Source organism: Pinus tabuliformis, chromosome J (assembly GCF_031772625.1).
Source record: "Pinus tabuliformis cultivar Carrire ecotype Pingquan chromosome J, CPIR1, whole genome shotgun sequence".
Classification (NCBI taxonomy): Eukaryota; Viridiplantae; Streptophyta; class Pinopsida; order Pinales; family Pinaceae; genus Pinus; species Pinus tabuliformis.
Genome location: NC_142295.1, coordinates 187,494,901 through 187,783,258, shown reverse-complemented (window position 1 = coordinate 187,783,258; position 288,358 = coordinate 187,494,901). Strand labels below are relative to the sequence as shown.

Here is a 288,358-nt window from a genome sequence, read left to right as displayed (position 1 = left end):
TTTCATCTGCCTTGAGTTTATGAGAGTATAATTATTTTTGTGTTTGTGAGCTCTTACAGTATATTCTATTACATCTTTAACAAGTTGATACTTATTTTTAGCTCTATAGAAGATGGCTTTTCTATCATACAAGTAAGTTCTTCCTAAAACAATTCCACATATATCCAAGGGAATTACATCTAACTCAACCTCATCTACAAATGCTGAACCAATGGCAAACCTAAGTTTACATTGTCTAGTCACTTGTAGCTTTGCTTTATCACATAACCAACCCAATGGATATGGCTTCTTGTGAGGTGTGGTTAGTAATCCCAGCTTCTTTACAATTGCTTCAGAAATTAAGTTTACTTGTGAGCCACTATCAAACAAAGTATCAATCTTTTGATGCTTGGAAATAACTCTAATATGAAAAAGCTCATGTCTTCTTCTCTCATTTTCTTCACTATCAATAGTTTGGGCAGAATTACTAGTAGATGCTTTAGAATTTTTACCTTGTATACTTGTGGCTGTGATGGTTGTTTCATCACCTGAGTCTGACCCCAAATCTTTCTGAACAACAGCAGCAACCTTCTTCTTCTTGCCATCGAAATTCTTGGGTTTCAGCTCTGGATGTAAAGACCAGCAATGTTCATCATCATGTCCATCCTTCTTGCAGTGAGTACATGAAGGTTTGGCCTTTTGTACAACTTTTGCCTTCCTCTCTTTCCATTTCTGCTTCCTCTTTTCCTTATTCTTGCTTGCAGTGGGTTTTGATGATCCCCTAATCTCTGGGTTCACATTCTTGCCTCTAGCCTCTAGATGGGTAGCCTGAATAGATAACTCATCTATGCTAGTAGGGTTAAACATGAGAATGGTGTGCCTCAAATAACTATGTAGACCACCTATATACTTAAGCAAAGTTTCAGGTGAGTCTAAAAAAATGCCTAGAATCAAAGCTCTTTTTCTAAATTCTTGGGTGTAGCTTTGTACACTTTTCCCTTTTAAATGACGAAGAGTTTGCCAACTCATCATAGCTTGCTGAATATAAGCTAGTGGATAGACTTGTTTTTTAATTGCAGAAACAAATTCACTCCAGACAGAAAGAGTTTTACCATTCTTCTTCAAGTCAGCTTGTGTCCTGCCTTCCACCCATACCAAGGCATTTCCTCCAAGGCGTAGGTTAGCCAGCTGAATTTTACTCATGTCTGAATCAATTCTCTGCACCTTGTAATACACATCGATCTCTCTAATCCAGTTATCTAACTTCTTTGCATTTAACTCTCCATCATATATTGGCAAATCAAATTTAACATCTAATTTAATCAAAGATGTTTTCTTCTTTGTATTTTCGGGGTTATCAGGAGGTGTGGATAGAGGAGCCTCTTTTCCTTTCCCTTTGCCTTCAAAATGGCCATTTATAAGATATTCTTATGTTCCTTTGTCTTGTTTGGAAGTTGAAGAATCTTCACTTCAACCTTTCTTAAATTCTCTATACATTTCTTCTACCATGGCTCTCATGGTCATGAAACTGTCCATGAACTTAGAGTCTGATTCCAAGGGATTTTCTTCTGCCATTTTCCTCCTAGGATAGACTCTACCAATTTCTGGGTTAGCTTCAACTAGTTCTCCTTCTCCTAATTTAAGCTTTGACCTAGTTATCTTTCATTAACAGTCCAACACAAGCTTGTCTAACCTTAGCAACCTAATGCTCTGATACCACTTGATCTGATAATGAGATCTAAGACAACAATAAGGTATTACTGACTTATGTGCATGGATTTGTCTATTTCATTTTAAGCAATGGATCGATAAGATTGCGAAATGCACAGACAATGAAGCAGTAAACAAAACATACTAGACAACACATGACACAACAAATTTAATGAGGAGTTCACCCAATACTCCTAGGCTACATCTCCTGGTCCAGCCTTTAGTGGTGGCCTCTCTATTATGTCTTCAAGTAGAGTTCTTTTTACAACAGTGAGCTCAATCTGAGCCTCACACACAACAGAATACAATAACAAGAGCTTTACTTGAACCTCTCAAGTTTTCTCTGAGTACACAAACTCCCTCAATGCTCTCTGTCTCTGTCCTAACTCTGTCTCAGCATTTTCCTGCAATACTGCCTCCCCTCTGTTTTCTCTCTGTCTATGGCTTTAAAGCCAATTATGCCTGTTCGTTTCAGGTTCTTGTCTCTTGGTCTCCCCGGCCTCTGTCCGCTTCGAATCCCTATTTCAACGTGATGCAATCATTGCTTAATGCATAGAGAGGAGGTGGCCACCCATTCTGAAACGTAAGAGTGGCGTGGCCCTTTGCAACTCCTAAAATGGCCGCGCTCTATTTTCATAGTGAACAATGTATTTTCACAGAGAAACTCCACCAAAACTCAATGTATCGGACTTCAAAAGTCCTTAAATCCTCCCTATTCTTGCATTGGGTCTGCCTATTGTCGCTATCGCAATGGATCTGTCCCTTTGTGTCTCATAAATATTTAAAAACTGCAAAAATGCATTATAAATGACTTTCCTCTGGACTTGAAACTATATCCAATAGCCTTAAGGTACCCTTTCGGGTCCAGCATATCACATCAGTGCTTTCCCCTTCCCATTTCGTTTAACAAAGGAAACTGCAAAATACATTAAAACACACTGAAAAATCCCACACATCGGACTTCAAAATATATATGCTATCACTTATTTTTCCATCGGGTCCGACTATCGTGAGTTATGTTGGTATCGGCCCCGCTCTGTTAGGCTGTTCCGATTGCGATATCGCAATCGCTCATCGCAATAAACCCTGGGTCGTTGTAAGCGCTCCTACAACCTCCGATAGCGATCCTACGATGTAATATGGGCCATCGATCTACACGCTTGATCCACGGTCCAATCATATTTGGACCTTTGATTGGCCAGATTTGACAGCTACTGTGAATCCATTGTGCCACACCTCCATACTCAGTCTTTTTCACGGTTTTCACGGGTTTTTGCCTCTCGATAGTGTTTTGAAAGGCTTCCTTATGCGATTTTTTTTGGTCTTGGCATGATTTTCTTTAAGTTTTGAAGATAGAGAGTGTTTCTTGGATCCATTTGGATCACGCATTCCCACTGAAAAGGCTTTTGGACCACCAAAAGTTGGTTTTCAAGCATTGTTTAAGTGAGGATACAACTGTCTCACTTGCCCAATCTCTATCCATTTTTCACTGCTGGGTTTTGAACCTTTGAGTACAATTCTAAGGTACTCTACATCCCCTCTGCGTGTTGTCCTCACCTTCCTGTCTAGAACTGTATCTTCCTACAGCTCATTGAGGTATTCAGGTAACAGATCATCAATGGAATGCAATTGACTTTTCTCTTCAGGATCTTCAATTAAAGAAGGTTCATACAGTCTTAAATTTTATGCATTTACTACTGAATAGATGTGCATGTATGTTGGTAGACCAAGGTGGAAAGCGTTCTCACCAATTTTCTCAAGTACCTTAAAAGGCCCATATCTTATTGGCTTCAACTTCTTTCCTTCACCTTGCATTCTATCCATGCTGATATACAGCGAGACTTGATCGCCAACTTGGAAGTTGTGCTCCACCCGGTGTTTATCATGCCTTGCCTTGTATTTGGCTTGGCTCTTTTCTAGTTGTTCCTGCATTTCCTGGTGAATTTCTTGGATCTTTTGAATGAATCTGGTTGCTTTGTCCACATCACCGTGTCCAGCAACTACTATGTATTTTTCAAAGACAAAATCCAAGGGAGACCTTGGTATGAAAATAAAACAGGTCTTAAAAGGAGATGTCTGTGTAGAAGAATGTTTAGCACGGTTGTAAGCATGTTGCACATAACATAAGTGTTCATCCCAAAGCTTGGGATGCTTGCTGCAATAACCCCTGAGCAACTGGATCACTGTCATCTTGACTACCTCTGTTTGGCCATCTGTCTGTGGATGAAAGGCTGTGCTTTTCTTCAGTCTAGTGTCCATTAATTCCCACAGACTTGATAAAAAACTTCCCAACAAATTGGGAGTCTTGATCAGATACTATGGAAGTGGGTAACCCAAAATGCACCCAATGTAGAAATTTTGAATAATATGACACTTATTCACAAAGATTATCCCGACACTATTGCGGAATGCATGCATAATACATAACCTCCTCTACATTGATCATAAATTTTGCGGAATTAAAAACAATGAAACATCAATCGCATGCGCACATTAACACAATATTAATCCGGGGAAAGAATACAGCTGAAAACCCCACACTATCTGTATATTATAATGATTGAGAACATGTAATAATACACAGTACAATACTCCTCACAAGTACTCAGTACTATCTCCACCTGTTACACACAAACTAGCTCAGATCTGAATCAATCACAGGTTCAAATCTCCTCCGCTGCTTGCCTGCCTCCACTTCACAATCCTGCATGAGAATAGATGAGTATGGCTGACCCAAACTCATATTTCCTTGGCTGAACCACGCAATCCTCATTGGTAATACTCAATCCATTGATTGTGCAAATCTCATGCACAACTATAGTCACAACTGACAGCTGTCTTGCCCTTTCACTCACCTCTAACACTTGTCTCCACTGAACTATCCATGCACTGAGTTAACTGATGTATTCTTTAGTTGCTTTATGAGTTAATAATTAGTGAATTAATTAACAATTAATTCACATCACTCATCACTAGTGTATTCTGCAGTTAGACTAAGTACAACTAGTTCAACTAAGTCAAACTGAACACAACTCCATCAACTCCTCAATCAACTCCACCAAACTCAATCACTTGAGTTCTAACTGAAGTCCATCATGCAATAGCTCAACTGACCCATAAGAAAAGCGTATTTCCTTCTGGCAACTGCATGTGCCACATCTGTAGCTCAAACTAAAGTGCTCCAAGAGGATAAGATAATGTTTATAGTCCAAATATTATTAAGAGCTAATAATCTTCAACTGTTCTATTTTTAGCCTGGCAGTCTAAAAATAGACTCCGCCCATATGTCTAAAAATAGATGTCCATCTATTTTTACCAACATGACCAATCATCCACAAATAGCATCCTGCAACTCATAGACCATGATCCATATGTCTAAAAATAGACATAGTCTAAAAATAGACTTTGTGCCAAAAATAGCCTGCGGGCCCACTTAGTGAAGGCGACTCCTTTTCACTAAGCTCCATCATCTTGTTGCATTTTCAACACCCAAACATGCTGAAAGAACAATTTCGTTGTTTGTTCAGTTGTAGTCTACTTATTACAAGGTATTAAAATACACATTTTGTTGAACCTGTTCACAATAACATATAAATAGTCATGTCCCTTTCTAGATTTTGGCAATCCCCCAACAAATTCCATGGAAACACTTTCGCAAGGATGGGAAGGAACTGGCATTGGAGTGTACAAGCCTAGTTTTCTATTGCTGGGCTTGCTTTTAGCACACATGGTACACCCTCTTACATATCTAGAAACTGTTTCATGCATTTTTGGCTAATAGCAGTATCTTTGGAGCTGCGAAACTATTTTACTTACACCAAAATGACCTGATATCAGGGAAGTATGTGCCTCCCTAATTATGTTAATTCTCTCTGTTTGTGGAATGCATAGCTTTCCCAAATGATACAAGAGTCGGTCCTTAACATAGTAATCCAATTCTTCTACCTTTTTTCCATTACTTAATGCTCCATGTACATCTTTAAAGTCTATATCTCGAGCATATTGTTCAATGTAGCTTTCATGCATTACTGAGTTATGCTTAAGTATAGTAGATGCATTTATGATTGGTCTGGATAACATATCTGCTTCTTTATTATGTATGCCCTTTTTATATCTGATGACTACATTAAACTACTGTAGGAAATCCATCCACCAATAGTGTCTTGATTGCTGCAATTTAGTTTGTGAGTGCAAGTACTGAAGTGGCTGATGATTAGTATGTATTACTGTTTCTTTGCCCATTAAGTAATGTTTCCACTTATTCACACTCTAAACTAATGCATACAATTCTTTATCATATGTAGGATAATTAACTGCTGCAGAATTAAAAGTCTCAGAATGGTAGCATGTGGGTTTACCATGTTGCATCAACACTGCTCCCATGGAATAATCACTGGCATCTGTTTCGATCTCAAATGGTTGTTGAAGATTTGGCAATGCTAGTACTGGTGTTGTACTAATTTTTTCTTTCAAGGTGTCAAAGACTTTCTGATGTTTTCCTCCACACTGAAACACCTTGTTAAATCCTGTCAAAGCATGTAAGGGAGTTGCAATTAAGGAAAAGTTAGCAATAAACTTTCTCCAATATTGTGCTGCCCCTAGGAAGCTTCTAACTTCTGTAGCAGACTTGGGTTTAGGCCAGTTTACAATGACTGCAACCTTAGAGGGATCTATCTTCATTTCACGACCCCCTACAATATGACCCAAATAATTCAAAGATGTTTTACCAAATTCACATTTTGATAATTTAACATAAAGATTTTCTTTTTTCAAAACATCTAGAGTCTGCTTTACATGCTTCAAATGTTCTTCCCATGTTTTACTGAATACAAGAATGTCATCTAGATATACAATTACAAAATCATCAATAAAAGGCCTGAGTACATCATTCATAACCCTCATGAAAGTGGCAGGAGCATTAGTTAAGCCAAAAGGCATAACTAGCCATTCATACAACCCTTGCTTTGTTTTGAAAGCAGTCTTCCATGCATCTTGCTCTGCTACTCTGACCTGATGGTAACCACTACGTAGGTCCAACTTGGAAAAGTAAACAACCTCTTTCAGCTGATCCAATAGATCATCAATGCGAGGAAGGGGATAACGATTCTTGATCGTTATTTTATTCAGTGCTCGATAATCAATGCACATCCTCCACGAACCATCCTTCTTTCTCACCAACACTATTGGAGATCCGCATGGTGATGTGCTTGGTCTTATGAACCCTTTCTTGAGCAGCTCCTGTACCTGCTTCTTGATTTCTGCATTCTCTAAAGCAAATAACCTGTACATTCTGATGTTAGGCAATGGAGCATCTTGGTGCAAATTAATATCATGTACAATTTCCCGTTTTGGTCGTAGACCTTTAGGTTCTTGAAATAAGATATCATATTCTGAAACAACTCTTTCTAAATCAACTTTTTTTTTAGCATCACAACCCTCAAATACATTGGTTTTTTCAGGTTTCTTTTCCTTTACAACCATAAGTAAAAATTGTTTGCATGAATTTACAATCCTTTTCATCTGCCTCAAGTTTATGAGAGTATAATTATTTTTGAGTTTGTGAGCTATTAAAGTATATTCTATTCCATCTTTAAGAAGTTGATACTTATTTTCAGCTCTGTAGAGGACGGCTTTTCTATCATACAAGTAAGGACTTCCTAAAACAATTCCACATATATCCAAGGGAATTACATCTAACTCAACCTCATCTAAAAATGTTGAACCAATGGCAAACCTAAGTTTACATTGTCTAGTCACTTGTAGCTTTGCTTTATCACATAAACAACCCAATGGATATGGCTTCTTGTGAGGTGTGGTTAGTAATCCCAGCTTCTTTACAATTGCTTCAGAAATTAAGTTTACTTGTGAGCCACTATCAAACAAAGTATCAACCTTTTGAAGTTTGGAAATAACTCTAATATGAAAAAGCTCATGTCTTCTTCTCTCATTTTCTTCACTATCAATAGTTTGGGCAGAATTACTAGTAGATGCTTCCGAATTTTTACCTTGTATACCTGTGGCTGTGATGGTTGTTTCATCACCTGAGTCTAATCCCAAATCTTTCTGAACAGCAGTAGCAACCTTCTTCTTCTTGCCATCAAACTTCTTGGGTTTCAACTCTGGATGCAAAGACCAGCAATGTTCATCATCATGTCCATCCTTCTTGCAGTGAGTGCATGAAGGTTTGGCCTTTTGTACAACATTTGTCTTCCTCTCTTTCCATTTCTACTTCCTCTTTTCCTTGTTCTTGCTTGCAGTGGGTTTTGATGATCCCCCAATCTCTGGGTTCACATTCTTGCCTCTAGCCTCTAGATGGGTAGCCTGAACAGATACCTCATCTATGCTAGTAGGGTTAAACATGAGAATGGTGTGCCTCAAATAACTATGTAGACCACCTATATACTTCAGCAAAGTTTCGAGTGAGTCTAAAGAAATGCCTAGAATCAAATCTCTTTTTCTAAATTTTTGGGTGTAGCTTTGTATACTTTGCCCTTTTAATTGGCGAAGAGTTTGCCAACTCATCATAGCTTGCTGCATATAAGCTAGTGGATAGAATTGTTTTTTAATTGCAGAAACAAATTCACTCCAGACAGAAAGAGTTTTACCATGCTTCTTCAAGTCAGCTTGTGTCCTGCCTTCCCACCATACCAAGGCAGTTCCTCCAAGGTGTAGGCTGGCCAGCTGAATTTTTCTCCTATCTGAATCAATGCTTTATACCCTGCAATACACATTAATCTATCTAATCCAGTTATCTAGCTTCTCTGCATTTAACTCTCCATCATATATTGGCAAATCAAATTTAACATCTAATTTAATCAAAGATGTTTTCTTCTTTGTATTTTCGAGGCTATTAGGAGGTGTGGATAGAGGAGCCTCTTTTCCTTTCCCTTTGCCTTCACAATGGCCATCTATAAGAGATTCTTCTCTTCCTTTGTCTTGTTTGGAAGTTGAAGAATCTTCACTTCGACCTTTCTTAAATTCTCTATACATTTCTTCAACCATGGCTCTCATGATCATGAAATTGTCCATGAACTAAGAGTCTGATTCCGAGGGATTTTCTTCTGCCATTTTCCTCCTAGGATAGACTCTACCAATTTCTGGGTTAGTTTCAACCAGTTCTCCTTCTCCTAATTTAAGCTTTGACCTAGTTATCATTCACTAACAGTCCAGCACAAGCTTGTCTAACCTTAGCAACCTAAAGCTCTGATACCACTTGATCTGATAATGAGATCTAAGACAACAATAAGGTATTACAGACTTATGTGCATGGATTTGTCTATGTCATTTTAAGCAATGGATCGATAAGATTGCGAAATGCACAGACAATGAAGTAGTAAACAAAACATAATAGACAACACATGACACAACAAATTTAATGAGGAGTTCACCCAATACTCCTAGGCTACATCTCCTGGTCCAGCCTTCAGTGGTGGCCTCTCTATTTTGTCTTCATGTAGAGTTATTTTTAGAACAGTGAGCTCAATCTGAGGCTCACACACAACAGAATACAATAACAAGAGCTTTACTTGAACCTCTCAAGTTTTCTCTGAGTACACAGACTCCCTTAATGCTCTCTGTCTCTGTCCTAACTCTGTCTCGGCATTTGCCTGGAATACTGCCTCTCCTCTGTTTGCTCTCTATTTGTGGCTTTAAAGCCAACACTGCCTGTTCGTTTCAGGTTCTTGTCTCTCGGTCTCCCTGGCCTTTGTCCGCTTCAAATCCCTCTTTCAGCATGATGCAATCATTGCTTAATGCATAGAGAGGAGGTGGCCATTTTGAAAAGTAAGAGTGTCGCGGGCCTCTACAACTCCTGAAACGGCTGCGCTCTATTTTCACATAGAAAGTCCACCAAAACTCAATGTATCGGACTTCAAAAGTGCTTAAATCCTCCCTATTCTCCCATCGGGTCCGCCTGTTGTCGCTGTCACAAACCGCAATGGCTCTGTCCCTTTGTGTTTCATAAATATTTAAAAACTGTGAAAATGCATTATAAACGACTTTCCTCCTGACTTGAAACTATATCTAATAGCCTTAAGGTGCCCTTTCGGGTCCAGCATATCGCATCGGCACTTTCCCCTTCGCATTTCATTTAACAAACGAAACTATGAAATACATTAAAACACACTAAAAAATCCCGCATACCAGACTTCAAAAAATATACGCTATCACCTATTTTTCCATCGGGTCCAGCTATCACGAGTTATGCTGGTATCGGCCCCGCTCCGTTAGGCTGCTCCGATTGCGATATCACAATTGCCCATTGCAATAACCCTTGGGCCATTGTAAGCGCTCCTGCAACCTTTGATAGTGATCCTGCGATGTGATATGGACTGTCGATCTGCGCGCTTGATCAACGATCCATATTAACCCCGCCAATCACCGTCGCCATATATATGTGTTAAGTGCCGATATCCCTGTTCTGCGAGTGCCAATTACGATTGCCGATCAGATTTGGACCATTGATCGGCCAGATCTGATGGCTACTGTGCATCCATTATGCCACTCCTCCATACTCTATCTTTTTCATGATTTTCACGAGTTTTTGCCTCCCAATAGTGTTTAGAAAGGCTTCCTTATGCGATTTTCTTTGGTCTTGGCATGATTTTCTTTAAGTTTTGAAGACAGAGAGTGTTTCTTAGATCCATTTGGATCAATGCACTGATGCGAGCAACTGGCGGTGAAAATGTGGTACGCAAAGCATGTGCAACAACCCGACCTGATCAACACCTTTGACCCATTTAATGGGTTCCAGCCGCGTAACCCCAATCTCTTCGTAATATTTGTGAGTATCCAAATGAGGGAATATATCGTGGTCTATGAGGCCCCAATCCTCCATCTTTAGCACTGAAATGAGTGCTAAGACTGCGCCTTCAAATTCGACCTGTTTTGGTAACAGGGGTATCGAGACTAAATTTTTCGTAATCGGGGTCTTAGGTTACTTATGTCTGCCCTTTCCATGGAGGGATATACTCTGGGAGCCACGTGATAGGCTCGCCCTCCTCGACATCCAATTCCTCCGCTCCATGGAACTCTTCTTCCTCCAGGGCCATGATTTTCTCTGGCTGCTTATCCTTCTTCTCCTTTTGCCGAACCTCCGGGTTCTTCCTTGGTGAATGTCTCACGGGCACAGGTTTCTTCTACTTCTCTTTTGCAACCGATTGCTTCGGCTTAGGCGACCTCAGCGTCGTAGGCACAGTGGGCACAAATTACATAGATATAACTTCAGGGCCTTTTGCTTGAGAAAGAAAGGCTTCAGAACTGATTGGAGCAGACATTCGTTCAAAGAAAAGTTCACGGGTTTCTGCGGATAGGTTTGCGAGCGACAGTCGTGACAAGAGTTATTCCCAGTCTTCACACTTCATAAACTTAAAACAACAAGGCTCACAGAAAATTCTCAAAATGCAAAGCGTTCTTCAGCGAACCAACATGCCCAATTTATAGGAAGTTTTGAATTCAAATCCGACCATTCCCTCTAATTTCGGATCATGAATGCGTCTTTGGTGGCATATTTCCAAAGATTTTCACTATAAATGGCACCTACCCGCTCCTCTTAATAGATTTTTTGCCATCAAATCATGAATAGTGACTCTAACGGCTACTTTTGGACCCATTTGCGTGGTACCATCCTCCATGGCGCAACTCCTCCAGCGCAGCTTCACCTGTCACACTCCTGTCCTCCCTCGCGCAGGCTCCCGACTATGTTTTTCTCCTCTTTGGGCAGCTTAGTTTATAGTCCCATAATCCCTTGCAGTTGTCTGGATTACTAAGACTGTCTTGCTGCCATGTAGTCATTGCGCAAGGGTAGGATCCCCTTTTTACAACTTCAACCTACTTCCATTCACTTTTCCAGGGAATGGTTCCCCATTCAACTTCATGATATGAACTGCGCCACCATACGTGATCTCCTTAACAACATATGGACGCAACCAGTGCATTTGAAATTTTCTTGGAAATTTTGTGAACTTTTTGTCATATAGTAGCACTAAATCATCCACCTTGAAAGTGCACAGCTTGATATGCCTATCATGCCATGCTTTTTCACGTTCCTTTTGCACCTGCTGGCGGAAGCTTGCAAGGAAGCAATCCTCTTCTAACTCCATTAGCTGCGCGAGACGTTCCTCTAAGTTTTTGCGATCCACCATCTCTGTCAAAGCTGCAATACGTAAACTTGGCACAATATACTCCATAGGCATCACTGCTTCAGTCCCATAGACCAACCTAAACAAAGTTTGGCTTGTCAACTTCTTGCAGGTCGTCCTATATTCCCATAGCACTACTGGTACGCGTAGATCCCGGTCATTCCTTTGTGCGTTGCAGACCTTCGTCAACACATACTCCAAGATTTTGTTAAATGCTTCCACCATTCCATTCGCATGTGGGTGATAGGGTGTTCTCTTTTGATGATACACCTGGAATTCCTCAAGCATCACATTGATCATTTCATTCAAGAAATGTGTACCCCTATCACTCATCAACACCTTAGGGCATCCAAACCGTGTTAAAACATATTCAAACAAAAACTTCGCAACGGTGGTAGTTGTACAATCCTTCATTGGTTGTGCTTCCACCCATCTGGTTAAATATTCTGTTGCAGTAATGATATACCGCATGCCCATCTTCTTACCTGGTGGTTGTATTGGACCTATGAAATCAATGGCCCACTTATCAAATACCTGCAATGAGACCTGAGGATTTAAAGGCAATTCATCTCTTCGTGAAGGCTTCCCCATCCTTTGGCAAGCATCGCACGCTTTGCAGTATGCCTTAGAATCCTTATGTAATGTCGGCCACCATAACCCAGCGCACAAAATTTTCTGTGTGATCACTTTTCCTGCGTAGTATCCTCCCACTGCTCTGCCATGTGCTTCGGTGAGGATACTAGCTCATTCAAATTTTGGAACATACCTTTGTTGTATTTCATCTATTCCCATCTTATACAAGTGACTTACAATCACTGAAAAATATGCGGAGTCGACTACTAATTCCTTCTTCTGCTGAGTGGAATATCCTTCCATAGTTGTACCCATAGTTAAAAACTGAATGATATTAGAAAAATGGTCATCCGTGACGCGCACCGCAAATAGCTACGCATCCAGCAGTCCTTCCTCCAAACTATTTGGTTCTTCACCCATTTCAATCCATGACAGATGGTTTGGTCCTGCATTCATTCTTCTTGTTAGCTCTACTATTCAATTCATCATTTGGAGGACCAAATACCGGCCTGATCGGGGTGTTTATGCAAAAAGGGAGCTCACAATAGTCTATTTCATCCCCCCCCTTCATTTGCCTTGCACTCTTATAAATCCCGCTACGTCCGTTTTCCTCCAAATTTCTCTATAAACCTATATTCCCCCAAACCCCCAGGTGCGAAGTTTAAACCCATACAACCATATTCACGTGTCGCGCGCCTTTATCAACTTTTCCCTATCACATCAGTCATAAACATGTGCACTCAACCCCCGCCATTCGATCATCTACCGCGCAATCCGACGACATTTTCTCCTCCTGCCATTGCAAACTAACCGAGTGATAACGCGCGGGGAAAGCGGTTTCCCTCCCGTCGCGTCCGCCACGCATAGGTTTGTGAGCGACGGTCGTGACAAGAGTTATTCCCAGTCTTCACGCTTCATAAACTTAAAACAACAAGGCTCACAGACAATTCTCAAAATGCAAAGTGTTCTTCAGCGAACCAACATGCCCAATTTATAGGAAGTTTTGAATTCAAATCCGACCATTCCCTCTAATTTCGGATCATGAATGCGTCTTTGGTGGCATATTTCCAAAGATTTTCACTATAAATGGCACCTACCCGCTCCTCTTAATAGATTTTTTGCCATCAAATCATGAATAGTGACTCTAACGGCTACTTTTGGACCCATTTGCGTGGTACCATCCTCCATGGCGCAACTCCTCCAGCGCAGCTTCACCTGTCACACTCCTGTCCTCCCTCGCGCAGGCTCCCGACTATGTTTTTCTCCTCTTTGGGCAGCTTAGTTTATAGTCCCATAATCCCTTGCAGTTGCCTGGATTACTAAGACTGTCTTGCTGCCATGTAGTCATTGCGCAAGGGTAGGATCCCCTTTTTACAACTTCAACCTACTTCCATTCACTTTTCCAGGGAATGGTTCCCCATTCAACTTCATGATATGAACTGCGCCACCATACGTGATCTCCTTAACAACATATGGACGCAACCAGTGCATTTGAAATTTTCCTAGAAATTTTGTGAACTTTTTGTCATATAGTAGCACTAAATCATCCACCTTGAAAGTGCACAGCTTGATATGCCTATCATGCCATGCTTTTTCACGTTCCTTTTGCACCTACTGGCGGAAGCTTGCAAGGAAGCGATCCTCTTCTAACTCCATTAGCTGTGCGAGACGTTCCTCTAAGTTTTTGCGATCCACCATCTCTGTCAAAGCTGCAATACGTAAACTTGGCATAATATACTCCATAGGCATCACTGCTTCAGTCCCATAGACCAACCTAAACAAAGTTTGGCTTGTCAACTTCTTGCAGGTCGTCCTATATTCCCATAGCACTATTGGTACGCGTAGATCCGGTCATTCCTTTGTGCGTTGCAGACCTTCGTCAACACATACTCCAAGATTTTGTTAAATGCTTCCACCATTCCATTCGCATGTGGGTGATAGGGTGTTCTCTTTTGATGATACACCTGGAATTCCTCAAGCATCACATTGATCATTTCATTCAAGAAATGTGTACCCCTATCACTCATCAACACCTTAGGGCATCCAAACCGCATTAAAACATATTTAAACAAAAACTTCGCAACGGTGTTAGTTGTACAATCCTTCATTCGCTGTGCTTCCACCCATCTGGTTAAATATTCTGTTGCAGTAATGATATACCGCGTGCCCGTCTTCTTACCTGGTGGTTGTATTGGACCTATGAAATCAATGGACCTCTTATCAAATACCTGCAATGAGACCTGAGGATTTAAAGGCAATTCATCTCTTCGTGAAGGCTTCCCCATCCTTTGGCAAGTATCGCACGCCTTGCAGTATGCCTTAGAATCCTTATGTAATGTCGGCCACCATAACCCAGCGCACAAAATTTTCTGTGCGATCACTTTTCCTGCGTAGTATCCTCCCACTGCTCTGCCATGTGCTTCGGTGAGGATACTAGCTCATTCAAATTTTGGAACATACCTTTGTTGTATTTCATCTATTCCCATCTTATACAAGTGACTTACAATCACTGAAAAATATGCGGAGTGGACTACCAATTCCTTCTTCTGCTGAGTGGAATATCCTTCCATAGTTGTACCCATAGTTAAAAACTGAATGATATTAGAAAAATGGTCATCCGTGACGCGCACCGCAAATAGCTACGCATCCAGCAGTCCTTCCTCCAAACTATTTGGTTCTTCACCCATTTCAATCCATGACAGATGGTTTGGTCCTGCATTCATTCTTCTTGTTAGCTCTACTATTCAATTCATCATTTGGAGGACCAAATACCGGCCTGATCGGGGTGTTTATGCAAAAAGGGAGCTCACAACAGTCTATTTCATTCCCCCCCTTCATTTGCCTTGCACTCTTATAAATCCCGCTACCTCCGTTTTCCTCCAAATTTCTCTATAAACCTATATTCCCCCAAGCCCCCAGGCGCGAAGTTTAAACCCATACGACCATATTCACGTGTCGCGCGCCTTTATCAACTTTTCCATATCACATCAGTCATAAACATGTGCACTCAACCCCCGCCATTCGATCATCTACCGCGCAATCCGACGGCATTTGCTCCTCCTGCCATTGCAAACTAACCGAGTGATAACGCGCGGGGAAAGCGGTTTCCCTCCCGTCACGTTCGCCACGCATTGCCCGCTGACTCGCATCACTTCCTCACGTACGAATATCGCCGCAGGCTCTAAAGCGGTGCAATCAATACCACCCGCCGATCAAAACCATTCTCCCGGCTGTTAAGTCCCCGCGCAGCTTCCGCCCCCGATCACCGTTGGATCTTCCCGTGTTTAATCCAACGGCCCTCGTCCATCCCGATCTCATGTCTCCCGATAGCGCCTGCAAATCGATCTCCACCGTCCATCTGTTCCATCCAACGGCCAGTATTGCCCTCCTGACCAGATCATCCGTCCGCCGTGCAGTCTTCCCGTCCTCGACCTGTACCATGCTCCCGAAGGACAGAAGCGGCCATCTATCAGTGTTTGGCACATTTACTCCTCAACAACCGATTTCAATAGACAGAATGGCAGAGGAAGGAAAAGATCAGCCTCGAGCAGGTAAACACAATCAACAGTTATGGAATGTTATCCCATATGACACTTCGATTACCTGAGAGGACTGCAGAATACCAGAGAATGTCAAATTCATTCATTGAAGCAACAGATTATAGTAGATAGTTAATGTGGTTGGTGGTCCATTATGACCCCTCCACGCATAAAATAGCAGAGAATTTTTGTAATCAACCTCTATATATCCAGAAAACAGAGGTAGTGAAGGTTGATGGTTGTTGTTTTGATGTAAGGTTCAACTTCTGGAGACTGTAACTACTGTGATACTTGCAACATCTGGTCTTCATTTTCAGCTAATACAAGATTCTTTTGCTGTTAATTGCTCACTTTCCATTTCTGCTCTGTTCTGGGCTATTCCTGTTATGCATTTGTTCATGTGCTCTTGATTTTTAGCATTAGAGGGGCTGTCATCCCACCTCTGTGTTGAAGTCTAGTATGTATCATTGAATGTGTTATGCAGGTTTCTGTTTACTTAGTACCAGAGAGCTGTCATCCTGTCTGTGCATTAGGAAATAGATTTGCATACCTCTTTATTGATTGCAGCCGGCCTTCACATTGTCTTGTGCATCTGCTGGTGTGGTCAGTATTTTCCATGTTCACCTAATCCTCAAATTGTGATTAATTGGTGGTCTAAGGCCTTGTAGTTTGGGGGTGTTCACCCATGTCTGGAGTTAAGCATAGTAGAAGTGGTTATCTGGCTTGAATATGCATCATTCCTTCCATTCATCCATTTCCAACATTTTGTTGAGTTTGTAATGTTCCCGAGCATCTCTGAGATACAACCTATGAGAGTTTCTTGGGGTGATAACATTAATTGGTACCGTTGCCGGGGAGAGGAGATTGAAGCTCAGCTTCCCTGGGAGACGACACAGTTCCAGATTTTGATGATAGACAAAGTCTGGGCACATTTCTGGTTGTAATCATCTATCTGGCGACTCCACTGGAGGAAGACCAACCTTTGGCGACTCCACATCACAGTCCTGGCTCAGTTTGTGAGGCATACCCAAAGAAATCCTCAGAAATCACCAGCTGACCCAGTGCCTGACCCTAAGAAGATTGTCAAGTTGAAGAAAACATCACAGAAAGGAGCATCAGGATCAGGTAAGCCTAAGAAAACTTATGCATCTCTGAAAGATAAGGTTATAGCTGAGGATATACAGTTCAAAGATTTAGAGCCCAACACTGTTAGTAAAGAAATTCTTTCAGAGATTAATAGAGCTCCTTATCCATTTAGTTCCCCTTTGAATCTCAGTCCAAAGAAAGCTTCCCATACAGTCCAGAACATCCCGTTGTCTCTGTCATCCATTACATTGCTTCAAACTACTCAATCTACCAGTGTCCTTCCACATATCCCAGTCATGGCAGGCCAGCAAGCTCCCACGAAGATGGAAAGAATTATTGCTACTAGGTATGGACCACTGGTCTTGCCTGCTCCTTTGAATGTTATGCCTACAGGAGAACATCAAAAATATATGCCTAAATTCACTGGTACAGAGGGGGTAATTGCAGAAGAACACCTTGAGGCTTTCTATAGTTATGCTGATAACCTAGATATTAGTGAAGATGATGTATGGATGAGAGTTTTTGTCCAGAGCCTTGATGGTGAGGCTAGGAAGTGGTTCAGAGAATTGCCCCATAGATCCATAACAGATATTGAAGCATTAGATGATGCATTTTTGAAGCAATGGGGAGATAGAAAAGATCTGCTCTATTACCATACTGAGTTTGGAAACCTAAAGAGGGAAAATGGGGAATCATTGCCTGATTTTAATAAAAGATTCAACCGTATGTATGGTAAGATACCAGCTGAGGTAAAGCCTACCCCCACCTCTGCCAAACTCACTTATGCCAACGCTTTTGACTCTGATTTCTGCCTGCTTTTGAGAGAAAGAAGATGTGCCACTCTAGCTGACATGTAGGATGCAACCCTAGAAGTAGAATCTAATATTATGGCTGCAAATAAGCTTAAAACACATGCTGATAGAAGGAGGCAGAGAGGTGAGGCTTCTTCTTCCTCTACCTCATCTTCAGAGCCTAAATTAGATAAAATGACTAGAATGATAGAGTCATTGGCTGCAGAGATATCTAAGCTAAAGGTTGAGCAGAACTCAGGAAAAGCAAGAACTCAAGGCACATTTGCTCCAAGAAACCCAAATCCATTCAGAAGAGCAAATGAACAGTTACAAATAATTCAAAGGGGAAAAGAACCAAATGAAGAACAGAAGGTTAAAGCTCCTTTCCAGAATGTAGTCATGTAGGAGGAACAGTTTGAAGATGAGGATGAAATTCACTACATGGAAGATAAAGGCGGTGCTACCTTTTTGACATTGGCTGCATATGAAGAATCACTGCTACAGGACCAAACAAGTTAAGAATGGGACAAAGAGGCTGTTTTGTAGACTGGTTAATAGCAAAGATACAATCTGAGGTCAAATGCAAGAAATGTCAAGGAGAATCCTGCCCAGGGAGCTGCTGTCCAAACAGAGTCACAGAATATCAGACAGAGAAGACCAGCAGCTGATCCAGTCATCCTCAAAGCTCCAGTTCAAGGGGTAAGAGGTTCTGGCAAGTTGCCTTCCTATTTCAGCTTTGAATTAGAAGTCCAGAAGTTAAAAATATCTGTGCCTCTGGTAGAGTTGGTAAAGAGTGAAGTGTTTAGAAAGCCTATCCTTGAAGCTCTTGAGCTGGAAACCACACAAACCTCCACTGACTCTATCAATTTGCAAGATGATAAGCCTATTGTTGTGCTTAGCCCCATGATTGAACTTGCTGATAATAATTCTCCATCATTTTATGTCTCCTTGACCATTCATGACAAAATCCTCCACAATTGCCTACTAGACACAGGGGCCAGCCACAATTTGATGCCTAAAGCTGTCATGGAAGAGTTAGGCCTAGACATCACCAGACCATACCATGATTTATTCCCTTTTGATTCAAGGAAAGTGAAATGCCTAGGATTAATCAAAGACCTGCCCATTACCTTAACTCAGTTGCCCATGAAGAGTATGATGATGGATACTGTGGTAGTAGATGTCCCTCCTAAGTTTGGCATGCTACTGTCCAGAGGATGGATTAAGAGACTAGGTGGGACATTACAGAATGATCTATCTTATGCCACTGTCCCAGTTTTTGGAGGAGAAAGCAGGAGATTGTACAGAGAAGCACAGTTGGCATACATCATCAGTGATGAGAAGAATCCTTTTAATCATCCCATTTATGCTGTGGACACTGAATTTGGAGCATGTATCCTCCAAATAGAAGAATCTCAGAAGGCCCTAATGTAGATCAAGAAACCAACAAATCAGGCCAGGGAAGAGCAAGGAAGTCAGGTTTGGGAGATGTTCTTTGATGGAGCATGTTCTAGGGAGACTGCAGGAGCAGGGGTGGTGTTGGTATCTCTAGAACAAAAAAGCACACATCTGTCTTTTAAGTTGGCTTTTCAAGTCACCAACAATATAGTAGAGTATGAGGCTCTGATATTGAGCCTTAATGCAGCAAAAGACAGAGGAATCAAGAATATAAAGGTGTTTGGAGATGCTGATCTGATCATTCAGTGAGTAAATAGAACATTTCAAGCAAAGCACCCAAGGCTGAAAGCATACAGAGATGAGGTATGGAGACTCAGAGATTCTTTTGATAATTTTTGTATTTCATATATCCCTAGAGCCAAAAACCAGCTTGCTGATTCCCTTGTTGTTTCTGCTAGCATGTTTATCCCTCCCATGCCTCCCAGACTAGTGTATGAAGTCCAAATGAAATATAGACCATCCTTGCCTGATAATGTCTAGCATCGGAAAGTTTTTGAAGATGATGATGAAATAAATAGGTTCTTGCAAGTCATTGATGTATTTTCTGAAATGCAAATTGACCAAGAAAATGAAGCCTTGGAAGAAAGCCCCCAATCCCAGCTTAGAAAGACTGTTTGACCAGAATGATGTGCCTTATAAGGCTGCCCAAAAAGAAGATCAATCTGCAGTCTGTAAGCATGATATAGGGAGTCCAGGTCAGCCTAGATACATAAATCTTTCTTCTCATCTGTCTGCTGATCAATGTTCTGAATACTGCAATCTAATGAAGCAATTTGCTGATGTGTTTGCCTGGGAATATAGTGACCTGAAAACCTATGATAAAAAGATTATTCAGCATAAAATCCCTCTGGAGAAAGATACCATTCCTTTCAAGCAGAAGTTGAGACCAATAAATCCTTTGCTCCTTCCTTTGATTGAAAAAGAAATTAAAAAGTTGTTGGCTGCCAAAATCATAGTCCCTCTCAGATATTCAAAATGGGTAGCCAACTTGGTGGTAGTGAGGAAGAAAAGTGGAGAAATCAGACTGTGTGTTGATTTCAGAAACTTAAACAAATGCTCTAAGAAAGACAACTATCCTCTACCCAAGATGGAGCATTTGCTGCAAAAAGTCTCAGGAGCCAAAGTAATGTCTTTCTTGGATGGATTTTCAGGGTTTAATCAGATTGTTGTACATCCAGATGACCAAGAAAAGACTGCATTCACCACTCCTTGGGGCACTTTTATGTATGCGAAGATGCCTTTTGGGTTGATGAATGTTGGAGCTACCTTTCAAAGAGCTATGGATATAGCATTTGTGGGAGTGAAGGATAAATTTGTCCTTATCTACCTTGATGACATAATAGTATACTCCAACAGCCATCAAAACCATTTGCAACATTTGAAAAAGGTGTTCCTGAAGTGCAGGAGGTTTGAGATTTCAGTCAATCCTAAAAAGTCACAGTTTGCTTTAGAAGAAGGCACGTTGTTAGGACATGTTGTTTTTGCTGCAGGTGTCCGAATTGACCCAGAAAAAGTAAAAGCAATACAGACCCTCTCTGTCCCGAGATCAAAGAAGGACATCCAGTCCTTTCTGGGCAAGATAGATTTTGTGAGGAGGTTTATACCAAATTTTGCAGAATTGGTGAAGCATATTACGTCCATGTTGAAGAAGAGGTCAGAAATCAAATGGACTGATTCAGCAAGAAAATCTTTCGAGTCCATCAAGAAAGCCATTATGGAAGCTCCCACTCTAAGCAGTCCAGATTACAGCAAGGAGTTCCATATATTTTCATTTGCCTCTGAAGACACCCTTGCAATAGTTTTATTGCAAGTAGATGAAGAAGGCTCAGAGCATCCGGTGGCATTTTTCAGCAAAAACTTGAGGGATGCTGAGCTGAGGTATGATATTATTGAGAAACAAGCATATGCTCTTGTCAAATCTATGAAAGCTTTTAGAGTCTACATTCTGCATTCCAAGATAATTGCATATGTACCCTCTTCTTCAATAAAAGACGTCCTAACACAGCCTGATGTTGATGCAAGAAGGGCTAGATGGATTGCAAAGTTGATTGAATTTAATATAGAGCTAAAGCCCACCGAACTTGTCAGAGGTCAAGGTCTTGCCAGATTGTTAGCTGAAGAAAATTGCAGAACATTGGACATAAACCTCATGGGCTCAATTTCAAAAAACAGTCAAACAAAAGAAAAGGAAGTAGCTGAACTAGAGAGAAAGCAGCCAGTGGCAGAAAATCTAGCCTCTTATGATTGGTATTCGGCAATAGTTAAATTCTTGCTAAAGCTAGAAATCCCTCCCAGCTTTACTCAAATTCAAGCCAGAACTATTAAGCTTAGAGCAGCTAAATATTGCATTAACAGAAATCTGCTCTATTGGAGGGATCCATATGGATTTCTTTTGAGGTGTCTAGACAAAGAATAGTCAATGGAAGTTATGCAGCAGTTTCAATCCAGCATGTGTGGAGGAAATCACTATTGGACAACCACTACCCATAAGATTCTCAGAGCTGGGTACTATTGGCCCACTTTATTTTCTGATGTATTTTCATTTGTTAAATCTTGTGACAGGTGCCAAAGATTTGAAGGGAAGCAGAAGTTGAAGTCCCTGCCCTTAAAACCAATACATGCAACAAGACCTTTTTAGTAGTGGGGCTTAGATTTCATTAGAGAGATTAATCCACATTCCAGTGGCCAGAACAGATGGATATTAGTAGCCACTGATTACTTTACTAAGTGGATTGAAGCAATCCCTACCATAAAGGCTGATCATAATGTGGTCATGAAGTTTTTAATTGAAAATATCTTTACCAGATTTGGTTGTCCACATAAATTAGTCACATACAATGTAGCAACTTTCAGGGCAAAAGAGTTGGTGGATATGCGTGATTCAATGGGCATTAAGCTGGTTCATTCCACCTCATATTATCCTCAAGGAAATGGTCTAGCAGAATCCTCTAACAAAATCCTGACAAGGATAATTAAAAAGCTATTGGAAGACAATAAAAAGAATTGGGATTATGAGCTCAAGTATGCACTGTGGGCTGACAGAGTGACCATTAAGAAATCCACAGGGAATTCTCCATTCAAGCTGGTGTATGGCACTGAGGCTGTATTCCCAATTCAGTTAACTCTCCCTGTGGTGAAGTTCCTGCAACCAGAACAGAATGAGGAAGAAGACATGGCACGAAGGATCACTGATTTGGTAGAGGTACATCAAATCCGAGAACAACTGGTTGAAAAGGCTGCAGCACATCAGAAAAAGATCAAGGAAGCTTTTGACAAAGGGACAAAAACAAATAATTTTCAGGTTGGAGACTTGGTTCTGAAGTGGGATGCACTGAAAGAAAAGAAAGGCAACCATGGGAAGTTTGATGCTTTCTGGACAGGCCCTTTTATTATTTCACAGATCCAAGGGAACAATACCTTCATGCTGAAAAGTATGGGAGGAGAGGCAGTTTTTGATGGCCCAGTTAATGGGCGTTTTCTGAAAATTTATGTGATTTAAGGTCTTTTGGCCTTAAAATTGTAAATATTTGATTTTATCAGTCTTAGTGTAGGTTCAGTCAGACTCCATGCCCAATGGAACACTAGGAATTTTGCTAATTTGTTTTTCACAGGAAAGGCATTGATCTACAAGTTCTTGAGACCTCACAGGGAGGATCTCATTCCCAGAAGGAGCCAGTGTTAGCTCTGCTATTCAATTCATCATTTGGAGGACTAAATATCGGCCTGATCGGGGTGTTTACACAAAAAGGGAGATCGCAGCAGTCTATTTCATTCCCCCCCTTCATTTTCCTTGCACTCTTATAACTCCCGCTACCTCCGTTTTCCTCCAAATTTCTCTATAAACCTATATTCCCCTGGGTCCCCAAGCGTGAAGTTTAAACCCATATGACCATATTCACGTGACCACACACCTTTATCAACTTTTCCCTGTCACATCAGTCATAAACATGTGCATTCAACCCCTGTCGTCTGATCATCTACCACGCGATCCGACGGCATTCGCTCCTCCCGCCATCGCAAACTAACCAAGCAATAATGCGCAGGGAAAGCGATTTCCCTCCCGTCACGTCCGCCATGTGTCGCCCGCTGACTCGCATCGCTTCCCCGCATACAAATACCACTGCAGGCTCCAAAGCGGTGCGATCAATACCGCCCACCGATCAAAACCATTTTCCTGGTCGTTAAGTCCCCGCGCAGCTTCCGCCCTCGATCACCGTTGGATCTTCTTGTGTTTAATCCAACGACCCTCGTCCATCCCAATCTCATGTCTCCTGATAGCGCCTGCAAATCGATCTCCGCCATTTGTTTGTTCCATCCAATGGCCAGTATTTCCCTCCTAACCAGATCATCCGTCCGCCGTGCAGTCTTCCCGTCCTCGACCTGTACCATGCTCCCGAAGGACAGAAGCGGCCATCTATCAGTGTTTGGCGCATTTACTCCTCAACAACCGCTTTCAAGAGACAGAATGGCAGAGAAAGGAAAAGATCAGCCTCGAGCAGGTAAACACAATCAACAGTTATGGAATGTTATCCCATACGACACTCCAGTTACCTGAGAGGACTGCAGAATACCAGAGAATGTCAAATTCATTCATTGAAGCAGTAGATTGTAGCATATAGTTAATGTGGTTGGTGGTCCATTATGACCCCTCCATGCATAGAATAGCAGAGTATTTTTGTAATCAACCTCTATATATATCCAGAAAATAGAGGTAGTGAAGGTTGATGGTTGTTGTTTTGATGTAAGGTTCAACTTCTGGAGACCATAACTACTGTGATACTTTTAGCGTCTGGTCTTCATTTTCAGCTAATACAAGATTCTTTTGATGTTAATTGCTCACTTTCCATTTCTTCTCTGTTCTAGGCTATGCCTGTTATGCATTTGTTCATGTGCTCTTTATTTTTAGCATTAGAGGGGTTGTAATCCCACCTCTGTGTCGAAGTCTAGTATGTATCATTGAATGTGTTATGTCGGTTTCTGTTTACTTAGTGCCAGAGAGCTGTCATCCTGTCTATGCATTAGGAAATAGATTTGCAGACCTCTTTATTGGTTGCAGCCGACCATCACATGGTCTTGTGCATCTGCTGGTGTGGTCAGTATTTTCCATGTTCACCTAATCCTTAAACTATGAGTAATTGGTGGTCTAAAGCCTTGTAGTCTTGGGGTGTTCACCCATGTCTGGAGTTAAGCATAGTAGAAGTGGTTATCTGGCTTGAATATGCATCATTCCTTCCATTCATCCATTTCCAACATTTTGTTGAGTTTGTAATGTTCCCTAGCATCTCTGAGATACAACCTAGGAGAGTTTCTTGGGGTGATAACACTTCCTGGCTTCACAATCACTTCAAATTCATATTCCTGAAATAACAATAACCATCGACAGATCTTCCCCCCCAACACAAGCTTATTGACCAAGTACTTCAGTGCGGAGTGATATATATACATTTTAAAGTGTCCACCCAACAAATAATGCTGAAACTTTTGCAACGCATAGACCATCACCAACCCTTCACGCTCTGTAGTGGAATAATTCTTCTCAACCTTGGATAAATTTTTGCTTGTGAAGGCTATCGGATGATCAATTTCTCCTTCTCCTACCTATGTTAATACCACTCCTAGCACAATGCAAGAGGCATCTACATGTACATGGAACTCTTTCTTCCAGTCTGGAAACACCAAAATAGGCGCAGTTACCATCTTTTCCTTCAAGACATCTAGACTACGCTGACAGTCTTCATCCCAGCAAAACATCGCATCTTTCTTCAATAATTTTTCCATCGGCGCGGTTATCTGAGCATATGCCTTGATAAACTTTCTATAATATCCAGCGTGCCCTAATTTCACGCACAACTGTTTTACATTCCTAGCAGCTGTGTACTCCAATTCGGCTGAGCCCATTCTACCGGTTCCTTAGGTGTTCTGAATATAGCTTGTTTTATCTCTTGGAGCACTTCATCAGTGCACTCAAACCCATCCTCAAAGCTGAAAGTTAATAAGAAACGCTCCCTTAAGATGTCTCATTCATTTGTTCCACGACGAAGCTCCATCTCTAAATACCAATTCATCGGAATTGTATCTAAGGTATGACAAAAAATGTGCACCCATTCTAGTTGTGGTTCCATTCCCCAGGCCTTAGTCCATCGTGCCAAATGATTGCGTGGATCATCCTTCCCACTGTATTTTTTTGTCATCCAGGTATTAGCATATCCAAACCTTAATTTCATCATCCTTCTATATTCCTTCCATCCAACGAAGCTCTCCTTGTGTGTACCCCACCAACAGGCAGGCGTAGTGCGCAACGTTAACTCCAGAGCCTGGAAGCGATGTTCTTTGGTACTTCCCTTTCAAATTCATCTAAAAACAAATCCACATCAGTCAAACCATCATAATGCGGAAGCTTCCTTACCTCAGTCGAGACACATCGCAGTGATTTGGTCATCATATTGCAACATACCATAGATACTCCATTGAACTGATTATGCCAGTGTTCAAGCTCTTCATCTGAATCTAAGGTGCAGGATCTATCCCTATCCCATGCAATTCATCCATTGGTCGTAGGATTTATCCAATCTTCATTTCGCGTTATAATCTTATATACCTGATCCAGATCATCATCACTTTCCACAAAGTCATAAACATGTTCAGTATAGCGTGCTCCTTCAGTAGGGTCTAGTGGTACTACAACCCTGAGCGACTTCCTTTCAAACATCATCTTCCGCTTCTTCAAGTTGATTACTGCATCCATATCAAAATCCCAGTCAATTCCTAGTAACATAGGGTATGGGTTACTATCATCCACTATTTCAATGACCTCAAAGTCAGCCAGCGCGCTTGCGCCCTCAATGTCCATCGTTACACCATATAAGTGCCCCATCGGAATAATCTTCTGTTGATTTTCCATGCGCAGTTGAATAGGAGACCACTGCAGTGCAGGTCTCCCCATCCTTTCCCATGTCTACTTAGGTAGGTTTGCATCAGATCCTAGATCCAAGATTACCTGGTCCATTTCATATTCGCCTATTTGCACAGTCAACCTCATCTCACGCCCTGTGCGCTTCTTATGCTTACCAATTTTCCTCACAGTGCGTTTTTCAGCAAGAGTCTTTTCTTTATTTGTGCACTTGTCGATTAACTCTTACAACCCTTCTATTTCTTTCTTATCGTGCATTAACTTCATACAGGTCTTTAGAAAAGTAGCTAGTACCGAAGGATCTACCTCTTGTCTCGTACTAGTTTCAGACATTTTCTCCTAGCTTCTTGAGGTGGAGGCCTCAACGAAGTTCTTCTTTGCTTCCATGAAGGTCTCTTTAGCACGATTAAGATCAAAGTCTATTTCCTTCTTAGCAGCCTTGCGCACCCACCCGTCATCCTCAGGCTACTTGCCTTTATCTGCACCAGTCGCCATACCACTTCTTGTCACTATATTTATGCTATGATCTTCTTCGCAGGGCTCTTCCCTCATCATTTGAATGTTCTACGTAGGCTGTTGGGACTGTGCCTTATTTTCGTGCATCTTCACCATAAGGATCGGAAATTCTTCTATCACATGGTCAAGTTGTCGACAATACTGACATGATGGATGCGTGGGGTTTGTGCAATTTTGTGCGAAGTGCCCTTCTTCGCCACACTTATAGCAAATTACCTGCCCTCATCCTCGACTAATTCAGCCCCTCCTTCCTCATCCTCGGCCTTGGAATCCTCCACATGCTAATTCTACGCCGTGATCCTGAGCCCGGTTCTCTGCCTGCAGTTGGTAGGTAGGGATTTTATCCATCATCAGCTCATAACTCCTACAATGGTGCTCATCATGTCCCACAGATTTACAAAAAATTCAAAACAACAACTGATGGATATGTACAGACTTTTGTAGTAAATGGCAGTTATAAGTTGCACGCTATTCTGTAACCTGACAGATAGTGCACCACAACACATCTCTCGCGCTCGACCCAACATTATTCTCTGGTTTCAGGGGAACAGGCCCTCCCCCATAATATAGTTCTTATAAACTGGGCAATGGTCCTTATCGTGTCCATGGCTCTTGCACTTCAAACACAAAACCTCAGTGCGCACCTTTGGCTGGGCTTCCTTTCCTTTCTTCAAGATCTGCAACTCCAAGTGCAGGCTTTCCAGCTGTGATTGAATCTGTTGCACTCCAAGGTTTGTATTCGGTATGGGCAAAGCATCCAATCTCATCGCAATTTCTAAAGCTTCCTCTTGCATTGTTATCTTTTGTTGTGAAAAAGGCACTCTTAAGTGTGGTAACAACGATGCTATATACCAATCACGATGATGGGCATCTATAATCACCGTGTTGGCTTGCATGATCAAGAATTTCAATCTTTGATTGAAATCCCAAGGTGTCTCATTTACCTTCTGTCGAATTTCTTTAAACTCAGTCACTGATTGCGCTTTTGACTTAGGCTTTCTAAACTCCTTGTTCAGAGCTTGTTGGGTCTCTTCCAGCATTGTGGTGGGGTTATCAGTGCAATACTTGATGCCCCATGTTAATGCTCGATCCTGTAAGGTTGTGAGCAGTTGCGCTTTCTTGATGCTATCATATGTAATCTGCTGTGTCGTCCATACAACTCCTGCGACAAACTGAAATTGTTCGGGATCTTCGCTCCCTACTCCTTTAAAAATCGACATCTTCATCGCGTTCACCATGTTGAATGGTGGTTTCAAAGGGCGTGAAGGTGTAGGTGTATGAGGTGGAGGTGGAATGGCTGGATGAGGTATCCTCGGGATACCCTGCGTAATTAACTGAATTCCACTTAGCGGCATAGTTAGAACTGTCCCTTCGTGGTCACTTGAAGGGGGTTCAATAAGTGAACCATATTCTAAGCTTTATCCTTCGTTTCTTCTAAATAATCTCCCACTTCGCATAGCCCCAAACATCAAGGTAACTGCATAACCCTCTTTTGACATAACAACATTTTAATCCAAGTCTTTAATGACTTCAAATACTTACCTCACGGTCCCTTAAAGAGCCTTCGTTCCGCTTCACTATAGCTAATATTTATATCAATTGTGAAAGAATTCACAAAACTTCCTAGTGTGCAATCAATCCAATGATCCACAACCCGCGTGATATTACTTCTTGATGCCTCCAGATGTCGCACCAGTTCAGGAGTCCACACTATAGGGTCATCAAGCCTCCACGTCCCTTGGCTATAGGCCAATTTAGATAACCACTCATGTAGTTCGTCAGGGAAGAAATAGAAGAATGTGTTGGTTTCATCTCTGTACAAAAATCTCTGCAACCACTACTCTTTGGATAATTTAGGGCTCATGTTCTCTTGAGCCGCGAACACGTGCACGTTTCAATCAATCCACTTTTCAATCTCTTTCTTCGTAGGAAACTATTTATCACACATCTCTTAGATAGATCCCGGTCCCGACAACATAACCATTTGTTGGCTTAAGGGGGCCTAACCCAGGTTCAGAGTTGTTCGCGCCAACCAACAAAACCCTAACTGCTGGCCCTTTCGGCAACAACCTGCATAACGCAGGTTGTAGTCTCACCCAAAGTAGTATTGGGGGATGCTAGAACCAGGTTTCTGCATCTAGAGACCGTGTGATAAGTAATATGAAGCCCTTGTAGCTCAGATCTGTATCTTTCTATGATCCGCTACTGCAACTCTAAGAAAATGACTCTTAGACCTTCGTGAAGGTCTGCAATCAAACTTTATAAACATAAAAGAAGCAGATTGACAACTTTCATGCTGTAAATATTAACCCTAGATCTACCTTCGCGCAAATATACTCAATTCAACAGAAGTTATAATAGATTCAACCATTACCTTCGCAAAAATAGATTATCATTTAGTTCATGCATAGTTATTTAAGATTCAATAGATTAGTGTAACAATCACTTTATTTCACAAAAAACAGATCATGAAGCCATAATGCATAACTTGAGCATAAATAATAGTAAGACATAGAGGCAAGATATTCATTCCAAAATCAGTCTTTATTAGATTCAGCATTCAAATTACAAACTCTTCCACCCTGCGCACCTAGCTGCAGGGGCCTGCGCACTTAGCTTTGGACTTGCCAAGGTCTCTGCACACTCAGCTGCAGGAGCCTTCCCCTTTTGCCTAAGTACAGGAAACAGATCTTTCCTACCTTAGCACTTGCCCAAAACAATAATCTTCTATATCACTTATCCCCTCTAGACTCGCTATGACTCAAATATATATAACAAATTTTCTTACAATACCATGGGTTGCGGCCTATGGGTGAGTCTCAAAACCGACCTATCAATTACCCAAACAAGGGGCTAAATCTCTTTTGACTCCTACTTAGTGCACGCTCTGCTTCCATATTTCGAGGAGACTTTACATTCTTTACAAAATTCTTCTCAAAAATTGGTTAAACTAGCCCAAAATTGACCCCGAGGATCCTATCCCAACCCTTCAAGCAGCCTCATACTCGCTCTAATGCTAGAGCAGTGGAAAAATTCCGTACCTTTGAATTTGAAATCACTCATCTAGGAAGGTTTTCAAAATGGCCATTCCTGCATTCCTGGCCAACAAATTTGCCCCGCTGGATTTTTCTTCTATTGCTAGTTATCCCAATCAAGTCCCTTCGTTTCATGAATGGTATACCTATTTTCCTAGACTCAGTGGAAGCACAAATAGAAGGCCTAACTAGCATCTCAAAGAATTTCATGAATGCATGGAACAAGAGGGTATTTTCCTTGAACATGTAAAAATGAAATTGCTCATGTATTCTTTAGATGAGGGTGCTAAAGTTTGGTACAAAACAATACCTCGTGGTAGCATATCTTCCTTAAAAAAATTTCATATAGCATTCAATCACTATTGCAAAAGATCATATCCATCGAATGCTCTGTTTGAAGACTGTTGCACACATTTTAATGTTGAAAATCCTCTCAAGGTTGATAACCCTGCTGAAGATGTTTGTGGAGATCTGCTCCAAGAAAACATCTACTCGCATCAAGAAGCATCACCCAATGAGCAAGAAAGAGATAAAGGAAACATCATCGTGCTAAAAATAAACCCTGAAAGGTATGATTCGGCTAAATTTGATGTTTCTCCTTCTTATGATGTATAGGACTCTGATGGAGAGCCAAGTGATGCAAAGCCACAACACTCCCAGTTATGGGAAGCTGCACAAGAAGAAGAGGCCCACCACGAGGTCAACAAAGAAGCTCCAGTCCACGATGCACATCCTTCACCTAAAGAACAAGATCAGGAACCTCCTCTGATTTACGATTCATATTATTCCGAGGAGAATGAGATGGCCACGGAGGTTTAGAAGGAGTTGTTTACCAGCAAGTGGGGAGAAAGATCTCAACAACAAGTTTTCCAAGAAGAACCCAAAGTTGAAGGACCACATAGAGTCTATTACTGCCTGTTGCAGAAGGATTCTTGCCAGGAATTCTCAGTATTCTTCGATCTACAACTCTTACAGTGTAGACAATGAATAATCTATTATAGATTTCCAAGAGGGCTGACCCTTTGAAAAATGGGTATTAAAACATAAACCGTGAGTTTTTCTTGAAAAATATAAAGTTGAGGAGTTGAACAACATTTGTGGCTACCCTGACCCAGAAGACATTAGTCAACAAACTATTTATGAAAATAAGGCAACTGCAAATTTTTCTTGTCAATTCCATGACCCTGTAGCTGAGTACATGAGCATATTCTTTGGCCAACATCAGAGGTTGTTTCTGGAGTATGCATCAAAGCTTCTCATTTGTAGATTTTTCATGGTGCATGCTTGTTTTGTTTTTAAATTTCAGTAGCATGGGGCCATTAGGTCCAGCACCCAAATGTTGGCCTGGCTCCATTAGAGGGTTGAACTCACTTAGGTGAATTGAGACCTGTATATAAGTAGGAGTGTATATAAATAAGCTCACTAGCTAAGCATTTACTTTACAGTTGTTAGAATTTTTATTTCTGCATTTTGGTTTGACGAGGAAAGTACCCCCCAACAAATAAAGTCCCATGGAGATTTTCTGGTTGTATTGATTATTTATATTTCAAACTCCATGCCCAATGGTGAAGGAAACTAGTTTGCAGGTTCTCAACACCTTTCCAGCAAGGCACTGTCCCCAATTGGAGCCAATGTTGTCACTCATTGCATTATGAGTTATCAATTGCTTAGAGTGCAAAAGGGCAGTTAAGTTTGAAGCCATTTCCCATGCCAAATAACCTCTCAGTTCTTAATCAGACCCTCTCCATTGCATAGTGCTCGGAACGACCTTTCCAACGGTATATGGAAGTCTAAAAATGGACTCCTAGATCATAAGTTAGAGCATATTAAAGATGCCCTTTCAAATCCAGAAAACAAAGAGGGAAAGACGAAAGGTAAAGGCTCATCGCAATGGGTGTTTTTCTAAAGTAGCAATACAGGAGGTAAGAACAAATGTGTGATCGGAAATCACCGATATCGGCGATCGCAAAAGTCAAAAGTCTATGGCACGGTATATCGACGATCGACAAGGTTTCAAAGCGTAGTGCAAAGGGTCAGTGAAATTAGCGATCAGTGATCACCAATATCACAAATCGCAATCGGTGACCAGAGGCACAAGTAGAGTACATCGACGACCAGAGGTCCATGGCACATGGCATTTTGGAGGTCCCAGCAGTCAAGAGATATTGACGATCGCAAGTCGGAAGTCTCGCAATACCATAGGTCATGGAATATCGATGATTGGTGCTTCTGGACATGGCCGAGTTTTAGAAGTTGCGAGATGGGGAACTTTTGATATAGTGGTAAAGCGCTTGGAAGGCTGAAAAAAGATTTACAAAGGAAATCAACGTGAAACCAAGGGCAAGCAGGCTCTTTCTCTCTCCTCCAATAGGGCCATGTGGCAGCACAGCATTGGTCCCAATAAAGACACATGGCAGCTGACGTCAGCATGAAGTGGCGGTACAGAGGACATGTGGCATGCAGATTCAAAGTTTTAATGGGTCTAAAGGGGCCAAAGCAGGGTGACACATGTCGCCACTCACAAGGTGCCACGTGGTACTAATGACGTCATCAATCCCACAAGTCGACGATCGGAGGTATCAGCGCATTGGGCATCATAAGGAATTTGCTGATTGGAAACCTCCAATAAACGGGCTCCGATAGGGGAGCTAGTCGATGGTCACGAGAAGAGCAAAGAACCAAGAGCTGAGCAAGGCAAGTGAAATCGCATATCGGTGACCGCAAAGGGCTAAAGCGAGCAAACAAAGGCAGCGTCATGAAATCGCCATATGCCGATAACATTAAAAACTGTCGATAAGGGAGTTGGCCCGCCGTCACCTAAGGTGTTGAAGATCCAAGGGCTTAACGAAAAGGTGATCGAAGATCGCAAGTTTCAGGGGGATGCACCAAAGGCATGGATCAGAAAAGCCCCAACTCCCGATCTCCGATATAGAGGCTGAGTCCGAGGTCATAGCCCACGGTTTTGTGATGAAGAAATTACAGAAAGGGGTAAATCATAAGGGGCCAAAGGTGATCGGAACTCGCCTGTTTTGTAATGTTTTAGTAATAAGGGCCAGCACTGGAAAGTCCTCCATATTACACCATAGGCGCATCACCAGGCATATTGGGGCACCGATAGTGTTTTGCATAATTTTAAAGGCGGATGGTTCGACAACTAAGGTATTGAATGAAGGCATGGGATAGCAGCACATCAATAGGGGCTAATCCTATAGAAGCCCCTGTAACAAGAAACCAAGGACTACATAGGCCACAAAAATGGATTCGATGGCTTCACCACATCACTGCTGTGAGTAAATGACAGTATGGGAGGCTCAGGAAGACTTAGTGCCTCAACATGGTGCTCCACTCTATCACACAACAAAGGACCACCACCACATGCTCCATTTCCACTCTGCAATAGGCATTCACAGTTGACCCACTCTGGACCCCGGAGAACGAGCTACTCAAGTAGTTAAGGCGAAGGCAACAAAAACCAGCCAAGTAGCTAGAAGGACACAACAACACGGAGATGTGGCCTGATCAGAGTCCTTCACAGGAACAACAAAGGGACACTTTCTCCCATCATCCTTCAGTTTTCTCTATTTTCAGATTATTTTGTAATTTTCGTCTATTTTCAAGAAAGGGATCAAATCCCAATTGTAATCATTTTGGGTTGCATAGCCTTGCACGTCGAGATAACTAGTCTAACAGACATCTAGATACTCTGGCGAAGATATTTTTGTAATTGCAATTCTAGCTCCCCCTTTTCTTATAAATAGGAGGAAGAAACTCTTAGTAAAGGTTCTAGAATTTCTCACCCGCAGGGTCTGAATTCTGAGATTCCATGTTTGGTTCTATTTGCCTGTTCATGAGGGATCAAAGTGACACATGTTGAATGTAATGGACTGGTTATTTGGACCCTTCAAGTATTAATGAAATTCCTTGGTGATTCCAAGCAGATCAATGCGTAGTATGTTTTCCCCTCTGTAATCTCATTCCATATATGTTTTTTTTGTTTCTAAAATAGTGTGATGAAGCTTTCAAGTTTCTCCCTTGTTCATGATTGTTTATTTCTTACCAAGTAGAAACAGTACCTGTGTTAGCTACATATTTAATTAAGTACATGTAATGTGCACATATTTTCTTGAGATTTTGGATACAAATTTGCCCATGAGTATATGGCCTGAAACCCTGAGTAACACTCCACTCTTCCATATTTCTAGCGGAAAATCGTTGCTTAGGATTCCGTGTTGTTTACAGCCTTATGCATCGAATTCCACCCTTTTGCTAGAACATTGCTGCTTAGGATTCTTTCTTGTTAACAACCCTATGCATCGAATTCCCTCCTTCCTTTCCTCCTCTTCACTTTACTACAACTTCAATATAAAGCTGCATGTTGTTGTGTGTCGGCCACCAGAACCAGACATTTCTCTTTGAGGTTAGCCCGATTTACCCCCTAAGAATTCAGATCCTTGTATCGGCTTGAGTTTACCTGGATGACAAGCTATTGAACCAATATGCCCATTATTCTCTTTTAATTATGTGACAATTGGAGTGCTCCAAAAAACCCTCTCAGATAATCTTCCATGCAACTCCTCTCTTTAAGATGTCCTAGGCCCTGGTCTACAATCAACCCAGAGGCTATCTCTAGGAAGATTTCTATATCTCTTGAGGCACTTGTGCTCCAGGTGCTAGAAAAAGCCACAATAGGCTTTATCCCACTTCATTACTAGGTCACCCACATCAAATATCTTTGCCCTTGCAGATTTCTTATCAAACCAACGTTTAACATGATTTTGGTGGACGACGAATCTCTCTTTAGCTTTGATCCTTTCTTCCTCGAACTTGAGTACAGTATATATCATGCTTTGAACCAGAAGGCAAGGTATACCTTGGGACTCTTGGGAGACTTGCAAGGCTAAGGGATATAGGTTCAGGAACAAGATAACTTCTTTACCATAAACCAAAAAATACGTTAAGGTCTTAAGGGAAGGCTTATGGGTTACACGGTCAACCCATAATGCATTGGTCAAAGCGTTGTTCCATTTCCTTTTCTTAGAGAAGATGGTTTTCTTGATGATGCATATAAGATTTGTATTTTTCAATTCAACCAAACCATTTCTCTGCGGGTAATACTTAGATGCATGCAATACAATCCCTTTTCCTAATGTGAATTCATAAAGTTTCAATGACAAAAAATAAGTTGCATTATCAAATATAAGTGATTTTGGAACACCAAACCTTGAAATAATATTTTTATGCATGAAGTAGATGACTTCTTGGTCATTTACTTGTCTTAAGGGAACGACTTCTGACCACTGAGTAAAATAATCTATTGTTGTCAAAATTTATCGGTGTTGCATTGACAAGTATGGGAAGATTTATTCGATAACATCTAGGCTCTACTGTTGGAAAGGTTCATTAATTGCTACTAGTACCAGTGGGGTGGCTGACCTTTGATCTCGATTGGCGCATCTCCGACAAGCTGGCCACTTGTGTATATAAGCATGAGAATTTTTTAATAAAGTGGGCCAATAGTAACCAACCCTCATGAGTTTATGTGCAGTGGTGTCGCCTGCATAGTGACCACCTGTCGATCCATTGTGCAAATATCTGAGTACCTTCTATGTGTCTTGTGGCTCAAGGAATCTTAATAAGACACCATTATGGTTCTTTCTAAAAAGCACTCCATCAATAAGTTGGTAAGGTAGAGCTTTTAAGCAAATTTCCATCTTTCATTTATTCGATAAATGCATGGGCAACTTGCCATGCTCTAGAAATTGCGTATATTGAAATACCATGGCGTCATAAACATGGACTGAGGAACATGTTTGACAATGCACATATCTATATCTTTCTCCCAACATGAAAGATCATGCTTGGGAGCATCTCTTGTGTAACCACCCTCCTCCCACACTTACCCAAGCATACTGGTCCACTGGGGTAAATATGTTGCAAAGAGTTACTATGATATGAATAAACTCTGCAAGTACAGCTAAGGAAGTGGAATCAATGAACCAAAACTAAACAAACCTTCCTCAAGAGCTACAAGACCCCTAGAGGCTAACCAACCACTCCAAGTGCCCAACCCCTAAGTTAACTTATTTTTTAAATTAGCTAGACCCCCAATCGCTCCCATGACAAGCCCTCCATGCGGATGAAACCCTCCAGTCACTCCCACAACAAGGCCTCCATGCAACTGCAGACTTTTTCAATTAGTTCTATGCCAAAGATTGCAGGATTTAAGCCACTTTTTTAAGGCTAAGAACCAGGCCTCTGCTAATAACTTGATGAAACACTGAGAAGTGATAATTAACAAGAATACAAGGCCTCTAATGCAAAACTTGAGCAAGGACTTGACTTAACTCATCCTAACCATGACATGCATTTTGTCAAACACATCATGAAAATGTAATGTACAAGTTATAACAACACATATGAACATAGGGAGCTCATACTTATTTGAGAATCATCAATGAGGTCATTCATTCATTGACATTTCATCTACTAACCAAAACATGATGAGAGCCATAACTCAAATCTATCATTAACCATGCTTGTAAGCAGCATCTAACCAGATAAACAACAAGAATATAACAACCATCATAGCCACATAATAACAAGTGCATTTACACATAGAAAACAAGAAAAAAGAGCTCTTATTAGCATATGAAAAATCCAACCAAGTCAAGGACTTCCACGTACCACCAGACCATAGATTGGGCTAAATCAAATATTTCTTTCATTCAATCACCACCGTGCCATATTCCAAGCATGAATGTGGGATCTCATGGAATAACTAATCAAAACCAAACCAGGGCTCTCAGAGGCCAAACCACCTCAACCCTCAACCGGACATCACTAACCATCACCATATTGATCTTTATCCAAGTTGTCTAGGGCTTCAGAAAGTTTGTTCCAACCCAACTTCCTGTACTAATAACTCAACCCACAGCTTTCGCTGGGATCCAAAGCATTTGTCCAACCAAGGCTCCAGGACTAGTAACCCAACCCACCAAGGGCTTCAAAGAATTTATCCAACCAAGGCTTCTAGGACCAGTAACCCAACCCACCACGAGCTCCAGAGCGTTTATCCAACCAAGGCTTCCAGGATTAGTAACTCAACCAAGTTGTTACAGGACTTCCAAAGCATTTGTCCAACCAAGGCTCCAAGAACTAATAACTCAACCCACATACATAAGGAACATGAGAATCAACCTGAAACAAAAGATAAAACCCATATGACCATGGTTATCCATGAAATGGAAAGGCTAGGCAAAACCAATGTCAATTTAGGCAATCCTCCATGCCAATGATAGATCATAACCAAATAACCACATGCATATGACATGCATGTCAAAAGTAGAAATAGTACATGTAACTTGATACCTGCAAAGAAAACCCGTCGTAGCTACTAATTCCACTGTCCTCTTGCACTTTCCTGCTTTTCCTTTACCTTCTTTATCCAAAACCAAGTGAATTCTAGAGTGCTCCAAGAATACTCTAAGTGTGCAAGAGTATGTGAGAGAGAGAGAGAGAGAGAGTAGAAAGAGAGAGCTCCACCATAGAAATGACAAAAATATAACACTGACCAAAAGCCATGAATTGATCCTTAGAAGCATTTTTATCATTGAGGCCTTTATTTTCTTCATTTTCCTTCATTTTTCCTTCAATTTTCTTCTCATGCAAACTTGTGACCTTTCACCTTCCTTTTCTCCTATTTTCCATTATTTCACAAATAAAATGTCAATTAATGCCTCTTTTCCCTTTCAAATCCTTTGCCAATGCCTTTGTCAATTTCCATAGCCTTTAATAAATCGAAGTGAACACCCAATAGTATGTTTTTTCCCAACATTCGTCTTGGAATACGTGTCCCATGACCTTGGTCTTATTTTTTCCTTTATTAACTTCATTACATGGATTTTAACCCAGGGCTGTTACAGACCCCTCCCCCTTAGGGGAACACCATCCTCGGTGTTCAATGACACCTATAAACCAGCAAGCTGCTGAAAACAAAGCATACTGCCCATGGAGCTTTATAACCCAGCTCATTGAAATATTTACAATGACATCCTGTTGAAAACATGACAACCATACCATTTACTGGAGCTTTACAACATCTCTCATTACAATAACAACCACATATACTCATGCGCATTTGCTTCAACCAACAAATAATCATATTGTTTATGGAGCTTTATAAACACAACTCGATACAATATTTACAATAATATACACATATGCACATTTGCTCAACTAGCAAGTAAAGGATATGATGCCTGCATCTGCAACAAGGGAATCCAAAGGCTCACACCTCCACCCTCAAAAGTAGTACTAGGATTCACCTCCTTCCCAGGAAGTCCAGAATCCACTATCAAAACCAAAGTCTGCATCCATTGTCTAATGCTACAATCCTACACCACTTTTCCTCTCAGTGAACAGTTACTGGCTCATTGTTCTAGGGCACACTCCTAATGCGCTTATGATTCCATCTAGCAATGCTAATGACCAAAACAAATCCATCCTCAACCTTCCCTTCTCTACTACATAGTGCGAAAGCATCTTTTTCCCACTTGTCCCATTTATAAGTTGCATCTTTCTTAATCATCTCCTGTAGAGGTTTAGCTATCTGAGCATAGTTGGAGATGAATTTTCACAGGAAATTAATCTTTCCTAAGAAATACTACATAGCCTTCTTATTCACTGGGTACAAGAATTGTATAATTGCTTTGACCCTCTCAGGATCAACTTTAATTCCACTCTTTCCAATGATGTGCCTTAATAGAGTCCCTTCTGACACACCAAAGATGATTTTCTTTGTTTAAGATTATGTACATGATCTGATCTTCTCTTTGAAAACGCAATAACATCATCCAAATAAACTACACTTTGACTAATAAGGCCACAAAAAGCTATGTCCATCACTCTTTTAAATGTAGCACCAACATTGATAAGCTCGAATGGTATTCTTTTAAAAGTGAATGTTCCCCATTTGGTCCTAAAGGTGGTTTTCAAATGATATGGTTGTAGAAATTCCTTGTAGATTCAAACTATTAATTGTAATTTACTAAAACAATAGAATTGAATCTACTCTACTCATCAATGGAAACAATTAAACGATCGCGAAATCACAAAGCATACAAGATAAATAATTCAATCAACACATTACACAATGATTTACTAGGGAAAGCCACAGCTAAAAATCCCTGCTATCTATATATTGCATTAGTCAGAAAATATGAGAAGATTACAATGCTTTTCTCAAGCTCGAGCAACCTCTGCACTATCTCTATATGTCTCACAACTTCCTAGACAATCCCAAGCCAATACTTAACCAATTTTCTACTTGCCCAAGTCCTTATTTCCTTGCATTGTTTCCTTGGGAATTAGCCCCCTATTAATTAGGGAAATTCCTCAATATGAATTGTGCAATCCTCATAGGCCTTCCTTTGATTGCATGCACCACCTATACAATTCAGATGATTATACAATTGATAATACATTGTCCCTGAACTCAAATCTCAACTAGGTAGCTCTTAGATCTGACATGCATGAGTTATTTATGAGTGAATCATTAGTTAACTGGTTGACCACATGAATCAACACCCCACTGTCTGACCTTCTAGTAGTTCCTCCATCAGTTGGAACTAGTTTAATTGACTTTAACTCAGTTAAACCAAATTAATTAATTACAACTCAAAATAAACTCAACCAGGGCTCCTATAATGTAGGAGGCGCTCTACATGACTCAAGTTAGGCCCTCAACTCAATTTAACTGTGCCAACTAAGTCAATTTAACTTAGTTAACTCGTACAAGTTGTCTTGTGATGTGGAATTACAATTTTATTCCTAATTTAATTTAAGGACAAAATTAAATTAGGATTTTCTTGTTGTATTTTCAACACTCCCTCTCAACAAGAAATGGATTATCAGATACCCCAATCCTGTCTCTATGGAACTCAATTTTGCCTATTGACATTTCCTTAGTCAATATGTCTGCATCATGTTCCTTTGTAGGAATGTACTCCAGCAACATGATTCTCCTCTGCACACAATCTCGTAGATGGTGATACTGGATGTCGATATGCTTGGATTGATCGTGAAAAAATGGATTCTCAAAGAGTTTGATACAACTTTGATTGTCATAGTAAATCCATGTAGGATCCATTCGTTAACCAAAAAACCCAACAAGGATCTTTCTCATCCAAATAGCCTCACAAGCTGCTTGACTAGCAGCCATGTACTTTGTTTATGCCGAACTGAGTGCAACTGATCTCTGTTTCCTGTTATACCAAGAAACTGTTGGTAACCCAATATTTAAGATTCCCCCTGATGTTTTGTTCATGTCGAATGGACTCCCTACCCAATCTGCATCTGTGAATCCTTGCAGCTTGACTCCCTATGTTTGTATGTACCAAAGACCAAATTGAGTGGTGCCTATGAGGTATCTCTACACATGTTTAGCTTCCATGCAATAGAGTTTGGTTGGCTTAGCCATTTCTTGACTAATCTAGTTAACTGTAAAACATATGTTTGGTCGTGTGTTCACCAAATACATAAGTGAATCCACAAGTTTCCAATAAATAGTAGCATCCACTACTTCACCTGAAGTAGCATCTTCCTTCCTCCAATTCTCTACTAGAGGAGTCTCCATGGGTTGCTTCTCTCCATGTGGAACTTCTTCAGTATCTCATTGGCATACTTGCCCCAAGAGACAAATTGTTCCTCATCTCTTTGCCATACTTCCATATCAAGGAAATAATGCATGAGCCCCAGGTCCTTCATCTCGAATTTTCTTGCAAGATCCTCTTTGCAAGATTTTACCAGCTTCTCATCACCTGTTAGAATTAAATCATTGACATATAATACTATAATCAACAATTTACCTTCAACCAAAATATGGTAAAGGTTTGCATCTGCTTCACTTTTGGTGAAGCCCAACCTGGTGAAATAATTGTCAATCCTGGTGTACCAAGCACAGGGTTCTTATTTCAATCCATACAACTCTCACTTGAGTCTACACACATGCGACTCTCTGTTGAAGGTCTCAAATCCTTTTGGTTTCTCAATGTACACCTCTTCCTCAATCACTCCATTGAGGAATCTTGTCTTCACATCCATGTGATGTATCTTCTATCCCATCTGCGCTGGAAGTGCTAAAATAGATCTAATCGAAGAGTACCTTACCACAGGATCAAAGGCCTCGTCGTAATCAATTCCCTCCACCTGAGAGAACCCTTTGGTCGCAAATATGGCCTTGTGTTTCTCCACACTCCCGTCTACTGCTTGCTTTACCTTGTAAAGCCATCTAAAACTCACCACTGACTTGTCTGCTGGTCATGGGACCACTTCCAAAACATTGTTTCTAACAATGGAGTCATACTCCTCTACCATGAAATCAACCCATATTGGTTTTTGCACTGCTTCCTCGAATGAGGATGGCTCAATCTCTACACTCTTGCTCATCATAGCCATGTAGCCCGTGTATCGACCTTGTGACCTCCTTTTCATGCGTTGTGATGTGGGTGCTCCAAAATTCTCTCTAAAATCATGCATCAATCTATCAACTTCTCTGGTGCGCTTCCTTCCATCTCTAGAAGTCTCTGCATGAGTGGGTGCTTCCACTCTATGCTCCTCTACATGTGGTTGCTCCACATAATCTTGAGGTTCTTCTTTTGGAGCTAAAAGCTCATCATTTGCATGTAACTAAAGCTCGCTCTCAAGGGAACATCTCATGGCCTTCTCTTCATCGAACTTCACAGTTCTACGAACCATTGTCATCCTGTGAGATAACATCTACACCCGATAATTGTGAGGTGTATTAGTGCACCCCACAAATATGCCCAACTCAGTTGCGGCTCTAGCTTTTTCCTTGCATCCTTGGTAACATGATAGTAAACTAATGAACCAAGGATCTTGAAATGTGCCACATCTGGTTTCTTACCTAAAAAAGTTTCTTCTAGTGTACTCATCCCGAGAATCCGATGAGGACTTCTGTTATGCACATATACAACTGTGTTGCATGCTTAAGCCCACAAGTGCATCGGTAGGCCCTGATAATGTAACATTGCCCGTGTAGCTCCCACAATACTTATGTTCTTCAAATTAACGGAAATTTGAGTCTAAAAGTGCCCATGAAATTTTCACACAATTTCCTTGTCATAACATGTAAACCAGTCAAAATTCTTTAAATTTAAAAAGAGGTACATGTCCTAAATAATTTTAAATTATTTTATTTGGGTTTCCATGAAATATTTTGTTATTAATTTGGGTTTCGGTGAAATATTTTTTATTAATGTGGGTATTTGTGAAATATTTTATTAATGTTATTTACATACCTTACCCATATGAATTAGAATATCGAAAAATTTGTTAATGTAATGCAAATATTGATATCAGTGGAAAAATATAAATTAAAAATGTGGACCCATTTGATATTAATAACCACGCCCCAAAGAAACACCAAAAGATATACTCAAATATAAAATATATATAGAGAGTTAAATATAAAATACTTAAATAATTAAAAAATAGTTAAATGTAAAATAGTTAAAAAAAAAGTATTTGAGAAAGGAAAAATTACCAAATTCCAGCGAAAAATGTAGAATATACAGTAAAATATAAAATATAAATATAGACAGTTAAATATAAATATAAAATATATATAGACAATGATTTTAATAAAAGTGCCATATATTGAGGGATTTTGATAAAAGTAAAAGATTAGAAATAATACATTAATTTTTTTTTTATTAAATCTCATGCTAATAAATATCGTGGAACATAGATAAAAGCAAAGTAATATTTAAAATTTGTCTATATGGCATTTTTTTATTAATTTATTGATTTTTTCTTAGGAGGCCACTTTTAGGCTGAAATTTCCTCTAATGCCTTTCAGCCACCCCATTTTGTTGTGGGTTATGGTGTGTTATTAACTCTCTTCAAATGCCTTCTAGTGCACAAAAGTTCTTGAATTCATTCGACACGTATTCTCCACTGTTATCGCTCCTGAGAACCTTCACTCTCTTGCCATTGTCTTTCTCAGTAAGTGCTTTAAATTCACAAAATTTTGAGAACGTCTAATCTTTCTACTACATGAACAAAATCCAACACTTGCATGAGAAATAATATACAAATATTACATAATACTTGTGCTTGGTCGTGGAGGTTGTCGAGAACAGTCCACACACATCTGAGTGAACTCTTTCAAGGATCACTTGCGCTCGACTATCCTTATCATGAAAGGTGGCTTTGGTGTACTTCTCCAATGCACACACTTTGCATTTATCTCTTGCTCTAGTGCACCCTTGGGAAGTCCTGTAGAAATATGTTGTGTGATCTTCAAAGCTCCATTGTGAAGATGGCCCAATCTTCTATGCCATAATTCACTAATGTCTCGACTCTACACCTTCTCTGCTTTTGTGCTCAAAGAAACACAGTATTCTGCATCCAATTTGTAGATGTTCTTCACCCGAACCTCGATCCGATTCACTTTCCTGAGGCTATGTGACGAAGGAAAGTATTTCCTTTGCCAAATATCACATCATAGCCACAGTCCTCCAAAATAGCAACTGAAACCAAATTCTTCTTCAGACCCAGAACATACATGACATCTTTTAATGTGAGAGGAGAACCAGACTCCCTATAAGTAACAATACCGATGTCGATTGTGTTATACCTTCCATCATCTCCCATTTTGATGTGCATTTTGAGATCCTTCTCCCCCAAGTCACTGAAGAATTCTTTGTTTCCCATTGTCTTCCATCATTTCCTCCATCATGTACTTCCAAACAATATAGTTCGAACTACCCTCGAGGGCGTATTCAAGTCTCAATTCGTAGAATGACATCCTACTCTCTTTGAAGAATGATATTGCAAATTCTTTTTCACTTGCAAAAGACAAACTTGTATTCTCCTCTTCGAAAGTAATTTATGCTCTGATACCATGTAAAAATTCCTTGTAGATTCAAACTGTTAATTATAATCTACTAAAACAGTAGACTGGACTCTACTCTACTCATCAACGGAAACAATTAAATGATTGTGAAATCACGAAGCATACAAGAGAAAGAATTTAATCAACACATTACAAATGATTTCTTGGGGAGAGCCACATCTAAAAACCCCTACTATTTGTATATTGCATTAGTCAGAAAATATGAGAAGATTACAATGCTTTTCTCAAGCCCGAGCAACCTTTTCATTATCTCTATCTGCTACACAGCTTCCAAGACAAGCCCAAGCCAATACTTAACCAATTTTTTGCTTGCCCAAGTACCTATTTCCTTGTGTTGTTTCCTTGGGAATTAGCCCCCTATTAACTAGGGAAATTCCTAAATATGAATTGAGCAATCCTCATAGGCCTTCCTGTGACTGCATGCACCACCTGTACAATTCAGATGATTATACAACTGATAGTACATTATCCCTGAATTCTAATCTCAACTAGGTAAATCTCGTATTTGACATGCATGAGTTATTCATGAATGAATCATCAGTTAACTGGTTGAACACATGAAGCAACACTCCTACTAGTTCCTCCATCAGTTGGAACTAGTTTAATCGACTTTAACTCAGTTAAACTTAATTAATTAATTACAACTCAAAATAAACTCAACCAAGGCTCCTATAATGTAGGAGACTCTCTTCATGACTTAAGTTAGACCCTCAACTTGAATTAATTCAGCCAACTAAGTTAATTTAACTTAGTTAACTCATACAAGTTGTATTGTGATGTGGAATTACAATTTTTATTCCTAATTTAATTGAAGGACAAAATTAAATTAGGATTTTCTTGTTGTCTTTTCAACATCGGTTGCACCACTAGCACTTGATTGTAACCAGTGAAACCATCAAGCAAAGAGGACATTTCAGACCCAGACCTAGATATTGTTTGGAGGATCTGTTCCATAGAGGAGACTGGGTAATTATCTTTATCAGATGCCCGGTTAAGATTGTGGAAGTCTACACATAACCTTATCTCACTAGACTTCTTTCTAATTGGGACCAAATTTGAAACCCAAGTGGAATGTCTAACTTTGAAAATGATTTGGGCATCCAACAAATTTCTCAATTCCTTTTGGATGAGGGGCACCAACGTGTAGAATTTTTCTACAAATCAGCTAGCTCTGATGCCATGTAGAAATTCCCACTGTAGATCAACAAATTATGCAATATACTAAAACACAATACAAGATCTACTTCTACAACACTTTGCGGAAGCTTAATCGAATTGAGCAAGATCAAGAGAACACATATAACTGAGAATGAGAAATCAATCACACATAACACAGAAGAAATAACCAGGGGAAAGCCTTAGACTAAAACCCCAATCTCTGTATTATCATACAAGTGGAAATCTTGTTCAAGTTACAAAAAGAATCAGCTCTCAAACTATCCTGCTCTCTTTGCAATCAAAACTGCTACTCATAAACAATGAAAGGCTTCTCCAAACTTTCTCCTCTGCCCTCCAAGCCTCCTATTTCCTTGCGCAGTTTTTCCTGGGGTCCAGTGCTTCCACTTGTGTGAATTCCCACCTCACACAACTCACTTGGCTCAGAAATCACTGCACAAACCTGAAGGAGATAAATCCTTCTGCATGGATGAGTTTCCTTTATAGGAAAAATTCATCCAATTGATAGTACATTGTCCCTTCTTTGATCTCAACTCGGTCTCTGACTGAACTGACATGCATGAGTTATTTATGAGAGAATATTCATTTATCTGAAGTGCAGCAATTACATGCATGCGAGCATTAACTAACTGAACTCACAACTAATTCAAGAAACTATTTGAATTAATCTAACTGGACTTGACTCAATTAACTGGGCCAACTAATTACAACTCATCCTTATCTCTTTAATTGATGGATAAATTCCTCAATTAATGGAGAAATTGTTGCATGTCCCCACATAGACTTCATGTTTATTTTTCCTTAACTAATTAACTCAAGATGAATTAATTAATTAATTTACAAACAACTGCTAAGATCAAATTCAAATTTTACTTCACTATTTTAGTTCAGGGACTAACTAAAATAGGAATCTCTCCCAACTGCTATTTTTAGCAATGTTATTTATAGCACTTCCATTTTTCATTCCTTGCTGCTATGTCCAACACTAGTACCCAACTGCTATTTATAGCAGTGCTATTTTTAGCATTTCTTGTTGTCATTTTCAACACTCCCTCTTAACAAGAAAGGCATTCAACTCAAACCCGATCCCGAGCCTTTGGAATGTTCTGCGTGCAACACTTCTCCCAAGTGTGGTTGCTCCAACAACTCTAGAAACAAACAAAAAAAACTCCCAACTGACCTCTCTGTTGGGCTAGAAACATACTCTGATGTTGAAGCTCCCTCTGCCGCTGACAAGTACTCCCTCTTTGACCTCCAAGCTGCTACAACACTCCATGCATCTTGCGCCATTGCACACCTCTTTGTGCCATCCTACACTGGTGCAACACTCTTGTGCCTCTCGCATTGTTGTAGCCTGCTAGCTCTACATTGTCTTGGGATTCCTGCACTGTAGCTCTCTCTGTCGTTCCATCTGCATCTCTCTCTACCCACTCAGCTAGTCCTGCTACTCCTCGTCGAGGCTCCTGTAGCAAGGTCTAATCAAAGAGGTTGGGTACCTTAAGGATCCTACCCCTATTTCAACCTTCTTGAGACTGTCACTTCACATCGCCCCACCTCACACCTGGAGGTATGGCTGCATGCGATCCCTCTGCCCACTTGGCTCGAAATTTCCCCCTAATAGAGGTCTCTGCATGAGTAGATGTCTCTACTCGATCTCCTCTCAGATTTTCTAGTTATGGCTGCTCCACAACCTCCTGAAGTTGCTTCACCCATTGTGGCTCCTCCACAATTGTTTGAGACATCTTCTAGTGCTGCATGTTGAGAGGTAATGTACTCTCCCTCTCAACCACCAAGTCTCCATCAGTTGCCTTGCTCCTCAAGGCTTTGCATGCATCTTGAACATCAAGAGCATACAGGTTCTTGACTCGTGAACTAATCTGCTTCACCTATCTCATGGTGACGTGTCTAAGGAAAACCTTTCCCTTACTAAAGACTACATCATAGCCTTTGTCTTCTAGCATTGCGATCGACACCAAATTTTTCCTCAGTCCTGGTACATACTTGACATTGGTCAAGGTAATGCGAGCTCCATGCTCCCTCTGAAAAACAACTGTGCCTACACCTGAGACACTATACTTTTCATCATTACCCATCGCTATGAGTATCTGGAGATCTTTCTCCTCCAAGGTACTGAACAAACTCTTGTCACCGGTCATGTGGAAAGAAGCTCCACTGTCAAGAAACCAACCACATCCCACCATGGATGAAACCATGCATGCGAAGAGGGTGAAATCCAACTCGAACTGTGAGGCCAATGCCTCACCTTCTGATCCTTCCACGGATCCCTTCTTGGATTTCTTCAGTGGACAATTTGTAGCAAAATGGCCCACCTCATGACAATGAAAGCATCGCACTTTCGATTTGTCAAACTTCTTCCCACCATGGGAAGAACTCAATTTGGGATGAGAAACCTTCTCCTTCCCTTTCTTTGCCTTACTCGCTAAGGCACAATTTTCTTCATCCTCCTTGGATGAAGAACCATCTCTGGTGCTTCTTCTTATCTCCTCCTGCATCAGATCTGACCAAAGTCGTTCCCAATCTGGCAGTTTCTCTCTTCCATTTACAGAGTCTTTGTAGCTATGTTAGCTCTTAGGAAGATCGAGAAGAGCAAGACTCACCATGTCATCATCGGTTGTCATGATCCCTACACTTCCAAGCTCATCCCTGCAGGTGGTGAGCTTGTTCAGATATGTAGAGATCGTGTCGCCCTTTTCACACTTGATTTTCCGAAGCTTGTCTTTCAGCACCAGCTTCCTCTGATCACTGTTGTTCTGATATAGATCTTTCAATTTTTTCCACATCGAAAATGGTGTCTCCTTCCCATGGAGGCTCGAGACAATGTGGTCTCGAACTCCCTCCAGGAGGATTCTCCTTGCTCTAGCCACACATTTCTTCCATTCCACCAATTCTGTAGCATTAGCTGCTGCCGGCTTGGGGACTTCTTGATCAATGAAGTCCTTTAGACCTTTTTCCTTTAATACTGCTTCCATGTGATATCCTTCCAGACTATATAATTCGAGTTGCCATCAAGAGCATACTCGAGTCTTAAATCGTTGAACGCCATTGGCGAAATTTGAGATGTGATAAGAATTCGAATTCTATAATCAGGAACCTCAAACTTCGAACTTCCTCCTTCTTGTATACTATTCTTTGCTTTGATCACCTTTGCTCCGATACCATGTAGAATTTTTCTACAAATCAGATAGCTCCGATACCATGTAGAAATTCCCAATGTAGATCAACGGATTATGCAATATACTAAAACAAAATACAAGATCTACTTCTACAACACTTTGTGGAAGCTTAATCAAACCGAGCAAGATCAAGAGAACACATATAACTGAGAATGAGAAATCAATCACATATAACACAGAAGAAATAACACGGGGAAAGCCTCAGCCTAAAACCCCAATCTCTGTATTATTATACAAGTGGAATCTTGTTCAAGTTACAAAAAGAATCAGCTCTCAAGTTATCCTGCTTTCTCTTCAATCAAAACTGCTGCTCATAGATAGTCAAAGGCTTCTCCAAACCTTCTCCTTTGCCCTCCAAGCCTCCTATTTCCATGCGCAGTTTTTCCTGGGATCCAGTGCTTCCACTTGTGTGAATTCCCACCTCACATAGCTCATTGGGCTCAGAAATAACTACACAAACCTAAAGGAGATAAATCCTTCTGCATGGATGAGTTTCCTTTATAGGAAAAATTCATCTAACTGATGGTACATTGTCCCTCCTCTGATCTCAACTGGGTCTCTGGCTAAACTGACATGCATGAGTTATTTATGAGAGAATATTCAGTTATCTGAAGTGCAGCAGTTACATGCATGCAAGCATTAACTAACTGAACTCACAATTAATTCAACAAACTGTTTGAATTAATCTAACTAGACTTGACTCAGTTAACTGAGCCAACTAATTACAACTCAATATTACAACTCATCCTTATCTCTTTAACTCATGGATAAATTCCTCAATTAATGAAGAAACTATTGCATGTCCCCACATAGACTTCATGTTTATTTTTCCTTAACTAATTAACTCAAGATGAATTAATTAATTAATTTACAAACAGCTGCTAAGATCAAATTCGAATTTTACTTCACTATTTTAGTTCAGGGACTAACTAAAATAGGAATCTATCTCGAACTGCTATTTTTACCAATGTTATTTATAACACTTCCATTTTTCATTCATTGCTGCTATGTCCAACATTGGTACCCGAACTGCCATTTATAGCAGTGCTATTTTTAGCATTTCTTGTTGCCATTTTCAACACAATGTTGGATGAACTTTCTTTAGTATATGCTGAAAAGGTTTTATCCCTTCTTTGATGGGAATGACGTGCTTGATAATACGAGTGTCATGTGTCTTTGAGTTGTCATATTTCCATGCAAACACATCATGATATTGTTTGGATAAGCGGATAAATGCTTGTCGTTCTTCTGGAGAACAACATGTACTGAGGTTACCATACTTCAGATCTTCTTGGGTTCCTAGATTGACTTGTTCAGGTGATAACTTCAAACTCTGAGTCTTGGTATTGACTGGTCCTCTGAACCAGTTTTGTAGGTCATATAACTTTTCCAAGGGCACCACACCTTTAACATAGTGTTTCCCTTCATTGCATTTTATGCCTCCTACAAAGCCTTATTGTTCTCATCCTCTTCTATGGAAACATCCTTGAATATGTCCAAATTAGCCATAAAATGCAGTATCTGTTGGTTGTCATTGAAAACACGAAAATTAGTGACATTATCAGGAACAAATGGTTTATATATAATCTCAATAGAAAAACCATTTCTCAATGACGACATCCTCACAGATGAATTTTCTAATGCATCTATTGCAAAATTTCTAACCCTTGTAACATAAATAATATTAAAAGCTTTAAAATAATTAATTAAATGCCATACCTCCTACTGGTAATTTTTAAGATTTGGTGAAACACAGTGGATAGTGTCTCGTACCTGATGAGTGACCACCTCTAAGTCATCGATTACCTCAAGAAACTTTACCTTCATATTTTTGGTTTTCTTTAGTCCAAATACGGATGCTTCATATTCGATAGTATTATTTGTAAGCTCAAACTTGAAATGACATGAAAGGATATGCTTCTTATTACATGGGTCTATAAGTACGCAACCAACTCCAGAGCCATCCTATGTCTTTGAACCATCAAAGTATAAAGTCAAAATATTGTTAGATACTAGACCGCTTCCTATACTATTAGTATTATTACTATGTACATATATATTATAGGATTCATTCACACCAGCTGGAGAACAAGGAAGGAGCTCCAACTGTGTATCTGGTGGGATGGGTGATGGTTGTGCTTGATAAAACCCGTGATCAGTTTCTAAGAAACAATTTCCAAATATTAAATCAGCAAAGGCAACAGGGTCATTGTGGCCCTCAAGTAGTGTCACATTGTATTTCGTGTATGACTCGCTTTCCACTTGAATTTGATTATTCTTACCCTTGTATGGAAGCCATAAATGTTACCAATTTGTAGCAAAATACCCTTGTAATTTACTAGACCAGTCTCTACTCAGGAGTACGCCGCATGCTTCAGGGATGTCCAAAATTACAATATTTGTACATTGATGAACTCATTGATCAGATGCTAATTAGATGAGAACATTCTTGACCTCACCAATACCTTGGACAAGAAATCTATCCAACAGAATGATTTGTGCATAGATTTTATCCCATTTAGCGTTTATTTTCTTAGCAACAGATAATGACATTACATTCATAGATGCACTGGAATCGACTAATGCATTATGTACATTGTAATTAAAATTTTCAAAATTTAACAAAAATGGAGGGCAGAAATTATTAGCATCTAATGTTACAACATTAACCAAAGATTTAAGAGAACTAGAAGACTTACCAGACAACTTTTGAGAGGTATAAGCTTTGTCATGTGGCGAAGTTTGTGAAAAGGCTTGGACAAGTAGTTCATGTTGGCCTACTATCTTCGCAAGCTCATAGATTGAAATATTGGCTTGAGCTCTCTTCAAATCTTCAGCTATGTTGTAATTAATTGTTTCACCTTTAACAGGCAATGTTGAAGTGTTTAGAGGAGTGACTTGGTTTGACACTTCTAGAGTGATGGACTTACTTTTATTGTTGGAGGAAATATTCTTAGAAGCAGTTGCACTTCTAGACTTACTTTGTACATTCTGAGCAGGATTAACTAATGGTGAGATTCTTCTTAACAATTTGTTCTTTCAATTTTTTCCTCATCACCTCTTATTCATAAATAGGCCCTTAACTCCTCAAGTTATATCGACCATTTTTCTTCTGAGGAGGGGCTTCACTTTGTGGTGGTGCTTCAACATTCTCCTTGTCAACATTGAGAATGCAAGCAAAAGCATTCACTGCATGTCCAATATACGTACTTTCTTCAGCGGCTGCAGGTTCTTTTATTTCTTTTGTTTGTTCTGACTACTCATCTACTAGTAAGGAATCCACAATGTGTGCCGCAAGAGCATTCATGTTGTGGTTCTAATGTGGACATGTCTTATCTAAATGATATTACTAGTGGAAAGAGCAATAGTTATCCATGCCCATGCTTTCAATATTCAATACAACATTCGAACTCTGGGTAGATTTGGCAGGATGATTGTAGTTGTTGTTATTCCTTCAGAATGGGAAAGACTTGGGAGGCTTTCCACTGGTAGAAGTATCGGTTGGCCTTCTCTTTAATTCTAAAATATCATTGGTAAGTGTTTTTACTGTCCTGGTCAAGATTTTAATATTAGACGAATATACATCCTTAGCCTTACTTGAAGAAGGTTGAGACTTCCTTCCAGTCTCCTTGGATTCTTTTGATTCATCATCATCAGTAATAACCCTAATAGCACACAAGTCTTTCTCCACGATGATTACTTTTGCAAAGTTTAGGGCCAATGTTTCTTTTCCAGCTCTTTTAACGAACGAGAAAATTTTGGTGGGAAAGGCAGCTATATAATAATCAATAGTAATTGAATCATGAGGTTGCATGCCCAGAGGAAACTTGTTCAGTATGCAATTGAACTTTTGATTGAAGTCTTTTACTTTCTTATTTTCCCCCATCTTACTATTTCCAAGCTCTTTCAATAACATGGCGGGAGTCTTGTCATCAACAAATTTCTCCAAAAATAACTTCTTAAACTCCCTCCAACCGTGGACTGAATTGACAGGCAAACTATGGTACCATGTTGCTGCTCTACCTTCTAGTGTAAAAGGAAAAATCCTACAAGCAACATCATTGTACCATACCTCTAACATCCGTAGATGCATGTAAAAATCATCAATGTGATCTTCTTCCTTCATCTTCTTATCTAGATCAAACTTTGATAACAACTTTTCTAGATGTATGGGCATTTTATGAAGGTTACTTGGAAGATTAAGAGGCCCTTGGGCCATCCAATCCAGGTCCTGGATGACTATGTCTTCTTCTCTAGGTTCCAACAACCTTTTGGAATTTGACGAGCCTTCTCCTTCACCATATAAACCATAAAAAATATCGTGAGAAAAAACAATGTCTTCCCCGTACCCTTCATTAATGGTTGGAAGTGGATCTTGCTAAAATATGTCTTCTAAGGACTTTGCTAACTCTTAAAGAGTGGCAAAAACCAATTCTTCTACTATTGCAACGAATACATTGATACAAGTTATTTATTTCTTCTTAGGGTGATACGGGAGATTATGTGCAACAGGAAGTAAACTGATAACTTTTGCAAACTGACGGGTTATAGGTCAAAGTGTCTGGAGTTGTTTGTAGGTAACCTCGTATGCCAACTTCGGACCAAGCTGAGAAGACCCTCCTACTTCGGGAATATGAGTTGGAATGGTGCTTAAAATATTTCTACCTTATCTAGAAGATGAATGGTTAGGGTGTGTAGAGTGATCATCCATAAAAAATTGGTTTCCCTCCATATAATGCCAGAATGTTGATGGTGTTAGATACCACCAACAAATAGGGGATCTCCCCGATATGAGGTCCCAATTATACCTCACACCATTTAGTGTACCAGTCTCATCCGGAATATGACCTAACTACCATTTACTTAAATATATGCCTTGGATTTATATGTTACCATGAGAGAGAAGCATGCATCTTCTTTTGAATGAGCAAGAGAGTGTACCTTGTGAATGTTCAATTGTAGATGTCTCAAGGTTCTTTCACTTCAAAGGGCAAAGAAAGTGAGCCTCTAAGAGAGAAGTAATCGTACTACACTAATGGAGACACACAAACATGAAAAAGGCTCATCTAACATCAAGTGAAATAGTTCACATAGATGTGACAATCATTACAAACATTACAATACATATCCAATAATTTAAGCACCAAAGTCAACAAAATAGTTCAATTACTTCAGTACATGTGGAAGGAAACATGAATCATAAAAATTCAAAGAATAGTCTTAAAAAAATCCACAATCCATGTGTGAAAATGTGTTGGCCGAAAGGCTTCAAGTATTAAGAAAAAGCTCCAAGATACACAGCTACAATGAACATCACTACCTCCAATAGTGGAGCATTAGAGCCACTACTTGATCCCCAAAAGTACTAACTCTATCTCTCTAATGCCTTATGGGAGAAGCCGAGGTTAAAAGTCCTTTTCACGAGTAATGAGGATCCCTTTATAACTTGAGGCATGAAATTTCACATCCCCATGACTCTTGACTTTCCAACTCCTAATGATCTTTGGACTTATACAACCTTTGGACTCCCAAATGACTTTGGGAACTACATATGAATCTTAGTATTACGTGTCTTTTGGACTTCCATGACTCGTTTGTCCATACACGACTCTTGGACTTCCACTTATTTGTCTTTACAATGATTACATCATTACATCACAACTTCCACATCATCATATGATGAAGACGTGACATGTCACTATCCTTGATGACTAGGATTAATAGTGGTTGGTGACATGAACTTTCTTCAATGGTGACATGACTTCCATTTGTGTCTTTGTTCTTCATGCATCTTCCAATCATTGATGTCTTCACCCTCCAAAGGGTCTACGATCTAATCGAGTCTTCAAGATTTCAAGGTGTTCTTTATTCTTTGATGCTTCCTTTGTTTTCCTTCTTTGTTTGATCTTCTTCACCCGTGCTTGCCATGTTGTTCCTGGAATACCTGTATTTGCAATCACTCATGAAAAGAAACCATAATTTATCTTGAAAATCTCCTATTCTAACATGTTTCACGCAAATTTTCTATTCATTCCTTAACTGTGTGCATGAAAGGAACAATGAGAGCTTCCAGGCACAAAGGCACACTTTGAAAGGTTGAAGGACTGAAGGGAAGAGGCTTCAAGGCTATAAGATGTGCTCATTCAAGGGAAGGTGCAGGGCGCATGTCTGAAGGATGAAGGAGGAGGCTTTGGGATTCCCAAGTGCGTCATCCACTCAAGGGAGAAAAGGTAGGCTCGGGGCTCACCCTTGAAGGCTGAAGGATGGAGCTCCATGCCTTGGGGGTGCGCTCATGCGCTCAAGAAACCAAGGAGGGTGCATGACACAAGTCCAAAGTCTGAAGCATGAAGCTTCATGCCTTTGAAGTGCACTCATGTGAGGAAAGGGTCAAGAGGGTGAATGGTGCATTGTGGAAGGCTTGAGGATGGGGCTTAAGGCCTTAAGGTTGCGCTCATGCGCTCAAGGAGGGTGCACTTTTTTTTATTCAAAGGAGTGTGCACAAAGGAAGACTTGGTTTCACAAGGGCACAATTCAGAACAAGGAAGGGGAAAGGGCTTAAGGAGTGTGCTATGTTCTCTTGGAGGGCGAAGGGTGCACTTCCAAACAATGAAGGGTTCCCGATCAAGGCTTACGAGTGCGCTCATGCACTTCTTTTGTTAATGGTTTAATATTGCAACCGATATTTTTCTAAGTATGAAGGATCAAACCAGGGGTGAACATAATGAGTTTAGACATAAAATCACGTGCGACACTTACCAACTCATCGGGACAACTTATACAAGTTTGAACAGTGAGAAATAGATATCAAAATGCCACTTTACAAACATTTCCCAAGTACAATGGATGAAGTGTGAGTGACTGTGACCAAAAAGTTTTGTTTTACAACAATAATGGTGTTATGGCCATGAAATGCACTAGATATCTTCTAATGAATGCGCTAACACCTAGGGATGGTCAAGAACACTTGAAACACATAGATTAACTTGAAACGAAACTTGACAACTATTGGGCGATTTAATTGTATGCTAAATCCCTATCATTTAATTTGTCAACTCGTGGGTTTTGTAAACTTAGAAGCAAACCAAAATATATGGACCTCAAATGAAACTGGTGTAGGAAGTTTGTTTAGAATGGAAATGCATATTACAAATCTAAACTATTTTGAAAAGAAAAGATTCAAATCTATTTTATGAAAGCATAAAAATGTTTGATCGATGGAATTAGTTTACTTTAGAAGATAGAGAACAATGTCTCGTTCAAGAGTCCTGATTGTCCTTCTACAATCTTTCTATAATAACATTGCCAAACATCTAAGAAAGCAAGAAAGAAAACATATAAATGAAAGCAAGTAAATATTGTTTCCAGTTCAGCTCTTAGCTCATAAAGAAGAGTCTCCTAACTTAGGAGGACCTGGTTTTCCTTCTCACATAAAAAATAGCTACTCAAAGGAAATCAATCCTCACATAATTGTAATCTAGAAAAGCACATAAGAAAGTAAATCTTGTTTCAGTTTAGTCTAGCTCATGGAGAAGAGGCTCCTAACTTAGGAGTTCCTGGTTGTCCTTCTCACATAAAAACTAGCTACTGAAAGGAGATCAATATTCACACAACAAAACATGGCCATAACATGACTTCATACTAAAATTATCTACAAGTAGTTACAGCAAAGAAATAATATGAACATCAAAATTAAAACTAGTATATTCACAACTATGAACAAACTAGTATATTCACAACTATGTACATTACTCAACAACAAAGTGTACTTATCTTGGTATGATGATCCTTCCATCCCTCAATGAGCACACATGAACAACTATCACACCTTAAGAATCAAACAACACTCATAACTCATGATTTGGAGAAAATGATATTATTCATGCTGAATGAACAATCATAAATTTGATGCTAATGGATAACTGACAACTATTGACCTTCCTTTGAAGGATGCTCCTCTTATTTATACATGAATTAGGGATATCTACTCAATAAATGTAGATCCCTTAAATATCTACTATATCCATACTTGTCTCAACTTATCCCTAAATACTAGATACAAATCCCATGACACATCAAGATCTCCATGATCTTTCTCCTTGGAATATGGTCCACCTCTTGAGTTGAAATTCGAATTTGATCTTGGGAGGCCACATAAGGGTGCCTTGGAAGCTTCCAAATGATCTACACATGTCATCAAACTCAAGCCACTTTTAGGTATAAGCAAATACATGTTATTTCTCTAACTTTTAATCATAAATTCACTCTAAATACATGAAATTAATAACTTTGGAAAATGTAAATGTGAACTCATGTAGTAATGATAATGTAGGTTTATGTAATGATAATGTAATGGAATGAGGTGAAAAAATGAGGATAAAGGTGAAAAATAGAGTGAAAGTGAATGTTAATTTGGCGGCCCAACAACAACCAAGGTGACACTAGATACGGCGATGAAGTAGGCTCCAAAATTTGAATGTAGCGGAATTTTGGAGGGTGTTGTAGAAATGACAACACACCTATAGGTCATGAATGCATATATATTCATTGTTTACTTAATTTCATCAAATAATAATCAAGGAATCTTACTGCCCTCTCAAGCCAACTGCAACAAACACTTATTATCTTATGCATTCATATACCCATTCAATAATTTATCAAACCATGAACAAGATCCATAACAAGAGCACATCATATAATAAGAATGTACCATGCCTATAACCAACATTTAACCAAAATGAATCCATGACAAACCAGTCATAAAATCAACACAATAACCAATACTTGTGCTCATTGATCTCAATAAGAAATAACACATACTAACATATGCATAAAACCAACCAAGTCAGGGACTTCCATGTACCACCCGACCATAGATTGGGTTGAACCAAATATTTCTTTCAACCAATCACCCTCGTGACATATTCTAAGCATGAATGTGGGATCACATGGGATAAACGAAAATAAAACCAATCAAGTAATCCAGAGGTTAAACCACCTCCACCCTCAAGCCACAATGATTTCACCTAAACCGGTCCAAAAACCTCCAAAACCAAAACAAGCTCGGATGCCTCAGGATTTATTCACCATACCTAGAGGATTTTTCCTGCCTCCACCCAACTGTCAAGATCTTCCCATAGAAAACATCTCCACCCTTAACCCTTGCGATTTTCTTGAGGCCACCTAAATTGTATTTGAATCCAACAACAATCCAAAGCTCAACCAAAATGAAAACCTTCTATACCATGTCGAGTCCTGGTAGCACAACCGGTTGAGAAAGGGTTTCATTAGTAAGGCAACTTGAGTTAAAACGTCATCGCTATCATGACTATCCAAGAAATGTCAAAGGAAAGGATTTACATCACTATCAATCCAAGAAAAATCCCATGCTAATGAAAGCAAACATGACCAATAAACCATGCATTCACATCCCAGCAAAATAACCAAACTTGCAACCTGTTACATGCAAAATCCTCTTGTTGATTACTCTTTCTCTACTAGATTTATGCCCTTGCTTATTGTTTTCCAATCTTCCTCTTGTACTCCCTTCCTTGCGTTCTCCTTCTGTCCTCATGCTTGTTCTCTATGTTGCTCTTTTCTTCTCTAAGTGAATGCTAGAATGTCTTACTGTGTGCGAATGTACTCTCTCCTTTTTCTTTTTATTTTTCCTTTACTTTTTCTTCATTTTCCCTTTTAGGCATATTCATGTCTCTTCATATTGCTTTTCTCTTATTTTCCTTTATTTATTGTATTAATTTCCATTTATTGCCCTTTGCCTTTTCTAATGCCAGCACCAATTTCCATAGCCAATAATAAACAACAATTGGATCCCAATATAATGTTTCCCCCCTCCATTCAACTTGGAATACGTGTCCTATGATCTTGGTTTTATTTTATTTTTCTATAATGCCCATTTATTACATGGAACTTTAACGGGGTGTTGTTTCAAACCCCTCCCTCTTGGGAAACACTGTCCTCAGTGTTCTATGACACTTATGACCAACCAAAATTGTTGAACCTAATAACCATGCTGATTATGGAGCTTTATAACCCAACTAGATGCAATATTTACAATGAAAAACTACTGAAAACATGACTAACATACTGCTTACTGGAGCTTTATAAACACAACTCGAGACAGTATCTACAATCACACACACAGACACGTACCAAAACTCACTTGCTTCAACCAACAAATAAATAAGGATATAATGCCCACATCTGATCAACCATCTCCCATGTAGCTTCATCGGGGCCAAAGTGCTTCCATTTCACTTTAACTTGCTCTATTGCTCAGTTTTGGAGCATGAGCTTCTTTCATTATATGATGCATTGAGGCTCTGCCTGGAACTCTCCTTCTGGTTCCACCTGTAATCCAGACCAATCAATCATGTGATCAACATCCCGTATATATCTTTTAAGTAATGAAACATGGAAAACATCATGTACTTTCATTGATGGTAGCAAAGCAAGCATGTAGGCCACTAGTCCAATCCTCTCAAGGATCTCAAAAGGCTTGCAATACCGAGGTGCCAACTTGGAACATGATCCAATCTTTAAGGAGCTCTTTTTGGGCTTGATACATAAGTACACATGCTCCCCAACTTGAAACTCCTTAAATACCTTATGTTTATTCGCATAACTCTTCAACCTATCCTGTGTTGCCTTCAAATTCTTTTTGATAATTTGCATCTCCTGCTCCATCTCTCTCAACATATCCACTCTAATCAATACCCTACTCACTGGATCATTACAACTAATAGGAGTAATACAACTCCTCCCTTAAAGAGCCTTAAATGGACTCATCTTCAAGGATTCTTGATACCCATTATCATAAGAAAACTCCACTAGTGGAAGATACTCCTCCCACTTCCTTTGTTGATGCATGACATACATCCTCAACATATTCTCAACAATGTTTTTAACCCTCTCTTTCTGTGGATGATAAGTTGTAGTGAAGGCTAACTCTATCCCCGAGCCTGCAAACAACTCCTTCCAAAACCTAGAAGTGAACTTGGCATCTTTGTCTGATATAATCCTTTTGGTAACTCCATGCAACCTCATTATGTCCTTAATGAATACTTGAGCCACTTCACTAGCTGAATTAGTAGACTTCACTGTAATGAAGTGAGGTACCTTTCTCAACTCATTAACTACGACCATGATGGAGTCATGTTGCCTTTACATCCTTGGCAATCCCACAATGAAATCCTTGGAAATGACCTCCCATTTCCATTCCGGAACCGGAATAGGCTATAACAAACCAACTGGGTGCTTGCATTCAACTTTCACCTGCTGACAGTCCAAGCACTTAGCAATAAACTCAGCCACCTCTTTCTTCAAATTAGGCCAATAGTATAACTTCTTGATAGTTGTAAAAATATTTTGGTATCTTGGGTGGCCTGAAATACGGCTAGACATGAAACTCCCTTAAGATAAACTTCTTCAATTCACCATTGTCAAGCACATAGGTCTCGCTCCTGAATCTAACCAAGCCATCTATTGTAAGATGATACTCCTCATCCTCGTCACCTTGTTGCTGCAATCTTTGCTTCAGTTTATAGTACTTCTCATCATGTTGCCCTGCATGTAAGATCTTCTCCTACAAATTTCTCCCATAAGAGATCACAACTATAGTATGATTAGACCACACTCTCCTACTAAGAGCATCTGCAACCTGATTCTCTTTTCCTTTGATGTACCTGATCTCAAAATCAAACTCATTGAGAGTATCCAACCATATAGGTTGCCTTGCATTCAAGTTGGGTTGGTCAACAAGTACCTCATTCCATTATGATCACTCATCAAAACGAACCTCATGCCAAGAAGGAAATGTCTCCACATCTTCAATGCATGAATGATAGCTTCCAACTCAAGATCATGAGTCACATAATTATGCTCATTCTAATTCAACTTCCATGATTCACAGCAAACCACCTTCCCTTCCTACATCAGCACTCCACCAAGTCTTTCCTTACATGCATTTGTACAGACCACAAAGTCTTTATTAGGATCTGCAATCCTCAAAATTAGAGCATTGGTAAGCAACTTCTTCAATTGATCAAAACTAGTTACACACTCAGCAGTCCATTCAAACTTCTTTACTTTCCTCTGCAGAGATGTGATAGGATAACGAATCTTGGAGAAGTTCCTAATGAAACTCCTATAGTAACCTGCTAGTCCCATGAATGATCTGACCTCATCCACATTCTTTGGAGTTGGCCACTCCATGATAGCCTTAATATTTTCTAGATCCACTGTTATCCCCTCCTTGGAAATAACATGTCCCAAGTAATGAATCTAAGTCTAAAAGAAACTACACTTGTTGAGCTTGGCATACAACTTATGCTTTCTCAACAATCTCAATACCGCTTCTAGGTGCTCTACATGCTCCTCCTCATTCTTTGAATATACCAATATAACATCAATAAAGACTATCACTAACTTATCCAGGTAAGGGCGCAACACACTGTTCATTAAACACATGAAGGTGGTTGGAGCATTGCTAAGACTAAAAGGAACCACCACAAATTCATAGTGCCCATACCTTATATGAAATGCAATCTTGTAAATGTCTTATTCTTTGATGTGCACCTGATGATATCTTGATCTCATATCAATCTTGGAGAATATTACAACTCCCTTCAACATATCAAACAAATCATCAATTTGAGGCAATGGATACCTATTCTTAATAGTCACCTTGTTCATCTGCCTACAATCAATGCATAATATGAGAATATTGTCCTTAGTTCTTACAAACAACACTAGTGCACCCCAAGGAGATACACATGGCCTTATGTATCCCTTATCAACCATCTCTTTAAGCTGCAACTTCAATTCCACCAACTCGGGCGTGCTCATCTTGTATGGTGCCTTAGATGTTGGTGTTGCTCCCATCATCAAATCAATAGAGAAATCCACCTCTCCATGAGGAGGAAACTCTGGAATATCTATAGGAAACACATCCTAAAACTACTGCAAGACAAGATACCTCCTCAGGACTTCATCATCCTCATCTTCCTTCCCTTTGTCACTGGAAACATGTACTACAAATAATAAACTTCCTTTCTTGTTTTTGCGCTTAGGTTGCATGGTTGTAACCATCCTCATTGATGTAGGTTTATTCTTTCCCTAGAAGATTCTCTTTTCTCCACCCTCATCCAAGCACTCAATGACCTTGTCGTAGCAATCTACCTTGGTCCTGTGAATAAACAACCAATTCGCGCCCAAAAGCATGCTATATGAACCTAAAGGAAGCAATTCAAATTTTCTGTTGTAGGCATGCAATTAAGCTAAAATGCACAAGACTTCACCCAATGATGAACTTTTCTATTGGTCCCTATAGCCAATTGCACCAACCAAGATTTTGCATGCACTTCCTTATTCAACCAACACTAATCCACCAGGTCAAGACTAATATAGCTATAATTCGATCTAGGATCAATCAAAATAGAAACAACTTGATCACAAAGCTTACCTTCCATCTCGATAATGGATGCCTCGTGGTCTTCCTTCATGATATCAATTGTTGCATAGATCCAGGGAATGCTCTGACCTACATCCCCAACTATTTATGCTTCCTAAACACTGTAGATCTGAGGCCTGCCACCCTGATACAAAGGACAATCCTTCTTGCGATGATCTCTACCACAAATCCAACACTTCAATGGTTCTATGTTGTTTCCTTTATTTTGTTGCTCCACATGATTCAGGTGGATATTGGTGGACACCCGCCTAGTCCACCCAGACCACCATTCAGTGTCATCAGTTTCCTTAATTATAGCAACATTTACTATTTTTAGCATTTTTTTAGGCCTTGAACTTCCGAAGTTGTTTTGAACCCCTAGATGATGTTTTTTTAGGTCCGCCACAGGCTCATTGACGTAGGCAAGGGATTACAGTAAATCCTATAGTACTCAGAGAGATCTTTCTAATGAGGTATTGTGCGTGCCAAATAGAGATCATATGGCCAATTTGCGACCTCGGGAAGTTGGCTGCCCAACTAACCCCAACGAGCCCCAAAAACTCTTGGTGTTCCATCTCCTAAGGTTAGGTTTTTGGTTGTTTAGGGTTTCCCTTTATTGTTCAATAATAAAAAGTCCCTTGAGCTTCATTATAACACAGTTCAGAGGAATGTAGTCACTTCATCTCTTCTCAGAGATAAGCTACCATCACCTGAGCTAGTTTATTTCCATTCTATATGTGAGCATATTTAGTTCTCTAATGTTAATGAAATGAAGTACTATTTATGTTGCATCTCTGTGTTTATGTTTATATCTGTGTTCTGTTGCATTCTTGCATAAGTTCAAATCACCACAGGTTGAGACCCATGTCCTTTATCTACTGCATTGAACTTCTTATGTGGGGCCACATTTTCCTTGTCATCTGCATCCTGAGATCTTCCTCACTTCTTAGGCCATTTTCCTTTAGTCTTCTCGTTACCCTTCTAGTCACGCTTGAACTCAGGCTTGTGCTTTGACTGCTCATAACAATTCTTCAACTTCTTGATAAATTCTTCCAATGACTAAGGCTCATCAAGCTCAAACTGGTCTTTGAATGCTAATGGAAATCCACTGATGAACCTTTGGATCTTTGCTTTCTCATCCTTGAGATAGGGAACACACATCAAAAATTCTAGAAATATGGTTATATATTCTTCATCTATCATGGAACCCATCCTGAGCTCATGCAATTCCTTGGCTTTTCCATCATAATACCTCTCAGACATGTACTTCTTCCTGAAGAGTCTTTCAAATTCTTCCCAAATCATCTCCTCTCCCGTGATGCCTCTGGCATGCTTGACATATTCCCACCAGATATCTACTTTTCCTTTGAGACTAAAGGTAGCTATCTTGGCTTTCATATTTTCAGAGTAATCATGAGGTTTGAATAATTTCCTCATTCCAAGTAGCCATGCTTATGCATCTTTTAATTTGGTCATCTTACCATCAAAAGTAGGAGGATTAACTTTCTTGAATTCCTCTGGCAAGTACCCCTTCTCACTCCTCCTATAATGATGCTAGCAACGATGATGATAATGTCTCCCAAAAGTAGAGCTAGAATAAAATCCATTAGTACTAACACTCCTCTCTGGTGTGTCTAAGAGTCTGCCACTATTCATTGTATCATCCATATCCATCCTATGCCTTTTATGAGACCTACTTCCATCTGCACCGTTAATCCTTTCTTCTTATCTGTCTCCATGAATGACCCCTAGTTGTCCCTACTTTTGCAAATATGAAAGGCTCTGAAGAATAACTGCATTAACCTCAACTTGATTTTCTTAAGCTTTCGCAAGCCTTTCTTGTGCTTCAATCAACCTCTCATTATCTACCTCGCAACTTACGATCTCTGCATTCAAACTTCTCAATGCATTTTCTAGATCAAGAGAATTAGAGAAATTTTGAGGTCTAAAATGGGCCTCCTAAGGAATATTATAAAATAATGGTGGAAATAATAAAATAATATTAGATTACCTCATTAATTTTTGGAGGGAAAAATGAAAAAACTACTTTTTCAACTTATCTACCTATGATTTTACTCAAATTTCAAGCGGGAGCACTCAAATTTTCAAGCGAGGACATTTTTGCAACCATACATTCGATTTCACCCTTTTGGGCATAGGGATGTCTGTAAGGCCTGATGTTTCGAGGAACACTTCCTGGAATCAAATGAATAGCATGATCATGATCACGAATATGTGGGAGGTCGTTGAGAGTCTCAAATACCTTGGAATGATTGTCTAAGACTTTTTGGATATCTGGAGAAATAGATGATTTCAATGTTTGAATCTCTAGTGAGCATAATTGTGCAATTACACCCCATTATTCTTTCTTTAGAAGCTTGTTCATGCCATTAGAGTTGATTATCTTTCCTAGTTTCCCTGCGATAACCCTTAATTCAACTTCCTTTCCTTCCCAAAAAAAATTCAATAAAAGTTCTTAAAAATTAAAATCTATTGTACCCAAAGACTGCAACCATTGGATTCCTAATACAAAATCAACACCAACCATTGGAATGGAAAGCATTGGACTATTCAATACATATTTGTGCATGGTTGGCTTGATATTATGGCACTTTCCAGAGAAATTTATAGTTCTTCCATTTGCAACCATCACTTGAAACTCTGGTGCTCGATATAGGAAGCAATTCAATTCCCATCTTACAATGAATAAAATTATGGCTACTACCCGAATCAATCAACACTATTACCTTTTTCTTCTTGATATGTCCTTCTATCTTGAGAGATTGAGGAGTGGTAATTCCTGCCAATGCATTACAAGATATGGTTGGATTCATTTCCTCTTTCTCTAGGGTTGGTTCCTGGTGTATATCCTCTTCTTTTGATGTTTCTTGTTCCTTGTCTTCCTTGTCTTCAAAATCTATGTAAAAAAATTTATTATCGACACACTTATGACCTTTAGTGTATTTTCTAAAACAACTGTAACATAGCCTTTTTGCTCTTTTTTCTGCCAATTGTTGTGGTGTCACCTTGTAGGTTGTGGAAGCCTAGGAGTAGGAACACTTCCATATTTATAGTTGTTAGTGGTAGACTTCCTTGTTGCCATAATTTTAATTTCAACTTTTCTTCCCACTTTGAATGCCTTCTTCAATGAGTTAGGTTCCCAAAGGTGAACCTCATGTTCGATGTTATCCTTTAAAGTCCCTATGAAGATATCAATCCTATGTTACTCTGGAATATCATTTACGCTTATATTCAATTTTCGGAAGTCCTCAATGTGCTCCACCATTGAACCCTTTTGTCTGAGATTTATCAATTGGCTAAAGAAGGTGTTGCTCTTTGTATCCTCGTAATGTGCTATCATTTCCTTTGTAAAAATTGACCAAGCGACAAGTGGTTTACGGGAACAAAGTCATCGATACCATACAAATTGATTGGGTTCTAAATATAAAGTTGCAATGCGTACATTTTGTGTGTATTCTGGAGATCAAAATATTGTTCCATCTGTGGTATCCATGTTACCGGATCCTTGCAATAAAACTTCCTCATATCAATATTTGGAATGTGGCGGGTCTTCAATCCAACGTTAGAGTCTACAAAATCATGATTAACATTTATTTTGTTCTCATAATGAGTTTCATCTAATATCTTTTTGCCATTAGGAAGCATTTCTTGTAGCAACTTTGTCAAACCTTCCTTCAAACCTTCCATGTATTCTTTTAAACCATCATTCAAACCTTCCATGTCTGCTTTTAATCCATCCTTCAAGCCTTCCATGTTTGATTTTAAACCACTCCTCAAACCATCCATCTTAGCTTCAATTTCATTTTTTGTTACTCTTTGCGAAAGATAAATTTGTTGAACTTGGTCTCGTAATTTTGATATATCATGTTGCATTTCTTCCTCTTCTTCATGGGTCATAGTAGAGCTTTTTGGTTGCTTACTAAGTGTTCCCATTTTCTTGCTTTGAGTCATTTTGGAATCAAACAATGATATTTATGTTCACTATTCCCTTTGAATCACTTCAAACTATTTTTTCAAACAAAAGTTTTGCAAAATTTAAAAAATACACACCTTTTTCCTTGCTTTCTAGGAGCTCAATATTGCAGTTGTTGTATCACTGTAATTGTGAATCTCCATGATCTGAAATTTCATCTTGTAGTATCCCTCTGAGTCTTCTTTCGAACCCAACAAGTCAGACCAATATTGGATTCTTCAAGAAAGAGCTACGCCCAATCTCCCACGACAACTTGATTATAGATTGGTTCAATAGAGCGAACTTGTACAGAATGCCACATGTCATTGTTTTTACCTTCCTCCCTGAAAATGATACCCAAAAAACTAAATTTTTTCCTCTTTCTGTCATTTTTTACAAAATTCAAATTTGATGCTCAAAGAGAAAGTTATGATGATTTTCCTAAGGTCACATGTTTGAGATGGAATTTTGGAGCCTGCAAAAACCCTAAATTCCTCTGATCATATCTCCGAAAATATAGTGAGACAAGATCTAAAATTCACACACAAGGTTCACCAATATTTCGGCTCCACATGGTTTCAATTTCAACGTCTGAATCTTTGTATAAGAAAAGCTATAGCGAAAATTCCACGATGGCTTCTTTGAAGCGACGAAACCCTAGAATCCAAAGATCTTATACCAAATGTTATGCAACCAGCTCACAAATGGATAGATCAACGACTTAAAAATTATCCTCTTCGAGGGGAAAATCTCCTTTACATTACATAAATGAACGATTTTTGGATGATACAAATGGCGAGACCTCCTTTCTATATATAGGAGTCTTAGGGGTCACAATATAATCAGAGCCTACATAATAATAATAATGTAAGGGCACAACAATAACAATAGTGGGCTTCCATGGGGTACAATAATAACCATATGGGGAATACATGGGCACAACAATAACAATAATGGGGTTACACTAACAATAACAATAAGGGGCTACACTAATAGTATAGGGACCTAACATCATGCATGGTAAACATATAAACAACTGTCATGCAAGCATAAAAAATTGCATTTACCCCGAGGTCCAGTTTTGTAAACCTCACTCTGTAACACCCCACCCCACATTTACCCACTTTTACAAGTTCACTAGGATAAACATGAGCTGCAAGTTACTATGCATGACACGAACTCCAAGGTTCCATTATGGAAATTGGGCCTAAATTACCAACCTATACCAAACTTACTACAACATCGAGAGACACCAAATCACCCAGAAGTCATACACTTTCTATTGGTGACCTTTCCTTTGAGTTGGAACCATTTTTTACCTGACTTTACAACCCATCTGCACACGTGCATCCTTGTCACAATCTCCAACACCAGTTCAACCTCGAGTTACAGTTGAGACTCCAGAGATCATGTCTCATGAAGGAGAACCTACAAACATGACAAGAGATGAGAAGACCTACAGAAAGGCTTTATTTGATATAACAGAGATGGTAAAGGTCCTCTATGAAGAGAGGAATACTAGGTTGCAAGGGGAAAGTTCCAAACCTCCTAAAGGAGAAGGATCTTTAGGAAGAGGTAATGGAAATGGAGACAAACCTCCACCCTCTCCACCATCTTCTTCATCTTCTTCTTCACAAGCATCTTCACCCTCTTCCACTAACACAACCCTTACTCATACTCATCATCATACTTCAAAAGGAACTAGTAAATCACCTTTTTTAAAACTTGATGTTAAATTTGAGCTGCCCATGTATAATGGTGAAGTGAATGTAGAGAAGCTTGGTAATTGGATTTTCCAGTTAGAGGTCTATTGCAGGATTCAAAATCTTCAAGAGGATGACATAAAGATTCAGTTAGCTTCCTTGATAATGGAGGGTGCAACACTGGTATGGTGGGAATCAAAGACCCAATAAGAGATTAAAAAACACGGTAAGATCTCAATTTATAGGAATGATTTCATTGCTGCAACCAAAAGACAATTCTACCCTCTAGCTTACATGCAAAAAGCCATCATGAATTGGCAGAACTTTAGACAACTTAAAGGTCAAAATGTGCAAGATTACACCCAAGAATTCAGAAGAAAAAAAAAGTCTTTGATGTTAGGTGTAGATTTGCAGTCACAGGACACATTGCTGAAGTACATAGGGGGTTTACACAGTTACCTTAGGCATACTATCTTAATGTTTAATCCCAATAATCTAGATGATGTGTGTGTACAAGCCACCCATCTTGAGGTAAGAGGGAAAAACACCCTAGAAGAAGGTAGTAAAAATCCATTTAAGAGTAAAGGAAAGGAAAAGGCTTTCAAAGGGAAGGCAAAGAAAAATGTGTCTATCAAAAAAGAAGGAGAGAAAGTTACATGCAAACATTGTTCCAGAGAGGGTCACGATGAAGCTCATTGTTGGAAGCTTCATCCCGAAATGAGACCAAAGAGAAACAACAACAAGGGAAAACAAAAGACAACTGCAACCACTCAATAGGATTTGGGATCTGATTCGGGTGATGAAACTAAAATCACAGCCATGGGGTTAAAAGGAAAAGAATCCATTGCTAGCACTAGTTATTCAAACTCACAAAATGAAACTCCAAATGAAAAGAGGAGAATAGAACTTTTTCACATAAGGGTGATCTCAAAACATAACAAGATTGATACGCTTTTCGATAGTGGCTCTCAAGCCAATCTTATCTCTTAAAACATTCTCAAAAGTTTAAACTTGGAAACCGTTCCACATCATATATCATATCCACTTGGATGGGTGTGTAACAATGCGCAATTCCAGGTTACTAGAAAGTGTAAACTGTAATTCACCATTACTGCAAATTTCATAGATGAAGTGGAGCTCGATGTTGTGCCGTTAGATATCCGTGGCATAGTTTTGGGTAGCTTGTACCTTTATGACATAAAAACTATCTTCCATAGACATGAAAACAAATATCATTTATTCAAATATGGAGTAGAATATATTGTGAGAGCTCATAGCAAGAAAATAAATCTTTCACTTGTTAATGCAAGGCAGATGAAAAGACTAGTGAATTCGAGTAATAATTTTGTGCTTCTATTGATTAAACCCAAGAATGATGTTGATAATGAAGATTTTAAAGGTTGTGATTCAAATTTGAAATCTGAATTGGTTGACGTAGTTAACCAATATGATGAGATGTTTCAGGAACCAAAGGGATTACCTCCCAAGAGAGGAATCCAACATGAGATACAATTGCAACAAGATTGTCCTCTTCCTAACATTGGCATGTACAAGATGTCAATGATGGAAAGCGCAGAAATTAAGAAGCAAATTCAAGAGTTGTTGAATAAAGGGATCATCAGACCATCTTCCTCGCCATGTGGTTCACCTATTGTCTTGGTGCCAAAGAAGGATGGAACATGGCGCATGTGTGTGGACTTTCGTGCATTGAACAAAATTACGGTAAAGAACCGTTACCCACTGCCTAGAATAGATGATTTACTTGATCAATTGAAAGATGCAAAGTATTTTACTAAGTTGGACTTAAGAAGTGGCTACCATCAAATTAGAATAGCTGAAGGAGACATTTGGAAGACAACATTCAAAACAAAACAAGGTTTGTTTGAATGGCTAGTTATGTCGTTTGGTTTATGTAATGCTCCCGCTACATTCATGCGTGTGATGAATGATGTGTTGAGGCCATTTCTTGATGAATTTTTCATAGTCTACTTAGATGACATCTTAATTTTCAGTAAATCTCGTGATGAACATGTCATGCATGTAAGAAAAGTACTTGATGTCTTGAAAAAAGAATAGTTGTATCTTAAGATGTCAAAGTGTGAGTTTGGAAAAACTTCTTTAGTTTACTTGGGTCATATTGTTGGAGGAGGTGAGTTGAAAATAGATCCCTCCAAGGTTGATGTCATTGTGAATTGGCCAAGGCCCAAGACAGTTACTGAGGTAAGAATTTTTTTGGGAGCAACCCAATATTGGAGGAAATTCATTGCTATTTTTTCTCTTATAGTCGCTCCTTTGCATGCGTTGACAAGTGTGAAAAAGGTTTTTTAGTGGGGAGGCAAACAACAAAAGGCCTTTGATGCATTGAAGGAAAATATTAGTACAACTCCAATACTTGCACTTCTAGACTTGAGACAGTCATTTGAGATTCAGATTGATGCTAGTGACTATGTTATGGGTGCAGTCCTACAACATGGTAAGCCTATCTGTTTTCATTCAGAAACTTTTAATGGTGCAGTGATTAACTATCCTACATATGACAAGGAATTGTATGCATTGGTGCAAAGTGTGAAAAAATGGAAACACTACTTGATGGGTAAGGAAACTGTCATTCACACTGATCATCAACCATTGCAATACTTGCAATCTCAATCAAAGTTGTAGCAATCAAGGCACTTCCGATGGATGAGTTTTCTTCAACAATTCCACTTAGTAATCAGGTATAAGAAATGTATCTATAATAAAGTTGTCAATATGCTTTCTAGGCCTATTGTTAATGCAACTACTTTACTCAAGCATAATTATGTTTTACATGAAAGTTATATTGAGCAATATGCATTAGATAATGACTTTCAAAATGTTTATGCAAGCTTGAGTCAAGGTAACCAAGTAGAGGAATTGGATTATCATTTGCATGATAACTTGTTGTACCATCTCGACAAGCTTTGTATTCCGTAGGGAGAAAGAGTTAACATCATAAGAGAGGCAAATACTTCTCTTATTGTTGGTCATTTCGGTGTAAGTAAGACGGTGGCACATCTACAAAGGTATTGTTATTGGCCTTGTATGCTTAAAAGTGTGTCTCATTTTATTAAAGGATGTTAATTATGCGCAATCAGTAAGCCTAGTAATATGAATTTAGGATTGTACACACCACTTCTGGTTCCTTCACGACCGTGGGAGAGCGTTTCAATGGATTTTGTAGCAGGTATTCCATTATCAAAAAGGGGTCATGATTATTTGTATGTAGTTGTGGATAGGTTCAGCAAAATGTGTATCTTGATGCCATGTAAAAAGCAAGTTACAGCTGAACAAACTGCTTAGTTATTCTTTCAGAATGTTTGGGTGCATTTTGGATTGGCCACATCATTGTTAGTGATCGATATTCTCGTTTTGTTGGGAATTTTTTGTAAAGCTTGTGGGAATTCAAGGACACCAAATTGAAATAGAGTACAAATTTTCATCCACAAACAGATGGTCAAATAGAAGTGGTGAACAGAACCGTGATACATCTTCTTCATGGATATTGCAGCAAGCATCCTAAGTTTTGGGATGAACATTTCCACTATATTCAACATGCTTACAATCGAGCCAAGCACTCTTCAACTCAAACTTCGTCTTTTGAGGCATGCTTGGGATATTTGCCTAAATCTCCTTAGGATTTTATTTTTGGCCAAGATGTTGCTATTGAAGGTCATGGTGACATAGACAAAGCAAGAAAGTTCATTGAACAAATCCAATTAGTACACCAAAAGGTTCAAGAACAGCTTGAGAAAAGCCAAGGCAAGTACAAAGCAAGGCACGACAAGCATCGTCAAGATCATAAGTTCCAAGTTGGTGATGAAGTTTGGCTTGAAATTAACAAAGGGAGGCTCCAAGGAGAAGGTAAAAAACTAAAACCAATTAGATATGGTCCATTCAAAATTTCAGAAAAGATTGGTAACAATGCCATCAGGTTGGATTTGCCTTCATATATGCAAATTTATGCTATTGTTAATGTTGAGAATTTAAGGTTGTATGAGCCTCCTTTGATTGAAGATCAAGGAGAGAATATTCAAATTCCATATATTGAAGACTTTTCTCTAGAATTCCTTGATGAGCTTCAACAAGACACTATACTTGACAGAAGAACAAGGATATAAAAAAGGGGAAGTGTCAATTATCTTCGAGTGGGGCTCAAGGGTACAAATCCTTTAAAAGCCAAATGGATAGAGGTTGGAAAGGTGAGGGAACTGTACCCTCACCTGTTGGACAATTGAAAGTGATCTTTTGGGGTCCAAAAGGCTTCCAGTGGGGAGGAGTGATCAAGTGCTCAAAATTAGGCTCAAAACTCAAAGTGGCATAATCTCGATAAACTTAGCTTCAGATCGAAGTGCTCGTCATCCTGATTCCAATAGTGCGAACAACACTCGAATCTGAGCTCATATGAAGAAGTTAGAGCAAATCAAAGTTCAGGTTTGACTTGGACAAATGGCAGGAGAAGATGATGTGGCAGGAGTCTTCAGCGAATGGGGAAGTGCCAAGTGGCAGGCTGCCCTTGGCCCCGCATTTCGCAGAAGGAAAAGGTCTCCAACACTACCAGGTTGCGATTTACGATATCGCAATCGCAGATCGAGGGCGGGTCAGTGGTAAAGAATCAGCCCCAGAGCAAAGTCAGAGTGCAACGTGACAAATCGCAATCGCACATCGCATGGATCAAGTGCATTTACAGAATCGGCCCTGACAGAGTTAGGTTGCGATTGCGATATCGCAATCGCATATCGCACAACACAACGACCTGTTATGGAGAATCACCCCTGCTCCGACCGATTGTGATTTGTGATAGTTTATGGTTGCCATGTGTCCTCCTAATGGTCAGCTAAAATATTGGTTGGTAAGACAGGTCGAAGGCCGGGCTCGATCCCGTGACCTCCCATTTCATAGTGCCAAGGCCTACCGTTGCACCCGCATGATGGTTCTTAATTATCAATGCAAGTGGGTTTATATTATTATGAATTGACCGCTAGGTTGGGGGGAAGACCGCCAGCGTAACCGCCGATGACCCTCCCATGTGATCACCTCGTCCGCAACCCGCAACAGTTATGTTGCTGCAACAGTAACCGCACCACCAACCACCAGTCCTGACAGCCAGCCTCCTTAACCATGGCATGTGAACGCCACCTTATCGCCACAAGCCGGAATCGTCGCCTTAATCACCGAACCTAACCACCTTGCATGTGACCACTCGGCCTTAACCGCGAGATATACGGGTTCGTTGGCGGGACCACCAATTTCGGCGGAATTGCCATAATTAATTCCAAATAATGAATTTAACTCGCAGTTAGTGAGATTTGGAGGAGGAAATTGTGGAAAGACTGGAATAAGTCATAACTAAGGTAGTTTTCGACCAAAGGAGGAGAAAAAAGAGGTTAGGGTATCATTTTTTAGTATTCTGGACTCATTGGAGCAGGTTTTAGAAGCATTGGAGCATTGTAAACACATATTTTTACACTTTTGAGCATAATAGAGAGGCCCAAGCCATGGGAAGCTGGACCAAGGAGACGTAGCCCAGGAGGGGTGAATTCCTTTATCATGTTCCTGTTGTAATGTGTTTTTGATGATGTTCTGTACATGTTTATGCTATTGCTCAGTCTCTTATTTATGTTTAATTGCTCATAAAATTAACATAAGAACTCTTTTTTCACTTGCAAAAATTCATGAATCCTTAAGCACAATGAAATCATTTTGTTTCTAATCTGAGGAGGATCTTAGCACATCAATCTAATATTCTAAATCAGATCACCTAATGTGCCACCAAGGGGGTGTGTTCCATGTAGCAGGTTGTTGAGGCTTAGACTCGGGCCCAAGCTTGGGAATTGCATATTAGGGCACAAACGTTGCTGCCCCTTCTCGAGTGCGCCCCCTCTTTGGGCATTGCCGACGATTGGTGGGATAAATAGATGAATCTAGACAAACGGCTAGGTGGAATTTCATAGGTAAGAGATGTGAGGGATTGAGAGTGAGGGAGGGCAAGCTACTAGGAGAGTCATGGGTAGGAGGGAAGCGAAGAGAGAGAGAGCCAATTAAACAAGAGAGGATAGTAGACCAACCAATAGAAGATCGCAAGTGTGAAAAGTTAGAACAAAATCAAAAGGCGGGATTAAAAAAACTAACAAAAGCAGTGAGCCTGAGTGAACTCAAGTGGGCAGAGCAAGGAGTGCTTGCGTCCCAAAAAGCATACCCTACTAAGATGTCAGCTATAATAAGGAAAGAGGACAAACAAAAATTGGCTTACATAACCTTAAAAATAAAAGGGACCAGACAAGGAGGTCTTGAACCTTTTGATTGTTTAGAAACAAAAGCGCACCTGACAAGGCTTTTTCCTTCTAACACCTTGAAAACAAGAGACTGAAAAATATCTTTATTGCCTACAAGAGGCAAAATTCCTAAATAAGTTTTGAACATTCTGTATGACAAGTTGGAAACTTCACCAAATTGAGTGGCAACCTTCATTCTTGTTTTCACAAAGTGAGTGCTTTAGATTGATAAATATGTGTTGGGAGATTGAATGCAACATCAATACGTGAGCCAAGCACATCGATATACCTCTCACAAAACACTGCTTAATCGAATGTTGCTACCAACTGGCCCTCGATCTACCCCTCGGCAAATGGGCTTTCCTTAATTGCTTCATGATCACTTTAGAGACTGACATCAATACTTTGCATGACAATGTGGGTCACCTTATCAAAGTTATTCATAAACGATGTTATTAAACATAAATCAAAAGCATTAAATTAATTATATATTAATAATCAAATGCATTAATTTAATTAGATGTAAAATAAAAAACAAAATTTCCAAAAAAAATAAGTATTGAATTTTAATTTTACTATTATATAATAAACCAAAAAAAATATAATTATTAATTTCCTTACATTATAATATTTTAGAATTATTATATTATATATAGTTTTTAAAAATATAATTGGAATTTTAATACATAAAAATTATAACTTAGTCCCGTAAACATTAAAATATTATTTCTATCCAATTCAATATATTAAAAATATTAAAATATTAAATAATTTTTATAATTATTAAAAAAAACAACTAAATCATAACAATAAAAAGACTACATTCTTCATCCAAACAATATAAGGGTATAATTACGGTTTAAGCGATGTCATCACCATTCTGCAGTAAAACAACTCAAAAAACTCAATATAATAAATCTCATTGGCTAAATACACATTATAATAACATAAATTCAATACAATAAAAACTCATTAGATAACATACCCAATGACGGTTAATGATATTAAAAGGTCACTGCAGTAAATGGCTAAGTGGCGGTAAACATTATTGAAGGAACAACACAATATATTTCATTAGTGGGTGCTTTACCAGTTACACATTTTAATAAATAACAATAAGGTCACTATAATAAATTCCATGAATAACGTGTCGTGTGACTCTTTCATGATATTAAAAATGTTAATATAATATATATATTTTTAAAAGTCAATACAATAAATTAACGTCACTATTTTTTTTAAAGTCAATATGATAAATTTCATCAGATAAGAGGCCATGTGAGAGTCAATATTTTAAAGCGAGAGCCATGTGGTTTTTCTCAAACGATGAAAACTATTTATTAAAAGTGTGAGCGGAAAGTGATAGATAATTATTTTAGATTTATTTTAACTTTGGATTTATTAAAGGTTGAAAAGATCAATTTTTTTTATATTTTTATGTAAAAAAGATTTGATCTTTTTTGTTATTTAGTAGATCTAAAGTTAAGATGGATCTACACTAGTTTAATTATTAATTTTATATTTATATTTATTATTTTATTTTGTTTGAGTCAAAAAGTTAAAGAAGAGATTACAACATCTCACCATACTGGGTTCGAGAGTGCTTCTTGGTGCAAAAATTGTTAGGTATAGAATGAAGTTTTGCTTATTAATTGTGGGATACATGGTATTCGGTTTTATAATATTTAAAGGAATTGTAAGGAAATAATTTTTTTATTTCAAAAAGGTAAAAATGTTTTTTTGGAGGTGAGGAACTTTAATCAATAACCAAGTTGAAGCCTATGCTTTATTTTATGACTAACTACTTGCAATTAATTTTAACCCACATTCACACTGTGAAATCCTACACTCACATATTCAAGCCTATCAAGTTAGGTTGAACGATGGATGTCTCGCATCAAAAAATATTCGCTGACCAATGTTGAGACCCCATCCACGTTCAAAACTTGGTTAACTTGCCTAACATGGCTCGTGACCAATTGCGTTAGGGCTAGGAGTATAAGGGCAATCCATTTGACTCAACCTCATACTTCCTTGATGACAAGTGGCATGTCTAACGATTTTCCTAATACCAAAAAAAGCAACAACAATAATCTAATATACATTCAAGGTTCATAATTTGAGAATCTAGCGTTATTGTCAAATCAGTGGATAGGGAAACAACTTTGAAAGATAGTAAGCTACCCTCAATTATCTCAAGAATCAATCAGACGACTTAATACATGAACAAACTCTCGTTCTATCATATGCTTGGAGATCTCGACAATTAGGTTGACCAACTAGCGAATGAAGCAACCTTGCTAATCCTAAGAGTCATGACTCAAAATGCAGGGGGGGGTGCGGGGAATCCTTATCATATCCCATAATGTTTTTAACTCACTTGGATTTCAAGCCATGTTGCCACTCATTTCATAAACATATGTCGCAACATTCCTCTTTCTTAGTTTAAAGTGTAGGAAATGACTTATAGGGACATAATCCTAGAGTTATTATATGTGTGAATTAGGCATTGCATTGGTATTTGTTTCCTTCATAATGGGATATCACTAGGAAGGTGGATAATGAAATGAACAAAATTTCAAACTTGAGACAACCTTGATATTTTTAATTTGCTTTGGCTTAATTTGAGTCTATGTTGTAGTTATTTCTAGTTGGCTACTTGGGTGTTAGGCTCAATGTTATGTTTTATATGGTATAACCTTCTTTGTCGATTGGGTTCTTTCTTCTTGGCATTGTCAATTGAATTTCAAGGTTTGCGATATCCCACTATAGGCTTCAAATTTTTTTAGAAGGACAGAGAATTAACAAACCTCGTAAGAACTTCTCTTGCTTTGGATGTCATTTCAAAATTTAACTTATGGATTGTAGCCCTTTGGCTCCATTGAGACATCTCTAGTTATATTGGGTTGTGGATCTCTTCTTCTATGTGGTTTGTTTGCTTCTAGTTTCACATGTTTGGAGTTTGGCAGTGTTCTCCTTGCACACGGGTTCTTTTTTTTGGTCTCAACCATTGGGTCCTTTGAGTTTAGGCACTAGGAATCTTAGGGAGTGTAATGGAGATAAGTGGAATTTAGGATTCATTGAGAGTGTAGGTGTTAATCCTTATTAGCTCGATCACCACTTGACTATGCTACCTACAAGCGATCAAATGGACTTCACATATTTATAGGAGGTACAAAGGGTTCTATATCGACATAAAACTTTTCAGGGTAATCAAATAACTCTCTGCTTGATATCCATTAAAATTCATGACAATGAATAACATTGCATTTATTAGAATGCATATGCTATAAGCCTCCTTGTTTAGCAAAAACACAAATTAGAAATTCTTGAAGCATAATGTAACACACTTCAAAATCTGTGTATAAATTTGTGTAAGTACTCTCTTCCCATTCCTTCTAATTGCTTTTAATCACTATCTAACGATCAACTCAACTCAAGAATATTTCAAACTCATAGGAGATTGTTCACTAGTTAAAAGAGGTCAAAGATGTTAACAAATAGACTACCATACACTCCAATGTTGGTCAAGAGTGTTGATATTTCAAGTGCAATAGATACAAGCACAATATTTCTAAAAACTTTTACTTTTAATGATGTTGATCGTATTTTAATTTTTCCAATATATCATTAAGCAATTATACTGCAAAAATTCAACCATATAAAAGCAGTAGAACAGTAGACATCACAATGCACAAAGAGAGCATGAGATTTACCCTAGGAAAACCCACTAAGGGGAAAAACCCAACAACCTTTTCAATAGATAAATTATTCTGTCCAACAAGAGACACACCTTGATCTCTAGTCAACAACTAGGTCAAATTGACATTCAATAATTCTATGGTAAAACCTAGTCAAACCCTTCAAGTCAAACCTTCTAAACTGGTCTAGCAACCCGACCCTCAAGCTTTTCCCTAGGCCAAATTTCGGCCTCCCAGAAACTGCTAGAATCTTAGAACTTTGGTCCCTTGCAATTGCCCATAAATTTTTGCCCCCTGCAACTGCAACTGCCTAGAAAACATGTTAATTGTGTGAAAGAGAGTCCTTCTGCAAGTGTGATATTGATAGAAAGATAGAGATAGAGAGAGAAATAGATGTATTTCGTCCTTCTTTTCATCCTCCTTGTCCTTCACTTCAATGGCCAGAAGATACTTACTTGAGAGAGTGCGAATTTATGCCTCGAGGAGGAGATCGAGCTGCCTTATATAGAGATTTGCTTGGGTCAAATGGGTATGACTCTACCTTGGCTGACTTGACTTTGAGGGAGGTCGACTTAACAATCTTTGGAGCCAAAATTTCAAATTCAAAAATTCAAATTTTCTTCTTTTAAAAGTCCGAAAGGACATGACTCAAAAATATAATTCTCTTTTGACTCTATCAATAAGAACATGCCTTACAATAATCAATATAAATACATAAAGGGCCAAAATATACATTATGAAGACCGACCATAATTATAAAATTCAACACTCCCTCTTAACTAGGGAGGTATTCATAATGTTTTACACAGGTGTTCTCAAGTTGACAATTTTCTCTATGAAAAGGTTATAACAAAATCGTCATCTTGTCAGTGTCTCGTACATCTTTGACATCATCAACATCTTTTCAGCATCTCGGACATCATCAACATCATCATCAATATCAACATCAACTAGTTGGAATCTCTGACATTGTCAACATCTACTAGTAGCCACAATTAGTCGATACCACTTACCCATATTGGTTGGTACTCCTAACATGTGGCACAACATTTAGCATCAACTAGTCATCATAACTATGGTCGGTACCATTAATCCAACTAGTCAGTACTCTTGACCTAGACTAGTCTTGGTTCACCATCTTGGTCAATCTCTCTGACTCGTGGTGAAACTCCAAAGGCCACACTATATCTGAGCAATTGGGCCCAATGTTAAATGAGATCCTCACCCAATCTAGAGAGAGCGAGCTTGATGTTGAAAGACATGCACTCAACTGAGTGAACCTGGGCTTCTAGGACTAGTACCCCCAACTAGTCAACATCTTTGACATAAGGAGAATAATTATCCATGATGTTATCATATCAACACTCCCTCTCAATTAGAGGGGAAATCTCCACAAGTCCTAGCTTTTCCATGGAGTATATGAAATTCTCTTTGGACAAAGGCTTTGTCAAATATCAGTTGTCTACTCATCAATGGAGATGTTCTCTAGCCTTACTTCTCTTCTCTCAACCATGTCTCGGATTTCGTGGTACTTGATTTCGATGTGCTTCAACCTTTCCTGGAACACTAGATTCTCTGAAAGCTTCACACAACTTTTATTGTCACAAAATATCACGGTCGATTCCAACTCCTAGTTGAACAATCCTATAAACTACTTCTGAAGCCATATTGCTTTAGTACAAGTTTCATTGGCTTCAATGTACTTTGTTCTGCAATGTTGAGTGCGATGGATCTCTACATCCTGCTCATCTAAGATATCACAATGAAGCCTAAACTGAAGCATACTCCTAAAGTACTCTTCTTGTCATCTGCACTCCCTGCCTAGTTAGAATTGTATATCCCTGCAGTTGTACGTGAATGTTTGCGACATATCTCAAACCATAATTCATTACCACACAAATATCTCAATATTTGCTTTGCTATAATCCAATGCTCATAACAACTTTCCACCTGGAACTAGCTCAACGTGTTCACTACAAAGCAAATGTCGAGTCTAGTATTAACCAAATACATCAATGTGCCAATCAACTGTCGGTACATGGATGTATCTACCAAGTTGGGATCATATCCTTTCAACTTCTACAAATTAATCACCATGGGAGTTGTCATGGACTTACAATCTATCATGCCAAACTTCTGAAGGATCTCAATAACATATTATCCTTTACCAAGGAAGATTTCACTAGGCTTTTCCCACACTTTCAGTCCTAAATAATAATGCATCATACCAAGGTCCTTCATGTCAAACTCAGAGGCCAAATGCCTCTTACATTGAATGATGAGAGGCTCAACACCTGTCAGAAACAAATCATCAACATATAGCAATAAAATCATAGGTGCATTCTTCACAACCTTAAAATAGAGGTTTCGATCAACATCACTCTTGGTAAATCCAAGTCTCATTAGGTAGCTATCAAGTCATGCATACAAAGCTCTTAGAGCTTGCTTGAGTCCATACAAGGCCTTCTTCAACTTGCAAACATGAGAGTCCTTCTAATGCGCCTCAAAACCTTGAGGTTACTCTATGTCCACCTCTTCCTCAACTACACCATTAAGGAAAGCAATATTTACATCCATCTAATGTAAACTCCAACCCAACAAAGCAACAAGAGAGATAATAGATCTAATGGAGGTGTACCTAGAAACTCAAGCAAAGGTCTCATCATAGTCTTCTCCCACTTTATGGGAGAACCCTCTAGCCACAAATCGTGCCTTGTATTTGTCTATTCTTCCACATGCAACATGCTTGATCTTTTATATCCACTTGGAATTCACCATTGACTTCCCTTTAGGTATCAACACAATCTCCCATACATCATACTTCATGATGGATTGATATTCTTCCATCATACCATCCTTCCATACTTCTTGGCTAGCCGCTTCTTCATAAGTGGAAGGTTTTGCATCAATAAGGTTAGTCAAAAGAGTTGCATACCTATAAAACGTTTGGGTATCTTACTTTCTCTAGGTGTTCCATGTGGATTTGCATGTCATTCTATTTCTTCAATTGCAAATCTAAGCCATGTTGATTTTTTTTTCTTCTCCTGATCTCAGGAACAATAATTGGTTCTACAAGTTCACAAGGCCCTTATGGCTCTTTAAGATGTTTTGAAGAACTTTAACTTTATTTCTTTATATCTCTTGATATGAGCCTTGATTCTTCTTGAACACAAGAGGTCCATATTTCTTCAAAAGAGGGAACATAATTCCTGCTACTTATACTAGTTACAAATGCATCCCATGATCTAGGTAGTCCATTAAGTGTTGTAGTCACAAGTTCCTTCTCAGAGATGACTTCATCAATTACTTGAAGTTGGTATCTCAATTGAGAGATTCTCATGAAGTATGAATCCACAGTGTCATCATTTGTCACTCTCACATCACGAAGCTCATTCTTCAAACTCGTGACTTGACCAATGTTGTTGATTGTAAATAGATTAGTTAGGGCATCATACATTAATTTTGAAGGTTCAAGCTTTGCAATATAGGGGATTAGATGGAATCCACAATAAGACTTATGGCAATGATGTCATCTTCCTTGAACTTATCTTTTCCTGCATTATTTGCTGGTTCAACAACTTTACCCTTCATGATATCCAAGACTTTGTTCTTTGGAATAATAAGATTAATTATAACCTTCCAAACTCTAAAATTTGAGGCCCCTTTCTAACTTGTTCTTTGATTTCATAAAAGAAACCATGGATGCAAATAAACAAGAAGAACTTCAACAATAGTGATCTTAATGTAGGGTTTCTTTAAGAGTGATCTTAGTGTTCTTTCCTTCACCAAAGCTCTGATACCATGTTGATATTTCAAGTGCAATAAATACAATCACAGTATTTCTGAAAACTAATAATTACTTCTAATGATGTTGATCTTCTTTTAATTTTTCCAGTATATCATTAAGCATTTATACTTCATAAATTCAACCATATAAAATTAGTATAATAGTAGAGATCACAATGCACAAAGAGAGAACAAGATTTACCCTGGGAAAACCCACTAAGGGGAAAAATCGAACAACCTTTTCAATAGATAAATTATTTTGTTCAACAAGAGACACACTTAGACCTCTAGTCAACAACTAGGTCAAACTGATATTCAAAAATTCTATGGTTAAACCCTCCAAGTCAAGCCTTCCAAATTGATCCAGCAAATCGGTCCTCTAGCTCTGCCCTAGGCTGAATTTTAGCCTCCCATAATCTCATAATTTCGTCCCCCCTGCACTGCAATTCCCTAGAAAATATGTGAATTGTCATAGAGAGAGAGAGAGAGAGATTTCGTCTCTCTTTTTGTCCTCCTTGTCCTTCTTGTCCTTCGCTTGAATGCCCAGAAGATACTTGTTTGACAGAGTGTGAATTTGTGCCTTGAGGAGGAGGTCGAGCTGCCTTTATATAGATATTTGCTTGGGTCAAATGGGTGTGACTCTGCTTGGGCTGACTTGACCTGGAGGGAGGCCAACTTGACAATCTTTGGAGCCAAAATTTCAAATTTTCTTCTTTTAAAAGTTTGAAAGGACATGACTAAAAAATATAATTTTCTTTTGACTCTAGCAATAAGAACATCCTTTACAATAATCAATATAAGTACATTAAGGGCCAAAATATACATTATGAAAACCAACCATAGTTACAAAATTAAACAAAGAGGAAGCCATCAATGAACATGTGTTCAATTATTTTATATATGTTGTTTGAAATTGTTAAAATTTTAGAAACTTTTATTGATCAATATGCCAATAGTTGGGATGTGTTGATCATAAACATTAATAAACTCTCTTATGTAACATGCGAGAGTTGTATGGGCCTTGTTTAAAATTCGATAACAAATTTTTAAATATGTTTTATTGCCTAACTGTAATTTTTTAATATTATATCTCCCACTCCTGATTTTAAAAAAACACTACTATAATATTTTAATTCATTAATACTTATACACATTAATATGAAGATAATACTTAAAAAAAGACTTGTCTTTAAGTGCGATTTTTTGGAGTTTTTGGTGGATTCCTTGTTGGAATCCAATGCAAAAATTTGTATTTGAATCTTGATTTATGTTGTTTAAAATGGTTTTTTGACTACATATATGGATTCAACACCTTGAAAAACCCTCAGGACAATTCGTTAGATTTCACCCATCAAACTTGTGATTTCAATAAATCCCTACCAGATTATAGACAAATTAGAATGGAAAATCTACCATTTTTTTTTTCAAAAAGTCGCACTTAAAGACAACTCGATTAAAAAAATAATCATATTTATTTCATTTGATTGAAAATACTATAAGTATAATACAAAATTCATATATATATATATATATATATATATATATATATATAATTCACGCCCAAAAATCAATATGCCACTTAGAAGATAAGACTTTAACTATTACACCTTTTTAAAATCAAGGTCTAAAATGAATCTCCTTTATAACAGACTATGAGCTCTTCATTATTTATTTATTTAAATAATATAGAGATCACAATTTTATCAATAATATTCACAAACGTTTATAATGAAAACCTCCAATCAAATCAAATCAGAAATCACACAAATAATACTATATGGCTAACCACCAGTTCCATATAGAATCAATAACCCACATGCTTTTGTTTTGAGGAGCCACAACGCTCTTCCATTGCAAAATTTACACTTAGCAACATAACATGACCCTCACAACAACCTACCAATTGACACGAGTCTTGGTTACAGGCTCCTTTGTGCAATGTTTCTACACATCACATATCATACTGGTCTTCGTATCTGCCTATTATTAGTGTGTTTATTGCAACATCAACTCCAGTAACACAACACTTTGTTCTTCTGAGGATTTACTCTCTGATAAGCCGCCGATTTTAGCTCATTTGTGGAAGCGTTTAGATGTGAAGAGCAACAAAATATGGGCTTTGCTACGGTGGGCGACATAGTCTGTATAGGCTCTGATACTTGGAATCAGAAGAGCAAATCATAGTTCATAGAGAAAATAACACAAAACTTAGAAAAAATTAGAGACAAATCTTAGAAACAAGAATACATTAACAATGGAGCACATAAATCACACTTCACATTACATGGCAGACCTTGCTTTGCTTGCATGCTCAGACTGAGGCAAATTACAAATTTATAGAAAAGAGGGACAAAGTTCTAGAATTCTCTGCATTGTGTTTTTCATGATTGCATAGAGAAATTACAACTCAATGGACAATAGATTGTCAACAACAATTGACATAGGTGGTGATTATCAAAAAGTCGATATAAGCGATAACAACGTCTTCATAACTTCACATCTAACAATTTTTTAATAAAAATGTGATCACTGATAATTTTCTTTAACAAATTTAAATCTTTAATATAATAATTCATAATTTCTTTTGTAAATTTATTATGATATTCATCCGTTCCACCGTTGATGACCATCTGATCTGGTCCCTTCCTTTCTCTGCACAACATGCAATAGTGAAGGACATATACTCTGATCTCATTTCTGCAAACGCACCAGCAAACAGGCGCTTTCCAGTCTTCTGGTGGAAGATTCGATGCCCCCTTAAGATTATCTTGTTCTCCTGGTTGGTGCTTTTCAACAAGAACTTAACCTGGGACTCCTTGAGGCGGCGGTCATGGCACGGCCCCAGCAGATGTGCTCTCTGCAAGATGGATGAGGAAACAAACTTCCATCTCTTCTTCAAATGCTCTGTCGCCCAACAAATCTGGTATGACCTTGCACAATTTTTCTCTTTTCAACATCTAAGTTTCATCTCTGTGGATGCAGCTTTTGCCTGGTGGGGGCGCCAAAAATCTCTCCGGCCCATTCTGCCCATCACCATCTGGTCACTTTGGAGATGGCGGAATCTGAAAATTTTTGAAGACTCTTCACTTCCTGCTAAATTTGTCCTATCATCTGTGTCTGCTCTTTACCTCCCGATCAGCTGAATGTTTCCTATGGTTTTTGGTTTTCTCCTCAAAATACTGTAAATCAGGTTCATGTTTTTCATAAAGGTTACCTGCTACATGGTTTTTTCACCTGAAACTATGAGGTGGTTTTGGTTTTTTTACTCAAAATACTGTTAACAGGTACATGTTTATATGATGGTTATCTGCCACATGGTTTTTCAGATGCTTCAGGACCATCTGAACTTTTTGGATGTATATCTCCTCAATATAATATAAAGATTTTCTTTCTAGAAAAAAACAATATGATAATAAAATTCAAACTTTAATCAACTTGTTATTATTAAAGTTCTCCAAATTCATCGCATATTATATATTTGTTATAAATCAATGTTTCTAAGTAAACCAATGTTATCTACCAAGACTTACAAAGCATATAATAACACTTCATCAACAAACATCCCATCGACCATATAAACATATTCAAGATGGCGCCACAAAGTTTTGACTTGCAGCTCAATTAGAAAACCACCACTTAACAACCGAGATCATACAACTTCACTCCGAGGAGGCACAAGTGTATATGTGGGCCTGCAATATTCACCATCCTCATATGCCTTTGTTATGCATATTTAACATTTAGCCAATTTCTAAAGTTATAATGTCCAGAGTCATCCTCGTTGGCGTTCGTGGACGATGAAGAAAATTATAACAACTCTCCTAATTTAGACGGCGATTACTTACTTTTAGAGCAAACAAGGCACGGGTTCATATGACATCAGCAGTGCTCTGCAAAGTTCGTAATCCGACCTGCATCGATGGAGGTAAAATTAATTAATTGCTGCATCCATGAAGTAGACAGTAATTTAAAGGAGTGCAAAAGCTACGGAAACAGGTAAAACTTTGTCATTAGCTGCGCTGTTTTTCTCCGGTCTTCAAGCATTTTCTTATTTTTGTAAATTCTGTAAATGTTTCGTAGATCATTGTTTATTTCCAGAGGTTCTGAGCTGCGGACTCTTTAGGTTTTCGTTCGTTCTCCATTAAGAGATATAGAGGTCGAGACGGCTTTCAAAGGCTGCAATTTCAACCTCGCGATTTGTTCCTTTGAGCCTTTTTTTCACAGTTACGGGCTCTGTAACAGAGGAATTTCGTTCTTTATAGTGAAACTAGCAGTTCTTTGAGGTATTTGTTCTCTTACCATTGAAAATACTTGTTTACACTGGTAAATAGAAGTATTATTGCCGATTGTGTAAATTGAGGTGAAAATGAGACACTCATTGCACTGCTTTGCCATTTTAATGTGTTCCTTAAACGGCACGTCTTGCCATTCTTTCCAGTTTTTACTTGTGAAATGGAAGTAGATTTAAATCATTTTTCTAATAGTTGAAGTGAATGCGAACCCTTTGAATCTTTTGCGAGCCTTGTGACATTCTGTTCGCATCGCATTATAATCTGTAAATCGAAAAAAAAAATTAAATACTTTTTTTTTGATTTTGCCTCAGATCGCATTCTATTAAGAATTTTCTGTTCAGCAGAAGCGGAAACAAGTCTACCTAAGTTCCAGTAGGCATTCTTCAGGTACTTTAGGAGTCTCATCACAGCGCGTGTCAATTCGTCTTGACAGAGATTATTTAGGTTTTGTACTACTGCTAGAGCAAATTATTTCAAGTCAGGTAACTTCTGGGAGATATAATACGGAGTACTTTTATAATTTTCTCCAATTGCTTAGCTTTATCCTGTGTACTGAGAAGATTCAATGAATTATTTAACTGTTTAGTTTCAGGGATGCAACACTTTGTCAGATTTTTTTCTCCAATTTCTTAGCTTTTATGTGATGCAGTGTATAGTGGCCTTTACAAGTCAGGTTGACTTGTTCAGAGGCAAAATTACTTTGCTTTTTGAGGGAATTGATTCAGGAATTTCATCACAGCACGTCTCAATTCGATGTGAGAGAGATTATTTAGGTTTTGTACTGCTGCTAGAGCAAATTATTTGAAGTAATCTAACTTCTGTGAGATGTAATATGGAATACTCTTCTTATGGAGCATCCATAATTTTCTCCATTTGATTCAGGTGTCTCATCTTAGCACGTCTCAATTTGATTTGACAGAGATTATTTAGGTTTTTTACTGCTGCTAGAGCAAATTCGCCAAAGCAACGTAACTTCCGCACGATATATAGAAGGATAGTCTTCCTAAACAACATGCGTAATTTTATCTAATTGCCTAGCTTTATTTTGTACAGTGAGAAGTCCGCGGATTAATTTAACTTATTTAGAGTCAGGGATGCAACAGTGCCACATTTATTTTATTATAGCATGTTATTCAGCATGTACTCTTACTATTCAGGTTGAGTTGTTCAGGGGGTGAAAGTAACAAAGTCTTTTGTGGGATTGATTCAGGAGTCTCATCACAGCGTGTCTCAATGCGTTTTGAGAAGTTATTTAGGTTTTGTACTGCCACGAACGAAAATGATTTGAAGTAATGTAACTTCTGCGAGATATAATATAAAATACTTTTCTTTATGAGCATGCATAAATTTCTCCAATTGATTCAGGGGTCTCATCACACCAAGTCTCGATTTATTTTGACAAATACTATCTAGGTTTTATACAGTTGCTAGAACAAATTATTGGAAGTAATGTAACTTCTGTGAGATATAACATAGATATCATTTCTCAAAGAAACTCTAATTTTCTCCAATTGTGTAGCTTTGGTAAAGCAACGCTTTGTCAGATTTATGTTATCAGGGCATGCAATCACTGTATAGTCGCCCTTATGATTCAGGTTGAGTTGTTCAGGAGCTAAATAAGTATTGCCTTTTGCAGGAATTGAATTCTCAAGCATTACAAGGGAGGGAGATGAACACACATAGAGATGATGAAGGCAAAGCTTCCAAGGGTATGTATGCTGTAGAACTCAGAATTCAATGTTTGTTGCAGGGGCAAAGCATAATTAGTATAACTGTTTTCAGAGTGTAATTAGCATAACTGTTTCTGGATGCTTTTGTGAGCTGACCGTTTCTGTTTCTGTTTTTATGTGGTTACGTCAACTTCCACATGCAAAAAATTTAGTTGCTTCAAGGTTTCATGACTGAACAAGTTTAACTTGCTGTGCTTCCCTTTTGGTATTATGGTCGGATTGTAGATTTGCAATCAGGAAAACTGTAATTTACGAGAATGCCTGATAGATGATAAAGGAAATTTGAATTATAGAAATAGCCACTGTCAAGTTCAATTCTATCTGCAAGAGCTTGCTGGCTCAATTGCCTTTGGTGAATCTTCATGTGAAATTGGGATCCCAGTCAAGTATATTCCTCTTCGTATAAAGCCCATAGGTTATGTCTTATTTCAGATTTTATGTGATCGCAGCATACGTCATGGAAAAAACATATATGATGGAAGCAGGGATTTTACCGGAGAGAACAACTGTTTCCATTGGCTTTTCTTATGTAATCAGAATTTCCTTATCATCAAATACACAAAAACTGCGCTTTCATCAAATTAAAAAATTTCTAAATTCCCGTACCACAAAAATGGTGCCCGGTCCATTAAAAACCAAGAAGACAATAAATTGGACCTGTCTGTTAGAGGAATACAACCTGCCTTATGAAGTCTTTCCCCATTGTGCATTGTTTATTAAGAACAGACTTAAGTCCTTGTATGGTTTGCATCACCTTTGCATTGAGCTCTTCCAATTTTGCAAGTCATCCTTGTCTATGGCCCGAGGTTGCAGCAGCTCCCGGACTTCGACCTACAGATCTGGTGTTACCTGCTGATTCCTAATAGAATCCTGGAGGGAACAGTGTTCTTTACTAGATCGGCATAATACATTCTGTGAGGATGCAGCTTCACTCCACCTGGCCAATCTCTCCTTCCACTGTTGCATTTCTCTTTCCTGAACTTCTACCTTCATCAGTATTCCGTCATTTCTCAACCACTTCCTCAGCTGATATGGTTGTCCACAAGTGCTCCGTTGTGCAACTTTTAATCTCCATAAACTGACTAGTCACCTTCCGAAATCTTATGGAAAAGTCTGTTAAGGTTGTTGTGGTGTACCGTACCCCCTCCGTTGCCATCACTATCACAAACACCTATGAATTGAAGAGTTGAGCTTGGACATGTCACCTGCCTGTGTTAATTTGGTAGCTCGGTGACAAATTCCAACCATGGGACTAGATTCCTCTTTTCGAGAGGACCAAAAATCTGGTGTCTTTTGTTGATGTGTTAATTATCTCATTTGTCATTGCATTTACTGTTCTATCTTCAATTACTGTTGATGATTGGAAATATTAATTATTGTTGAAAGATTACTAATTGAAGAATTGAATTGGGCTAAAGTAATTGAATCAGCATAGAGTAGTGTGAAATTTAACATGGTATCAGAGCTAAGGTGAAGGATAAGCCCAAAAGGAGACAAGAATTGAAACAATCATCTTTGGAAAGTTGAAGGAGCCTATCTAATCAAGTCAAGATGTCTTCTTCTTTCTTCAAGGAAAATGAGAAGTTGGGTGATTCATCTAACTTTGCCACTTGGAAAATCGGGTTGGAGATCATAGCTGATAACAATGATGTTTTGGAATACATTTAGGAAAGGTACCCAAGCCTTTGGAGAATGCTTCCGTTGCTACCAAAAACAAGTACAAGACAGGTGAGTTAAAAGCAAAGCAAATTATAGTTTATGGTTTACAAGATAATTTACTTGCTTATATTGGGAATTTGAAGAAGTCTAAGGACATGTATGATAAGTTAGCTAGCATGTATGAAGTGAACAATTTGAATGAAATCCTCTCTTTGAAAGATCAACTCAAAGATATGAAGATGAATAAAGGAGAATCTGTGCGATGTTGGAAATACTGAGAGGGGGGTGAATCAATATTTCTTTTCAATTGTTATTTTTACCAGTTAGATCACTTATATTTAGAACACAAAATGAACAATAGAAATAAAATGCTTTTATTAATATAATCTTTATAATGAATCAAGTATAATATGGGTAGGGCTCCAACCCTTGATGAAGACACCTAGGCTCCAACCTGGGATGTGCCAAGCACCTACTTGGACTTTAGTGAGGCTCCGACCTCTAGGGCTTTGACCCTATCTTATCCAAGGCACCAACCTTGAGTTTAGGAGCACCAACTCCAAGGACACCAATCCTATAGCTTTGCTTTGTCAAGATATGTTTGATTGTACTTCACGGCTCCCAAAGTCTTCTTCACCGAGCCCTGTCAATCTTCAGCTTCACTGTAATCTCCACGCTACATCATCAATGACAACCTTGTCAATTAGAAGGTGTCACCACTGTTCTTCATCATACCCAAACAAATTCTTCAAGGTCACCTCATGATGGCTTCAATAAGCTTTTCCAAGAGTGACTTCAATAGGCTTCTTCAAGAGTGTCTTTAATGGGCTTCTTTAAGAGAGTCTTCAATGGGCTTCTCCAAGAGTGTTCTTCAAGATCTAATGCTTCTCTTGTGCAAATCCCCAAATGTTCTTCAAGGTTTTCAAGTTCTTCAACTTGCACAAGCCTCCAAGGTTCACAACTATAGGCCTCCAAAAGATGCAAAGAGTGTTCACAAGGGAGCAGCTCCAAAACTGAGATCAAGTCTATGAAGGTTGCCTTTCAATTTTGCTTCAACAAATCTGCTCTAAAGGTCAGATCCAAAACTGCCTCAAACACTGCTTTCAAAGTGCTGACCAAGACTGAACAAGATATCCTATAGAAGGCTGATCCAAAAATGTTGATCCAACTTGCTTCAAGATTGCTCCAAGAATTTTCAACAATGGTTCAATGATGCTCCATGGATGTTTTTAAGTCTGCTCATGAAAGGCTGCTCTAGGAGTCCTCAACTCAGCTCCTCAAACTACTGTCCAACCACCTTGACTGTCCACAGGTTTGGTTCCTTCTTCAAGCTGTCACAGGGTCGAGAGAAGTGTCACTACAGCACTGTCCACATCTTGATGACTGTCCTTCAAGGATAGTAAACCACTGAGCCTAAAAGTTGTGTCTCCAAGGAGACTAGTCGCATGTCTGAAGGTGTAGTCCTTCCACAAGACTGCATTTAGAAAAGAGGTTCTGCAATCCTGTTACCACAGGTCGGAGTCAAAATCCACCACTGTTATGTCTAAACACGCAGCTACAGGTGACTGTAACTATCACAGGTTGTTGTCCGCAACTACAGTGACACAGGTCCGAATTTGCAAGCCTCCACAGGTGTGTTATCTCTGCCACTGTTTGCTGTCTGAGCTTACAATAATTGTGAGCTTAAAAATGCCCAAACAGTGCTCTAAAAACAATCCTCCTCAGCCTCTTTGCTGTTCTGTCCTCTTCTGCCTTTTATCTCTGAAATTTTCACCGAAATTGCTTGGTCAAATGAGTAGTCCGTACCTCCTTTTTATATGAGATTGACGTTAAGATGAATGGACATGTCTTATGGAGGGAGGCCAACATGACAGACTGAGTGTAGGTCGGCTAGCTTTAAAAAATAGGATATATTAACTTAAAAAATTAATTTCTCTTAGACTACTAGGAGTTAGGAGGCAAGTGAGGGTTCATTAGAAATAGGAAAGAGTCCTCTACAAGATAGTCAAGGAGTCATAATGAAATGATGTCTTCAAGATGTCAAAAATTAATTTTCTTTATGACTGTTTGGAATTTTTAGTGCAGAAAAATGATTAGGACAGCAATAGGTTATTAGGGCTTGATGATTAGGACAAGAAGAGGTTATTAGTGTGTCCCCAAGTGCTTTGTCATCATGTATGTCATCCATGTCACCATGATAGTGTATCTAGCATCATGATAGTGAATTTAGCATTCATGTCATCATGATAGTGTAGCATCATGTATCCAATAATAGTGCAGTGATATGTCACCAAACATAGTGCAGCTTTTATTAATTTGCCATTAGGAGATTTCCAAGTCCTTCATGTCATGTCTTGCCATTAAGTGATTTCCCAGTCCTTCATGTCATGTTTCCAATCATTGTCCATGTCATCAAGACCTTCATCAAGTGCCATCACGTATGACATCATCAAGTGTGGTCATTGATGTATAGTCCTTCAATATCAAGGGTAAGGACATCATCATAATATGCATCACAAGAATATTTGCCATCCCAAGAATGCCATATTGACATCAATGACAACCTAGATTGACAATTCCCCCCTTTGTCATTGATGGCAATATTCTTGCCCTTTCAAATATTCTCTCCCCCTTTGACTTCAATGGCAAACGGGGTGTCCAAGAACTCCCCCTATCAAGCTGCTTCTCTTCTTCATGAATAGTAGATCTTCATGGGTATGTTACTCCCCCTGTCATGGTGCTCTTCTTTCTGGTAATGTGGTCCATGATAGATGTGCTTACATTCATTCATGTGATGAACCAACTCCCCCTGTCTACACGACCTTCTTTAGCTCATGAAAGATTAGTGATCAAGTGGACGAGATCTTTAATAATAGTTCATGGATGAATAAGGGATCATGTTCTTCAATGGAATTACTTTCGAGAGACGATCTATCAAAGGATGATTGTCCATGTTGCTCATCAAGGATTTCATAGGGCCCATTCACGGATAGCTTCTGCAAGAATGCCTAATCATCATAAGCTCCCCCTAACTGTATGCATGATCTTCCTTTTGGCAGAGTCTCCCCATCAAATGCTTAGATTGTTGAAGATCAGGTCAACAACATGTGTTGTTGGTTGGAGAGTTTAGGAGATTTTCGGATTGTATTTGCTTCCTTCTCCATACTTGTGTAACTTTCTTCTCTTGCATGGTTCTAGCTTATGTAGGAGTCCAAGTCAAGTTATAATCACATGCCATATGTCCAATGTTATGACACTTGAAGCACTCTATGTTGTTCATGAATAAGAATTCATGACTTCTTGCAGAATTGCTTCTTGGAGATTGATGGGGACCATTATATTTATCTTTGTGATATGCCCTACAATCTTTTGCCATGTGCCCAAAGTTTGTACAAGAATAGCAATAACCAAGAAATATACTTTGGTACCTGGGAGAAGAAGGTTTCCTTGATGTACTTTTGAAGTCCTTTTGCCTTGGGATCCTTTGATGATAACCATTTCTTCTTGCATCCTTGACACCATCTGCATTTCTTCTTGGAGGAAGGTTTCTTCCATAGTTGTCTTGACTCTTCTCCTTGCCTTTGCTGGAACTGGGAGCATCAACATTTCTTCCAAGCTTCCTCACATCCTTGTTGTTTGAAGCATTAGGGTTTGCATCATTCTTGCTTGAGGATTCACCTGCATAGCCAAGACCTGATTTATCAAGGGGAGACCTTTGATGACTTAGGATGTCATCTAGGGTTTGAGAACTTTTCAAGTTCTTATTCAGCAAGTCAACTTCCTTTTTAAGAAAGACAATTTCTTCCTTCATTTTCTTGCATTCTTCATCCTTCTTTGATAGAATGATCTCCATTTCTTCCTTCATCTTGGTTGCTTCACACGATTGGGCCTTAAGAGAAGTGATTTTTGATTTTAACTTGGTGATGTCATCATCCTTTTCTTCTAGTTGGCATATCATGGTGTTTCTCTCCTTTTTTGCTTCATCAACTTGTCTGTTATGAATGTCAAATCTTCCATCACCTTCTCAGCTCCTTGTGCTTGTTTCCTTGCTTCTTCTAGTTGAGATCTAAGGGAGGAGACCTCTTCCTTGTATTGACCAATCTCTGCTTCAAGTTTGTTCAAGCTCTTGTGCCTTTGTTCAAGGTGGCTTGACAAGGTATCTTCCCGTTTCTTTGCCTTATCCAATTGATTTGTCATAGATATGACTTCTTCATGATGCTTTCTCTTGTTTTGATGAAATTCTTCCTTAATCTTGGCGAGCTCCTCATCTCTTTCTTGTACTTGAAGCTTGACAAGGTCAACTTCCTTCCTTGTCTTGTCTTGGTCACCAACTTGCGCTTTCTTCTTAAGTTCCTCATTTTCGTTTTTCAAATTGTTAATCTCTTCTATGGCAGCCATAAGTTTAGTGAGGAGATTTTCTTCAAAATCTTCTTCATTTTCTTCATCTTCTAGATCTTCTTTAGCCTTGACGTTATCACTCTTATCTTTAGCTTCCTTGATGGGCTCTGGATTTCCTTCTTGTTTTCCATCATTTTCTTGACTAGAGATCATTGTCAATGCTCCTTTTGAGTGAAGATCATGAAGTTTATCCCATATGCCTTTTGCTGATGAACATTTTTCAAAATTAGCCTTCATAGAATCAGGTAGCCCATTCAAGATTGCTTTCATTGCTCTTGTATTATGTTCCTTGGATTCTCCATCCATCATGCTATCAGCAATCACTGATTTCCAGACTTCAATGCCTTGAGTCTTTAAGAAATTCCTCATTCTTGCCTCCCATATATCAAAGTTTCCATTGAACAATGGAGCCTTCACAAATTGATTGACTTCAATTTTGGTGGTTGAGGGAGACACATCTTTAGGAGGATTGGAGACTTTCTTCCTTGGCTTCGCCATTTGTGTTCTAATGATCAACCTTCAAGCTGTTAGGCTTTGAGTGAAGGTACTGGCTCTGATACCAATTGTTGGAAATACTGAGAGGGGGGTGAATCAGTATTTCTTTTCAATTGTTACTTTTACTAGTTAGATCACTTATATTTAGAACACAAAATGAACAATAGAAATAAAATGCTTTTATTAATATAATCTTTATAATGAATCAAGTATAATATGGGTAGGGCTCCAACCCTTGATGAAGACACCCAGGCTCCAACCTGGGATGTGTCAAGCACCTACTTGGACTTTAGTGAGGCTCCGACCTCTAGGGCTTTGACCCTATCTTATCCAAGGCACCAACCTTGAGTTTAGGAGCACCAACTCCAAAGACACCAATCCTATAGCTTTGCTTTGTCAAGATATGTTTGATTGTACTTCACTGTTCCCAAAGTTTTCTTCACCGAGCCTTGTCAATCTTCAGCTTCACTGTAATCTCCACGCTACATCATCAATGACAACCTTGTCAATTAGAAGGTGTCACCGCTGTTCTTCATCATTACCCAAACAAAATCTTCAAGGTCACCTCATGATGGCTTCAATAAGCTTTTCCAAGAGTGACTTCAATAGGCTTCTTCAAGAGTGTCTTTAATGGGCTTCTTCAAGAGAGTCTTCAATGGGCTTTTCCAAGAGTGTTCTTCAAGATCTAATACTTCTCTTGTGCAAATCCCCAAATGTTCTTCAAGGTTTTCAAGTTCTTCAACTTGCACAAGCCTCCAAGGTTCACAACTATAGGCCTCCAAAAGATGCAAAGAGTGTTCACTAGGGAGCAGCTCCAAAACTGAGATCAAGTCTATGAAGGTTGCCTTTCAATTTTGCTTCAACAAATCTGCTCTAAAGGTCAAATCCAAAACTGCCTCAAAGACTGCTTTCAAAGTGCTGACCAAGACTGCCCAAGATATCCTATAGAAGGCTGATCCAAAAATGTTGATCCAACTTGCTTCAAGATTGCTCCAAGAATTTGCAACAATGCTTCAATGATGCTCCATGGATGTCTTTAAGTCTGCTCATGAAAGGCTGCTCCAGGAGTCCTCAACTCAGCGCCTCAAACTACTGTCCAACCACCTTGACTGTCCACAGGTTTGGTTCCTTCTTCAAGCTATCACAGGGTCGAGAGAAGTGTCACTACAGGACTGTCCACATCTTGATGACTGTCCCTCAAGGATAGTACGCCACTAAGCCTAAAAGTTGTGTCTCCAAGGAGACTAGTCGCATGTCTGAAGGTGTAGTCCTTCCACAAGACTGCATTTAGAAAAGAGGTTCTGCAATCCTGTTACCACAGGTCCGAGTCAAAATCCACCACTGTTCTGTCTAAACATGCAGCTACAGGTGACTGTAACTATCACAAGTTGCTGTCCACAATTATAGTGACACAGGTCCGAATTTACAGGCCTCCACAGGTGTGTTATCTCTGCTACTGTTTGCTGTCCGAGCTTACAACAATTCTGAGCTTAAAAATGCCCAAACAGTGCTCTAAAAACAATCCTCCTCAGCCTCTTTGCTGTTCTGTCCTCTTCTGCCTTTTATCTCTGAAATTTTCACCGAAATTGCTTGGTCAAATGAGTAGTCCGTACCTTCTTTTTATATGAGGTTGCCGTTAAGATGAATGGACATGTCTTATGGAGTGAGGCCGACATGACAGACTGAGTGTAGGTCAGCTAGCTTTAAAAAATAGGATATATTAACTTAAAAAATTAAGTTCTCTTAGACTACTAGGAGTTAGGAGGCAAGTGAGGGCTCATTAGAAATAGGAAAGAGTCCTCTACAAGATAGTCAAGGAGTCATAATGAAATGATGTCTTCAGGATGTCAAACATTATTTTTCTTTATGACTGTTTGGAATTTTTAGTGCAGAAAAATGATTAGGACAGCAATAGGTTATTAGGGCTTGATGATTAGGACAACAAGAGGTTATTAGTGTGTCCCCAAGTGCTTTGTCATCATGTAAGTCATCCATGTCACCATGATAGTGTATCCAGCATCATGATAGTGAATTTAGCATTCATGTCATCGTGATAGTGTAGCATCATGTATCCAATAATAGTGTAGTGATATGTCACCAACCATAGTGCAACATTTATTAATTTGTCATTAGGAGATTTCCAAGTCCTTCATGTCATGTCTTGCCATTAAGTGATTTCCAAGTCCTTCATGTCATGTCTCCAATCATTGTCCATGTCATCAAGACCTTCATCAAGTGCCATCACGTATGACATCATCAAGTGTGGTCATTGATGTATAGTCCTTCAATATCAAGGGTAAGGACATCATCATAATATGCATCACAAGAATATTTTCCATCCCAAGAGTGCCATATTGACATCAATGACAACCTAGATTAACATGCGATACTACATTATGAGGATATTGCGTCTTAAAAATCAATTGCAGAGAGTTGGGGAAATTGTGCCTAACAGGGAATTGGTGATTTTAACCCTTAGAGGTCTCCCTCCTATTTGGGAAACCTTCATCACTGCTAAGCAACAATAATATTTTCCCGTCATTTGATGAGATCATTGGAAATCTCACTCAAGAAGAATCAAGGATGATATCGAGAGGCACAATTCAAAAAGAAGGAATGAAAGAGAATCATCGCACATTGAATGCTACAATTGTCACACGAAAGGTCACTATGCTTAAGATTTCCCCGAGAAGAACAATGGTCAACGCTACAACACTAGAAGCAACAATAACGGGTTCAATGATCGAAGAAGAAGAGACGAGTGAAGGAATGATCGTAATGGAAGAGATGAAAGACGAAGAGATGCTCCAAGTGATCATGAAGAAGATCATCATCCTCAAAACAAGTCAAGATATTCCAGGCATGAAAGTAATGTTGCCAATCAATCTAAATATATCCTTATTTCTGCTCTCACTAGCTCCTTTCCTCTGAATTCATGGGATAGTTGGTTGATTGATAGTGGGGCCTCTCGTCATTTCTCTGGGTATAAGGAAGTTATCTCTAATTTGGTAGAGAGGGAGTCAAATTTGAAAATTATTCTTGGAGACAACTCCACTCATCCTGTTAAAGGTTTTGGGTCTGTCAAATTTCATTTGGATTCTGGGGAATTTGTTTTGCTCCATGATGTAATGTATGTGCTGGGGTTGAAGAAGAATTTGGTATCAATATCTGCTTTGGAAGACAAAGGGATGAGGGTTTCCTTCATCAAGGGAAAGGTTCTTACTTGTCCTGTTGTATCCTTTATGAGAGATACATTCACATTGGCATCGAGATTTGAAGGACTCTATAGAGTCAAACCTCTTTTGACATTGGTCCATGATACTAATAATCGAAGCGAGCTATGGCACCGAAGATTGGCCCATCTTCATTATGATGCTCTCCTGAAATTGAAGAAATTGGTCTCTGGAATTCTTGATGTTCAAGCCCATCATGATGGAGTATGTCCAAGTTGTGCCAGTGGAAAGAAGACAAGGGGACCATTCCCCTCTAGTAAGAATAAGACGAACGACATCCTCCAAGTCATTCGTTCTGACATATGTGGATTGATGCCCGTACATTCTATTGGTGGCCATCTCTACCACATCACCTTCATTGATGATTTTCAAGAAAGACGTGGATATATTATTTGATGCACAAGAATGAATCCTTCGAAATGTTCAAGGAGTTCAAAGCTTTGGTCAAAAATAAAACAGGGAAGAAAATTAAGATCTTCAGGTCTGACAACAGTGGAGAGTACATTTCGAATGAGTTCATTGATTTTTGCAAGAAGGAAGGTATCAAGAAAGAGACAATTGTGCCCTATAATCCTGAACAAAATGGAGTGGTTGAAAGAAAGAATGGGTCTATTTTAGAAGCCGCTCGTGCCATGCTCCATGATCAAAAGTTGTTGAAGTTCCTTTGGGGAGAAGCAACTAATGTTGCCATATATGTTCAAAACAGGGCGCGTCATCAACCATTGGACAACAAGACCCCCGAAGAAGTACTTACCGGTGTCAAGCCCGATGTTGGCCATTTCCGTATCTTTGGCTGCCTCATATATTTCCATGTGCCAAAGGACAAAAGAAACAAGCTGGAAGCCACAGGAAGAAAAGGTATGTTTGTTGGATATTGTGAAGATTCTAAAGCATTTAGAATATATATTCTTGGTCAAAGGAAGGTTCAAATTATCTGGGATGTAACATTTGATGAAGATGCTTCCCTTGGGAAAGCAAGTGACCTTCATCCGCCTCCTCCTCCCGAGAAGAAGAACGATGATATGAATATTTTAGATAGTCCTTCCATGCTTGAATCTGAGAGAGACATTGTTGATGATCTCGTGGAGCCCATGGACCCCTTAGATTCTCCTCCATGTGATCCTTCTGCCAGGAAGAGGCCATTTTGGCTTTGTTACGCATTACAGGATGACGAGAGTAGTGTTCTTGTTAGAAAATCATTTAGAGAAAGTAAGAAGCCATGCAGGTACTAGGGATATGTTGCAGCTATGAGCACTATGAGTACTATGATTCAAGTCGAACCTCTCACCTTTGAAGAAGTCGTGAAAGAACAAGTTTGGAAGGATGCTATGGCCAAATAATATGAATCAATTATGAAGAATGACGTATGGGATATTGTGTCGAGACCAAAGGGGAAATATATGGTGACTTCAAAATGGCTATTCAAGATCAAACATGGAGTTGATGGAAGCATTAAGAAATATAAGGCAAGGTTCGTGGCCCGAGGATTCTCCCAAAAAGAGGGAGAAGATTATGACGATATATTTGCACCTGTGGCTTGATATACAACCATTCATTCGATAGTTGCTCTTGTTGCAAGTCAAGGATGGACCCTTCATTAGATGGACGTGAAGACAACATTCCTTCATGGCATGTTACAGGAAGAAGTCTACGTTGAGCAGCCATAGGGATTTGAAGTAGAGGACCGAAAGACACATGTTTGTAGGTTGAAGAAGGCATTGTATGGTTTGAAGCAAGCCCCTAGAGCATGGTACACCCACATAGATAGTTACTTGGTGAAGTTGGGATTCACAAGAAGCAATGTTGATCCCAACCTCTACTTCAAGGTAGTCCAAGGTATGCCATTGATTTTGGTTTTATATGTTGACGATCTATTCTTGATAGGTAGTGAGCCCTTAATGATCGAGTGTAAGAGGGATTTAGCCTCTGAATTCGAGATGAAGTACCTTGAACTCATGCACAAGTTTTTAGGCCTCGAGGTGTGGGAAAGGCCCAGTGAGATTTTCCTTTCACAAGGAAAATATGTCGTGAAATTGTTGGAGAGATTTGGAATGATAGAATGCAAGTCCCTACCCACACCGATGGAAATAAATTTCAAGAAGCTATGTGGAGAAGTTGCAGGACCTGATTTGGCGAATCCATCCAAGTATAGACAGTTGATTGGCGCTCTCATGTTCCTAGTGAACATCCGTTCAGACATATGCTATGTAGTAAACACGTCGAGTCAATTCATGATCGAGCATCTCCATGCACATTGGGTTGCTGCTGAACACATTTTGAGATATTTGCATGGGATGATCACCCTTGGTTTGAGATATTCTACCAGAGATGTTTGACTTCATGGATATATCGATGCTAACTGGGTAGGAAACGTTGTCGACAGGAAGAGTACGTCTGGATGTTGTTTTAGCCTTGGATCTGCCATGATATCTTGGATGAGTAGGAAGCATAAGTCTGAAGCATTGAGTACCGCCGAGGTAGAGTACATTGCCACTAGCATGGCTCGCTGCAATCCAATATCCAAGCGCATAGAGATCCGATATCATTACATTCAAGACATGGTGCGGTCTTCATAAATATGAAATGTACTTTTTATTCTTCTAAATTGTAAAATGAAAGAAAATTATTGTTATTGTTTTTGAAGCATGGGTTTCATGCTCAAGGTCTTTTATTTTATAGGTCAAGCAGCCATTGAGTGCTTCTAGGGTTTGTCCTAGGTTAAAAAGTCAAAAAGAGTCATTGTCATAAGTTGAAGACCCCATCGGTCACATTGTAACTTGTAAATAAAATTATTTTTGTCTTAAAAATTGTCAAGATACCCTCCAAGACCAAGTCGGCCTGGCAGCTAGCAATTTAGCCTAAAAGGAAGAGCCACGTCCACCTTGAAGAACTTATATATAGGAGGAAACTCGTCATCCTTAAGACACATTCATCCATCACTCGTTCTAGCGAAGAAGAAGGAAGAAGAAGACAACGAAGAAGGAAGAAGACGAAGGAAACTTTTGTTTGTGCTTTTCTCTCTCTCACACATGCAAAGGGAGGACTAGGGTTTTTGCAGCAGATCTAGGGTTTCATCTACAAGTTCGATCTTTGAACAAAAGAAGGCAAGAAGGTCAAGTGAAGGTCACCAAAGGTCATCCTCAAGCTCTAGAAGTCAAAGAGAGGCAAGCGAAGGTCTAAGGAAGCCTTAGAAGGCTAAACGAGGCTCACACGTGTGGCAACAATAACTATTGGTGGGCTGAAAATTTCAGGTCTGCAGTGGAGGCCGAAATTTTGCAGCAAAAGGTCGAAGAAGTACTACTGCAAGAGATTTGACTGGGTTTGACTGGACCAAGGTTAGCACATCATTCAGAGAAGTTGGTCTTGGTCATGCAGGGTATTGGTTGGGACTACATGGGAAACCTTGATTTTGGTTGCGTGGCTCCGCTTCTTGTTACCAGATATCTCACTCCTCTCCACTCATTACAAGTCCTTTTCACATTTTCCCCATCTGGGTCCACATTTGTCCATTAGGTCCACAAGGTGTTAGCCTCCCCTTCCCCTTGTCCACACCTTGGGTTGGGCCTGGAACAATGCCCCAGAGGTTGATGCAACTAAAAAGAAAGATAAAAACATAATATGGCCACATACAACAGGAAATGTACCACAAAATGCAAAAGATGGTCGAGACAATAAAATTTAGCACGTGGGCAAAAGCCAAACATGAGCTCTACCGCATCATTATGGCCATCACCCTGGTTCCTAGGGCCCCTATGATTGCTCCTTGCATCATTAAGGAACCCATGAATGTCCCAACCTCTGGTGGGTGATGAACTGCCCAACCTTAAGGTAGTAATCAATGTTATTTCTTACACATCATACTCTCATCCCCTTGAGCGTTGAGTAGTGGAATGAAGAAAAATCAATGAAAGGCAAAAGACAAATGAAGAAGGGTGGAAAAACAAAGGCCGGGTAACTCATGTAACCACGATTGCTCCCTCCTACATCCATATACCCAAGCTGTGGGCTTTCCTCATCATAGCTACCCTTGTACCATGGCATGTGACTAGGAGCGTTCCCTTTGCCCCCACTCCGTTCTATCATTATTTTACATGACACCTACCACTTGAAGGGTGTAACTTGGATCTGTCATTCACTTAAAGGTTGAACCACCTAATAGGGTCCTTCATTAAACTCTCTTGCCAAGGGAGGTAACACCAGTACATGTCTAAAGCCCCAAATTTTGAAGGGAAACCCATTATGAAGTGTCCACTTTTGTCCTTGATTAGCAAGCTTATTTACTCAATTGCACTAATGAATCATTCTATTGGAAGGTGAGGAGATGCATTGGATCTTATACAAGATTGTAGGTGGGTTTTCATTTTGGACTTGGCCTCTATATATGGGATCCCATCCCTCCAGAAGATCACATTGGCATTTGTAGGGTGAGCGTTGAGAGCCATGGGCCTCCATCCATGCAGAGCATTTATTGCCACACCATGGGCTTCTTCAACACAACCATTTGCTTGCTTGTGCCCCAATTATTCATAGATGATGATGCACTTGGACCACGTTTACCAGTCGACTACACATTGCACCCGACACATGGCAGCTCATCCGGGGCCTAGAGGAGGTTATGTCTTCCTAGGGAGACATGGGAGGGCATGTGTCATCTTCTAGCCCTCATTGAGGGAACATCGACTTGATCTTGAGCCATTGGGAGATCCATGAGACCCATTTGGAGCCTACAAAGCCCAAATAGGGGTTTGGAGATTTTTTGCAGTATATGGAGGGCATCCCCCTCTTCATCATCATTTTTGAGGCCCTCTCTCTCATTTTTACCACATGAGGCCTCAAGTTGCCCCTCTTGGCCTTTCGCGTCAAACTTGCATGGGCTTAAGAGGGCTAATTCAATTTTATTTTTGAGCTATCATGGTTGGCTTGTTACCATTGGTATGTTACTTAGCATTTTAGGCATGTAAAGGGGCTTCTTCTTTTGTAATTCAAACTCTTAGCACTTATATAAATAGGAGAGAGCTAGTCTCTCCTTAGCATCATCACTTGGATTTTCAATATCTCTTCTTGAGAATTTCAGACTTGCAATTTGTGGATGGGGAAACCATTCATTTTCTATAGAGAGCCACACATGCTTGAGCATGTTGAAGAAATAGAGCTATTCCCTTTCCCCAAGCCCATTGCCAAAGACAAGACCAACATGCTTCACAAAGAGCTACACTTGAAGAAAAAATACTTTGAGCCAAAGATTCTTGATAGACCCAAAGATGTTGAATCATCCACAGGAATGTTTGTCAAATAAAAAATGCCCTTGTGAATAAGCATAATAAAATGTCATTCCAAAAAAACAAAAAGAAGCAATGGGTTTAAAGACAAGGTAAAGATTTTTAGGTTGGTGACTTAGTCCTTGCCAATGATAACCCACTTCCATTTAAGGTCCATGGCAAAGTAGGGGTTGGATATTTTTGTTGCAAAACTTGATGGTGAACTCTTGCTTTCTCTTGTAGGAGATGATCACCGTACTTTGTTCAATGAAACATGATGCATTTGTAGTTAAGTTGTTGCATTACATTTGTGTGTTGTATTATTGTGTGTGCATCTTGCTTATTCATTATTCATGCTGTTGTGTTGCATTGTAGATTAGATTGCATTTAGCTAACCTTTTTCTTTTCAGTGTGGTTTTATGCATCATATAAACACAAGGGTGACAATCAACACCCCATACACATGCTAGCAAACAAGTTGATTTGAGTGTGTAGGTAACAAGTCTACGAGCTTAGGGATTGTTGGGGTTCTCATGAACTCCCCATTCAAGCATATGGGACATGTACTCTATGATGAGCACATGTCCCCGAGTGGGAGCTAGATTTTACCCACCAAAAGTGGGTAACCCCATAGGAGAAACCTTTTTCTCCTACTTTGGACAACTAGCCATCCAATGGACCTAAATTTGCTTAGTATATGATGATATGCCACATTTCTTCGCCATCTGTACCGGTCGGTTGCCTTTCACCATTTGACATTCCTCTTGAAGGAAGGTGGGTCACCACTCGACAGGTACTTTAACCATTTAGCAATCATGTGCTTTTACTTAATGTTTTGGACATTCTAAAATGGATAAAGAGGTGATCTGGATGATTGACTAATGTTGACTACAAGCTTGTTCTCTCACCATATCGGGGGGGTTAGTCTTTGGCCCTAGTCCAGTGGGACCTCCTTTGAGGCCTTTATGGTTATAGGAGGGGCACTACTTGAGACTCTTCATCATTCCCCTAATTTCACATCCATCATTCGGGTTTGTTGTCATTGGTTCATTGGGATTGGCATCCTCACATCCACATCCTTAACTTAGGGCCAAAAAACTATGGTTCAAAGGTTGATGCAACTAAAAGAAAGGTAAAAGCACAAAATGGCCACAATGAAAGAAAAATAAATTTTAAAATGTAAAATATGGCTGAGACAATAATTAGCGCATGGGAAAAAGCCTAAAATGAGCTCTACCCCCTCATTAGTCATCACTCGGTTCCTGAGCACTACATGCTCCATCACATAATAAAGGAACCTTTGCATGTCCCAACCCTGATGAGTGAGCAACCGACTCATCATTAGGGGGTAAATCAATGCAATATCTTTAAAAACAAGCTTGGACACCTGAGCTATACTCCTTATCAAAGCATTAGAAAAAATAAGTAGAAGGCGCATCAGAGGGGTGAAAAAAACAGGCCAAGGAAAGGGGCAATTCATGCCTCCATGATTGCTCCCTCCATACATCTATACAATCAAGATGATAGACTTCCATTAGCTAGTCCCTTGACCATGGAACCTATCCATGAAGCATTTCCCCTCTATTGCCACTATTATCATAAACACCTATGAATTGAAGGATTGAGCTTGGACATGTCACTTGCCCTTAGAGGCTGGAAGCACCTAATAGGGCTTACCATCTATCCACCCCTAACAAGGTAGGGAACACTTTTAGAGGACTTGGTGTATTTAGATATTTGAAGATGATCCTAGTTTGAAGTCTTACTATGCCCTTAACAATTAAGTATGGTCCACTATGATGCATATATGGTCATTTTCTCTAATGAATGGTATCTTTAATTTGAATTTGAGATGGTTTTGCAAGGTGTCCTTCACAGAGTAGTAGGGGCTTTGAAGGCACATACTCCATGTTTTTACCACATGATGCTCAGACTGTACCACACATCGAGAGAGTAGTGATGACATTGCAGATGCAATGTTGCCCCTCCATAGCAACATAGTTTTAAAAACTAGTAGGGCTGAACTGGAAATCAGCTAAACTAGTTGATTAGATGCCCGAGCTTGCTATTCGGAGGAAAGAACCCGATTCAATGGCTAGTTAGGACTGGTTAGATACCAATCCGATTGGTAATTACGCGCCTGGGTGACTTGATGGGACTTGCGGGTGGTTTTTGGAGGTGGTCTTTTGCAAACCATGGGCAGGTTCCCTCCTAAATCTGCCCCCTTAAGCTTATAAAAGGATGCCTAAGCTCTTATTTGCCTCACACATTTCATTTCTAGTGTTTGTGAGCATATGAGAGATTGGATAGTTTGCAACGACATCAAGTTTGGAGGTTCTTTGTCATCTTGGAGTTGGTTTGGAGCTGTCTAGTGGAGTTGGCATCTTTAGGAGGAGACTTTGTCCTCTGGTTTTCATTCCCAGGTATAGTTTTTCTCTTAAAAATTTTCAGATTTGATTGCTGTCCTTGTTTTTAATTTTTCCCCTCTTTCAAATAAAAAACAAAGCTTGTTTGTAGGCTAAATATGTCTCTTTTTTTTGTTTTGAAATTTATCATAGGTTTTGCATTTTTCTTTTCTATTTCTAGATCTCTTTCCTTTCAAATCTAAAATTTCATCATCCACTATCGCCCAAAAAAGCTAAAGTTGTTGCATGGGTTCAATGTGACGTTGTTGGTGGTGAAATATTGTGCAAATATTGCAAGCACCGAATGGGAGGGGGGGTATTTATAGGTTGAAACAACACTTGGTTGGTATAACAATGGGAGGGTGCAAATATTTATCAGTTGGTTCCGATAACACTGGGATGGACAGATGGAAAAAACTGCACTATCATAAATTTCCTTTTCTCTTGCCCTCAAGGAACCATGTTTTTAAGATTGGTTGATGCATCTGATAGGGTGAAAGATGCAAACCTATTGTTTGAGCTTTTGGATGAGATGGTTACGTCGATGGCGCTGCAAAATGTTGTGCAGGTCATCACAGATAATGCCTCAAACTATGTTCTTGTTGGAAAGATGTTAGAGTTCAAATATAGGACCATATTTTGGACCCCATGTGCTACACATTACAAAGACCTCATGCTTGAGGACATAAGAAAAGCGAAGTGGGTAAAGAACACTGCAGAGCGTGCCAAATTTATTACAAAATACATCTACAATCACTCATGGGTATTGAGTGTAATGAGGAAAAACACCGGGGTAAGGAGCTTGTAAGGCCTGCCATCATGAGATTTGCAACTCACTTCCTCACATTGCAATCTCTCGCTTCCCAACAACAAAACTTGTAGAAAATGTTTTCTAGTGATGATTGGAATGCATCTTGGTGGGCTTGCAGAGCAAATTGGAAAAGACACCAAAAAGAAAGTTTTTGACCACACTTTTTGGAAAAATATAGTAGATATTGTGTAAAATGGTTAGCCCCTTGTTAAGGTGTTGTGGTTGGTGGATGGGGAAAAATTGGTCATGTGCTACATCTTTGAGGCTATGGATAAGGAAAAGGAGCAGATATGGGCAACCTACAAGGAAAGAGTAGGTGAATATGGGCATATTTGAGAGATCATTGATAACATATGGAACAATCAACTCTATTGTCCTGTACATGTAGCGGAGTATTTCTAGAACCCAAAGTATTATTATAAAGCTTATTTAGGAGAAGATCAGACTGGGGAGGTCAAAGATGGGTTGTACGGGTGCTTGGAGTGCATGGCACTTGAAGAGTTGCTATAGTTGGAAATACATCGTAAAATCACTACTTTCACTAGGGCCACAGATACATTTGGCAAATTGGCAAAGATTGCAAGAGATGTGGATCAAATGGGTAAGCAATTCCTTTTTTTTTCAAGTTCAATTGTTTAAAATTGAAATTGTAATATGTAAATACTTGCTTTTTTAGGCAAAGTTCAAACTTACCATCTAAATTGTTGAACAATGAACTAACTTTAGTGTTTGTCTTTGTAGCACATTGGTGGGAGTTGTTTGGTAGCCAATATCCTCAATTGCAAAATTTTGCACTTAGAGTTCTCGGCCAAACTTGCAGTACTTTTGGGTGTGAGCACAATTGGTTTGTTTTTGAACGGATTCACACGAAGAAGAGAAATCGTTTGGAACAAAAATGGTTAAATGATCTTGTCTTTGTGCAGTACAACCTTCGACTAAGGCACAACAAGTTGTTGAACAGAAGACCTGATACAAATCTCTTTGTGTTGGATGATGTCGATCCAACTTAAGAATGGGTGGAGGAGACTCAACCAATAAATTTGATCCTAATTTTAATATTGATGCAATGGAGTTGGGGGGTGTTAATCCCAATTTAGAACTGGTAGTTGAACTAGGAGTTGAAGAAAGTGAACCACCAAAACCAAGCATGGCACATGGTGATGAGTGATCATGTTGATTAGCTAAGTCACAGGACATGTCCCCTAGGGTCCCGTGTCCCGTATTGGACACGAAAACGGCCCTAATACGTGTCCAATACGATTTTTAACGTGTCATAAAAATCGAATACGTATTCGACGTTTTCCATTCGTGTCATAAATTTTGAATACGCGTATTTTGTACATAGAATACGTTGCCCTAACGTATTTCGATGTTTTGAATACGTATTGAAAAAAAAACATGGTTTATAGCCCCTTCTTAAATCAAGAGAAAATCTATTTAAAGGCTTAAGGTTAGCTCTTCTAGGTATGCACTCAAAATGATTATTTTTTTGTGATCAACATCTAAAATCTCTTTCGGCCCTATGGAAGATTGTCCTATCAGTCGAAGTGACTTGATTTGGTTATCATCTATTTTTGCTAGGATCAAATCTCTCTCGTTGGAGGAGTCTTACTTCAGAGTTTTGTTTGGTGTTTGGGATTCGTTTGGGCAATGGTTTGTTGCAGGAGGAGACCAAATACTATTCATTAAACTCTTCTATGATCTCAGTCCTTATCAAGACATGCTACACGTACAATCTATATGTCTTGTTACGCAATTCTTGGCACTTAATTGAACAGACCCGTGGCAATCTTTGCCTAAGGTTTCCTCAGGGGGGTTTGGTCCAATCTCATGAACAACAGTGACCTCCTCAATTCAAATACATGTTTGTATGGCTATTGAAAGGAGGTGAAGACTAAAGGTTTTTGACCGGTCTTTTATTGCTTCAGCACTATTAAAATCTAAGCAGACACTTATCATTTCAGGCATCAAGTTAAGGTCTAGTGCAGCTTATTTTGTAGCATATATCTGAAAGTAATTGTGACATATAGCCATGCGATCACAAGCCTTGAAGCAATTTTTTGCAACCTCATTCTGAACCATTAATTTCTTTCAGACTTGCAATTAGGATCAATTTGGCAACTCCTCTTGGGAATACCGAGCTATGATATTCCTACTTATTTTGTATCTAGTATCTACTCTTTTGTATTTTCCATTGGCATTCTCTCAGGAGTCAGTATCTACTATAGTCTATGATCTATCTATGTACATTGTAAACACTGAACAGTGATACATTTTGATTTTGATGACTTAATGGAAAATCTGCATTTTATGGTTTTAATATCTAAGTTCTAAATTTATAATTAGTAGTAAGTACTTACTACTTAGTTTCTTATGTGCTTGTAAGTTGTAAATTTTGATTCTATTTATTTTTTTAAAGTGAACTATGAACTTTGAGAAGTAATTATATTTTAATTTGATTAGATAAGCTGCAACCTGCAATTTAATATGGATAAAAAACTATATTTCGGTATATATATATATATTTTTATTAAATATATATAAAACGTGTCCCCCGTGTCCTGTTTCCAGGTCGCTGCGTTTCGTATTGAATACCTCGTATTTACGTGTCCTCCGTGTCTCGTGTCCTCGTGTCATGTGACTTAGTTGATTAGTGTATTGTAGTAGGCTAATTGCCTAGTAGTTTGAGTTGTAGCTTTGTTTTTGGACTCTAGAGGCCATTTAGTGCCTTATTGGTTATATATTTTGTTGATGATATATATTGCACTCGGTCCCATTCTGATATATGCACCCTTATATGTTATATAGATGAGAAAATTTTGCATATTTTGTCTCTAATGGTTTGGAATCATGGTTTGTAATCTTAAAAGTTATTTTTTTCATTAAATTTATTTATTTATTTTTATTTTTATTATTATTATTATTTTTTCTCTGGTTTATTGAATATGGTTTGATCTGGTTCCGATTCAAATCTTGGTTAAATAGGCAACCCGTCTGAAACCCGATTCAGGTTCAAATCTTGGTTAGATAGGTGGCCAGTTCGAAACCTAGTTCCGGTTCGAATCCCGGTTAGGTAGGCGACCAATTTGAAACTCAGTTTTAGTTTTTAAAACTATGGTCTATATTAACACTAGCATGCAGATCCATGAGTGTCCCCTTTGAAAACAATATTTTTGGGCCATCAACTCCTCCTCCTTGATAGGATTAATGGTTTTTGTCTTATGAATAGGGAAAGAATAGCCTTTATGGTTAACGCATCTTCGGTGGTAAACTTAGTTTGTTGGTATCCACCCCACCTAGATTTAATCCTCAATCCTCCTAGCTTGCCGCTTGTGGGTTGTCATGCTTTCCCTAGCTTGTGTGTCATGGGCTAAGCCAACTCCACAAGGTGATTGTTTCAATTGGATGAGTCTAGGGATAACTTTGATTCCTATCGATCAAGACACAATTTAGTAGTTTGATATGAAAAAACTTTTCCCTCTTCTATATTGGAAGCACCCTTTATCTCTTGTTTTAAATGCTATGTGGACATCTTCTAAACTAGTGTTTCGTTGGTTGGACAATATTTGGTCCCTCGAACTCAGTTATAAGCTACGAGTTTTTGCTTAGCTAGTTGTTTACCAGTGGTTGCTATTCGAAGTCCTCATTGCTAATAGTGTGTTGATGGATGGCCTTTGCCCATGTAGCAATTGCTCAGAGACCTTGAACCACATTTTATGAGAGTGCATGCTTGCTAGAACTTGTTTGAAACATGTTCAAGGTTGACATTCAATTTTGTTTTAGGGTTAGCTTCATTGGTGGGCAGTGTTGTTTGGTGACTCTTGGTGATTAGTACTTTATCGCTTCATGGGCATTGAGATTGTTGTTGTATTATTGCCTTATTTACCATTTGTAAGTTAGTTTTGTTTGATGAAGTCAATTCACTCCCAACTTTTTGTCACTCTTGGCAAGAAGACTTTTTGTCACTCTTGGCAAGAAGAGGCATGCATGCAATTGTCTATCAAAGGCTATCTTTTGATTAAGGATGTCAAATAGTTAGATGTATGAGTTTACTTTCAATTTATTGTTGCTTTAGTAGATCTAAGGAAGAGGATATAAGACTCCATTGTATATACCCTTCTTTTATTTTCAATGTTCTTTGGAATATTCTCTGGCTAACATATGCCATTTTCCACCCAAAATTGAAATCCTGATTAGTGTCAGATAAATTCTCTTGAGATGCATGATGATTATGAGCTGAGGGTTGGGCTATGGTATCATAAATGTTTGTGTGTAGTTTTGTGGACTCAACAATGTTCAAAGACAAATTTGAGCCACACTTGGACTTGGGTGATTGGTTCTATTTTCCTTGATGTCCAATGATACCATTGTGAAATTTATCTTTTGAGGGTGTGCATTATGGAACCTTTAGATTGCATTAGGAACTAGGTAGATCTACACCTTAACTTTCATTGCCTTGTAACTTAGTCACATCCTCCATAACTTGCTTCGAGCTCTTAGATTGAGGTAGGATCTCATGGCATTGTGGGGGGTTCATTCAATAGAGGAGGGTGAGCATGCAAAACCAAGCTTCAATTCAAAGATTGAGTCACTGATTTTTGGCATCTTTGTCATTCACAAGGATACACTCATGAAGAGGGTTGCAACTCCTAGTGTTGTTGTTTTGGAAATAAACCTTACTTTCATGTGATGTTTGTTAACAAATCTCTCTTGATCTAATGCTAGATCATCATTCCATGGGAACTAGGGAGATGGATCATTATCATATGCACACATCAAAGGTGCTTCTTGCTGATTTGCCAATCACATGCACTCATCTTCTTTGTCTCACTGGTTGGCTGTCTCTCATGGGAAGTATCACGAAGGGACTCACTTTACTTCTTGAAATTTGGATGACATTCACCTCTTTGGGCAAAGTAATTCTTCTTGACTTGTCAATGACTACCTAAACTTACTCATTTTACCTTCTAGTCATTTCAGATTGTGATGTAATTGTTTGAGAAATATGATATAGGTTGTTACCCACCCACATGTATGGGTAACCCTAGGAGAATTTTTCTCCTATGATGCAGTGTGTGAGCTAGTAGCCTTACCATGATCAATAGATAGCCAGCTTCAAATGTCTCTCATCCACTCTCAAGTCAGTGCGTTCATTCATCTAGCTTGCTCTTTCAATGGTGGGTCATATATTTTGAGGTACATTAACCATTTTTGTATTCAAGTTCTTTCATTTCATGATCAAAGGCATTCTATTATAGATCACAGGTTGAATTGGATGATAGATTGCTATTAGTTGTACACTTGTTCCCTCGCTTCACCTTTGTGGTTATCACTTGCCTCTAGTCCATTGTGACTTTCCTTAGGGCCTTTTTTTCACTGTCGAGGAGGGGCACAAATAGGAGGCTCTGATGACAGTAACATTCCATGTTATCCAGAATTAACATTTGTCATCATTCCCTTGCTCTGTTGTCCCATATTTTGATTGGTTGTCGTTAGTCGCTCGAGCTGGTTCATTATTGACCTTGTCCTATGAGAAGAAGGGTTTGTATATACTTGAGCTTGATGTAGCTGTAAGAAAAGAAAGAGCATGAGCCAAAATGTGAAAATGCAAAGTATGGCAAGGGATGTAAAGCAAGAAAAGGCCAAATTATAGCTTGAACTCTACCTGCTCTTATATAGTTGCTTGCCCTTAAGAGTATCCATGTATATCACGCCTATCAAAGTAAGAGGAACTTTCTAAGAACATCTCGGTTTCGATGAAGCAATAAACTGCTCATCATTGAAAGGGGTTATCTCATTATTACATGATAATCAATGAAGCTTGGAGAACAAGTTATGTAAAGAAAAGAAAAAAGGAAAATATCGGAGCTTGGAAAAACAAAAGTGAGGAAGGTAACTTAGATAGGCTAAGCGCTCCCTCTACAAAGGTGCTCATGGAAAATGGTTTGGTATAACCTAGCATAAGACTATGTCTCCATTCATGAAATAAACCCCAGTCCATAACACCTATCACATACACTTATCTTTTGAAAGGGTTGGTCTAGGAATTGTTCCTCCCCCCCACCCAAACTTATGGTTGGAAGCACCTAATAGGGCCATGTAATAACCCTCCCATACCTAAACATGGTAACTTGTGTACAAGTCACAAGCTAGGAAGAAATTTGAAGAAGATGCTTGTGTGAAGTACTTTGATGGCTCTAACATTGAATTGTTGAATTTCCACAACCTTGGGTCTAGGTTAGAGTCTTAAAATCACTGACGCTACCAAACCAAGAATCTCAACCATCCACTAATTTGCCATCGGAAATATAAAGCAGTAAATCACACATGCACAAAATATAGACAAACTTTTACAATTTTCAACCCAACTTCGTTATATTTAACAACATATAATACAATAGTTTAGGGCTCTCGTACTAGGGATAATGGCCCTCATACATCCAACAGTACAAGATACAAAACTTGGTGTCAGTCCATCGACATCCAATTGTCCTCAACAAGATACTTTGACCATCTGGCTATACCGCTCTTTCTCAGCTCCTCTCGGTTGTACCCTGTACCTGCCCGGTCCTTCGGCTCCCAATCTGTAGCTCCTGCTTCTATCAGTGCTCCAAGTCCATCTGGCCACTAAATCTCAGCTATCTAATCTGCTCACTAGCCGTGCCTTAGTCCATCAAGGTCACAACACATCGATACTCCTGTCGAGTTGTTCATAGCTCCACTTGTGAACAACTCTCAACTGCCCACTGCTGCTCTTCAGCTACTCATGGACTTCAGCGCACTATGGTCTTACTGCGTTGCTCTGATGAAGACCAACTTCTCCACACACAAGTCTCGGGCTCCACAACTTCTCCTGGTTGATCAGACCCTTGAGCTCATCAATTGCATCTCTTGCAACCACCTTTTTCCATCAAGGTGTTGCTCATCTGATGTGCCTTCCAATCTGATGTGCCTGTTGTCACCTTGGCTGCTTGGTAGGCTACCCAACAGTCCACATCGGCTCCTCTAAACAACTCATAAGGTCTCCTACAAGCAGCCCATCAACTGATCCACGCTATGTTCCACAAATCAAGGACCCAACACCCCTCCAAAACACTGCTGTAATGGTGTTTGCTTCTGCGTTTGTGACAACCCTGGTTAGGGCATGTGTTGCAACCCTAGACCGTTATGACAGTTCACAAACAAGCCCTCGAGGGGCTGCGACATACCTTGGGAAGTCTCTTCCTCACCCACGCTGCCTTCTTAAGGGACTAGTCCACCCTTGACACCCCTTTATGCAGCTCTAGTTGTGTGCTAAGGCCTGCGGCCTAGCACAACAACCTTAAACCTTGAGACAGTCCCCTTTTTCAGGGCCCAAACACACTCCAACACAACATTTTGACCCTAAGCAGCTTGACCCACCAGCAAGGCTACTCAATCTCTAGAACAACAGTCTCGGCCCTCTTTTCAACCCAAAGACAGATTGCTGTTCCTGCAACTCACTCGGCCTACATCACAAAAATTCAGACCTCCTCCACGCTGTCTAGGGCCTCTCCTCCTTGCTGCAGCTAGGGCAATCTTAGAGCTCTTTCTTGAGAGGACATTGCACGTTGCACCAAAGGATGATCTAAATAACATGCCATCACCCTCTTTTTATAGCCTAAAGAGGGGCTCCAACGAATAGATGAAGAGACACATCTATTGGACTAATTTACATCAAGCCTACATGACTTGAAAACCAATAATTACTTGTTAACTTCAAAAATTCATTTCTCCACTTCTACAACTCGGAATTCGATGATTCTCGAAGCATTGGATTCTCCTTTCTGCCCTCTACCATCGCATGCCATCACATGTAGAAATGTGCTTCTGGAATTGCCACAAACACGATTGGGTGCAAAACCCCAGGCTTGGGTTTTAATCCCACAAGCCTACTTGTGGCACTTTGACCTCCAACCTTCGAACACTAGGGCTTGGAGTACCTCCCAAGCTACACAAAAATCAACATTCCCTCTTAGAGAGGGAGGTACTTCCAAGACTAGGAAGTAACCATCATCATCCGGCAATGACACTAGCCCATCTGGCATCCATCACTGCAACATACCTTGTAGAATGAATCCGACAATCTCGGTAGTGCCTCTGCCTCATCACATCCGAACTTGAAGATCCCAAACCTCCATAGGGTTGCTCCCTTTGAGGCTAGACTCTCTATGAGCCTACACGATCTCCACTGTCTCAACCCTACAAGCATTCATCCTCCTGGATCAAATACCACTCGTGCAAATCCCTCCAATCTCGGATATGCAACATCACGATCCGATGAAGACTCTAGCCTGCCAACCTGTAGTCCATCACATGAAGCCATCTCGATCAACCTGATCTCGTCCAAGCCAAAGAAACCCTCGAGCTGTCCCAACCATCCATGAAAAATCAACAGAAGTCCATGATCAACAATTTGCCCTACAACAAACTGTTGTTCACCAGGCTCACCACCAATCCACCAGAACTCCCAGCCCATCTCGCCATGTAACCTGTCAAGACCACATCTCCATGTCCTCAGCTGAACCCTCTGCTCCATGATCTAGACACCCACAACTCCCTCTGAGTTTTTTCGTTGTGCACACTCTGATTCACTGTCCCTCAAAGTAGCTTAGATATGCTCTGATACCATGTTGAATTTCCACGATCTTGGGTCTTGGTTAGAGTCTTAAAATCACTGACACTACTAAACCAAGAATCTCAACCATCCACTAATTTGCACAACAGAAATATAAAGCAGTATATCACACATGCACAGAATATAGACAACTGTTTACAGTTTTCAACCCATCTTCATTATATTAAACATCATATAATACAACAGTCTAGGGCTCCCGTACCAGGGATAATGGCCCTCATACATCCACTAGTAAAAGATACTACGTCCACTAGTAAAAGATACAAAACTTGGTGTCAGTCCATCGACATCCAATGTGTCCTCAACAAGATACTCTGACCATCTGGCTGTAGCGCTCTCTCTCAGCTCCTCTTAGTCATACCCTGTACCTGCTCGGTCCTTCGGCTCTCGATCTACAGCTCCTACCTCTATCAATTCTCTAAGTCCATCTAGCCACTAAATCTCGACTATCCAATCAGCTCACTAGTTGTGCCTTTGATCCAAAATGGATCTAGTATAGACTCTAAGTCTAAAAATATTCCTCACAGAGGAAAATGAAATGGATGCTCTTGGAAATAGTCTCATTGCATAGATCTCTTCATTCTGAATCTAAGGCAATTTGAATGGACCAAAATGGACTCCGGATGAAGGAGTTATTGTAAAAAGAAGATTGCCCATTATCCTTAGAAAAGGAGGCAATTTCTTATAAAAATGAACTAAAAGGCTCTTTAAGGGAAATCGCATCGGAAGAGGTTAAAGGGAGGACTTAAGTGGAGATGGAAGGACTCCTCGATTGCGACCTTCGACATATTGCATCGGAGGTAGGCCTTCACGCGATATCGGAGCCCGGACAGAGCGACTTGTGATGGCGGTGAGTCAGATTGGCGATCGGGATCGCAACAAATACAAAGGGCCGTTTATACATGCGACAAGCGACTTGCGATAGTGCGATGAGCGATGACGCGATCGCATCCTGACCGTTGGATCGCAAGCTTGATCAGATGGTGGAGATTTAACGGGGAATATCGCATCGCTGTTGTGTTAAGTCCATGGACTTGGACCTCCCGCTTGTGCGATTGCGATTTGCGATGACAGGACGGACCCGACGGGTTTATAGGTGCGATTGTATATATTTTGAGTTCCGGAAGGAGGGCTGTAAACAGTATTTCGGGCGGGCTTCAGGTGGTAAGTGGTATTGGAAGGGCTTCACCCGATTCCATACACCAGCCGACACGTAGCACGCCGCAGGAGAGAGAGAACCGCTTTTTGGGCGAGTAATCTTTGTGCAAGTGGGCCACCCGAAATGATCGTTAGCCGTTGATTATCGATCACCGATCGGACGATGGATGATGAACGAGCTGTTTTGCGAACCCGAAAGGATTATAGGGGTGATTGAATGTTATTTGAGTCCCGCCTAAAGGCTCATGATGTGTTTTTCATGAGTTTTCCTGTGTGTTTCCGTTATGTTGCCATTTTCGGAATGTAGGCAGAAGAACGGCCGATTGTGTCATTCCCATTGGAAACAGTCCATCGCACTTGTGCCATGCTATAAGCGGGCGTTTCTGTAACAGGAATGCGTTATGAAGCACGTAGAGCTAGAGGGCCAAACGTAGAGCCATAGAGCCAGAGAGCCAGAGGGCCAGACGCAGAGCCACAGAGGAATGATTCCTCATGATTGCACACAGAGGAACGGATGGAAGCCGCAGAGTCGGAGGATTCTTCAAAGGCCAGAGAGCCAAGCGAAGAAGGGGGGCTCCCTTCAGAAGTTTTCCCTTGAGAGAGCAAGTCTCCCTTCAGGGAGCTCACAGCTGGGCAAAGAGCCATAGAGCCGAGAGTTGATAGAGCCGAGAGCCACAGAGCCATAGAGATGCAGTTCCAGAGAAAGCCAGAGAAGCCACCAGAGGTTGGGGGTGATGGCAAAGGGGTGATTCCTTAGCGAGCTGAGTGCAGTAGAGTTGCAGGGCCAGAGAGCTTGAGCGCAGCAGAGTTGCAAGGCCAGAGAACCGTAGAGCCGAGAATTCGCGGAGAGCCAGCAGAGGTTGGAGGCTTGATAGTGGCAGAGCCAGAGAGCCAGAGAGCTCAAAACAGACTTTTAAGAGCCATGAGGCTGTAATGAAGTTTCAGAGCAGCAAAGAGATCAAATGATCACGCTGTTGCTGGTGTCTGATGTGTGATGAAGACAGAAGAAGGAATTCCAGAGACAGTAAAAGAATTCTGAGGGAGTTGGTGCAAGCCAGGAGCTCAAGAGTCAAGATAGCCCGGAGCGCTGATTGAAGGAATTTAGGCCAAAGAAGCCTAGAGATATTTGCAGAGTATGGACAGCCAGCGGGATAAGATGGTATTCTATATCCATAGGTTCAGTTGTAAACCAATGGAGTTGAGTGTGGAACTTGTAAAAGAAGTTTACCATAATCCCAAAGAGCCTAGTTGAGTTGACTAGAGCTCATGGAGACGTAGCCCAAGATATCAGGGTGAACTCCTAATTAAACTTGTTGTCTTTATGGTTTGTTTATTTGCTGCATTTACTGTTATGTGTGTTTATATATCAGTTTAAGCAAATAAACTTAAGGCAATTAAGCAGTTAAAGGCAAACACAAGCATACACCTATTTCAAGTTCTTTTAATTCCGCAAATTATCAATCATAAGCATAGATCTTGGAAATTGTTTAAGCTTTGGAGTGGGAGAGGTTCTTGTAAGCTGACAAGAAGCCTTTAGGTCCCCATTTTAGATCAGGTGGTATCGGAGCTGGTTATATCAGAGCATCAGGTTGATTAACCCCACCTTCAAAGAAGGTTATATCAGAGCTAAGTTATACTAGAGCAGGTTGTATCATGAAGCAGGTTGTATCATGATGCAAGTGGTATCAGATCAGAATGCTTGATTGATAGAGCAATCCATATGCTTGGTTGACTTGAAAGGTGTTTGATTGTTTGTAAACTGACTATTGTTTGAGTTTGCAGAGGTGAAGGGAAAGCTATTGATAGCTAAGTCTAGGAGAGGACAAGAAGGAAGAAGGGCTGAAGGCATTCTTCTTATCCCAAAGGACCTCAAAGCAATCCTTGAAGTACAAGAGGTTTGTTGCAAAAGGTTGCTTGAATAAGCTCTTTGTTAATCTTGTTTGAAGTTCTTTTGTTCATTTTCATAATGACAACTTCTACAAGTGAGTCCTCAAATTCTTCCTTCATCACAAGATTTTGTGATAAAGACATGAAGCAAGACTTGTTCATCATGATGGATATGGTGAGAGAAATGAGTGTTGGACTTCGAGAGCAATTGAATTCCATGAAGGAAGAGCAGCAATTGCTTTCTAACAAATTGCAGGAAGTGGAAGGCCAACTTCATATTGCAAATATGAACTTGGAAAGGGTGCATGAGTTGGAGACACGGCTCCTTGTTACCAAAGAAGCCTTAGTCAAGTATCAGCTTGAAGAAGAGGTAAACAATTCCAGTTTGTCTTCAAAATCCTCTAAGAATATTTATGTTGGTTCTTTTGAAAAACATACCAGAGGTATAGGGTCCAAGTTGATGTTAAAAATGGGCTATGAAGGAAAAGGATTGGGCAAATATGCACAGGGTATTGTTGAACCAATAATAGTTGAGGAAAGGCCTAAGTATTTGGGTCTTGGCTATGGACAATCTTATGGAGAAAGTTCCAAAGCTGCCATGAAGACAATTGAAACAGTTCCAAGAAGGAGTTTCATTTCAGGTCTTCTACCTCAAGAGTGTAAAGATTGTATTCATGGGGAATGCAATAGCTTGAAACATCATTTGCAGGAAGAAGGTGTTCATAAGCATACACTTGAACCAGAGAGTTGTGGAAACTCTGAAAGCCTTGAAGAGATTGATGGTGTTCCAAAGGGAGCCACTTCATTTGATTCACCTCCTCATGAAGGTAATAAAGGTGAAAAATAAAGGTATAAATCTGGTTCTAATCATATTCCTTTTGATTATGTAAAGCATGGTAAATTTCCATATAAGCATTGGAAAAGAATTGCATGTTCCTTTTGTGGTTGGGATAACCATAATGTTTCTAGTTGTTGGAAGAGGATGGCCACATGTAGGAAACTTTGGAAGGAAAAGAAGCAAGAAGCCAAAGGTCCCTTGGACAAGGCAAATCATGCTGTTGAGGAGATGCACATGTGTTGCACTTACTGCCATAAGCAAGGACATATTGCTGAAAGGTGTTGGACTTTGAATCCAACAATGCTTCCACGAAACTTGAAGAAGGTGGAAAGAGAAAATGGCAAGAATGGAAAGGAAGTTTCCATAAATGATGTGTTTCAAGATGATTCACATGTTGCTGTTGATGTGCAGACAAAGGAAGGACCTTTGAAATGGATTGGTAAGAAATGGTTAGAGTTCTTATCCAATTAAAGTTGCATATCTTTTGATGCGAACAGAAATGTATCACATCTATTTGCATTTCTTTGTTAATGAGATGCAAGTTGCAGGATTCTACCAAGAAGGTGAATGGAAAAGTTGAGTAGGAGACTCACTTTATTGCTGCAACCTTATATTCATTTTAGCTTCGAAAGTACAGTGTGCTTAAGCGAAAGTTGAAAGATGAAATGCATGCATAAGCATGATATGCATGACCACAGGGATGTTGATGATTTCCTTGTATTTGAACATGTATGTGTAATTAACTTGAAGGGTTGATTGCTTTGTTTTTAAACATGCATGTAATGTAATATTGACTTGGAAAAAGTTGATTTGGTCTCCAAGATGGAGATAATGATGAAGTGTTTCATCTTTGAAAAAAGAATCCTACAGTTCTTTTTCTAACAACTATTGCACTTATTGCCATAAGCAAGGAGATTTTGCTGAAAGGTGTTGGACTTTGATTCCAACAATGCTTCCACGAAACTTGAAGGAGGTGGAAAGAGAAAATGGCAAGAATGGAAAGGAACTTTCCATAAATAATGTGTTTCAAGATGATTCACATGTCGCTGTTGATGTGTAGACAAAGGAAGGACCTTTGAAATGGATTGGTAAGAAATGGTTAGAGTTCTTATCCAATTAAAGTTGCATATCTTTTGATGCGAACAGAAATGTATCACATCTCTTTGCATTTCTTTGTTAATGAGATGCAAGTCGCAGGATTCTACCAAGAAGGTGAATGGAAAAGTTGAGTAGGAGACTCACTTTATTGCTGCAACCTTATATTCATTTCAGCTTCGAAAGTAAAGTGTGCATAAGCAAAAGTTGAAAGATGAAATGCATGCATAAGCATGACATGCATGACCACAGGGATGTTGATGATTTCCTTGTATTTGAACATGTTTGTGTAATTAACTTGAAGGGTTGATTGCTTTGTTTTTAAACATGCATGTAATGTAATATTGACTTGGAAAAAGTTGATTTGGGCTCCAAGATGGAGATAATGATGAAGAGTTTCATCTTTGAAAAAAGGAATCCTACAGTTTTTTTCTACATGCTTGACTGGAAGGGTCAATTGTCTTAAAGGCATGTTTTGTTCGCTTGTTATCTAGTCAATCATTTGTATACAGATGTAAAGACATGGAGGTGTTCACAGGAAGTGAAATCTGTTTCTTTTGATGAAGCAAGAGTTTAGGCCATCCAGTTGTTGTCTGTAATTTTGTTGTTGTTAACAGTTGTTGTTGACAATATGTTAAACAGATACAAATGTAGATTTTTGTGAAGAAGATGTAACTTCACTTTTGTTTGAGCCACCTTGGATGAATGATCGAGGAAGAGAAGTTCAAACTACCTTCTGTAACCTTTTCAGCAGGAGTTCTGCATGAAATCAAGGAGGAAGACAGTTCTTCCCAGGAGGACCAGCACATCCAGGAAGGAAAGTGTTTAAAGGTTTTGGTTCAGAGGCACTATGCAAGGCAAGTGTATGGAGGCTGAAAGAAGAGGGTGATAAGAAGAGGGTGATGTACTCTCAGTTATTGTTCAGATCAATATATCAGTCTTTTGGAGTCCAAAAGCTTTTTAGTGGGAAGGTGTGATCCAAAATGGGTCTAGTATAGACTCTGAATCTAAAAATATTCCTCACAGAGGAAAATGAAAGTCAAAGGATGCTCTTGGAAATAGTCTCATTGCATAGATCTCTTCATTTTGAATCTAAGGCAATTTGAATGGACCAAAACGGACTCCGGATGAAGGAGTTATTGTAAAAAGAAGATTGCCCATTATCCTTAGAAAAGGAGGCAATTTCTTATAAAAATGAACTAAAAGGCTCTTTAAGGGAAATCGCATCGGAAGAGGTTAAAGGGAGGACTTAAGCGGAGATGGAAGGACTCCCTAATTGCGACCTCTGGCATATCGCATTGGAGGTAGGCCTTCACGCGATATCGGAGCCCCGGACAAAGTGACTTGCGATGGCGGTGAGTCGGATCGACGGATCGGCGATCGACGATCGGGATCGCAACAAATACAAAGGGCCATTTATACAAGTGACTTGCGATAGTGCGATGAGCGATGACGCGATCACATCCTGACTGTTGGATCGTGAGCTCGATCAGACGATGGAGATTTAACGGAGAATATTGCATTGCTGTTGTGTTAAGTGGTATTGGAAGGGCTTCACCCGATTCCATACACCAGCCGACACGTAGCATGCCGCAGGAGAGAGAGAACTGCTTTTTCGGGCGGGTAATCTCCGTGCAAGTGGGCCACCCGAAATGATCGTCAGCCGTTGATTATCGATCACTGATCGGACGGTGGACGATGAATGAGCTGTTTTGCGAACCCGAAAGGATTATAGGGGCGATTGAATGTTATTTGAGTCCCGCCTAAAGGCTCATGATGTGTTTTTCATGAGTTTTCCTGTGTGTTTCCATTATGCTGCCATTTTCGGAATGTAGGCAGAAGAACGACTGACTGTGTCATTCCCATTGGAAACAGTCCATCGCACCTGTGCCACGCTATAAGTGGGCGTTTCTGTAACAAGAATGCATTATGAAGCACGCAGAGCCAGAGGGCCAGACGCAGAGCCACAGAGCTAGAGAGCCAGAGGGCCGGATGCAGAGCCACAGAGGAATGATTCCTCATGATTGCACATAGAGGAACAAATGGAAGCCGCAGAGTCGGAGGATTCTTCAAAGGCTAGAGAGCCAAGCGAAGAAGGGGGGCTCCCTTCAGAAGTTTTCCCTTGAGAGAGCAAGTCTCCCTTCAGGGAGCTCACAGCTGGGCAAAGAGCCACAGAGCCTAGTGCTGATAGAGCCGAGGGCCACAGAATCGCAGTTTCAGAGAAAGCCAGAGAAGCCAACAGAGGTTGGGGGTGATGGCAAAGGGGTGATTCCTCAGAGAGCTGAGCGCAGTAGAGTTGCAGGGCCAGAGAGCTTGAGCGCAACAGAGTTGCAAGGCCAGAGAGCCGTAGAGCCGAGGATTCACGGAGAGCCACCAGAGGTTGGAGGCAGAGCCAGAGAGCTCAAAACAAACTTCTAAGAGCCATGAGGCTGTAATGAAGTTTCAGAGCAGCAAAGAGATCAAATGATCAAGCTGTTGCTGGTGTTTGATGTGTGCTGAAGATAGAAGAAGGAATTCTAGAGACAGTAAAAGAATTATGAGGGAGTTGGTGCAAGCCAGGAGCTCAAGATAGCCCAGAGCGCTGATTGAAGGAATCTAGTCCAGAGAAGCCTAGATCTGTCTGCAGAGTATGGATAGCTAGCGGGATAAGATGGTATTCTAAACCCATAGGTTCAGTTGTAAACCAATGGAGTTGAGTGTGGAACTTGTAAAAGAAGTTTACCATAATCCCAAAGAGCCTAGTTGAGTTGACTAGAGCTCATGGAGACGTAGCCCAAGATATCAGGGTGAACTCCTAATTAAACTTGTTGTCTTTATGGTTTGTTTATTTGCTGCATTTACTGTTATGTGTGTTTATATATTAGTTTAAGCAAATAAACTTAAGGCAATTAATCAGTTAAAGGCAAACACAAGCATACACCTATTTCAAGTTTTTTTAATTCCGCAAATTATCAATCATAAGCATAGATCTTGGAAATTGTTTAAGCTTTGGAGTGGGAGAGGTTCTTATAAGCTGACAAGAAGCCTTTAGGTCCCCATTTCAGATCAGCCTTAGTCCATCAAGGCCACAACACATCGAGACTCCTGTTGAGTTGTCCACAACTCCACTTGTGAACAACTCTCAATTGCCCATTGTTGCTCCTCAACTACTCAGGGACTTCAACCCACTATGGTCTTCCTATGCTGCTCCGATGAAGACTAACATAGGGCAAGGAGGCTTACCACCTATCACTGCCAGATGTCCATCTCCCACAATGAACATGGGCTAGGAGGACTACCCATCATATGTTGTAGAAGTCCTCCACACACAAGTCTCGGGCTCCAAAACTGCTCCTAGTTGATCAGACCCTTGAGCTCGTCAACTGCCTCTCTTGCAACCAACTTTGTCCATCAAGGTGTTGCTCACTGGGCTCCAACTTGGACACTATCTCGCTGTCCTCCAACAGGCCATAAGTGCCCAATCACATACACACTTGGTCTTCTCTCATGCTGCCCTCCAATAGTCCATGAGAGACCAAGTCCATGCTATAGCATTTGCACCTAGTTAGGGAATCCCCACGCTTAGGAGACCCTTACACATGGCTGCCCACAGACTCCTCCAATCTGCCCTTTGCTTTGCAATAGAGGAGCTATTGCACAAATCTGGGCACCAACAACTTGTCCTTTCCTAGGACACCATCAACTCATCAACCAAGGGAACATCTGCAACACTCCTTGCTGTTGTCCTCTTGCCTTCCAATCTGATGTGCCTGTTGTCACCTTGGCTGCTTGGTAGGCTACCCAACAATCCACGTGGGCTCCTCCAAACAGCTCCTAAGTTTTCGTACAAGCAACCCATCAACTGATCCACGCTCTGGTCCACAAATCAAGGACCCAACACCCCTCCAAAACATTGCTGTAATGGTGTTTTCTTCTGTGTTTGTGACAACCCTGGTTAGGGCATGTGTTGCAGCCCTAAACCCATCTGACAGTTCACAAACAAGCCCTCAAGAGGTTGTGACATACCTTGGGAAGTCTCTTCGTCACACACACTGCCTTCTTAAGGGATTAGTCCACCCTTGACACCCCTTTACACAACTCCAACTGCGTGCTAAGGCCTGCGGCCTAGCACAACAACCCTAAACTGTGAGACAGTCCCCCTTTTAAGTGCCCAAACACACTTCAACTCACAACGTTTTGACCCTAAGCAGCTCGGCCTACCAGCAAGGCTATTCAGCCTCTCGAACAATTGTCTCGACCTTCTTTTCAACCCAAAGACAGTGCATTTCTCGTGCAGCTCACTCGGTCTCCATCACAGAAATTCAGACCTCCTCCATGCTGTCTAGGGCCTCTACTCCTTGCTGCGGCTAGGGAAATCTCAGAGCTCTTTCTTGAGAGGACATTGCACCAAAGGATGATCTAAATAACATGCCATCACCCTCTTTTTATAGCCTAAAGAGGGGCTCCAACGAATAGATGAAGAGACACATCTATTGGACTAATTTACATCAAGCCTACATGACTTGAAAACCAATAATTACTTGTCAACTTCAAAAATTCATTTCTCCACTTCTACAACTCGGAATTCGACGATTCTCGAAGCATTGGATTCTCCTTTCCGCCCTTTATCGTCTCATGCCATCACATGTAGAAATGTGCTTCCGGAATTGCCCCAAACACGATTGGGTGCAAAACCCCAGGCTTGGGTTTTAAGCCCACAAGCCTACTTGTGGCACTTTGACCTCCAACCCTCGAACACTAGGGCTTGGAGTACCTCCCAAGCTACACAAAAATCAACATGAATATGGCCCACTCTGATACTCCTACGGTTCCTGCACCCATGATGTTGTTCTCACTTGATACTTTGAGTATGTGTTAGATATTGCTCCCAAGTACAATCCACATCCCTTAAGGGATTTTATGATGCTTCTCCAACACTTCAGAGAGGACATCTAACCATTGTGATAATGATACATGACACGTTGACAAAGGATGATTGGTGATGATGACATGGGACACCTTTGGAGGGGATTGTACATTGTTTACCATGATGACATTATGCCCTAACATGATGTCCTCTATTTGTTGCCATATAGGATGATGCTGACACCCTTATGGATGATGTTTGGCTTGTAGATGCTTTTGTTGATGAACAAACATCCATTTGATGAGGATATATGACTTTTGGGATGAGATGCACTTGTTGGAGCCATTTATCCAATGTTCCACCAAGACTCCAGAATAGGGAGACACAGGTGCAGGGAGATGCATAGGGGGGACGTGTGGGAGTGCCCTCAAATTTTAGGGAAATTTCATGGGGATGGAGTGACGTCGAGGTATATAATTTTGAATTATATATATTATATATTAATTATTACATAATTCAAATTCATATTCAATATTGAAAGCATAAATAGACTGATAGTAAATACATTGATCCACACATAATTGAATTAAATTTTGGAATACTCTGATCCATACTCATCATTCATATTGATAAATACATCATTCATATGACATACTCATCATTCATCCATACCATGAGATTCATTAATAAAATTCAATAATGAAATATTCAAATACATTGATCCATATTCGTCATTCATCATTCTAGAATTTAAATTGAAAGTAAAACATATTATAGTATATACTAGACACGTAAGTTTGAACACTAGAATAGTAAATCACTGAATTCAAAATTGATACAACTCATAGTCTTAAACTCAAAAATAGTTAAGAGTGAGGAGTCAAGAATAAGTCTGAGGTCATCAGTATCTAGAGTCACGACTCAAAAGTTAAAACTAAAAATTAAAAATGGACAATGAGCACTGAAATAAAATCAACATCAAGTAGTCAATCTCAATGATTGGTCCTTTACATCCATCTGTTGCATGAATTCATCAGGACCATCAATGGGAATGTCACTATCTGAGTTAGAGTCTCTCTCGAGTAACCAATGGAACTCCAACCAAACCATGTTGTGGCTCATTTGGTCCATCCTCCTCTTTTATCTATGCACCATCCTCTAGATTCACATCCCATTGTGTTGCTGGTCCCCTGCAATACTCTAGTGTCTTCCTATGTGCAAGACATAGAGAACTTTGCATTGCAACTAGCTTCTCTTCTCTCTTAGAGGAAAGTCTCTTCCTCCGATAGAGTGGATGAAGCTATATGTGGACCAATTCCTCTCTGCTGCAAAGGAACTAGCAATCTGAGATAATAAGCGAATAACAAGTTGTTGGATATCTGGGGCATCATTCCCATGCATGGTCTACCAACCAATGGGGTCATCTTGGCCTCAGTCATTGCGATCTTCCTTGCATCAAGTTTTTTGAAGGGACCATTGAGACTTGCAAATTGCATCCACTGTCTCCTAATTGTTATCCCTTCTTCTGAACCATACATCTTTGTAATGGAACTCAAAATCCCTTTTTGACCTTTGGATCTTCAATGGGAAGAATTCTACCAGTCCTTGCCACATACTGTTTTGGGTTGAGTGCATATGCTGCCATGTGCAAATGTTTATTCATTGAACATTCGATCCCACTTTCAATGAATATTGGGTCTAATCTTGGTCGTATAGGACATTAAAGGAGGGATATTTCTCACGAATGGCCATCTTCACTTGACCAAAAATACTATCAAAAGTCTCATAGATTTCTCCAAGACTAGGAGAATCTGTGTTAGTTTAGCGAATTACTTCAACTATTAGACATAGGAGTGACACCAAATAACCACAATTTGTCCATCAATCATTATCCAATATTTGAACCTTGATTTTCTTCCCTTCCACTGCCTTGGATTCTGCCTATCTGTTCCAATTTGGAATCACAACCATGTCTTGCAACGCTAAGTGCACCTCCAAAATCCTCTCTAATAAAAGAATATAACTAGCATATATGGTGTCTGTAAGCTTGAGGAATTCCTTCCTCGCACGAGACCTGTACATGGCTAAGGAGGTGTGGTGATTGCAAATAAACCTCTGCACATTTGTTACATTTGTCACCAAGTTAGATACCCACTCAATTTTGCTAATGTCTTTCAGTGCATTGTTGAGTGCATGCACACAACAAGGGGTTTAGAAAATATGCTTGTATTTACTTTGAATCATTAATCTTGCTGATCCACACACTGCTGCTGCATCTGTCACAACTTGTACAACATTTGTCGGCCCAACCTTTTTTATAACATCACGAAAAAGCTCAAATTGAAAATTTCCATCTTTGCGCTTTCCAAAACAATCAATAGCTCTAAGAAAGAAAGGCCCCTCTCGGTAAGTAACTATGATGTTGATAAGTGGACGTTTGGCAATGTCTATCCACCCATCCATAACAATAGAACAACCTTCCCTCACCCATGTCTGCCTCATACTTTTTGTGTGCACATTAATATTGGCCACTTGCCTTTCTAATATCACTGTCCTCAGCTTATGTTCACCTGGGGGCACATATGAGGGTCCTGCTGCTACAATTCCCTTGACCCTCTCGTAATAAAGAGAGTGACTAACATGGAAAGGAATGCCATTGGAAAAAAGAAATTTGCCAATGGCATCATCTGTATCATCATAGTTCAACATACCATACATCCGTGCCAGAGTTGATCCCGCCGCACAAGAATAGGAACCTTAGGCATGGATGAAGGAGTCCCAACAAGAGATGGTGGAGGCATAGTTTTCTTTCATTTTGATTTTCTTTTGGAGCTTGTGGCTTCTTCAATATTTTGATGAGCTTGGGCCATGACATTTTGGCTTGAGAAGGTGCCTATTGCATTTGTTCCCATTTGCATCCTCAAGAGCTCTGATATTTGTAGCAAGGTTAATTTTGTACATATATTAACCCGTTTGCCACCTACACCCAAAAGATGCATCCTAATCTGACTATAGCTCCCAACCCAAGAATGGCCACAAACATTGCATGTCCAATGGTGTGTTGCACCTCTTTTGTTTCTTGGTTTTGGGTTGGTTGAGGGGCCAACCATTTTGGTAGCATATAACAAAAGTGGTTTGCTCGGATTAAATATCCCTTTTGCATATTGTGCCAATAGCTTTGATGGGGATGGAATGAGCTTAGCACCAGCTGCACTACTGCCTTGGGGTTTCATTCATTATTGATGGGATCACACTGGTAAGTTGACTTTTTGTTTGGGGATCATATTCACTATTACTATCAATGGCACTATGGCTCTTGTCTTGATCACTCATATCGCAACTTGCTGGATTTAATTTTAATAGTGGATTTTTTATTTTTAGTGACCTGTAGGAAGGGTTTTAAAATTTTATTGGTTTTGACATGGCAAATGCTAAGTTTTAAGGTTTAGCTGCTAGGATTGAAATAAAAAAAAGGATTGAAAATTGAAATTGAGTTTTAGAAAAAACACAAAGAGAGGGTCGAGGCACTTACTCTAGAGTCTAATGCTTCCACATATCCAAATTCCAATTACTGTGTTCATTCAATGTTCACTATTGTTGACTCTTGAGCGGCAGGGAGGTAGCCTAATAGTAGAAACTTTAGATCATGGAACCATGTTCTAAAAAAGCACTGCAATGCGCTGATGTGGAGAACAAATTGGATCTAATCAGTTAGGTCGTGATCTAGTAGAATGTTGGAATGTTTGACATGATGATGACTTAGGTTCAGAACATGGCCGACATGCTCCCCACGATAATGTAGATGACTCGATCTTTCTAGGTCATTTTGTGAAGGTGGTAAAAATTGGTCTTCCATTAATTTCCAGGGAGCCTGGAGGAGAGCGGCTTGAAAGTTGATGGCGACTACGCGATAGAGTAGAGTCGGGTGACGAAGGAGAACCGCTTGACGGTGACAGAGGAGACGAGATTGGTTGATGGCAAGGCTGCAAGCAAACGCGCGGTGGAGCAGCTCGACGACAGGGAGAGCGCTCGAGCTTGAGCAACGAACCAATTGAGGCAGGGAGGCTCAAGCAGCGGAGTCTGGACAAGTCGACAACATGGAGGCTTGAGCACTAGAAATGGACAAGTTGACGATAGGGAGGCTTGAGTAGCAGGGAACACTTAGCAGATTTGGTCGTCGATGGTGGGAATGATGAATGAGTGACAGGTAACCTAGGTAAATAATTTGTTTTCTTTTTTTTAGTTTCATTTAATTATTTTTTAAAATGTATTTTTATTTTTTATTTTTTATTTTTTAAATTAAGCATTACTAGATAAATTTGAAGTGGATGCCCAAAAACACCCTTTTTGGAGAGTCACATCCCCCACGTTGGAAAACATTTCCCCCTACGTTTGCCCACGACTCCCAAAAAAGGGGACGTGGGGAAACATTTCCCCATATTTCCCCCCGTCCCAGGTGTGTGGGGCGTGAAAAGTGCGTGCACCCCACATTGGGAGACGTGTCCTCGTGGAACACTGCATATCTTGCACTTTTCATGGAGAGACACATTTTGGAGGACATTTAACTCACACTTGTGGGTTAAGTGAGGCATAATTTCATGTTAATTCATTGATAAAGCTATCTTTGGGGGTTGGTTTGTGACTTATCCAACTTGTAATCATGGATTTATTATTTAGGGATTTTAGTCCAATTTTAGGAAAATATACCTAATAGCTCCCATATAAATAAGAGATCGATTTATATTGGATCATTGTCACACTTGGAGATCAATTCACACTAGTAAACTTGTCTTTTCTCTCTTGTGCACTATGGAGCACTAGTGTAGTGAACTTCTCTTGGAGGATATTTTTGTGGATGGTTCTCTCTTTTGGATGATTATTGGTGAATCTTTGATGATATGTGCTATGCAAATGTAAGTTATCTTCTTCCATCTTGTTCTTGTTGATGAATTAGGGTTTATTAAAATTTTCACCAAGGTTTTGTTGATGTTTTATGGCTCTAAAATCTCCTTGCACAAGATTTTCATCAAGTTTCTCTTGAGGTGACCTAGGTTTAGCTCCCTCCCTTTCAATCTCCAAGAAAATAGGACACTAGGGTTAAAGAGTTGAGGGACATAGGTTTGTCTCCCTTAATTTCTTTGAATCCACATCCATCTCTTTTCTTCCAAGGATTTTTACTCCTAGACTCCATTAGCCCTAGATTGAGAAAGACACTAGTCTTATCTCTTGTGCCAATCTTTTAATATTCTAAATAATTTTCTTTCAATTGTTCAAACTTCAATGGTAAGTTAGGGTTTATGTATGACAAAATCATACATTTTCAGTATTATTTGTCTTGAATGTCATTATCCTAGGGTTAGGCTTTATTTGCAATTATTGGAAAAGTAAAAATATCAATTTACATAGCCATAATTTAGGGCTGATGTCTAGGGTTTGTTGTGTTATATTTATTTTAACCAGGGAAAAAAATTTGTTGTAATACACTTTCTCGTTTAATTAGCCCCAATTTTACATTGCTTTATCATTGGTTTTGGGACTTCTTATTGCTGTTGTAAACTATTTGTTTGCTGCAATTTTTGGTTTAAAACCTTAGTTTATGACAACCAAATATAATTTCTTGATTGTATGTGTTTGGAAACTTACTTGAGCCTTTATTGGTTGACCTAAGCCTCTAGATTAAGCCATAGGAACCCTTGAACTCACTTTATTGGCATTATACCTTATTCCACCTGAAACCCTAATTATTGCATATTTATTCCTGGGTGAGATCTTGTTGTAGAACCCTTAGGGGACATTTAGCTCAAGTCAAATTGGGTCGTTGCGGTGGATTGTGTCCATCACTAAAACGAGGGAAGTTCTTGCTGAGGTGACAGTGTTAACACCCATTGTTGCGCTCAATCTACGTTGCTTAGTAAGGCTTTGCACTAAGGTGCCAGAATTTGCAGTAACACAGGCCAAAGTAGATCAACAATGGAGACGAGTGGCTTAGAGAGCAGATTAGTTTTTGGCTCAAGGGCAGGTTGCTTCAAATGAATTAATGGCGATGCAAAGAAAATTGCAGAATTTTCGATACTTGATACTGAACTCCACTCCATGACCTAGACATTTGTTATCACCATTACAATATCTGATAAATTTGTGAAAATTGCAAGAAATAGGTAGAGAATGAATTAAACATGCTAAATGACACTGTTGCAACATTCCAACAGTAAAGGTCACAGCTGACCATGCTTCTGCATTTGTGCACAATTTGCTTCAGCATTACAAGGAAGAAGTGCAAGAATTAGCAATAAAGGAAGTTTCGTACATGAGGCCATGCTTTATCTCATGGCTGAACAGAATGAATAACAAGCACAATACTGGAAAACCCGCTGAAGGTCTTTCAAGCAAAATACTAGAGAAGCACAAAGAGAAATCCAATGGTATGTATCATGATACTTGGTGACCATGTGTGAGAATCCAAGAAGATTTTTGCAGAAACAGAGAGAATAATTGAAGAAACAATTCCCAAACTAAATAAAGTGCTTGCTAAAAATATCAAGATTATCAAGGATCATGCATGGGAACAACAAATGCAGATCTGATAGGTGAAGTAAAGAGCAACTCAAGCCACTCCTACTTGAAAAATGTAATGTTTCAGTATATGTTGCAATCACGAGCACACACAATCTATGATTTATTTTCAGAAGATGCTGACAATATAACTTGCAATTCCTGTGCCAACATAGAAGCCTTCAATTAGTCATCCCAATCAGCCTAAAGCTATCATCATTCCCAAGAGTGCAGATCCACAGCCGCCTGCTTTATCTGCTCCAAACAGCTTGAAAGGGCTTCCATTGACAATCGTTCTGCTGACAACCACCCCATTGACTAATGCCCCACTGGCAACTTAGTCTACTATTGATCAGTGTCAACATAATGAAGAAATTATTGGGGAAGTTATTGAATGAGGTCCTCTCATATAACTTTTGAAAGACATACTTTTTTTGATATAAGACTTGTACCCAGATTTCAAATTCAAGACATAATATTTTGATACTGCCCTGCTCTGGGTTGGGGAAGTGGTTGCAAGATGAATATCTGCTTCTCAGTTTCATCTTTGGATCAAATTCCTATAGGGGTGATGTGTGTTCTATGTCAAATGGAGCATGGTGCCTGTTGGGTAAGTCTACATGTTTTTGTCTGTTGGCTGAACCAACATGACAATTAGGTGATTATAACCATCTGCTTCATCTTGGATGCTATAAATACATGAATGTAATGTGATGGAATGTACAGCCATTGATTGAAAAGGGAACTGATTGCTACAGCCTCCCAGTTCTGTTTCTTTTCCCTTGTTTGCACTCTTTGCGTATGGTAGCTTATGTTATACCTCTCTGGTTTATAGTCCTGAGGGTTAGCTCAATCAGCTGGTGCCACTGTTGCCAGGATGTTGCTGATAATCTTGCATGCTGTGCAGGTCTCAAGTTTGGTTCCCATGGGGTTAGGTACACTTAGTTGATCCTGTGTGCTTTAGAGTCTAGACTGGGTGCCATCCTTGGAATGAGGGGAAGTGTCCTAGCCTCCTATGGTTTCCTAGGGAGCTATTTCCAGGGAAAAAATATCTTTCTGGTTCAAGTTATGCTTATACTTAGAAAAATGAATGCATGTGAATGATCAACTTGTAATAGAATACAAACACTTGTTTGCTTGTTCTAGGATAAAGTAAAGCTCGAGTAATATAGCCACACACAGTCTGCATGTAAACAGAATCACGGTGTCTTCTGGGTAACCGTTAGTACCCTAGATATTTCATTCTTTAGTTAGTGACATTTTTCCTATCATTTCTTCTTTTCTGACTACTGTTGCTTATTGGATAGAGTCTTGCACTAAATCTTCTTTTAAAATTTTGATCTTTAAATTACACTAACAGTATGGATTTTCCTAGAATTTATATTTAGAGAATTTTCATGTATCTATTTAACAATTTATTGCCCTTATTTTGTAATTATAAGTTGTGTTTTTGTTTCATTCTATCTATAAGTACTGCTGTTTGCATTTCAGGAGCATTAAGAAGACTGAAAAAGTTGCAATCTCAACCAGATAATCAATTTTGCGCAGATTGCGGTGCTGCCAATCCCAAATGGGCGTATGCAGTTAACTTTTAACTAACAAACTTAGTTTCTTTGTTTTCCCTCCATTTTCTTGTGGCGAAAAACCCTATAATCCTTTTATTGGAGTATTTATTCTGCATGCTAGTATTATATAAAAGTGAGAGTTGGATGCCTTACTCCCTAATTTGCCTTCCTGGAAGCATTTTGTATCTAACAAGCATTATAGGGTCTTTTGTTCTTTGATTTAATTTATAGTATACAATTAAATTTACAAGATTTCAATATGGCTGGCAATATAATGTGTTTCCGTCTGAATCGATATAGTGTACTGTGAATAGTATCGCTGTAAATGTGTTAGTAGAGAAAGTAGATCCACCTTTGACAAGAGTTGCTATTTTCCACTCAAATTACATTGCAGCTTATCTGCTATAATATGGCTTTATGTTAGTTCTAAGTTTGACGTTTCTAAAGGGCAATTTTCTTACAAAAATTATTTGTATTGTGCTTTGAATGCAACTAACTGATATGCAATTCTCCCCCATAAAAATTTCACCCCCCAAGATTGAGCCAAAAGTTGAAATCATATATGTGACACATCACCTCTGAAAAATATATCTATGTTTAAATACATGTTTGTTTTGCAAGGATAGAAAAAGAGGCTTAGCACATGTAGATGGGTAAAAATTGTAGCTTGTATAAATTCTCCTGATAGAATTCTGTGATGAGTGAATCCGATAAAGGCTGATGCATGGACAGAGATGTCTGGGAATCATATGCTTCAGCACCTGACATTATATGCATACAAAGAATGAAAGTCCATATTAGGGTGATTCAGATCATTAGGTGGATTCAAAGAGTATAATAAATTACTAGCTCGATAGATAAAAGTCTGATACCAAAGGAATGCAATCTCTATTCCCCACATTTCTAGGCTATATCAACAGACTGTAAAACGTATTACTCTGCCCTAAGGTCAGAAGAAATGAGATTGTGGCTTTTAAACTGGAAAATTGTTATCAAAGACATACAGTCCATCTTATGTAAAGTGGGATATTAGGGTCTGATGCCACAATAAGGATCCCTTTCCCAGCTTAAAGCAATGTATGTGGACCACACAAAATAACAACCGGGACTCCCCAGTGGACGAAATATTTGTATGCAAAATTTCTGTTGTATATCTTAAAATTTACTGTCTGACATGCCTGTCTCAAATAAAAAGATTGAAAGTTGGATAATATTATAAGTATATACATATATATTTAGGAAAAACAGAAAGCTTCTTATTTTCGATGTATAAATGTTTACAATGTTGCCCCAGCTGTACCTGCAGTCACAAACACACTTCATAAAAGCTGAATTCCTGAGATGGTCTCAATAATGTTCTGATGCATCGATTAATTTGGGAGGCCCAGACATGCTGGTAGCAACAATAACTCGTTTATCTCCTATAGACTGGCTGCAGCAATACAAAATTAAAAAAGAAAGCATATAAATTTGTACTGCTAACATCCTTAGTGTCCTGCATTATACTGTCAGGATAAAAGGATATCCAAGGCTGGTAGTGTTGGGTTATGCTGGCTTTGTCAATGGTCTTCATCTTCATCTGATTCACTAAGTCACATAACAGAAGTACATGGAGTATATGGGACACATGAGTGTCTGACATATGTATCATCAGAACATATGTATAAAACCATGACAAAAGTATGGTGATACAAAACAGTGAGTGAGTTTGTACAATTACGTATTTTTTTTTTAAATCAATTTAACCTAGTTTTAGCTATTTAAGGCAAACTTTCCAACAGCTAACCTTTGTCATGAATGATAATATATAATATTAATGTAAAAGAATATTCTTTACTTTTAAGATACCAGCATACCACTAACAATAACATAATTTATAAAATTGAATATTAAGTCCATCCTAAAATGGATTATCACTTTTTTTTATAATTAATGCATCTAATAGTTCACTAATGCACATAAATAATACATCTAATAAGAATGATACATCTATGGTTCAAGGCATGAACATATAAGACTTATATTGTGCGTTTTAGACACTTTATACAATGAATGTGCTTAATAGTGAAAGTTACAGGAGAAGCTAAGCATTAATAATTGGGGATCGTAACCAAACTGGTTAAGGCTATTAGGCTGAGTGGATCCTGTCATGTGGTCTTGTGCTCTTGCCAAAGAGTTCATTTAAAAGAGCTTTATTATGGAAGTTAGATGATTAACCAAAATTGCTTTATTATGGAAGTTAGATAATCAACCAAAATTACCATCGCCCACATTGGAAGAGTTGGTGGATAATGCATTGAAGGATTCAAGAAAGAAAGTTAATTAACCTCAGACAGCTTTTGAACACTTGCTTGCCTATAGCAAATGAAAATACAAAAATTCAAAGTATGTCTTCAAATCGTTGTAGATGAGGTAAGATATCCTAACAAACGTTCTTTAGTTTGTCCACTTCTTGGTAGTTGGCCATTTGGAAGAAATATGAGAGTTTAGATCATCCATAATTGTGACTTGAAAGGAGAGATGGAGATTATGTCGTGTGTGTAATGTCCTCTATGAATTCAGGACGAATGAAAGACGTAATAGCCTATCGATCCCCATAGGCTACAGTCCTTAATAAAAGGGGAAAACCCCAAAATATCCCATCCTGGTCAGCTTTGGGGCAGCTGGGCAAAGAAACCCTAAATTGGGGTTTGGAGTAAAATTTACTCAATCAATTAAGCAGAAGAGAGCCCTCTTGAAAATCTGTAAATATAAGAGGATTGAATTCATTTTGGAATCATCAAGTTTTTAGATTGGGTTGTCATTGATGTCAAACCCTAGCATTATTGAAGCATGCCCTTGTTGAGGTAAGCCCTAATATGCTCTTGATGAAGGTGATGAAACCCTAGAAGCATGAAAAAGTCCAAAGCATTAACCCCTAGCAACTAGAGGCTCTGTGTGCACCCTTCATGACTGGAAAGTATGAGGAAAGGTTCTTTCCACCGATTGACAATGTTGTGCTTCTAATTGGAGAACAATATAAAGCAGACCAGAGTTAAATACAGGGACACTCTCTGGAGTATTTCCCCTCATGTTCATTGCAGTGGAAGATGAAAGGAGTTTGCCACATTAAGTTCTTACATTAGAAATCCAAAACATTATACTTCCCTGTCAGAAAAATTAATTGTGATAGACTGTATACATATCAGCTTGAAGGAACATGGATTAGTATTTCACTGTTTCATGGGTTGTGCAGCTGTCACTACAGTGTCAACTGGAGTTGGCAGTGACTTGAAAATATGGCCATCAGAAACACAGGAGCCACAAATGTACATCGTATGAATGACTCTTGCATTGTGTTGTAACCGGGCACTCACCACTGAAAAATAACTAGATCCAAAGATGCAATGTGATGCTGGTATGATATACCATTTACAAATGCAGAAGCATTTTTGGCTGATGAAGAATTTACATTAAAAATTGGTCCAACAATTAACGGTTTCTCTCTGCTCAGAATAGACTTGTTAGAAGTTTATGGTCAAGCTAAGGATGATTTTGGTTGGAAGGAGAAACTTGATGCAGTGCTGGATATAGAGGCACATACATTGAAAGGAACGTCTGGAACTACAGGAAGAAGACACAAAAACATGCAAACTGCTTCTATTTAGGAATAGGTAATTGCAGATGGTCTTAAGCTGTTGTCTGGGTATTATTCTTTATACAGGGATGATAATAGGTGCAGATTCTGTGGAAAATGGGCTAGACTCAGGTAGAAGAAAGTTCCAACCATACTTGGAGACAATATTCCGAAGTGAATGGCAACAAATTTTCCAGTCAGCTGGCCATCAAGTGCTGCAAGGTTAGTATCCTACGAAAGAAATATACTATCAGAAAATAAAATGTTTGAATTATATAAAATTTTTCAAGTTGGCTCCCCTCAAAATGACGTGTCCTTTCAAATCATATTCGAACAAGTATAAATAGAAATTGTCAATCCTCATTTCATCTTATTATCTCGGTTAAGAAAATAGAAAAGTTTGGAGCTGAGGTAAGCAATATACAGAGATGAAATTCGTATATCTGAAGAAGAAATTTGCTTGAAAAAGAAAGGAGATTCGAAGCTGAGACAAGGGTGCTGAACGAATTCTGTGAGGCTTATTCACCTCTGTTTGGGCAGCTGGTTCTGTGATCTAATTCAAACCTATAGCATATATCTGAAGCTTGGACCTGTAACTTCATCACAGCCAGACTTGTGATAGTGGCACTGAAACGCTCGGACCAGTGGCAGACCCAGAATTTGGACTGTGGCTAGTTCTGTGGAATTTTAGGTCTGCAACAAGTACCAGACCTTGGACCTGTAGCTAGTTCTATGAAATTTTGGGCCTGCAACCAGTAACAGACCTTGGATATGCACCAGACCTCAGTTCTGTGGCTTGTTCTGTGGAATTTTGGGTCTGCAACCAGGAGCAGATTTCGAACCTGAGGCACTGCAGCTCAGGTCTGTGGAGACAAGACTCGTGGCATCTGTGAAACCTATTACATTTCAGACCTGTGGCTGTAGTATCTAAAAAGGCTTTGACCTGTGGCACCTTGAGGCTTGTACTGTGAGCCTTGTAGCAATGTTGTGAAAATCGCGATCGGGATTAAATCGGCGCGGGGAACAAATCGGAAAAAATCGGGAAAAAATCGTTTGGTACAAAAATATTCATTTTTTTTTTTCAATTTTTTTAATATCTAAACCATCTACAACATAAAATAAATACATTGACACATAAATATGATAAAAAAACTAATATATAAGATGTTTAATATCATTTCTAGCGCTAAAATCACACATAACATTGAATCATGTCTTGAATAGTAAGTCCTGACTCCTGAGTCCCAACTCAGCCTCAAAATATCAACAAAAAATATGATAATGTATCTCATCATGTCATAATGTCATATACAATAAAATGAAAGTCTAATCCTATTGATTTCCTCTGCCCCTCTTGCGAGAAAATGCCACAGCTTTCCCTTTCCCTCTAGATGTAGATGCTGGTGCCTGTGCTGGTGGAGATGGCAGTGGAGTCTGATGTGCTCTAGAAGCTGAAGAACTAGAAGTAGGAGCTATAGGAGGTAGACCACGTCCTCTACTGGTGGCAGGGGTAGCCCGGGCAGGTGGTGTCACCTGGAAACATTACAATCTCCCAATCCTGAAATCCTGAAAAACTGATAAGTCTGCTGGATTTTAAATGAAATCTAAAATTCTACTTTCTCCATATGAAATCCAATGAGGCTGGAACCACTCTCAAACATCCTGAGTCATTTCATGGTAATGTTAAAAATTTAAGTAAAAGTGAAAATGAAAATGAAGATTAAGGAGAATGTCACTTTTACATTCTTAACATTACCATGAATAGCATATCCATACTAGGGCCTAGACTTGATCATTAAGCTGCCCCACTCAAAAATTATTTGTTTCTTTTAAAAAAAATTGCATGAAAAAACCCAAAAAAACGTTATAAAGCTATGCTGTCGCGACCCTCGGCGATTTTTAAGTTTTTATCGCGATTTTTTCGTTTTTATCGCGATTTTTTCAGTAAAAATCGGCAAAAAAAATATTGGCGATTTTTTCGTATAAAAATCGCGATTTGATCGGCAGAAGGAAAAAATCGCGATTTTCACAACACTGCCTTGTAGCACATCATTGGCATTGTTTGAGAGCAAGTTTGTGGGTGTTGTTTGGAGAAACCTTGTGACAGAAATTAAAGGGATTCTTGACAGTCCTTGGTATCTTTGAAGAGCAGTCTTTTGGCCATCATTTGAAGTTTTTGAAGACAATGGTTTTGGCATTACCTCAAGACAGACTTAAGGCACATTTGGAGCAAAGTATAGCAGATTCTTAAGTGCATTATTGAAGCAGTGTCTTTGCATTAGGATATTCTCCTTGAAGATGAGTTATGACATACTTTGAAAACATCCTTTGAACACATTGTTGAAGATCTTGTTAAAGCCTATTGAATACTTGATATCTCGGAGGAGCAACTGAAGACACCTTATTGGAGGACCCTTGAAAAACTTGAAAGATTGTTGAAGTACTTGTTAGAGTATCATTGTAGCAACTGTGTTGAAGCACCATCAAAGGCAGTCTTGAAGGAATCATCTATGTAGAATGATGCATGATTGAAGCCCCAATGAAGTAGCTATGTAGAAGACTGTTTGGGTGACATGAAGAGTTTTGGAGACACCTACTTGAGTTGCTGGTGTTGACCTTCATCTTTGGAGCTGAACTGAAGAATTATTGAAGATTCCTTGCAGCAGCCATTGAAGATTTGAGATCTTGTTGAAGCAGTACCCAGGGCATTGTTGAAGCCTATTGAGGACATTTGTTGAAGGATCATTGAAGACTCTTGTTGCCTTGGTTGAAGACATTCTTGGTGACATGCTTTGAAGACTTTGTGGAGATGATATTTAGGACTCGTTGAAGATGGTTTTGGAAGCCTTGAGGAAGCACTCAAATTATCTTAAAAATTGAAGCAGATTGAGAGGGTTGGAGCCCTAGAGGAAAACTAGGTTGGAGCGTGAATTGTTGAGAGGATTGGAGTCCTCAAACAAGGTTGGAGAATTGTGGAAAACTAGGTTGGAGCCTGAATCGTTGAGAGGATTGGAATCCTCAAGAAGACCAAGTTGGAGCTTGGTGTAGTACAGGTTGGTTCCTGGTTTGAAATTAAAGATTGGAGTCTTCGTCTAGTGTTGGAGCCCTGAAGTAATTATAAGCATGATTTTACAGATTTTTGTTGTAAGAGAGGATTGGAGTCCTCATTATTCTTGTTAATAAAATTATTCTTTGTTGTACATTTTGTGTTTTGGTTTTGCCAGTTGATCTTGACTGGCATAAAATAACAATTGTAAAAGAAATACCAATTCACCCCCCCAAGGTATTTCCAACACAAGTGTGGATCATTTCATTTGTTTCCTGAGCATTAGCTCTGAGGGTTTTAAGACCCCATTTACCTAGTCAATTTCTGTCGTGAAGGATTCCACCCTAGTTGACACATTTTCTACCATCTCTCATTTTGTTTTGGCATTGGAGAATCATCTGAACAACAATGAAGTTCTTGTAATCTGGATTCGTGTTTGGGCACAGGGAAACCTTGAAAGACAACAAAGTTCCTTTGTTTATCTTTTTTGGTTTGGGCACAAGAACAACTTGAAGGGCATTGGCATTTTCTGTTTGATTTTCTTGCTTGTGCTTGGGGATTTGATTTGGTGGAAGTAGCGAGGTTTTCTAATCAAGGCAATGGTTCTCTGTGACAACTCGATTACAAGATTTGTGAAGTTTGGAAATGGGGCCCATTATAACACCTTTAATCTAGATGAATTGTTCTTTGAAACGAAGTCTGGGCAGAACGTTGTATGGGTAGCCAATTTATGATGTAGAACGTAATCCCCAAGGGCTTTGATTCCATTAAACAAATGCATTGTTGAGGACAAACTATAACTTTGAGCCACGAAATATTCTGCTCTGATTGAGGCACAAATCCTAGTTACCTTATAGTATGACCCAAGTTTATCTGGAAGCACTCGTGAAGCTGTAGCACTAAATTTTCATTTGAGGAAGGGGTGAAGATCAATTGAGGCTGGGATTCGTGTTTCCCGAGGCTCAGTGAGACTCGTCCTGAGACCCATTTCATATTTTCTGTAATAGACCCGGTATACATCTTCATTGGTAATTTTAGATTTTCTGAAGCCGAACTCCATAGATCCGAAGTTTTAAGGGAGGTGCGGAACTGGTAACAAAGCACCAGAGACTTTGACAAAGACACAACGACATTTGTAACTTGAGACTTTTGAAGTGCGATTTGATGCATCAAGGGGTTTCCTGAAGCCGAACTTTTGAGATTTGAAGTCTGAAAAAGGGTGCAAATTTGTATTAGTGTAATAGAGTTTCTGGGAGCATGAGGATCATATTTGTAGCGGTGTGGACGTAAGACGTCTGTGTTATTCCGGTTAAGTGGAAGCATAGTTTTAAAATTCGGACTCGAACTTAGAATTGGCCGAGGGTCAATGCCGACTCAGACTTTGAGTCAATATCGACTCAGACTAGTTGATTCCAACGACTCGGTCTTTGTAAGAAGTACATTAAATATTTAATTTTAATGAAAAATCACATTTTTAAAGATTTTCATTCATGTTTCCAAACTCGAAGCATTAGAATAATTGAGAGAAGAAAACACTTGATCAAAGCATGCTCATTAATATATCTATTATATCAAAATGGCACTAAGTGCACTGTCCAATACATGTAATATATAGAGATCAGAACAAAAACACATAACCAATGCCGCTCCAAAAACCAACTCCTCAATGTTGCTCCAAAGATCGCCTAAGAACCTCCTCAATGCTGCTCAAAAAACCAACTCCAACTACTGACAAACTCCTCACAAATGCTCACACATATGCAATTGCCAATGAGATAGTTGTGAGGAAATATGAGGGGGTTGGGTCACCTTTATAGGCGTTGGAGAAGGGTAGAGGAGCTAGGAAATAATTTAAACAAAAAAAATTGATTTCAAGTCCACCTAGCCTGCCTTTTTTCCTGCCGTCGAGACTGACCGGTTTAAGTCGGGCTCGGTTAGTCCGGTCGGTCCATTATCGAACCATTCGAATCAGTGACCAACTCGGTCGATTCGGTAACGGATCGATCGCCAAACCGGATAATTGACCTAGTCAATCTAGGCAGGGGTATGGCTTAGTCAACCAGGTCGATTTTGAGTCAGACCGACCTAGTTTTAAAACTATGAGTGGAACACCATATGTTGATTATCAGACTATAAATTAAGTTGAGTCGATGTTTTTTTTTTTTAATTTATTATGGTTTGTTGGGATTGTATCTATTGCACAAATTGGTGGAATTGTGGGATTATATTGTTAAATTTATTTCATATTGAAAAGTCTATTTGTGAAGGTTATTCTATTTGCGTGGAATTAAATAATGTGAGAAAATTTGTGAAACCCTAGCTACTTAAAGGGAAAATCTAGGGCAAAATCTCTCTTGCAACTCTACAGTGTGTAAAAGGTTATTTCGTTGTTGTTTCTTCAGGTGCAGAGGGAACAAGATTTATGTTCAAACGGGACCATGTTTCTTCAACATGGTAAGTTTTGTATATGAAATACTATAGAGTCTGATTTTATACAACTGATTTGTATCTTTGTGTTGCAATTTGGATTAGATTATACGATTGGAATTTTGGAACGAGGAAATATTCAAGGAAATAGGAAGCCTATTATAGAGCCATATGAGGTGACATGACATTTCTAGGTGACAAATGGGAGATTGTGTTTGAATACAAATATGAAAAGCCCACCTCCAAAAGCTCATGTGCAGGAAGATATTTTTGATCGAGGGTAACTTTTATTGTTAGTCCCGTGAGTATGGCTAGTTGATGGGCTTATGTGCAAAAGTATTAGCATTTCCCATAGAAAATCCATCATTCCTAATTTAGAGGGATATGCGATTAGTAATGGAAACTAAGTAAATTAAATGTAACTGGATGAAAGGTCTAAAAAACAAGTGATAACATTAAATAAATGCGAGAAACATTTGTGAGATCTACAAAGGAGTCAATGATGATGTAGGCAAGACGAAATTCTTTCTAATCTTGAAATCATCGTATCAAATAAGGAAGGTCATTTTAGCAAAGGGATGAACATTGCAATAGAAAAAAATAAGAAGAAACACATGGTTGAAGCCAAGGGTTAAAAGGAAGGCATAGAAAAAGAATGTTGAAATATCTTGGGAGCATGGTGAAAATAACCTTTATGCTACTTTCAAAAAATTAATTCATATGGGTAGGCCATTGAGTACTAGACTATTCATAGTTGAAAAAGAAAGAAGTTAATATGAGGTAATGCTAGATGAGATTGGGATTTTTATTAATGCTCACTAAAGACCAAAATAGGTCAAAGGTATTAGTGAATACAACTAATAGTAATAGCTAAACCAAAACCAAAGGGTGTGAAAGACCCCTTGAGAAAAAATGAGATGAAGTGAAATGAAAAGTGAGTGCATGAACAATATGAATTGAAATGATATAATAGAGGCACCCCAATAGCTTATCCCATGAAGGAACATCTATAAAGTGAAGGAAGGCTAATAAAGAAGCATAGCCTAGACAAAGATGGAACTAGCATATGAGATGAGGGAGTTAGCTTTACTCACCATTTGAATCAACAATGTAGATTTCTACAAGAATTGTCTACTCGATAATGCCATCTAGAAAGTTGCCTAAATTGATGAGGCCTTAGAGCATAATTTGAGGTGGCATTGATTGGCTCTCGATGTTGGCTAGGGCTAAAGAAGAGGTACGACCACTTTTAATATCCAAGGCTAACAAACTCCTAGCATAGTGAAAGAAACTAGTAATGCATCTTTGAGTAGGTGTCCTATTGAAGTGACTCTCTTAGGTACCTACGATCCTTCAAATAGCCATTGATGTAGCATGAGTTGGTTTCTAGGTGGTGCAAGCCATAGAATAATGTTGAACAGTTGCTAAGTAGGTGTCTAACAGAAGTAATTTTTTAGAGTACCACGATCCTCTTAAGAGCCTTCAATGTAGCATGACCTTTCCCATAGAATAATGTTTGATTTTGGTAGTGTTACTGCTCATTTAGTAGGGGTACCTATATCTATTACAACATTCTTAAACACCATTGTATGCCCCAGGTCCTAAGTCAAAGCCATGTAACAACCATGTGAGGCCCTATAGGCATCCTAGACCTTGTGTCATATTGAGTCACTATTGACATGGTCAAACCATGGTCAATCCCTTTGAGTTCATTTTGAGTTCCTTTTGTCCTAGATAGGATTGGAGATCATAGGTAAGCTTATTTATGGACTCATGGTTTTAGAGGAGTCTTCCCCCAGTGTAGGGGCCAGTCTAGCCCACCCATGTTGGGTGCACCTATGTCTTTCCACATGGTTATGAGCCTATCAAGTTTGTAGGTGACCTAGGCTTTGGTGTTGTTGACCATTGAAGTATGCTTTAAGACTCCATGCTTGAGGATATGCCAGAGCATTCTTGACCATATAGAGTTCCAGATATCAACAGGGCTTTTAAGTCCCTTCTCTCTCTTCTTCTTCATTGTACTAAGATTGTTTAGCCCTATAGGGATATTGTAAAAGTGATGCTAGCATGATGAAATAAGGTCATGTAACAGGCCTAGGTAGCTTAGAACTTTGCTATCATGTGAGTTCACTCTAGGGAGTATTTTCTCCTAGATATAACCTCAAAGCTGGAGTGCGGCTTGATGGTAAAGCCTTATGTGAGTCCTAGTGTCTAGAGTCAATGTATATTCCCATGCTAAATCACTTGTAAAATTTTGCGGAATTTGATTAGGTCTAGGTGTCATTTTTTAAATTTATTAAAATTTCTCGCTAATGGGATTTTTAATAATTTTTTATAAAAATTGTAAATAAGTGGTCTTAGGAAATGTCTGGGGTGTGTGACTACTTGAAATTCATCCTTAGGGGCCCAACATTATCCTAAGACACACTTTGAGGGGTGAAAAATCAATTATAGACCCCCCAAACCCACTTTTTCCTAAGTTTAGTGGGAAAATGAGAAATAAATAACCCAGAAAATAAAAAGAAATGGAGAAAAATAAAAATTCCCATAGGGAAATTGAGGTGGAAATGACTTAGAAAATAAATTCAAGTCAAAGACAAGTTGGAGGTTGAGTGGGCACCCACATGGCACATGAATTTAAGCAGATGGGAAAAATCGATTATGTGGGCTAGTTTGGGAAGTCGAATCCCTTATGGAGGATCAATGCACAAGTGAAATATTTGGTAAAGATTTTAATGGAGATATATATGGGAGCATGTCTCCATATTACTCCATATTTAGCATATGATATTTGCTCCACATTACACTTGTACGCATGACTTTATTCCAGCACCAGATAATTTCTTGGCAGCTACACACAATTCAGAAATGGCTCCACACATAGGCAGTTTTCAGTTTGATTTTGGGATGTGTCATCACAAAAGTTTGTGGCATCTTTTTGGTGATAATTTTTTGGGGTTTTCTCACCCACCATTCTCCACACTTGGCACAACAAGAAGGAAAAACGAATTTTGCACATGGGACAAAGGGAAAATGCTGCCACAACAAGAAATTGATTTTACACTTTTGGAAGCTCTCATCATCAAATTCGACTTGGCATTGCGATTCCAGCCTTCTCCACTTGTCAATTGTCTCTACATTGGGATTTTCTCCAGTTTCTCTATTTGAATGAGCCATGGGCTCTATTGTATTGATGTCAAAAATGAGCTCTTGTGCTTGGGGAAATTATACTACTTTGTGTACTTTGTTGAACAATTGAATAAATCTAATAGAAAAAGGATCATTTGGGTTCCCCCCCTTGAGGGGTTTTTCCCTGGTCATTGGACCTAAATCTTAGTGTCTCATATTTGTGCTTGATTGTCTTCATATGATCCTTATGTTTATGTTCTATCTACAATTGCTGATATGAAATGTTTTGAAGAAGAATGCTAGGTTTTGTAGCATCGGATGTGTTCTAGCCACGAAATTTGGTGGAGAGGCTAGAATACATGTAATCTCCAAAACCAGAAATCATTTTTGGAAATTCCACCTAGATACGACTTAATTAAAATAATTAATCATTTTTTAATGGTTCCTAAGTCTAAACTTAGGAAATCTAATTAATCAAAGGGTATTAATTAAGTCATGGTGAGAATCTTCTAGAAGAAGAGATGGATCGAGTTCTAGTTTAATCTTAGCCATCAATTATGTTTTAATCTTGGCCATTGATGTTTCAACGAGAGATTATAAGAAGAAATTCGATGGGGGTTGGAGAATACACTTGAGCTACCAGCAGTTCGAATTTACTGGCAGATCGAACTCTAGAGTAGCAACACTAAGTTGCTGGAGAGAGAGCTAGTGAGCTCGAAGCAATGAGAGAGGGGCAGGGATAGTAAAGCCAGGGGGAGTTTTTCCAACCTAGTGAAGTGCATTGTAGAGGCAGTGAGTGCCACAGAGAGGCAACGCAATGCTTCAGAGGGTAATCCGTATTTTGCTAGGGAGAAGCAGTGATTCAATGCCAAAAGTTGGAGTGGGAGCCCGGAGGCCAGGAGAGTCCATCTTCTAGATAACAGCTGATCAAATAGCGAGAGAGATGCAGTTCCAAGTTGTGGGACGCAGTATTGCGTAGGTTGACGCAGGGACTGCGCAGAGGCAACAGAGAGCGACTCATCTTGAGCCAGTGGGAGTAAGATTTTTCTCATTAGACTTATTTTCAGTCATTTCTCTATATGGATTGCTAGATTTTAGCATCCATAGTTTTGTACTCAAATTTATTACTGCATAATAATTAAAACTCTCAGCTGTTGCATCGGTTTTCTCGACTTGGGTTTTTTCGGGGACTTAGTCCAAAAATAACTGTGTATTTTTGTGTGTGTGCATCTATTCTTCCAGCGTTTTTATTTCTTCCGCAATATTTATTTTGTGAAGGCTGCAGTGTATTAGTTTCAATATTTGCCGTAAACACAATGAATAATTTGTTTAGTTTATTTAACAAATAGAAGAAACTTAATCAGTTGCTGTAGTAGGATTTAGGGTTAGCCAAATTTTCACATGGTATCAGAGCACAGATAGAAGCCGAAGAGCTCAATAGCAGAAGGGAAGAGGAATTTCGAAACTCTATGTAGGCAGCTGTTTGAAACCCTTAGAGGCAACACAATTCCTTGGCCAAGAGGGTCAGTTTTTGAGGAAAGTTTATTTCTCTGAGAGAGTTGACAAAGAATAAAATTTCCAGATCAAAGATTACTAGAGGTAGAGGGAGCAACAACATTTTCCTTGCAGAGCAGATCTTCAGCTGGGACACAGCTATTTTGTAGCTGTTTGCTAGTGGAAAATAATGTCAGGAGGAAGACTAAGGGAATTCTTTTCTCAGGGAACTTCTAGGAGGCTATTCCAACCATGCAAAATGCACGATTTAGGTGAAATAAGGTCCAAAAAGCAAGAGCAACCTCAAAATAGCCCAACGCTCAACCTTAGTTGAATTTTGCCTCAAGCCCTAGCCTTAGCGGCTTGCCTTAAAGGGCCGAATTAGGTGAGGAAAGAGAAAAGGATAAAGTTTTTGTAGTTTTGACCACCTCCGTGGATGCTAATGCCTTCTAACTACTTGGGTGATGGAGTCTAAGAGAAATTTTATTGTGGAAATATCAAACCCTGGAAGGGAATAAGGGGGAAAATCCTAGGTTTTCACTTTAGAACCCTAGCTATTGTTCAACATAGGATAAAAAACAAGAGAAAATCTCTCTAGGAGGTTCTCAAGGGATGTTCAAGATTCTTAATTAAAGCATGCATATTTTCATCAAGAATTTCATATAAAGCTAAGCATTTAGACATGGAATATAGAATCCCTAGCAAGATACATTGCCTACAATAACCATAAAAGATATTCAATAAGAAAAGTACTCACATGATAACAATGAAAAATCCTTCTTTATCCCAAAATGACATCTCTAGAACAAAGATTAGTCTCTAATAGCAAAAATCCTCAAAGATCGCATCTCCATAAGAGTAGTGAGGTACAAGAGCTAGGCCAAATATCTAAAAGAGGCCGAATTAATACACAAGTGGCGATGATAAAAAGAAATGGAGCGATCCTGTCAGGCCAGGAGTAACTCCAGACTTGGCAGAAAAATTGATTCGTTTATTTCATTAGGTAGCTATTGTTATATACATGAATGTGACTGATCAGTTCATCTTCTTGATGACTGTTCACATTCCAAATTCACCCAATTGCAGAGGATTAGGTGTCAACATTCTCCCCCTTAATCTGAAGGGATGTTGGTGAGTCCAAGCATCGTTCTGAATCTTTCAAGCTTTTCTCTTCCAAGCGCTTTGGTGAAGATGTCTGCAATTTGCTCATTTGTGGAACAATGACGGAGATGGATTGTTTTGGCCTCAACATGATGTCGGATCAGATGATATTTAGTATTGATGTGCTTTGTACGATCATGGAACTTTTGGTTCTTGGCCAACTTTATTGCAGAGGTGTTATCAATCATGAGTGGAGTTGATTGTACTTGTTTTACCTGCAAATCTTCAAGAATTTTCCTGAGCCACACAATTTCTTTCGTTGCTTCAGCTGCTGACACATATTCTGCTTCAGTTGTGGAATCTGCTGGAACTGATTGTTTGCGTGATCTCCAGGAGACAGCTCCTGATCCAAGACTCATAGCATATCCTGAAGTAGATACCCCAGTTTCTTTGTCTCCATCGAAGTCTGAATCAGAGTATCCAATCAAGCTGAAGTCGTCCACCTGTGTATACTTGATTCCAAGGTCTTGAGTTCCCTTCAAGTACCTTAGAACTCTTTTTGCAGCAGACCAATGTCCCTCACAAGGCTTTTGCATGAACCTGGAGAGGATTCCAACAGTAAATGAAATGTCTGGTCTGGTAGTAGTGAGGTAGATGAGACTTCCTACAAGCTGTCTATACTTTGTTGCATCCTCAAATTCCTTTCCTTCAATAGATGTGAGCTTTAAGTTTTGTTCCATTGGAGTAGAAAGAGGATTGCACTCTGTCATGCCAAATCTGTTTAACAAATCTCCAATGTATTTCTTTTGAGAAAGAAATATGGATTTTGGATGTTGGGTTACTTCAATGCCAAGATAGTAATGAACATAGCCCAAATCAGTCATTTCAAAACTTTTCCCTAATTCCTTCTTTATGGATGCAATGTAGCTTTCATTGTTCCCTGTCATTAAAAGATCATCTACATATACCACAAGATACACAACTGTTTTGCCAACTTTCTTGACAAATAAAGTTGCATCATCAAGATCAAAATGATTGAAGTTGAGTTTCAGAAGATGCTCAGTTAGTTTTTCATACCAGGCTCGCGGTGCTTGTTTGAGGCCATACAAGGACTTCACAAGTTTGCATACTTTATGTTCATGTCCTTTCACAACAAATCCTTCAGGCTGGGACATAAAAACATTCTCTTTTAGATCTCCATTCAAGAATGTAGTTTTTACATCCATTTGATGGACTTTCCAACCGTTCTGAGCAGCTAGTGCAAAGAGTGTCCGGATGGTGGCCCATTTTGCTGTGGGGGCAAAAGTTTCCTCATAATCGACCCCTTCCTTCTGTGCAAAGCCTTTTGCCACAAGCCTAGCTTTGTGCTTGTCAAGTGAGCCATCAGCTTTGTACTTGTTCTTGTAGACCCACTTGCAGCCAATTGGTTTGGTTCCAAATGGAGGATCAACCAGCTTCCAAGTGCCATTCTTTATGAGGGCATCATACTCCTTTTTCATCACTTCTTTCCATTCATCATGAGAAGTAGCTTCTTTGAAGGAAGTTGGTTCAAAATCTGTAGACAATTTCAATTCACAATCATAAGTAACATCCATATCAACAGGTGAATTAGAGTCATCTACATCACCTCCATTTTGTCGGTTTGAATTTCTGGTTGCTGTTTTTCCAATTTCATTAGGATGAACACTTTCAAGTGTCTTTGTCAGCCACTTTGGGGGACCTTTCTGAGATGGTCCAGGCTGCTCTGTTGATTGAGTTGGGACTGAATCAAGATTGAGTCTCCCAATTCTATCAATTACATCACTTAAAGCATCATCCGTTGTTGGAGTTTCATGCAGGGGAGATTGTTCTTCAGAAGAAGATTCCACATGTTGATCTAGTATAGGAATCCCCCCTTCAAGATGTGGAATCTGATTATCAAACTTTTGAAATGATTTCGTTTTTGTGAATCTATCCAAGTGATCAAGTTGCCGCTCAACAACATTGTCAGATTTGGATGATTCAAGAAAAATTACATCTCTAGATACAACAAACTTTTTATTTACTTCATCATAGAGACTGTATGCTTTGGAGGTGTTTGAATACCCCAGGAAGATACACTTACGACTTCTAGCACCAAGTTTGTTTCTATGTACCTTTGGTATCAAAGCATAACAGGTGGAACCAAATATCCTGAGATGTTTTACCGAAGGAACATGTCCATACCACAATTCATAAGGAGTCTTGTTTCTTATAGCATTAGATGGACATCTATTCTTTATATATGCAACACATAGAACAACATCAGCCCAAAACATTATCTTTACATTTTTGAAGAAAAGCATGGATCGTACCATATTCAAGATTGTTCTATTCATTCTTTCAGCTACACCATTCTGTTGGGGATTATAAGGCACAGTTGTTTGATGTTTGATACCATGTTGGCGAAGATAGTTTTCAAATTCATTTGATGTATATTCTTTTCCATTATCAGTGCGAATAGACCCAATATGAGATTGTGCATCATTTTCAATCCATTTATGAAAATTCTTGAATGTTTGAAAAGCATCAGATTTGTTCTTCAATAAATAAACCCAACACATTCTGGTGTAATCATCAATAAATGTCATGATATATTTATTCCTATTTGCAGAAGGAACAGGCATTGGACCACATAAATCTGAATGAATGAGTTCAAGCTTCCTATGTGCTCTTGAATGTGAATCATGAAAAGACTGTTTGCTATGCTTTCCTAGAATGCAAGCATCATATTGCTTATGTTTCTTAGGAATTGTAGGCAAACCAGCAACACCATTTTTCTTCAACAAGCGGAGACTGTCATAGTTTAAATGTCCAAATCTAGCATGCCATAATAAACTTGATGGAAGTGTACCTTCTTCATGATGAGAAATATATGAGAAATGTTGTGCATGAGCAGAGGTTCCTTGCAGTTTGAGAAGTCTTTCTTCTTCTATTCCCCTCATGACAAGTGAGTGGTTAGATGCTTTTCTTACCTCAAGCTTGCCATCAAACATATGAATGGAGTGACCTTGCTGGCGGATGTGGACCAAGGACAGCAAGTTTCTCTTGAGCTGTGGGAGATATAGAACATGATCCAGAAGAAAGTCTGGAAGACCAGGCAGTTTAAGCCTGATTGTGCCAAGCCCTGATGGCTTGATTTTTGACTGATCTGCAAAGTATACAGCTCCATCAACATTGTCAGTGAAATCTTCAAAAAAATCTTTCCTATGAGTCATATGACAGGTTGCTCCTGAATCAAGCAACCAATCATTTTTCGAAGAAGCAAGTGAAGCATTAAACAAATCTTCATTTACTCCAATGTTACATTGTGCCTCAATATAGTGAGCGGATTCAGGTGCTTTACCTTTGTCTGTATCATCAGTTTTACCTTTCTGCTGGTTTCTTTTCTGCTCAATTTTGTCCCATGGTAGCTTGCATGTAGAAGCATCATGTGATCCATTTTGTTTGCAGTGAATGCAATGCAGATCTGCTTTTTCTCCTTGAGAATGTCTGCCCCCCCTGCCTCTGAAGTATCTTCCTCTTCCTCTTCGTCCACCTCTTCCTCTTGTAGAATCTTGAGTAGGATGTTTTTCTTTATGAGCAAGGCAAACAGTCTCTTCAGAAGATTCAGGGACTATCTTCTTTCCAAAGGCTTTCTCTCTTTCAGCAAACTTTTTCACAAGAGAGTCAAAGGTTATATCTTTAAGATTTCCATTTGCTTGTAAAGACTCAAGATAATTGGAGTAAGTAGGATAGAGTGCCTTGAGAAAAGCAATAAGAGGGATATCCAGCTCAACCTTAGTGGATTTGATATCATGCATTATGGATTTAACTTCAGATGCAAGAGCAAGAGGATCATTATTTTTCAGTTCAAGAGTGAAGAGTTTAATCATGAGCTGAACAACTTCAAGTGCAGAATGTGAGTCATAGAGTTCTTTGAGCTTTTGTAAAGCTTCAAAGGCAGTTGAATATGATGAAATATGGCGACTTACTTCTTCATTTACAGATGCTGCAATTAATGCATATGCTTTGCTGTTCTTGTTATCCCAAATGACGAGCTCTTTGTCTGATGTAGGCTGTACTGGATCATTGTCTCCTTCTCCGACACACACTCCCTTCCACAACTCATTGAAGATGAGGGTGTGTTTTATCATCCGGGACCATTCAGGATAGTTCTCCTTGCCAGTGAGAACTATTCCTACCATAGAGATGATTGAATGCATTCTGTAAAAAATACTTCTGCTAAAAAAAACTTCTGCTGATAAGAAATTTCTGCTGATAAAAAACTTCTACTGATAAGAAATTTCTGCTGATAAAAAACTTCTACTGATAAGAAATTTCTGCTGATAAAAACTTCTACTGATGAGAAATTTCTGCTGATAAAAAACTTCTACTGATGAGAAATTTCTGCTGATAAAAAACTTCTACTGATGAGCAGTGAAATTGTACTCAAAAAGGGCAAAAAAATACTTTACTGTTTCTTCAAATCCCTCCAAAGATCCTCACCATATTACATATGTACAGACTACGCATTCAAAACTTTAAACGCTGGTATATATATATGCTGTTCAATATATATATAGTTTAATGGGACAGCGCATTCAAAACATATGAATCCCTCCAAACAGAAACTTCAAGGCTGAACTTTAATCACCGCCTACTCTGCTGTAACACTACGGCATGATCTTAGCGTTACCAATTAAATACTAATGAAAACTTACCAGATTCGATTCAACTTAGCTGCTTCTCTCAGCGTTCCATCACAATAGCTGCACTACGACGAAAACCTTCGGATGGTAAATGCCCGCTCCCCATTTCTGTTTTACTAGACGGTGTTCCAAGATAAAACAAAACTTCACCTCTCAAGCCTACTGTAGCTGCGTCATAAGTAAGAAACTCAAACAGTGAACCGGGCCACCAACCCAAAAGATCATTGTTTAGATATATAGACCATCGGGGACCATCACTCCCTGGCTTCTCCTTGGCAAGTTTTACATCGATCTTTTGTTGGCTCGCATTATATGTAGACATCGGGGATATTGGTCCACCTAGATAATTAGGAGAACCAGATGCTAACACGAACTCTGGACACAGTGTGTTTTCGCAACCAAACACAGTCCCACTAACGTCAGCAATCCAACTCACGAAAAATCTTGGATTAGTATCTCCATAAAGTGATGGATGTGCCTGGTGATTGTTTTAGCTCCCCTTTCACTCCGGACAAACATGTCGCTTCAGGGCACGTTTTCAGCTCTTCCTGAAGAAATCTCAAGGGTTTTTGGTACTAAAAAGAAAAGGCACTTTCAGAGCGTTTTGAATTTAAATTTTTTGAGGCAGAAGTCTGCAAAATAGGCGTGGTGTGCGTATTGTAACAGAGGCTTAAGAAGACCATTGGTAATATTTGTGACCGTCATAATTATGTGCCCAAATTTGGGACGCACTTGTCAGTCATGAACCAACGCTATTCATGAAGAAATTTAACGTACAGCGTTTATGAGGCAGTGCTGGAATAAGGCAGAGGCAGATTATGGGATAGAGGAGTTACAAGGCACGCCAAAAAAGGAACCTGGGACCTGTGCTCTGATACCATGTCAGGCCAGGAGTAACTCTAGACTTGGCAGAAAAACTGATTCGTTTATTTCATTAGGTAGCTATTGTTATATACATGAATGTGACTGATCAGTTCATCTTGTTGATGACTGTTCACATTCCAAATTCACCCAATCGCAGAGGATTAGGTGTCAACAGATCCTCTATAAATATGAGGTCCATCACTCCATTTAACCTCTGAAAGCCCCTAAACAAGTTTGATAATGAGTAAACATAAAGTAAACCTTGGGTTACAAGCCAACCCACTAGCTCAAACATGAAATAATGCCAAAATAGACCCACACGTGTGAGCTGTAAGCCTCTAATATGATGACATCATGCCCTTTTTGGGCTCCAAATGCTAAGTCATGGTGAAAGGAAGGTTGAAAGTGTCTCCAATCATCATGATCATCCTTCATTTGAGGATAAATCCTCAAATCAAGCTAGGGTGCTCCCATGTCATCTGCATGGGTCTCCAATGGTCAATGTAGCACCTCCTCTCTTCGGCGCTAGGGCTCCGTTAGGTGCAACAAGCGTTCCACAATCATCCTTAAGGATAATCATCCTTATCTGGGCTTTGAGTCATGGCTTTCCCATCAGGTAGTGTCAAAGCCAGCCCACGGCATGCTGGTTCCAGTGGTGCAATCATCAAGAATCCTCTGTGCCAGGAAAGAGAAGATCAACCTCCTACTGTATTGCTCCTTTGGATCTTCAATTCCTGTGTTATCTTCTGTGTGGTCAGCAGTGGCGACTTCATCAAATTCTGGCCTCAAATCTTCTTTCATAATAGCAGTAGAATTATTGTCTTCAAGGAGGTTAAAAAGGTCTTCTTCTTTTAATACATCCTCTTCATCTTCATCTTCATCAACACCTCCATTACCTTAAAAAAGACCAAGAAGGCCTTTCTGTTTTAGTGCTATCAAAAAGTGTTGGTAGGTGTCCTCAAAGCTTTGTATTCTTGGGCCACAATGCTTGAGAAAAATTTCAATCAGAGCTTTGAGAGAAGGTATGCCCTTTGGTCTCCAAGAGTGCTTAAGTGAGCCATTATTTGTTAGTCCCAAGGAATGGATAAATTATCTCATCATTGCATGTTCATGTCTTTCCTCAAATTTTGAAGTATGTCACATGAATGCCAAGACATGTGGAATAACAACAAAAGAGGTACCATCAAATCTTGGAAGCTTCTCATCAAATTTCAAAGGAGGTCTATTTGGGTATCTCAGTAGACTCACAATGTCCATCACCTGAAACAATTCGTGCAAATCCCAAGGAGCCATACTTCATCCATACAAATTTTTCACCATGAAAATTCCAGTTTGATGATGAATACAATTTTGTACCTTCTTCACAATGGAGTTGCCAAGGCGAGCTATTGATGCCTTCACAATTGTGCTTGTCGCATCTCACAAGCACAAAGTCTTCAAATTCTTCAAAGAAGTAGGTCTTCATTCTTCCAGTCGAGTCGCCTAGAAGAGATCCCAATCTGAAACCTCATCTAAAGTTGTCCTCCGGGCAATGGACTTTATCCTTGGCAATAGTGCCAAAAATGTTACAACAAAATCTCACACTTGAGATAAAGTCCACAACCTCAAGTGCGAGACCCTGTGCATCTCAGATTGGGGGGGGGGGTTGTTATCACCTCACCACCTTCTTCTCGCTTTTGGCCACCTATCCTCTGGCTCAAGGGGGTTCTCCCCAGGATATGATTGGGAGGGTTTGGTAACTCCAGGACTTGAGTTCAAAGGGAAGGTCCCCAAAGAATTACAAGTTAATTTTGGAGAGTAAACCAAAAGAAAACAGTTTAAATGATTTTAAAAGAAATAAGGTGATGCAGGATAGAAGATCAATGCCTTAGCTTGCCAAATATTTTTTTTTTGGGGCATATGTGGTCAAGGAGCAACACAATTGGAGATAAAGAAGACAGATGAGGGTTAGAGGTCATCCATCTTGTACATTCCTACCATAAGGAAACTCCAGACCTTACCCTTGGGTTGACGTTTCAACTTTTAATAGTGATTATTCTAGTTTCTATTTCATTTGTTTTCTTCCTGCTTATAATTTTTAACTGTTTCTTATCTCAGAACGAGAATAAATCATAAGAATGTTTGAACAAATATGTAGCTTGTGTTGGCATTATGATGCATGTGTTGTACTTGATGGCAACCCACTTGTAGCAGAACAACTCACTTGTATATGGTAACTAGATGAATTTACAGAAGAGATATTAGATGTGACAGAATGCATGACAGGTGTGTTTACAGATGTGACAAAATGCAGGAATCAGTTCAGAAGTAATGGCAACTCTCTCAGATGATAGTTCACAGTGCAACAAGTTAACAACAAAGAATTATAGATCAGTCTACACATAATGAAGAAAGAGAGGTATACGCAGGTTCACCTTGACTAAGGTGTGTATACATGCAAGTTCACTGACCACAAGTAGCGTATACGTACACACACACTTTCACAGAAGGAAAAGCACGTATACCTTGGAAAAATAAGTTTTTGGTCCATGGTATTTTGATCCATGGTATTGGTCCAAAGTATTTGGTCCGAGGTATTGATCCTAGGTATTTGGTCCAAGGTATTGGTCCTAAGTGGTTTTGGTCCATGGTATTGAGAAAGGCCTAAAACTATAAAAGGAGGAGAAGATCATTAGGCCAAGATGAGCAAGTAATTGAATATCTGATGAAGTGTGAGATCTAGTATGCAGGTTATCGGCTTATGGTGTTTTGTTTGATCTGAACCAAGGATGAACCTTAGCGGTTGATGGAGGATAAGATCTAATGATGGATTGGGATCTTAAGGCTTGAAATGAATTATCTTTATATGGTTTATTCTAGATCTGAATACTGACGCATGTGTTGTTCTGTAAATGTTATGATCTGGGTATGACTGAAGTCTAGAATAGCTGCAAAATTATGAATTAATATTTACAGACATATACGCTGGTTGGCTTTGATAAAAGCGTGTATACACACTAGTTCAACACATCTAAGTAGCGTATACATTATGTAATATGATATTTGAAGTTACAGGTGGATCTGACTGTTGTTGTAGAATTTTGGGTTCTGCTCTGTGTTCTGGTGACTACAGTTTGATGACAATATACTGAATGTTCAGATTGATTGATTGTGATTTGCTTCAGTGATGATGGATGAAATCTAATGATGGATCAAGATCATAATGACTTATCATTATGTGATCTGATGGGCTAGATTTGATTGCTAACACATGTTTTATCCTTTATATGTGATGATTTGGGTATGTCTGAAGTCGGGAAGTGCAACGAAGTTATAAGTAAGTATTTGCAGATCTATACGCTGGTTCGCTTTGATGAAGTTGTGTATACACGCTGGTTCGGCTCTTCCAAGTTGCGTATACACTCTGATGCATGGTTTTGAGATTACAGCTGGTTCTGAACGATGATGCAAGTGTTCTGGGTTCAGATCTGTGTACTGGTTACAGTGATCTATCTGTTCCAGTGGATTTGTTGAAGTTGATTAAGTATGAATGAATGGTTGATTCAGTTGTGTCAGAGGTTCAGAGGATGTCAGTGATTGATTGAGTTTGGTTGATTCAGAGAGTGATGATTGAGTTTCAGTGATTGGTCGATGCAGATGTATTTGATGGTTGTAGTGCAGTGGTGATTGATTTTGAGCTTCAATGTTGATAATGGGTCTAGTATGAAAATTAGATGAAACGAGGCCTTCATGTGTATTGTTGTGTACCAGGGGCATCCAGTTTGAAAATTTATGAAACGTGGTCCCTAGAGGAAGAGAGAAGGTTGTAGCCTTCTGTAGGTCGGCGCTTACGTACTAGTAAACATATTGGCTAGTACAAGAGCTAGGGGGTTGTAGCTCCCTTCTAGTAGAAGCTGGAGAACGAGAGAAGGTAGTAACCTTCTGCAGGTAGAAGCTTGCGTACTGGGATGAGTCTGCACCAGTACAATGTTGTAAACATATTTTCTTATTATTAGAAGAAGACAAAGATGACAGCAACAGGTCGTTTTCACCCACATTGGGTTTCCACCATAAATCTTGGTGTTCATTGGTGTTGCTTATGTGTGATGGTTCATTATGTTATTAACTGCACATGGTTACTGTTTAATGTTTAATAAAGTACTGATGCACAGATAAAAAATCAACATATGATGAATTAACTGAGTCATAAGCTTGCTGGATATACGCTGGTTTCCTTAAACACAGTTGCGTGTACACACGGGTTACCTTCATTGAAGTAGCGTATATAAATTTGAGTATGAAAAGAAAAAGATTATTGACTTGAATAATACTGATTCACCCCCCCCCCCAGTATTATTTCCAACAATTGGTATCAGAGCAGGTCCTTTGGTAGAAGCTTGATCGCTTGAAGGAGATCCATAGAACAATGGGAAAGAAGCTAAAGAAGAAAGCGCCTCAGAAGAAGAAGACATCTCAAAGGAACTATGATAGTGGGAGAGTCGATTGGGGATTATGTGGAAGCAACTCTTCATATTTAGAATCACCTCAAAATGAAGATGAACGAGCAAAAGAACTATCAAGTATGAATTTGTTATCCTCTGGTGATACATTTCTCTGTCCATTTGAAGATGATGAAAGTGATAGCGAAACAACTGAATTTGCTCTTATGGGTGAGAGAGAAAGATATCAAATAGAGGTAGAATTTAAAAGGCTCACAGACAAAATTAGAGATCAACAAGATCTATTGGACAAAAGGGAGTGTGCCTTCAAAGAAGAAGCTACCAAACTAATAGCTCAACTAGAGGAAGGAAACAAAATAAGGAAGCAATTCAAGGAAAAGGAAGATCAATGTCAAAAGCTGCAGGATGAAGTGACATCATTAAGAAATGAAGTAAATGAAAGGAGCACAACAATCAAGAAACTTAAAGATAGATTTAGTTACTATGAAAGTCTTGAAGCTAAGATCCTCTCTCTAAAAGAAGATCTTGAAAAATCAAATAAGCAGAATGAAGAACTACTCCAAGCTCTGGAAAAACAAGAAAACAAAGTTCTTGAATAAAAGCAACAGGTGGAAGAAGGAAGAAAAGCTGAAGAAATCATGAAGAAGTAGTATCTTGAAAAGGAAGAGCAATATCAGGTTGAGGTAAATATACTAAAAGGTAAATTAGAAGAAAAGGATAAGTTCTTACGATTTCAAGATAGTACTAAGATCTTGGATGATATTCTTAGTAGTCAAAGGTCTCTTGCCATCAAAACTGGTCTTGGTTTTCATGAATCTGTTGAAGGTGAATCTAGCTCACAAAGTGAGACAAGGGAGTCTAATGAAAAGTCTGAAATGCTCAACAAGGAAATGAGAGGTCAATCCCATCAACAACCATGGAAAGAAATTCTTCAAAGAAAATCTTTTACTCCTAACTATGCAAGTAATAGTCAGTCATTTCCTCAAATGAATAATGTTGAATGCTTTATATGGCATAATCTTGGACATGTTGCAGCGAGTTGCGGAAGTAGAATGGTTCAAGACCATCCCACATAAAGATCATCAACTTCCAGGTACTTTTAAGGGATATTGTTTTTCTTGCAATATGTTTGGTCACAAAGCCATTGACTGCTATAAAAGAAATATGAAACATGTAAGATGTTATGCATGTAACAAGTTTGGACATATAGCAAAGGAATGTAGGAGAAAATTTCGGGCACCATACCAAACGGAGAAAACATCAGCGCACTTGAAGATATGGAAGAAGAAGAAAGTATAGTCAGAAAAATGTGGCATGGCACAGTGTACAGACATAACAGACTCAGGGGGAGCTAAAAGTGTGAAACTTCAATGTTCTAAATCTCATATGCAAGTGTCGTGAAGACAAGTCGCGTATATGCGCGAGTTAGACGCTGCACAATTGCGTATATGTGGTTTGAAGAAAAATGCAGTGCGACAGACTCAGAAAAACTGATTTGATATGATTCAGACAATTATCAGTTATCTTTTCTATCGTGATGATAGATGACTACAGTCTGTGAAGTGTTTTTGATCCTCACAAGTTGTTGATAACTTGATGTATATTTGGTTGATGATGATGCCTTGATACTTCTTACTGATATATGCAATGATCAGATCTAACAATGAACAGGTGAAATAGGTTCAGGGGGAGAACATGCTATGCTTCTAATAAAGCATTGTTGGCATTATGTTTAGAAGTCTTTGGTACCTAATCAATGATGATGATGCTTATGTGGCTAAAGTGTTTAAATGATACATCTTGCTATGTGACGATTATGAGTTGCCCATGATGAAATCTCGGATGATACTTGTATTGATTGGGGTTACATAGTTGTTATTTAGATCAGATTTATGGATGACTTTTTGATGATGTATACAGTACATATATGTTGCTTACATGGTGATCTTCATAAGGACAAGGAGAAGTACAAAGCTTGAGTACACAACTTCATTATTTGATGATGAGCCACTTATTTCTTTTATGTTGCTGTCATCATGCCTTAAAAGATACATAAAGTTCATATGGTGCAAATATGATCCAGGATTCCTATAGTTCTTGGCTCTCACATGGTTGAGGATTGTTGCTGTTGATGATATCAAGAAATCTTGACAAATGACCATGAGCTCATGGTTTGCTAGATACATATTGCTATCTCTTTGATGGATACACATTATGTTGGATACATGAATGATTACTTAAGTTGCATATTGATAAATATTGTTGGTTGGCCAAGGCCCAAGAGAATGGGGTTATTGCAGTTCTCATGAAGACATAGCTATTTGAAGACATGGCTTACTTAGTCACATAATGATGATGAGTTCTTACTTTATGATGATAGGTTGATACTCACATATGTTGATTATCATGGTTGATGCTTATCAGATGTGGGATGTTCCCTAGTGATGCTATAGTGAAGGTTCTTGTGGAAAGATCATGCATAATGATGTTATGATCATAGATGATGTCTAAGGTGTTTTCACATACATATGATATGATGTGAATGATTTTGTGCTACCGCTTGGAGATATGACATATGCTTAGGTTATGATAAGGCTCTTTCTTCTAAGGAAACGAAGTGAGTTGATCTTGATGAGCTCAAGAGGATGAGTTGATATATGTAGACATACTTTGTCACAGGTTGATGATATTTACACTGTCATATCTTGGGAACTAATGATGGACATATACAGGTTATAGGTTTGGATGCTGTTGACAAATGCTTATGGTGCAAATCATACGTGGTGTATGATAGTTGCTGATGACTATCATGGTCTTGTTTAGATATTTGGTCTTTGTTATAAATGTCATATAAAGACCCATGATGTAATAATTTGTCTTTTGATGAGTCCTTTTTGGTCATATGATGTAATTTGTATCCCCACTTTGCATGGGATGGATGATGTAATTATATTTCTGTCATAAACAATTGGTATGTCCCCACTTGGTTGGGAGGATGAGTCAAATTTGGTATATCCCCACTTGGTTGGGAGATTGATATATGTATGAGTCATTGGTGATAGGAAGGTCAAAGTCACTTAGTTGAGTTATAGAGTCATGTCATATTTGCAGACTCTGCATATGCTCAAGGGGAGCATGGATGATATAGTGCATCTCAACATGTCCAAAGCGGGAGTTTAATTAGAGAATTCAACATGTGCTTAGGGGGAGCATGATCAATGTTTATATTCAACTGTTCAGATATGAAAGTCTTCTTTTTGGTCAGCCCGTTGTCCTTGATATCAAAGGGGGAGAATATCTTGGTCCGCCCCTTTGCCCTTGATGTCAAAGGGGGAGAGTATTTTAGTGTTGCTTATTATCTCTAACACTTTCTACAGCTTGCAGTAATCAACACCAACATGGTTGCCATGAAGTCCAAAGGGGGAGATTGTTGGCATTATGATGCATGTGTTGTACTTGATGGGAACCCACTTGTAGCAGAACAACTCACTTGTATATGGTAACTAGATGAATCTACAGAAGAGATATTAGATGTGACAGAATGCATGATAGGTGTGTTTACAGATGTGACAAAATGCAGGAACCAGTCTAGAAGTAATGGCAACTCTCTTAGATGATAGTTCATAGTGCAGCAAGTTAACATCAAAGAATTACAGATCAGTCTACACAGAATGAAGAAAGAGAGGTATACGCAGGTTCACCTTGACCAAGGTGCGTATACACGCAGGTTCATTGACCACAAGTAGCGTATACGTACACACACACTTTCACAGAAGGAAAAGCGCGTATACCTTGGAAAACTAAGTTTTTGGTCCGAAGTATTTGGTCCATGGTATTTTGATCCATGGTATTGGTCCAAGGTATCTGGTCCGAGGTATTGACCCAAGGTATTGGGTCCAAGGTATTGGTCCTAAGTGGTTTTGGTCTATGGTATTGAGAAAGGCCTAAAACTATAAAAGGAGGAGAAGATCATTAGGCCAAGATGAGCAAGTAATTGAATATCTGATGAAGTGTGAGATCTAGTATGCAGGTTATCAGCTTATGGTGTTTTTTTTGATCTGAACCAAGGATGAACCTTAGCGGTTGATGGAGGATAAGATCTAATGATGGATCGGGATCTTAAGGCTTGAAATGAATTATCTTTATATGGTTTATTCTAGATCTGAATACTGACGCATGTGTTGTTCTGTAAATGTTATGATCTGGGTATGACTGAAGTCTAGAATAGCTGCAAAATTATGAATTAATATTTACAGACATATACGCTGGTTGGCTTTGATAAAAGCGCGTATACACGCTAGTTCAACACATCTAAGTAGCGTATACATTATGTAATATGACAGTTGAAGTTATAGGTGGATCTGATTGTTGTTGCAGAATTCTGGGTTCTGTTTTGTGTTCTAGTGACTGCAGTTTGATGACAGTATACTGAATGTTCAAATTTCAGATTGATTGATTGTGATTTGCTTCAATGATGATGGATGAAATCTAATGATGGATCAAGATCATAATGACTTATCATTATGTGATCTGATGGGCTAGATCTGATTGCTAACACATGTTTTATCCTTTATATGTGATGATCTGGGTATGTCTGAAGTCAGGAAGTGCAGCTAAGTTATAAGTAAGTATTTGCAGATCTATACGCTGGTTCACTTTGATGAAGTTGCGTTTACACGCCAGTTCGGCTCTTCCAAGTTGTGTATACACTCTGATGCATGGTTTTGAGATTATAGCTGGTTCTGAATGATGATGGAAGTGTTCTGGGTTCAGATCTGTTTACTGGTTACAGTGATCTATCTGTTCCAGTGGATTTGTTGAAGTTGATCAAGTATGAATGAATGGTTGATTTAGTTGTGTCAGAGGTTCAGAGAATGTCAGTGATTGATTGAGTTTGGTTGATTCAGAGAGTGATGATTGAGTTTCAGTGATTGGTTGATGCAGATGTATTTGATGGTTGTAGTGCAGTGGTGATTGATTTTGAGCTTCAATGTTGATAATGGGTCCAGTATGAAAATTAGATGAAACGAGGCCTTCATGTGTATTGTTGTGTACCAGGAGCATCCAATTTGAAAATTTATGAACCGTGGTCCCTGGAGGAAGAGAGAAGGTTGTAGCCTTCTGTAGGTCGGCGCTTACGTACTAGTAAACATATTAGCTAGTACAAGAGCTAGGGGTTGTAGCTCCCTTCCAGTAGAAGCTGGAGAATGAGAGAAGGTAGTAACCTTTTGCAGGTAGAAGCCTGCATGCTGGTATGAGTCTACACCAGTACAATGTTGTAAACATATTTTCTTATTATTAAAAGAAGACAGAGATGACAACAACAGGTGGTTTTCACCCACATTGGGTTTCCACCTTAAATCTTGGTGTTCATGTGTGTTGCTTATGTGTGATGGTTCATTCTGTTATTAATTGCACATGGTTACTGTTTAATGTTTAATAAAGTACTGATGCACAGATTAAAAATCAACATATGATGAATTAACTGAATCATAAGCTTGCTGGATATACGCTGGTTTCCTTAAACACAGTTGCGTGTACACGCGGGTTACCTTCGTTGAAGTAGCGTATATAAATTTGAGTATGAAAAGAAAAAGATTATTGACTTGAATAATACTAATTCACCCCCCCTCTCAGTATTATTTCCAACAGCTTGTTCAATTTCAGTGGAGATGTTTTATGTCTAGATGGATAATTGTGCGTCTTCCGTCAGAACAGCTCGGAGTTCAAAAATTTTGTTATTAAATTTCTGAACTAATGTTTAATTTTCTCCCAGTTGTCAGATGCATTCTTTTAATTTATCTTCTGTAATCTTTATAGGTGAAAATATTGTTAATTTATGTGGAAGGTTCTTTGCCATTTAAGGAATTTACTGCAGAATTATCTTGGCCTTCACCTTTTTGATTTCTTTGTGATCATTGCACACAGCTCTTCTCCCTGTTCTGATGATGGTGATCACTGATGAATGTATTGACTATCTTAATTTTTGTAACAGCCTCCTGGGTCTCAAAGGCTTTCCACATAATTCACATGATTTTCTAGGTCAGATGACATTGAGACACAAGGACACATGGATTTGAGTGTCTGACACGGGGCACATAGATCCTTGACAATGCAACACAGGGACATGTGGATTCTTGTGTCTGAGATGGGACATGTAGATCCCTGAAGTTGAACAGTGAAAACACGACATAGGGGCACATTTTATATATACAGAGAGAGAGAGAGAGAGAATTACCATTACAAAAATAAAAGATACAGAGAGAGAGAGGATATCCATTACAAAAATAAAAGATACAGAGAGAGAGAATTACCATTACAAAAATAAAATATAAAGATGCAAATTTTGGAAAGTTAGGTAAATAGAACTACGCCATTCACATATTGGGATACATTTATTGACATGTCAGGACACATTGCATGTGTTTTTCTAATTTTAGTGAATTTTTTGAGCTGTTTTGGTGCTCTAGGTCTTTGACACGTCTGAACACGATAGGGCAGGGTGTTGGACAGGAGTTTGGCACGTGTCCTGTAAAGGACACATGCCAAGTGCATGTCCAACATGCTAGGGGAGTGTGTCACGCATGCCACTATTTACAACACGTGCACATGGTCCACCCTAGCATTTCATGTTACTTTGGTAGTTGGTATTGTCTCTTATGATGCTTGTGAATCTAGATAAATCTTGGATGTATTTTTTGTGAGTGGAAATGTTGTTCTGACTATTGTGCTTTTGTTCAATCTCAGATCAGCAAATATTGGAGTTTTCATATGCATAAAGTGCTCAGGCGTGCATCGAAGTCTTGGGGTGCATATATCAAAGGTATTTGTTTAAGGGGTTCTTCATGTCTGTTTCTTCATTGAAATCTTCATATCTGCCCCTTGAATAAAGGTCTGCACTTGTTTTGCAAAGAGGTATTGGGATTAACTGAGATTTGCTAATTAGATCAATATCACAATTTGCACTACCATTGCTCCATGTTGAATGTTTTATCATTCCTTATTCCTTATTTGCTAATTAGGTGTGACCTAATTAGCCTGTTTGGTGTGGACTTATTGTCATAAATATGCACAGAACATAAGAGAGCATAGAATTTTTGGACTCCTTTTGATAATGACTTATGTATGAAATTATGTCACACCTCACACTAAACATGAATTGATCAATATCATCTTCATTAAAACACAAATATTAGGTCGAATAATCACAAGTCATAAGTTCATTTTTATCTACTTGTTTACACGCATTCACATTAATAGCATTATTTTCCTTCATTTGAACTCACGTTTTTGGATACATCCTTTGCTTCAAACTGAATGCTGGCCCATTTTACATAATGTTTGCAAAAGCTTGGTTCCGCTCCAAATTCTGTTGCACTTTGAACTAACTTCTAGTCAAGTGTTAGGGCTCTACAAGGTCTTCCAATCTCTGGCTAGCAATGTGTACTTTGAAGGGGTTTTGCATTAGAAATGTGATATGTAAATGCTTATGGATTGTTCATACAGCAACAAAAGGTGAAATTTCATCCAGTCACATAGCAATATGCTATTTGCAGTGTTTTAACAATCCGTCTCTTCCTTTCAGGTTTGCAATTAAAGCTTATTATCTTTGTGTAGGATCTAAGAGGGAGTTATTAACCTGAATTCAGACTTGTTTTTGGGCATTACACTAGAGACAACTTTTCAATTTTCAAAATGGGATGTAACAAGTTCTCATACAGGAAATTTTGGACCAAATCAAACTATAGCTATTTCTGTCAGATTTCCATGAAAATGGTTCTGTTTGGATCATTGTGTTATAGTTCTAAGATGTAAAATTAGGTGATAACATGAAAAGGGTGAAGACGTTTCATATATAACCCGAGAAAATCCTCCATGTACATTGTATACGTACTGACGCACTTATCAAACATAGATCAATATCAGTTGAAGTGTTGATACAAGGATCTGCATATTAACTTAAGCTTTATGAATCCCCATGTCTTTGTATCCCAATCTCGCTACCTGTTCTCCTTTGCCATCTCTAGCTTAAGAGAGGAGATAGTGATGATTTGGAATAGTACAAAACAAGAGAATGAGGGAAACATGATTAGAAATGCTGCAGAATAGTATTTGATGAGATAGAAATATCTATGGGTGGTAGCTTTTGTGGTTACTATGAAAGTCCTTACACCATGCTTGAGGGTACTTTACGTGATGTGTGGTGCATGGTGTATGGACGACTCTTGATTTTGCCATGATGGGCTACACATGGGAGGTGGCTTGCTCGTTGATTGCTAGACCTTGTTGTGTGAATGCTTCTTTGACACTTTTCCTTGGAGCATTGGACACCTAGACAGCTTGCTGGCATTCTTCATGGAGAGCAGGTGGCTTGCTTGGAGGATGGCTTGCCTTGGAGGAGTGTTGTGTTGAAATTTTAGAAATAAGACTTTTAATGCAAATTTTGAAATTTCATTTACTTGAGGTTTCATGGTTCTATTTCCTGTAAATTTTCAGCGTTAGGGCTGAATTTGAAATACTTTATAACAGCACCTAATATTTCTCTAATAGCTAACCCAACTCATCAGGCAGCCGAAGGAAATAAACATTGAAAAAGACTTCATTACTAAATTGTTACAGCCCTCAGGGTAAACTTTTCAACGCATTTAACAGATCTAAAATGTCTTATAACAGCAGAAAATATGCTCATTTAACTTATTCAGTTATATGTGGCTGAATAACAGTGGCTGAAATATACTCAATCATGAAGATACCATAAACTGGAGATCCAATCTGCAAGTACACAAAATTGAAAATATGGACAGCTGGAAACTTCAAATATATATATATTAAAGTTGAAGTATGAGTTCATATCACAACTTTATCACAAGGTTGATACAAGTCAGGTTCTCCAAATCATAGCTAGGACAACCCTATTTGGTGTTTCCAACCCCCAAGGGGAAGTAACATTTCCTCAATCCCCCCTTCAATCGATAGGTGTTTGTGAACAATGATGGTACGAAGGGAGAAGACTTCTTGGTCAAGTGCCATGGTCAAAGGGACCGACATGATGGGGATTCACATCCGGAGTGTATAGATGTGAAGAGGGAGAAATTGTGGATGCATGAGTTACCAACTCGACCTTTGTTTTTCCACTCCTATTGTGCGCTTTTTACTTCTGCTTGATTTTTCTTTGTATTACTACTCATGGCTCAAAGGGTTAGAGCTTGCTTTGTATGATGTGTAGCAGTTGCATTACCCCTTAATGATGAGGCAACTCATTGCCCATTGGGGTTGGGACATGCAAGGGTTCCTTTTATGATGTATATGAGCAAAATGTGCATAGGGATTAGGTGATGACCATGATGAGTGAGGTAGAGCTCATGCTAGGCTTTTGCCCACATTCTAATGTGTATGTCCCGACCATCTTTTGCATTTTGATATTCTTTTATTTTATATTGTGGCCATAATATGCTTTTTCCTTTTCTTTTAGTTGCATCAACCTCCCAGAGAAAATTTCCAATCCCTACCCAGGTATGTGGATGTATGGGTGCCAAATCCCAGATATCCAATGGTTAGTTGAGCTTGAAGAATGGCGGTGGAATATGGGCTTGTAATGTAAGATGGAAAGTGGTAAGTATGGAATAGGGATAGATGGAACACACTATCTTAATCGAGGCTTCTCGAGTAGTGCCCCTCCTATACCCATTAGGCCACTAGGAGAGGTCTCACTGGACTAGGATTGAAGATTAAATCTTCATTGAAGGTGAGGAAACAAAATCACGGTCAAAACCCCTTCTCTTTCCATGTCACCCCATAATCCATATCAAAAGCACAAATACAAACAAGCATAAGAACCCACAGCAAAATGAATAAAGTACCTTTTGATCGGAAGCCCAACTTTGTCTATTTGCTCTTGTCAGATGGGTGAGAAGGCATATGACTGATGCAGGTGGTGGGGATAAAAATGGCATGTCATTAGCTGGTGGTGGCTGTTACGGGCTGCATGGCTGACCGGTTGGATGTGAGAACATTTTTCTCCCATAGGGTCACCCACTTTGATGGGTAACATGCATAATGGCCAAGGGTCGGGATCATATGTGGCTTTGATATCAAATATGATAGCTAATCCTGATTCATGGATAGAATAACCAAAAGACTTGGACTATGAAAGTATCCATTTAAGATAAAATTATGTGGGTGTGTGTGTGTGTGTAAATAATATTTTTTGGTTACAAGTGAGGGCCCCTTACAAATACTAGGTGGGATGCCCTTTCATGAATAGTCATGTCCCAACTAATAGACATGTCTTTTCATAATTATTAGTTATACTTATTATTATCATTATTATTATTATTATTATTGTTATGTACGTAATCTCATCCCACATTCATTATGTCGAGTTGTCTTCTCAGTATAGAGGTCTATATATTAAATGGAGCTCATGAGGTCTTTAATCATCCATTGTAGTGGAACATCGTGGGATCTATGCTAGAGGACCCTTGGAAACTTATTCCAGCAAGGCTTGATGATCAATACAGCAATATTGATTGTAGTAGATGTGTTTCATTTCAAGGAGTCTTGGAGAATTATTATAACAATCTTTTGGAGAGTACTAAAGTGATACCTCTTTGACAGTTGATGTTTGCTCTACACATTGCAGGGGTTTTACTACTATACATCTTGTTGCTCGTGTTGCTTTTTATCTTCCTTGATTTCATTATATTTAGAGTGCATACTCATAGAAGATTGTTAGATGGTTAATGATTAAGGCTCGTGCTCTTTATTTTCTAACATGTTATTACAGTAAGTTTTTCTGATAGTTGTAGAAATTTGAAGGTTTCCTGTAGCCCTCCCTTGTTTCAGTTTCTTTGAATTTGTTTTAATGCCCACAACCCCACAAGTTAAGTTGATATATAAACTCAAAAGCAAATTTAAAGGAACATTACAGGACTACTCTACCCTTTTTTTGACTTTTTAGCTGATAATGAAAATATACAAGCATTCATAGAAGTTTTGACACACTTATTTTTGGTCAAACAGTGACCCTGGAAATACCCACAAGGGGAAAACTAGTGATAAGGAGATTTTTATTTGCTTTCTCAGGAAATTTACACACAACAATTTAATTTCAAAGGTTACTTATCTCCCTTGAATTCTGGACAACTGATAGAGTTGGCTGACTGGAAAATTTGTGCCACAGGTTGAACTTATCCCCTCGATTTTCATGCCTCAGTGAGAAAACTTTTCCCTTTGAAATCAAGCCATAGTTTAGCAACTTTCCTTTTGTCTGTGTGCCAAACAGTTAGCTTATGTCGCTCGAAAATCATGCCCTCAGTCTTAGATTTTTCTCTTAGAAAATTGTGCCCAGGTCTGCATTGTCAGTCTTGAAATTCATGTCACTGTTTCAGCGAATTTCTCTCCTTGAAATTCGCACAGGTCTGCTAGAATCTCACCCCATCAGTCTTTATAGTCAGACCCTAATAAATGTGGTCTGTTCTCCTTGAAACCAGTGCTGGAACTTGCTTGGAATGCGTGTTAGAGTTTGCCTAGGATTTTGGTCATGTTGGTGACTCTCCTTGCTGTAGATCGATTTTCTCCAGCAAAACTATCTGCTCTCACAACAATCTCTTCTTCTTCAACTCCTCTCCTTTTCACAAATGCACATGTAGAATGAATGAACTCTCAGCCTTTTTTCTCCCATTTTAGCTTCATTAAGATAGGAGAACCCTAATTGAATGAGCTCTCAACCTTTTTTCTCCCTTTTTAGCTTCATTAAGATAGGAGAACCCTAATCCTTTTGATCAAGGGTTGAGATTAGATCCCAATCCTCTAGATCAATGGTGGAGATCTTTCCCTCACTTGACCCCCTTTTTCATGTGATCCCCCTCATTAATGAACTACCTAGTCACTTTAATGTGATATTTGTACCTTGTACCTTTTCTCCACATAAAGTCAACTTAAAAACATAAAGTGACTTTAATGTTAGAAAGTACTTAGTACATAATACGTCATAAAGTGACTTTATAACATGACTTTATTTTAACTCATAAAATCACTTGCTGAAAATGTATTATAAAGTGTTTCCCTAGGCGAAAAGGAAAATGCACTAGGAAACACCTCCTTGGTACCTTTTTCTTCAACACTCCCTTACCACTCGCAACTTGTCTCTAAAATACACATGCTTGCCCCTTGGCAATGACTTGGTGAGAATATCTGCAACTTGCTCCTTAGTGGATATCTACTCAAGCTTCACTGCTCCTCTCTGAACGCAATCCATGATGAAACTGTACTTGATCTCTATGTGCTTTGACCGGTTCTGAAAGACTGGATTCTTTGTGAGTTTAATGCAACTCTGATTATCACAATATATTGTAGTTGGTCTTAGCCTCTGACCAAATAAGCCACATATCATTTTGCGAAGCCAAATAGCCTTTGCAACTGGCTTGACTAACTATAATATACTCAACTTTTGTTGAGCTCATGCCGTTGATCTTTGCTTCTTGCTGAACCATGACACCATTGTCGAACCCCACATAAAACGACATCTTGAAGTACTCTTCTGGTCACTAGCTTCGCCTGCCTAGTCTAAATCTGTACAACCTGTCAACTTGACTCTGTCTCCCTGGATATAGTCTAGACCATAGTCCACTGTGCCCTATAGGTACTACAACACATGTTTCACAACCACCCAGTGCACTCTCCAGGGCTCCATCATAAACTGACTCAATATATTGACTGCAAAACATATATTCGGTCTAGTGTTGACCAAATATATCAACGACTGATCAAGTGACACGATACAAAGTGGGGTTCGCCAACTCATAATCTGAAGCATGTAGATTCTTCTAATTGGTGATCATCGGAGTAGCCATAGGCATGCAATCCTCCATACAAAATCTCCTCAATATGTCTCCTGCATATCTTCCCTGGCCCACGATGATATGCCCATCCTCCTGCCAAACCTCCAACCCCAAAAAGTAATGCATCAATCCCATATCGGTCATGTCAAACTCTAAAGCAAGGTCCCTCTTGCAATGCTGAATGAGTCTCTCCTCTCTTGTAATAAACAAATCATCCACATACAGAGCCCGAATGAGTGGATTGTCACCAACCATGATGAAATATAGGTTCGGATTTGCATCACTCTTCTAGTAACCCATCTACTGCAAGTAGGCATCAATCCTCTCATACCATGCTCTCGACACCTGCTTCATTCCATATAAGGCTTTCTTAAGCCTACACACATTAGACTATCTCCCTTTCATCTCAATGCCTTGTGGTTGCTCAATGTACACCTTTTCTTGTATGACCCCCATTGAGAAAGGCGGTCTTCACATCCATCTAGTGTTTCTTCCTGTGCATCTTAGCTGCTATGGAGATCACTGCTTTAAAAGAGGTATAATGAGCAACTGGTGTGAAGGTCTCCTCATAGTCAGCTTTCTCTACCTGTGAGAACCTCCATGCCACAAAACGAGCTTTGAACACTTGCGCGCTGCCATCCGCAACATGTTTGATCTTTCAAAGCTACCTAGAAGTCACCATTGACATCTCGCTAGATCTCGACACTATCTCCCACACAATCATTCTTCATGATGGAGGTATACTCCTCCACCATGGCATCCCTCCAGATTTGCTGACTAGTGACCTCCTTGTAGCTAGTTGGCTCAGTGTCCACAACATCCACCACATAGCTAGCCAACCTCTCTAGTGGTTTTCTCTACCTAATTGACCACTAGGCTCTCCCCATTGTCTCCTCAACTTCTTTCAGGGTCTCACGAAGCCATTTTGGCTTCCTCTTCCTATAGTGGCCTCCTCAACTGGTATGGGAAAATCCTCCCCTAGAGCCTCTCCTCCTGATGAGGAAGCCCCTCTTGTGGTCTGTGGTGAACCTATACTCTAGGATTCGGTGCTCGATGATCCTGGACTTTGTGAATTTGTCACCCTAGAAGTAGGTGGTCCTCCTGACCCTGGTGTACCACGTGAAGATCCTGATACATGTGGTGTGGCCCCTTGCTGCTCTACCCGATCAACTTCCATAGACCTCCTCAAGGCCCTCTCCTCAAATCTTACATCCCGCCTAAGGACAACTTTCCTCTGCGCAGGAATGTATATGTGGTAGGCCTTGTTTGTCTCACTGTAACCAACAAAGATACCCTCCTCTGCGGTGGGTTCTATCTTCGTCCTCTTCTCCTTAGGGACATGTGAATATGTAAGGCACCCAAAAATCTTGATGTGCGCAATCTCAGGCGTCTTCCTAGAAAAAGCCCCCTCAGGAGTCTTACTCCCCAAGATTCTATGTGGGCCTGTGTTGTGTAGAGACACTGCAGTGTTACACGTCTCAACCCATAAAAAGAAAGGTAACCTCTGGTCATGCAATATAACTGTTGCTACTTACACTATGGCCCCGTTCTTCCTCTCCGCCACCCCATTATGCTAGGGGTTATAAGGCACTATGTACTACCTCCTGATACCCGCACAACTACAAAACTCCTTCATCTCCTTGGAGGTATACTTGCCCCCATTGTTTGATCTCAAAACCTTGATCTTCTTCCCTGTCTGGTTCTCCACAAGAGCCTTAAATTCTTGGAACCTCTTGAAGACTTGATCCTTGTTATTTAGAAAGAAAATCTAGGTCTTCTTGTAGTAGTCATCAATGAAAGTCACGTAGTACTCACTTCTGCTCAATTATACATGAGACATAGGACCACACACATCAAAGTGTACCAAATCCAAAATACCTGCTACTCTACTGTCATTGCTCGGTAAAGGTGTCGTAGTGTACTTTTCCAAAGCACACCACCTGCACACATCATGATGCTGAGTGCTAAACTCAGGTAAACCTGTAACCATCTCCCTCAGCATCCTGAATGCTCTATTGTGCAAGTGAGCCGTCCTCCTGTGCTATATCTTGCACAACTCACTTTGTTGGTTTGTGCAACTAAGGCTCTGGTAGGCTAAAACATAAACCTGTAAAGCCCCCCATTGCGAACTCCAATCACTCTAACAGAAGTAATACTGGATCTCCTGAGAAATATAAGCACTTGTCGTCCTCGGAACACCACTTCATATCCCCTGTCCTCAAAACTGGAGACCGAAATCAAGTTCTTCTTTAGCCCTAGGACATAAAGAACATGTCACTTTCAAAGGAGGTGATGGCTCCCTTTGAAAGGATATTGTCCCCACTCGTGCTGCTCTGACCTTGGATTTATCTCCAAACACAACCTCCAAGTCAATATCATCCTTTGAGACTTGTGAAGTGCTCTCTCACTCCAGTCATATGGTAGGGAGCTCCACTGTTTACAAACCACACACCGAAAGACGTGACACTAGTGGCAAGACTCAACACTAAGGCAAACTTCGTGTCAAACCTGGTGGAAAGCTCATACACCTCTGTCGAAGCTGCAACACCCTTCTTCTTCTCCTTCTTGTTAGGACATTAAGCAGCATAGTGACCCAATTTTCTGCAAGCAAAGCATTTCAGTTTGCTCATGTCCTTCTCTTTGGCCTTCTCCTTTCCAAAGAAGAGTCCTTTGCAAGGGCAACATTCTCCTCCTCATCTACTCCACCACACTGGCTGCCACTCTTGGCACTCCTCATGGTCTCCTCCTGGATGAAATCATCCCACATCCTCCTCCAATCGGGAAAATGCTCTCTGGCAACAATGCCATCTAGGAATCCATCCCACTGCTTGGGAAAACCATCCAATGCCATCCTAACCCATTGGTCCTTAGAAATAGCCTCTACCACTGCAACCAACTCATCTCTCATCTGTGTGACCTTGGTGAGGTATGAGGTCGCAGTGTTAGTCTTGGTCATCTTAGTGTTTTTTAACTTTCGATGCAACACCATTTTCCTATTCTCATTGGAGCTTTGGTGAAGTGTGACTAGGGAATCCCACATCTCGTAGCCAAACTTCTTCCCTGCCACATGAGGGAATAGATGGTCTTTAATAGCATCAAGAATGATTCTGCTTGCCTTCACAGTCTGCTTGTTGAAATCTACCAACTGAGCTGGATCTGTAGGAGGTTGTACTGCTTTCTCCACAATATCCCACACCTCAACTTCCTCAAGCAGCAACATCATTCTCTCCTTCCAGGGGCCAAAATTTTCAGCCCCACTCAGCCTATCTTCCACCCTCAAACCAGTAGCCATCTGAATTCCACAACCAACACAAGTTCCTCAATCACTGAAGACTGTGAAACTCCTCCCTATCAACTACTGTTTTCTGGTATATAAGGCAGGTTTTAGGTTACTGTTCACTGTTTTAGCAGAAGGTTTGCTTGCTGGTATGTTTTCTTGTCAGCTGAAGGTTCACTGCTGTAGGTTCATAGCTCTGATACCATGTAGAAATTTGAAGGTTTCGTGTAGCCCTCCTTGTTTCAGTTTCTTTACATTTGGTTTAATGCACATAGCCCCACAAGATAAGCTGATATATAAACTCAAAGCAAATTTAAAGGAACATTACAGGACTAATCTACCTTTTTTTTTGACTTTTCAGCTGATAATAATAATGGACAAGTATTCATAGAAGTTTTGACACTTTCTTTTGGTCAAACAGTGACCCTGGAAAACCCCACAAGGGGAAAACCAGTGATAGAGAGATTTTTATTTGCTTTCTTAGGAAATTTACACACAGCGATTTAATTCCAAAGGTTACTTATGTCCCTTGAATTCTGGACAACTGATAGAGTTAGCTGACTGGAAAATCTGTGCCACAGGCTTAACTTATCCCCTTGATTTTCGTGCCTTAGTGAGCAGACTCTGCCCTCTGAAATCGAGCCACAGTTTAGCAACTTTCATTTGGTCTGTGTGCCAAACAGTCAGCTTATGTCCCTTGTAAATTATGCCCTCAGTCCAGATTTTTCTCCTAGAAAATTGTGCTCAGATCTGCTCTGTCAGTCTTGAAATTTGGGTCACTGTTTCAGTGAATTTCTCTCTGTGAAATTCGCACAGGTCTGCTAGAGTCTCAGCCTGCCAGTCTGCTATAGTGAGATCCTAATAAATGCAGCCTGTTCTCCATGAAACCAGTGCTGGAACTTGCCTTGGATTGTGTGCCAGAGTTTGCCTAGGATTTTAGGCGTGTTGGTGACTCTTGTTGCTGTAGATCGTTTTCCTCCTGCAAAACTCTCTGCTCTCACAGCATTCTCTCCTTCTCTCCACAAATGCACATATAGAATGAATAAGTTCTCAGCCTTTTTTCTCCCTTTTTAGCTTCATTAAGATTGGAGAATCCTAACCACTTTGATCGAAGGCTGAGATTAGAGATCTTTCCCTCACTTGACCCCATTTTCATGCAGTCCCCCTCATTAATGAACTCACTAGTCACTTTAATGTTATAATATTTGTATCTTGTACTATTTCTCCACATAAAGTCAACTTAAAAACATAAAGTGACTAGAAAGTAAATAGTACATAGTACCTCATAAAGTGACTTGCTACAAAGGTGTTATAAAGTGTTTCAGGCAAATGCACTAGGAAACACCTCCTTGGTACCTTTTTCTTCAACACTCCCTCCAACCCTTCTATTGTATATATAAAGCTACTTCTGGTGTACATAAACTTGTATACAATATAAGGCAATTTAATATTGTAAGATAATCTTCGGCAAAATCACATAGCGAATCTTTTGTCGACGCGTTTCGAACCAACCAGTGTGGTTCATCGTCAGGACAAGTTGAAGAACCAATCTAGCTTAGCGTGAATAAATAGAGTGTGCAGAGATCCCAACGGCTACATTTCTAACGGCTAATTTTGACCAAGAGACCTTGGTCAAACTACTAAAATTTTTTATTATATTTTATTCTATTTTATTTTCTTAAAAAATTATTAAAAAATTCTTTATTAATTTAATATTTCTCTAAAAAGCTAAATATAGGTAAATATTTGGTAAAATTTGGTAAAATTTAAAAAATTAGGTAAATAATTAGGTGTATTATTCTTATTATGTACATATTTAATTAAGATGGTTATTATATCCCCTAATATAAATCATATTTAATTGTTATTCCAATGTCAAGGGACCAAACCCTATTTTTCTACTAGATCAATCAGTTATATAAGTAATTAATAATCTAAATATTCTTGGAGAATTAGCTATATTAGGTGAAATTATAACTACTATTATGGTAAATCATAATTACCTAGTAATAATTATTCCAAGGTAAACTATTATTACTAATAATTTGAGGTCGATAGTTTATTATTAAAACTAATGTAATGGTACCTAAAGGTTAAAACGGTATTTATTGAAAAGATATTTAAATTTATTAAGGTTAATAATGTCATTATTATCTATTATAAGTTAGGTCTATATCATATTTATTATTTAAATAGATTGGTCCAATAGATTAAAAGTTTATTACCTAATCTAAACCATCTTGATAGATCTAAACAATTTGTTCACCTATTATTCCTCGAGTTTTAGTTTGACCAAGGTCTCTTGGTCAAAATTAGCCGTTAGAAATGTAGCCGTTGGGATCTCTGCACACTCTATTTATTCACGCTAAGCTAGATTGGTTCTTCAACTTGTCCTGACGATGAACCACACTGGTTGGTTCGAAACGCGTCGACAAAAGATTCGCTATGTGATTTTGCCGAAGATTATCTTACAATATGATGGATCACAGAAGTCTAAATTCCTCAGCAATTTAATATGTATTTTAGAAAGTACTCACTATTTTTCTCAATGTGATACTGCTGTTTTTCAGCCTTCAATTGCCATATATGCAATCTAGCTATCTATTTGCAGGTTTTTTTCTTCAAATTTGCAATTCTTATGTCATGATGTTGAAGCCATAATATGTAAGTTTAAACATAAAGCTTTCCCTCTTTTCTTAGATGATTGGATACAGCCTTTTCTCTCTCTGAGGTGCACCTTGATGATTCCAGGTATTGTCAGTGACTCTAGACAACTGGACAGATGACGAAGTTGATTCTATGGTTGATGTTGGTGGAAATGCTGCTGCCAATGCAATATATGAAGCTTTTCTACCTGAAACTTCTCAAAAGCCTGGACCAGAAGCATCTTCTGAAGAGCGGTCATATTTTATCAGGTACTTTTATGTGTACATACATCATATATGTCTATTCTAATAGCGAATTTTTAGGAAACTTAAATGGGAATTTTCTTTTGCAGGCAGAAGTATGAGCTGCAAGAGTTTTTAAAGCCCAGCCTCCGAATCGCTTCTTCTGTTTCATCAAATATAAACTCATCCTTTTCTTCAAACATGAGCTCATCTTTTCAATCTAAGCCTTCTAGCAATAACTTGAACCCTGGACTAGGGAAAAAACTCTCAAGCAAGATATGCCAAGATGTAAGAAAATAAGTCAACTAGTCTGGTCTTTTGCTTGTAAGTCGCTTGAAGAATCCTAACTGTTAACCAGTGGATATAAATTTCTTTCTGCAACAGGTTGGTATGACGGAGTTTGTGGGTTTGCTAAAGGTCAAAGTTGTGAAAGGAACAAAATTAGCTGTCCGGGATGTGCTGAGCAGTGATCCCTATGTTATTCTGACTCTTGGGAAGCAAGTCAGTTATTAACTTCTTTTTGATATTATTGCTTTATTCTATTAAAGAGAAAAATGTTATGTCCAGTTATGTTTGATATTCTTTCTTTAATGGATTAAAGAAAAATGTTAGAACACATTACCGGGCCATTTCATTGATTTGCTGTTTTCTCATTTTTTTTTGGATAATTTTTCAGACAGTGAAGACACGGGTCATAGCGAGCAATTTAAACCCTGTTTGGAATGAGGAGCTCATGCTTTCTGTTCCACCTTCTTCCTCTTCCCTCAAAGTGGTGAGTAATAATGACAATTATTTTGCATTTTTTTTCCCATAGGAAAATCTGGGCAGATCAACCCCAAAGGGAATCTTTTAAAGCCCGTCGGCCAGACTAGCAGGGCCTAACCCCAAGGGCGTCGAGGAGAATTGACCCTGTGACCTCCCGATTGGTGAGGTACTTAACAACAGGGACTCGACCAGTTGAGCTAACCCTTGGGGTGACAATTATTTTGCATTTATTTTGAAAGTGAAGTTTATAATGGAATGCAGTTATTTTAAAAAATAATCGTTCATACTCTTCACTTTATTGTGCTTTTAATTGTTGTTTAACTTTTTTTTTGTATGGGACAACTGTGAACTGCTCTACAATTAGTATTATTTGGTTGTAATTAATTATGAAGATTTAAATTACACGACAGTCAACCCTGAATTTTAATCCAATGAAATATGTGGATCTACTCAAATTTTTCAGATAAATACATTACAAATGGGTGAAGGTAGCACATTGCCCTCCCTCCAAGAACAATCGAACACCAACACTCGATGAAGAAATAGTGGAGAGGGGTTGGAAATAAGTTCTCATTTTCTATGCATGGGCTGGTTATAACTTTCTATTAGTCAAGTCCTTGGGCTGATTTGATGAAGAAGTTAGACATGTTAGTTTTTGTAGCATCAGATTTGTTCTAGACACGAAACTTGGTGGAGAGGCTAGATTACATGAGATCTCCAAAACCTAGAGACCGTTTCTGGAAATTCCCCCTAGAAGTGTCTCAATTAGATGATTAACCCCTTTTTAAATATTTATTAAGTCTAAACTTAGGGAATATCGTTAAGTAATCAGTATTAATTGAGATATGGTGAGAATCATCTAGAAACTCACACAAATCGATCCAGAGATGATCCTAGCCATTGATTAAGTTTTAATCTTGACCATTGGTGCTCCAACAGTGGATTATAAGAGAAGGTTGATGTGGTGATAGAGTATATACTAGTGCAGATACTCAATTGCCCAGGTAGTTAGATTTTCTTAGTAGTAGTAGCTCAACAGAGAAGATAGAGCCAAAGGGTGAGTAGTAGGTGGAAGAGGAGGGTAGCAGCATTCTCGGAGGAAGGTTTCCAATTCCTAGAAGAGGCAAAGGAAGGAAGGCCGGAATTCTCATAGGGCCAGCGTAAGCACTACGTAGAGGGTGATGCAGGACTCAGGAGGCTCAACGCAGAGGCAAGGGAGGTAATTTCGGTGGCAGAAATTAGCTGTGGGGTGAGAGAAAATTCTCACAATAATTTTTCCTGTATTTTCCTCATATTAGATTGCTAGTTAGACATCTAAATTATTGTACTCAAAATTGCTGTTGAAGAATAATAATAAAACTCTCATTTGTTGCACCGGTTTTCCCGCTTTGGGTTTTTCCGGGGACAATTGTCCAAAAATATTTGTGTCAAAATTCTTGTGTGTGTGCTAGAATTTCTCAGTTTTCAGTATGTTATTTTTTTCGCAGTATTTTTATGGTGAAAATTGCAGTTGTGATTTTATTCGTTGTTTGCCATATCAAATAAATTGCATAATTTAATTTTTAGTTAGAAGAATAATTTCCAGGTGCTGCAATAGATAAAAATTTCACATGGTATCATAGCACAGTTGATCAGCCGAAGAGCTCAGAAAATCGAAGGAAAGGAATTTCGCTGCTCAATAAGGGCAACATGTCGAAATTTGTAAGGGCAGCACAATATTTTGCCAGGTGGCCGAGTTGCTTGAGGAAAGTTCAATTTTTCTGAGGGGTAGAAAAATTCGATCCTTCCAGATCGAGTGATTCCGGAGGTAGAGGGAGCAACTTAGTACTTTCGTTGGGTAGATCTCTAGCTGGACGCAAAGGTTTTTTGTAACAGTTCACTAGAGCAGAGCCAATGTCGGGGTGGAATAGAGGAATAACACACTATAAATTCTTCAACATAACCATGGATAGAAGTAACATTCAGGAGACTTTAGATTTGTCTTCCAAATTGGAGGACAAATTTGCTTGCTTATTGGATCAACTTCACAGGGTGTCTGATATATAGACAGTGGAGCATCAACTCACATGACAGGGGTTAGAGAATATTTCTCTAGCTACAAGGAGGAGCAGATGGACTTCCAAATTACTATGGGAAACAAAACAAAATGTACTCCAGTAGGGAGAGGTACCATAGATTTTCAGAGGGAGTCAGGAGCAAGCACCAACGCTACAAATGTATTGCATGTGCCAAGATTGGGTATGAACCTGATTTCAGTATCCCAGTTATAGAATAAGGGGTATGATATTCACTTTTGTAGGGAAGAAAGTGTATGTCAAACACCTAAGCTGGAAAAAGGTAAGACATATTGGAGTTTGAAGTAATAAATTGTACTAGTTATAGATTGATTCTCCAATGGCACTAGTAGGCAGTGATAGTAGTAGTGGGAAGGAGCTGAATGAGTTATGGCAGAGGATAATGGGATATCTACACCATGGAGTACTCAAGATGCTCAGAGAAACAATGACATGAGTTCTAGAACTTGGAACAGAACACGATATGTGTGCAGAGGATGCGTACTTGGGAAGTATGCTAGGGAAGTATTTCAAACAAATGACATTAGGGACGATGGCGTGTTAGGACCCATACATTCAGATATTTGCGGCTCGATGTCCACTGGAGCTCTCAGCGGTGCCGAATATTTCATCACCTTTATTGATGACCATTCCAGGAAAACCTGGATCTACTTTTTAAAGACCAAATATGAGGTCTTCTATCGTTTCAGAGAGTTTAAAGCTCTCGTGGAGAATACAACAGGGAAGAAGATCAAGGTGCTTCGCTCAGATAATGGTGGAGAATATATTGATAAAGACTTCACAAATTTCTGTGCAAAGGAAGACATCAAGAGAGGATTGACAACTCCATATAATCCATAGCAGAATGGTGTAGCGAAGCGGAAAAACAGAACCATTGTTGGAGCTGCAAAGGCTATGTTATATGACCAGGATCTACCCAGATTTCTATGGGTAGAGGCATGTAACATGGCAGTGTATATTCAGAACAGGACTCCTCATAGAGCATTGGGGAAGAAAATGCCAAAAGGAGTCTTCATAGGAAAGAAGCCAGAAGTTAGCCACTTCAGAATTTTTGGCAGTGTTGCTTATTGCCACGTGCTAGATGATAAACGTACCAAACTGGATCAGACAACAAAGAAGGGATTCTTCGTTGGGTACAACGAAACCTCAAAGGCATACAAAATCTACATTCCTAGCAATAGGAAGATTGTAGTAAGGCGAGACGTGAAGTTCACGGAGGACCAAGCTTTCAGGAGATCTCGTGAGATGCCTGCAGGTGATCAGAATTAGTTAGCAAAAGCTTCTCTGGTCCAACAACAAGGGAAACCATAGGGGCAGCCAGTGGGATAGGCAGGAGGACAGTCACAAGGATCGAGTACTGTGACTAGTACCATTATTTCCTTAGGTGTAGGAAATCCGGGGAGTTCTCAACAGATGGAGCAGCAGAGGTAGGATGAGGAGGAGCTGGTTGAACCTCCCACGACTAGTGGTTGAGCTAGCAGAGAGGTTTGTCAGACATTGAGAGATGCAAAGGAGTTTATTGGAACTCCTAGGATGAACCAAAGACAACGCAGACAACCTGACAGGTACTAAGCGTTGATGGCTCAGGTTACAGAACCTTCCAACTTTTAGGAGGTCGCACAACCTCAAGTGTGGGTAGATGCTATGGTAGAAGAGTATAGTTCTATCACAACGAATGATGTTTGGGAGGTAGTGCCAAGGCCGAAAGGAGACCTTCGCCCCAGTGGCCAGATACACTTTTATCTGGTCAGTTATATCCCCGACATCTCAGATGGGATGGCAGATTCATCAGATGGACATCAAGACAACATTCTTGAATGGGGTGATAGAGGAAGAAGTGTACATAGAACAATTAGAGGGCTTTGGGACTCGTGAGAGGTGCACTCATGTGTGCATACTGAAGAAAGCTCTATATGGACTCAAGCAAGCTCCCAGGGCATGGTATGGAAGGATTGACAAGTACTTGCAGCAAATGGGATTCGTCAAGAGTGACGCAGATCCCAACCATTACTATTTGATGGTAGAGGGTGAGCCATTCATCCTAGTTTTGTATGTGGATGATCTATTTTTGACAGGATCATCAGGGCTCATAGAGGACTGCAAGAGGAACTTGGCAGCGGAGTTCGACATGAAGGATTTGGGGTTGATGCACTATTTCCTAGGATTGGAAGTGTGGCAGAAGGATGGGGAGATCTTCCTTGGGCAAGGAAGATATGCTACACATATTCTGAAGAGGTTCAAAATGCAACATTGCAGACCCATGTCTATGCCCATGATCACCAACTAGAAGAATATAGATGCATCAGATGACAAGGATGTCAACCTCACCTTGTATAGACAATTTATTGGGTCTCTCATGTATCTGGTCAACACTAGGCCAGATATCTGCTTCGTAGTCAAATGCCCTAAGTCAGTTCATGGTAGAGCCGAAGAGGGTACATTGGGCAGCAACAATGCATATTTTGAGGTATGTTCATGGCATAGTCGAGTATGGGTTCAGATATACTCGAAGGGATGGCGTCAGGCTTTGTGGGTACATAGATGAAGCTTGGGTAGGCATTTCAATGGACAGGAAAAGTACCTCAAGGTATTGCTTCAGTGTTGGATCGGGGATGGTTTCTTGGTGTAGCAGGAAGCAGAAGTCAGTAGCACCAAGCTCTGCAGAAGTCAGTAGCACCAAGCTTTGCAGAAGCAGAGTATATGGCAGCCAGCACAACTACGTGCAAAGCTATATGTCTTCGGAAGCTTCTAGTAAGCTTGTTTAGGCAGAGGATGGAGGCGACCAATGTCTACTGTGATAATCAAAGTTTCATAAATCTTTATGAGAATTTAGTGTTTCATGACATGTCGAAGCACATCGATATTCAGTGTCATTTCGTCAGAGATTGTGTACAACGTGGAGCAGTCCAACTGCAGTATGTTCCCACGAAAGTGTAGGTTGCAGATATACTCACGAAGGCTCTGGGAAGAGCTAAGTTCGTCTATTTCAGAGAACATATGGGTATGGTGGAGAACCCGTTTCAGTAGCAGAGGCAGATTAACCTTGGATGATTTTCAGTTGCAGTAGCAATAGATGAAAGGGAGTTGCAGTGCAGATGCAGCGTATATTAGAGTTGCGTAGTGGTTGGTGGACATTAGTAGCCAGACATCAACAGTGTGATAGGAGATGATGTAGAGACAGGGTGTTGTGGCAGGATGTGCAACACTAGAACACATTCCTAACTAAGAGGGAGTGTTAGTTTTTGTAGCATCGGATGTGTTATAGCCACGAAACTTGGTGGAGAGGCTAGAATACATGAGATCTCCAAAATTGAGAAATCGTTTCTGGAAATTCTGCCTAGAAGTGTCTTAATTAGATTATTAACCATTTTTTAAATATTTCTTAATGCTAAACTTAGGGAATATGGTTAATTAATCAGTATTAATTGAGATAAGGTGAGAATCATCTAGAAACTCACACAGATCGATCCAAAGATGGTCCTAGCCATTTATTAAGTTTTAATCTTGGCCGTTGGTGCTCCAACAGTGGATTATAAGAGGAGGTCGATGTGGTGATGGAGTATATACTAGTTGCCTAGGCAATTCGATTTCCTCAGTGGCAGTAGCTCAACAGAGAAGATAGAGCTAGAGGGTGAGTAGCAAGTGGAAGAGGAGGGTAGCAGTATTTCGGGAGGAAGGTTTCCAGTCCCCGGAAGAGGCAAAGGAAGGAAGGCCAAAATTCTCATAGGGCCAGCGTAAGCACTGCGCAAAGGGTGACGTAGGAGGCTTAGCTCAAAGGCTAGGGAGGTAATTTCGATGGCAAAAATTAGCTGTGGGGTGAGAGAAATTTTTCACAATAATTTTGCTAGTATTTTCCTCAGATTAGATTATTAGTTTGGCATCTCAATTATTGTACTCAGAATTGTTGCTGAAGAATAATAATAAAACCCTCATCTGTTGCACCGGTTTTCTCACATTGGGTTTTTCCAAGGACAATTGCCCAAAAATAACTATGTCAAAATTCTTGTGTGCGCTAGAATTTCTCAGTTTTCAGTGCTTTACTTTTTCCAGAATATTTTTATGGTGAAAATTGCAGTTGTGATTTTATTCGTTGTTCGCTGTAGCAAATAAACTGCATAATTCAATTTTCAGTTAGAAGAATGATTTTCAGTTGCTGCAATAGATAAAAAATTCACAAGGTAGTTAAGATCGTCATATAGCCCCACTAACTTGTTAATCATCCCTTGTATTGATTATGTTAATTATTATGTAGAGACATGAGTTGAAACTTGAAAGTTGTATTCAATTGTTGCATTGTGTATAATTTACTTAGTCATTAATTTACAATTACATAACATAATGCCTTGTTAAGTACAACATGATATTGATGTTAATGTCAAAATAAACATTAACACCATAATGAAACCTTCAAATCTTTTTAGTTACAATTGAAGATCTGTTGGGAGATTTTGTAATGATGTCTATAGTTTGGTCTTTTATTTTGTGGTACATTAGTTCAATTTTTTGAATAAAGGAATTGGGAGGATCAAACTCAGATCTGCAGAGCAAGTAGGTTTTAGGAACAACTGCTAGACTGTTGACTATATATTTGCACTTTGGATTATTGTTGAAGAGGCTAATATTTTACTAGTAACCTCGGTTTGCTTATCTTTTGCTCTGAGTGTTTATTGACATAAAAACCATTGCATTCCCATGCACTTATACATAGTTTTGTCAACCCATTTTTGAGCAATATCTTGTTGACGAGTTTGAATTTTTAGATGGGCTCATTAATGCTGTTGATGCCTTCTGGGGACTTACCTTGACTAGGGGTTGTATGGAAGAGAAACATAATATTTTTCCCTATACAAGAAAGCATTAGGGGATTTTGACATATATTCATTCATAATTTTCTCGGCTATTGTGGCTATCATTATTTCACCATGAATCTATGTATAACAAATACTATGCTTTGTTTTATTCAAGTTATCCAAAGCAAGTATATAGTTAACCTTCCTAGGTTGTTTATGCTCTTATTTCCACCTTCCCGAAATAAAGAGGCATGTACCATGTTGGAGCCCCTTGAGCTAGAGCATGACACATCTTAATAAACAATGGTGATCATGTAACATTAAATGTGATGAAGTTGAGATAGAGAAAAGATCCAATAGTAAGATCAATCACCTCTCTTGCTGAAATATGTTGTCCATTGGACTGGCTTACCTCTTTGTTGTTGCTTGATATGCACTCCCCCTCCCAAATGGATAATTGCTAGACAATTTCCTCTAGAATGGAAGAGGATCTTCATTCTTGGTTTTCCTAGATGTTGTTGTCACCATCCCCAAGCCGACATTGGCCTCTCTTTCCAATTCTTTTCGTTTAAATGCACTCACTTCTAGACATGCTCCAAGTCCAAAGGTGTGCCCAACAAATGGTCCTTAACTTGGAAGTAAGTGCTCTTAAATTGATCATGGAAAAATTTACAGGTCCAAAGAACATTCCCTACCCCATTTAGTTTGGCCCCAGGGCCTTGCTATCTTGGAACATACTTCCACAATGGATACTTTTGCTCTTGAGCTTGTTGCGCCACTAAAACAATGTTTTTTCATCATTTGAAGTTGCTTTTGCAACCCCACTTCCAACGGATGGAGCATTGGTAGATATTGAAGAAATGGAGGGAGACAAAAATAATGGGGTCATTCCTCCCTTTCCTTTGATCTTTTTCAACTACTCTTGATGATTGAGCCATTATTTTTGTGAAATGAGGAAGAGAATGGATCACTACAGGAGAAAACTTGAAGAGTGGTGGACAAATCTACTTTCCCAACACTTGGAATCCCTTTTAACACTACACAATGACCCTCAGTTGCACTCCAAATCGCCTCACACCTCCAACCTATTGAGTGAAATAACCATAAAAGAAAGAAACATGTGATTTTATGGGCCACATAATGCATTCACATGGCACATTTGTTAGATTTTCAAGACACATTGAGGGTGCCTGTCCAACACATGGGATATAGGACACAACCCCTATTTAGACATGTCCTGTTATGTAGCTCGTCACCTATCATCATTGAACCAACTAAAGATGACTAGCTACAAACTGGTCCTTGAAATCATGAAGATCAACTTGCGCAATCTTCTCAAAAACAACAACATAAAAGCAATTTGCATTTCTCAGAGAGAGACTAGATCATATCAAAGCATCTTCTTAACTTGGTTTTAACTTTTTAGAGCTATGGAATCTGTGTTAAAATTCCTTTTTTTCCCAAGGTATCAAAGATGTGGTGATCTATAGTAACGCTGTTAGGGAATTATGCCTCAATAAAGTAGGGAGAAAAATGAAGGATTCTCTAATCATACATGTTGTAGGTTAGCATGTGGATTTTATTCCAGGAAGTGTCCTTGATCTCTAAATATTTTGACCTATGTAGCCTTGTATTGAACACACATATAAATGACCATCTTATCAAAAGCACTTCAATTAACTTAGGAGCAGTGTTATTAGAATCAGAGCAGTCATCGAACTGGTAGACTTGGGAACATGTCAGAGACGGATTGGAATTGGTAAAAAAATCGGACCAAAAACTGTTAAACCAAAAACACATAAAATATTCAAATTTTAAAGAAAAACATATATATTTTTTGTTCATCTATATGAATCCAAACCATTTATACACAAATACGCAAAAATTCTCATTTATATAGCATGTAAGAGTGCACATAACCAAAATAACACCGAGTGAAATCCATATATGAACTGAAAATACATCAACAAACAGACCCTACATGGCCTCTAGTATCCAAAAAAATCATGCTACAAAAAATACCTACATATCATCAAATTCTTTGCCTATATTGGGATCTTCGTCATCAATATTGCTCTCTAAGCATTAAAATAAGATAGAAAATGCTTAGCATGTCAATTCAAGATTTTGTTTGAGTGATGGGTACATTTTTAGTGGGATCATGATAGAGGAGTTCAACAATCAATGCCACTAACATCAAGGTACATGCAGGGATTGGTGCTCTTGATTAAATGCTAGTTCCCCACCCTTGTACATGACAAAATCCAATGTAAACATTGCAATACTCACAATCCTAAATCCTAATAAACTATTAAGTCTATTGGATTTTTAACTTAGGAGCAATGTTATCAGAATCAGACCAGTCATCGAACCAGTAGACTTGGGAACATGTCAGAGCCGGATTGGCATTGGTAAAAAACTGAACCAAAAACTGTTAAACCCAAAACACATAAAATATTCAAATTTTAAAGAAAAACATATATATTTTTTGTTCATCTATATGAATCCAAACCATTTATACACAAATACACAAAAATTCTCATTTATATAGCATGTAAGAGTGCACATAACCAAAATAACACAGAGTGAAATCCATGTATGAACTGAAAATACATCAACAAACAGGCCCTAAATGGCCTCTAGTATCCAAAAAAAATCATGCTACAAAAAATACCTACATATCATCAAATTCTTTGCCTATATTGGGATCTTCGTCATCAATATCACTCTCTAAGCATTAAAATAAGATAGAAAATGCTTAGCATGTCAATTGAAGATTTTGTTTGAGTGATGGGTACATTTTTAGTGGGATCATGATAGAGGAGTTCAACAATCAATGCCACTAACATCAAGGTACATGCAGGGATTGGTGCTCTTGATTAAATGCTAGTTCCCCACCCTTGTACATGACAAAATCCAATGGAAACATTGCAATACTCACAATCCTAAATCCTAATAAACTGTTAAGTCTACTGGATTTTTAGTGGGATCTAAAATTCTACTTTCTCCATATGAAATCCAATGAGTTCAGAACCACTCTCAAACATCTTGAGTCAATTCATGGTAATGTTAAAACTTTAAATATAAGTATGAAAATGGGAGATAAAGGAGAATGTCACTTTTACTTTAAGAATTTAACATTGTCATTAATTGCATAACATTAGTAGGGCAATATGATAAAAAACTAGGCTTCCCTAGTCATAAATCATTACTTTCAAAAATAAAAAAAATTACGTTCAAAGGGTCCTTTGTAACATTGTACAAAACTGTCCGGTTCAATGAAAAAACGTTGGTTTGGTATTGAATCAACTGGTTTTGTACAAGAACAGGCAGATTCCATACCAAAGCGACCAAAAATACTCTGGTTCACCAGTCCAAACTGATTTTTCCCTCTTAACCGGTCGGGTTGGTCAGTTATGACCGGTTCGGTCCAGTTCCAATAACATTGCTTAGGATAGCCATTGATGTAATGACTAAGGAGACAATGGAAAAATTAAAGCTCCAAATTTTTTTCTACAAACTTCTATGGTCTTTTAGATGCTTGATGTATCTACTATCAAATTGAAAGGAATGTTGGAGGGTGTTCTAGTCCCAATAGACTCATGGGAATACACCACTACTTTCATGGCACTGAAGAGAAAATGTGAATTCATGTATTAGTTGCAAATTAAAGGACATGACTATCTCCCATGGTTGGTCACTTAATCAACTCTCTTTCTATCACCCAACTAGACCATTCTAAGAGATTGAGGATCCACTTTGGGTTGGTCAAGAGAAGGGGATGTACTCTTTGGATTTTTTGTCCAAACTATAGTAAATATTACAATGAGGATGTTGATTTCCAATTTTATGAAAAATATTTATGCCTTAAAAAGCCCAAATTAGGGAATGGCTTGAAGAATATGATGAGGGTGAACTCACTAAAGCAAATCTAGTGCAAGCTATGATATGAAGAGATGAGTCTGTAGGTACCGGAGTTAGGTGTTGAATTTGTAACTATGGTCAGTCTTCATAATGTATATTTGGTCACTTGATGTATTTGTATTTATCATTGTAAAGTGTCTTTATAAACGCTAGAGTCAAAAGAAAATCTATTTTGAGTCAAAGTCCCATTGCGACTTTTTAAAGATGAAAATTTGAATTTTTGGCTCCAAAAGTTGTCAAGTTAGCCTCCCTCCAAGTCAAGTTGGCCCTGGCTAAAGTCACCCATTCAACGTAGACAAATCACTTTTCAAAGGCAGTTCAAACTCCTCCACTTGGGCATTCGATTTCTCTCACACAAGACAATTTCTGGGCAAGAAGACAAAGGATAAGATGGACAAATAGGACGAAAAGAAGGACAAATTCTCTCTCTCTTCTCCCTCTTGCAACTCGCACGTGTGGATTGGTTACTCTCTTGTTGGTTCACAACTTTTCTGGGCATTCTGTTGCAGGGGGCCAAAATTTTGGGCAACTACAGGGCCAAAATTTCTGGGATAATTGGCAACTACAGGAGGGTCGAAATTCAAGGTTAGGATAGGCAAAATGAGTTGCTGTGTTAGATTGGGTGGCTTGACTTGGAGGGGAAGTGTTAAATTGGCAACTAGGGCCAAACTCCATGTGGGTTAGCTTATTTATGGCAGCTAATATTTTTAATGGATCCCTCTCGTCGAGAGGTGTAGGATTGATCTAAAGATCATCTGTTTCCGATAAGTATTTATGGAGATATGAATTTATTTTGATTATGTAATTATTATCAAGCCGACCAGCTCTTATGTAGGCTCTAGAAGCCCAAACGTCATGTCTATTCACCTTCTACGTTTTTAGTATAAATAGAAGAGAACTTGAAGATATTTTACACACATCACTTGTGATCTCTCTCCACGTGTTTGGGTTTTGTGGACAGAGAGATCTAGAGGAGAATACGTTGTTCTAAAGGCTGATCTAGCCTTACCCTAGCTGCAGTCAAACAAGGCATAACCACAGTCTGATTAGAGCTCAAGTGCCCTAGCCGCAGGTCAATCAGCAGCCCTAATCTACGCAGTCAAGGAGGCTTCCATAACGCTGTAAAGGGAGGCTTGAACGCTGTGAAAGGAAACCCTAAACGAGATCTAGCTGCAGTCATAAAGGTTATCTAAGCCACAGTTGGAAAGTCCTGAACCAGCCGTATGTGAAGGCCTAAATCCGCAGTTCTAAGGAGCCCTTATGCTCTGATACCAAGATGTAGAGGAGAATACGTTGTTCTAAAGGCTGATCTAGCCTTACCCTAGCTGCAGTCAAACAAGGCATAACCACAGTCTGATTAGAGCTCAAGTGCCCTAGCCGCAGGTCAATCAGCAGCCCTAATCTACGCAGTCAAGGAGGCTTCCATAACGCTGTAAAGGGAGGCTTGAACGCTGTGAAAGGAAACCCTAAACGAGATCTAGCTGCAGTCATAAAGGTTATCTAAGCCACAGTTGGAAAGGCCTGAACCAGCCGTATGTGAAGGCCTAAATCCGCAGTTCTAAGGAGCCCTTATACGCTGTCCAAAGAGGCCCTTACACGCTAAACAGAGGTGCCCTAAATCTGCAATCTATTGGGTCCTAAATCTCTGTTTTATTGGGCACAGGTAAGGGCATTTCCAGTGAAGGAAGAAGGGACGTTTTAGGTCACTCCTATGACTGTTTTGGAGTGAAAATTAACCAGCAGAAAGGCCACAATAAAGGAGACATAATTCTGGGCTGTTTTGAATATTATGTGTGGGCTGGAAACTCTGTTTCAGCAGGCCGTGGGTACAGGCTGCCATCTGTGGTAGGCCGCAGGTCCTAAGCCCACTGAAAAGGCATTGCATGGGACTGTTTGGTGGCTAGATTGAGCCCTAATCAACAGCGTGGAGGCAGAGGACTTATACAAGGGTAGGACACTGTTTTTGAAGGCTGTTTGCAGCGTATGGATGCCCTAACCAGTCACAGTTAGGAACAGCAGCGAAAACAGATTGGAACAACAATTTGTGCCTTGTGTTGGGTCAAGGAAGTTGACTAGTTTTGGATCAGATTGTTGGACAGCCTGTGGGAGCAAATTTGGAGGCTTGATTGGGTGATCGTAAGCCTTCATCAGTGCAGATCTGACAGTGTTGTAGTGTTGAAACAAGATGATGCAAAGGCAGCATGATGACGATAATTCATACCAGCATGAAGTATGAAGTCATGGACAACTTGATGTATGGGCAGCATAGTGATCATGAGCAGCATGAAGATGCATGATGCAACATGATGGTGCTACACGGTAAGGTGCAGCAGATGAATGAAATGGATAGGTGAAGTCGTCACCTAGGAGATTCAGTTGAAGCAGAATGTTTTCAACTGATCTCATCATTATAGGAAATGATCTATGCTCAGATCCAGATAAGTCAAAGTGTTGACTTCTGTTGTAAATGTATTATCTCTCTCTCTCTCTCTTTCTCTGCTGAACTTTGAAGATAAAAGAAGATTTGATCAAAGGGTTTCCCCACACATTGTGGGGTTTGTCCCTGGCTCGCGCCATATCTTGTGTCCTCTTGTCTTGGCTTGTCTTCTGCGATTTTATATTTATGTTCTATCTGCAGTTTATTGTAATGTTGATGTGATTGCTAACTGTGAAAATTTAAATAAATTGCTCTAGCATAGAACATACCTAAACTTAACATGGTATCAGAGCTGAGGTGAAGACAATGCCCAAGCAAGAGTGAAAGAGCAATCACCGAAGACAGTTGGGACAAGACAGAAGGATCAATGGGTTCCTCATAATTCACCTAGAGTGAAGTCAAAGCAAAGAATGTCATCAGAATGGCGCAGTGGAAGATTCTGATGGTTCATCTTAAGATCACTTCATTGGGAAGTTCGGATCTAAGGGTAGAAGGAAAGGCAGATTCCTTATTGAAATAAGTTTGGCCGTTATGCGAAGGAGTGTCCGAATGGCAGAGACACATCTCTTGATGAAGATAACAATCATTCCTGGGACATCTTCTATGATCAAAAGAATGACTGATAATGCAGGTCATCAAGGAAATGGTCGACTCTTCCACGAAAGCAAGGAACCCCAAAATCTCGTTTATGTACCTGATCAAACCTGATGTCCATCTCGGAAATGGAAGTCAAAGGTATCAGGGTGGCACTTATCGATGGAAAGGTACGTGTTTGAAAATAGATCTTTTAAAGATGTTTTTGAGTTCAGGGTTGTATCAAGTTGCAGGAAGTCCACTGGGGACCATGTCCATTGACTCAGCTCTAGAGGTCTGTGAGTCAAATGGTGACGAGGATGCCTGAATTCAAAAGGAAGCATGAAGGTACATGTCTGAAATGTACCGAAGGAAAATATTATAAGGAGACCATTCCCCTCATGCAGCTGGTTCACAGGTTTGGAACAACCCGAGGAGTTTGAGAATCATGATCAAGGTATCTCATATATACAGGTGGAAGAAAGCCCTCTATGGCTTGAAGTAAAACACCTCGGGCATAGTATGAGAGGATTGATAGCTGTCCAATGCAGCTGAGATTCACTAGGAGTGAAATCGATCCAAACCATTACTCGAAGGTTGTGGATGATGAACCTCTCGTACCGGCACCTATGTCTGACAGGTGCAGACCCTCTCATTTATAGGAGACAGAGGGAGTTGGATTCTGAATGCGAGAAGATAAGCTGCAAGCTTGTGACTGCCTCGAGGATCTTAACTTTCAGAAGTTATATGGTAATGATGTCGGACCAGATTTGGGAAATGCCTCTGAGTTTCATAAACTCATTCGCATTGATGTTCTTGGAGAACCTCCGTCCGGACATCTGTGTTGCAGTTAGCATGGTAGCTCATATTTGGTTGAACCTCACTAGATTGGTGCCAAGAATCTTCTAAGATATCTTCAGGGCACAATCTCTCATGAATTGAGATACACTGCCGAAAATATGAAACCACATGATTATTCGAATGATGAGTGGGCAGGCAGTATGGAGGATCACTAGAGCACTTCTCAGTGCTGTTTCTCTTTGGAATCTGCCTCGATATCCTGGATGAGCAGGAAGCAGAAGTCGGTGACTCTGAGCACCACCAAGGCAGAATACATCGCTGATAGTATGGCCTTCTGTGAGGCAGCCTGGTTGCTGAAGCTCTTCAGTGAGCTGTTTGTACACATGATGAATACCACTATGAATCTCTGTGACAACCAGAGATGGGATTTGATTATTGAGGAATCCCGTATTTGACAATTGCTCCAGCAGATAGACATCAATTACTGCCTTATCTGGGATATGGTAAGTCGATGATCAAGGAGACTCCATCACACTGAGATGATGTACAGGACAGAGCCCTGAGGAAAGATCAAATTTGTGATTTTCCCGAACGACTTGGAGTTGTCGAGAGACCTTTGTAAAAGGGTCCTGCATGCTGCATACATTGAGCTCTAGGAGCTTTGGGGGGCTTGCAGTTCTATTGGAGCAACATACGACCACAGGGTGACTCACCCTCCCCTGGTGGTGCGCACTGGAACAAGATGATTCGCTCTCTTGTGGGACAAGATGATTCACTCTCTTGTGGAACAGGATGATTTGCTCTCCTGTGTAGCAGGATTGATGTGTTCTCCTGTGAGGCCTGGATTGATGTGTTCTCCATGGCGGCCTGGATTGATGTGTTCTCCATGGCAATTGTAGCAGGATTGATGTGTTCTCCTGTGAGGACAGGATTGATTAAGTTCTCCTGTCGAGGCATCCTACCCATGCAGTCTGGGACTCATGGGAAGTACCTCTCATCTGATCAATGAGCAGGGAAATGAAGTTAGGGACCATAGTAGTACCGATGGACGCATCGTTGTATCTACCGTACTCCCTACGCTAGGATGTCCTCCATTGATCTGGGATCAATGATACTGGTCTGGGACCAGTGGTAGGAGTTGTACATACTATGACGCTGACTTCGGGTCGGCTGAGACTGGTCTGGGACCAGTGGTACATACTCCGAGACTGACTTTGTGTCAGTGCAGTACTGGTCTAGGACCAGTGAGAGTGGTACATACTATGACGCTGACTTCGGGTCCGCTGAGACTGGTCTGGGACCAGTGGTACACTCTCTGAGACTGCGATACTGGTCTGGGACCAGTAGTAGGAGTGGTACATACTATGACGCTGACTTTGGGTTGGTTGAGACTGGTCTGGGACCAGTGGTACGCACTCTGAGTCTGACTTCGGGTCAGTGGAGAATGGTATGAGACATTCTCGATCAATTCTTCTTCTTCATAGTTCAGCGGAGATGAGCAGAGTAGAGCAGAGCCAGCAAAGCAGAGCTAGCAGAGCTAAGCTGAGCAGAGCTAGCAGAGCTGAGCTGAGCAGAGCCAGCGGAGCTGAGCAGAGCTGGGCAGAGCAGTGCAGGGCACTGATGGCAGAGATAGTACAGTCGGACTTATGGATCAATGAATGGAGTTCTCCCTAGTTGAGAGGGAGTGTTAAATTGGCAACTAGGGCCAAACTCCATGTGGGTTAGCTTATTTATGGCAGCTAATATTTTTAATGGATCCCTCTCGTCGAGAGGTGTAGGATTGATCTAAAGATCATCCGTTTCCGATAAGTATTTATGGAGATATGAATTTATTTTGATTATGTAATTATTATCAAGCCGACCAGCTCTTATGTAGGCTCTAGAAGCCCAAACGTCATGTCTATTCAACTTCTACGTTTTTAGTATAAATAGAAGAGAACTTGAAGACATTTTACACACATCACTTGTGATCTCTCTCCACGTGTTTGGGTTTTGTGGACAGAGAGATCTAGAGGAGAATACGTTGTTCTAAAGGCTGATCTAGCCTTACCCTAGCTGCAGTCAAACAAGGCATAACCACAGTCTGATTAGAGCTCAAGTGCCCTAGCCGCAGGTCAATCAGCAGCCCTAATCTACGCAGTCAAGGAGGCTTCCATAACGCTGTAAAGGGAGGCTTGAACGCTGTGAAAGGAAACCCTAAACGAGATCTAGCTGCAGTCATAAAGGTTATCTAAGCCACAGTTGGAAAGTCCTGAACCAGCCGTATGTGAAGGCCTAAATCCGCAGTTCTAAGGAGCCCTTATACGTTGTCCAAAGAGGCCCTTACACGCTAAACAGAGGTGCCCTAAATCTGCAATCTATTGGGCCCTAAATCTCTATTTTATTGGGCACAGGTAAGGGCATTTCCAGTGAAGGAAGAAGGGACGTTTTAGGTCACTCCTATGACTGTTTTGGAGTGAAAATTAACCAGCAGAAAGGCCACAATAAAGGAGACAGAATTCTGGGCTGTTTTGAATATTATGTGTGGGCTGGAAACTCTGTTTCAGCTGGCCGTGGGTACAGGCTGCCATCTGTGGTAGGCCGCAGGTCCTAAGCCCACTGAAAAGGCATTGCATGGGACTGTTTGGTGGCTAGATTGAGCCCTAATCAACAGCGTGGAGGCAGAGGACTTATACAAGGGTAGGACACTGTTTTTGAAGGCTGTTTGCAGCGTATGGATGCCCTAACCAGTCACAGTTAGGAACAACAGCGAAAACAGATTGGAACAACAATTTGTGCCTTGTGTTGGGTCAAGGAAGTTGACTAGTTTTGGATCAGATTGTTGGACAGCCTGTGGGAGCAAATTTGGAGGCTTGATTGGGTGATCGTAAGCCTTCATCAGTGTAGATATGACAGTGTTGTAGTGTTGAAACAAGATGATGCAAAGGCAGCATGATGACGATAATTCATACCAGCATGAAGTATGAAGTCATGAACAACTTGATGTATGGGCAGCGTAGTGATCATGAGCAGCATGAAGATGCCTGATGCAACATGATGGTGCTACACGGTAAGGTGCAGTAGATGAATGAAATGGATAGGTGAAGTCGTCACCTAGGAGATTCAGTTGAAGCAGAATGTTTTCAACTGATCTCATCATTATAGGAAATGATCTATGCTCAGATCCAGATAAGTCAAAGTGTTGACTTCTGTTGTAAATGTATTATCTCTCTCTCTCTCTCTTTCTCTGCTGAACTTTGAAGATAAAAGAAGATTTGATCAAAGGGTTTCCCCACACATTGTGGGGTTTGTCCCTGGCTCGCGCCATATCTTGTGTCCTCTTGTCTTGGCTTGTCTTCTGCGATTTTATATTTATGTTCTATCTGCAGTTTATTGTAATGTTGATGTGATTGCTAACTGTGAAAATTTAAATAAATTGCTCTAGCATAGAACATACCTAAACTTAACAGGAAGGCCAGGTTTGACCATAGGTCTAGGTGTGTCTCTCGTTGAACATGAAGAATTTCTCTATTGAAAAGGTTGTTGGGTTTTCCCATGGTAAATTCTTGTCTTCCCAGGCTAAATTCTTGTCTTCTTTTGTTCATTGCGATCTCTATTGTTCTACTGTTCTTTATGGTTGAATTTTTGAAGTATAATTGCTGTATGATAATATTGGAATAATCTAAAAGAAGAACTACATCAAAAGTAATTATCAAAATTTCAGAAATAAATGTGCTAATCTCCATTGCACCTAGAAAATCAACATTGTATCAGAGCTTTGATGAAGGAAGGAAGGAACATTAAGATCACCCTTGACAAAACCCTTGAAAGCATTTTATTCAAGTCCTTCTTGTTGATTGGCTTCTATGGTTTTTCCTCTATGAAATCTGAAAACAAGTTAGAGGGAACATCAAACTTTAGAGCTTGGAAAGTTAGAATAGATATTATTCTTGCCAAGAACAAAGTTTTGGACATTATGACAGGAAAGGTTGTTGAACCAGCTAATGCAACAGGGAAAGAAAAGTTCAAGGCAGATGACATCACTACTACAAGTCTTTTAGTGGACTCCATTAGAGTTCATCTCATTCCCTACATTGCAAAACATGATGCTTCAAAGAAGATGTACGATGCCCTAAGAAATCTATACACTATCAAGAATGTTGTTCAATCCATGAGCCTGAAGAATGAACTTCGAAATAAAAGAATGACTAATGACGACACAGTGGCTTCATACTTCATAAGAATTTCACAAATAAGTGATCAGATTCAAGCAATTGGTGAATCCATTCTTGATCAAGAACTAGTGACCACAAAACTCAATTGTCTTCCATTAGAGATTTTGAGGTAAGAAATGGGCCTTAAAACAAAAATATATAACAAAAGTAAACTTTATGAGAACCAATAGGATTCAATATGATTATGTCAACCATGGGGGGTGATTCACCATTTTTGGAGTAAAAGGGTAAAAAGATAAAAATAAATAAATAAAAAAACTACTTTTTCAACTTATCTCTCTCTGATTTACTCAAATTTCAAGCGGGAGCACTCGTTGGATGTATAATTTAATTTTGCATCTAAGGAGTACCCATGTTGCATACTTTTGATGGACCCTACTACACCAAAAATGTGAAATACATGAAAAATGTGATTGCTTGATGAACAAAGATCTAATAAAATAATAAAAGGCTAAGACACATTACAGGGAAGTCTCTTGATTTTCCAACAACATGGGGGTCATGTTGATCATGGTTATGTTGCATGACCACTTCCACCCACTCCTAGTCCTAATGTTCCTAGATTATGGTAAGATAAATTAGAAGTTTATAAACAGAAGCTTAGTGGATTGTAGTATTATTTTTCTTTTGAGTTTAGAATCTAGTTTCTGGAACTTAGGGTGGTTTGTCTTTGTTATGGCCTATTTTGTAAACATTATGTGAATGTTTGTAAACATTATGTGAATGTTTAGGTTTGAACTCTGAATTGTTGACTACATGTTACAACTATTTGGTCATGAATATGATTCTCCAATTTCATTTTGTGGTCAATGTTACTTTTTATAGTTTGTTGATGACATATATTATTTGTTGAAACTTGAAGGTTGATACTATAGTTGATCATCTGATTACAATGCTATAATTTCTAGATGATTGATGTTGTATGTGTATTGGATGGTTGATGCTTTAATGATCAACATTATTCTAGCAGTTAAATCTATGCTTTAATATTCTTTGCAACTATTCAATATTTTCATGTTTTTTTTTAATATATATGCATCAAAATATATTTTTTGTTTGCTAGTTTGTGTGAGTTTTGAGATGACTGCATGACTAAGTTGTGGCTTGAGTAGCCGCGGCTCAGGGGCATCTAAGTCGTCAAAATCACCTGGAGATCGTACCTTGCTTGGGCCACACCAACCCTTAGCATGGTTGGATTTTTTCCCATGGAGTTTCGAACTGATGACCTTTACACCACATAGTGCCTTAACAGAACACCCTGTCACCATTTGCTCTATGATTCACGGGCATGCATCAAAAGATATCAAAATATATATTTTATAAAGAAATTTTTCCTAGACTTGAAAGCTTTTGAAAATTGGCAATTCGTGCTTCCACTTCCCACTTTACTCCAACTCCCGATAGTCTTGGTTATTAGTAACAAGGTTTGCATTGTGCATGTTACCCACCCAAGTGGGTAACCCTTAGGAGAAATTTTTCCACCATTTCTGATAAGCTTGCTAGCCGACAACCCCATGCGATCTATAGATTGTGAGCCTCAAAGGTCCTCCATCTATGCTCTTGTCAATGCTTTGTGACATCTAGATTATTAGATGAAGGTGGGTCATACATTATAAGGTTAATCAAGTGCTTTCATTTAATGTTTAAGGGCATGTTAGTATGGATCACAGGTTGAATTGGATGATTGATAGCTTTTGTTTGTATTCTTGTTCCCATGCTTCACCTTGGTGGTTATGTCTAGCCCCTAGTCCAATGTGACCTTTTTTGAGGCCTTTCTTTCCATTTCCTAGAAGGGGCACAAATGGGAGGCACTGATTGATGTTGCATTTCCATGCTAATCCATACTTATCACTTTCCATCTATCCCCTATTCCACATCCCATCTTTGAGTTGATTGTTATCTATCACCAGTATCGATTCTTCATTTTCCTCGTTTTTGAGTAGGGGCTTGGAAACTTTTCCCTAAAGGTAGATGCAACATAAAAAAAGGAAAGAGCAAGAGCTATTATGATAAAATGCAAAAAATTGGGTGGGTTATAATAAAGTACATGGACAAAAGCCTAGCCTGAACTCTACTCCCGTTACTATCCCTCATTTAGTTCTTGGCTAATGGATGAGCAAATCAAAATGAAAGGAACTTTGATATCCCAATTCTGATGAGCAATAAACCGCTTCATCTTTAAGGGGTAATTGGGATAAATCAAATTTTGTGACCCAAGCTATGCAGGAAAAAGTAAAACCATTAAAAGAAAAAGGCATCCAAGAGGGGTGGTAAAAATATGTCAAGGAGAGGGGTAACTCAGGTCCCATGGTTGCTCCCTCTTCACATTATAACGCTCATGAATGATGGTATTTCATAGCTGTTACGCAAATGGTGGCATCTTCCATGAAGTAAACACCCCCCTCTGCCTCCCCCTCCCTCCCATACCACTATCCATCTACACCTATTGATTGATGCGCCGACATAGAAACTGTTCCTCCCCTTAAGGTTGGAAGCACCTAATAGGGCCCTTGAATAACCCTCCCATATCTAAACATGGTAACTTGTTTACAAACCCTAAGTTAGAAAGACATTTGAAAATGCTTCTTGTGTGAAGTACTTTTGTGCCTTTTTTGCATTAGATATCGTCCACTGTGATACTCTTATGGTTACTTTACCTATGATGATGGTCTCACTTGATTTTGAGGGTATGTTTAAGATGTTTCCCCCTAGGTACAATTGAAATCCCTCGAGGGATTGATTGACTTCTCTAGCACTTTAGAGAGGGCACCATATAGCCAGGACGTTGACCACTTAGCGAAGAGCATTGATCTTGTGATGGATCCAACACTAATGATGACCTGATGATCTCTTTGTCTCCCTCTAGAGCCTGAAATGCTACTCATTGAAGCTAGGACATTGTCTATAAAGAGGCTGTGCCCCAATGACTATAGGATGCCCCCAAGTTGGCATTGCACCTTCTTGATGTATGTTTACTTATTTCTCGACTAGTTTGATGATGATGATGACTTGGGATCCCTTTGGAAGGATGGTACAACTTTCTGGATGATGACATAATTCCCTAGGCTTGTGATGTCACCTTCATAACGCTGGGAGAGATGATGTGAGATTGATTGATGATGACATGATGATTGAGGAGTGTTTTGCTTGATGATGCACATTTGTTGATGAGGAGATGGCTTTGATTGAGGCTCACTCTTTTGACCCATCCTTAGTACCTTTTTGGTCGAGATCTTTACCCTTGGAGGATGACATCACCCTTGGAGAGCCTTTTTCTCACACATGTAGGCTAAAAAGAGACCCTTTGTTATGTTTTATCATTGAGATAGCTATATCTTAGGTCAGCTTGTGACCTACTTAATTTGTGAACATTGAAAATATTATTTTTAGGGCTTTTAGTCAAATTTTGCCCTAAATAGACTTGGTTAGCCTCATATAAATAGAGGGAAGTTAATTTAGGAGGATCATTGTCACACACATTTATTCTTTTTGTGAGAGAGCATTGGTTCTCGTCTATTGGATGCAATGGTTCACTAAAGGATAATGAATTGCCTTGGGAGGTTAAAATTGCTTGTAGGATTTTCTCTTGGATTGATGAAGTGATGTTATGGTGAATTGTGCTATTTTATTGTGATTATTTTCTTACATTTTACATGCTTGTAGAATTGGGGTTTCCATGAAGTTTTCATGATATGTTGAATATTTTATGGCTACAAGATATCTTTTGCAAGATTTGTCACCTAATATCCATCAATAAAGCTTAGAATAACATTCCTTGACTTTCAATCTCCAATTGATTGAAAATCACTAGGGTTTTATTGAGAGACTATCTCTCTCCCTCTTGCTCAATCCAAGGTATTCAACCATTGAGCTCACCCTTTTTGACTCCATATACCCAATATTGATAACGCACTAGTCCTTGTGTGTCAATCTTTAAAAAAGTATTATTTTTTTCTTCTTTTTCATGGTAAACTAGTGTTAGGCTATGTGAAAATCTGCATTAAATAATATAAATACCTTATACATCATTGTCCTAGGGTTGGGTTTTCCATATTTTAAATTGAAAAAAGAAAAGTATCATTTTTATGCATTTTCAGCCATAATTCTAGGGTTGATGTTATTAGATTTTTGTAGCTATGGTTGGTCTTCATATAAAAATAAATGATAAATATAAATCAAATTTCAAGTCGGCTTGAAAGACGAGGGAAGATAATTTTTTGAAATTAAAATTTTTGGCTACATAAGTACAAGTTGCCCTACCTTAAAATCCCACCTATTCAGTTGATTTGATCACTATATAAAGGAAACTTGTCTCACTCATTTGGACACAATTCGAATAAAAAAAAGGTAAGATCTTCTATTCATCTATGCGAAGGAGAGACAAGGAAGAAATCTGAAGTTTGACTAGACTATCCAGGCATTGATTGAGCCTCTGTTTTGACCTTAGCCTGATCTCGCATGTGTGGAGAGAGGCCAAAGCATTCTAGGCATTTTGTTGGGCAACAAATCACAACTTCCGTGGAGCAACATGAGGCCAAAATTCGAGCTAGTTGACTTGAGTGGACCAAATCTTTTTGAGCAATAGTTTGACCTAGCTTGTGGATAGTTTGACCAGATTTTACTTGGGTTTGGTTACTGGTCAGTTTGACTTTATTTATTGCATCTCTTGTTGAATTGGACAATTTCTCTAAGAAAAGGTCACTGGGTTTTTCCCCGGTTAGGGTTTTTCCAAGATAAATTTTGTGTCTCTTGTGTTTGGATGTCTCTTCATGGTTCTACTATATTATCGTCTTTATTATTGAATATTTCTATGTATAATTTCTTAATGATGAAGTGACGTAAGATAAATTAATGATGAAATAATTGGAAGTAATTATCAATCTAGAAAATCATGAAAAATCAACATGGTATTAGAGCAAGATTCAAGAGCAACCAAGTTTTGGAAAGTTTATCTTGAAGAAGGTTATTCAACAACTTATCTATATCCCCCTCAGAATGAAAGACAGAGGGAGCTTAGGAGCATGCTTTGACTTTGGATCATAAATAAGTCTCATGAAAACGTGGCTAAGTTTGCATGCTTGAATCTGCCTTAAACATGTAGCGATCATCCTTGTGAAGGAGGCCAAGTATCCTCCCAGGCTTTGACTATGAAAAAGAGATGTCAAAACAAGTTGTTTTGGGCCTAAATTTTGTTTGAGGGCCGAAGCCCTAGAAGCTGTGACAGGGACCGAAAAGCTTCGATAAGAGGGTAACATCAGGAGGGTCAAAAGAGGCCTCAATATGACAAAAAAGAGGTCGAGTTTATTGCCTATTTTCAAGACCAAATTTATCTCTATAGGGAAGCCAAATTAATGTCATCAATTCAGGAGTTCAAGTATATTACTTAGCATTAGATCTCAAGGCCGAGTTTCTCCTTCTTTAGAGGCTGAGAGCTTGTCCACCTGGAGTGTGATTTGCTAAACCATCTGGAGGCCGAAATCTCTCTTATCTAACATATTAAATTGCCTGATCACGTGGAGGTTGGATTACTTGGTTGGGAGGTCGAGTCTCTTCAACATCAGGAGATCAAATTACTTCTTAGTTCGCAGGCCAAATGCCTCCTTGATAGGCTGAGATCCCATTCTACTTAGAAGATTGAGAGTCATTCATTCTTGCAGGCCGAGAGCGTTTCCTTCTTTGAATCCGAGAGCATATATTATGTAGGAGGCCTAGTTACTTGAAAGACTAAATTCTTCATCAGTTTGGGAGGTTGAGACTCATCGTTGGTACTGTTGACCACTACGTGTCAACGACCCATAGCAATACACCCCCTTTTTTTTCGCAAAAGGGATAGTGCTTAATCGATGTGTCTGTGTCATCCAGCTATCATCACCAACCTGATTTCCAAGAGGTTATGGAAACCCATTCTGCATGTATATGATGTAAATAATCTCAGCAACACCGTGTCATGTATGTAACGACCTAGGTAAGCCTACCTTTCTAGTGACGATCTCCATTCTAGGAGGTTTTTTGTTTCATCGATTCATTCTCGGATGGTCGACAGTGTTTTCCCCTCCAGTCTTACCCCAAAGCTGGAATGGATTTTGTCGCTAGGATATTAGGCGAGTCTTAGTGTTCTACATCGAGTCTATGTAAAAGTGATTTGGGAATAATCCTAACTATTTGGTTATGTTATTTTATTACAAATTGCTTGGTCTACTGGATTATATTTGTGTCGCAGAAATGGGTGGTCCGTGAGGGTCTATTACAAATGGATTTTTCCCTTATGATGTAAAAAATATGAAAATCATGATGTAAAGTGTCTTAAGGGTTGGAAAAATAATTTATCCCCTCATAGGTTAATTATTTAAATTTTCTGGCCAAAAATTAATTAAAATCCTAAGCCAGAAATTTAATTAATTATAGGCCCTAGGCAAATTTAAATTCTCCAAAGGAAAAATTCGTCGGTCCTAAAAAATTGAATTTTAAAAGGTCTCGGGACTAAGGTAAATTAATTATTTTGTTAAATTTTAAACCTTTGATTCCTGGGGGTTAAGTCAAAGTCAAAATTTTGGGGAAATTAACTCAATTTAATTTTTGAGTTAACTAAAATGCATTTAATTAAAAATTTTGAATTTCCCCAAATATTTAAATATTTCGACGGATGACATTAAAAGAAATTTTAATCTTCATCAACGGTCGAGATTGCTTTGACGAGGATCACTCGAACTAGCTGTTGGAGGATTTATCTTTAAATAGGAAGTCATTTGTCAGTCGATGTATCCAACCTTTGAGTCGTGTGCTTAGCAAGAAGCTCTTGTGTAATCTTTTTTTTGGATAATAAAGAAAGACTTTGGGGTTAAGTTCTGCTGGTGTTACTCTTCATGGGAATACTGTAAGATGTGTTGTTTTCATGCATAATTTTTTCTAAAGCCATTGATGATAGCTTCTAAAGAGTGATTTGAGTATAGGTATCTTGCTCAATCGCTGAGGTTTGAATAATAATCTAAATTTTGAACGTAATAGCAGGTATCTCTATTTGTCTGAGTTTTATTATTATTTTCTCGCTCTATTTTTAATGGTTGGATCGAGTTTTGCAGGGAAATCTTGATTTTAGATCCTCGGGCGTTAGGGGAAGTTTTCAGTTGGACTAGCCAACTCCCGATCTGTGTTCCCGGAAGAGCCTAGCTAAATTAGCTCCGGGCTTATCATAAGATTTTATTGGTGATACACGAAGGGTTTTGAGTTAGCACCTCCTTTAAAATTTAAAAATTTAATTTTTTTTTAATTTTTTGTGTGGCATAATGGTAGATCTAGCTGATTAGAGCTTGTAGTTTGTAAATTTTGTAATTATTTTTCTAACGTGGGTTTTTTTGGGTTTTAGTTTTTATCATTGTATATATCGTTTGGGTGTTTTCTTGTTGTCGTGCAACGACAAATTTGATGAAGAAATTTGTGTAGAGTCCAGATCTAGGCTTTGGAGGGTAAGATCTAGATCTCTGGGGTTTATCAACATAATTTTTCAGGGATACTCAAACTTTTTGCAGTCCAAGGGTTTATAATTTCTTGGATCTGGAAATTTTCATAAGGGTTTTAGGGATAAATCTAAAGCAAAGGAACACATAATTTTAAATCAAAATTTTTTCTGAATTTTTTTTAAGTTTCTGGGCTACCATTTCTTTGCTGATTGGTTTTTTCGATCTACTACCTGGGTTTTTGGGTTCGTAGAAAATTTCAAAATTTTTAAGAAAACCCTTCTATAGCTCCATTGTTTCCATCCCTCTGCTCGCAGTTCTTCCTACCCCTGCTCAGCTCCAACGACCCTCCTTCTGCCCTTGTTCTTCCATTTCCCATTCACTGCCTGCAAAACGCTGCTCCATCTCCATTCGAATCCCCTCGTTTTGTTGCCGTACCTTTGCTGCAACGCCTAAACCCTCTTTTCTCTTTCCATTTGCAGTTGCCTTCTCGACCTGCGTCCTCTCCCTTCCTCCCAGCGCTTCTCCATTTCTGTGGATTCCGAAAGCCCTCCATCATTGCAGCCTTCTCTCCTCTGCGTGCTCTTTCCATTGCCTTACCTCCGCGTCCCTCTTCCCTGTAGGATTTCCGCAGTCCATTCCCTTCACGACCCTCCCTATTCCACCCTCAAAACCCATCAATTTGCGTCCCCTCTCTTTAGCTCCGTCGAGCTCTTCTCCTTGCCTCCATCGACCTGCAACTCCCCCTCGCTTGAACTCCTCCGCTGTCACAACTCTTCCTTCACCCTTGCTGCCGCCGCCAGACTTGTAAAAATACTCACATTCGATTTCATTTTTCCTTTGTTTGCTTTATGTTTTAACTTTTGGGTTAGGGTTGGGTTTCATGAATTCAATTTTTTATTTTTTATTTTATTTTTTGTTTGTTTTTCTTATTTTGTGGATTTGTTTATTTCTGATTTAATTTAGATTTTGTTTTTTGTTTTCTGTTTTATGACTTTGCGCTTTGATTTTTTTAGGTTTTATTTTTTGATTTCGTTTGTTTATGTTAGGATTTATTTAATTAAATTTTAATTTTATTCCTGAATTTTCAATTTGTTTTATTTTGATTTTAATTTTTCCTTTTCTTTTGGTTTTGTTTCACATTTTTTATTTTTATTTTTGACTCTTTGATTTTTGTTTTTGATTTTGATTTCATTTAAAAGCAATCTAAAAAAATAAAAAAAATAAAAAAAATAAAAAAATAAAAAATTAAAATTGGGTGATTTTGAAATTGCTAAGGAATTATATCAAAAGAGGAATTTGAGCTTTTACATTTAAGAAATTTTTATGTGGCCTATGGCCCATAATTTTTTTTAAATTTTAATTAAGGTCTTTTGATTTGATTTTTGATTAAAAATTTCATTTGCCACATTAAGCGTTGCTTCATAATCTTAGCATTTACTTAAGGGATAATTAACATTCAAATTTAAAGTTCCTTGGTGTCTTTGGTGTTAAGTGCAAATTTTTTATTTAATGGTAGTGATTTCTCTATTTTAAAGTGCGATTAATGTTTTAAAAATCATATTGAATATAGGATAAAGATAAATTCTTCTAAGATCTGGGATTTAATTGCTAGAAACTCTTGCATGATTTTTTTTCCAAGGAAAAAAAACGGTAACTTTTTATTAAAAAGATAATGAAAAGTTACACTAGCAGATGCATTGAAGCATTCCGTATGCTGCCACAAGGGCCCGAGTGCTTTCGCACCCCACGCAACGTTAGAGGACTAACGTGCAAAAAGAATAAGAAAAGAGAAGAGAGGAGAGAGTATGAAAGGGGCAAAAACTGGAATCCGGCAGTGAGTAGAACTCACGCTTCAAGTTTTTCTCCCCTTTTTCTTTTCGACCTTGCGCCACTCTCCTTGAGTGGGCTCGATCGAAGCAATGACTAACTGTGTCTCTGTATTCTGTGGGCCAGGTTCTTTGTCTGAATCTGAAGTATCGGAGTGGTGGTGCCGTTTGATGCCTCCCGTACTAGGATCCATGCTTGTCTCCACTGCCTTGTTGTCTGATGAGATTCCTTTCTGTTTCTCCATTTCTTGAGATACCTCAGTTTTCTCTGCTGGGGGTTCTTCCTCTGCTGCTTCTGATTCTTCGTCCTCTGAATCTGGGGGAGGAAAATGCCATCCTTTCCTCTGCTTCCCTTTCTGCTTCTTTTTATTCTTGGCTTCTGGACATGTGCTTTGTAAGTGTCCTGTCTGCCTATAGATCCTACATCTGAAAGCGGTGTTTTCATAATCTAGTACCTGCAACCAGTTCTGTTGTTTGTAGATCAACCGAAACTCTTGCATGATATATTTTGGGTGTTGACATTTAATTGTTCATGATCGTTGCTTTGCCACATTTATAAATTGCTCGGGATCACTTGTTTTTGTTTAGTCTATGGTTAATTGAATATAAAGGCACTGGTCTATAATTATTTTTATCTTGTGGTTGTGTCTTATTTTAATCTATCCATCTTAGTTGACCAAGATTTGTTCTAAATTCATCAAGTTATCCATCTTTAAGTCTCCTAGAGCCTGTGTTTCACAGGCTATTCTCATTCATTCACCTTAGGGACTACCCCCCTTGACTTGTCTAGGGGAGAGTCTAAACAGAGTGAGTAAGGATTAGGGTGACAACCCTTATTCTGAGCGTTGTCGCGGTGCCTAGACACTTAGTGCGACAACAAGTATCAATTGCCAGAAGATCAAGAATGCTTATTTGGAGGTCGTGGTGATATTCTGGATGCACATTTTTTTGGAACCCAAAATCCCCTTGTGAAGGCCGCATCATTTCAGAATTGGAGTTTTCCTTGTAAAGAACAAATTATTTCTATTAACATAATGATTCCGAAATATCTCAGAATCATGGAAGGACCAGTTTAGATGTGAAGAAGGTATCTCCAGAAAGCAGCCATGACTTCACCATTGAACAACCATTTGTATAAGCACTGGAGGATAGTCTATAAGGCTTATGAAATTATATGAAATGAGAAGTTGTTGATGTTTGTCTTATTGAAGAATTTCAAGCCCGTAATCCCCTATTGCTTAGGGTTTATACATCTTACTTTCATTGGAGATATATAAATGTGACTCAGCCTCGAGATTTTGTCTTTGTTGACGTGGAAGCTAGAAGATGTTGTTTCTTTACAATGTCAGAAAGGTAGAATGCAAGCTATAGTTTGACTAAGACAAAGCTTCCTTTATTGACTGATATCATCTCTAAACAAGGATTCATGTTTAGACCTAGTTTGGCAACTTCTAGGACAAAATTGAACTCTGTTAGGATAGAATCAAGAATGTTGCTCATGCCTTGTCAAAGTTTTCATTGGCTAAGATACATTTTGCCAGATTAGATTAAAATTTCTCTAGAGGGAGATGAGGAGAAATTGGAAATTGGAAGTTACAACTTGTTTAAAAACCTAAGGGTTTGTGGAACCCTAGATCGAGACGTATTGACTTAATCACAAGTCAGAAGTATGTAGGGCCATCAATTTACCTTCTTGTAGAACAATATTAGTGACTAAAAGTCTTGTCTCTCGAACTATGGTTTTTTGATTATATTTCTTGAAAGTGTTCTTTGTGCTAGGGCTGTAAATGGTTGAGACTGAAATATGGCTTCAAATCTCTATAAGATTTAATTCAAGGTTTTTGATGCTTAGGCAATAATATGAATGCTGGTGTCAGGATCTGAAGTTGACGTCAGATCATACGTTATTATTGATGAATATGATAATTTCGAATATAACTATTACATAGATCAAAATATATATTTCAAAGGACAACTTGGTACAAGAAATAGAAGTCTTAGGGTTTGTAAACCCTAGAAGACTAGAAGTCTTGAATGTGAAAGCCCTAGGGTTTGTGGATAAAAAACCATAGAGTTGGACCTAGATCGACGTTTTCGTGGAAAGAAGAAAGGAAAGAAAGGAAGGCAACATACTTATGATGAGGATGGGGATGATGAGTTTGTAAATGGATTTCAATAATTTACTTATGATGAGGATGGGGATGATGAGTTTGTAGATGGATTTCAATAATTCTGCAAGAAGGCAAGGATCAAGGAGTTGACAAATTCTCTTCAATCCTCAAAAGATAAGCATTTTATATCTCTCTTCCTTGATTATTATTGTTAGTTAACCTCTTGTCTTTGTTTCTTTTGTTGGTGCACAAATTATAATCGTTTCTTCCATGGCCTTCTAGTGAAGATTGCTGGTAGATCATGAACGTTGCCATGGCTTTGGCAACAGTTGGAAACATTGCAAAAATGAAGCAAAGTTTGTGGCAAGAGGATTCTCACAGGTGTGATTTATTCTACTGACATCTAGAACCATGCCGGAAGGACTCCTAGTTTATAGGGAGTAGATAGGCTAGCAAGTTTGAAGGATGTCATTGTACCGAGATTTGTGGAAAGTTAGTGCCGACTTCAAGATGGATTCACAAGATCAAGCATTTGTTGGTAGTATAGAAAAGTACAAAGCGAAGATTCTCCAAGCAAGAGGGAGAGGACTATGAGGAGACATTTGCTCCAGTTATCAAAAGGACTCACGTGTCAGAAGGAGCAGTGAGGCTTCAATGTATTTCTATGGTCGGGCAGGTTGTTAACATTCTCACAAAGCCTTTGTCCCGAAAAGAAGTGTTTATACTACATGGACGAGTTTGGAGTGGTTGAGAATGCTTCCCTTGGTGTTGTAGCATCATGGGGCAAATATTCTCCCTAGGTCATGGGTATTGACCTAGAGCCATGTAATATGTTTGGGGAGATTGGCCCAGTGAGCAACAACGTCTTAGAGTGCTCCCTCGGTCAGTGGGTTCTGACCATATTGCCATGGGGTTTGTCTAGTGGGTTTAGCGAGTGCCTTATAACATCAGGCAAGTAATTTTTTACCATTCAATGACATGTGATGGCATGTGGGAATGGTAAATGGGCCTGGGTTTCACCATGGGTCAGGTGGGGTACCTGACATGACTCCAAGTGACGACTTGGTAGATTGGTGGCCCAAGACTAGTGGATGACTAGTTCCTCTATTGTGTTGGTGCGGGATGCTTTCCACATATAGTGGATGGATGCATCAACATAGCTAGGTCATTCAGCCTTCTTTGAATAGAGATTTTTTTCAATAAGAGAACATTTGAGAAAGTCATTATGAATACCTCCCTAGCTAAGAGGGAGTGTTGGATTTTTGTAGCTATGGCTAGTCTTCATATAAAAAGAAATGTCAAAAATAAATCAAATTTCAAGTCGACTTCAAAGAGGAGGCAAAATAAATTCTTGAAATTAAAATTTTTGACTCCACAAGTACAAGTTGACCTGCCTTAAAGTCCCACTTATTCGGCTGATTTGATCACTATATAAAGGCAACTTGTCTCACTCATTTGGACACAATTCGAATCACTAAAAGATAAGATCTCCTGTTCATCTATGCGAAGGAGAGACAAGGAAGAAATTTGATGTTTGACTAGATTGTCCAAGCATCGATTGAGCATTTGTTTTGACCTCAGTTTGACCTTGCATGCGTGGAGAAAGGTCGAAGCTTTCTGGGCATTTTGTTGGGCAGCAAACCAAATATTCTATTGAGGAATAGGAGGCCGAAGTTCGACCTAGTTGACCAGAGTATACTGAATCTTTTTGAGCAACAGTTTGACCTAGCTTGTGGATAGTTAGACCTGAATTTGGTTACTGGGTAGTTTGACTTTATTTATTGTATCTCTTGTTGAATTGGACAATTTCTCTAAGAGAAGGTTGCTGGGTTTTTCCGTGGTTAGTGTTTTCTTAGGATAAATTTTGTGTCTCTTGTGTGTGTCTACCTCTTCATGATTCTACTATATTATTGTCTTCACTGTTGAATATTTTCTATGTATAATTGCTTAATGATGAAGTGACACAAGATAAATTTATGATGAAATCATTGGAAGTAATTATCAATCTAGAAAATCATGAAAAATCAACAAACGTCTAGGGTTTAATAATTGTTTTGTGCATTCTCAACCTTTTAAAAGTTGTCGTAATCTTTCCCTTGTTTTCCCATTAAATAACCTTTGATAGTTTTATTGTTTATCATTACTTGTGGGCTGTTTTTTTATCATTGTTGTCATAAATTTTGCATGCTGTAAATTGCCTTTATTATAAACTCTAATTTATAACAGCAGTCATTTAATTAAGGTAGCATGTCTTTGGAATCTATTTGAGCATCTCCAAGACTTGTATCAGCCCTCTAGAATTAGCCATAGGTTCTTTGAAGTTTACCTCATTTCATCCAGAGCCCTATCTTATTGAATATTATTATGAGGTGTCTAATTAAAAGAGTCCTTAGAGGGTATTTAGATTAAGAATCCTTGGGTTACTTACTGGGAGACTTGTTGGGGAAGCTTCCTGTGTGGGGATAACATCCATCGATAGAACAATAGGGGAACAACCACTAAGGTGATAGTGGTGGCTGATCTCATTGTTGCCCTTAACCTTATGTGCCTTGTGAGGCTTTGTAGTAGGCTGCTAAATTTTGTGGTAATAGTGCCAATTTCATCAAAAGCAAATACATGTGGCGCCTACCACTATGTACTACCTCCAATGTTCAACAACCCATGAACAAACACTGAGATGCACGAGTACAAATCCACAATTTTGGATGGACTATGGGTTTACTATCAATTTGAGATAATGGTCTACACATGGAGTATATGGAACTCCTATTAAGCAAGGAATGATGGGCATCCTCTTTTTCAGAACTGTGGGGATGTGAGATATATCCCTTATTGGAAATCTTGCCTATTCTTTTATATGTAGATGCTTCATAAACTAAAAAAAAAACTATGACAAGTTTAGGCCTCAAGGAATGGTTGAACGATGTGCATGCTTCCAAGTCTTTCACATCTGAAGGCATTCTCACCTATCAATGATAGTGGCGCTGGCTAGGAATGGTTGGCATGGTAATATTTTATTATTTTTAAAAAATAAATTTAAAATTCTTCTTAATCAAGAACAATCAAGTACATTTTGGGTAAACATGGATTGCTAGAATCATAAAATGTGGACTCTTTGAGTTTGAGGTTGAGGGTGATATGTTTAATAAACTACACAAAAACTGTGACAAGGTTAGGCTTTAAGGAGGTGTTCCCCTTGTCAAGGATATTGGTGCTAGCTACGAGTGGTTCTCATGGTAAGATATTTTAAATTTGAAACTTTTCCTAATCAGCAACAATCAAGTAAATTTTTGGGTAAACATGCACAACCAGAATCATAAATGTGGAGTATTTGAGTTTGGGGTTGAGGATGATATGCTGGCACTCCCTTGCCTAGGCTCTATAATGTTGAAAATAGTGTAACTAGGTTCGGTCTTCATCATGTCAAACAATGTAACAATGTAATTTTTGTATTTTTGTATTATTACTTGAGCATGGGTTTCATGCTCAAGAAATGTTTATTTTTAATTTTAAAAGACAACTATGAGATGTTACACAACCATGGGTTTCAAAGAGTCCTTCCAGATCATCAAATGAAAACCACCAAAATGTACCCACAGAATTCATGCCCACCACAATCAAAGGATATGGTATCCTCTTGTAATGTCAGCTTAATGAAAGGGATCACGTCGGCTTGAAGTAGGGTATACAAGACTATAAATAGGCAATATTGATCTCACTTTGAAATACAAGTGACACACCATCATTCTCGCAGCAAGGATGGAGAAAGACGAGACAAAGGAGGAGAGCCGCAGTAGAGGAAGTTTGTTCCCTCACCCGAGATCATCTTCGGATCTGTTAACAAGTGCGGAGGTCTGTTCTTGTGCTAGGGCATCATTGTGAAGGTGTATTGTTTGGGTTTACATGATAGATCTAGCCTCAATCTATGAGGTAGATCCAATCTCTTGAAGATCGAAGTATTGGAAGGGCTAGAAGAGCCTCTATCACCCTCGCACGTGCCTCCATAATCTGAAGATCACTGTAATATTTTCGCTGCTCCTAGACAATACATATTTTGGCATATAATGAATTGAATCAAGCTCAACTCAAGGAGCTGCTTCATGGGTGTTTAATTTGCATGGAAAGCGAAGGTGGAAGGAGTCTAAAGGAAGCTGATCTCGACATATTTTGTTGACTGTCATCACTTTGGTATGGCTCTACTATACAGTATGGAATTGCAGAAGGAGATTTAGTGTTTGGGTACATTTCAGAAGGTTTGTCATTTTAATGTTGAAGGCTATCTTGTGTCTTTTGTAAGGGTCTTGGAATTTGTCAATAAAGATTCTATAAGAAAGAGTTCAAGGGTTTTTCCTCCCAAGTTTTGGAAACGTTTTTTCCCTGGCTTGGTGCCAATATCTTGTGTACTTGTGCATGATTGATATTCTTGTTTTGATAGTTGGTTGATGATAACAATACATGTTAATAATATCAATCAAATCTGAAGAAAATAATATCTCAAGTAGTTATCATAGTAAAGAGAAATAGAATAATTGTATTGCCCTTAATTTCTCAACATATAATTGTAGGGTGGTTTATTGATTTCTATGCCTTGATGTATTTTTTGTGCAGTTAAGTAATTTAAGATGCATTCGTTCTGCGATCCACCTGGGTTCAATTCCAAGGGACATGTTTGGCCCGTTGTGATCAATGTTATCAGAACTTGACCGATCATCGAACTGGGAGACCCCTTGGACTGAGAATGGGTTAGAACCAGTAAAAAACCAGACCAAAAAACTATTCAACCAAAAACACATAAAATATTCAAAATTTAAAGAAAACCACATATATTCATGTGCATCCATATGAATCCAAACCATTCATACAGAAATAAGCAAAAGTTCTCATTTACAGAGCATGTAAGGGTGCACATAACCAAAATAACACCAAGTGCAGTACATATTTGAATCGAAAATACATAAAAAACAAGACCTAGATGTCCTCTAGCATAAAAAAAATCATTCTACAATACCTACATATCATCAAAATCTTTGCCAATATTGGGATCTTCATCAATAATATCACCCTCTAAGCATTAAAATAAGATAAAAAATGCTTAGCATGTCAATTCAAGATTTTGTTTAAGTGAGGGTACATTTTTAGTAGGATCATGATAGAAGAGTTCAACAATCAATGCCACTAACATCAAGGTACATAGAGGGATTGGTGTTCTTGTTTAAATGCTAGTTTAATACCCTCATATATGACAAAATCCAATGGAAACTTTACAACCCCCCCCCAAATCCTGAAATCCTAAAAAACTGTTAAGTCTACTGGATTTTGAGTGAGATCCAAAATTCTACCATCTTCACATGAAATCCAATGAGGTTAGAACTACTCTCAAACACCCTAAGTCATTTCATGATAATGTTAAAAATTTAAGTAAAAGGATGAAAATGAAAGATAAAGGAGAATGCCACTTTTACTTTTAAGAATTTAACACTACCATGAATTGCATAGCAATAGTAGGGCCATAGGCTTGAACATTAGGCACCTATTGTGGGCTATTGCCCAGCTAAGATACAAATTAATAGAAAAAGAGTAAAACATGCCCCAATAGTTGCGTTCTTCGCTACTTTACCAAATCAACCAACAACAGTTCAAGTCACTAGTCTGAACCGGTTTTTGCCTCAAAACAATCGGGCCGTTCGGTTTAGACCGGTTCGGTATCGCCCTGATAACACTAGTTGTGATAAGGCTTGAAGAGTAGGCCACCCCTATGATAGATCTTCTTGTCACCTCGCTTGCACACCTAGGTCAATGTGAGAAAAATCATCAACCCCACAAGGTGTGTTCTTGGTGGAAAACTTAGAGAAGGCGCTGTTACCTAATCCCAAATCTCTTTGTTAAAGCTCTCTCCTAGTTAATGTAAGGGGGGTGGTCTCTAAGATGATTACTAAAGTGAAATTTGAGGTTGTAGGAGACTAAGGTTAAGGGAACCACTTCTCAAATGTAACCTGATTTAAAGTTTAACAAGTGTATAAAGGTATGAGCAATACGAAAGATATATTCAATGATGATCCATATGACATTCAAGAATAAAGTGTATAAACCAATAATTGCTCAAATAAAATAACAAGTACTTGCACAATGAAAATGAAAGCTCAAGTTACAATGACAAGTATCCCTGCAAAACCAATGTTAGATCAAGATATGAAATATGAGCAACAAGAAATATAACTTGCAAAGTAGATAGAACTTGCACTTGTAAAGGAAATGGTCAACTAGAAATGGACAATGACATCATATAACCATGAGCAAGTGGATTTTAAAATGACAAGTTCAATAAATATGTGACAATATTGCAAGTAAAATGGAAAATGCTCACAAAACCACTTGATAAGATGATGTTAAAACTAAACTAAGTGAAATGCAATTATCTTGGTTATTTTTAAATGCCTAATCTGTTGAGAAATCTAGTGGGAAACTATATTAGGTTATTTCTCTTCTTGGATAACTGCTTGTGATATATTTTTACTCAACTTGATTAGCTTCTTCTTTCACATGTTTCCTATAAGTGTTCTCTTCATCAAACAACTACCAAACCATAAAGAAAAATAAGACAGGAGGACACAAAATATAGGCGATAAGCCATGGTCAAAACCTCTCTAACTGAGAGGAAAACTCCCAAGAATTCCTCTTCTTATAGACCTTCAATTGATGAATTCCAAGACCTATGACCCTTGAGCTCCTAGCAGATTCTTTTGCAACTTCGACCTGTCCAACAAATTCTTTTGCAACTTCGACCTACCCAGCAAATTCTTCTGCAACTTCGACTTGCCCAGCAAATCCTTCTGCAGAAACCCTAGCCCTTACACGTGTGGTAAATTCTTCTCCTTTCCTCTTCACTTGAGTTGATTCTCTCTCCTAGAGGACTCAGCTTGCAAGGTGTACTTCTTGATGCCTTAACTCGACTTCTGCAACTCATCCTTTACTGTAGCAATAGAAGCCCTAGTTCCTTCACATGTGTGGAGAGTAATAGCCCAAAACAAATCCAAAAATCTCGCTTTTCTTTTCTTTTCTTCATCCTTCCTTTCTTCGCACTTCTTTCACTTTCTTGATTGAACTTGAGAGAATTGAGTGTTTATCCAAAGTGAGGTCGAAGTCTCTCTTATATATAGGCTTTCCATTAGGTCAAATTGCACCTCTTAGGGCAACTTGATCTTTGCAACATGACGAGGTCTTGGAGGGTCTTTTGACTCATACATTTTTCTTTACAATATGTAACATGCCCAAATGGGTCTTCAATACATGCCTATGACTCAATTTACTTGTAGACTACATAACAAGCCCTAGAAGCACTTAATGGGTGCTTGTCCTAAAAATAATTTTAGGACAATAATAAATTTATTGTTCTCACTACATTAAATATATAAAATCATGATTACATATGTCATTATGAAGACCAAACCTAGTTACATATTTCAACACTCCCTCTTAACTAGGGAGGTATTCATAATCCGTACAAGGTACTTGGACATTCTCAATCTGAAGAATTCTCATAAGAAGAGTCAAATTGGTAGGCCATCTATTTGGATTATATCAACTAACATTGTCACATAGCAAGGCCTTCACTAACAACTCTATCTCTCCAAGATTAGAGCACAATGCTGGCGAGACCAATGAATGACAAACACCATCATCATTGTCTCTCAAGGCACATACCCCACCAGGGTGTTCACAGAGTATGTCCTTCCAAGACTATTCTTATCTTGGATTCCCAGTCCTCTTCAACTACTCTTATCTTGGATGCCCTACGACATCCTTAAAGAGTATCAGATGCTAGATGCTTACCCAATCCTCCATTCTTTCTCCACAATGTGAAGACAAGAATGTTGTGTCTCTCTCCCCCTTTCACCTAGGAAGGATATACCCATTCCTATAAAGGAATGTTCCCATTCCTATAAAAAGAATGTACCCAAGCTCCCGCTTATCCGAGTACTTGTCCAAGCTCCCTCTTAACCAGGGACTTACTTCCAACAACTTTCTGTTATAGGTGGAGATCATGGGACTCTCAACTACTTGTGGGGCTCCTTCTTTTGATGTCATGAAGTTCATCCTTTTCATAATGGAGCCTTCATTAGTCATAGGGCATCGACCATTCATCACTTTCCTTCACGAGCTACATCAGTCATGTCATCCTTCTCTTCATCGGAAAGTGATCTTCTAGTCCACATCTAGCTTTTCTTTATACAACTACCTCCTCCAAGTCATGTTTACTTTAGGATCTTCCATCCAACCACATGAGTGCTAGTTGTAGGTGACATTTACAACCCTCTTTTCAGTAGCCCTGTATCAACCCATCCAGATGTTGTTCAAAAATAAAAATGAACATCAAATCAAAATTACCTTTTGTGATGGCTTTTCATCATGACATCTTTCTTGCTTGCAACATCAACATCCTGCACATTCATAAGTACATCTCCAAGACTTCATATGTCAAGGGTCTCCTTTCTTTACAGACTTTATCATGGTCTTCTTCTCTATGGAGATGTCATGATCAATTCTTCTAGTCATCGGATGTTGACTTCCCTTTTTTTACGTGACCATAATTGCATATTTCACGATCTCTTCTTTCTTTCTTCACATATTGCTCCCTAGGAACTTTCATCCATAGTTCCTTTATCTTTGTCAACCACCTAATATTCCATATGAGGACATATTATGTTGATTTCATGTTGTCAATATGTGAACCATGCCTTCATGCATTTTTCAAAGGAAGAGATCCTTGATCATGCTCACAAGATGGAGCATTTACCCATGCTGTTAGCAACTATATGATAACATGACTCAATCTATCTAATATATACATACCTCTTTTCTCCTTTTGGTCATCTAGATTTCCTTCGGCAACTTCCTTTCCTTGATTGAAAATACTTCAATCATCTTGACCTTGTTGAGAAATCTAGGGCAAAGAAATGAAGAGATTTCTCTAGCGATGATAACTACTTGTGAAGAATTTTTATGTTATGAAACCAGCTCACACAAAGATAGAAAAGAGAGATCCACGCCTTAGAATTCAGCCTCTTCGAGGGGGCAACCTCCTTTACATTACATAAATGAACAATTCTTGGATGATACAAATGACAAAACCTCCTTTCTATATATAGGAGTCTAGGGAGTCACAATATAATCCAACCGACCTAACAATAATAATATAAAGCCACAAAAATAACAATAGAGGGATTCTATGGGGCACAGAAATAACAATATGGGGGTAATAGGGGCACAACAATATAAATAAGGGGTATAACTACAATAGTAATGGGGTAATCACTAGTATTATAGGGACCCAACATGCCCCTCTCCTTCAAAAAAGTGTTGTCCTCAACGCTTGAGTAGTTCTGGATACTTCTGCATAAAATTCTCATCCTCCCATGTGGAATCTTCAGCGGATAAGTTCTTCCACTTGATAAGATACTCTGAAATTGATCGATTTCGTAGCTGTCGAGTTCTTGTTTCTGTGACTGCTTCCGGTTCCAATATAATTTTTCCTTCCTCGTCAAGTTCTGGCAATATTGTTTGAATTGGGAGCTTGTCACCTATAACCTTCTTTAAACATGAAACATGGAAAACTGGGTGCAATCGAGAAGCTGCAGGAAGCTCCAATTTGTATGCCATAGTACCAATCTTTTGCAACACCTTGTACGGACCATAATACTTTGGTGATAATTTATTATCCTTCTTAGCTTGCTTTAGGGACATTTGCTTATATGGTTGTAGCCGTAGGAATACCCAATCACCTACATCAAAACTTCTTTCACTGCGATGTTGATCTGCCTGTTGTTTCATTCTATTTTGTGCCAACACGAGGTTATCCTTTAAGAGTTGGAGGACTTGTTGTTGATGTTCGATGTGATGTTCCACTGCCTGAACCTTAGAATTTTCTCTTAAATATGATGTGATGGATGGTGGTTGATACCCATAAAGTGCCATAAATGGGGTCATTTTTGTTGCTGTATGGAAGGAAGTGTTATACCACCATTCAGCCAGAGGCAACCATTTGACCCATTGTGTCTGTTTATCAGATACAAAGCAACGAAGATATCCTTCCAAACATTTGTTTACTATCTCAGTTTGCCCATCAGATTGAGGATGATAAGATGAGCTATGAGCTAACTGAGTACCAAGACAAGAAAATAATTCTGTCCAAAAATTTCCAGTGAAAATGGGATCTCTGTCACTTACAATAATCTTTGGGTTTCCATGTAGCTTTTGAACTGTTTCCATAAATGCAGTAGAAACTGTACTGGCTTTAAATGGATGTGATAATGCACAAAAGTGTGCATACTTGGTAAGTCTGTCAACTACCACCATGATGACACTCTTTCCCTCAGACTTGGGTAAACCTGTGATAAAATCCATTGAAACCTCCTCCCAACGTTGGCTTGGAATGGATAAAGGTTGTAATAGACCCGGTGTCTTAATTGTTTCAACTTTATTTTGCTGGCAAACCAAACATTCCGCCACAAACTTTTGAATATCTGATTTAAGGCCATCCCAAAAAAATTCCTTCTTAACCCTGTGGTAAGTTTTTAAAAATCCTGAGTGCCCTCCTAAGGGAGAAGTGTGCAATTCCATAAGAATCTTTTGTTTTAGCTGGGAATTCTTACAGAGGTATAAGCGATCTTTGTACCATAACGAATCATTTTGCCAGCTAAATGTATCAGAAGTACTGGAATCTTGTTGTAACTTTCGAATAAGTGCCCACACTTCTTCGTCATTCTTCCATTCCTCCCTTGCTTCGTTTATCCAATCTGGTTGGATAATAGAAATGGCACACAACAATGCTTCCACATCCTCATCCTTTCTTGAGAGTGCATCTGCCACCACATTTTGCTTCCCTTTTTTGTAGATGATTTCAAAGTCATAACCCAACATCTTTGTGACCCACTTTTGTTGCTCTTCAGAGGATAATCTTTGTTCTAAAAAGTATTTAAGGCTATCATGATCCGTTTTTACCTTGAAGTGTCTTCCCATTAGGTAGGGTCGCCATTTCTTAAGTGCATGGAGTATTGCCAACATTTCCTTCTCATAAATAGCTTTGCTTAAAAACTTTCCCTTGATTGGACGACTTTCAAAAGCAATGGGTCTTTCATCTTGCATTAGAACAACACCAATTCCATTTCCTGAAGCATCACATTCCACAATAAAGGTTTTTGTGAAGTCCGGTGTAGCTAAGACCGGTGCTTGGCACATTGCCTCTTTAAGATGTTCAAAGGCCTTTGTTGCTTCCGGAGTCCATGAAAATGAATCTTTCTTCAATAATGTTGTTAGAGGTGCTGCTATTCTCCCATAATTCTTAACAAACTTGCGATAATACCCTGTCAACCCAAGAAATCCTCGCAGATGCTTTATGGATGTGGGGATTTTCCATTCCTTAATGGCTTTAATTTTGCTAGGGTCTACCTTAACTCCTTCATGAGATACAATATGACCCAAATATTCCACCTCCTGGACTCCAAAGAAACATTTGGATCTTTTTGCATATAATTGTTTCTCCTCCAATAGTTGTAGCACCCTGTCAACATGTTCAACATGATCCTTCCAAGACTTGCTGTAGATTAGTATATCATCAAAAAATACTAACACAAATTTTCTAAGGAATGGTTTGAAAATTGAATTCATCAAACCTTGAAATGTTGAAGGTGCATTGGTAAGGCCAAAAGGCATGACCAAAAATTCATAATGACCCTCATGAGTTCTAAATGCCGTTTTCGGAATGTCTTCAATCTTCATTCTGATTTGATGATATCCTGAACGAAGATCCAACTTGGTGAAGTAAATTGATCCATGCAATTCATCCAGTAATTCATCAATAACAGGAATGGGGAACTTATCTTTAATAGTGAGCTTGTTGAGCTCCCTATAATCCGGACACATGCGCCATGATCCATCCTTCTTGTGCACCAATACTACTGGAGCTGAGAAAGAACTTTGACTCGGTTGAATTATACCAGCCTCTAGCATTTCTGCAACCATACGTTCAATTTCACTTTTTTGGACATAGGGATATCTGTACGGCCTGATGTTTGGAGGAACACTTCCTGGAATCAGATGAATAGCATGATCATGATCACGCATAGGTGGGAGACCTTTGGGAGTCTCAAATACCTTGGAATGATTGTCCAGGACTTTTTGGAGATCTGGAGAAATAGATGATTCCAATGTGGAAACATCTAGCGAACATAATTGTGCAATTACACCTCTTTGCTCCTTTTTTAGAAGCTTTGTCATGCCATTAGAGCTGATTATCTTTCCTGGTTTCCCTGCAATACCCCTTAATTCAACTTCCTTTCCTTCCACAGAAAATTTCATGAAAAGTTCTTGAAAATTAAAAGCTATTGTACCCAAGGATTGTAGCCATTGGACTCCTAGTACAACATCAGCACCTCCCATTGGAATGGAAAGCATTGGGCTAGTCAATACATATTCTCCCATGGATAGCTTGATATTATGGCACTTTCCAGAACAATTTATTGTTCCTCCATTTGCAATCATCACTTGACACTCTGGTGCTGGATATAGGAAGCAATTCAATTCTTTTGCTACCCTACAATGAATAAAATTGTGGGTGCTTCCTGAATCAATCAACACTATTACCTTTTTCTTCTTGATTTGTCCTTCTATCTTGATGGTTTGAGGAGTGGTAATTCCTGCCAATGCATTACAAGATATGGTCGGATTTATTTGTTCTTCATCTAGGCTTTGTTCCTGGAATATATCCTCTTCTTTTGACCTTTCTTGCTCCTTTTCTTCTTCCTCTTCACAATCTATGTAGAATAATTTCTTCTCAGCACACTTATGACCTTTTGTGTATTTGCTATCACAATTGTAACAAAGCCCTTTTGCTCTTTTTTCTTCCAATTGTTGTGGTGTCAACCTTGTAGGTTGTGGAAGACTATGGGCAACAACACTTCCGTCTTTATAGTTGTGAACGGTATGCTTCCTAGTTGCCATAATTTTGCTTTCCATTTTTCTTGCTAACCTGAATGCCTTCTCTAATGAATCAGGTTCCCAAAGGCGCACATCATGTTGGATATTATCCTTTAAAGACCCTATGAACACATCAATCCTATGCTCCTCTGGAATATCTTTTACCCTTATGTTCAATTTTTGGAACTCCTCAATGTGCTCCATTATTGAACCCTTTTGTTTGAGACTTATCAATTGGCTAAAAAAAGTGTTGCTTTTTGTATCCTCATAATGTGCTATCAATTCTTCCGTAAAAATTGCCCAAGTGATAAATTGTTTACGAGAACAAAGCCATTGATACCATACAAACTGATTTGGTTCCAAATATAAAGTTGCCATACGTACCTTTTGTGTGTTTTGCACATTATTGAGATCGAAGAATTGCTCCATCTGTAATATCCATGTGGCGGGATCCTTGCCATCAAACTTCCTCATATCGATTTTTGGAACATGGTGAGTCTTCGATCCAACATTAGAGTCTATGGAATCATGATTAACATTTCTTTTGTTCTCATCATGAGTTTCCTTTACTACCTTTTCACCATTAGTGACCCTTTCTTGTAGCAACTTCTTCAATTCATCCATCTTATCATCCATGCCATCAAATTTAGCGTCAATCTTAGCTTCCATGCCATCCATCTTAGCTTCCATTCCCTTTATCTTAGATTCCACGCCATTTACCTTAGATTCCACGCCACTTATCTTAGCTTCTGTTAGCTTTTGTGAGCGTGACATTTGTTGCACTTGTTCTTGTAATTTTGATATATCATGTAGCATTTCTTCCTCTTCTTCATGAGTCATGCTAGAGCTTTCAGGTTCCTTACTAGGTGTTTGCATTTTCTTTCCTCGGGGCATCAGTTACCGATAATAATGCTTTACTATGCCCTTTGAATTCCGTTAAACCAAGCTTACACAAAAATTAAAAAAAAACTACACACCTTTTTTCACTTTATAGAAGCCTGATATTGAATCTGATGTATCTCTGTAATTTCGGATCATCCAATTCTGAAATTGCTACCTGTAGTAGCCTTCTGCGTCCTCTTTCCAATGCCACAAGTCTGAGCCAAATTGGATTCTCCAAGGAAGAGTTATGTGAAATCTCCCACAGTGACTTGCTTTTAGACTGGTTCAGTAGAGCGAACTTGTACGACGTGCCACGAGTCACTGTTTCAACCTTTGAATCTGAAACACACGCACAAGAAACTACAGTCCGTCCTCTTTCTGTACCTTTTTACGAAATTTCAATCCGATCCTCAGAGAGAGAGTTATGACGATTTTCCCCAGGTCACCTGTTTTGAATGTAATTCAGGAGTCTGCAAAAAGACCAACTTCCTCAGATCATATCTCCGAAAATATCGCGAGAAAAGCTCTGAAATTCGGACCCAAGGTTCAGCGCCAATTCTTCTCAAATGGGTTTTTTTTTGCGACTTCTGAAACGTCACAGAAAAAAAGTTATAGCGAAAATGCCACGATGACCTGTTTGGAGCAGCGAAACCCTAGAATCCAAAGCTCTGATACCAAATGTTATGAAACCAGCTCACACAAAGATAGAAAAGAGAGATCCACGCCTTAGAATTCAGCCTCTTCGAGGGGGCAACCTCCTTTACATTACATAAATGAACAATTCTTGGATGATACAAATGACAAAACCTCCTTTCTATATATAGGAGTCTAGGGAGTCACAATATAATCCAGCCGACCTAACAATAATAATATAAAGCCACAAAAATAACAATAGAGGGATTCTATGGGGCACAGAAATAACAATATGGGGGTAATAGGGGCACAACAATATAAATAAGGGGTATAACTACAATAGTAATGGGGTAATCACTAGTATTATAGGGACCCAACATTTTACTTTTCCTTTTAGGTTCTTCTTTTTTTGATTATTATTATGTGTTCTTCTTCATCAGTTAACTTTCAAATCATAAAGAACAATGAGACAAAGGACACACGATGTAGGTTGTCAGCTTGGGCCAAAACCTCTCCAATTTTGAGAGGAAAACCCACTAAATTCTTCTTCTTATAGATTCTTCAATTGATGAATTTCAAGACCAAGACCCTTGACTAACAACCCCTCCAAGACCAAGTCAACCCTTGCTTGAAGATGCTGCAACTTCTCCTTCTTTCCTCACCCTCGATCCTGCAACTCAAGTCTGAAGTTTTTGGCCTCTCTTTTGCAAATTTTCGGCTCCCTGAAAGTGACTGCAATTTCCCATGTGTGACCGAATTAGGGCTACTTAAGCCCTTCTTCTCCTTTGCTTGACTTAGGGCTAGCTTCCTTGTGAATTTGGCCTTGAATATAGGTCTCTTTCTTGCCTTGATTCAACCCTCTTGTGATGACTGTAATTCAGGCTTACAACAAAGATACAAACCCTAATCTCCTTGCACGTGTGAACAGAAAGTGACCCAAAAACAAATATGCAATTGCTTTGCTCTTCCTTTGACCTTGATCTTCTCTTCTTTGCTTGGATGTGAGGCTTCTTCTTCGTCCTTTTTATTGAACTTCTTGTGTGTGTGATGATCTCACTTGAATGAGGTCGAGTACCATATATATATAGACTTCTCCCTATGCTTGTAGGCCGACTTGACTTGATCCTAGGCCGACATGTCATCTTGGTGTAGGTTTATTGCTTCATTTGAAGGCCGACTTGCTTGTAGCACTTGGACTTGGTCTTGGTCTTGGAGGGTCTGTCTTTTGACTCTTACAATGACTCAGATAAAAATGTAACATGCCCAAGAAGTGTCTCTCATACATGACAAAGACTCAATTAACTTTATGACTTAATGACCAATCCTAATAGCTCACAATGTGAGCCTGATCTATATAAAATAAAATTCTTTGAGCATGAAACTCATGACTCAAGCATAGAAATAATTTCATTTTTCTTCTTTACATCAGTTACATAAAATCATGATTACATATGTCATTATGAAGACCAAACTTAGTTACATATTCCAACACTCCATCTTAACTAGGGAGGTATTCATAATCCATACAAGGTACTTCGACATTCTCAATCTGAAGAATTCTCATAAGAAGATTCAGACTGTATAGCATCATATCGTCCAACATTGTTACATAACAAGGCCTTGACTAACAACTCTATCTCTCCACAAGATCAGAGCATAATGCTGGCGAGACCAATGATTTATAGACACCCTCATCATTGTCTCTCTTGGAACATACCCCACCCGGTTCTCTTAGAGTATGTTCCACCAGGACTATTCTTATCTTGGATTCCCAGTCCTCAAAGAATATTGGTCCTTTACGACTACTCTTATCTTGGATGCCCTACCACATCCTCAAAGAGTATCAGATGCCAGATGCTTACCCAATCCTCCATTATTTTCTTCCCAAGTGAAGACAAGAATGATGTGTCTATCTCTCCCTCTCAATCAGGGAGGATATTCCCATTCCAATGAAGGAATGTACCCAAGCTCCCTCTTAACCAGGGACTTGACCAAGCTCCCTCTTGACTAGGGACTTGCCTCCAACAACGCTCTAGGTGGAGATCATGGGACAACCAACTGCTTGTAGGACTTCCTCTTTCAATGTCATGAATTTCTTCTTTGATATGGAGCCTACATCTTTTTGGACTTCGTCGTAGGGCACAAACCATCCATCACTTTCATTCATGAATCTTGTCAGTCATGTCATCCTTCTTTTCATCAGAAAGTGATCCATTAGTCCATATCTGACCTTCCTTCATGCCTTGCTAACTTCTTCATGTCATGTTTCCTTCAGGATCTTTCATCCACCACATGAACATCAGTTGTAGAAGACATCTACAACTCTTCCCTTAACAACCTTGCATTAGCCCATCCAGATATTGTTCAAAAATCGAAAATGAACATTGAATCAATATTACCTTTGTGATGGTCTTTCGTCATGACATCTCCTTACTTGCATCAACATCCTGCATACATATTAGCACATCTCCAAAAGATATATAATGTCAAGGGTCTTTTCTTTTTTTCATCAGGATCTTCATATCTTTCCCATGGAGATATCATAGTCAAGATTTTTAGTCCTTGGATGTTGATTACCTTTTCCATAGTCACATTTTTCATGATCTCTTCTTTTCTTTATTCACATATTTCTTTCCATTCATTGTCAACCACCTCAAATTCCATATGAGGACATATTATGTTGATTTCATCTAGTCAAAGAGTGAACCATGCCTTTATGCATCCTTCTAAAGGAGGAGATCCTTTCTTTTGATCATGCTCTTGAGGTAGAGCATTCTTTCTTGTTATCTGCAACTTTATGACATGACTTAATTTTATCAAATACAAGCATGCATACCTCATTTTCTTCCTTTAGGTCATCTAGACTTCTTTCAACAACTTCCTTGATTGAAAGAGCTTCAATCACCTTGACTTGCTTTGCTTCTTATGACATCATACCATTATTCCATGAATCCCATACGAGGTGGAATTCTCGGCGAGACGCTTCTTCCAATAGGTGAACCTTCCAATGAAGATTCCAACGGAGGATCTTGATCATCGTTATCCAGCAAATGCTCCTCTTGAACGATGTATGATGAGCTTTATACTAGATGACTTTCTTTTTCTCATAAGTACTACTTATGCTTCTAATGAGGTTACCAAGAGGTATATCCTTCTATAGGTGACTACCATAGACTTCTATTTTAGTTATCTTTCATGCTTCTCTAATATGATTCCATGAGCTCTTGCTTTCAATCAAATGCTTTTATGATGCCATGATGCATCTTATCATGCTTCTTAGCGATTCCTATCATGATATCTATACTTTACAATAGAAAAACTTGAAAACAAAAACTTGAAAAGAACTAGGTGAGAAAGACTATCTCAGTCATAGTAGAGATCTTTTACTTCCGCTTTCATGGATTTCTTATTTTCAGCTTCCTCCACTTCTTCAGTGTTATGGGCTTCTTCCCTCCCTCTTTTGTTGTTGTCCTTCTTGAGCTTAGGATGATCTCTCTTGTAGTGCCCATATTCTTGACATCCATAGCATTTGAACCTTTGCCATATTCTTCTTCTTTTTCCGAGGCCAAATTTCCCTAACTTACCTTTCTTCTTTGCCATGGCAACATATGCTTGAGTTTTAATCCTACATCAATTTTCCCTTGAACCTGGTTTCTTCAATTTTGCATAGCGACCACAGATCATTGAATGGAGTAGCTTCCTTCTTCCCATAGATGCTTGACGTGAAGTTGCCCCATTCTTCTGGTAATGCATTGAGCACTATGGTAGTCATCTCCTCGTCGGACATTATTTCTCCCAACTCTTGTAGTTGGTCCCTTATTTCAAACACCCTCATAAAGTATGAGGCTATTCCCTCTTCTTTTGATATCTTCATCTTGTAGAGTTCTTGTCTTAACGAAATTACTTCTCTTGCAGTGCTTACGAAGAATAATTCTACAAGTTTGTCATATATCTCTTTTGATGTTTCTAATGTAGATACATAGGGAATGAGGGGATCCTTGATGGATTCTATGAGAATCCTTTGATCCTTTACTTCCCCTTTCATATACCTTGCAAGTGCTTGAGCATCTTCCATTGGAGGTTTAGTGATTGAGCCCTTAACGTGATCCACTACTTCATTTTCTATGAGAATTAAATCAATCCTCTTCTTCCATGGAAGAAAGTTTGTAGACCCAACCAACTTGTTGCTCTCCTTGCAAAAAGAAATTTTAATAGGTTCAGATGTGGACATAAAAAACTTACTTGAGAGGATCTTCAATTTGCTACCTTCTCGGATTTGATGATGATATGCTTTTTAGATTATTTCTTTCTTCAAAAGTGATTCTTGATTCCAAAGAGAGGGAGATCACCTTGAGTCTTTTGATGATGTCAAGAGCTCCTTTCTTCTTGCTTTCCTTGGATAAGTAGACTTCAAGATGCTTTGATTTGTAGATTTCTTCAATTTGAGTGGAGGGTCTTTTGAGGAAACCTTTCTTGTGATGATGATTTGAGCGAGGATCTCAAGAATGCTTTAAATGTGGACTTCTTCTTTGATCAATCTAGGGTTTTGACACTTCCTTTAAGATGATGATGTATTCTTTGTCTTCAAAATGCCTTGGAGATGAGAGGATCTTCTTGATTCTTTGATGACCTTGATATCCTTCTAGAACTTTGGTCCTTGAGTGCTTGAGTGTCTCTTATTGAACTGCCCTTCCTTGACTTGTCACCTTGGCTCTGAAATCGTGTCGAGAAATCTAGGGCAGAGAGATGAGGATATTTCTCTAGCGATGATAACTACTTGTGAAGACTTTTTTACTTTTCTTATTAGGTTCTTTTTTTATTATTATTATGTGTTCTTCTTCATCAAATAACTATCAAATCATAAAGAACAATGAGACAAAGGACTCATGATCATGCTATCATCCAGGGCCAAAATTTCTCCAATTATGAGAGGAAAAGCCATTGAATTCTTCTTCTTACAGAATCTTCAATTGATGAATTCCAAGAGTAAGACCCTTGACTAACAACCCCTCCAAGACCAAGTTAACCCTTGCTTGAAGGTGCTGCAACTTCTCCTTCTTTTCTCATCCTCGATCTTGCAACTCAAGTCTGAAGTTTTCAGCTTCTCTTTCTGCAAATTTTCGGCTCCATGCAAGTGATTGCAATTTCCCACGTGATCGAATTAGGGCTAGCTTCCTTGTGAATTCGGCCTTGAATACATCTCTTTCCTGCCTGGATTTGACCCTCTTGTGATGATTGTAATTCGAGCCTACAACAGAAATACAAATCCTAATCTCCTTGCATGTGTGAATAGAAAGTGACCCAAAAACATATCTATAATTGCTTCACTCTTCCTTCGACTTTGATCTTCTCTTCTTTGCTTGGATGTGAGGCTTCTTCTTCATCCTTTTTATCGAACTTGTTGTGTGTGATGATCTCCCTTGAATGAGGCCGAGTACCCTATATATAGGCTTCTCCCTATGCTTGTAGGCCAACTTGACTTGATCCTAGGCCGACATGTCATCTTGGTGTAGGCTTATTGCTTCATTTGAAGGCCAACTTGCTTGTAGCACTTGGACTTGGACTTGGAGGGTCTTTTGACTCTTACAATGACTCAGAGAAAAATGTAACATGCCCAAGAAGGGTCTCTCATACATGACAAAGACTCAATTGACTTTATGACTTAATGACCAATCCTAATAGCTCAAAATGGTAGCTTGATCTATATAAATTAAAATACCTTGAGCATGAAACCCATGACTCAAGCATAGAAATACTTTCATTTTTCTTCTGTATATCAATTACATAAAATCATGATTACATATGTCATTATGAAGACTGAACCTAGTTACATATTCCAACAGACTTGCAACACTTTCCTGTCACCATACCATCGTTCTTCTAAACAATGGATCCCACACAAGGTGGAATGATCAATGAGATACTTGCTTCTTCCAAGTAGAGATGACCCTTCTAATGAAGATTCCACTGGAGGATCTAGATTATCCTCATTCAACAGAAGCTCCTTTCTCATTGATGTATGTACTATGATGAATTCCTTCTATCATTCCAGATGACTTTCTTTCAACCATATGTACTATATATGCTTTCAACGAGGTTCCAAGAGCTACTTCCTTTATATGATGACTGCCATATCCATGTAGACTTCTATTTCAGCTTATTCTTTCAAGCTTCTCTAATGATGTCATGAGCTCTTGCTTCCATGGTATGCTTCTAATATGATGTCATCTTTTACTATGATGCATCCTATCATACCTACAATGCTTCTTGCCATGATAGCTATTATTTGCAAAAAATCGCAAAGGAGCTTAGTAAAGGAGATTATCCTAGTCATAGTAGAGATCTCTCACTTCCTCCTTCTTTGATTTCTTATGTTCAAGTTCTTCCACTTCTTTGGTGATATAGGCTTCTTCCCTTACTCTTTTGTTGTTGTCCTTCTTGAGTTTAGGACAATTTCTCTTATAGTGCTCATATTCATGACAACCATAGCATTGGATCATTGACATATCCTTCTTGTTCTTTTTCTGAGGACCAAACCTTCCAAATTTTCCTCTCCTCCTATAGCCATGGCAGCAAATGATTGGCCTTGCTTGTTTGATCCTACATCGCTTTTTGCCTTCAACTTTGTTTCTTCAATCGTACACAATGACCAAAGTTCACTGAATGGGGTAGATTCCTTCTTTCCATAGATGCTTGATGTAAAGTTGCCCCATTCCTCTGGTAGTGCATTGAGCACTATGGTGGTCATTTCTTTATCAAACATTATTTCTCCCAATTCTTGTAGTTGGTCTCTTATTTTTGATACCCTCATAACGTATGAGGCTATTCCATCTTCCTTTGAGATCTTCATTTTGTATAGCTCGCTTCTTAAAGAGATCACTTGTTGAGCAGTACTTATGGAGAACAATTCGACTAGCTTCTCATATATTTCTTTTGATGTCTCCAATTTTGCAACATATGGTATGAGGGTATCCTTGATGGATTCTATAAGCATCCTTTGAGCCCTAATTTCGCCTTTCATGTACTTGGCTAGGTCTTGAGCTTCTTCTTTTAGAGGTTTAGTGATTGGGCCCTTAACATGTTCAACGACTTCATTTTCTATGAGGATCAAATCTATCATCTTCTTCCATGCAAGAAAGTTTGATGACCCAACCAATTTGTTGCTCTCCTTTCAAAATGAAGTCATTTTGATAGATTCAGACATATATATATATATATACTTACTTGTGAAGATACTTCTTGATGACAATATCTTTGACTTGGTGCCTTCTTGATTTTGATGATGGTGTTGATAATAGAAGACGTCTTCCTTCAAAAGTGATCCTTCAAAGAGAAGGAGATCACCTTGATTCCTTGATGATGACAAAACCTCTTCTTGCTTCCCTTAGATGTATAGACTTCAAGATGCTTCAATGAGTAGTCCTTCTTTAAGTGGAGGTAGGGTCCTATAGATCTTTTCTTTAAGACTTCTTCAAGTTTATAACCCTTCTCTAGATGGGCTAGGGTTTTGAGGTCTTCTTTCTTTGAGATATGATGATCCTTGAGAAGAATGGTCCTTCTTGATGATTAATGCTTTTGATGATCTTCTAGTGCTTCGGCCCTTGAGTGTCCTTCTTTAAGCTGCCTTTCCTTGTCTTGTCACCTTAGCTCTGATGCCATGTTGAGATATCTAGTGGGCAGCTATATTAGGTGATTTCTCTTCTTTGATAACTGCTTGTGATATATTTTTACTCAACTTGATTAGCTTCATCTTTCACTTGTTTATTATTAGTGTTCTCTTCATCAAGTAGCTACCAAACCATAAAGAAAAATAAGACATGAAGACACAAAATATAGGCGATCAGCGATGGCCAAAACCTCTCCAACTTAGAGGAAAACCCACAAGAATTCTTCTCTTCTTATAGACCTTCAATTGATGAATTCCAAGACCTATGACCCTTGACCAAGGCCCTCCAAGACCAAGTCAAATCTTTCCTGCTTTCCAGCGACTTCTATGATTTCGATCGTCAGTAGATTCTTCTGCAACTTCGACATCCCAACAGATTCTTCTGCAACTTCAAAATATTGGCGATCGGCGAGAGCCAAAACCTCTCCAACTTATAGGAAAACCCACAAGAATTCTTCTCTTCTTATAGACCTCCAGTTGACGAATTCTAAGACCTATGACCCTTGACCAAGGCCCTCCAAGACCAAGTCAAATCTTTCCTGCTTTCCAACAACTTCTGCGATTTCAATCCTCAGTGGATTCTTCTGCAACTTCGACATCCCAACAAATTCTTCTACAACTTCGACTTGCCCAACAAATTCTTCTACAACTTCGATCTGCCCAACAAATCCTTCTACAGAAACCCTAGCCCTTGCACACGTGGTAAATTCTTCTCCTTTCCTCTTTGTTTGAGTTGATTCTCTCTCCTAGAGAACTCAACTTGCAAGGTGTACTTCTTGATGCCCTAACTCAACTTCTGCAACTCAGCCTTTACTGCTGCAATAGAAGCCCTAATTCCTTTGCACGTGTGGAGAGTAATAGCCCAAAACAAATCCATAAATATTGCTTTTCTTTTCTTTTCTTCGTCCTTCCTTTCTCCGCACTTCTTTCTCTTTCTTGATTGAACTTGAGAGATTTGAGTGTCTTTCCAATGTGAGGTCGAAGTCTCTCTTATATATAGGCTTTTTGCTAGGTCGAATTGCACCCTTTATGCCGACTTGTTCACTTGAGTATGCCTACTTGATCTTTGCAACATGACGAGGTCTTGGAGGATCTTTTGACTCATCAATAATTTTTTCTTTACAATATGTAACATGCCGAAATGAGTCTTCAATACATGACAATGACTCTATTGACTTGTAGACTACATAACAAGCCCCAGAAGCACTCATTTGGACACACTTCACTTCTCACACTTCTCTCTCTCCTCACATCATTAGGTACAAATTTTTGGGCAGCCTCACCACACGGGCGAAGAAGAAGATAGTCATTTTTTGTTTTGGGCGTTGACCGAATTTCAGGAAGGTTTTTGACCAGGTTGGCCAGCCAGCGTTGACCTATTTGACTGCGTTTTTGTGAGGGAAATTTCTGTTTGGGCATGCTGCATTTATGGGCACAGAAATCGAGGCATTCCGTACTGTTTGACTACAGAGAATTGACTTCTGCATTGACCAAGTTTGACTGTGATTTTTGGGACTGTTTTGGGCTGATTCAGAGGACTGTTGGAGGCCGAAGTTGACTGGGTTTGACCGAGCTGAATTGAGGAAAAAATCTGCCCCGTTGACCAGCATTGTCTTTTTTGGTTAGGACTCTTTTGTTGCTGTTATAAATTATCAGAATTTGTAAATTGTACTCTCTCTTTGCTGAACTATTGAAGACTAAAAGAAGATTTGATCAAGGGTTTCCCCACATTGGGGTTTGTCCCTGGTTGGTGCCACATCTTGTGTCCTCTTGTCTTCGCTTGTCTTCTACTGTTTATGTTTATGTTCTATCAACATTTTATTTACATGTTTATGTGATTACTATACTGTAATTGATATTGGGCTCATAAAGAAATTGAAGTAAAATTGCTCTAAAGCATAGAACATACTTTTGTTGCCTAAAATTAACATTCCTCCAAGAACTTCCCCTCACATTTGAAAGCTTAATCCAAAAATGTCTTCTACACAACTTCACACAATCATATTAGATCCATATGGGTTTAACAAAATGCAATGATGATAAAATTTTAGAGATATATTGGGGAAATCAACTATAGCATTCTCTATCTAGAGCAACTTTATAAACCTCATGCCAATGTAAGATGGATTTACATCAACATAACTCTAAAAGCATACTGGAAATAATAGCATAACAACATGAGTAGAAGAATTAAAGCAAATGATCAAGATATTACCATACTCAAGGAGAAAAACTCCTCAAATGTAACCCCAAAGTCTTTATTGCATTAAGAAAATTGAAGAGCAGAGCTTCTGTAAGCACAAGAGCTCGTATCATGTTGGAATTTGATGACTAAAAAAAGTTTCCTGCAATTCCAACCCAGTTTTAATTTCACCTTATCACTTCCATTCAGTTAAATGCCCTTTCCCATAAACATACATTCAACATATAGAATTCTGGAAATGAATTTTTCAGATTAAAACACATGGGATTGTCAACACATGCTGAAAATAAATATGGACATAACCAGATTACCAACACACATAAAAATACACAGATTTTTGGTCAACTTAGACCTAGGCAAAACCTCTTCAATCTTCTCCGGGGAAAACCTATTAGAGAGCTCTTCAAATTTATTTATCTTTCAAGTTCAGGAAAAATACATTTGTAGACAAAACAAAACAACAAAATACAACTTATCTCTTCAGTGCAAAACTCCTTCAAAACCATGCCCACTTTGCCTCGATTTTCGTGCCCACTTGAAGCTGAAAATATGTACTGTACAGATACGACTCTATAGAATGTACTGTACGGACCCTGTATGGACTATACGGATTTCCGTACCACTGTACGGAAGTGAAGGTCTCATCATAGTCAACTCCCTCTATCTGTGAGAACCCTCTAGCCACAAACCTCGCCTTGAACTTCTCAATGCTGCCATCCGCAACATGCTTGATCTTGTAGAGCCACCTGGAAGTCACAACTAACTTGCCCTCAGGCCTAGGCACCACTTCCCAGACATTGTTCTTAATGATAGAGGCATACTCCTCCACCATAGCCTCTCTCCATACCTCCTGGCTGGCAGCCTCCTCATAGCTAGTAGGCTCAAAGTCAACAATGCTGGTAGCCTTGGCTACATAACTGCAAAACTGCTCAGGTGGCACACTCTCCCTGTTCACCCTCTTCGGAGGACCAACGAACTCTGCTTCCTTCAAGGTGTCTTGAAGCCACTTGGGCCTCCTCTTCCCTGAAGAAGCTTCCCCATAGGGAACCTCATCCTCTGCCCCCCAGTCTGGTGAACCTGAAGGTTTGCCAACTGACCCTGGTGTGCCTGTACCAGCACCTGTCCTCGAAGAACCTGTACTGGCACCTGTGCCTGTGTCAACTGAAGTGCCATGTGAACTATGTACCAGTGGACTCCTTAAAGAAGTGCTCGGTGAACTCGCCATTAGTGCCCAGTCGATCCAAAACCTTGAGGTCCTTCTCCCTGTACCCGACCTCCCTACTAAGGAGAAATCTGTGACTCTCTCTCATCATACTCCCGTGATCTCCGATAGGCCCTCTTCTCCTCGAACTTCACATCCCTCCTAATCACTACTCTCCATTTAGAAGGAATGGAGATCTGATAGGCTTTCGAAGTCTCGCTGTAACCCATAAAGATACCCTTCTCTGCCATGGGTTCCAGCTTCGTCCTCTGCTCCTTGGGGATATAAGAATATGTGAGACATCCAAAGATATGAAGATGTCCCACATGAGGCTTCTCTCCAGTGAAAGCCTCCTCCAGAGTCATATTCCCCAATACTCTGTGAGGACTCCTGTTCTGAAGATAAACAACAGTATTGCAGGCCTCAGCCCACAAAAACAAAGGCAACCCCTGATCATGAATCATCGCTCTAGCAGCCCCAACAATAGCTCTGTTCTTCCTTTTAGACACCCCATTCTACTGGGGGTTGTAAGGAACCGTGAACTCTCTCCTAATGCCCTCCTGTGCACAGAAGTCAGAAAACCCACCATCGGTGTACTCACCACCATTGTTTGACCTCAAGACCCAAATCTTCCTACCTGTCTGCTTTTCCACAAGAGCTTTGAAATCTTTAAAGCGACTGAAGACCTCACCCTTGGTCTTCAGGAAATATATCCAATTCCTCCTAGAGTAGTCATCAATGAATATAACATAATACTCATAACCACCCAAAAACACTTGAGACATACGACCACTAACATCAATATGAATCAAGTCTAGTATACCTGTAGATCTGCTGTTGCTCGTTGGGAATGTAGTCATCAATGAATATAACATAATACTCATAACCACCCAAAGACACATGAGACATACGACCACTAACATCAGTATGAATCAAGTCTAGTATACCTGTAGATTTGCTGTCGCTCACTGGGAATGGGAACTTGGTGTACTTGCCCAAAGCACACCCTCTGCAGGCCTCATAACGCTGGACACTGAAATCAGGAACTCCAGTAGTGATCTCTCTCAGTACTCTCAAAGCTCCATGATGCATATGCGCCATCCTTCGGTGCCATAACTTGCACAAGTCTCTACTGTTGGTGGTACTAATGTGAGTGCTACCAAATGTGCTACCCACCAATGCTCCTGCCGACTGAAAACTGAACCTGTATAGTTTCCCAGAGCAAACTCTAATCACTTTGGCCGAAGTGATGGAAGCTAAAGAACAGTATTGCAGGCCTCAGCCCACAAAAACAAAGGCAACCCCTGATCATGAATCATCGCTCTAGAAGCCCCAACAATAGCTCTGTTCTTCCTTTCAGACACCCCATTCTGCTGGGGGTTGTAAGGAACCGTGAACTCTCTCCTAATGCCCTTCTGTGCACATAAGTTAGAAAACCCACCATCGGTGTACTCACCACCATTGTTTGACCTGAAGACCAGAATATTCCTACCTGTCTGCTTCTCCACAAGAGCTTTGAAATCTTTAAAGCGACTGAAGACCTCACCCTTGGTCTTCAGGAAATATATCCAATTCCTCCTAGAGTAGTCATCAATGAATATAACATAATACTCATAACCACCCAAAGACACACGAGACATACGAACACTAACATCAACATGAATCAAGTCTAGTAGACCTGTAGATCTGCTATCGCTCGTTGGGAATGTAGTCATCAATGAATATAACATAATACTCAACCACCCAAAGACACATGAGACATACGACCACTAACATCAGTATGAATCAAGTCTCGTATACCTGTAGATCTACTGTCACTCGTTGGGAATGGGAACTTGGTGTACTTGCCCAAAGCACACCCTCTGCAAACCTCATAATGATGGACACTGAAATCAGGAACTCCAGTAGAGATCTCTCTTAGTACTCTCAAAGCTCCATGATGCATATGCGCCATCCTTCGGTGCCATAACTCGCACAAGTCTCTACTGCTGGTGGTACTAGTGTGAGTGCTACCAAATGTGCTACCCACCAATGCTCCTGTCGACTGAAAACTGAACCTGTATAGTTTCCTAGAGCAAACTCCAATCACTTTGGCCAAAGTGATGGAAGCTCCCCTGGGATGCATCAATACCAGCCCTCTTGAGAAAGTGACGTCAAACCCCTTCTCCTCCATAGCAGATACTGAAATCAAGTTCTTCTTCATCCCCGGAACATACAAAACATCCATGACCTTCAAAGGAGGCAAAGACTCCCTCTCAAAGGTCACAGTCCCCACACCAACAACTCTCACAGTGTGGTCATCTCCTAGTACAATCTCAATATCAAGTGCCCTCTCTGCAAGCTCTGAAAAGAACTCTCGTGCACTTGTCATATGGCGGGAAGCCTCGCTGTCTATGTACCACACATCGGATGATGTACTCCTACTAAATGTGGAAGTAATAAATGCAAAGTCCTGGTCAAACTGTGAAGCAAACTGCTCCACCTCTGCTGAAGCTGCAGTACCCTTCTTCCCCTTGTTCTTCCTCTCAGGACATGTAGCAACATAGTGTCCCATCTTTTGACATGCCCAACATTTGACTTTGGATATATCTGTATCTTTCTTCTCCTGTCCCTTAGCCCCATTTGATGAGGCCCCTTTCTTGGCCTTCCCTTTGTTCTTCCCCCTGGCTATCAAGGCTACATCCTCCTCATCTGCTATCTTCACCCCACCACTGCCAGTCTTCTGTATCTCATGCTGCACACAATCATCCCAGAATTAGTCTCAATTGGGATGATTCTCCCTAGAGGTAACAACATCTCCAAAGACCTCCCAAGACTTAGGAAGTCCTGCTACAGCTATCCTAATTAGCTCTGTGGGTGCAACTGCCTCACTAATAGCAGTCAAATCATCACTTACCTGTTTGACCCTGCCAAGATAATGAACTACACTTTCAGTGTTTGTCATCCTAATGTTCTTCAATTGTTCTTTGAGTACCATCTTCCTGCTCTCATTGGTACTCTGATAGAGAGTGGTTAGAGCTGTCCACATCTGATATGCATATGTGTTTCCTCTCATGTGAGGAACCACATGATCGTTCAGACTTTCCATCAAAATCCTTTTTTCTTTTGCATTATTTTTTGTGAATTCAACAAGTTCATTTGCAACAATAGGAGTTACAACCACTTGCCGCACTATGTCCCAAACTGCGGCCTCCTCAAACACTATCTGAATTCTGTCCTCTATCCTTAAGAACATGGCCATGACAGCTGTCCAAAATTTACAAAACTAAGAAAATGGAGAAATGAACTTTCTAGTACACCTTGTTGTCCCAAAAGTTCAGTCTGTGTGAAATTTCACCTTGCTGTCCCAAAATATCAGTTTGCTGTCCAAAAATTCAGTTTGTTGTCCAAACCATTGTTTGCTGTCCCAAACTACTGTCTGCTGTTCAAACTGCAATTTTCAGCCTCTAGCTCTGATACCATGTTGAAATTTGATGACTAAAAAATGTTTCCTGCAACCCCAACCCGGTTTTAATTTCACCTTATCACTCCTCTTCAGTTAAATGCCCTTTCCCATAAACATACATTCAACATATAGAATTTTGGAAATGAAATTTTCAGATTAAAACACATGGGATTGTCAACACATGCTGAAAATAAATATGGACATAACCAGGCTAGCAACACACATAAAAATACACAGATTTTTGGTCAACTTAGACCCAAGCAAAACCTCTTCAATCTTCTCCGGGGAAAACCTGTTAGAGAACTCTTCAAATTTATTTATCTTTCAAGTTCAGGAAAAATACATTTGTAGACAAAACAAAACAGCAAAATACAACTTATCTCTTCAACCCAAAACTCCTTGAAAACCATGCCCACTTTGCCTCGATTTCTGTGCCCACTTGAAGCTGAAAATATGTACTGTACGAATAAGACTCTATAGAATGTACTGTACGGATTCCGTACGGATTTCCGTATCATTGTATAGACTGTACATATTTTTTTTTCAAAAACTTATCTCGAACGATGTGCAACTCACATCATTCAATGTTCTTCTTTCTGTACCTTCTGCTGTCTTCTATGCCTTGATTTCCATACCCAACTTCGCCCAAAAATCACTCATTCAGCTTGCTGCAACAAATTTCTCCTTCAGAACTTTTCTCCAACTCTCAGCCTCTTTTCTCCAATCTGCTCATGAAGAATGAATGTAATCTCTGTTTTCTTTCCTCCTTTTGTTTACCTAAATGACTTTTGGGCAACCCTAAGAGTTAATGACTTAGATTCATTTAGATCAAGGGATGAGAATAAATGTGCATTTAATTGTCACTTTCCACTAAATAAAGTACCCACATTGTACTTTATGTCTAAAGTCACTTTTCACTTTATAATTTAACATTGACTTTACCACTTATAAAGTCATACTTAGGAAAATAATTATTTTGGATACTTTTCCCTAGGTAGAGACTAACCCATGGGAAACCACTTGTCCAAGGTACATTAAAAATCAACATATCAAGTGTACATAATGAGAGGCAAAGGCTCATATAAATAAGAAGATGATCCCATGGTGGAATGGTGACAATCCTAAGGAAATCCCTCATGCAAATCGAATCTCCCAAAGGCAGCGTGAATTTTCCCTTGAGGCTCCACGTTATCCGTGAAGAGGGACTCGAACTAGGAGAAGAGGGACATGTGGAGACGAAGTGGAGTGGTAGGAGACCACTTCTCCACCTCATCTCATGTGAACTCAACACAATTCCAACCAAACTCTTAACTTGTCCTTGGAACTCGAGCTCACTTCCTCAAATCGTGGGATTTGTCTCTTGGAACTCGTTGTCCCTCCTCAAGAAATTTGATTTCCTTGATTCTTGGCTTAGGTGGAGTCCACATCACTTGTTAACTTGACTTTGACATCTTGATACATTTCCACCTCATTTCCACATCATTTTGTCATGTGTGGATATTTATTTTCTCCCATTTATTTATTTGTTGGCTAATTTATTGCCACATTTTCCCTGGACTTAGGAAAAATGGATTTTGGGGGTTTATAATTCATCTTTTACCTCTCAAAGTGTGTCTTAGTAGAAGGTTGAGGAGGAGACATACCCCATACAAATTATCTATACATCTCTTATTACAATTTACATAGAAAATTTATTAAAAATCTCGTTTTGCGAGAAATTTTAATAATTAAAAAATTGACACTTAGACCTATTCAAATTTCGTGAAATTTTACGAGTGATCTAACATGGTAGTATACATTGACTTTAGACACTAGGACTCACTCAAGGCCTTGCCATCAAGCCGCACTTCGGCTTTGGAGTTATATTTGGGAGAAAAAACTCGATTAATTATTACGTGCTGAAAAGCACAAATAATTAACCAAGTAAAAAAAACTCCCCAGAGTGAACTCACTTGATGACAAAGTCCTAAGCTACCTAGGCCTGTTACATGATTCTATTTCATCATGCTAGCATCACTTTACAACATCCCCACAAGGCTTGCGGAATTTGAGTACAATAGAGAAGAAGAAGAAGGAGAAGAAGAAGAAGAAAGAGCTTAAAAGCTCTGATGATATCTGAGCTCTGTAGGTACAATAATCCTTTGACATATCCTCGGGCCACAAAGTCTTCAAGTGTGCTTCAATGGTCAACAGAGCCCACTTCGGCGAGGTCGGGATGTCTCGACTCTTGCTAAGTCACGAGTTCTTGGTATCTCTGGCTTGCGGGCTGTTGGATATACTCTTGGTGTTATGGTGGCAGCTGGAAGGTTTGATTCCCTGTCTTGCCCAGAGTACTCCAATAAGTTACCAATTCAACATGGTTAAAAAAATAAATTAAGATGCATTTAAAAAAATAGGGAATCTCAAAACCATCCATTTTATAAGCATATTGAGATTGAAAAGATATTCCTCCCTCAAATCCCACCGCATTCATACATGTTCATTTAAGTTCTCATCCAGGAGAATGAGAAATCTATGTTTTTACTTACAAACATAGGCCAGTGGTCCCAGTGGTCCTCAGTTGCATACTTGAGAGCTCAGAAGGAAAATCCTAACTTTTGCGATTCATTTTTCATGTTGGTCTTCTACAATCATTTTAAATTTTCCCAAAATGCCCGATATAACAAGCCATGAAAATAGCACGAGTTATAGATACAATTGAGGATGGTGGGAGAAAGTTGAAACATATGTCTCAATGATTGGTGCCTATTGCAAGAAAAATAAATTAATGTATGCCTTATAAGGCTTTCCTCACTGTTGTTCAAGAATATATCGAGGGTTTGCAGAAAGGACTTGGAATTGTGTAATATAATGAAAACTATGGATTATTTAGAGAGAATACTTTGTGATCATTTGATGCATGGGTCATACTAGTTCAGCTTATTTGAATCTGCTGTAAGTTATGCAATATTGCAAGTGATATTTGAAGCAAGAAAGTTCAGTCAAGGAACTATCAAGTTGGGATAGGCCTTCTATATCCAATACTGGGCAATGACATTGGTAGGCATGGTGGAGAGGGAAAGGTTATAACAAGGACCGTTATCACTGAGAAATTGAAGACATTTTGTAAAGTATCCTTTGGACATGCTTCCTACAGAGAAGTGCTTGATATGCACCTGATCTTTGTTTATTTTTTCAATTTTGACAGTCAAAGTGCAGTATGGTTGTTATTAGTAATTGTGGTATTAAAGAGTTAAGGTCAGGTGATATATCTGAATAAGAGTATCATAAATATCCTGCACTTAGAGCAACTGTATTCTATGCTTGTATTGGATCCATTGGCAGAGTGCTTTCTTAGTTCTTCAAGTTCCTTTTACTGAAATGTTCTGTTTGGCTCATTTAATGACTGCTTCCTTTCTGTTCAGTTTTGTCTTATGTCAAATGATTATTTGCCTGAACATAATGCTCATGTAATCTAATTTTAAACCTTTTTACTGTGAAATACATATCCTGGGAAAACCCACGGGGCATGTAAACCAAATTCTTAGAGGGCTCAAAGCTGATACAACAAAATACTCAGCAAGAGCTCAACATGTGACATGTGGGAATTGATTCTGGGTGGGAAGGATAACACCACGTCAACTACCTAGGCTAGACCCATTAGACATGCTTTAATTCTAAACCTATCTGTGATGCTTATGTTTATTCTTCTGATTTATTTTCACTTATCAACTACAATAGTTACAAAAGTTTGATTTTATTACCATCTTAATCATCTAAAAGTGCTTACCCTTGACTGTTGATTGTGACGTCTCTAAATTAGTAGGGCTATTATATTGTTCCAATAAACACATTAACTTTATGGATGCAAACAAATTGAAAATGCAAGGCTACTCCATTGTATGTCTAATCTTATTCTTTATACTTTCACATGACTTCAATTAGACCTTGGTAAGTGTAATTCTGTTTTAGTAAAGGTTTTTTGTTATTCATATATAAAGTTTGATCATTTTCCAAGTTCTCTGTGGCGTGGTTTTGGCAGCAAGTCTTTGATAAAGACACCTTCTCAGCAGACGATAGCATGGGTGAAGCCGAGGTTGCTATCCAACCACTGATTTCTGCTGCAAGTGCATTTGGAAACATTGGTATATCGGGAAACATGCAGATAGGAAAATGGCTGGCCACCAGTGATAATGCTCTTGTAAGAGATAGTGTAATCAACCTCATTGATGGACATGTAAGACAAGATGTATTTCTAAAGCTACAAAATGTTGAATCAGGAGAATTAGACCTGGAACTCGAGTGGGTTCCTCTTGATCAGTGAATGAAGTGTTGAATGCTTAGTGCTTTTGATATTTCTAACTGGGCTTGTACATTTCCTTGAAAGCATCTTCCATGATGGACAGCTAATGTTTTACATGGACTATGTTGTTCACTGTCCAGTTTCTGGACGTTATGCTGTGGCAGAAACTCAGGGATTTCAGGAAACTTTTTATTCTAATCTTTGTGTGAAATCTTAGCAGCATATTTGCTACACGTGAGTGTTTGAAGTTACCATGTTTGGCTTGTGTTTGAGGTTGAATGATTAGTAATATGTCCAAATGTGGTGAAGATTTGGGATTCAGAGACTGAAAAAAATAAGACTAGTTACTGGTAGCAACCATTTAATGAGCGAACTGTTACAAGTGGAGATTCAAATATTACCTGAATTTGATCAATATTAAGGCCTCTCCTGTATGGATAGAAGCCATTCAAATACATAATTAGACTTTTCAATTGAGTGACATGAAATAACTGCCAGGTAACAACTCTTGTTTCACTCTATTGCATGGTGAACAAATCCATTGGTTCTTCAATGAGATAAGAAGAATTTCAACCCATGTGCTCCAGAATTTATTTAGAAAGTGAGTTTTTTGAGCTTGAAAGCATCCCATAAGATATTTGGAAAGGTTTAAGTTATCTTTGAGAAGAATGAATTTGGACTTTATTACAAATGATTTTATTTAATGGTCCTTCGTAAGCGGATTTTCTTTCCTTGAATTTCTTGACAGAACTTCTCTGCAAGCGATTAATTCACAACCTGCAAACTCAAGATCATAATATTTGAAAACTTTGGTTTCTTGGCTTCACTTCATGAATTATTTGCCTTGTTGCTCAAGAAGGTTTTTCTTTTTGTACAATGCTGCTTGTATTATACATAAGAGCGCATGTTGCATATGAAAAATTCTGAACTCTTTATCAGGGCAGATAACAGAATTTGATGTCTGATTGTGAGGGGACAATCTCTCCGTCTTGTGTATGCAATGCTTGAGTGGTGAGAAAGTAAGTTTCACACTTTCCCCACTCAGATGTGAATCCCCAATAAGAGATTGGCCTATTGTGACAAGGCTAGAAGGGTAGATGCTCCTTTGTATAAAGGGTTCTCATGGGTTTGTTTTGGGACAACATGGGTTTTCTAAATAGATGTATGCTAATATGCATAGTTTCTCAATGTTTTTTTTTCCGAGAATGTTGAGGTTGTGCTTTGTGCCACTTGATTTATTCAAATATAACATATGCACTTATAACCCCTAACACAATATCCATAAAAATACGGTATTGATAACTCATTTAATTGCTCTCTCATCTAATCTCTGTATCCTGGGGCCATTCTAACCACCAAGCTCAAAAACACCTAGCCATAAATGCTTCATAAAGATTATTGGGATCAGGTCACATGAACCACACATAGAACCATGTGGTGATCCCCACCCTTTGATGATGAATATGGGCACCATTCCTAGGTTTTTCACGCCAAGAATGTGTCTTGGGGTGTTTACAATGGTTGAGGGAAAAAAACAAGGGCACTAGGTGGAAAAATGAAGTGTCTTGAGCTCGAACTCTATGAATGAGGATCTAAACTACTATGCAGGTCATCTCTAGGGGATCTTTGACCTTTGGATGGGGCATAGGCACTAATAGGAGGTTTTGTGCACTATGAATGGGTCTCAGGGCTTCACCATAGCTAGGTGAGAAAATTAAGGGTGTTGGACCCTAAAAGAAGTTTCTCAATCTCAAGCATTGTGAATAAGTCTACGAAAAACCACCACATAGAACCACTATAGGTGTTTCTTGGCCTCTAATTATGAATATGGCACTATTATTAGGTTTTACACACTAATAGTAGGACTCATGAGTTTTGCCATGGTTAGGTGAGAAAAAAGGGTGAATTAGGCCCTAAATGAAGTTTCATAGTCTCAAATGCCATGCACAAAGCCTCAAATCATTATGTAGATCTTCTCTAGGGGATATTTAGCCTCTAGGTGGGATATGGAGGTAACTATGAGGTTTTGAGCACCATTGATGGGCGTTAGGGCATTAACCATGGTTAGGGAGGAAACAATGGTGTGACTGTATGTGAATCCTGTTGGACTTGAGCATTGTGAAGGAGTCCTTGAATCATAACATAGAAAATTTGCAAGTGATTTGTGATCTTTGATTATGAATTTATATGCCATTATAAGGTTTTGCAAACCAATAATTAATCTCTAAGGTCTTTACCATGGTTGGTGGAGGAAAACAAGGGCCTTAGGCCTTAAATGAAGTTTCTTTGGCTCAACCACCAAGAACAAGTCCTTAGACCATGACAAAAATTCTCTATAAAAGATATTTTGCTTATGGGTGGGATATGGGAACCATAATGAGGTTTTGCATGCCACAAATAGGTATAGGGCCCTTAACCATGGCTAGGAAAGGAATTGTTTTGTAGGTGCTATATGAACCTTCATGGTTAGGCATTAGGGAGTCCTCAAACCACCATATAGGACCTTTGTAGGTGATATTTGTCGTTCAATTTTGTATATAAGTGTCATTATTGGGTTTTTCACGCCGGAAAAGGGGTTTTGGGATTGTACCTTGGTTTGGGGAGGAAAACCAAGGTTTGATGCTCTAAATGAAATTTCTTTGGCTCAAACGCCATGAACGTGGCCTTGGACCACCATATAGATAATCTTTAAAGGATCTTGACCTCTTGGTGGGATATGGGTGCCATTAAGCGGTTTTGCACACCAAGGATGGGTTTAAGGGCTTCAACCCGGGTTGGGTAGGAAAACAATGACCTTGGGACCTAAATGAGTCTTTCAATGTTGAAGGGCCAACTATTGTGTGTGCATATATAGGGGATCTTGGCCCTCAAGTGGATTATGGGAAACACTACGAGTTTTTGCACAAGAATGATGAGTTTGGGGATGTTGACCATGGTTGAGGGCAAAAACTAGGTTTGAAGGTCTTAAAGGAAGCTTTTAGTGTTGAAAATGATCTTTTGTAAAATGATGAGATTTTAAATTGCATTTCAAAATGATTTTAGGTAAGAGGAATGTGTGCATTCTTGGAAATCTAAATCATCTAAAGTTATCAGCAATATTGATATTTTTTACCTATATGTTTGCTGACTTGGTTGCTTTGGATTTAGTGTTGGTAAGATGACCTTAGTGTTATGGACAACAAAAACAATAAAACCTTCATTTTCTAAATGCATTTCATTATTATTTTTTTGTTACTTTTAAAAAGGTCATACAATTTCAGAACTTATGAAATTATACCACACTCTGATTATGTGGATTTTGCATATAATAATAATAACAATAAAATTTATTCTTCTTCTCCTCTAATTTCATTTATATGTCTTATCTTAGTTTTAAAATGGTAACGTCATTTATTTGTATTGTGATTTTTTATTGACTCATTAATTTTAAAAAATAATTATATACTATTTTATTAACTATGATCCACAAACAAACCTGTTTTTTGTTTTCTGGATGTGTTTCAAATGTTATTGCTTAGTTGGTATAACATTAACAAGGCTTGTTTTATTGCTCCCTTGTCTCTATATAGTCTTCCTAAATTTTGTAAAAGTCTCAAGGTATAAGTGCACAAGTAGAAGTATGTAAGAGTAGCATTGTCTCTGTGATAGTCAAAATTTTGTTTCCTAGATTTCATTGAGAATAATGGTGTTTTTTGGATACCCCTGGTTGATGGAATAACCTCCTAGGGTGTTTTTCTGGAACTATGATCAACTATCAATGTAACATCTTTTAGCATTAATGGAAATCTTTTGAGGAAGCTTACAAAAAAAACCTATGATCTACAAACTAAAAAAATTAAATTTGATTGATGATTTCAAGGCCTTAAATCTTGTATTAGTATTGATCTTGGAACTCTAAGGTTACACTAATTTTTGTTATTTAAGAAAATAACATTAATTTTTTTGGAAAAATAACAATGCATAAATGCAAATTTTCCTTTATTATACAAATTTGTTTAAATAAATTCCATCATTTGCATTAACATGAAGACCTTATATTTTAGGACTGGAATAAAATAACATTTTAAAATAATTTTTTTACTTGATTAAACAAAATTTATATAAATAAAAAATATTTTTTTGGATTGAAATAAAATAATATTTTAAAATCATTTTTTACTTAATTAAACAAAATTTATATAAATAAAAAATAAAAACTAATTTTTGTTCATTAAAAAAACAACATTAAATATAAATTAATTAGAACATAATATACTATAAAAATAATTATAGGGATTATTCTTAAAAGAAGGGATTATTTTGTGAAAACGTAATATGAACACATGAATTACTATGTCAAAAATGTAAAATAAATAATAATTAAAATTTTAAATTTCTTGAAATAAAAACTATTTTATACAAAGATTAATATTTACACATTAATTACTATATAAAAATGTTAAATATAATAATAATAAAATTTGATATTATGGAAAGAAGAAGATACCCTATAACCACATTAATAATTATTAGGTGAATGGTAAAGATCAAAGTTTAATATTAACTATAATATTAAAATATTGGATATTAATATTAGGGTTTCAATATAAGTAAGCCCAAGTTAAGTGTTAAACTAGTTAAGTAAGTTTCAATTAACGTTGAAACCCTAGTTTTTAACGCTAGAAATTAATTCTATATTTAATAAATTTTATGAGTGAGTTATTTAAATGATAGATCAATTGTATGTTATTCTTGTAAAAATGATGCATTTTATAGTTTTGAAAATTGTATAATTTTTTTCTATCTTTAATTTGAAATTAATAGGTATTTTTTTTTAAATAAAAATAAAATAATATCAGCTATAATTAAATTTGTTCCTCTAAATTAATATAATGTAACCTTGTGAAATATAAAATACACATACATTTGAATTTCAAAATATATTAGCAGATGCTTAAAAGATAAAAAATTCTCCAAGAAGATGAATTTGAATTTCTAAATTCAAAATTTCAAAACTTTATAAGTAGCATAGGATTATTTCTGTGTGACTTTGAGATAGGGACACATTTGAAAGTTGTTTCAAGATATATCACAATTGTGCAGATAAGGGGTAATTGATACCTAGATACCTAGTTTAGTTAATATAATAGTTAAGGAAAACTCAATAAGAAATTTTTGTTACCATGTAATATATTTCGCTACAAACATCAAAGATGAAATATAGTAGAGTTTATGAGCTGAAAAATCCTAAAAGGATATGGTTTGGACACGATTGCATGGGAGAAAATTGTAGCGAGTAAGAAATATGAACAAAAATCCGAATGAATACTGATATTGATACAACAGATCTTATGTGTTGAATTTGTTGAAAATAAACTACCTTTCAGCGGAGCACATTTCTAAAAAATTGTAGTGAGGTACAACTTATACAGGCGCTCACTAATGATTTAGGAATCTACACACCAAAATAAATTGAGAATCCTATAATAGCTTGGAATAAAATTTATGATTGACTATAATCAAACAACAAACTAAACACTCAATCCAAGGTTGAAGACACATCAATAATAAACTCATTGTCAATGGATGCACAATATTTGGAACCAAGGTTCTAATTAAAATAACCAATTTGTGAACTGCTTAACTAGGGTCACAGTTAGTGTTGCCAACCTACTCTTTTGATTATGTTATGTTGGCCCTTGATTTGCTTTATTTCCGCATAGGATAAAGGTTGAGTGTAACAACCCTGGTGAAAATTCCAGGTAAAATATATAAATACCATGGATGATGGAATACGTATTCCAAGCTGAATGTTGGGCAAAACATCTTGGTGTGGGTGTTCATTTGGTTGTTTATGGCTAAGGAACTTGGCAAAGGCATTAAAGAGGCAAAGAGGTATTTTGGCACATTTATTTATGAAAATAAATGAAATTAGGAGAAAAGTAAAGTGAAAGGTCACATGTTGCATGTGAGGAGGAAAATGAAGGAAAATAATGGAAAATGAAGAAAATAGAGGTCTCATTCATAAAAAGGGTTCTGCGGATCAGTTGGTAGACTTGGTCAGTTTAGCTTTGGAACTCTTTCATTATTCTCACTCTCTCTCTCTCATCCTCTTGGACACTTGGAGTTTTCTTGGAGCACTTTGGCATTGGAGCAAGAAACGCAAAGAAGGCAAGAGGAAGCTAAGATCAAGCAGGGAAAGGCAGAATCAAGCCGCTACAACAAGCTTCATTGCAGGTATCGACTTGCATGTGTATTTTCCTTGCCATATTAGGCATGCATGGGATTGCATGTGTTTCTTTTGTACCATGGCATGGGTTTTGCCAGGTGTGACAGTGTTTTCAGCCTAGCCTTTCCATTTCTTGATAGCTTTGATGAGATGGGTTCTCTCATTCGGTTTATGTGGGATGGCCGGATTAGATTTGAAGTTGAGTGGGGTGGATCTCCGAATTGATAAACACATGGTGTAGTGGTCCAGATTGTGTGCCTCGGTGGGCCTAGGAATCCTTGCCAGTGAATGGCGAGATATACGGTAAAGCCAAGAGGTGGATTTTCTCTCCGTTGGGCCTAGTGATTTCGGGATGGAATGCACGGTAAATCTTGGAGAGTATGTCTTGGTGTAGGACCTAGTGATTCCTAGATCGGAGTACAGATGCACGGTAAAGCTTGAGAGAATAGGAGGCACTCAAATTCCTCACGACGTAGGCAGAGAATTCTGGTGGCATCCACATTGATTGGTGTTTTTGATGTGTTCTATGAGTCCCACATTCATGCTTGGAATATGGTACGGGGGTGATTGGCTGAAGAGAGACTTGGCTCTGCCAATCTATGGTTGGGTGGAACATGGTAGTCCCATCATTGGTTGGTTCATTGCATTGATTAATGAGAAATTCATTCCATTGATTTTCATGTGTAAATTTATTGATGTATATATGGATTTTGATGGCTGATATGTTTATTGTATTTCTGCCTCTATTAGGCTGGTTATAAGCACATTTTATGACAACAACTATGTATGGCTCTCAACATGTTTTTACTTGTATTTGAATGGATATGGTATCTATGACCTAATAAGTGATAAGGAAGCAAATGACATGAGGCAACAATGGTTTATAGCGATCCTCAGATAAGTATGAGATCCCTACACTTAATTATGTTGTTTATACCTGTAGGTTACATGTTGATAATACGTTTGATGAAATGCCTGTCATGGCTAGTAAGGGTGTGTTTAAGTTTTTGTTGAGTTTATTGCTTTTGCTTCATTGTTTCCTTGTATTTTTATTGATTTCAAGATTTCATTCGATTGTGGGTAGTGGCCTGGGCTTTGGGCCTGAAAAAGTGGCTTAAATCTCGAGGTTGCTGGCACAGAACTAGAAATTTTGGTCCATAGTCACTGGCATGCAAACCTATGAGAGTGACTTTAGGTCTCTGGTCGCTTCCTTGCCCATAGCATGAGAGCGAATATGGCCTCAGAGGTCCAGAACAATAGTGGGACCGAGGGACAAATTGTCTGAGTGGTTGACTTGTCTTCTGAGGCTTCTGTTGATGATGTTTGATCACTGTGTGTGATTTTCCGTCGATTCCACTTCCTTAAGGTGACCTAGGAGGTCGAATATGATCATAGTAGCCTCTCGTCTCATGTTTATCCCATTTGACATGATTACTTGGGTGGATGTGGGAGGAGGGTGTTACCGAGTGGTATTAGAGCATGGTTCAATACTTGGAATGGATGGGTTGAAGGTGTTGGTCATGCATGCATGTCAGTTGCATGTGTGTTTCTTATACTTGCATACCATGTACTTGTTGCATTTCTTGATGCTTGAGTATGGTTGTAGTATGGTATCATGGAGAATTTGATATTGATTTCGTGAAATGCATTGTCACAAGTATGTGAGTGTTTATGTATGGATTATATGTCGCTTACATGTTAATTTTATGGTCCTTACTTACATCCTTTTATGTTAGGTTACATTCTTGAATATTCTGGATTACATCTATCAATCTTGTAGGTTGATTACAAGAATTGATCGTTTATGCTCGACTACATGCGTTCATGTGTATGTGTAGTTGATTATGCATTGTGCATGTCGATGATTGCATGTGGAAATGTGTACAATGGAGTAGTGGTTGTTTTCATGCATGAGGTCATGGTTTGTGTGGTTGATATGGTCATTCATTGATGACTAGACTCTAGCTAGAATGATGTGTATATGGTTTGGTACTCATGTGTTATATGTCTATATGTATTTGTTATGCATGTATCGTCTTGGTTATAGTTATGCATGAATAGTAAGTCAAAAATGCCTTGTGAAGTCATTGTATGGAATTTAGGTCATTATGGTGCTATTGGTTGTTATGATGCTAATGCGCTGGTTGAGATAGAACAAGGGATGCAGATCATCATAATGAAGTTGCAGCATTGGACCTTGAGGCAAGAGCATGTCACCATACATGTTTGTACGTTGGTCATGCAGGTATGTAAGTTAAGGATTTTTATATGCATTAGGTTTATATACATTGGGTTTATGTACATGTATTTTGATGTTATGGTTACATACATGATAACTGATAGTTGATTAGCATAGTCATATGCAAGAGTCAGATAGTCAAGAATGATAGTAACATGTGGTTGTAAGCATTGCTATTGTTGATTAGGTTAGATAACTTGATAATTATTTTGTATGATATGTTGTTAATGAGTATGTTATAGGTTAACTTCTTGTTGCTATATGACAGTTAGCTTGGCAATTAGGTTTCATGTTGTTGATGAACATGATATATAGCTTATTGTTGTTATGTGCTATTAACTTGATGATTATGTTTATTTCATTGAGATCTCTGATGTTGTAATTTCCATTGGTCATATGTGTGATGGTTATGTTCATTGCATTGAATATCTTGATGTTATATGTATTGTGTTAACTTGGTTTGACCTATGCAAATGGTTATGGTTGCAATATTCAGGTATGAGCTGACATATTTGTGATATGATGTCGTACTAATCTAGATTGATCGTACATATTTATGCATGAACGAAAAATGCTTATGATCTTATGATGTGAACATGTTAGTTAGTTACTGTTATGGATATCATGATTTATGTTTGAGTTGATATGTTGTGAAGTTTTATCGTGATAACCTAGCTTTATTGTGTAGACAAGATAGCCTTCCCTGATATACATTAAGGTACAAGTTCACTTATGTTGTATATTTGGTGTTTGATTGTTTGATTATGTCATCTATTTGGTGTTCGATTGTTTGGTGTCTATTACGTCATTTAGTTGATCTATTTAACATGGTATGTTTGGAAGTTCGTTGAATGTTTGATGAATTTCATAATACGAGTATGCGGTCCAATGATCTTGCTCTAAGATGGTTTTACTAACACACGTGTTGATACAGTTGATATGTACTTGAGTGTAGTAGGTGATAGTTGTAGCATTATGTCTAATGACTATGAGTTGACTATGGATTATGACATGATTCTTTGTAAAAGTTGATTTCAAATTGATAGATATGATTGTCTTGATATTTGGAACATGTGGTTGACATGTGTGAGCAGTTGCAGGAAACATGCTTGGTATTAGCGTGACGAGGTAATAATTGATGTGTTTATATAACTAACAGTTGGGTGACATGACAGTATATAGTAAGACTCAGTTGCAACAAGGTAAAGGTAAAAGAAAGGAATCAGGTAAGAATTCCTTTGGCTATGTTTGGAAACCCTAATTCCAAACGAACGAGTGCTTTGCATACATGAAGTCTTCTTAACCTTGATTTTGTTTGACATTATGTGGATATGTGCTAGATTCATGAACATGTACTTGACATGTATATTAGCTAGTCTTTAGTTACAGGTGGATTTGTCAAGGGGATTGGAGTCCCTTGAGAGATGGCATGGATGTGTTCAGTTGCAAGCAACGTGCTTGGCACAACAAGATAAGGTAACTGATGTATTGTTATGTTTATTTATACACTGACAATTATGTTTTTATGGAAATATGATGCAGGGGACTGCATGGCAAAGAGAGGTTGCCATGAAATCTTGAAGAAGGCTCTGGTTGAGTTTCCTTGGGAACCATGGGGATTGAGTCATGGTGTTTGGTCTTTTTTTGATTTTCTTGCGCTTGATTTGCAACTTTATTTATGTCTAGAGTATGGCCATACCACTTCGTTTGCGGATTCATGTTGTTATTGGTTTAATGGTTTTCTTCTTGTTATTGTTTCCGTTCTTTCATTTTATGTTTTGAGCCTGGGGAATTGGTTGGGAAAGAGGAAAAGTTGATGGAGCTCTAGGAGAGCTGTGTGGTACTCAACAGGGAATGTGAGATTCAGATGAAGCTTTGTGCATGAGTAAGCACAGTGGAAGGTAAGACTATGACAATTGATTAGATTGGTTCGGTCCATTGGTGTAAATGGACAGTGGCAGTATAGTCATGAGAAAGGTAATAGGAAAGGTGAAGTGAATGGATTTGAGACATCAGATGCCTTGGCTATGTTGGGAACGATTGTTCTCAATGTTGTGCATGATGTGCATGGATAAAGGGAGTTCTCTTAACCTTGACCTTGATATCTGGTAATTATGTTATGATCATGATTATGCTTATGTTTATATATGTATACATGTAGGTGTGTATGTATGTCATATTTGCAGGGTCGTCATGGATCATGATTATTAATGCTAACATTTATGTGTATATATATGTATGTATGCATATCATTGTCTGACATGATCATGATTGTTTATGCTAATGTTTACGTGTATGTATGTATCCATGTATCTATTTCATAGTCCGACAGATCATCAAGAATCGTTCTTGTGGCAGAATGATTGCTTATGAAGGAAAATGGCATGAAGAAGTTCCTGGTCTATGAGGAATCAAGTGGAAAGAGTAGTCATGAACAACATATGATGTCAGTATCATGTGAATATGAATTTATATTGTATGCTTGTATTATGCCTATGCTTATGTTATGGACAGGTTATACCGAGGGATACATCAGTAAAGTAAAAGCAATGTGATCTGCGACATGCTAGGACAATCATGGATAAGACACTGGAAGCAAGGTTGCTTGGTAAAGAGTCAGTGTGGTTTTGGATGTGTGGTACGAATATTGGGAATATGTTGTATATGTTGTACTTGTTGCACCTATGATGTTGTGTGCATGCGGTGTGGTGTATATTTAGTGTGTACATGTTGATTATGTAATGTTCTGTACATGATGTAGTACATATAGTGTTGTATTAACGTTGCATGTTCAGTGTTGGGTATAGATGGTGCTATGTACATGTTGGATATGTAGTGCTATGTACAGATGACGTTATGTACATGTTGGGAATGCAATTCTATGTGCAAGTGGTGTTGCGTGCATATTGTACACGTGGTGCTATTTACATATGGTGTGGTGTACATGATTGTACAAGTGGTGCTATGTGCATGTGGTGCTATGTACATGTTGTACAAGTGGAGCTATGTGCAGGTGGTTCTGTGTACATGTCTTGCATGTGGTGTTGTGTACATGTGGTGTTGCATACATGTTGTGCATGTGACACTGTATAGATGTGGTATTGTGCACATGCTGTACAATGGTGCAATGTACATATGGCGTTGTGTAGGTGGTGCCGTGTATATGTTATGCTGTGCACACATTGTGCAGGTGATGCTTGGTACATGTGGTACTAGTGTATGTGTGGGATTGAGTGCATGTCATACATATTATGTTGCGGGCATGCAATACTATGTATGTGCATTCTGTAGTCATGGTATTGTGACATATGCATTCATGGCGTTGCACTTTAGACACGTATTTGTGTTATGTTGTACATCAGGTGTATGTGCATGTATTGTGTTATATATCGAATGTAGGCATATGTATGAGTTGTGTTGTATACAGAGTGTAGGTGTATGCATTTTGTGGTGTCGAACGTTGTGTGCGGATGAATGTCTTCTGATGTACTTTGTGCACATATACATACGTAGACTAGGTGTAGGTGTATGTTTTGTGTGTCAAGTATAGGTGTATTGTTATGAAACCAACTCACGAAAAGATAGAAAAGATAGATCAACGCCTTAGAATTCAGCCTTTTCGAGGGGGCAACCTCCTTTACATTACACAAATGAACAATTCTTCGATGATACAAATGACAAGACCTCCTTTCTATATATGGGAGTCTAAGGGGTCATAATATAATCAGAGCCGACATAACAATAATAATGTAAGGGCACAATAATAACAATAGTGGGCTTCTATGGGGCATAATAGTAACAATATGGGGACTACATGGGTACAACAATATAATAAGGGGGTTGTACTAATAACAATAAGGGGTTACACTAGTAGTATAGGGGCCTAACATGCCCCTCCTTCAAAAAGTGTTGTCCTCAACGCTTGAGTAGTTCTTGATGCTTCTGTATAAAATTCTTGTCCTTCCATGTGGAATCTTCAGCAGGTAAGTTCTTCCACTTGATGAGATACTCTGTAATTGGTTGATTTCTTAGCTGTCGGGTTCTTGTTTCTGTGACTGCTCCAGGTTCCAATATGATTTTTACTTCCTCTTCAAGTTCTGGAAATATTGTTTGAATTGGGATCTTCTGCAACTTTTGAATGAGTGGCCATACTTCTTTGTTCTTCTTCCATTCATCCCTTGCTTCGTTTATCCAATCTGGTTGGATTTTAGAAATAGCACAAAACAATGCTTCCACATCCTCATCCTTTCTTGAGAGTGCATCTACAACAAAATTTTGCTTCCCTTTTCTATAGATGATATCAAAGTCATAACCCAACATATTTGTGACCCATTTTTTTTGTTCTTTTAAAGATAATAGTTCTAAAAAGTATTTAAGACTATCATGATCCATTTTTACCTTAAAGTGCCTTCCCATTTGATAAGGTCGCCTTTTCTTAAGTGCATGTAGTATTGCCAACATTTCCTTCTCATAAATAGCTTTCTTGAGATGTAGCAGTAAAAATACCTAATCACCTACATCAAAACATTTTTCACTACGATGTTGATCTACATGTTGTTTCATTCGATTTTGCACCAAAGTGGCGTTATCCTTTAAAAGTTGGAGAACTTGTTGTTGATGCTCGATGTGATCTTTCACTACTTGAACCTTTTTCTTCTTGATATGTCCTTCTATCTTGAGAGTTTGAGGAGTGGTAATTTCTTCCAATGCTTTACAACATATGGTCGGATTCATTTCTTGATGCTCGATGTGATCTTTCACTTCTTGAACATTTTTTTTCTTGATATGTCCTTCTATCTGGATACTTTAAGGAGTGGTAATTCTGGACAATGCATAACAAGATATGGTTGGATTCATTTCTTCTTTATTGATGTGATATTTCACTTCTTGAACCTTTTTCTTCTTGATATGCCCTTCTATCTTGAGAGTTTGAGGAGCGGTAATTCTTGCCAATGCTTTACAAGATATGGTCGGATTCATTTCTTCTTTATCTAGGTTTTTTTTTTGGAGTATATCCTCTTCTTTTGACATTTCTTGTTCCTTTTCTTCCCCCTCTTCACAATCTATGTAGAATAATTTCTTCTCGGCACACTTATGACCTTTAGTGTATTTTCTATCACCACTGTAACAAAGCCCTTTTGCTATTTTTTCTTCCAATTGTTGTGGTGTAACCCTTGTAGGTTGTGGAAGGCTAGGAGAAACAACACTTCCATCCTTATAGTTGTGAGGGGTAGAATTCCTTGTTGCTAATTTTGCTTTCCACTTTGTAACAAAGCCCTTTTTCTCTTTTTTCTTGCAATTGTTGTGGTGTTTCTCTAAAGAAGGTGTTGCTCTTTGTATTCTCATAATGTTCTATAATTTCCTCCGTGAAAATTGACCACGTAACAAGTTGTTTACGAGAACAAAGCCCTTTATACCATAAAAATTGATCTTGTTCTAAATATGAAGATGCAATACATACCTTTTGTAATACTGGTACACCATGTAGATCAAAATATTTCTCCATCTATAGTATCCAATTTACCGGATCCTTGCCATCAAACTTCCTCATCTCGCTTTTTCTTTATTTTAGGAGCTCGATCTTGAAACAACTGTAACTCTGTACTTTTGGATCTTTAAGTTCTGAAATTGCGACCTGCAGTATCCCTCTGCGTCCTCTTTCCAATGCCACCAGTCTGATCAAATTTAGATTCTCTAAGAAAGAGTTATGCACAATCTCCCAAGATGACCTTATTATATACCTTTTCAGAAGAGTGAACTTGTATGAAGTGCCACGTGTCACTGTTTTTACCTTAGGATCTGAAATATACACAGGAAACTACAATCCGTCCTCTTTCTATAACTTCTTACGAAATTTCAATCTGATGCTCAAAACAAAAGTTATGACTATTTTCTCCAGGTCACCTGTTTGGAATGTAATTCGGGACTCTGCAAAAAGGCCAACTTCCTCAGATCATATCTCCACAAATATAGCGCGAAAAGCACTGAATTTTGGACTCGAGGTTCAACGCAATTTCGTCTCAAATGGGTTTTTTATTTCACTTCTGAAACATCGCAGAAATTTTTTTATAGCGAAAATGCCACGATGACCTATTTGAAGCAGCAAAACCCTAGAATCCAAAGCTCTGATACCAAATGTTATGAAACCAGCTCACAAAAAGATAGAAATGATAGATCAACGCCTTAGAATTCAGCCTCTTCGAGGGGGAAACCTCCTTTACATTACACAAATGAACAATTCTTCGATGATACAAATGACAGGACCTCCTTTCTATATATAGGAGTCTAAGGGGTCATAATATAATCAAAGCCGACATAACAATAATAATGTAAGGGCACAATAATAACAATAGTGGGCTTCTATGGGGCACAATAGTAATAATATGGGGACTACATGGGTACAACAATATAATAAGGGGGTTGTACTGATAACAATAAGGGGTTACACTAGTAGTATAGGGGCCTAACATGTATGCATTGCATGGTGTTGTATGGCATGTGGTTGTATGTGTGTGATGTACACTATGCGTATGTGCACCTGGTTGAGGAGAAGGCATTGGGTGTTTGCTGGGTGTGGCAACCGATCCGGTGTGTGTAAAAAAGAACAAAGACAAAAGTAAGGATCGATGAAGAATAACTATCGGTATTATATTTTAGTTTTATTATGCATGTGATTTATGACTATGGTATATGATGACTACATGTGATCTATGATTCTAGTTTATGATGGTTACATGTGATTTATGATGTTGATCTATGATGGTTGTGTTTTGAGCTAACATGATGTAATATTTTTATATATGTTGATTTGGTCAACTATGCTAGTTTGACTTGTCGTGACATGAAGCAAACATGATTACAAATGTACCTTATTGACGAACTACCAATGAGGTATGATTTGAGGTTATTTCAATTTATTTTGAATCTAATGGAAGTTATGTGATTGGAACATGAATGCATGAACATGCCTGGTTGGGTGGTTAAAATCAATTGCAAGAATTGACAACATCAACAAACGAAATTGAAACATGCAGTAGTATGCTGGTAAAGCACTTTAGGAGTAGGGCCATTGTGAGACACTGATACCCAATAGTGTCCATTGGTTTCCATGAACATGTTATGACAGGTATGATGGTTTTGAGGAAGGGATATGCCTTGATTTTTGCATCTTTCGATGTGAGGAAGCCTTGCCAAGGGATGGATTGCCCAAGATGGGGGCGCCAATGGAACTTGGAAGGTGAGTGACTAAACGAAAGAGTTGACCAGATTCCCAAGGGATTGTGTAACAGAGAAGGGAAGGTCAAGGATGGATTTGTTTTGGTTATGAACATTGCTAGATGGAATCAGATGCACATTGGGAGTGCGCCCTAGAAAAATGAGCCGCTAATTGTTCATTGAAAGGACAAGTGGCGTAGGATTATAGCGTTGAACATTGGATGCATATTTGACTTTGCAGTGGATTCTGGACTTCCTAGGAAGGAGGTGGATCTTGGTATTACTTTGAGGGTGGAGGTGTGAACCTATGGGTTCCCTTGTTGCAGATGTAGGCATCATATCATTCTATTTGTTGGTTGAGAAAATGTGCATATGTGTATATGTGTGTATTATTGTAAATACCGTAATGAGCTGTGTTATAAAGCTCCATTATGCGGTATGTTGTCATGATGTTTTTCTCTTGAGCAAATATTTCATTATAAATACTGCATCGAGCTGTGATATGAAGCTCCATCGGCAATATGTTTTGTTTTCAACAGTCTTGTTGGTTATAGGTGTCATTGAACACCGATGACGGTGTTCCCCTACGGGGAGGGTTCTGTAACAACACTGGTGAAGATTCCATGTAAAATATATAAATACCACGGATGATGGGACACATATGACAAGCTGAATGGTGGGTAGGACATCTTGGTGTGGGTGTTCATTTGGTTGTTTATTGCTAAGGAAATTGACAAAGACAATGGCTAAGGCATTAAAGAGGAAAAAATGTATTTTGGCACATTTATTTATGAAAATAAAGGAAATTAGGAGAAAAGTAAGGTGAAAGGTCACATGGTGCATGTAAGGAGGAAAATGAAGGAAAATAATGGAAAATGAAGAAAATAGAGACCTCATTCATAAAAAGGCTTATGAGGATCAATTGACAGACTTGGTCAGTTTAGCTTTGGAAATCTTTCATTATTCTCTCTCTCTCTCTCATACTCTTGGACACTTAGAGTTTTCTTGGAAAACTTTGGCATTAGAGTAAGAAAGGCAAAGAAGGCAAGAGGAAACAAAGATCAAGCAAGGAAAGGCAGAATCAAGCCACTACAACAGGCTTCATTGTAGGTATCGACTTGCATGTGTATTTTGCTTTCTAGATTTGGCATGGATGGGATTGCATGTGTTTCTTTTCTACCATGGCATGGGTTTTTCCAGGTGTGACCGTATTTTAAGCCTAGCCTTGCTATTTCCTTATAGCTTTGATGAGATGGGTTCTCTCATTCGGTTTATGTGGGATGGCCAGATTGGATTCGAAGTTGAGTGGGGCGGATCTCAGAATTGACAAACACATGGTGTAGTGGTCCCTGAACTAGACTGAGGATGCACGAAGCCATTGGCCTAGTAACCCTTGAACCAGACTATGGGTTGCAGTAAATCCAAATTGTGTGCCTCGATGGGCCTAGGAATCCTTTCTGGTGAATGACGAGATATATGGTAAAGCCAAGAGGTGGATTTTCTCTCCCTTGGGCCTAGTGATTTTGGGATGGAATGCACGGTAAATCATGGAGAGTATGTCTTGGTGTAGGGCCTAGTAATCCCTGGATCAGACTGCAGATGCACGGTAAAACCTGAGAGAATATGAGGCACTCAAATTCCTTACGGTGTAGGCAGATAACTCTGGTGGCATCCACATTGATTGGTGTTTTTGATGTGTTCTATGAGTCCCACATTCATGCTTGGAATATGGCACGGGGGTGATTGGCTGAAGAGAGACTTGGCTTAGCTAATATATGGTCGAGTGGAACGTGGTAGTCCCATCACTGGTTGGTTCATTGCATTGATTAATGAAAAATTCATTCCATTGATTTTCATGTGTAAATTTACTGATGTATATATGGATTTTGATGGCCGATATGTTTATTGTATTTCTGTCCCTATTATGTTGGCTATAAGCACATTTTATGACAATAACTATGTATGTGTCTTAACATGTTTTTACTTGTATTTGAATGGATATGGTATCTATGACCTATAAACAATAAGGCAACAAACGAAACAAGGAAACAATGGTTTATAACGATCTTTAGATAAATATGAGATCCCTAAACTTAATTTTGTTGTTTACACCTATAGGTTACATGTTGATGATATGTTTGATGAAATGTCTGTCATGGCTAGTAGGGGTATGGTTAAGGCCTCGTTGAGTTTATTTCTTTTGCTTCATTGTTTCCCTGTATTTTTTATTGATTTCAAGCTTTCATTCCATTCTGGGTAGTGGCCTGGGATCTAGGCCCGAAAAAGTGGCTCAATTCCTGGGGTCGTTGGCACAAAATTGACAAGTTTGGTCCACAGTTGCTGACATGTACGCTGATGAGAGCGACTTTAGGTCTCTAGTTGCTCCCTTGCCCATAGCATGAGAGCGACTATGGCCTCAGAGGTCCAGAACAACAGTGGGACCCAGGGTCGACTGTCTGAGTGGCTGACTTGTCTTCTGAGGGTTCTGTTGTTGATGTTGGATGATTGTGTGTGATGTTCCATTGATTCCACTTCCTTAAGGTGACCTATGAGGTCGAATTTGATCACAGTAGTCTCTCGTCTCATATTTACCCCGGTTGACATGATTACGTAGGTGGATGTGGGAGGAGGGTGTTACATCGAGCCAGTATGGAACATAGTTCATACAAAGTTTATTAGTTTTCTTTCTAATTTTACAAGCTAGGTATTTTTTAGAAAATGTAACCACGGTTCTTAGTATAATTCAATACAAGTACTGCAAGATAGCTTACGAGGTTTCCTTCTTCAACAAACATGCACTAGGGTCCAAGGGTTGGTTTTATCTGATGTAGAGATCCGATTGTCACTATAAATCTATCTTTCCATAATTATATGCAATGATTTTACCATAAAGGATCAGATTTTGCAACAAGTTTCCACTCGGAGACTGATACACTCTGAGAGAGAATTGCAACATCTAGCAGTGACAATAGTTGCAAACAAAACAATGGACCTGAACAAAATTAATTCCAATCGATGAAAAGGAGCACAAAGAAATGAAGGGACAATTATTCCAATCGATGAAAAGAAGCTCAGATAAATGAAAGGACAATTATTTTACATTTTTTAAATTATTGGCTTTTTGTAGGTGCATCAAAATTGTTGAACTCATTGTAACTGTAGAAATATTTTTTTTCCATTTGTAATTATAAAAAATTATATAACTCTATAAATAATTATTTTCCATTTGTAAGCATAATAATTTGTAAAGCCCAGACATGATCTAAGGTTTGAAAAAAAAAACTGTTTGCAAACCCTTAATCTCATCCATTGGATCATGTATTAGAGAAAGAATATTTGTACACAAGTAAAGACAATCATTTTTTGTTTTGTTTTTTGTAAGCCTGGTAGGACTCTCCGATTTTCGAGTTTTACATGTCCATTATTCACCTCGCTAAGGGGGAGGGTAGCATAATATTTGAACCCAAGATCTCCGGTTCGGTGAGACTTCATTCCACGACCATCACCACTTGACCTACCCCAAGCAGATAGTAAAGACCATCCTTAATTTAAGATATTTTAAAGATAAAAATTCTTGCACCCAAATTCTAATATAGACCATGCCTATCGACATGATTATTATACTAAAAAATTAAATAAATAATATAAAAATGTTTTATAAATAATAATAAAAAAATTAAAATTCTAAAATACTTTATAAAAAACTTGATATACATACAAATAATTATATTTAAAAAAATAAAAAAATAATAAAAAATATAAAAATAAATAAAATTTACTTAATAAAAAAATATTCACATCAGACTATGAAAGTAAATACCCTTACTAATTCGAAGTGTCAATGAAACATGGTTTTATACTCATGCATTCTTATAGTAAATGATTTCGTGATGTCGAATTTTATTTGTCAAGAATCAAAAGGCTATTTTTTTAAGCTTAATTAATTCTTATGGCTTTATTTAACAAAATATTATATTAGATTAATATTTATAATTGGAGTATTTATTAATTATTTTTGTGTTTGTACAGTAGAAATGTTGTAATGTCTGATTTAATATTTTGATTTGATCAATATAAATAAATAAATAAATAAAATAAAAAATTAATAATTATTGTGTGGAAAGACTTTAGCCTAATATGATAAGAGACATTGTAATATGATAAGAGACATTGTAATGTAATGTCGTGTAAATAAAAATAAAATAGAATAAAATTAAATTACATAAAAATATTAATATTGTTGGACATTGGATAAGCCAACGTTTTCCGTGTGTTTCACAACCGCCTCTCGTGGATGTGGATCCATATATTTGGGAATGCGATAGTTGACTAACACCTGCGAGTTTTGGTGTAATGACAATTGTGATTCCCAACAAGTGGTATCATAGCGCAGGTCAGAGTTCTATACACACCCGACTTGCCTTGGGGGGAGATTGTTGGACATTGGATAAGCCAACACTCCCCGTGATAGTCACTTACCCTTCTATACACACCCAACTTGCCTTGGGGGGAGATTGTTGGATATTGGATAAGCCAACGCTCCCCCTGATCATTGACTAACACCTGCTCATTTTGGTGTAACATAATCGTGATTCCCAAAAATATAACTAATATAACGTAAACATTTTAATTTCGTCTAAATAAAATAAAAAATAAAAATAAAAGTAAAAGTAAAAATAACAAAACAAAAATAACCCTATAAAAATAAAATAATAGTACAAATAAAAATGGCCCATACTATTCATCTAGAATATAATTTATTTAAAGAAGGAAATTAAGTTAGTGTAGATCCATCTTAACTTCAGATCTACCAAGTATCTACCAAGTGCTGAGATGGATTAAATATCTTGAGATGCAAACCTACACCTCCTGCCGGTTTTGGTGTAACGACAATCGTGATTCTCAACAAATATAATTAATATAACGTAATGTAAACATTTTAATTTGGTCAAAATAAAATAAAAAATAAAAATAAAAGTAAAAATAACAAAACAAAAATAATCCTATAAAAATAAAATAATAATACAAATAAAAATAACCCATAATATTCATCTCGAATATAGTTTATTTAAAGAGGGAAATTAAACTAGTCTAGATCCATCTTAACTTCAGATCTACTAAGCGCTGAGATGGATCAAATATCTTGAGATGAAAACCTCTTTTAGAGTGAAAAGATATTTGATTCCTCTCGACCTAGAGTTAAGATGGATCTATATTGGTAATTATCAATAAAATTACATAAAACTAAAAATAAAATAAAAAACATAAAATTAATAGTTATGATTATAACTAATAGTTAAACCACTTTAGATTAATCTTAAATTTGGATCTATCAAACTCAAATCTCTTGGACAAATACATATATGTAGAATTTATTGATAAAAATTAATTTAAAAAAAATGTGTTAAGAACCACTTATTACAAATTTGAACTCCCTGCTTATATTATAAAGAGTGCCTTACCCATTCATCATTAATCTAAAACCCAATAACTTAAATATTTAAATTTAAATTAAATTTAAATTAAATTTCACTTTTAATTTTTTTAAAATTTTCTCTATTAATGCTAACATGGTATCCAATAACTTAAATATTTAAATTTAAATTAAATTTCACTTTTAATTTTTTTAAAATTTTCTCTATTAATGCTAACATGGTATATATAATGCTAACATGATACATATGGTATTAACTTTGAAAAAAATAATTATTAAAATTATAATATGAAACTCATAACTAAAATAAAATTACATATTAACATTTTTTATAAAATATAGTATCATTTCAATTTATCAATATTTTTCAAACAATTTCATGCTAGTAAATTTCAAATGAGTAATTTTAAAGTGGAGATTTAGATTGGTCATTTCAACCTAGCATTTTCTTGTGATTTTATACCATGTAATGGTGTAGAGGCCAAGAAAATGCATTATAAATTGTAAATTTGTATATAAAAACATGTAATGGTGTAGAGGCCAAGAAAATGCATTATAAATTGTAAATTTGTATATAAAAACTTAAGTTAACGTATAGGACAATAATAGTGTGTATATAAATTAATAATGGCATATTAGTAGGATAAATATATTTCAAGAGTGATTTTAAGAATTTGAGCGATCAAATTCTCATAGTATGAATTGTAAGTTACAATATTTCTATTTTTTATTATTATTGGGTTATAAAGATTTCTGAAAAAGCACTATTGGCATTAAACATGGATTGGCTATTTGGTTTAGTTTTCTTAAAATTGTAAAATTTTTTATTCATCATCTTACATGGAAGGTACAATCTGGCAACAAAATCCTTATTGGTATAGATCCAATTTTGGGTGCTGGAATAGAATGTAACTTCTATGAGAGGTTTATTCATTTCCTTAATGGACGTGGCATATATTTCTGGTGCCAAGTCATTGAACGTTGGCAGGGACCATGCCCCATATGGAAAAATGCACAAGGGACAGGTCTATTTGGACAAAAGGGAATGGAATGGAACCACATTATTTCTGGCATTAAACAACTCTACATTTTCCATAAGGGAACACAAGATAAAAAGATAAAATCATATGGATCGGGAAGATGGCATCGAATAATATAATTGTTGCTAACACATATTTATCTCTCTGCAACTTGGATGCTTGTTAGGGTGAGCATCAAGTCTTATATGCATTTTGGAAATCCAAAATTCCATATAAAATTATCATCTTCACATGGCTGGTCTACCACAACAGAAATCTTATTTGGGAGAATTTGCAGAAAAGGCTCCATTTGCAAAAGTGATGCCGAAAATAATAATCATATTTTTCTCCATTGTCAGTATACTGTACAGGTATGGAAAAAACTTTCAGCTCTCATTGGTTTTCCTTATATACATCATGATTGCATTGTGGATTCTCTAAAATGGTGGAGTACTCAGAAAACTACATGGAGAGTCATCCCACTTTTCCTTTTCTTGGCGATTTGGAATTGGAGAAATAGGTATATTTTCCAAAATTCCACAGAAGATTTTTGCATGGTTTTTGAAAGAATCATCACAAATCTTTCCATTCACTCCACACAATCCACATGCTCTAATAACAGACTTCACAAACTAAACAACATGCAGTTCATATATCCTATGGGTTTTTTTGATGGGGCAACACAAAGAAATACCTGTGGTTGTGGATTTTGGATTGCAATTTCTACTGATTTGTCATACAGGGTTTATTGGAATGGAGGCTGCGGCACCAACACTAGGGCAGAAGCCATGGCACTATGGGGCCTCTTATGGTTCAATAATTTCCTTGATATTCCCCACATACATCTATATGGAGATTCAAAGATCATCATAGACCAGGTCATGGGCAAAGCATCCATAAACAAACCATAGTTACCAAGTTCGAATTCGGATTCGAATTCGAATTCTATTCGATACGATAAAAATTCGAATGAAAAAATTCAATTCGCAAAAAATTCGATAATAGACATCATAAAAACAGTTTTTTAATTAATTTTTTCTCAATTTATTTTGAATTATAAATATTTTTTATTAATTTTAAATAATATAACAATCTTAAAAATAAAATTATCTAAAAAATTTACTATTCATTTTTTCTCTCCAAAACATCAATCCCTCCATAAATAAAAACTAATTACTTAAAATTAAGTTACTTCACACATTTCGGCTTTCAAGATTGAAAAAAATAGAAATTTTCTGATATCAATTTTACCTTCTATTTTGTTCTGCCTTTTTAACTTTTTATTTTTCTTTTTTATATATGCCATCTAAACTCTATTTATTTCTATTCATAGAATCTTATAACAAAGAAAGCTACTTTCACTTATTTTCTGTTTCTTTTCTGAATTGAAGATTGAAAAAATAGATTTTTCCTAATTTCACTGATATTTTCAATTTTTGTTTTCTCTATTCGAGCAAGGGAAATTAGAAATGTTCTCTAATTTGTGGAAATACTACGAGTCTCACCCTCCTTAATAATACCAAGTCCATCCACGTCAGTTCTATCATTTGGGAGAAGAAACTAATCACCGAACCGAATTTAACCGTATTAATCACCAAACCACCAAACCGAATCGAACTGCCGAATATTCGAATTTTTCAAGCCGATTCGGCCGAATTTGGTAACTATGAAACAAACCCATGTTGCAGGGCTGGCTGGGGAGAATTGATCTATTATGGCAACATCTCAGCGACTCCACAATACAACATATTGGCAGAGAACAGAACAAGGAAGCTGATAGACTATCCAAAAAGGCACTGCATGGTAAGATTGAAAAATGATACATGGAGGTAACATGGGAACATAATATTTTTGATGTGGGGGATTTTCCATGACCAAGATAACTTTTTCTCTTCTAAAACTTTTTTTTGTAAAATTTAGTAAAATAATTTTTTTTTTTGTTTTTTTGTTTTGTTTTCTTCCTTAAATTCAACAGCTGCCAGCCATGTGAAAGGCCGATACTAACACGATATTGCCTGAACAGATAGTATGGGTTATATTCAGGACCTTCTCCTGAATTTTATCTTTGCATACTTATATTTCTGATATACGGTTCTGGGTACTTGGCCTGTGTATATTGTATAGTTTTTATGACCTGTTTTTTTTGGGATGGAAACGCATTATATGCTTTCATACATTCCATGGTCGATATTATGAAGGGAATGAACATTTCATATATATTTTATGCTAGATAATATAACATTATGCTTTTTTCTTCCTGAAAAGAATTAAAAAATAGGATATACCAGAGTGAGTAAAAGAAATACGAGATTTGACAATTTCAACAGTCAGATTCATATTATTGCTTCCTCCAAAAAGAAACGACACTTCCATCTACCTTTTAAATTAATTTATGAGAAATGTTCTCTTAAAATATCTATAGTCACACTAATACATATTCAATGTTTGGCATGGTTACTTTTGTGTAGTACCCTACAACTCAAAAAATACGTAGTAACAAGCTTCCATCCAAAATATATTTCACCTTTTGTATCACACCATCTTTTCGTTTTGAAGTGTTTTGTCTGCCGCAACTTGAACAAGAGAAGAAAAAGTAATTGAAGGCCCTTAACACTTTCTCTCACTATATAACGTGTTTGCAATGAACGAAGGTAACACATGCAGGTGAAAATTATCGCAGTAAAGTAGAAGTAGAATTAGGTTTTAACTTTGATTTGTTGATTTTTTTGGTATTAACGAATGATAAAAAACGTGATTGAATTTTGAGTTTTGGTGTTAATGGATGATAAAGAATGTGATTAATCTTATTTAAGGTTAAGGTTAAGATAAACATTAAATTGGTGTATAAGATCTCTTGTTTATGGGACAAGGACTCACCTCTGCACAAAGATTTGACTACTTGGCATTAATGGATGATAAAGAATGTGATTAATTTAATTTAAGGTCAAGGCTAAACTAAAGATCAAATTGGTGTATGAGACCCCCTTGTTTATGGGACAAGGGACCTTTTGGTATTAATGAATGATAAAGAATGTGATTGAATTTTGAGCTTGGTATTAATGGATGATAAAGAATGTGATTAATCTTATTTAAGGTTAAGGTCAAGATAAACACCAAATTGGTGTATGAGATCTCTTGTTTATGGGACTATGACTCACCTCTACACAAAGATTTGACTACTTGGTATTAATGGATGATAAAGAATGTGATTAATTTAATTTAAGGTAGGGCTAAGCCAAAGATCAAATTGGTGTATGAGACCCCCTTGTTTATGGGACAAGGGACCCACCTCTACAGGTAGATTTAACTACTAAATTCTAGTGAGCTGTACATACTATACCCCCCTAGATTTGAACTCTGACTTATTATGAAGAAGCACATGTTCTTAACCATTAGGCCTACTCAAACATATGGTAGTATATAACGTTTACATAGTTTAACATTATAATAAAAGTCCTATAATAATCTCAACTTCTAAAAAATTAATGTATTCTTTGTAGTTAACATGAAATACAATCCCTAAATATATTTAAATTTGGAAATGTTAACATTTTTCTTCATTTTTCCTCAACATAATCATCCATGTAATAATCATCCATGTAATAGTAAAAAAATAAGATTCAAAGTTGTTTTGAACTCCATGATATCTTAAAATTCAAAATAAAAATTTAGATTTACTAAAAATATATGCCAACTATTATAACAATATAGATTAATAAAAAGGAAAAAGAAATGCAAGTATAAGTTGCAATTATTTATATATAAACTAACTTTGGTATATTAGGAGGAAAATAATGACACGTATCTTTGATAGTGCATGACTTTTAATATAATGGTGTGTACCTTTGATATAAAATGAATTTTAGTATTGGTTTGAACAAATTAATTTGAGAGGTTGTTAAACGAATAAATTTCAAATTTTACCCATATTCGCTTAATGCTCTAAGAATATTAAATAATTAATTTATTAATTTTTTTTTTCTTTAAATTTCTGTTGAAAACCTATTGGAAACCATCAATAAAAAACATAATATAGAAAATATAAAATATGCTTTTTAATTACACAAATATACTATTAATACATTAAATCATTAAAGTTTTTAGATCGTATAATTTTGAATGGATTGAAATGTGATATTATATAAATTTAATCTTATTAAAAAAAAATAGTAAGACTTTTCTATATAATCAAATGAAAGTATATTGTAAAATAATCATTAAAATCCCTTATCAAATCATTCAAAAAGTTGTTATTAAAATCCTTTAAAAAAATAGTAAGACTTTTCTATATAATCAAATGAAAGTCATTAAAATCCCTTATCAAATCATTCAAAAATTTGTTATTAAAATCCCTTATCAAATCATTCAAAAAGTTGTTATTGATGTAGAAAGATATATATTTCTTTTATATGATTTACTATTTGTTTGCATACATATAATCATTAAATGGAAAAATATATTTTTTTTTGGAGAATATAAATAATTTCTAGGAAATATAACTCACAGTCTTAAAAAAAGGGAATCTCCACACAACTAAATATAAAAACTATTCTATATTATCTAAAGCAATATAATTATTGAAAGAAATATCAATATGAGAGGATGAGATCGTAAGCCATCCTCTACCTTACCAATATTACTCAGCCTATATTCTTGCTTCAATTATTATTCAACCCCCACTCCCACTTATTACACGACTTGTACCAACGTTTACTAACATTTACTAAATTCCATGTTAGAATAATCAAGTCTCATTGTATTTTTAGTTAGCAATTTAGAAAACCCCCAAACTCCCCATGCTTATAAAGTGATGAATCCTTCACATGAAATGATTATTTGTGTAGTCCATCCTTCTTATATTGCATTGAATTCAATGTTCTCTTCATTGTTATATGGTTTTTGTAGTATAGTTAACACCAAGGATTTAGAGAAATCTCATAAAATGTAATGCCAAACCCAAGAAAATGAAAGAAAATAAATAAACCCTAAGAAATATTTCTTGATAATAAAATCTAGATAGCTACGTTCACTTGTCTCTTCAAGGGGAAACCTCCAATAGCAAAGCTCCAAATACAATAACAATCCTTAACAAAATATTATATAACCTTATACTCTATTATATATGTTCAATCTTAATTACCCGTGAGCCCAATTATAATGAGGGCCTACTATCTAATTTGTTTCTTATTAATATAAATGACCCAATTTACAATGAGTGACTATTAAATAACTATTGAGTGGGCCTTACTCAAGGAAGATGGCCTTGTACATTAATAAAGTATCCTAGGTAAGGGGTTTAGGGTAGGACCTTAACATATCCTTCCCCTTTAAAAGCAATGTTGTCCCCATGGCTGAAGGTAATGTAATTATATAAGAATCATTGTTGGTTCCCATGTGGCATCTTCTCGTTGCATATTTCCACTGGATCAATACTTTCTTAATAATGCATTGATACCACTAATGCTGTATGGTATCCAATACTACCTCTAGCTAGAGCCAAATGGAAGCTTCTTCATCAAGTTTTTTAAGGTTGGTATACACTTTGTAATTTTATCCCACAACCTTCTTCAATCAGAATACATGAAAACTCAATGAATCTTGGAATGGGTAGGGAGAATAAGCTTGTAAGTGACCTGACCAATGCATTGTATGATCTAATCGAGATAGAACCTAGGAAATATATTATTAGGTAAATTTATCTTTGAGTGTTGTCTATTTATAAGGATATAAGAAAAGAAACACTTGATCCCCTTCAACAAAATAATGTTCATATCTATGCTAATTACCTTGTTGTTTCATTCAATTTTATGTAATGATTGTCCTTGAGGATGCATATAATGGATTCTTTGGTGTAAAGTATTCTATATACTACATGAATTTTGGAGGTGCTTGGTATACAAGATGCTTTGATTTAGAATTTGGTCATAAAAAACTTCATATAATGTCATTTTGGTAGCTCAATGATAAGTGGTATTGTACCCCCATTTAATAATTGGGAGCCCTTGTGCCCATGGGTGCATATTTTGAAAAGCAAAACATCTCAAATAGGTTTTAATCTCTTATTGACCACTTATATTTGACCATTAGTTTGAGGATAATATGTTGTGCTCATATTCAATTGTGTACCTTTAAGTTTAAATAATTCCTACCAAATTTTTCTAGTGAATGTGGGGTCTCAATTCAAGATAATGGAAGTGGGAATACCATGTATTTAATGAAATGATCCATGAAGTTGTATGAAATCGAGGAAGGATTGAAAGTATGAGTTAGAGCACAAAAATGAGAATCTTTTGAAAGACAATCAACTATCACCGTGATTATTGATTTGTTGCCTACTTTTGGGAGTCCCAAAAGTTAAATCCATTGAAATGTCTGTCCAAATCTATGTTGGGATTAATATAGGTTGTAATGCTTCTAGTTTCTTCACCGTCTCTCCATTTTTTCTTTGCCAATAATTGGAAGATGTTGTGAAATCCTAGATATCTATTTTCATGCCCTCCCATAAGAATTAATTCTTAGTTCTTTCATAGGTTTTATGAAAACTAGAGTGGCTTGCTATCAATGATGTATGTAGCTTCTCTAAAACTTGTTGTATTGGGGTTGAATATTTTTCCAGGACAATGCACCCTTTATACTGCAATGTATTTTGTTTCCATGTATAACTTTTAGGTGGGTTGGGATCTACTTGAATCCATTGGATAAGTTACTTTAAAGTATTGGTTTTTACCCATTCCTTATAGGCTTCCTTGAGTCACCATGCACTTAATAATGAAAAGGAAAGAAGTGACCTATCCTCCTCATAATGTTTGAATAAAGAATCAATGAAAAAATCTCTTTATCTTTCATATATATGATCTCATAATCATACCCCAACATCCTGGTGACCCATTTATCATTTTCTCTAGTGAAGAAAACCATAATTTGAGGAAATATTTAAGGCTATAATGTCTAATCTTGATCTGAAAATTCCTCCCTATGAGATATGGCTCCAAGTATCTATTGTGTGAAGGATAGCCATAATTTTGCATATGGATTTTCCCAAATTGTGGTCCCATAATTACTCGTGAATGCAAAAGGGCATCCTTCTTGCATCAATACTACTCCTAGATCTCTTCTTGAGGCATCATATTCCAAGACAAAAGTCCTATTTAATTTAAGAATTATTAATATTGGAGTAGGGAACATGACATCCTTTAAAACATTAAAGGAAAGTGTTTCTTCCTAAGAATCCCCTCAAAGTATTCAATATTTTGGGATGTGGCTAATCTTGTATAGCTGCCACTTTCTTGGGGTCAATTCATACTTCCTCCTAACTTACTATGTAACCTAAATATTCAACTTCACAAGTCCCAAAACCACATTTGGAGTGCTTTACAAATATTTCGTTGTTTCTCAAGAGTTGCAAGGACTTATCAATATGTTTTGTGTGTGATTCCCATCCTTCATTGTAGATAAAGATATCATTGAAGATGAACAACAAAAAATTATTTAGGAATGCTTTGAAAATATTTGGCATAAGGATTTGGAAGGTGGATGGAGCATTATTGCGTCGAGAGGCACATTATACAATCTAGTATGGGTGATGTGTAAGTATGTCATGTCTCCAATAAATAACAATAGTAAAAATAATTTTAGCTAATGTTGGTCAAAACAAAAATATAAATAACCATATAAATACTATTCTACCAAAAGGAATTGTTTCTGATATTCATAATGTAACTCCCATTAGATAATTATTCATTGTTTTGATCCTCAACTCTTTGTTGTTGAGATAAAAACAAAACCTTGACCACTACAATAATTAATTCACTTATATTGATCCTTCTTTCAAGCGTAATGATATTCTTTCAGCGCGTTAGACCTTATGAGGCTTTTCTCTTCTTCCCATTTTTAGCCATGTTGTGTTAGTGCCTTTAAATTTATTGGACTTACATAGAACCACCTACAATATACAAAAAATAATAATTGAAGAAGAATAGTTCAAAGAATAATTTGATCAAAATTCACACAAATTTATGAACAATACATCCATCTCCATTTCGTGTGAAGGTAGAAGGCAAGTTTAAAACATAAGAAACACGATTCAATCCACCTTATGTGTTATGTTATATCCTTCTTCAATTCATGCTTGCTAATTTTATATGTCATTCTGAGCTATGATATAAATGATAGATTTTTATGGGCTAAACTCAACTAATAAACCATTGATCAATAACCTTTTTGTTTTTATCATATTCATAAGTCATATAATCTGAAAAATTAGTGGCTCCAAAATAAACTTCGAAATCCGTACTAATATCCATTTGTATTTATGATTCACATCAATATGCATCCCTCTAATGAAGGAGTTAGATCATCCTGCTCTCTATGACTATGCTAACTTCTTTGTATTTAAGAGGAAACAAATAAATAGACCATGTCAAGATTCTTGAGTGCAAATTTTAGAATTTACAACAAAGAGAGAGACCAACATAGTCGGGTTTATAAATAAAGCATTATTCACTACCACAGAGATTAGCTTCATAGGAAATAAATTGACAAACAATATCATATTTATATGTACAAATTTGATTCACTACCATAGAGTATCAAAAATCATTCACTACCATAAGAGATGTTTTTGAAAATATCATTTAAAAATGATAAAAATTTTAAAACAGTTATATTTTTATGGATTTAATGATAATTAGTATAACTTATTTAGTTGGTTTTAATGTAGACATTTTTAAGGGAAGTTAAAATATTTTTAAAGGTAAGTGTTCTTACTAGAAGTTCAATGAGCTTTTTTACAACTTAGATGGAGGAGATGCTTGATGCTTTAAAGTTAAGAAGAAATATTTTTACAATCTCATGAAAAAGAAAATACTTATTATTATTCTAGGCATTAAACCATGAGAAAGAAAATGATATTTGAAAAAAAAAACATTTTAACAATATGTTTTCATGTTTCAAATTAAGGAAGAGATGTTTCTGCAATCTAATTTAAAAATGATAAAAAATTTGAAACACTTATATTTTTATGGATTTAACAGTAATTAGTATAACTTATTTAGTTGGTTTTAGTGTAGACATTTTTAATGGAAGTTAAAACATTTTTAAAGTTAAGTGTTCTTACTAGAAGTTCAAGGAGCATTTTTACAGCTGGGATGGAAGAGATGTTTGATGCATTAAAGTTAGGAAGAAATATCTTTTAAAATCTCATGAAAAAGAAAATACTTATTACTATTCCAAGCATTAAACCATGATAAAGAAAAGGATATTAGGAAAAAAAAATGTTTTAACAGGTATGTTCTCTTAATCCTCAAAATAAGGTTCAAGCATGCCCTTTAAATTTGATCATTGAGTAAGTTGAAAAATTTAAACAAAGAGGCCATTCTTGGACAATGGCATCTATGGCTAAGCATAGCCAACAATGCTCAGTAGTGAGGAGGCATAGAAGTTAATATTGTTGATACCATGTTTAAAACTCAAAATTCTGTAATCAAGAGAAAAAACCCATCTCTAAAGCCTATTCACTGATAGGTATAACACCCACTTTCAGTAACTTTTGAACATAAAAAATTTAGATAACTCAAAAATTCTATATTTAGTGGGTTTTGCAATGGTAATGGGTTTTTGTAGGCTTTAATATTAATATTAAATATTAAATATTTTTTTAAGCTTGCCAGGACCTTTCATTTTCTATTATACTCGGCAAATTTACACCACATAGGTTGGCTAGGTGGCCTCAACTTGCCCAATGGGAAACCAAGTTTGTTGGCCACCTATCCTCGTTGTAAGCCATCCAAAAACAATAAAGTTTCAATCTTTCTAGCCAAGCTATATATGTCTCTGTTTCATGACCAGACTCTATATATCTATCTATCCTTATACATGCATGACGAAAAGTAAATGCTAACCACATATATAACAAAAGTAAACATGGTAAACTGACTAGCCCTTCTACTCCTCCGATGCCGATTCCACAGGTTCCAGATCCTTGACAGTTGCTCCAAGCATCTCAAACAGTTCCAAGATGTATGGAATATGTCTTTCAATTCTGTCCAATCTAATGTCCTTCTTGTGGAGTTGAAACTGAATTCTCTGCAGATCTTGTTTGTAGCTTGGCATCCCTTGGAGAGAGACCGCCATCCCCATCGAGATCTATTTCACGGCTTTACCCATCAAGCTTTTCATTAGCCAGTAGAGGTATAATGTCTACTTGAATTGGGTTATGCTTCCTCTAGTATTCCCAAGGTCTGGGACTAGAGTCCTCCAATTATCCATCTCCTCCTCTATCTCACTACCCTGCTTGATTTCTTCCTCCCATTCTTCTAGCAAATTCTGAATGCCTTCATCCATTCCCTCTCAGTATGCCACAACTGCTTCACTGATGAGGTGCTCCACCGATTTCCTTCCTCTACGGGGTTCCGACATGCTCGGGTCCTTAGCCTTTCCAGGCTCCCGACCCCATCTCCCACGTCCCCATCCTCTTGCTGGCTGAGCCATATCACCACGGTTCAAAACCTATTCAGAGGAAAGAATTGTTAACCGCAAGCATTGTAACATATTATATCCATGGTTACTGTCCTGACTGTAATTTCCAATGCCGTCATTCTCCCTATTCATTGATTTTTGCCATTTGCTAGCAGTACCGGGGGCAAGATGGGTGGAGAGCCAATCCTGAGCAGGGTCCGAACTCCCTATCCCTTCTATATTTTCCCCCCTCCCTCCCCATTGTCTCGCGTACTCAGTGTGGTTGACAAACCCCGACCAAGGCCATGAAACTGAGCTAAACCTCAACCCGACCCCATTCCCCTCTGCCCAGTAAGCCAGAACAATTCCGCTGCCCTCATCATGCCCGACATCCCCCACAGGGGTCCTATCTGGTCTCTTAGCACAGTAATTACTCCCAATTCCCCTTAGTTTTCCATGGTTGCAGCCGCTAGTCCAACCTCCTAGCCAACATACTAGCTTCCCTTTGGCACCCTCAACCTTCGATGCCAAGTTTCTGCCTACCCAACCCCAACGATTGACCTCACTCATCCCACAGTATGCATAACCCAAATTCCCATTGCCACCCAAATCAAGGTCCACATAGCCATAGGCAGGTTCAAATCCCAACATGCTAAAAATAGAGACACATAGCTAAATTAGAGCAGCTCGACACCTCCTCCATTTCCCTCTACGTTTCTCCCAATTCCCCTTCCTGGGTATCTCCCTCTCCCCCCAACAAGAATCAAACTAGGTAGACATTGCAAAGGAGGCGAAGAGCTAAGATACATACCTGTTTCCGCTCCAAGGTTGATGCCATTTTTGCTGTCGCCTTCCCTCTCTGCTATTCCAGCTCCTTGCTCCACAAGCCAAATTACAATTCTTACCCGTTTGTCTCGTCTTAATTTCTATACATCCCACCTCTCCCCTGCCATCTCTGCCACCTTTCCCACCACCCTTGCATGTACTCATGCCAAGGGCCACCGCACCCATCGCTTTGAGCATGTGGGGGGCGGTGGTACGTAAATCACCTGTACTCTTCATTACTGCCCGCAGGCACTTCCATCCACCGACACGCACCTCGATTGGGGTAATATTAAATATTATATTATACTAATAGTATTAATATAATATAATATTAATATTAATATTATACTAATAATAATGATTAATTATAACATAACATAATATAATATTCATATTTATATTTATTATTAACCATTTTAATATTTGATGATGACGATGATGATTTTTTAGTGGGTTTTGTAATGGTAATTAGTTACTGTATACCTTAATATTAATATTAAATTATACTAATAATATTAATATAATATAATATTAATATTAATATTAATATTATACTAATAATAATTATTAATCATAACATCATATAATATAATATAATATAATATTTATATTTATATTTATTATTAACCATTTTAATATTTGATGATGATGATGATGATGATGATGATGATGATGATGATGATGATGATGATGATGATGATGATGATGATGATGATGATGACGACGACGACGACGACGACGACGACGACAACAATGACGACAACAACGACAGTGACAACGAAGACGACGATGACGATGACGACAACGACGATGACGATGATGACCACCCATTGAGACCGCGGTCTATTAGATCTTAAGAAAGTAAGAGATTAACTGAGACTCTTTAATATGTTATTTCTATGATCAAAGAAAAGGGAAATAAGTGTTCTTGGATCACAATAGTTTTTCTAACTTAAAAATCAAGAAGGTTGGTAGTGAGACAATTGTTTTGGAAATGAGAACGTATGTGAGTAAAAGCTAATCAATATAGTGTATTATAACAATAATATTATATAATATTAATATCAAATATAATATTAAGATTTATTATATTATATTAATAATATTAATTATTAATTAATAACCATATCAATATTAAATAGTAATAATATTATGCTGTACCTCAACAATCTTTTCTTCAAATTTTGCATAATATTAGATGTTCAACCAAATTTCCATTAAATTCAATAACCTTAATACAATATTAAATTTAATATTTTATAATATATATTAATATATTAAGATATATATTAATATCATAAATTAATATCCACATATATTATATATTGATATATTGGGATAAAGAGCTTTAATATAATATTACATATAATATAATATTATATAATGCATGAATATTAAGTTTCAAAATTATGGATATTAATATTATATTATATCTATCTTATAAGATAGAGTGAGGTGAGAGAGAAAGGGGGAGAGAGTGAGGGAGAGAGGAGAGTGGGAGGGAAGAGAGGGAGAAGGAAGGAGAGAGAGGGAGATCAGAAGGGGGAGAGAGAGAGTGTGTGTGTATGTGTTTTGGGGGTGAGATAGACAGAGAGAGAGATATAGATTGAAGGGTAGAGAGGGAAGAAGAGAGAGACATAGTGGGGGGGGATATGGAGGGATATATAAATGAAAATGGTAGGGGGAGAGAGAGAGGGAGAGAGGGAGAGGGGGGGTAGAGAGAGGAAAACTTGAGGAAAGGTTTGCACCTTGAGAGATTTGATCCCTCTCAGGGCATGAAATCCACCACAAGAAACTCATAATGACATTTTTGTGTTCTAAAGGATGTCTTCGGGATGCATGTCTCTTTCATCTTGATTTGGTGATATTCTTAAGCTAGTAAAGATCGAAATCCACCACAAGAAACTCTTAATGACCTTTTTGTGTTCTAAAGGATGTCTTAGGGATGCATGTCTCTTTCATCTTGATTTGGTGATATTCTTAATGCAAATCAAAACCTGTGAAAACTTTTCTCCATGAATTTCATTTAGGAGATAATCAATAACTAGGATGGGAATTTTTTCCTTGATTATTAACTTATTGAGAAATCTAAAATCATAGCATGTGTGTCAAGTGCCTTCCTTATTTAACTACATGATTACTAGTGATGAGGAAGGGATTGTACTAGGATGTATGACCTTTTCTCCAACAATACCTAAATGATATTTTTTGTTCATTCTTTTGTTATCCAAATGGGTCTTGATAGGGATATGCATTTGGTGGTTGACTTCCTAGAATTAGGGGAATTACATGGCCACGAGGCTCCTTTAAAAGTGAATAAACCCTTTGGTATCTCCAATAATTGATCATGTTTGTTAAGGATCAACTGCAAATCTAGGTGGATTTCTTGTGTTACATTATACATAACCTGCATGGCATTAAATTGGGAAATAATGCTATAGTTTCCTCTCTTTAGTAACTTATCCATATGATGATGGATGAATGTATAAGGGGAGACAACTTGAAGCCCCAAAAGTGTGTGTACATCACCCTCGTTGGTGAAACTCATATAGAGTTCTTTGAAATCCATGGGAACTAGTCCCAATGTGTATAACCATTATGCCCAAAATACTATATTACAACCACCCATATTTTAAATTTTAAATATATGGGATTTTAGATAATTTCCTCCCATCTATAATTTGGAATTTTCACATATACCGCCACATTTCATCATACCTCCATGAGCAATCATGATTTGAAAGTTGTGCACTAGGTGTAGAAAACAATGGGCTTCTTCTGCCACTATTTTGTGAACCAAATTGTGAGTATTGCAAATGTCAACTAGGACAATGATGTTTTGGTGCTTGATGTAATGCATGAGTTTCAAGGTTTGTGGAGTTGAAAACAAAATAATACATGTAGGGAGATTAGGGGTTCTGCACGAGGAAATGGATGTTTTATATCCACTTGAGTTTGAGTGTTGGTGTCTTTTACTTATAACTCTACTATCTCTTTAGTAGCTATGTCATTGGTCGAGGCCTATGTGGTCATTTTAATTTGTTACAATTCCTATTCTTTACATCAATGACTTCAAGCATATTTTTAATCATAATTATAGTAGACTCCATGTATTTATGTTACAAATAATCCCAATGATCCCAGTGATCCTTGGTAGAAGAATCCACAACTAGTAGTGCAACATAAATACTTGAAAACTCTCTCTGCTGTTGTCTAATGTTCCTTCGCTAGTTTTGACATATACTTGGTCAATACTCCCACTTCACGTGCAATGTTCAATCTAGTACAAACCATTTCATACAATAATTTTCCAACCCCACTGGCATATGGAACATGGGACATGTCCTCTTCCTCTTCGTCTTCTTATGTCTTGAGACACCGTTCTATACATAAATTTACACCTACAGGAATAGGGACCTGTATTGGTTTACATTCCTATATATTAAACCTATGCAATATTGTTTCGACATATTTCCTCTTATTTAACAAAAGTTTCTTATTTTCTTGATCTCTTTTAATTTCCATGCCCAAAATGAAATTTGTAGCACCAAGATCCTTCACTTCAAATTTAGAGGACAATTGACTTTTCACTTCCTTTATGATATCCCTGTCATTTCTAATCAACAAAATATCATTCACATACAAGACAAAATAAAAATATTATCACCAAATAATTTGAAATACATATAGTGATCCTCTTTGCTACTTATGAAGCTATGTCCTATATATAATTATCAAAATTTTGATGCCACAATCCTTGGTGGTTTCTTTAACACATACATGAAATTTTTTAGCAAGCATACCAATTCCTTCTTTCCTTTCACTACAAATCATTTTGGATGCTCCATTTAGATTTCTTCTTCTAGATCCTTGTCTAAAAATCCTTTTGGATGCTCCTTCTAGATTTCTTCTTCATGTCCATCTTTTCTACTTCCAAATAAGAAGTAGTAGCAATAGATAAATAAAATCTAATAGAATTTAACTTAGAAAAAAGAGAAAATATCGTACAAAAGTTAATTCCTTCTACTTAGGAACAACCTTTTTCTACTAATTGGGCTTTGTATTTCTCCACTTTTCCTTCTACATTTAAGTTCTTCTTAAATAACCACTTGTTTCCAATGGATTTCTTCCACTCAGAAACTCCACTAGATCCCAAGCTTCATTTTTGTCTAAGGATGTAGTTCTCTCAACCATGGATATTTTTCCCAATTTTTTCCATCATTTGAATCCATTTCCTCCCTAATAATTCTAGGATCATCATCATTAATAAACAAATTTTTTTTTGAAGGGAAATTAGATGGAGTATACCTTTTTTGCTTCCTTCTTTCCCAAATTGATCTTCTCAATACCAGAGTATGTGGTTCTTCTTCTTTTGATTCTTGTTCTTCTATAAAGTCTAATTCAACATCCTTCAATTCAAACTTTATCTTATCCATTTCTTTCTCCCTTGGTAGGAATTCTTGTTTCTGTTTGAAAACATCTTTCATTCCTCTAAATACTATATCTCGACTATAAACAAGCTTGTTAGTTTTGGGTTCCAAAACTTAAAACCATTAAGACCATATTTATATCCAATAAAGATACAATTTTCATCTTTCTTATATAGATTAACCATCTTCTCTTTTGGAACGTGTATATATACATCACAACTAAATTGCATGAGATGTTTAAGAGTCTTCTTACAAATACATACCCCACGTGGAGTCTTATCATCCAATGTTGATGAGGGTGATCTATTTACCATGTAACACACAATATCCATTTCCTTCACCCATAATTCGTGTCCTAACCCAACACCACTGATCATGCTTCTTGATTTCTCCATTAGCATTCTACTCATCCTTTCTACAACTCCATTATGATGAGGTGTGTATGGAGTAGTCTCCTACCTTGCTATATCATATTTCTTACATATTTCTTCAAATTTGTTCCTGCAAAATTATCCACCATTATCTGTCCTCAGCACCTTAAATTTTCTTCTTTGTCTGATTTTCCAAAATAGCCTTAAAATATTTGAATTTGTCAAATACTATAGATATTTTCCAATGGAAATAAATTCATGAATTCCTCAAGAGGTCATGTATTCCTCAAGAGGTCATGTATAAATGAGACATAATACACATATTTACCCAACGATGGAACTGACACATGTTCAAACACATCACCATGCACCAACTATAATATTCCCTTTTCCCTCATAGCACTAGAGTATAATCTTACCTAATTCTACTTCCCATATAAATAACGTTCGCAAAAATAAAAATCTAGAGAGAAATTAGACATACCTTCTACCATACCATTACTATGTAGTACTTGAAGGCTCTTTTCTCCGATATGCCCTAGTCTTTTATGCCACAACATAGTCTTTTATCCATAGACTCTAAGAGTTTTTCGTTCTTCAAATCCAATCTTATATACTAAAGAACCATCAGATCTGTTATTCACAATGCTTCCTAGTATCTTATACAAAGTTCCAACTAGAACTCCCCTCAACAATGCAATTTCTCCTTGAACTTGTAGTTATCCTTTTCAAACATTGTTTTTACACCTGCATCACTCATCTTGCTTATGGAAATCAAATTTCTGGCCAATCCTGGAATGTGTAAAACACTAGGGAGTATTCTAATCCTCCCACCCATGAGATTTGATTTTACTTTTCCTTATCTTATGATTCTACTTGTTGATTAATATCGTAGAAAAACATCTCCACCATCATATCTTCATACTCACAAAAACCACTTCCTTTTAGGATTCACATGAAATGATGCCCTTGGTTCAAGTAACCATGCCTCATGATCTACATGTGTACTTTAAGATGCCAAGTAAACATCTCCTCCATTTGAGGAGGTTTTTTGATCCGTGGAAGGAGCATCATTAGATCCCTTCCCTTTCTCTGCAATATTGGATCTACAATCTTTTTTGTAATGCCCTTATTTTCCACATATCCTATGTACCTTTATGAATTAGCTCGGAGAATTAGATCTTCTTGTAGATTTAGATCCCCCACTTGAGGAATTATTTTTGTTTCTATTCTATGAGCATCGTATTATAGATAAGGCATATCTATTTTGAATTTCCATGTTTTTCTATCTCATATCCTCCAATAACAAGGATAAGATTATATCATCAAAACTTAAATTAGTTGCATTAATACCTATGGAAACAACCAACCTATCCCACGTGTTTGGTAAAGAACACAACAAACTAATACACTTATCTTAATTTGAAATATTATTATCAATATATAATAGCCAAATTACCATAGTGTTGACGACACTTAGATGTTTCATTTAAATTTTTTGTCACTAGGTTTCCATCGTTCATCCTCAGGTTATATAGGTTTTTCCATATAAACAATTTGTTCATTGATGACTTACACTAATAAAAAGTCCCTAACTTTTCCCATAGTGCCTTTAATGTAGCTTCTCTTGGTACACTTAGTTATACTGAATCTGAGAGACAATCATATTGTGCTCTTTGAAATTCGGTCCAACTTGGTCTAATATTCTATCGACATACCCATCAGTGCAATACTTGAATCCATAGTGGTCCAATGATCTTTGTCCACCAATAAATCTTCCTTTTTGAGTTTCCACAACGTAAAATTCTTCCCTTTAAATTTATCAATCTCTATTTTGAACTACTGACCATTTCCTTTCACCAAATGAATCAATTTTGTAATTTTCCCACTACAAAAGGTTTACTGCAGGCCCAAGAAAAACTCATTAGCCACAAAAGCATCCATTTGAAACCAAAACTGCTTTAATACCAAACATATGAACCCTATATAATTAATTTCTACAAATAAATTATTAATAAAATAGAAAACATGAAATGGAAAACACAAATATTAACATAGAAATAGTTACCTCATAAACCTTAACTAGGAAAACCAAAAAGATATTTTGATATATATTCACCTTTATAGTATTACAATATAATATATTTATCTAGTCGCATACATAAAATCTAATCTATTTACCCTAGATTATAATATAATCGTAGTTCCTCAATAGAAACTACAAAACCATGGAATAAACCATCATCCACCACAAAAAAACTAAAAGTGAAAATCACAAGTTGATAATTACCAAAAATAGATGTAGAAAACCATTTTTTACCTTAGGAGTGTTGCCATTAAACCCTTGCATGGGGGGATTTTGACCCAATGTGAACGCTTCGAGCAAGGGGGGCTTCAGCCCCCTTGCGAAATACCCAAGTGTTACAGGTCAATTTGGGCACATCAATTCCAACTTCCAGATCCATATTATTAGGGTCCATCAAGCCCTAATTCAGTTGTTTTCATTCCCTAATGAGGTCAACCTACATCATGCTTGCCTCCCAAAAGTTTCTATGACTCCATTCATCCAAAAAATGCCCCTAAGGAGATCAATGCATGTAGCCTTCTATCAAGCTGCATTACAATGCAGGAACTGCACTGACTAGGTGCACTACAATGCACTTAGCCTTTGTTTCACCTGCGTTGAGCGAGATTCATCGAATTTTTTAAATGAATCCATTGGATTCCTCATCCAATGGATACTTCTGGAAGTTTCCAGGTTGATTGAGCTCGCATTTGGATGAGGAAGAGGATGAATGAACCTCAATCCATTATCCGTTCCTCCATGGAACCACCTTCCAATTTTGGCGGAGCATTCATGAGGGCCATTAATGGCTTAACCTCCTCCATTCAGCTATAAATTGACCAACCATTCAAAGGTTGGTCTAGGTTGGAATTTCTTGAGCTAAGGAGATGCTGTTTGAATGAGATTAGTGAGAGTATTGTAATGATGTTGAAGTGTTGCTTCATGAGGAGAGAAGGGTTTGATTGGAAGGAAGACACTGAATCGAGCATGAACATTCATGGGTTGTAATCTTTCCTCTTATCAATAAAGAATTCAAAGCTTTTTCCATTCATGTGTTTATATGTATATCGTATTCTGGATTCTATGATATGTTTAATTAATAGATCTTCATTGTATGCTTTGATTGGTTTCTGTCTCGGCTTGTGTGCAGGTACTTTCTAAGCGATTTAAGTACAGAAAGGAGCAGTGGGATCGATCAAAGGAGAGGGGGAGCAAGCTAAACCTATAGGTCGGTTTCTCTTCCTGCTTCTCTTATCTGTTAATTATAGAAAAGGCAACGAATTACTTTGTCTATTGTTTCTAGGCTAGCTACTAAGTCTAGAGGGTTAGGCATTTGTAGAAACACTAAATTTGCCCAAAACACCAAGCAAGGGGGGGATTCACCTCCCTTGCAACCCCCCATAAACAAGGGTGACTTCCACCCCCAATGTGATCCCCGTATTTTTCCCAACACAATGTACAATGTGCTGGAGTAGTCGTGCAAATATTATAACAAATACCCAACAACCACAAGGTTTCATCAACCTTCATTTTAAAATCTCTTTGTTTTAGTGATCAACATTCTTTCATAACTATATTCTCATGATAGTGTTTTTAAGTAGTCCGTCTACATGGAACTACCGTGACATGAAATTCCTTTATTTCATCCACAATAACTTCTACCCATTTGCCTTCAAATTGCTGATTGTCACCTAATTAGTTGGTATTTTGTAGAGGTTTACAAGATCCCTTTTCAATTCCTCTTGTTCCTAATCTTATCATCTTCATATTTTCTTTATTTGGCTAGTTATTGTATAAAAAAATATCATCAACATATTCAACCAAGATGTAAACCTTTTTCATAGACACACCACCCATCATTAGTCATATTTATTAACACACATCTTTAGTTCATATAAAATCAATAGACCACTCTACTTGGTATGCATATTATAGATGTATATTAAAGAAATTTGTTAGTGTAAATATTTCAGAAAAGTGTACCAAAAGCGCTTCACTTAAGTCATTGGTGACAAGTGACCCTAACAAAAAAATGTGGCTGCTTCTATGCTTCAGATTTACAATAAAACATGATAAAACCCTGCAAGAAAATATATGATGCAAGTGCAGTAGAAAAAAAGAAGTGTAATTACCCAATGGAAGCTTTTAAATGAATAATAATTTTATTGAAACACCTGGTGAAGAAGATTTACAATATGGCTCTGTAAACCCCCCTCCATGGGATGGGTCCTTTGATGTCCTTGTGCTTCATCGATCTTATTCTTCTCTCTCAAAATGCAGAAAAACCAAAAAGCAAGATGAAACTCAAGTGGGAGATCAAATGTTATTATGCGATAATGGTCATGATGATAATGATCATGGTGAAGAATGAATGGAAAACCCTCTTATTTATAATAAAGTATTGGGATAAATTAGAAATTGGAAAATAATAAAAGTATAATTTACCAAATAAAGATCTAACTGTTAGGAATACTTTATTATATTTTTTGGAGAGGGAAAATATATTTAAAATGGTGAAATATCTTTAGGTAGAAAATGGTTGAAGTAATTAACAAATAAAACGATTTATCAATCACTTTGCAAGGATTAAGAAAAGTGTGAATTCAAAATAATTGTTAAATAGTGATTTAACAATTATTCCAAAAATAAAGTTAAGGAATAATAAATAAATAGTGATTTATTTAATTATTCCTAGGAGATTTAGTCAAATGTGTTAAGAAACAATTATCAAATAATGATTTAATAATTATTTCTAGAGAAAATTAAATAAATAATGATTTATTCAATTATTCTCATGGGGTTTTTTGATTTTAAATAGAAATAATTTAATAAAAATGGTTTACTAAATTATTTCATATGGTGAAAGTGATTTTACTATGCTAAAATTAATCCTACATGTTGTATTTCGATCCATCTAGTTAGAAATGACTAGGTGATCATTTTTTAGGTGATAATAAATTTACCCTCAACGTACGAGCATCATGAGCCAATCATATGACCGAAATATGTTGTAGGTTACACTTCCACGAGACACCAAGGGGGGGGGGAGAGAGAGAGAGAGAGAACTAAAATAATGCAAGGATAGAGGAATGGAGGGGGCGAGACCTACTAAGTTGATATAAGTCTCCTTTTTTTTTTTGGAGTATATGATCTCAAATGAGGCGGGGTAGGCATGCCCATACTTGCTGATATAACTAAGTACAAATAATAATGGTGTGCCTAACAATGTGGGACTAAGCTACAAAGTACATGATACTATGTCATCAACGTGCCAGAATGTGATACAACAATTCAATGAGTCCCATATACATATTGTGCCTGGAAAACTGAGGCTAGGATTGAATATAATAACATATGATGATATGAGTACATGAGACATAATGCCCCTCAAGATGACATGGGGAGGGGGAATCATAACCAAAGAATCCTTGCTGCACAGGAAAGGGCTCTGAAAAGCTGAATGGATGATCTAAATGAGACATGCATGTTGTGGGCGCTGCAATCGACAAGAACCGAGCCAGTCAAATCGACAAAACTGCTTCTGAGGCTAAATCGTAATTGGATGGCATCCGAGCATGTGGGGGGATACATGAAGGGTCACCCCCTCATGAGGTCTGTAACACATAACACACACCCAAGAAATACTGGTACAATGTGTTGGATCACCGGACCATCAAGTATACAATTCTCGATCGTGCGATAATGAGCTGGAGTCGAGCAAGCAAGAAACAACCAAGTCAAATGGAAATGATGATTCCCTTTGCTTAATCTAAGGCACCAAACAATGATGAAATATGGAACCAAGGTACACCACCCTCTAGACTACTCTCCTGGAATAAATGTGTTGAAGTTGACAGAAGAGGGTCTGCTAGAGGTGAGGGAATGAGGATTCCTTAGCAAAGGCACGAGGGTCATAACAATGTGACTGATGGATTGACACTAGGGATGAAGATGGAAGGATACTAAATAAGAGGTGGACTAACGAATTCCCTTGTTAGAGCATGATATGCATGGTTGACCTGGAAACAACTAAATTGATTCCAAAGGGGATGATCAATTACTCAGACGAAGGCTTTTCAAAGACAGAGCAGTATAGATGGAGGCCAAATATGAGCACAATGGGATGAATGCGACACAAATATGGATGAAACACTGTAACTAGATTCAAGGGGATTCGAAACAAACTCCATATATGCAAGGGTGGCTCATCTCTGATGCTCTAAACAAGAGTGACTCAATGATGATGCCACATGGGGGAAGGCCCCAAGGGGACCATAAAAGCATGAGAAAATATTGATTTCTCATGATGAAAATAGACACGTGATTCGACCAGTTCCAAGGTAAAGTGGTATTGGAGTAGAGGCGGATCATACGAAGAAATTTGTTTTTAATAGGCAGCAAAATGAAACCTCATGGAAAGAATGGTTTCCTGGTGAAGTGTCAAATTACCAAAAACAAAGAGAGACCCATTATAGAACTCAATGAGAGATTTCCAATGGTGCTGATGGTTCATCAAACCGAGCTATGGTTTGGTTGCAATGGGTGATGGAAAAACTATGGTTTTTCTTATAAAATGGCTTCTTGCCCCCAAATCCAATGCATTTGCATAGTGACCTATTATATAATTTTGAGAGGAGGAGAAGACCTTAAATCTTGTGGAGATCGTAGTAGAAAAACAAACTGTTAGAATGTGGATCGACGACTTTCAGGTAGGTGACCTTACTTTTCTAAAGATGGCCTTAATGCTTCTTGGAAGGATGGTTCCTGGTGAAGAATCAAGGTAACAAATACAAGAATGAACTACTAGAGAAGGTCTAGGATCATCCTTTCCCACCAAGTCAAACATGGGGATGAGGTGGTAAGTGTGGGATTACATAGAGTAGAATATTTGAATATATGGTATCAAACATCTATGATATGTGATGTATATATGGATCACCGAAGAGGTTGATAGGACAAACTATCCAGGGAACAAATTTAGGATAATTGACCATACATAGATAATTGGGGTATAGGCCAAGACTTATGTTAATCAAGTGAGAATATGGCCAAGGGCCATCATGACCCCAAGCATTAGATATTTCCCCCTAGCATATGATGATGGAGGGGACTTATCAGGTATGAAAAGGTGGGAATGATGCCTCTAGTTGGATGAATTTGTGGAGCGTCATTATGTTCCAAGCGCTTGAACAAGGGATTCAAGCATTTATCCCAAGTGGCACAAGATCCTCTAGAGAATGATGAGGAGATGTAGGGGAATATGTGCCCCCAAATTTTATATGGATGGATGTAGCATGCTATGGACATGCCGAATGTATTTAGAATAGTGGACTCTAAACACATTTTGGTGATGTGGTTCACCATTTGTTGTTTATGGTTGTCTTCTTATGGGAAGAATGGATAGATACAATTCGAGAAAGGGAATGATGGATTACCAATCTCATTTAAAATTGCATATATAAATCAAATGGATTGAATTTCTAGGTTCACATACATGGTGTCACTATACCAAAGAGTGGCTTTGGATATAATGAACCGATGCTTACCTAAACGACATGGTGGTTGAACAAAAACAATGTCCAAGGGAATGGGTTATTGATGTGAGATGGAGGGATGATTAAGTGGATCATTCCTATGGTGATATGGAGTGATAGGAGACTCCATAAGTTATTCTGAATGGGGAAGAATAATCGTACTGTTGTCACCCCAAGAAACTCTCCTAGGTTGTATCTCAGAGATGCTCAGGAACATTACAAACTCAACAAAAATTGTTGGGAATAGGTGGATGAATGGAGAAATGATGCATATTCAAGCCAGATAACCACTTCTACTATGCTTAACCCCAGACATGGGTGAACACCCCTAGACTACAAGGCTCTAGACCACCAACTACTCATAGTTTGAGGATTAGGTGAACATGGAGAATACTGACCACACCAGCAGATGCACAAGACCATGTGATTGACGGCTGCAATCAGTAAAAAGGTCTGCAAATCTATTTCCTAATGCACAGACAGGATGACAGCTCTCTGGCACTAAAATAACAGAAACCTACATACACATTCAATGATACATACTAGATTCTAACAAAGAGGTGGGATGACAGCCCCTCTAATGCTAAATATCAAGAGCACATGAACAAATGCATAACAGGCATAACCTAGAATAGAATAGAAGTGGAAAGTGAGCAATTAACAACAAAAGAAGCTTGTATTAGCTGAAAATGAAGACCAAATGCTGCAGGTATCATAGTAGTTATAGTCTCCAGAAGTTTAACCTTACATCAAAACAACAACCATCAACCTTCATTACATCTTGTTTCTGGGTATATATAGAGGTTGATTACAAAAATATCTGCTATATTATGCATGGAGGGGTCATAATGGACCACCAACCACCTTAACTCTCTGATATGGGTCTCTGATACAATCTGCTGCTTCAATAAATTAATTTGACATTCTCTGTTGCTCGGCCGTCCTTCCTGCACAGGTGGAGTATAATATGAAACAGGCTCCATTACTGATAAGTGCGTTTAACCGCTCGAGGCACATCCTTCTTGCTTTTTGGCCATAATGCTCTTGAATTCAGTTGTTGAAGAATAACTGCACAGGGTACTGGTAGATGGCCGCCATTGTCCTTCGGAAGCACTGCTCAGTCAAAGGTGGCGAAGACTTCATGGCGGGTGTACGAGTGGGTGGAGGAAAAACATTAACCGTTGGATCACAGTGATCGATGGAGGAGATCAGTCTATGGAAGATATCAGAAGATAGGAGAGTGGGGAGGTCGTGGGACATTGGATCTTGGGCGGGGAGATACAATGGTCGTCGGGCGATAGAGCTGCGCGAGGGTTAGCGAGCGGGGGAAGGTGGTTTTGGTGGGGGGCGGTATTCCCCCCACCGCTTACGAGAGGATGGCGGTAAATGTACAGAACCACGCGATCGCAATAGGAGGTAGACACGTGGATGATGGGACAGGCGGAAAACTGCCGCGATCGCGAGTTAACGTGCGGGCAGGTTTCGGCGGCGGGAAGTGCGAATGCCATCGGATCGTGCAGCAAATGATCGGATGGCAGAGGTTAAACGCATATGATTATGATTGATGTGACATAGTAGAGCTTCGCGGGTAGCGCTTTTTGCGAAGGTGCGCGGCTATATGGGTTTAACACCATTAGCACCTGGGGCTAAATTGAAATGGGGCTTTGATGGATTTCAGGGGTTTTAAACGGGGAAAGGTGAGGTTTAGGAAGGAAAAGAGACAACAGGGCTAGGGGAGTATAAGGGGAATGAAGAAGGAGAAAGCGGAGGCAGTGGGGTGAAAGGGAATAGGCAACTGACGTGAGCCTTCATTAAGCACAAAACAACACAACCAAGCTGTCCTTGACCCTCAAATGTTGAAATATATAGCAGAGCTAACACTGGCTCCTTCTGGGGATGAGATCCTCCCTGTGAGGTCTCAAGAACCTGCAGATCAATGCCTTCCTGATGAAAACAAATTAGCAAAACTCCTAGTGTTCCATTGGGCATGGAGTCTAACTGAACCTACACTAAGACTGCTAAAATAAAATATTTACAAATTTAAGGCCATAAGACCTTAAATCACATAAATTTTGAGAAAAATGTCCATTAGCTGGGCCATCAAAAACTGCTTCTCCCCCCATACTTTTCAGCATGAAGGTATTGTTCCCTTGAATCTGAGAAATGACGAAAGGTCCTGTTCAGAAAGCATCAAACTTCCCATGATTGCCTTTCTTTTCTTTCAATGCATCCAACTTCAGCACCAAGTCTCCATCCCGAAAAGTATCTGATTTTGTCCCTTTGTCAAAAACATCCTTGACCTTTTTCTGATGTGCTGTAGCCTTTTCAACCAGTTGTTGCCTGATTTGATGTACCTCTGCTAAATCAGTGATTCTTTTTGCCATGTCTTCTTCCTCATTCTGCTCTTCTTGAAGGAATTTTGCCACAAGGAGAGTTAATTGAATTGGGAATACAGCCTCAGTGCCATATACCAGCTTAAAAGGAGAATTCCTTGTGGATCTTTTAATGGTCACTCTGTCAGCCCACAGTGCATACTTGAGCTTAGAATCCCAATTCTTTTTGTTATCCTCCAACAGCTTTTTGATTATCCTTATCAGGCTTTTGTTAGAGGATTCTGCTAGACCATTTCCTTG

The 288,358-nt window shown here is 38.4% G+C and overlaps 1 protein-coding gene across 1 annotated transcript; it reads left to right on the top strand.

The window, feature by feature from the left end:
* The first annotated feature begins 84,676 nt into the window (after positions 1-84,676).
* Positions 84,677-240,163, top strand: LOC149226304 (putative ADP-ribosylation factor GTPase-activating protein AGD13). The gene is made up of 10 exons (XM_089377463.1): positions 84,677-84,959; positions 85,087-85,246; positions 86,892-86,964; positions 131,768-131,852; positions 163,414-163,489; positions 175,537-175,700; positions 175,784-175,961; positions 176,058-176,174; positions 176,350-176,445; positions 239,670-240,163. Exons 3-10 carry the CDS (start codon positions 86,925-86,927, stop codon positions 239,949-239,951), a joined length of 1,038 nt encoding a protein of 345 aa, XP_089233589.1. The 5' UTR covers positions 84,677-84,959; positions 85,087-85,246; positions 86,892-86,924; the 3' UTR covers positions 239,952-240,163.
* Positions 240,164-288,358: the final 48,195 nt, after the last annotated feature.

What these genes read in the sequence shown, in the direction of transcription:
- LOC149226304 (XM_089377463.1), top strand. Translation starts at nt 86,925, where the DNA reads ATGAACACACATAGAGATGATGAAGGCAAAGCTTCCAAGG. An exon ending in TGAAGGCAAAGCTTCCAAGG is followed by an intron (nt 86,965 to 131,767) that starts GTATGTATGCTG and finishes TTTGCATTTCAG; the next exon opens with GAGCATTAAGAAGACTGAAA. An exon ending in CAAGCAAGATATGCCAAGAT is followed by an intron (nt 175,962 to 176,057) that starts GTAAGAAAATAA and finishes TTTCTGCAACAG; the next exon opens with GTTGGTATGACGGAGTTTGT.